This window comes from Salvelinus namaycush, chromosome 13 (genome assembly GCF_016432855.1).
Source record: "Salvelinus namaycush isolate Seneca chromosome 13, SaNama_1.0, whole genome shotgun sequence".
In the NCBI taxonomy this organism is placed as follows: domain Eukaryota; kingdom Metazoa; phylum Chordata; class Actinopteri; order Salmoniformes; family Salmonidae; genus Salvelinus; species Salvelinus namaycush.
In genome coordinates, this window is record NC_052319.1 from 5184207 (window position 1) to 5472564 (window position 288358).

General features: G+C 42.0%; 2 protein-coding genes across 2 annotated transcripts; both read left to right on the forward strand.

Moving 5' to 3' along the window:
* Nucleotides 1–5717: 5717 nt before the first annotated feature.
* tmeff2a (transmembrane protein with EGF-like and two follistatin-like domains 2a) lies at nucleotides 5718–184075 on the forward strand. The gene is made up of 11 exons (XM_039006293.1): nucleotides 5718–5892; nucleotides 40903–41012; nucleotides 64962–65091; nucleotides 94047–94073; nucleotides 100204–100206; nucleotides 152660–152756; nucleotides 176783–176931; nucleotides 177944–178003; nucleotides 178349–178475; nucleotides 181461–181619; nucleotides 183979–184075. The coding sequence occupies exons 1-11, from the start codon at nucleotides 5718–5720 to the stop codon at nucleotides 184073–184075; spliced, it is 1134 nt and encodes a 377-aa protein (XP_038862221.1).
* A 10152-nt stretch (nucleotides 184076–194227) lies between these two features.
* LOC120058185 (caveolae-associated protein 2-like) lies at nucleotides 194228–224480 on the forward strand. Its single transcript, XM_039006668.1, has 2 exons — nucleotides 194228–194919; nucleotides 220466–224480. Exons 1-2 carry the CDS (start codon nucleotides 194365–194367, stop codon nucleotides 221345–221347), a joined length of 1437 nt encoding a protein of 478 aa, XP_038862596.1. The 5' UTR covers nucleotides 194228–194364; the 3' UTR covers nucleotides 221348–224480.
* The last annotated feature ends 63878 nt before the right edge of the window (nucleotides 224481–288358 follow it).

A 288358-nucleotide genomic window follows, 5' to 3' on the forward strand; every position in this document is an offset into this window, starting at 1 on the left:
TTACATTAAAAAGACCCAGCTGCTGGGTCAATCCAGCATAAATATGAATAAAAACACAACTGATGATTAAATTAACCCATGTTTGGGTTATCCAAACAACCCAACATGTTGGGTAATTCACACAAAATAACCCATTGTGTGTTCTGTCCAATATTTACCCAGCGCTGGGTTATCAAATAACCCAAATTGGGTTGTTTTTAACCCAGCATTTTTTAGAATGTAGGCACAGTGCTCCACCACCTTATTACTATACCAGCAAATTGGTGTGTCCCAAATGGCACCCTATTCCCTATAGTGTACGTATCTTGAACAAGACCCATAGGGCTCTGGTCAAAAGTATGTAGGGAATGGAGTGCCATTTGGGACGCAGTCATTCACTATTCACCCAGGGAGACTCACATGAGTCAACTACTGTGGGCTCTTCTCCGGTTGCCATGTCAACTCCTTCTCATATGCCAGTGGGGGATTTGTACTGGAGTCTGGGAAAGATGTGACAACTAGTATGTCGGCGCTGTGTCAACGTTGTTTTATAGTCACTGGTCATAAGGCATGGACTATCTTGTGAATGGTCTAAGACTATGGAATGATTATGTTACCTTTGCATGACCAGAGGTTGCCAATTCTTGTATGGATGTTTGAAGGGGGTATGATGATGATGACGTTCTTTGAATGTTTGTTGAAAAAATTCTAATCTAATGTTAGCTAATGTCCTGAGAATGTCCTAGGTTTGCTGGGTACCAGCCCCTTCACACAATTTGCTGCCTCACAAAAATGGGTTTTGTAGATATTGCTACAATTGTGTTGATGTAACGTGATAACTGCACTGTACAATCTACACAGCACCACATGTGCACTCTAAGCTTTCAACTCTCGAAGTCGGTAATACACACTGACGAATGAGTCCCTCGACGATGCCAGCTACCAGATTTGCAACAAAATGGATGATTTATTAATTCATTATAGTAAAAATCAATCATCAGATATTTGATACTAGGGCGAGAGTCACTCTTGAATGCTCTCTCAGATGGTGTGCATTTCAACAAGTCATGAATGTAATTAGCCTTTAGCCCCCGAGCCTGCTGTGTTCAGGCTAACCTCCTCAAAACTACCTGCATGGTCGTCATTGACACCAGTCTGGTCGGCTGAAATGACGCAGAAAGATGGAAATAGATTACGCTTTTTGTAAAAGTAGAAATATTTCATAAAGGACTTGGGAGGCGATACACTAAATGGTTTCCTAAGAGAAAATGGCTTTGAAACTTTCCACATTTGTATTGCTGACAAAAGGTCCCACTTTACAGAGGATTAAATTCATGGGTAATTACTGTCTACCTAATATGGTTGAATATCTATCCAGTGTAATATGGAACACATCACATTCATAAACAATCATTAAACAGGCTTTATGCACAACCTCTAATTTTTGTCAAATCAAATCCCTCCCTTGAACACACACTCTGTGTGTGTGTGTGTGTGTGTGTGTGTGTGTGTGTGTGTGTGTGTGTGTGCGCGTGCGTATCACTCAAAAACCACTTTCTTCACATACCCATAAATTAACCATGTTGGTCTTTTCTCACATTGGAAGTCATTCTCAAAATGTCTCGCGCTAATTTCAGGTGTTGCATGTATTACTGTGTATGATGGTGTTTGTCCACAATGCATTAAGTATACTTAGGCTTTCTCACTTCTCAACGTGTAGCATTAGACTAATGCAAGGATAAAGTCAGCCAAGAGAATAGACTCTTTTTTGGCATCCAAATTAGCGCAGGCAGCCTTGGTTTCACTCTCCACTATTCTGCTAATTGGCCCATTTGGGGAATGGTGCTCTACAAACTCTTCCTTCAAGCAAGACACTTGCATGATCACTTTCTATTGCTCTTTCTTACACACACACAAACACACACACGATTGTCCTCAATATGCATGCATACAACCACCCACCAAGTTCCTTGTTCTCCCCATGTACTCTACACACCAGAATTTACAGGCATCCTCACAGACCACATTGTCCTCAACTACCCCAACAAAGCTTTATCTCTCTGACATGCACACACACCCACTGCATGTTCTTGCCTGGCTACCCAGACTCGGCCAAACGTTACACCAGGCCCACAAATGTTAGTTTCTTCTCCTGAATGAGTCTTGATCGGAGTACCTCCCCGACCCTTCACCGAATGCGAACACATTCGGGGAAGTATGATTGGCCCAGAAACCGAAGGGTTGGGCCAGAGCTAGAACACATTTGGGTAAAGCGGTGGTTTGAAAATTCCTCATTGGCTTTGATACTCTGATTGGTTAGAGACGATCAAATCGCTTTTGACTTTATTTTGTACAATGCCCCCCATGCCCCTCGTCATCACAAACGACTTCAATCATGGCAGTCTCAGACTAAAGTATGTAGTGAACGACAGAGCAGAGGAAGAATTTAGTGTGAGTCATCACTCATCAGGCTACATTTGTTCAAGGGTTAAGAGAGATTTAAGGCACGAATACACACACAGACAGACAAGGCCAACTCCCTTATATGCTTCCATGTGCACTCAGATGGTTATGTACTCACTGCCTGTTTACAGAACAACCTATTTAGCATAAAAGTATTGTTTACATGTAGCTAATGGTGTCCTCATAATACCTCACCCTTGCTGTGAGAAACATCATATTTATGGATGAAGGAGCATTCGAGTTTGTATGAGTGGGGGGGATGTGTCCTTGGTTTGAACACTACACTGTCATGGAAAACTGTAAATTATACAGATTTTTCTTTGTATTATTATCAGTAAAATACACGTTTTACAGCATCATACTGTAAATGATGGTGCATTGTGGCAAAATGTTGTTTGCGGGGAAATAATGACTGTATTTCGAATGGGACTGTAATTCCACCCTGCAGAAAACAGTATTGTACCATATCTTTAGAGCGGCAAAAAAAACATTTGTGTCACGGCCGTTACAAGAAGAGGACCAAGGTGCAGCGTGGTCAGCGTACATTTTCTCTTTATTTGGAAAAAAAGACGCCGAACAAAACAATAAACACTACAAAAACAAACCGTGAAGCTTAAAGGCTATGTGCCCCAAACAAAAGTCAACTTCCCACAAACACAGGTGGAAAAAAGAGCTACCCAAGGATGGTTCCCAATCAGAGACAACGATAGACAGTTGTCCCTGATTGAGAACCATACCCGGCCAAAACATAGAAATAGAAAATCATAGAAACACAAAACATAGAATGCCCACCCCAACTCACGCCCTGACCAAACAAAAATAGAGACATAAAAAGGATCTCTAAGGTCAGGGCGTGACAATTTGACCACCATGGTATTGTTGTTTCTGTCTCATTAACATATTTTGAGGTGTGCCTTGTAAGAGGTTATATTTGTTGCACCTGTGAGTGAGAATGCTGTACCAATTTAACTCCTATGAGGTTATAGGGCCCTATCAATGTAAAATGCATAGGGAACAGATTGGAGTGGCATCAAATCTCAAACCTTAAACTGTTGAGCATTTTACCATGTCCTTTTGGTCTGTTTTGCCCTGTAGTCACTGCCAGTTTGGAGGCCTTTTGTTAAGGTGTCTAGAAGTTCAAGTGATATAAAACACCAAATATGAATTAATATGCTGTAATGTTTGTAAACACTATCTACCAGGCAACCTGCTTGCACCAATCCCTTGTAATTACAGTAAAATACAGTGAAATACAAAACACTCTTCAACGAATGTAACTCATTCGTTCATTCCGATTACGGTAGCATTTACCCTTTTTTTTTTTACAATATAATTATACAGTATATTTTACGCTATTTTACTGTGGGTCATTACACAGTGTTTGCTTTGATACCGTATTTTTATTACAGTAGGTGTACTGTAATATGAAGTACATCATTTGACTTGCCACCGAGCTGCCTGTAACCCCTTTACAGTGTTGTGTTATTTGTTTGTGAATACCTGACTGACAAAAAAAACTACCTAGCATGCCATTGGAGGAGACTGATAAATTGGTGTTTAAGGCTATCATGTCATAGGTACAGTGTACTATAAAGGCTTTATATATACTATGTTTGAGTGCTTTGTTATTAAGGTCATATAACTTTTAAAGACAGGAAATGCAAATGATTATTATCTATAATCCAATAAATAACTGCAACATAAAGTCAAAGCAATTGTAGGTGAAATCAATTATTTGTATTACTTGGTTATCATTTTATTTGTATGATGGAGTTAAGATCTGTTATCCCACCCAAGCAATGAATAGTTGACCTATACTACAGAAAATAATAAGGAGAAATGGAGCTACACGCACCATCACGAGGTCAAAGATGTTTGGCTGAATTTTGACACCACATTTGGCCACGAAAACAGTGGCCTGTTTGTGCCATTAGACTTACAAGCTGGGGCTTCCCAATGCACGGGCTCCAATGTTGTAAAAAGAAGCGTTAAAAATAACAGTGCCTTTTGTGTTCAATATTACTGGGTCGACGCTGTGTATCACGCTATGGCAACAATAGCCTATGTATGATAATAATATTTAGGTATTTTGGCATGCTGTGGGACAGGCAACTCAGTGAAGGAGTCCACATTATTCCAAAGCAGAGCAATATTATTATCCCCAGCTGGACGAATCGATTTATACAGCCTTTTTTTAAATGCTAGTGACCAATTACATTGCAAGTGCATCTATTCTCAACCTGCACTGTTCAGCTGTAACTAAAGCCGAAACCCGCTCATTACAAGGCCAAGCATTAAACAGAGACTGACCATTCCCGTCAGTTCAACGTCTCGTTTTTATGTGCACTTGGTTGAGCTGTCAACTAACCTAAATTTCACGTGAAATCAAGAAACCATTTCAACATGTCATTGGATTTAGGTAAAACATTGGTTGAAAAAAAATACTAAATGTCCTTACGTTTATATATTTCTGCAAATCCAATCAGTTTTCCTGATTGATTCAACGTCTTCACATATATTTTGGGGGTTAAAATGACGTGAAACAAGGTTGATCAAACCAGTTTTTGCCCAGTGGGTTGTGTCGGTCGGAAAGAAACCACAAGCCTTTCTCTATCTCTATCTATCTATCTCGCTCTCTCTCTCCTCCAATCAGCGTTGTAATAATTACCGAGACCCACTCGCCCTCTTTCGCATCTAACACCACGTGATCATACCCAGACTTCTAACCTGCTGCTGGTGCGCGCAACGCGGATTCCAGATATAGAGAGATGAGGCGAGCGCAATTGACGGACTCACTGAGCGTCTGAACACAACTAGACGACCACTTATCATGGAAGCCCGTGGCATTTCTGGATATTACTAGGACACGTCGCCGCTTCGAAACCGTGGGATATAAATATTCTTTGTTTCTATTTCTCCCTTCCAACCCCCCCTTTTTTATTTGTTATTTTCTATCCTCATGGGGTGAACATCGTTCCTCTTCCTGCCCGTCCTCTTACGCTGATTTACCTGGCTAACTTCCCCCCAACACTATCCCACACCCTCCATCGCCCCACTCCCCCAACCCCCTTCATATTGTAGCTGCACCACCTTGGATCGGGCGGAACCCGTTAATTCATCACTTCATGGGGCTCGCTTTCTTGCACGGAAAATGTCCCTTTCTTTGTCACTGAGCGCCCCTCTGAAACAGCCAACGTCTGGACCGGAGTTGTTGGTGCGTGTCTACCACTTCTGCCCAGCTCGCTTGTGTAGTCGGGGAACGCCGCTGATCTGAGATGGGTCTGTCGGTGGCGGCAGAGCCCCGACGCCCGAACCAGTGGAGCCGGACAGTGGGAGATTGGGTCTGGATCACCGTTGTTTCGTTTCTCGCCACTTTACCTGTAGAGCAACTTTGCGCTTTCCCGTCTTCCCTGAGCGACTGTCAGACGCCTACCGGCTGGAACTGCTCTGGTAAGAACACCGATAAGTCGGGGGCATTTATTTGGGCTACATTATTATTGTATATTTTCTGTCAGTTCCAGGTGTGCACCGTAGTGCGCAGCGCGACTGTAACGGTCGTAATGGTAATAACCTAGTCCGCATGCATATGGGAATTTGGACAGGAAAGCTAATAAATGATCGAGGACACTATCTGCAATTAGCATCGTTTGGGTTTTAGAGAAAACATTCTTCCAAATTGTCGACGAGTGAGGAGGGTCATCAGCCCTTGAGATGTCGGGAATTTCAGGTTTTCCTAAGGTCCCCTTATATTACAATAGTCTATGGTTTTCTCATCGAAACCCTACACATACATTCATTTACAAACAAATGATGCTAATGAACATTTTCTAAAACGGTACAATGATGCAAATGTACATGACATGAAATATTTACCTTTCTTGCATTGTTGTTTAGCTTAATTCATGAATTAGCCTAAATTGGCTATTATTATGAACATGTTTTTTTAAATTATTATTATAGGTCTATTGTTATTATTAGTCGCTGTCAATGTTTAATTGCTATTATTTCTCAGCATCTGTTCTACTTGAGGAATTCAAGTGCCACATTCTAGTTGATATTTTAGACTCCCGAGTCTACAGTGGTCTGAAATCCTCCTAGACATTTATATAAATGTCTACACGTTTTATTGATTCATGTTATGCTAATAACTCATTAATCTTGTGAGCAATTGGAAATGTGACTCCAAGTTTAACCTACACCAACGATATTATTTTACCCATCACACACACAGCTATTCATTTTTTCGCTATAGGCTACTACAAACCATTTATATTGCCTAGTCTATTTTACTAGAATATAATATATTATTGTTAGATAGATATTATCAGTGTATATACATACACTTTCAATGACATAGACTGACCAGGTGAGTCCAGGTGAAAGCTATGAATCCTTATTGATGTCACTTGTTAAATCCACTTCAATCAGTGTAGGTGAAGGGGGAAGACAGTTTAAAGAAAGATTTTCAAGCCTTGAGACAATTGAGACATGGATTATTATATATGTCAAATTAAACTTTATTTTCCACATGCGCCGAATACAAGTGTAGACTTTAACGTGAAATGCTTACTTACAAGCCCTTAACCAACAGTGCAGTTCAAGAAGAAGAAAATATTTACCAAGTAGGCTAAAATAAAAAGTAATAATAAAAAGGAACACAATAAGATTAACAATAATGAGGCTATATACAGGGGGCACCGGTACTGAGTCAGGGGTACAGGCTAGTTGAGGTAATCTGTACATGTAGGTGGGGGCGAAGTGACTATGCAAAGGTAACAAACAAACAGCGAGTAGCAGCAGTGTACAAGGGGGGTAGGGGTAGAAGCTGTTGAGGAGCCTTTTGGTCCTAGACTTGGCGCTCCGGTGCCGTGCGGTAGCAGAGAAAACAGTCTATAACTTGGGTGACTGAAGTCTCTGACAATTTTATGGGATTTCCTCTGACACTGCCTATTATATGGCAGGAATTTTGGCCCCAGTGAAGTACTGGGCCGTTCGCACTACCCTCTGTAGCGCCTTACGGTCAGATGCCGAGCAGTTGCCATACCAGGTGGTGATGCAACCGGTCAGGATGCTCTCGATGGTGCAGCTGTAGAACCTTTTGAGGATCTGGGAGCCCATGCCAAATCTTTTCAGTCTCCTGAGTGGGAAAAGGTTTTGTCGTGCCCTCTTCACGACTGTATGTGTGCCATTCAGAGGGTGAATGGGCAAGACAAAATATTTAAGTGCCTTTGAACAGGGTCCACCACCCAATGGACATCCGTGAAACTAAATATTAGGAAGGTGTTATTATTGTTTTGTACACTCAGTGTATTATTTTTTATTTATTTTTATTTCACCAGGTAGGCAAGTTGAGAACCAGGTAGGCAAGTTCTCATTTACAATTACGACCTGGTCAAGATAAAGCAAAGCAGTTCGACACAGAGTTACACATGGAGTAAAACAAACATACAGTCAATAATACAGTAGAAAAATAAGTCTATATACAATCAGAGCAAATGAGGTGAGATAAGGGAGGTAAAGGCAAAAAAGGCCATGGTGGCGAGGTATATACAATATAGCAAGTAAAACACTGGAATGGTAGATTTGCAGTGGAAGAATGTGCAAAGTAGAAAAAATGGGGTGCAAAGGAGCAAAATAAATAAATCCAGTAGGGGATGAGGTAGTTGTTTGGGCTAAATTATAGATGGGCTATGTACAGGTGCAGTAATCTGTGAGCTAATCTGACAGCTGGTGAGGGAGATAAGTGTTTCCAGTTTCAGAGATTTTTGCAGTTCGTTCCAGTCATTGGCAGCAGAGAACTGGAAGGAAAGACGACCAAAGCAGGAATTGGCTTTTGGGGTGACCAGTGAGATATACCTGCTGGAGCGCGTGCTACGAGTGGGTGCTGCTATGGTGACCAGTGAGCTGAGATAAGGCGGGGCTTTACCTAGCAGAGACTTGTAGATAACCTTTAGCCAGTGGGTTTGGCGCCGAGTATGAAGCGAGGGCCAACTAACGAGAGCGTACAGGTCGCAATGGTGGGTAGTATATGGGGCTTTGGTGACAAAACGGATGGCACTGTGATAGACTGCATCCAATTTATTGAGTAGGGTATTGGAGGCTATTTTGTAAATGACATCGCCGAAGTCCAGGATCGGTAGGATGGTCAGTTTTACGAGGGTATGTTTGGCAGCATGAGTGAAGGATGCTTTGTTGCGAATTAGGAAGCCAATTCTAGATTTAACTTTGGATTGGAGATGTTTGTGAGTCTGGAAGGAGAGTTTACAGTCTAACCAGAAACCTAGGTATTTGTAGTTGTCCACATATTCTAAGTCAGAAGCGGGCAGGTGCAGGCAGCGATCGGTTGAATAGCATGCATTTAGTTTTACTTGTATTTAAGAGCAGTTGTAGGCCTCGGAAGGAGAGTTGTATGGTATTGAAATATTATTATACTGCATTATATATACAGTACCGGTCAAAAGTTTTAGAACACCTACTCATTCAAGGGTTTTTCTTTATTTTTACTATTTTCTACATTGATGAATAATAGTGAAAACATCAAAACTATAAAATAACACATATGGACTCATGTAGGAACCAAAAAGTGTTTAAACAAGTCAAAATATATTTTATATTTGACATTCTTCAAAGTAGCCACCCTTTGCCTTGATGACAGCTTTGCACACTCTTGGCATTCTCTCAACCATCAACTGGAATGCTTTTCCAACGGTCTTGAAGGAGTCCCCACATATGCTGAGCACTTGTTGGCTGCTTTTGCTTCACTCTGCGGTCCAACTCATCCAAAGCCATCTCTATTGGGTTGATGTTGGGGGATTGTGGAGGCCTGGTCATCTGATGCAGCACTCCATCGCTCTCCTTCTTGGTAAAATAGCCCTTACACAGCCTGGAGGTGTGTTGGGTCATTGTCCTGTTAAAAATCAAATGATAGTCCCACTAAGCGCAATCCAGATGGGTTGGTGTATCGCTGCAGAATGCTGTGGTATACCTGCTGGTTACGTATGCCTTGAATTTTAATTAATCACTGACAGTTGGAACGAAAAATTTCGAATTTAACCTCATCAGGCCAAAGGACAGCTTTCCACCGGTCTAATGTCCATTGCTCATGTTTCTTGGCCCAAGCAAGTCTCTTCCTATTATTGGTGTCCTTTAGTAGTGGTTTCTTTGCAGCAATTCGACCATGATGGCCTGATTCACTTAGTCTCCTCTGAACAGTTGATATTGATGTGTCTGTTACTTGAACTCTGTAAAGCTTTTATTTGGTGCTGGTAACTGAACTTATCCTCTGCAGCAGAGGTAACTCTGGGTTTTCCTTTCCTTTGGCGGTCCTTATGAGAGCCAGTTTCATCATAGCGCTTGATGGATTTTGCGACTGCACTTGAAGAAACTTTCAAAGTTCTTGAAATGTTCCGTATTGACTGACCTCCATGTCTTAAATTAATGATACTGTTGTTTCTCTTTGCTTATTTGAGCTGTTTTTGCCATAATATGGAGTTGGTCTTTTACCAAATAGGGATATCTTCTGTATACCACCCCTACCTACCACCCCTACCTTGTCACAACACAACTGATTGGCTCAAATGCATTAAGAAGGAAAGAAATTCCACAATTTAACTTTTAACAAGGTACGCTTGTTAATTGAAATGCATTCCAGGTGACTACCACATGAAGCTGGTTGGGAGAATGCCAAGTGTTAAAAGCTGTCATCAAGGCAAAGGTTTGGTACTTGGAAGAATCTCAAATCTAAAATATTTTTAGATTTCTTGAACACTTTTTTGTTTTCTACATGATTCCATGTGTTATTTAATAGTTTTGATGTCATCACTATTATTCTACAATGTAGAAAATAGTAAAAATTAAGAAAAATCTTGGAATAAGTAGGTGTGTCAACTTTTGACTGGTTTTGTATATACACTACCATTCAAAAGTTTGGGGTCACTTAGACATTCCTTGTTTTTGAAAGTAAAGCACATTTTTTGTCCATTAAAATAACATTAATTTGATCAGAAATACAGTGTAGACATTGTTAATGTTGTAAATGACTACTGTAGCTGGAAACAGCAGATTTTATATGGAATATCTACATAGGTGTGCAGAGGCCCATTATCAGCAACCATCACTCCTGTGTTCCAATGGCACGTTGTGTTAGCTAATTCAAGTTGATCATTTTAAAAGGCTAATTGATCATTAGAAAACCCTTTTGCAATTATGTTAACACAGCTGAAAACTGTTGTTCTGATGAAAGAAGCAATAAAACTGGCCTTCTTTAGACTAGTTGAGTATCTGGAGCATCAGTATGCAAGAAATTGCGAAGAAACTGAAGATCTCGTACAACGTTGTGTACTACTCCCTTCACAGAACAGTGCAAACTGACTCTAACCAGAATAGAAAGAGGAGTGGGAGGCCCCGGTGCACAACTGAGCAAGAGGACAAGTACATTAGATTGTCTAGTTTGAGAAACAGACACCTCACAAGTCCTCAACTGGCAGCTTCATTAAATAGTACCCGCAGAACACCAGTCTCAACGTCAACAATGAAGAGGCGACTCTGGGATGCTGGCCTTCTAGGCAGAGTTGCAAAGTAAAAGCCATATCTCAGACTGGCAAAAAAAAAGAAAATATTAATATGGGCAAAGTAACACAGACACTGGACAGAGGAACTCTGCCTAGATGGCCAGCATCCCGGAGTCGTCTCTTCACTGTTGACGTTGAGACTGGTGTTTTGCGGGTCATATTTAATGAAGCTGCCAGTTGAGGACATGTGAGGTATATACTGTATATATATATACAGACGCAAGTTTACATACACCTTAGCCAAATACATTTAAACTCAGTTTTTCACAATTCCTGACATTTAATCCTCGTAAAAATTCCCTGTCTTAGGTCAGTTAGGATCACCACTTTATTTTAAGAATGTGAAATGTCAAAATAAGAGTGATTTATTTCATATTTTATTTCTTTCATCACATTCCCAGTGGGTCAGAAGTTTACGGACACTCAATTAGTATTCGGTAGCATTGCCTTTAAATTGTTTAACTTGGGTCAAATGTTTGGGGTAGCCTTCCACAAGTTCCCACAATAAGTTGGGTGAATTTTGGCACATTCCTCCTGACAAAGCTGGAGTAACTGAGTCAGGTTTGTAGGCCTCCTTGCTCGCACACGCTTTTTCAGTTCTGCCCACAAATTTTCTATAGGATTGAGGTCAGGTCTTACTGATGGCCGTGGACCGTGGTCCCATGGTGTATATACCTGCTTACTATTGTTTGTACAGATGAACGTGGTACTTTCAGGCATTTGGAAATTGCTCCCGAGGATGAACCAGACTTGTGGAATTCTACAATTTCTTTTCTGAGGTCTTGGCTGATTTCTTTAGATTTTTTCATGATGTCAAGCAAAGAGGCACAGAGTTTGAAGGTAGGACTTGAAATACATCTACAGGTACACGTCAAATGATGTCAATTAGCCTATCAGAAGCTTCTAAAGCCATGACATAATTTTCTGGAATTTTCCAAGCTGTTGAAAGGCACAGTCAACTTAGTGCATATAAACTTCTGACCCACTGGAATTGTGATACAGGGAATTATAAGTGAAATAATCTGTCTGTAAACAATTGTTGGAAAGATTACTTGTGTCATGCACAAACTATTGTTTGTTTACAAGAAATGTGTGGAGTGGTTGAAAAACTAGTTTTAATGACTCCAACCTAAGAGTATGTAAACTTCCGACTTCAACTGTGTGTATGTGTATATATATATATACACACATACATATATATGTGTGTGTGTAGCCTATTTGTCTGTTGTTTACGGTATGGGGAAATATAGCCTTTTCTTTTTATCTCCCACGTGCTGTTCCGTTACCTAGTGTTCTTGAGAATATGAACCGTACCGCTTTTTTATAGCCCGGAGTACACTTGTTTTCCCTTTTCGGTGCCAAACCGATAAAACCATGGGCGGGAGGCTGTAAAGCATGACTGCGTGCCATCCTGCCTTTGTAAATCATCTGACTGTGCCAACGTCGATGTTTTCTGTCGCATTTCCATGTTTGAAACCTAAAATAGCCTCAACCCTTTTCGCCACATTTGAGAACAATAAGTAAGTGCAAGCATTAGCCTATATCCACTTATTTTGCACTGTGCAATTATCACTGTTATTTAGCCTGTAGTCTACATAAAATGCACAATGATTGTGATGAGAATTAATTATTTTCTTTAATCCATACTCTAGGACCTGTATTGTCTTCAGCTAATTTCCTTCATAAGCAGTAATATGAATGTAGGCCTACTTGAGATAAACACTCTCCAAATCTCCATTCCTTTTACCCATCAGGTTGCCTATTACCATACACAACATTTTAATGGATAAGCAAATAGGCACAGGATTTGTATTTTTAGCAAGAATGTTCTACACTACACATTTGAGTGTAAATGCATGCAGAGCATCAACTGAAAACGGTAAGCTGAGAGATCTGAATGCTTAAAGCCAACATTCAATATGTGGCCAATGTTGCCAGAGTAACAGGTTGGGATGGTAATCTTGGGAGTATATGACTAAAGATGCTCTCCTGCATTTTATGTCCCATTTCCTCAGCCAGTGAAGAATGATGGGTTGAATCCCAAATGGCATCCGATTCCCTATGTAGTGCACTACTTTTGTACGCTATATAGGGAATATGGTGCCATTTGGGACGCAACGTGGTTTCTAAACTATTACTGGGCCGCTGTAGGTAATTTGGTCAACGCTCTGTCGTTTATCAACCCCGGTTTGCATCCCTCGTTTCTCTGTAATGGACTAGACTTAAGAGACTTATTTTAGTCTGGATAGGGTTGCCTTTTTTACATCCTGAATGTCTATCTTATTAATGGCTTCATAGAGCTACTTTCACTAGTACTCAACTGTTTTGTAGGCTGTAAACTTTGTAACTGTGATGTGATTTATCGCTCTCTCTCGCTCTCGGCTTAGCCAAATTGTCGAATTCAGTGATTGTGTTGGTGAAGATGAATGCGTTGTTGTTGATGATGATGAAGATTAGGTGTCTCCGCACTCAAACCCATCCTCTTAGGTGGGCTGTGTCTGAGCTTTCACACCTCCCAACCCTACCCCTCCCACACCCATACAATTAGCAAATGAAAATGTAACAAGTCACACATTGTACATTATGAACATGAACGGTAATCCTCATTGACGCAAAACACTGAACCCCTAAATAGCAGCTTGACTTAATGGAAGATGTTTCCCTCGTCATGGTCTATTTAAACTGATGATTTAATGAATACATGTTTTCAACACCAAGTCTGTGGCTGATTGGCATTACAATGAAAATAATTTTATTGCAAAGCTAGAAATGCATTGTATTTTTCATTATAGCCTTCTACAATGAACAAAGGATTGTGTGTCCCTGGTGTGAATAATTCATTGACTGTGCTTGGATAATGTACATGATCAGAGAATGAGAGAGAGAATAATTTGGCAAAGATGATGACATCGTATTATTTTGATATTGTATTACTGGTCTTGGTAGGCAATGAGTTGGTCGTATCTGGAAGGCCCGCATGGTGCTTGGATAGGCAGAAGAGATGAAAAGATTAAAGATCTTTTGTTTTGTTCATAGTTAGATCCCAAATTATATTGCATCTGAACTGTTACCCTAAAGACGTAAGACACTGTGGCATTAGAACTGATAAACAAAACTGTAACTCTCTGTGAATAAGGAGTCATTGGTTTAACAAGTGGTAAAGTTTACAGATATTTACACAAGCTGGTGAGACTCTGTTGATACAGTCAGAGTTTATATTGCACTTTAGTAGCAACCACTGTTGTAAAAAACAGAATCAGTTTCCCAAGCTCAGAGGATAGAGGTGGAAATCATTCTCCTCACAAGTGGCCTACATCTACGTGAATTACAGTGCCTTCAGAAAGTATTCATACCCCTTGGCTTATTCCACATTTTGTGTTACCGCCTGAATTCAAAATGTATAAAAAAAAAAATTGTCTCACCCATCTACACACAATACCTCATCATGACAAAGTGAAAACATATTGAAAATGTATTGAAAATGAAATACAGAAATATCTCATTTATATTAGTATTCACACCCCTAAATCAACACGTTAGAATCACCTTTGGCAGCGATAACAGCTGTCTTTCTGTGTAAATCTCTAAGAGCTTTCCACACCTGGATTGTGCAATATTTGCCCATTTTGTTATTTTATAAATTCTTCAAGCTCTGTCAAATTGGTTGTTGGTCATTGCGAGACAATTATTTTCAAGTCTTGCTATAGATATTCAAGCCGATTTAAGTCAAAACTGTAACTTGGCCACTCAGGAACTTTCACTGTCTTCTTGGTGAGCAACTCCAGTGTAGATTTGGCCTTGTAATTTAGCTTATTGTCCTGATGAAAGGTGAATTAATCTCTAAGTGTCTGGTGGAAAGCAGACTGAACCAGGATTTCCTCTGGGATTTTTCCTGTGCATAGATAGCTCTATTCCTGTCACACCCTGAACATAATAAGCTGTTTTTTCTCTGTGTTGGTTGATAGTGACTAGGGTGGGTCATCTAGGTGTTTGTATGTCTATATTGGCCTGATATGGTTCCCAATCAGAGACAGCTGTTTATCGTTGTCTCTGACTGGGGATCATATTTACGCAGCAATTTCCCCTTTGTGTTTCGTGGGATCTTGACTATGTTTAGTTGCCTGCCTGCAATATTTTGTATAGCTTCACGTTTCGTTCGTTTATTTTGTTGTTTTGTTCGGTGTTCCTTTATTAACCTGTTTGGCGTGCAAGCCCGACGTCGGTACATTTATGACAACAGCCAGCTCAAAGTGCAGGGCGCGAAATTCAAAATATATATTTTTTAAATATTTAACTTTCACACATTAACAAGTCCAATACAGCATATGAAAGGTACACATCTTGTGAATCCAGCCAACATGTCCGATTTTTAAAATGTTTTACAGGGAAGACAAAATATGTAAATCTATTAGCTAACCACGTTAGCAAAAGACACCACTTTTTTTACTATAACAGTTTATTACTCCATCAGTAGCTATCACAAATTCGACCAAATAAAGATATAAATAGCCACTAACCAAGAAACAACTTCATCAGATGACAGTCTGATAACATATTTATTGTATAGCATATGTTTTGTTGGAAAAATTTGCATATTTCAGGTATAATTCATAGTTTACATTTCAGCTACAATCAGAAATTGCACCGAAAGCAGCCATAATATTTACAGACACCAACGTCAAATACCTAATTACTCATCATAAAACATTTCTGAAAAATACATAGTGTACAGCAATTGAAAGACAGGCATCTTATGATTCTAGACAATATTTCAGATTTATTAAATGTTTTACAGCGAAAACAAAATGTAGCGTTATATTAGCGTAGCCACAATAGCCAGAAACACTTGGGCGCCGACGACCAGTTCACATGCGCGACAGATATTAGAAATAGCATCATAAAATGTTTCTTACTTTTGGTGATCTTCCGTCAGAATGTTGGACAAGGTGTCCTTTGTCCAGAACAGTCGTTGTTTGGATCTGGAACGGCAAATTTCCCTCTTCATTTAGCATGGGCACTTGCCAAGTGGCACGGATCTCTCCAACGTCAACAAAGTCAGAGAACGGAACACGGCAAAACTCCCGAAAAATTTTCAATAATCTGATTAAACTATATTGAAAAAACATACTTTACGATGATATGGTCACATGTATCAAATAAAATCCGAACCGGAGATAGTAGTCGTCCATAACGGCAGCTAAACAGAAGGCAATCCCACTGTCCAACTGGCGCTGCCAAGAGTACCGGAAATGAGGGACACGTCATACAAAGAGCTTGTATTCCAATTCAGAACAAGATGAACACAAAATGTCTTCTCTCACAGCCTCTTGACAACCAGGGGAAGGTCTATGAAGTGTACGTAGACTCTTACGTTTTATGCCCATGTATAGGCAGGAAGTTGAACAGAGCATCGATTTCAGACATTCCACTTCCTAGTCAGGAGATGTGCTGCAGAATGAGTTCTGTTTCACTCAGAGAAATAATTCAAACGGTTTTAGAAACTAGAGAGTGTTTTCTATCCAATAGTAATAATAATATGCATATTGTACGAGCAAGAATTGAGTACGAGGCCGTTTGAAATGGGCATCTTTTATCTGGCTACTCAATACTGCCCCTTGCAGCCATAAGAAGTTAAAGAGAATGTGCGCATACCAAGCTGCGCCTTGGTCCATTCCATATGACGATCGTGACAATTCTGTTTATATTTTATCCTGAAAAACTCCACAATTACAAGCATACCCATAACATGAGCAGCCACCACTATACTTGAAAATATGGAGAGTTGTACTCAGTAATGTGTTATTGGGTTTGCCCCAAACAACACTTTATTCAGGACAAAAAGTGAATTGCTATGCCACATTTTTTTACAATATTACGTTAGTGCCTTGCACAAGGATGTTTTGGAATAGTTTTACAGTGGCTTGCGAAAGTATTCACCCCTCTTGGCATTTTTCCTATTTTTTTTGCTTTACAACCTGGAATCAAAATAGATTTTTGGGGGATTTGTATCATTTCATTTACACAACATGCCTACCACTGAAGATGCAAAATATTTTTCTATTTTGAAACACACATAAAATAAGCCCAAAAAAACCCAACTTCAGCATGCATAACTATTCACTCCCCAAAAGTCAATATTTTGTAGAGCCACCTTTTGCAGCAATTACAGCTGTAAGTCTCTTGGGGTATGTCTCGTATAAGCTTGGCACACCTAGCCACAGGGATTTTTGCCCATTCTTCAAGGCAAAACTGCTCCAGTTCCTTCAAGTTGGATGGGTTCCACTGGTGTACAGCAATATTAAAGTCATACCACAGATTATCAATTGGATTGAGGTCTGGGCTTTGACTAGGCCATTCCAAGACATTTAAATGTTTCCACTTAAACCACTCGAGTGTTGCTTTAGCAGTCTGCTTAGGGTCATTGTCCTGCTGGAAGGTGAACCTGCTTTCCAGTCTCAAATCTCTGGAAGACTGAAACAGGATTCCCTCAATAATTTCCCTGTATTTAGCGCCATTGATCATTCCTTAATTTCTGACCAGTTTCCCAGTCCCTGCCGATAGAAAACATCCCCACAGCATGATGTTGCCACCACCATGCTTCACTGTGGGGATGATGTTCTCTTGGTGATGCGAGGTGTTGGGTTTGCGCCAGACATAGCGTTTTCCTTGATGGCCAAAAAGTTCAATTTTTGTCTAATCTAACCAGAGTACCTTCTTCCATATGTTTGGGGAGTCTCCCACATGCCTTTTGGCAAACACCAAATGTGTTTGCTTATTATTTTCTTTAAGCAATGGCTTTTTTCTGCCCGCTCTTCCGTAAAGCCCAGCTCTGTGGAGTGTACGGCTTAAAGGGGTCCTATGGACAGATACTCCAATCTCCGTTCTGGAGCTTTGGTTGTCTTTGGTCTTTTTGTTGCCTCTGATTAATGCCCTCCTTGCCTGATCTGTGAGTTTTGGTGGGCGGCCCACTCTTGGCAGGTTTGTTGTGGTGCCATATTCTTTCCATTTTTTATAACGGATTTAATGGTGCTCCGTGCGATGTTCAAAGTTTTGGATATTTTTCTATAACCCAACCCTGATCTGTACTTCTCCACAACTTTGTCTCTGACCTGTTTGGAGAGATCCTTGTTCTTCATGGTGCCGCTTGCTTGGTGTTGCAAACTCTGGGGCCTTTCAGAACAGGTGTATCAGAGTCCATGCAAATTATTATGCAACTTTTTAAGCAGATTTTGACTTCTGAACTTATTTAGGCTTGCCATAACAAAGGGGTTGTTTTCATTTTTTAAATTAATTTGCAACATAAAAAAAACGATTCTACTTTGACATTATGTGGTATTGTGTGTAGGGCAGTGATACACAAATCTCAATTTAATATATTTTAGATGTAGGCTGTAACTAGAGGTCGGCCGATTAATCGGAATGGCCGATTAATTAGTGCCGATTTCAAGTTTTCATAACAATCGGTAATCTGCATTTTTGGACACCGATCATGGCCGATTACATTGCACTCCACGAGGAGACTGCGTGGCAGGCTGACTACCTGTTATGCGAGTGCAGCAAGGAGCCAAGGTAAGGTGCTACCTAGTATTTAACGTATCTTATAAAAAACAATCAATCCTAACAATCACTAGTTAACTACACATGGTTGATGATATTCCTAGTTTATCTAGCTTGTCCTGCGTTGCATATAATCAACGCGGTGCCTGTTAATTTATCATTGAATCGTAGCCTACTTCGCCAAATGGTTATTTAACAGGCGCATTCGCGACAAAGCACTGTCGTTGCACCCATGTGTACCTAACCATAAACATCAACGCCTTTCTTAAAATCAATACACATGTATATTTAGTTAATATTGCCTGCTAACATGAATTTATTTTAACCAGGGAAATTGTGTCACTTCTCTTGCGTTCTGTGCAACAGAGTCAGGCTATATGCAGCAGTTTGGGCCGCCTGGCTCGTTGTGAACTGTGTGAAGACCAACTTGGCCAAACGGGGGATGACTTATCAAAAGCGCATTTGCGAAAAAAGTATAATCGTTGCACGAATATACCTAACCATAAACATCAATGCCTTTCTTAAAATCAATATACAGAAGTATATATTTTTTAAACCTTCATATTTAGTTAAACGAAATCCAGGTTAGCAGGCAATATTAAACTAGGGAACTTCTCTTGCATTCATTGCACGCAGAGTCAGGGTATATGCAACAGTTTGGGACGCCTGGCTCGTTGCAAACTAATTTGCCAAAATTTTACGTAATTATGACATAACATTGAAGGTTTTGCAATGTAACAGGAATATTTAGACTTATGGATGCCACACGTTAGATAAAATACGGAACGGTTCCGTATTTCACTGAAAGAATAAACGTTTTGTTTTCGAAATGATAGTTTCCGGGTTTGACCATATTAATGACCTAAGGCTCGTATTTCTCTGTGTTATTATGTTACAAATAAGTCTATGATTTGATATTTGATATAGCAGTGCGGTGCGGTGGTAGGCAGCAGCAGGCTCGTAAGCATTCATTCAAACAGCACTTTTGTGCGTTTGCCAGCAGCTCTTCGCTGTGCTTCAAGCATTGAGCTGTTTATGACTTCAAGCCTATCAATTCCCGAGATTTCGGCTGGTGTAACCGATGTGAAATGGCTAGCTAGTTAGCGGGATGCGCGCTGATAGCGTTTGTTGTCGATGTGTTCCTGGTTCGAGCCCAGGTAGGGGCGAGGAGTGGAACGTAAGCTATACTGTTACACTGGCAATACTAAAGTGCCTATAAGAATATCCAATAGTCAAAGGTATATGAAATACAAAATGGTATAGAGAGAAATAGTCCTATAATAACTACAACTTCTTACCTGGGAATATTGAAGACTCGTTAAAAGGAACCATCAGCTTTCATATGTTCTCATGTTCTGAGCAAGGAACTTAAACGTTAGCTTTATTACATGGCACATATTGCACTTTTACTTTCTTCTCCAACACTTTGTTTTTGCATTATTTAAACCAAATTGAACACGTTTCATTATTTATTTGAGGCTAAATTGATTTTATTGATGTATTATATTAAGTTGAAATAAAAGTGTTTGTTCAGTATTGTTGTAATTGTCATTATTACAAATAAATAAATAAATAAAAATTGGCCGATTAATCGTATTAGCTTTTTTTGGTCCTCCAATAATCGATATCGGTATCGGCGTTGAAAAATCATAATCGGTCGACCTCTAGCTGTAACGCACCAAAATGTGGAAAAAGTCAAGGGCTGTGAATTCTTTCGGGAAGGCACTGTACGGTATGTGACGAGTCAGCCCCAATAACATCTAATCGAAACAGGGTAATACATTGCTAGGCCTTATTGCCGACTGCCTGCCTCCAGCAACCTTTCAAACAGGGCTTTTTAGAGGTATTACCCACCATGGATTTAACTACTGGCCGTGACCTGAGTTCCCCTTTTGTTTATACGAGAGATCAGAAAGAGTGCTCTTGAACACATAAATCTCCTGATCTTTGCAATGCTTATTCCCACTTACAAGCAAAAGTTATAGTCCTTTTACATTTTTACCAACACATGGCTTAAAAACAAGGAAAGTGCTATAGAACTATCTGGCTCAATCTGACGGATGCATTGGACTGTGTAGAAATTGCTTTGGGTTGCATAAGTGCTTTGCTTGCCGTCTTAATCGTTGGCATATAAACATCACCTGCTTTTGCATATTTGATGTTTGCCAGCTTGTTTTGGTTTATTATTAATTCACTGTAATATCCTGTAACAGTGGGTGGGGCATGGGAAGTACAAATAGTCTTGGCCTCTGGCATATTTTGCAGGTGAGGGCACATTTGGCCTGGAGCAATGAAGCTTATGAGTAGGTACCACTTAACTTAATGCACAGGACTTGTAAGCCATCTACCACATCCTCAAACCTGGTTTTATATAATTTTGGATTATTCTGTACGTAATTCCGAGATAATCCATTTAGTATAATATGTTCTGTTTAGTATGGTTACATAAAACAGATTAAGGCAATCAGAAAGGAGGGTGGTTAGTTAGGGGTGGATGGGTAGGCGTATAACGCGAACGTCTATTAACCCAAGGGTTGCGAGTTTGAATCTCATCACGGACAACTTTAGCATTTGAGCTAATTAGCAACTTTTCAACTACTTAGCATGTTAGCTAACCCTAACCGTAACCCTAACCTTAACCCTTTTAGCTAACCCTAACATGAACCATTTTTGCTAACCCGTCCCCTAACCTTACCCCTTTAACCTAACTACTAAACAATCCTAACCCTTAACCCCTAGTCTAGCTAACGTTAGCCACCTACAGTGGTTCTTCCTTCAGAAGTTATGAGCTTATGCCGCGACCATTTGTGGTAGATGGTGGCATTCTGTCATTGCACCACACTATCACAAAGGGGAGTTAGAACGCTGATCTATTGGTAGTCTAAATTGTGGCAATTCATGGAGGCGTTTTCAGTCTGAGAGCCCTGCATCAGGCAACAAAAACTGTTGCTGGTCCTGGAGTTAAGAGAGAGAGAACTTAGGTAAATACAATGTGGGAATTTCACTTGACATGTGGGGCTTTGGTTTCTCTCCCTCTAAAAACAGAATAAAACAATTCTAAATAACAAACTGGTTTTATTTACAAATGAGTAAGAATGTCTCACCCCAAGTTTAAGTATGGCCTTTCCCCTTTATTCAGATTACAATTGCTCACCTTCGGTTATTTGAAAGAAAATAATCTCCAAAATATTGTTATTTTTTCAACAAGCCATAGAAAGTTGGTTGCAATTTCAGTAAAAAACGTGTCTGTCGGCCCTGCATTAAAATGAGGTGGTGATCCTAACTGACCTAAAACAGGGCATTTTTACTCTGATTAAATGTCAGGAATGTTTAAAAACTGAGTTTAAATGTATTTGGCTGAGGTGTATGTAAACTTCCGACTTCAACTGTATATATAGTTTATATGTCCAAACATTCATGTAGCAACTACAGATTGCCCCTTCAGGTCTTTCAAAAGTGTGTAAGTTTGAGCATGTGTCCATTAGGACTATGGATGTTATTATTTATTTTTTTCATCAGCATGAACTAGATTGAGCAATAAAAGCCCCACTTTTATTCCAGAGGCTTGGATCCGCACTATGCAGCTGTTGCAAGAGCGCATTTTTCACTGGCTGTCCACTGGTTAAAAAAAAGATTGATTGGCAGCTTAAACTTCTTGAATTCAACCATTATTGTGTTCAAATTTAGATTTGGGAACAGCCATTCACAACAATCACAATCCGTAAGGCGCAAATAGCTAAATAAGTGAGCAGCAGTGTGATTCACATCAATACGCTATGTAGATATCAATAATAAGTGATATCCGTATCGCCATACACTACACCACTGCTGTCCTTACCTCCAAGCGTTTATTCAAGTTGGTTCATCTTTGAATGCCGACAGCAGTCGCACCATTGAAAGGCATAGCTTGGACTGTAGCCTACAAAAGACTATTCCTCCTCTTTTCCCACGATCCATCAAACATATGTGGTGTGTCATCATAGTGGTCTCTGACTTGTGGTCAGACTCGCTCAGGTGGAACAAACTTGAACTTGAACCTTTTTTGAATGTTGATTTGAATGTCATTGAGAAAACAGAGAAGTGTCAAAGATTTTTTTTCACAAACATCCTTTCTGAATTTAAAAGTAATCTTCAAAGTAATCATCTAGTTTATCAAAAGTATCTGTAACCTGATTACAATATTTTTGCTGGTAACGTAATGGATTACAGTTACCATTTTTGTAATCCCTTACATGTAAAGGATTACATGTAATCTGTTACTCCCCAACCCAGAGGGTAACTTCACTTGAACATATTTCTAGATTATTCCCAGACGTCAAAAGTGGTGTCCTGATGTGGTTTAAGCATTGTTGTGGACTTTAAACATCAAATTTTGTTGGTTTTCTTTGAGTGAAAACATGAAACAAATTGGGAAAATCTGAACTCTGTGAATTTCTGACTCAGTTGACAGCCTTATTTCTCTTTTTCAATAGACATCTTGGATTGGCCTGACTGTGAAAGACCAATATGGGATTTATCATTTTAGGTCATTCAGAGTGTATGCCACTGTTGGTCATAGAATTATTCACACAGGGCGCTTTTCCTTCGCTGGGCAGGCCGTTTGGGAAATCTTTGGCAAAATAATCGTATACCCATTTCTTCAAGCACCATTACAACACTGATGAGATTCAATGTCAAAACCAATGTTTTTACCCACTCTTGCCACTGTTCTTTCAGCATACACACACAGTACTGGTTACATTAAATCTAGGATTGGCTTCCTATTTCGCAACAAAGCCTTGTTCACTCATGCTGCCAAACATACCCTCGTAAAACTGACTATCCTACCGATCCTTGACTTCGGCGATGTCATTTACAAAATAGCCTTCAACACTCTACTCAACAAATTTGATGCAGTATATCACAGTGCCATCCGTTTTGCCCCATATACTACCCACCACTGCGACCTGTATGCTCTCGTTGGCTGGTCCTCGCTACATATTCGTCGCCAAACACACTGGCTCCAGGTCATCTATAAGCTCTGCCTTATCTCAGCTCACTGGTCACCATAGCAACACCCACCCATAGCACACGCTCCAGCAGGTATATTTCGCTGGTCATCCCTAGAGCCAAAACCAAATTTGTCCGCCTTTCTTTCCAGTTCTCTGCTGCCAATGACTGGAACGAATTGCAAAAATCACTGAAGTTGGAGACTTATATCTCCCTCACTAACTTTAAGCATCAGCTGTCAGAGCAGTTTACCGATCGCTGCATCTGTACACAGCCTATCTGTAATATAACCCATCCAACCAACTACCTACCTCATCCCGTTTTGGTTTTTCTGCTCTTTTGCACACCAGTATTTCTACTTGCACATCCCCATCTGCACATCTATCTCTCCAGTGTTAATTGCTGAATTGTAATAACTTTGCCACTATGGCCTATTTATTGCCTTACATCCTTACTTAATTTGCACACACTGTATGCAGATTTTTCTATTGTGTTATTGACTACGTTTGTTTATCCCATGTGTAACTCTGTGTTGTTTTTGTTGCACTGCTTTGCTTTATCTTGGCCAGTTCGCAGTTGTAAGTGAGAACTTGTTCTCAACTGGCCTACCTGGTTAAATAAAGGTGAAATAAAAAAATTAAAACATCTGTGACTTTTCAGAACTGGATTGCAATACTTTCAGCCTAGAAGTGAGAACACAAGACGCTTTTAGGGTTCACTACTGAATGTCCTAGATGTTGGCAGTCTGTAACTCTGACTGGTTATAGCTCTGTGGCTGTCTAGTAAGTTCTCTGATTTTTGTCAACACTAGGACTGTGACTATTGTTTTTTTGTATCTGACAGTCCAGAAAGCACAGCTCTTGAGTCTGTATTCTTATCTTGTATCTATTTGACTTTTTGGCCCCTATTCATTAACAAAAAATGCAGACTGCACTGAGGGTGCACTCACCAGCAATAAAACCACTCCACCCCACAAGCTGTTGAAACTAGTTGTCACAAGCTATCCACCTTACCCTCTGAGACATTGTCATTAGATATTGACACAGAACCACACCTGTCCTTAAAATACGGCAAAACATTCTGAGTTAAACCTACAGAGGGGTTTACCTTTGTCTTAGATTGACTGTTACTCATTTTGTGTCTTTTCACATGCCATTTACTATTTCAAAACATTTACAGTCAACAATTGGAATATAGTAATTACTCCCTAAGTGTGTTGGAAATCCTCATCTTTCAAAATGCAATGTATTTATCTTTCAAAATGTTGTGCTGCAAACAGTTTAAGGGTATTGAAAAATGTCATGCCGCTCTCTTGTATTTTCTACAAATTGAACACACATTTCTGCAGTTCACTTGTCTGTTTAATATGTCTATACTGTACAGTATATCAGCCATACTCAACAGGCGGACCCATGACGGGTTCAATACAGACCGCTGGTCCCACATTTTATTTTTTGGGAACTCAGTCAGCCTTTCAACTTACTGCTGTTGATAGTTGTGATAGTAGAATGCACAAGGTGCAATTTCGAAATTTGGTAGTGCATGGGGGAGTTTTCCTCTTGTTATGTTATTATTCACTGATTGAACTTAGAGAGAGCTATTTATAACCTGTCAGACATGTCCAGCTAGTCCAGTTAAAATTTGTAGAATTGCAGGAAATTTCTCTCCACCAACAAGAGGGGTGTGGACAGTTTGAACAGTTTGGGGTCGCATGGGTTGCAATAAATGACAATATCCCTCCAGACCTTCGCCACAAAGGAAATTTGCGTGACCGGACCTTCTCAAACAGCCGCTGCTGTACATAAACATGTACAGCACTCCTACATTCTGTTATATATTAACATCTATTGTGGTATGATTTCTAAAGGCAGTTAATTGCATTCCCAGAGCTATTTTTGACAAGTAGGATAAACTACCTCTCTAACCTCTTGGAGCACTGCTTACGTGTCACATTTGACACCTGCATAGTAAATCCTTATTCAATTTGCATGCCATGTATTTACTATCATATTACCCAAGAAAACACAACTTGAAGGGATTTAGGCTAATTGTTTTCTGTCAACGGTAGAAGAGAAATCTCAATCTTTGACCGTGAGTCAAGTTTATGTTTTTGTAGTGATAATGGACACTTTGCAGATTTGAAGATATAGGGTATTTTAGGGCAATTTTGTTGAATTTAGCTGGTGCCATTTTTCCCATTCCTTCTGGAAGTCAAGAATGCTGAGGTTATTCTGGATAGCCTGCTGTATTTGGCATACATACTGTGAGATATGAACACTGCCGGATTTTATAACACTTCCAAGGTATGAATACGTTTTTTTATTTTGCAGTGTTGTATTCCCGATCTGTGAGATTCGGTCTTATGTAGCAAAATGTGAAATTGTGTATTTTACATTGGATAATAGTAGAGACTCAGAGCTACAAAATGGTATATCATACACTACAGTTGAGGAACCATGGGAAAGTAATTTTGCTTTGAAAGTTGATAAACTTGTAACCTCACTTTTGAGAAAATGGCCCTTGAATGTTTTGGTACACCAACTGGAGAGCTCTTCTTTGTCTACACCCTTTCGGCATAGTTCACACCCATGTAAGCTTTAGCCCACGCAGTGCGTTAAGGATTCACATATGAGGCCAGGTACTACATAGAGTGAGTACAGTAGTGTACTAAACAACCAAAGACTTCAAATCAAATGTATTTATATAGCCCTTCTTACATCAGCTGATATCACAAAGTGCTGTACAGAAACCCAGCCTAAAACCCCAAACAGCAAGCAATGCAGGTGTAGAAGCACGGTGGCTAGGAAAAACTCCCTAGAAAGGCCAAAACCTAGGAAGAAACCTATAGAGGCACCAGGCTATGAGGGGTGGCCAGTCCTCTTCTGGCTGTGCCGGGTGGAGATTATAACAGAACATGGCCAAGATGTTCAAATGTTCATAAATGACCAGCATGGTCAAATAATAATAATCACAGTAGTTGTCGAGGGTGCAACAATTCAGCACCTCAAGAGTAAATGTCAGTTGGCTTTTCATAGCCGATCATTAAGAGTATCTCTACCACTCCTACTGTCTCTAGAGAGTTGAAAACAGCAGGTCTGGGACAGGTAGCACGTCCGGTGAACAGGTCAGGGTTCCATAGCCGCAGGCAGAACAGTTGAAACTGGAGCAGCAGCACGGCCAGGTGGACTGGGGACAGCAAGGAGGCATTCACGCCAGGTAGTCCTGAGGCATGGTCCTAGGGCTCATGTCCTCAGAGAGAGAGAGAAAGAGAGAATTAGAGTGAGCATACTTAAATTCACACAGGACACCGGATGAGACAGGAGAAGTACTCCAGATATAACAAACTGAACCTAGCCCCCCGACACATAAACTACTGCAGCATAAATACTGGAGGCTGAGACAGGAGGGGTCAGGAGACACTGTGGCCCCATCCAATGATACCCCCGGACAGGGCCAAACAGGAAGGATATAACCCCACCCACTTTGCCAAAGCACAGCCCCCACACCACTAGAGGGATATCTTCAACCACCAACTTACCATCAATGAGACAAGGCCGAGTATAGCCCACAAAGATCTCTGCCACTGCACAACCCAAGGGGGGGGCGCCAACCCAGACAGGAAGATCACGTCAGTGACTCAACCCACTCAAGTGACGCACCCCTCCTAGGGACGTCATGGAAGAGCACCAGTAAGCCAGTGACTCAGCCCCTGTAATAGGGTTAGAGGCAAAGAATCCCAGTGGAGAGAGGGGAACTGGCCAGGCAGAGACAGCAAGGGCGGTTCGTTGCTCCAGAGCCTTTCCGTTCACCTTCACACTCCTGGGCCAGACTACACTCAATCATATGACCCACTGAGGAGATGAGTCTTCAGTAAAGACTTAAAGGTTGAGACCGAGTCTGCGTCTCTCACATGGGTAGGCAGACCATTCCATAAAAATGGAGCTCTATAGGAGAAAGCCCTGCCTCCAGCTGTTTGCTTAGAAATTCTAGGGACAATTAGGAGGCCTTTGTCTTGTGACCGTAGTGTACGTGTAGGTATGTACAGCAGGACCAAATCGGAAAGATAGGTAGGAGCAAGCCCATATAATGCTTTGTAGGTTAGCAGTAAAAACTTCAAGACTAATGTAACGTTCTTCGTCTGAAGATGAGGAATCATCGGACCAAAAGGCAGCGTGGTAAGTGTCCATGTTCATTTTTTAAAAACAGAACACTAAACAAAATAACAAAGATAATGAACGAAACGAAACAGTCCTGTCAGGTGCGACAACACAAAACACAGGTGGGAAAAGGCTACCTAAGTATGGTTCTCAATCAGAGACAACGATAGACAGCTGCCTCTGATTGAGAACCACACCCGGCCAAACACACAGAAATAGAAACCTAGAACACAAAACATAGAATGGTCCACCCCAACTCACGCCCTGACCAAACCAAAATAGAGACATAAAAAGGATCTCTAAGGTCAGGGCGTGACAACTAAAGTCTGGTTTATACCTTTGGTGTGTTCATAAATTCAATCTGGAGTGCCAGAGTGTGCTCAGAGTGCGCTCTGGGCAATCGTAATCTCAGAGGGTTGTCAGATTGTCCGTACGTAAATTCAGAGCGTTTCGCTGTCGGAGCGTTCATAGTGCCGAGGAGTAGGGTTGATCCGAGCGTTCTGTCCTATCAACAGCAGTCAAGCATCCAAGCTAACTGGCTAACGTTGGCTAGTGTCATGACGTGGCCTTTTTTGGGTATAGCTAGTGGCTTCCCCCTCTTTCTCTCTCTCTCTCCTACACCCAGGTTATGTTATCTCAGGTCGTAAATTCCTGGAGGAGACTCTCCCCCTGGCCATGCAGAAGGAGACACATAGAGAGAACAAAGGATTTCACATGTCGAACTCCTAAATCCCCCAAATGAGGATTTGATACAAAATGTCCACCTGTGAGAAGGTGGGAATGGTCCGTGGACACTTAAGTAATGGACGGATATGACGAGTGTGTTTCATTTGGTCACCTCAGAGAGGACAGGAAACACACATAACTATATCTCTGAATATGTACATTTCTCAATTATGAGGTTTGCATCTAATTCTTGTATACAATTTATGAGTAAAGATGAATCTATTTGTGAAATGATGTAAGGTGATGTTGAACCTTTAATGAAGGAGAATTGTATTCCCTTTAAAGTTTAACTAAGTCATTAGCCCGCCCCCATGAGCACAGACCTGATCAAGCATGATGGAACAGCCCTTTTCTACTGTTACAAATAAAAAACCCTCCTGAGGGAATCCTCTTCAGACGATGTGTACCCCGATGGACACCGAGGGAGCATAGGTTGAGTTTTGACCACAAAAACCTCAGTATAAGCTAAGGTTGTAATAGTTATTGAAAACCTAACCATACCACATGGAGCATTGGCTACACGGGTGGAAATGGTTCAACTCTGAGACTATCGATCCCGACAGAATAAGAGCAAATCTTAGATACTAATTACTAGTCTGCAGCTAGAAGTTATGTCAAACTGGGATGCGAAGACCGACAACCGCCGAAACCTCTATTCTGTGAGAACATTTCTGAATGGTACTCTGAAGTATCCATTTTAACCACGAAAGACGTGATCTTGAGGGAGGCAGAGAGAGAGAAACGATGATGAACTGACTCTCCAACAGAAGGACTGACGGTTCCAACAGAGATCACGACGACAAACTGGGCATAAATATATTTTGATTGCAATTATTCCCGAATGAGTGAGCGTTCATGTGCAAAGGATTAGCATTTCAATTAATATAATGATCAACTGTGTAGAGACTCCTTCTGTTCTTTCCCACCTTTTCAGTCCACACCCACTTCTCTTTGTCCACCAAGCCGTCATATCGGCTTAGCCCACTAGGGAACCTCCCCTATCATTTCCTTGTAACCATATCTACCGTGTTGTTTGTTTACACATTTCTGTGATTATTTAGTTAGTTAGTAAATAAATGATTAAGACAATTGATGTATGGATGATTCATAGTAAAGGCTGGGTTCGTGCAGATAACCAACAATATACGACGTTTGGAATGAGACTAATGTGAGGTAAAGAATAATTCATTAATTAGAAGACTAACTGATCAGATATTCAAATATCTGAAGAGTTATATTCGGAAAATTATAACTTTGTAAACTGAAGATTTTCCTTGGTGCCCCTACTTCCTAGTTAACCTCTAACGCCTACCAAACCCGGATCCGGGATCCCCCCCATCACAAAAGCTGACTAGCATAGCCTAGCCTAAAGCCACAGGGATATCATATAATAAAATGTTCATGAAATCACAAGTCCAAGACACCAAATGAAAGATACAGATCTTGTGAATAAAGCCATCATTTCTGATTTTTAAAATGTTTTACAGGGAAGACAAAATATGTAAATCTATTAGCTAACCACGTTAGCAAAAGACAACTTTTTTTTTACTCCACCATTTTCTTACTGCATCAGTAGCTATCACAAATTCGGCCAAATAAAGATATAAATAGCCACTAACCAAGAAACAACCTCATCAGATGACAGTCTGATAACATATTTATTGTATAGCATATGTTTTGTTAGAAAAATGTGCATATTTCAGGTATAAATCATAGTTTACCATTGCAGCCACCATCACAAATCGACTAGAATAACTACAGAGAGCAACGTGTATTACCTAATTACTCATCATAAAACATTTCTTAAAAATACACAGCGTACAGCAATTGAAAGACACAGATCTTGTGAATCCAGACAATATTTCAGATGTTCTAAGTGTTTTACAGCGAAAACACAATATAACGTTATATTAGCTTAGCACAGTAGCAAACCAAACAACAGCATTGATTCCAGCCAAACATAGCGATAACGTATTCACCACCAAAATAATAATTTTTTCACTAACCTTCTCAGAATTCTTCAGATGACAGTCCTGTAACATCATATTACACAATGCATATAGAGTTTGTTCAAAAATGTCCATATTTAGCGGCACAAATCGTGCTTATACAATGAGAAAAGTTGCCAAGCTCCCCAGAAAATTTTGGGCGCCATCTTGGAGAGTCACCTAGTCTAATCAATAAATAATCATAAACTTGACAAAAAAATACAGGGTGGACAGCATATGAAAGACAAATTAGTTCTTAATGCAATCGCTGAATTACATTTTTAAAATTAACCTTACTGCGCAATACTGGGTGCAATACAGGGTGCGATAGCGCAAGGCTACATGGAAAATAATGTCGTCTTATGCATTTTACTTTTTCAACAGAACAACGAATTATCAGCATAAATAGTACTTACTATTAGCTGAACTCCCATCAGAATCTTGGGAAAGGTGTCCGTTGGCCAAAAGAATCGTTGCTGGGTTGGAGAATGTTTCCTTCGACGTTGCAATTAGCAGTACACAATGGCATTCGAGAGAGAGATACCCAACTAAATACAACGTCAGAAAATCAAATGCCCAAAAATCGCAATATACTGACATAAACTGATATAAATCGGTTTAAAATAACAAGATTATGATGTCTTTAAAGCCTATATCGAATAAAAACAGAGCCGGATATATCTAGTTTCTAAAACCAGAGCTTCTAAAAAGACATTCCAAGACCCTTTCTGCGCCAGCGCGAAGGTCCAAAAGGCTGGACACCTCGATTCCAACCAATTTATCAACTTTCTGAACTGCGTAGAAACTCCATTTCAACTCTCCCTATTCGCTAACAACCAGGGGAAGGCGTATGCAGTGCATCTCAACCAATAGAAGACAGTCAGGGTTATCTACAGGTCTGGGAACAGCGTGGAGATTTCACAATTTTCAAATCCTCATAGGAGAATTGCTCTAAGTCGAGTTCTGTTTCACTTACAGACATAATTCAAACGGTTTTAGAAACTAGAGAGTGTTTTCTATCCAATAGTAATAATAATATGCATATTGTACGAGCAAGAATTGAGTACGAGGCAGTTTAATTTGGAGACGAATTTGTGCTATGTCGAAATGGCACCCCCTAGTGGCAAGAAGTTAATTACATTTACATGATTAGTTTAATCATGTAATAATAATTACAGAGAACTGATTTAATAACATAACAGTCTTCACTTTAATGATGCCAAAGACACGGCACTCGCTTGCTAGCTACTTCCAGACACAAATGAGGCAGCTCACTCTTACCATTTTACTCACCCTAGCAGAGCTGGTTAGGCTGTTTTTATGTCCATTGTGTTGGTGACTGCAACTGTGCTGCTGGCAACAATTTAATTACTATTGTTTTGCCAAAGTTTAGGTGTTGAGCGTTCGGAAATTCGTCAGTTATTCTGCGCTGTGGCATACTCAGACGAGTGCTCTGAAGTCAGATTAGCTAGCCAGAGCGGATGTACCAGCTACGTCTATTGACAGTTGTCACGGTGACATCATGAACATTCTATTGATATGGTTACTTGCATAGTGAAGTCTTTCGTTTAGACATGTAGCTAGCTATCTAGCTAAACAATGAACCATAATCACAACTCATAATGTTACTACCCTGCATGAATCTGCAGGTAGCTAACCAACCAGGTTCAATGTTAGTTAGCCTACATTAGGCTATAACTAGAAATGCAAATGGCTCTGAGATATGAACAATATTACTACACAGATCATACATGTAACGTTAGCTAGCGAGCCAGCCAGCTAACAGTACGTTTTAACTTGAAATTAAAACTACTTTCTGACAAAATTAGAAACGTGTAATATCTGAAAATGTATTGAGCTAGACCATATACATGGATGGACGCTTCTCCCTCTCTTTCACAGATGCCCTGGTTGCCTTAGTTTGAAGATCGAATCCGGAGACAGTTGTTTTATACCACAGCCTTCTGTGTGTTCTCTTTTCAACTCCATCCACATTTTCTCCACCTCCTTAGCTATCATACACTAATTCCACCTTGCATTCCACTGATTTCAAAACTCGGTCCTGCAGAAAATGGAGTGCATCACCTTTGCAGTTCTACTACGTGATATCTTTCAAAAGAGCTGCGTTAGAAAGAATTACCTACACATACTGACCAGCTCATGTTATAGACAGAAGCGGTCTACATGGCAGACCAATCCGAACTCATCTCTCGGAATGTCCAGCCCACCCATTATCTCAGTCAATCATGGCTAGCGGGAAGGTTCCTGACTTTTTCTATGGCTAAACCAACTAGGCTCATAATTTAACAATTTTATTCGTATTTACAGATAGCATACACCTTTGTTATTAAGGCACATGAAAGTTCACATGTTTCAGAAGACATTTCTGCCAAAAAAAGACATTTTGATTTAAAAAAAGGTTATGTTCAAATCTCGCTCCTCTGAAGTAGTGACGCGCAACGTATACCTATTTTCCTGAAATGAGTCACATTTTTTAAGAATATGTGCCTGGTATACTTTGCTGAGTGACTTGTCAGTGACTAAGCAGGCTAATGTTAGTGTGCTGGGAACACGTGAACATCTTTCATCTTTTTCTTTCCAAGAAGGGAATTAGCAGGTAGCATGCCATTCCTCTCCAATGTAAGTGTCACCAATGTGTCAGCCCCCTAGCCACTTCTCCATGACACCTCATAGTGCCCTATTCTCATTAACATTTCAGTTCAGCAGCAATATAATATTATCTAACATATGGAATTGTTTTAAGATTGTCATACCGAGGATCATTTAGCTATTTGATTTTCAATTGTAATTCCATTTTTTTTTTTTTTTTTTTTTTTTTTTACATTTGATGAAACATTGAATTTGGCCTAACTGCAATTAGTCAATTGAAATGCATTGAATAACATATTCATACATGGGATGATAAGCTCAGAGAATTATTATACATTTGAAGCCATATTTAACAAAAAAAAAATGTCTCTACAGTACTTCCATTCGATTGGATGTGGTAAACAACCCAAAGGAAGGACATGCCTAGTTGCCTATTAATGCAGTTTTTATTGATTATAATAAGGAGAACCATTCTCCTCATCCTTTCTGGGGGAGCCTCCACTTGAATCTACCTAACTTTGTTTTCGTCTCAAATGACACCCGTTTCCCTATATTAGTGCACTACTTTTGACCAGATCCCCTAGGGCTTGGTAAAAATGTGGTCACAATACAGGGAATAGGGTGCATGGGCCCTAGTCAAATGTAATATAGGGAATAGGGTGCCATTTGGGATGCAGCCTGTTTTCTGAACAGGTTGACCTTGTTTAACGCTTTCATAAACATGCTTGGAATACGTTAAGCCTCAAATCATTCTCTAAGGCAGTAATTAGACCCATTGCCTGCATCCTAAATGGTAGCCTATTCACTATATAGTGCACTACCTTTGAGCAGAGCCCTACAGGCCCTGGTCAAAAGTAGTGCACTCTAAAGAGGATAGCGTGTCATTTTTGACAGAGACATTATTTGTGAATTCTATGGGTTTGGGCTATTTACCTTCTTTGGCAGGCAAAATAATATGTGTTATGTAAGCGTTAAAGCTGCTTCCTGCCATACTGCTAGGATACATTCTTAGAAAAAATGGGTTCCATAAGGGTTCTTCGGCTGTCCCCATAGGTTGACCCATTTTGATTCCAGGAAAGGGTTTTACATGAAACTCAAAAGGGTTCTACCTGAAACCAAAAATAAATATTCAAAGGGTTCTCCAGAGGACTGCTGAAGAACTGTTTTAGGTTCTAGATAGCACCTTTTTGTCTAAGAGTGTAGTAGGGCTCTCTGGAATGATTTCCTCAACCACTGTGCTTCTAGCTTTATTTGGTCTTAAACATGGTTGTCTGAAGGCCTTACTTGTCACACAGTGAACTACTAGGTGATTCAGTCTCAACTAGGGCTGTTAGGGTGACCATATTACCGCCACACCGGCGGTCATGATGGCAGTTCAATTCCTGTTTAGTCAGGTAATTAGGCTTCTCCAAGCTCTGATGCTGCTGATGGTCATAAGTAACCTACCAAACCTGCTAAGTGCCTGGTACTCAGCACTCTACTGTCCCTCTAATCACTCTGACATCAACGCAAGTGTAATCAAACACTTGACGAGAGCCTATGAGCTCATGATCCACACCATTTCTATAGGCTATGCAATTGCGTGAGAAAACAGAGTGATCGTCTCTATTAAACAGGATTCCATCAGCTTTCTATAGGCTAGGCCTACTATATTTATTTCTCAACTTTCCTAATGTTAAGCACATTGCTTCTCTTTACAACAGGAGTATAGCCTACCTGGCTGGCATGAAAATGAACCACGGGAAAAGCCTCCTCCATTCGCTAATTTAAGTGCATGACATGTATTTATTTTCCTTGTGTCACGCCCTGAACATAGTAAGCTGTTTTTTCTCTGTGTTGGTTGGGGTGTGATGGTGACTTGTGTGGGTCATCTAGGTGTATTTGAATGTCTATGGTGGCCTGATATGTTTCCCAAACAGAGGCAGCTGTTTATCGTTGTCTCTGATTGGGGATCATATTTAGGCAGCCATTTCCCTTTTGTGTTTGTGGGATCTTGTTTATGTTTAGTTGCCTGTCTGCACTATTTGTATAGCTTCACGTTTCATCCGTTGATTTTGTTGTTTTTGTTAAGTGTTCATTCATTAAAAGAGAATGTACGCATACCACGCTGCGCCTTGGTCTCTGTCACGATCGTCATAAGAAGCGGACCAAGGCGCAGCGTGAAAGAAAGACTTCTTTAATTCAATGAAGACGAAACAAAACGAACAAAAAACAGACGACCGTGAAGCTATATTAAACAAAATAGTGCTGACACTAAACACTACACATAGACATAGACAATTACCCACAAAAGCCTACTGTCTATGGCTGCCTTAAATATGGCTCCCAATCAGAGACAATGAATGACAGCTGTCTCTGATTGAGAACCATTCAGGCAACCATAGACTTGCCTAGACAACTATACTAAACACAACCCCATACACTCAACAAAACCCCCTATACAATACAACCACCCAAGACGAGACAAATACATACAAACATCCCCCCTGTCACACCCTGACCTAACCAAAATATTTCAGAAAACAAAGAATACTAAGGCCAGGGCGTGACAGTACCCCTCCCCCCCAAAGGTGCGGACTCCGGCCGCAAAACCTGACACAGAAGGGGAGGGTCCGGGTGGGCCAATCCTACGGCGGCGGCTCGGGTGCGGGACGTGGCCCCCACTCCACCATAGTTAATACCCGCTTTGGTGGCTCTTGCAGATCCTGGCTGACTGGCGGCTCTGGCAGATCCTGGCTGGCTGGCGGCTCTGGCAGATCCTGGCTGGCGGCTCTGGCAGATCCTGGCTGGCTGGCGGCTCTGGCAGATCCTGGCTGACTGGCGGCTCTGGCAGATCCTGGCTGACTGGCGGCTTTGGCAGATCCTGGCTGGCTGGCGGCTCTGGCAGATCCTGGCTGGCTGGCGGCTCTGGCAGATCCTGGCTGGCTGGCGGCTCTGGCAGATCTTGGCTGGCTGGCGGCTCTGGCAGATCCTGGCTGGCTGGCGGCTCTGGCAGATCCTGGCTGGCTGGCGGCTCTGGCAGATCCTGGCTGGCTGGCGGCTCTGGCAGATCCTGGCTGGCTGGCGGCTCTGGCAGATCCTGGCTGACTGGCGGCTCTGGCAGATCCTGGCTGGCTGGCGGCTCTGGCAGATCCTGGCTGGCTGACGGCTCTGGCTGGTCATGGCTGGCTGACGGCTCTGGCTGGTCATGGCTGGCGGACGGCTCTGGCTGGTCATGGCTGGCGGACGGCTCTGGCTGATCCTGTCTGGCGGACGGCTCTGGCTGATCCTGTCTGGCGGACGGCTCTGGCTGATCCTGTCTGGCGGACGGCTCTGGCTGATCCTGTCTGGCGGACGGCTCTGGCTGATCCTGTCTGGCGGACGGCTCTGGCTGATCCTGTCTGGCTGACGGCTCTGGCTGATCCTGTCTGGCGGACGGCTCTGACGGCTCGGGACAGACGGGCGGCTCTGACGGCTCGGGACAGACGGGCAACTCTGACGGCTCGGGACAGACGGGCAGTTCTGACGGCTCGGGACAGACGGGCAGCTCTGACGGCTCGGGACAGACGGGCAGCTCTGACGGCTCTGGGCAGACGGGCAGCTCTGACGGCTCTGGGCAGACGGACAGTGCAGGCGGCACTGGGCAGACGGCAGACTCTGGCCGGCTGAGGCGCACAGTAGGCCTGGTGCGTGGTACCGGAACTGGAGGTACCGGGCTGAGGACACGCACCTCAAGGCTAGTGCGGGGAGCAGCAACAGGACGCACAGGACTCTGGAGACGCACAGAAGGCTTGGTGCGTGGTGCCGGAACTGGTGGTACCGGGCTGGAGACACGCACCATAGGGCGAGTGCGTGGAGGAGGAACAGGGCTCTGGAGACACACTGGAAGCCTGGTGCGTGGTGTTGGCACTGGTGGTACTGGGCTGGGGCGGGGAGGTGGCGCCGGATATACCGGACCATGCAGGCGTATTGGCTCCCTTGAGCACTGAGCCTGCCCAACCTTACCTGGTTGTATGCTCCCCGTCGCCCGACCAATGCGGGGAGGTGGAATAACCCGCACTGGCCTGTGTAGGCGAACCGGGGACACCATACGTAAGGCTGGTGCCATGTATGCCGGCCTGAGGAGACGCACTGGAGACCAGACGCGTTGAGCCGGCGGAGGTGGAATAACCCGCACCGGGCTATGCACACGTGCAGGAGACACCATGCGCTCTACCGCATAACACGGTGTCTGCCCGTACTCTTGCACTCCACGGTAAGCATAGGGAGTTGGCGCAGGTCTCCTACCTGACTTCGCCACACTCCCTTGTAGCCTCCCCCCCCCCCAATACATTTTTGGGTTTTACTCACGGGCTTCCAGCCTTGCTTCCGTGCTGCCTCCTCATATCGCCTCCTCTCGGCTTTAGCTGCCTCCAGCTCTTCACGGGGGAGGCGATATTCTCCCGGTTGTTCCCAAGGTCCCTTACCATCCAGTATCTCCTCCCAAGTCCAAGAATCCTGTGTATATAGCTCCTGCTGCTGCTTGACACGCTGCTTGGTCCTTTTGTGGTGGGTAATTCTGTCACGATTGTCATAAGAAGCGGACCAAGGCGCAGCGTGAAAGAAAGACATCTTCTTTAATTCAATGAAGACGAAACAAAACGAACAAAAACAATAAACAGACGACCGTGAAGCTATATTAAACAAAATAGTGCTGACACTAAACACTACACATAGACATAGACAATTACCCACAAAAGCCTACTGTCTATGGCTGCCTTAAATATGGCTCCCAATCAGAGACAATGAATGACAGCTGTCTCTGATTGAGAACCACTCAGGCAACCATAGACTTGCCTAGACAACTATACTAAACACAACCCCATACACTCAACAAAACCCCCTATACAATACAACCACCCAAGACGAGACAAATACATACAAACATCCCCCCTGTCACACCCTGACCTAACCAAAATATTTCAGAAAACACTCATACACTTTTTTTTCTAGACATGTGCATGATAATGGTCCATTCTAAATCAAAACAAATTTCACACATATATTAGTTAGTATATGTAAAAACAAGATTAAATCAAGAATAGGCTGATGGGTGACAATATTAGCCTAAGAATTGTGAATGATATATTATCACTTGGGAATGATGCCCAGCTTAAGGAAAGAAACAGCGCATGCCTTGTTTTTGCCACTTTTTCAAATCATAGTCGCACACATCATGTAGGCTAGCCCGTAGGCGTATATGTTTTGATAAGGTTAAACTAAAATGGCCAAATAACTTCTTAAAACTAAGCACATTAATCAGCTTTACAATGAGTGTAGAGCCTAACTGGCATACAAGTTTGGGGAAGATAATTTTCACCATAAAAATGCACTTTTATTATAAAAGTGTTACATGCATATTTGCATTTGGGTCACTTTTGAGAATTGTGTTTTCCTGCTAATGGAACATTCATGCTTATAGCCTACTGCCATGTGCTCATTGCTATGCTTATAATGTGAAGAAATAGCCTCATAGTTTATCAACATTTTAAGCTAAATGTTCTGATCTGTTGCGTTAGCCTCATTACTTAAAACTTTTTTTTTTATGCTGGTGGTTGTATTAATTTGGGATCTATCGCATCCCACAACTGTCCCAGAAAATGTTTTGAATATTTATTTCTCGCACAGAATAGGTCAACTTTTGTACTATGGGGGATAGTAGATTGACATAGGCTAGTGCTTTTGCTGTTCGTTAGGCCTACTCATCTTGTTGGCTGATGAATAGTAAATGTGGACAGTTCTTCCATTATCTTCAATATGCGCCTTGGAATTGGATAAGGACGTTTGCAGTTGCATCCGCGATGTGTCTGTCTTCACTTGTAGCCTGTGAGAAAGACCCAATCACGTGATGGAGAGCCATGTGAGTGATAGTCGCTTCGGAGCACGCAGAGAGAGGAATTATAATTATTATATTCATCTCAAGGGCACAACAGCCACTGGCATTGATTTTTTTTAGGGGACATTACGGCCACACAAGGGGATGCCGCCGAGAAATTCAAGGAATTATCAAGCGCTTGTCAAATTGTGAATGTGAGACTGATGAAGTGCGCAAAAAACAAAGCCGAGCTTCACTTTTTTTCAAATGATCATTAGAGTCGCATCGTGCAGCCTTAGAATGTACTGAAAATCAAAACATAAAGCCCAACATTTGTATCACAACTAAAGTTACATAAATAACTCTAAATCAAGCATATAGGACTACCTGTTTCTTTGTAATCTGCTCAACACAGAATAGCCGCATGTGCGCACTCCCTAAAATTGCTTGGAGAAAATGTCCTTTCTATTTTATTCAGCTATGTTCAATTGTATTCTTCATACTGTAAAAAAGTATAAAATAATGCCACGGAATTCTAAGCAAATCTTGTCTGCCAAATGAACTAGTCTTGCCCACAGTCATATGGCATAGCCAGGTCAGGGCTTTTCATAAGGACAACTCAGAGTATGCTCCTCTGTTCTTCTGAAATAGACTACATTTTCTTCATATCAGGTTTCTTTAGACCTGTCTAAAATAAGTAATGGATTTATTGTGGTGGTGTAGGCTAAAGTTCTGCATCAGTGGCTTGTAAGCTATGCGTGGAAGATAGGAGATGCTACATTTGTTTATGTTAATTAACAGTCTATTACCGTGAGACCGGCAGTCAGTTGCTTGACAATCACCGGCTGACAAAATTTCATGACCGCCACAGCCCAAGTCTCACCATATATCGGATGAAAATGGGAAGTAAATATATTCAGTATTCTGTTAAAATATGCCATTCCTGAGCCTGTATTATAGTCCAAATAGTATGGAGCACATAATGATATGTTGCTGCCTGCATTTGCATGCAGGTTTTGACATTAGAATCGTGGAATGAATTTTAGAAACCATGACGTTGTACATTTAACTATGAAATTGTGGCAATATTTGCACTCTTTTTGTGTTTTTGTTTTGTATAAAAGACGAAGGCTTCTTTGTTTAGAATTGACACTTTAAGACCACTTTGATATGTGCATGCTATTTGTAAGCAATGGGCTCAGGTAGAATAATAGACCGGAGCTTTCTGTCCTGCCTCATGCCCATGTGACTGCATGATTCGAGTTGGAATGCTTTGTCTGAGTCGTTTGAGTTACCTAATTCAGACTGAATTGGATCAAATCCAAAATGTCACCCTATTCACTATACATTGCACTACTTTTAGGTGCCATTTGGGATGCAGATGCAGACAGAACTTACTTCCCTAAAGACAAAGAAAGACTCTTGCTTCAAAATGTAGCATGACTAATGGAAGACAGCAAAAACATAGATTTTTCATTCAGTTGTTTTTCCAGTTGACTTTGATTGTTTTTCGATGGTGTATGTTAAATGGGATTATTACACAGCTCCAAATGTAGACCTTATAATGCTGTTATTGGCGCCATTTGGGTAGGTTTCAAATCCTGACGGTTCTTGTGTTTAATAAGTGTCTCTCACAAAAGATAGTTTAATCTCAATGGGACTGTATAGATAAATGTAAAATATTTTGTGTCATTGTTTTATTTTATTTTAAACTGATAATGAGCTACTAAAGATCCTAATAAACACTAAACATACACATTTAACACAATCTAATGACCCTGATAAGACATTTGGAATGTATAGCAAATTGGACCATATTCCCTATATAGTGTACTACTTTTGACCAGGGCCTATTGGGCTCTTCTCAAAAGTAGTGCCCTGTAGGGGATAGGGCGCCATTAGGGACGTGGCCTTGGACTCATCGGCATAATGCAATTTCTTTTGCGTTGGGAGAACAACCTACCTCACACTTTTGCTGCTTCAGTACGTTTGTGCATTCAGCTAACGTTTTCTGATTTCTGTTTTTACAGGTTTTGATGACCGGGACACAGATCTCTTCTTGTGTGACACCAACACCTGCAAGTTTGACGGAGAGTGTTTGAGAATTGGAGAGACAGTGACGTGCATCTGCAACTTCAAGGTGAGACACTGTTCAATGTTTTATTTTCATGTTTTCTTTTCATACGCAGTGATCATTGTTGCCACCTCGTTCGGTTGGAGTTGGATTTTTATGGCGGGCTGCCGGGTTTGTTGTTTTTCAAATTAAGATGTTGGACTTTACCCAATGTTGATTTAACCAATACATCACTGGGAGTTCGTATATGGAGTGTGCGACTCACTTTATTTTCTTATAGTTTATTGGACTTTAATGTACAAAACATTCCATTTAAAGGGGCAATCTGTGATTGCTACGTCTATTTTTGGACTTTTAAATTCATGATATAGCCATTGATTCTTGAAGAATATAAATTATGAATGTGTTATGAGTTTAGTTCAAATTAGTTCAACTGTCTAACCTTATCATAACCGCCAAAATATAATATATATTGTATATATATTGTATATATACTTATTAAGCGTACTTTACTTTTTTGTTTGTAAACAATGTAATCGTAAACAAACATTGTATAGCCTCAAAACATTTATTTTGTTGTCATGGATGTTCAGTCTTTGCATCCATTGCTCTGTCTATGAACTTGAGTGGTTACATTTTTCCAGACCTATTCCTCAGCTGGTAACCGAAACACCCACCAGCTATCAAGAGGGAGGGGACTACACTGTATAGTACAGACATAATTTACTACTTCTCATAAAACTGAATGTCACTCTCAGTCATGGTGGCTGTTTAATGCATTCCACTTTATTGATGTTATTGCCATTGACAAAAAAAACAGATTTAAATACCCTCATTAGTAACATAAATCCAGTGAATGATGCTGTACTTGATGACTGCTTATGGTTCACTTTATTACCAATCTATAACAAAAAGGCAGCAAACCAGCCATCCATTGATAGATGTTTGTATTACTTTCACCTCATTCAAACGAATATACTTTACATTACAAATGTAAATGATTATACTGAGATAAAGCATAAGGATATGCCTTATGCGTTTCAGCTCGAAACTCTCTTCCAATGCGGCGAGCTTATCAGCGCACCCAGCGCCGACGCTCTAGGCAGACGACACTCGATCGGTCGCTTGCTTTAATCTCAATTTCGTACTTCCCTGGGAGCGGACATTAGTGAAAGCGCGCAGATAAATTACATTACCTCTCCATTTCTCATCCCTGAGATCTCGTACTGATCGTGGATGTCATTCGGGATAGAGCTCTCTCTGTGAAGCATAGCAAGGAGCGGGTCACACCGCTTTCCTTTCGTACTTACTTAATACTGGTTTGGCCTTGGGTCACGGCCTGCCGTGGCATCCTGTGTCTCTGTGTGTATGGACGGGACGGGACCTGACGTCAATGCGCTTTAACCTAATAGCCGCCATGTCTTTATTCCATTAACCGTTGTAATTCAGCAAACATGATTCTCTTATAGGGGTAGGCTGTATCTGAGGGGGTTGTGTACTTCTCCACACACACACACACACACACACACACACACACACACACACACACACACACACACACACACACACACTTTAAGCTCCTGAGGGGTTACGTGCAGTATAGCTGTGAGGAGGAAGTCGGTTTGATCTGCAAGAATCAATGGATGCTATTCAACGGCGGGATGTCCTTTCAGCGACCATGTTAGATAGCTAGTCCATCTCACACTGCCTCTTTTGAGGAGCTGAGGCTCGGGCTTTTAGCAGGACTTGCTATCACTACCACACAACAAGATGCGTGTGCGTGTGTGCGCTACAGTTTCACAGTCACGTGAATCTCGGACCTGTTGTGAAATATTCTTGTTATCGTTTTATGATATCATCCATTCGTGTCGGATTTTGACTATTTCTAGCATCTCAGTGAATTTATTTCAAGAATGCTATTGTTTCAACGGCTCTGGCTTGCTCTTCAAGGTATAGTTTTGACCCTGTCTATAATGTGTTCTGTAACTCCAATTTTGGGTATCTATCTGCCCCTGACTGGCTTTCAGCATTGTAATGTAATTTTGTGTATCAGTCCACAATGTTGCTGTTATTTCCTCTAATATCTGGTTGCTACTGGCTATTCAGCATGTTTATGTCATTTTCTTTCTAATGTTAGGTTGTGACAGTACTTCAAAGATGGCGAGAGCTAATGCAAGTCGTGTCGTGGATGTGACAGTGGTCCAGAACAACATGTCCTTCCTACCTCTCTCAGAGCAAACACTTCTACCAGAAAGCACTCTCATACACACACCCAAATACACACACACACACACACACACACACACACACACACACACGCTACTGACGAACCATAGCTTACCCACGGAGCAGTCCCTGGTGGCATTCAGGAGGCCATAATAAGAACACTCCTGATGGAGACCTTGTTCCATGTATTTGTATACATTTATGATCCTTTTATCAGGGAACCGTTTGTGATGGAGTCGTACAGTCCATAGAGCTGTAATTCCCAGGCGCAGCCTTGGATAACGGGCACCTAGGGACACTGGAATAACAGGTACCCTGGTTTAAGATGATGACGGCTGTTCAAATATTCATTAGTGCTTGTAGTGAAACTAAAGTGCAGGTGTCAGGAAGTGGTTAAGTATTTGATTGGGAGTTGTTACACTAGCACCCTCTTAGCAGAGACAGGTACTGTATCATCACTAACGTGACATGCCACTATGATCGGATAAGACATGATAGAATATGTTTAACCTCCCATTGATTTTGTTATATCTGGCTCCCCCTTCCTCCTTCTTTCCATCGAACCCCTTATCTGTTCCTCCACTCCCTGCCTCTCTCTCTACACTCTTAGAAAAAAAGGTGCTATCTAGAACCTAAAAGGTTCTTTGGCTCTCCCCATAGGAAAACCCGTTGAATAACCTGTTTTGGTTCAAGGTAGAACCCTTTTGGTTCCAGGTGGAACCCTTTCCACAGAGGGTTCTACATGGAACCCAAAAGGGTTCTACCTGAACCAACAAGGGTTCTCCTATGGGGACAACAGAAGAACCCTTTTGGTTAGTAGAGGTTTTTTGGACCTGTAAGCCCCTTGAGAGTTCCATTGGGCAGCAGGTAGCCTAGTGGTTAAGAGATTGGGCTAGTAACTGGAAGGTTGCTGGTTCAAATCCCTGAACTGACTAGGTGAAAAAGCTGTTAATATGCACTTGAGCAAGGCACTTAACCCTAATTGCTCCTATAAGTCACTCTGGATAAGAGTGTCTGCTAAAATGTAAATGTTTGTCATAGTGGTCTGCAAAACTGACTCCCACCGTTTGCATGACAATTGTGCCAATTCAAATCAGTGCGAAGAAGAGCCCAGCACTGGTGGCAGCTCCCAGAGCTGTGTCTTTGGGAGCTAATTCAGATTGACTGAAGGGCAATGTTGATAGATGGGCACAACTGTAGTGTCCATGCTGTTTTAGGTCATGGAAAAGGCCAGAATGGCAGTCCTTTGGTGTATGGGCCGTAGATGAACCTGTAGCAGTAATAGGAACATGTTTAGTACGGTAAACTCACTGGTGAGGGTCAGGTTTTGGTGGATGCATTAGCCCAACTAGCTCATGTGACCATGTTAGAAATTAAGATGAGATCTAAAGATATTTTCCTACATTTATCACTCGAGGCAGAAAAGCCCTCACAACCCAACCAGTCACCCAAATTAACACCATGAAAATGTATGCAATGTCTGGCCTCCAAGTTGCCTTTTTCCCTTATTCAGTCAAGGCAGTGGGCTGGGGGGGGGCAAGGCTATCTCCTCAGGAAGGTAGCATCTGTGTCAGCTCCTTGGCGGCTCTAGCTGGCCTGTCAGACACTATTACAGCAGAGCCCATCTCCGGTGACTGCACTGGGGCCTAATCAAGAGGAGACTGCCAACCGGTTAAAGAGCAGAAGCACAAGCCAAGCAGCCCCCAGTCTATCTCTCCCCCCAACCGTCATAGCAGACTAGCATCTGCAACCATGGCAAGGCATCACGGGAGTTTGTCAATCACTCAGACAATGCTCAACACATTTCTGTCTGGGGGATAGAAGGAATACATCAACAGGTTAGACATAGAACAGATTTTATCCTGGGATGGTGTTCCTCAGGAATTAGCTGTTGGTCCATTGCCTTTTGTTATTGACCCCCACTGACATAAGCTCCCTCGGATGTGTCTTGGGTAATGTGGAGTGTTGTTGAGGCGAAGGCTGAGCCACACCAAATCAACTGAACCTGGGAGTTGTTGTCTGTGCTTCTGGCTCTGTATTGGAATTATATCTGATTTGGCACCAACTTTGGACTAGAAGCAACAAAGTACTTTAACACCCACTTTTGGATTGAAGACTGTACAGAGGGTGCCCTTGGACGAGGAGAGAATGAACAACTAATGTTACAGTATCTTTGTGGGTGTTTGTCTCTGGGTGTTTGTCTCTCAATGCAGTGACAAACACCCATTGCTATCCACTGCCTCCTCCCGTTTCGCAGTTCGTCTTTACCAAAGCCTTTCTCGGTTGTATTCTTTTCCCTGATGGAAGGTCAGAGCTTACCCCCGGTGTGGAGCTAATGATCTGACAAAAGAACCTGATTTTACGCTCTCTGTCCCCCGAGCTCTGTGCCGTGTCAGAAACACTGTACCAGACATCCATCACGCTTCAAGGTCGACTGACAGATGAGAGCTCTGCATCAGAGACTGAGACGCCATCTCAGACGAGAACATCTGTCTCTTGTCATGAGCCACAGGTACCCCTGCTTCTGGAACCAGTGAGTCATCTCAGTCAGAGGCTTAAAGAGATGTCGCTTTGATTAGTATGAGCAGACGTAAGAAAATACTATGCCTCAGGGTCTTTTGAGTGGAAATCGTGTACCCGTGAATACGGCACATTGTATAGATCAAATGGTGGAGTGATTCAATGAGAATCAGAACGTGCCGTGCAGTACGGTTGCTATCTTCTGAGTTTTGTAGAGATGTTTATTATTGATTGGGGTGAATCATAGCCTTGGGATGTATTTCATAATCGAGAGCTTGCTTTAATGGATACAGGAAATGCGTGAGGTTAGAGTTTGTCAGTGTGTGTCTGTTTCCGTGTGTTTGTGTGTTTTATTTTCTGTGTTTGTGCATACATGTTTGTGATGTTGCGTTGTCGTACAACAGGAAGCTAAACCTTTAACATCACTCACAGTAAACAGAGAGTGATGGTATTAATGAAAAAAATATATAATGAAGAGGGAAAAAAACATTCAGAGGGGGCGGATGGATTCTTTACAGGGCAACCGTCCACTGCTTGGCAACCCATGGCCCAGACTTCAAAGAGTTTTTGTGACCATGCTGAGTAATTGGCCATAATGTAGCTATAATGGGTCCGGCAGCAGCTGATTAGAATATCAATGTTAATCGCCAATGGTGTGGCTTGTGCTAGTTGACATGGTGCTCTATGGGGTCAAGCTGAGAAGATCTTCAAGTAGACAACCTCTGAAACAAATATATCTGTGAGGTTCATTGGAAAATCACTCGTGCAGGTGTCAATTTGGAAGCCCATTGATATTGAATGCAGAGATGTGGTTTTCATATTACAGGTTTATATTTTAGACCCTCACACATGGTAATGGCAAAAATATTGATATGGCAATTCATTATGTGACAAAAGTGACTCACAATAACACAGAACTTTCTCTGAACACAGTAATGGCCTGGCAATTGTTATTGTCTGTCAATGGTATTTTGATGACATGACATAGGTTTATGCTATTTGTGTATTTCTCAAATGTCTGAAATGTCTGATTTTATTTATTTTGTTTGTATATTGATATTATTTCTATTTGTTTAATTGCAAGGCAAATATCTATTACGAGGAGGATCTCCAATCCCATCTAATCTATTACTAACTGCATCCTATTTTACAAATGCTTGTGCACATATGTTTCCTTTACCTCTCCCTAATATCTCCAATGGCAGGTAAAGACATTCTCAGCTAAGCCAGTTAAGTCTCGATGTACTGTACGTAACCAGGTCTAGGATGAAATACTATGTATTTATTATGCATGCTTAATTTCACTGGTGTGTAGTACCTTGATGGGTAAGGTTTACACCTTTTAGGATTATTCAATTTGTTTTAATGCACTGAGCAAGTTAACTCAATTGTAACAACAATGGGGGAACACATTTAATAAACCACAAAGTTTACCAGGTCTTTGTCCAAAATTACTCTAGGATTACTGTAGTATTATTAGGAAAATATGTTGAAAAACATTGTTATGGAATTGTGTGTTGATTTTCACAGCTGTGTTATAAATACAAAGTTACATTTTACATCATGCCTCCATAACCTTATGGTCATTTTTATGCTTATCTACTGGACTAAAGTATATCCCAGGCTCACACAGTCTTATAGTACAAAGTCAACTGTGCGTCCCAAATGACACCCTACTACCTACATAGTACATGACTTTTGACCAGAGCCCTATGGGCCCACATTGAAGGGAATAGGGTGCCATTTGGGACGCACCCAACCCGTTTTACAGAGCCTCTGTTCCATTCCCTCATCACTATGTTTATATCTCTCTCTACTGTCAGATTCTGCTTGTCTGAATGTAATCTGGCCCTCCGAAGCCTTCTGTGAATAGCTAGCCTTCTGTTCACTATTCACTTCGCTCCACAAAATTCAAATGGACTGACTAATTGTTTATTTTATTCTTGGGTAGATGGGCAGGTAGATAAATGCTAATTTCAATGGATGATTAGCTGGATCGGTAGCTGATTCATTTATTGATTCTGATGGGCCGTCATGTTTGGTTTGTACAGGTGTTGGATTCATTTAACTCTCCAATTTACAAACACTAAAATGTGCTTGGTCCGTTTATTACACATACATATACAGACAGCGATGATTGTACTCTCGCTCTCTCTCTCTCCTCCTTTTCATCTCTCTTCCTCGCCATCCCTCTCTCTTGCTCTCTCCATTTTTGTGAAACCTTGTCAGACAACTGCTATGGACAACTACTTGGTGTGATGTCACCTGCAATTCAACATAGTGTACAAAGTGCCCTGGCCCCTGTGTTTGTGTGTCAGGCCAGTCTCACAAGCAGGTAGACAACAGGTCTACATGTCCATTCCTTATTTCTCTGCCCGAATATAGAGGAAGTAAGGTTAGGTTGGGGTTGCAGAGGGGGCTTGCTCACAAGGCAGAGCCACAGCAGCCCCTGCAGGTGGATTTGGGAACTACAGCTCAGCCAGCAGCCCGGAGTACTTACAATGGGATGGGTTAATGTAGATAGGCAAAGACACATACAGTACATACATACACGCACACATGGACAATAGTACACTCCATTATCTCCTAGGTAGTTGAAATGCTGCCCTGTGCACCAGGTTTCGTAACAGAGGGGTGCTGAAGCTCCGTTCGGAGGTGTGGTCTGTTTTGAAAGGCCCAGTGCGGGCATAGAAGGCTGTGCCATATGACCTTAGCCCATCGCTTTAGCTCACTGTCTGCAGAGAAAAATGGGGGATCAAATTCTCTCAGCTTCTGTCTGTCCCTTTCTCCATCCCGTCCTTCCAATTCACCCCCTCCCCCTCTCTTGCACTCATTCACCCCCCTCTCTCTCTCATTTGCACTCAATCCCCACTTCTCCATATCTCTCCATAGCACGTTTGCCTATGTTTCTCTGCCACGTCCTCCTTCATGTCTTTTCCTCTCCATCCTCCAGGTTTCTGTCTCACTCTGATTCCTTCTACCCACATTGCCTGTTTATCCCCCTGCATGCCTTCTTTCTCTCTCCTCTCTTCCTCTCCTCCTCCTCTCCACCATCCTCCATTATCGAAAAGGATGAGAGACACACTGAGAACCGTGAGACATCAAGGCTCAACGGCATCTTTGTGCCTGCATAGATGTGCTCCGAGACGGGGGGGCTGAATTCACACCTCCCTAAGAGATGGATGTTTAAATCCCTTTCACTTCCCTTAGGGGAGAAAAAGATAGGGAGAAGATCATACTAAGAGAGGGTTTATAGAGAAACAGGCACACTCCAAGACGCCCGCAGGGTCCTGCCAGGCATCTTTCCCTCAGTTGCATCATGTCTGGCAAAATACATTCCTGGTGTAAAAAAACACTGAGCCAGATGGAGAGAGGGAGAGGAGCATAAAAACATACAATATAAGCCACCCAGGTCCTCTCTGTAGAATTGGCCCTCCTTTCTTTCTCTTGAGAAGGGGGAGAGAGGGAGAGTTCTTCCCTCTGTCCTTGAGCTATCAAGTTCTTTCATCCCTTCTCTTTTTTCACCGTTTCTTTCTTGTTCCTGTCTCTCATTTCTTCCCAGTATCCCTCTCTTTCTCCAACCCTGTGTTTCTTTCCTCTACTCTCTCCTTCCTTCACTTTTCCTCACCCTCCTCTGTCTATCCTCCTTTTCCCCCCTCTCCATTGCTTTCCATCTCGAACTGTCCTTTTCTCTACCCCCTTCTCCACCTTACTCCTCACCCTCCCTCTCTATCTTCCTTTTTTCCCTCCCTCTGGCTTTCTATCTCCAACTCTCTTCTTTTCTCTACTCCTGGCTCACTCACTCTCTTTCTCCATCCCTATCTCTCTCTCTCTCTTTGATCAGGAGCCAACCCTCTGTCTCTTCCTCCCTCCCTGCATTATGCCACCCTCCCTTACTCTCTCAGCCAGTTAAAAATGTTGCCGCTCTGTAGCCCTGCATCGCTTTCAGGCTCCAGAATCGATGGCATGGATATTTTTGTACTGCTCCTGGCAGTCGACAGACTGTATGTGTGTGGGTATGTTTTCAAGTTTTGTTAGTCGTATGTACAGGATACACATGGAATACACAGTCCAACAAAATTCTTACTTGCAGGTTCTTTCTCGACAATGCAACAGCAATAAGAAATAATACAAACATAAAGTAAATGGCTCAGTAGTATAGAAGAATAGAATAAACATGTTAGCATAAGTATATTCAGAACAGCCTCAATTTGGCGGGACACTCTGCAAGGTGTCGAAAGCATTCCACAGGGATGCTGGCCCATGTTGACTCCAATGCTTCCCACAGTTGTTTCATGTTGGCTGGATGTCCTTTGGGTGGTGGACCATTCTTGATACACACAGGAAACGGTTGAACCTGAAAAACCCAGCAGCGTTGCAGTTCTTGACACACTCAAACCGGTGCATGCCGAATTTCTTACAAGTGATGGTGTTGTTGGTCCATGTCAAGTCCCCAGTGACGTGGATGTTGAGGAACTTAAAACTGCTGACCCTCTCTACTGCAGTCCTGTTGATGTTTGAGTTTGTGCATGTGTGTATGTGTTTGTGCGCACGTGCGTGTTTGTATGCGTTAGCGTGTGTGTATGTTTGCATTGTTCTGCTGGAGTGTGAACAGATGAAATGACAGCCTACTGTGTGGTTTGCCATCCTGTAGACCTGCACACATTATAGTTAATCTATCAGGGGCCTGTATTAGCCAGTTTGTCTCCTGTGGGACCCAAACTGTGGGCCCAAGTTGCCCTTGTGATATCACATGTGGCAGTGACAAATTGTTTCATGGTTTGCTTTTTCAGACATTTTTAGCGTATGTGCTACAAGTCTTTACAGTATTTGCAGTGGCTTGTTGTTTAGAACAGTTTAAAGTGGAATCAAAATGCAAATAGATATATTTATCCTATTGTATATACAGTAGCCTACAGAGATTACATGGGTATACACTGCCATTCAAAAGTCGGGGGTCACTTAGAAATGGCTTTGTTTTTAAAGAAAAGCAAAAAAAAGCCATTAAAATGACATCAAATTGATCATAAATACAGTGTAGAGTTGTTAATGTTGTAAATGACTATTGTAGCTGTAAACGGCCGATTTTTCTAAGGAATATCTACATAGGCATACAGAGGCCCATTATCAGCAACCATCACTCCTGTGTTCCAATGGCACGTTGTGTTAGCTAATCCAAGTTGATCATTTTAAAAGGCTAATTGATCATTAGAAAACCCTTTTGCAATTATGTTAGCACAGCTGAAAACTGTTGTCCTGATGAAAGAAGCAATAAAACTGGCCTTCTTTAGACTAGTTGAGTATCTGGAGCATCAGCATTTGTGGGTTCGATTACAGGCTCAAAATGGCCAGAAACAAAGAACTTTCTTCTGAAACTTGTCAGTCTATTCTTGTTCTGAGAAATGAAGGCTATTCCATGCGATAAATTGCTAAGAAACTGAAGATCTCGTACAACACTGTGTACTACACCCCTTACAGAACAGTGCAAACTGGCTCTAACCAGAATAGAAAGAGGAGTGGGAGGCCCCAGTGCACAACTGAGCAAGAGGACAAGTACATTTGAGTGTCTAGTTTGAGAAACAGACGCCTCACAAGTCTTCAACTGGCAGCTTCATTAAATAGTACCCGCAAAACAGAAAAGTAATAGGAAATCAAATCAAATCAAATTGTATTGGTCACATACCAATTAGCAGATATTATTGCAGGTGTAACGAAATGCTTGTGTTCATAGCTCCAGTGCAGTAGTATCTAACAATTCACACAAATCTCAAGGTAAATAATGGAATTAAGAAATATATACATATTAGGATGAGCAATGTCAGAGTGGCATTGACTAGAAATACAGTAGAATACAGTATATACTGTACATATGAAATGAGTAACAGTATGTAAACATTAATAATGGAACACTGGTAACTTTAATAAAGTGGCCAGTGATTCCATGTCTATGTGCATAGGGAAGCAGCCTCTAAGGTGCAGGGTTGAGTAACCGGGTGGTAGCCGGCTAGTGACAGGGACTAAGTTCAGGGCAGGGTACTGGGTGGAGGCCGGCTATTGATGACTATTTAACAGCCTGATGGCCTTGAGATAGAAGCTGTTTTTCAGTCGCTCTGTCCCAGCTTTGATGCACCTGTACTGACCTCGCCTTCTGTGGCTCAGGTGGTTAATATTTTTTTGGCCTTCCTGTGACATCGGGTGCTGTAGATTACCTGGAGGGCAGGCAGTGTGCCCCCAGTGATGCGTTGGGCAGACCGCACCACCCTCTGGAGAGTCCTGCGGTTGTGGGCAGTGCAGTTGCCTTTACCAGACGGTGATTCAGCCCGACAGGATGCTCTCAATGGTGCATCTGTAAAGGTTTGTGAGGGTCAAGACAAATTTCTTCAGCGTGCTAAGGTTGAAGATGCACTGTTGCTCCTTCTTCACCACACTGTCTGTGTGGGTGGACCATTTCAGATTGTCAGTGATGTGTAGGCAGAGGAACTTGAAAGCTTTTACCTTCTCCACTGCGGTCCCGTCGATGTGGATAGGGGCATGTTCTCTCTCTGCTGTCTCCTGAAGTCCACAATCAGCTCCTTCATTTTGTTGACGTTGAGGGCGTGGTTATTTCTAAAATGTCTAAAAACCCGTTTTCGCTTTGTCATTATGGAGTATCGTGTCTAGATTGATGAGTAAAAAAAAAAATCTATTTTAGAATGAGGCTGTAACATAACCAAATGTGGAAAAAGTCAAGGGGTCTGAATACTTTCTGAAGGCACTGTATCTGCACATGTTTGTTTGTGCACACACACACCGAAAGCCAGGGAGAATTATTGCCACCTGCAATGCCAGCCACTCAGCCATTATTCAAGGCACAATAGAGTTCAGTGAAAGGGACTTTTCTAAATTGTGGTCACACATGCCTGCCTACAAGGGCTACATAAGTTAAGTGCCTCACTTGAGTATTAATGTTAGATTTGAAGCAAACACTCTCTGTAAAAGTGTCTGACGGAAGTAGCTAGAAAGTTGGAATATTGTTTGAAGGCACTACCCTCTCCTTAAGTCCGTTATCAAACTTTAAAGCCAAACTGTATTCATCCACAATACTTCAGTTCATCAAAGTTACTATTGTACTACGCAAATCAAGCTTTGTTAGAGAAAGAAAGTTATCCTTTTCTCAACAATTGAGCCAAGCTGAGTCAAGCTGTACTGTGCTGGCCTGCTTATCCGTTGTTATGACTCTCCTGTGAGGATACGAAGGATCAGGTTACAGTGAGTATGCTCTACAACACCCTCTCCCGCAGAGGGGGAGAGGGGTGAAGTTGGCCGTTTTATGACGGTCGTAAATACCTTGTAGAAACTCTGCCTTTGGGCTCTGCAGGATTGAGGGGGAAGAAACCTTTTGTTACAAGGAGATTACTCCCGCCATAACTACAACATCAAAAGGCTGGATAATGAAACAATATTTCTGTAATCCAAACATTGGGAATGGTTCGTGGGTATTTAAAGAATAACCATGTCCAAAAGTTGTTGTTTTGTGATATCATGAAGGACGGTATAACTAAATAACTGTACATCTACAAATGTATACGTCCCAGTTATCAGATTCACATCTAAATGTTGTGGATCTTAAATGTTTAAATATTAACTATTTATGATGTACATAGGGCAGCAGCCTCTAAGGTGCAGGGTTGAGTAACCGATTGGTAGCCGGCTAGTGACATGGACTTCTAAATGAGAGAATTTTTTTTCATATAAAGTCTTAACTAGTCAGTGACCACACCCTCGTGAGCATTGACATTATGTCGGCGTCATAGAACGCCCCTTTTGCCAGAGTGCATAAAACCCCTTGTGAAGGACTAACATATCAGACCAAGTAGGCAGATGGTGTTGAACCTGACGTCACAAATGGTTAGAATCTACGAGACCAGAAAAACGTGGAGCGTGGATGCACGTTGAAATGGTAGGAATTGAAATCTCTAGAGACCAGTACATTGCCGGTTTGCTACGGGCGTGTAAAATGGTTCTAACTCTACATTAGACCGGAGGTTACATGCGGCGCGAGCTGAATACATCACAAATGGTCAGGAACTCTCAACGAGTGAAGAAGATAAAGACTACACATTCACCGTCTGCAGCTGTATATGTAAAATAGTCTAGGAAACTCAACCGAAGATGAGAAAAGAAGAACATTTCCCTATCGAACCAACATTGGTACGTCTGGAAGATCCGTCTAACAGACACTCCGAGACCAACCTACTACAACTACAAAGGACATGGTGACCTCTGGTGGACAACCAGAGACTTACACAACCAGAGACTTTCTGTCAAATTACTCTCCGTAGATGAATCGAGTGTTTTCAACAGAGGGACAGCAAAGACATACACACGTAAATATGTACATTACAATTATTTCAAATGAGCGGACATTCATGTGCCAAGTATTCACATTTCCATGAGCATAGTTATCAGCTGTATGTACGACAGTGGAATTCCTTTGTCTCTCCCTTTCCCTCTCTTTTGAATCCACCATTTTGTGTAACAAGCCATCATATCAGGTTAGTCCACTAGGGACTTTTCATTGCATTATGTAGTAATCAATGTGTATTCTATCCTGTTTGTATGTTTATGTAATTCTGTGTGATTAGTTAGAAAATAAATAATTAAGCCAATTTGTGTATTGCTGATTCATCATGGAGACTAGGGTTCGTGCAGATTTATAGGACATTACGATGTTCAGAATGAGACTGAGATATGAGTTAATAAAAATTAATAGGTGACTGCTATGAAATCGATATATTTTGATATTCTTTCGGGAAACGGTAACTCATTAAACAAACGTTTCCCGTGGTGCAACAGGTTACTGAGTTAATTGTTACAGGATAAGTTTAATCACGTAATAATAACAGTTAATTATTCAATAAATAGAATGTCATTACATTAATAATAGTCACGACACGATCTACCACAATTGCTGGAACCGTGCTGGAAAGAATCATGTGAGAAGAACATATCCAAGCCAGTACAGTATGGTTTGGTTAGCACAATAGTGTGAAAAGTTGGATTGTCTCACGATTCCTTTATTCAAGATAAGAACCTACATGCATGTTGATGTAGTCTAGCGCTTAGCAAGGGTCATGTTCATTAGGGAATCCAACAGGAAATGTTTTAAAACATTTTACAGTGGCAAATGGAAATTAGTGTTTTTATTGGGCATATCCATGTAGTCCCTCCCTGTTTGTCAGTTTTGTTCTGATTGGTGCCTGAACAAGACCATAGTGAATCTGTTGGCAAAATGTTCCTGTAGGTGTCCTGGAGGGCAGGCGGTGTGCCCCCGGTGATGCGTTGGGTAGACCGCACCACGCTCTGGAGAGCCCTATAGTTGCAGGAGGTGCAGTTGCCTTTACCAGGCGGTGATATAGTCTGACAGGATTCTCTCAATGGTGCATCTGTTAAAGTTTATTAGGGTCTTAGGGGCCAAGCCAGATTTCTTCAGCCTCCTGAGGTTAAAAAGGTGCTGTTGGGCATTCTTCACCACACTGTCTGTGTGGGTGGACCATTTCAGATTGTAAGTGATGTGTAGGAACTTGAAGCTTTTCACCTTCTCCACTGCGGTCCCATCGATGTGGATGGGGACGTGCTCCCTCTGCTGTTTCCTGAAGTCCACGATCAGCTCCTTCTTTTTGTTGACGTTGAAGAAGAGGTGATATTCCTGGCTCCACTCCGCCAGGGCCCTCACCTCCTCCATGTAGGCTGTCTCATTATTGTCAAAGAAATGTATAAACCTTCTAGACGATTACGTGAAACCCAGAATGCATTGTATGTCAACAAACATGGCTCCACACACATAGCTGGAATTAGATTAGCTCATCATAATCAGTACAACCTTCAAAAAAGTATTTTACACACATAATATGTGCCCATTATAATTTATTCCTCGTTGGTGTTGATTTCAGCCTGTCCATTTGGTGATGGTATATCCCTCATTAAATACATTGGACATGTACACTGTCCAGACAGTTCTTTGATGGTTCGAACGCCGGTATTTTTTGCAGGCTCCGTGTGTCTGTAAGCACCACACTGTGTCACTCCATCCTGGCTGTGTGTGTGTGTTTTTTCTTGTACATCGAATGAGAGAACTGACTGATTTACAGTTCATGAGGGTTGCCTAATCACATATATGACATTTTGGAAAGATGTGACCTTTTTAACCCTTCGAAACAGCCCCAATGACTCCAATTGAAAGCACATCCTGTTGTCACAGGAAGCTGAAAGTAAACACATATCCTCATTGGAGCAGTATTTTACAGAATCCTGAGGTTAGTCTTTACGTTAAGAACTGACTGATTTACAGAGGGTTGAATGCAGTGTTTTTCAGTAACTGTAGGTTGTGAAATCAAAACCACTTTTAGGTTCAATTTAACGGTTCTGCCGCTGTCACCCAAAAGCACCTCAAATTTAGGTCAGGCTTCATTTTGGGAGTACTTTTTTGCACGGTCGCTGCGGTCAGACCGAGCGAGCTAGGTCAAGTGGGGCATCTCCTTGAACTCGGCACGGCCTAGAGACTATGGTGATTCCATTTGTTTCCCTTTCTGTGATGATTTAAGCCTGCCCATTTCTGGATTTCAGCCCTATTTGATGGTAAAGTTCATACTTCCCCTTTAGGATATGAAGAGGACCATTCAATCTTTTCATGTTGATATCTGTAGAGGTACAGGTGACCTTGAACACATGGCAAAAATAATTTAGAAAATTGCCTGCACAGAAGCAGAGTTAGAGCATAACCTTGTAAACCCATGTTATCGTTAGGGAGAAACTTGGATGTGTCACACTAAATGAACCGGCGCACGCAGCTAGAATAACTCTGTGGCTTATCCACCCCAACCTTCCCCCTGAAGAGCCCATCGAAAACAGTGTGTCTCTCTGTGACCTAGAGGCCGCAATACGTCCATAGCATCATTAAATCACTACTAGTCATTCTTCATTCCGAGGCTACTATTTGCATGGTCGCTACGGTCAGACCGAGCGAGCTACCGTCAAGTGGAGGATCTCCTTGAACTCGGCACGGCCTAGAGACTACGGTGATGCCATTTGCCAACACTTTTTTTTATTTTTATTTATTTTTTTACATTTTCTCCCCTTTTCTCCCCAATTTTCGTGGTATCCAATCGCTAGTAATTACTATCTTGTCTCATCGCTACAACTCCCGTACGGGCTCGGGAGAGACGAAGGTCGAAAGCCATGCGTCCTCCGAAGCACAACCCAACCAAGCCGCACCGCTTCTTAACACAGCGCGCCTCCAACCCGGAAGCCAGCCGCACCAATGTGTCGGAGGAAACACCGTGCACCTGGCCCCCTTGGTTAGCGCGCACTGCGCCCGGCCCGCCACAGGAGTCGCTGGAGCGCGATGAGACAAGGATATCCCTACCGGCCAAACCCTCCCTAACCCGGATGACGCTAGGCCAATTGTGCGTCGCTCCACGGACCCCCCGGTCGCGGCCGGCTGCGACAGAGCCTGGGCGCGAACCCAGAGACTCTGGTGGCGCAGCTAGCACTGCGATGCAGTGCCCTAGACCACTGCGCCACCCGGGAGGCCGCCAACACTTTTAATGTTGATTTCAGCATGTACATTTTCTGTAGGTTCATCACTGTTTAAACTTATTGGAAATATACCTGAGTTGTAGTCAATGAACAGCATTCTTCAATACTGTAGGTATTCCTCTTGTCCAGATGGGATGGGGCAGTGTGCAGTGTGATTGTATTGTATGTGGCTATTATGGGGCGGTATGCAAATTGAAGTGGGTCAAGGGTGTCAGGTAAGGTGGAGGGGATATGATCCTTAACTAGCCTCTCAATGAACTTCATGATGACAGAAGTGAGTGCTATGGGGCGATAGTCATTTAGTTCGATCAAATGTATTTATAAAGCCCTTTTTACATCAGCTGATGTCACAAAGTGCTGTACAGAAACCTAGCTTAAAACCCCAAACAGCAAGCATTGCAGATGTAGAAGCACGGTGGCTAGGAAAACCTCCCTAGCAAGGCCGGAGCCTAGGAAAAAACATAGAGGAACCAGGCTCTGAGGGGTGGCCAGTCCCCTTCTGGCTGTGCCGGGTGGAGATTATAACAGAATATGGCCAAGATGTTCAAACGTTCATAGATGACGAGCAGGGTAAGATAATAATAATCACAGGGGTTGTAGAGGGTGCAACAGGTCAGCACCTCATGAGTAAATGTCAGTTGGCTTTGCATAGCTGATCATTCAGAGTTAGAGACAGCAGGTGCGGTAGAGAGAGAGTCCAAAATAGCAGGTCCGGGACAAGGTAGCACGTCCAGTGAACAGGTCAGGTTTCCATAGCTGCAGGCAGAACAGTTGGAACTGGAGTAGCAGCATGACCAGGTGGACTGGGGACAGCAAGGAGTCATCAGGCCAGGTAGTCCTGAGGCATGGTCCTGGTGCTCAGATCCTCCAAGACAAGAGAAAGAGTGAAGGAGAATTAGAGGGAGCATACTTAAATTCACACAGGACACCAGATAAGACAGGAGAAATACTCCAAATATAACAGACTGACCCTAGCCCCCCGTCACAAACTATTGCAGCATAAATACTGAAGGCTGAGGCAGGAGGGGTCGGGAGACACAGGATATAACCCCACCCATTTTGCCAAAGCACAGCCCCCACACCACTAGAGGGATATCTTCAACCACCAATCTACTACCTTGAGACAAGGACGAGTATAGCCCACGAAGATATCCCCCACGGCACAAACCCGAGGGGGGCGCCAACCCGGACAGGAAGATCACGTCAGTGACTCAACCCACTCAAGTGACGCACCCCTCATAGGGACGGCATGGAAGAGCACCAGAAAGCCAGTGACTCAGCCTCCGTAATAGGGTTAGAGGCAGAGAATCCCAGTGGAGAGAGGGGAACCGTCCAGGCAGAGACAGCAAGGGTGGTTAGTCTCTCCTGTGCCTTTACGTTCACACCCCTGGGCCAGACTACACTCAATCATAGGAGTCTTCAATTAAGACTTAAAGGTCGATACTGAGTCTGCGTCTCTCAAATGGATAGGCAGACCATTCCATAAAAATGGAGCTCTATAGGAGAAAGCCTTGCCTCCAGCTTTTTGCTTAGAAATTCTAGGGACAGTAAGGAGGCCTGCGTCTTGTGACCGTAGCATACGTGTAGTTATGTACGGCAGGACCAAATCGGAAAGATAAGTAGGAGCAAGCCAATATGCTTTGTAGGTTAGCAGTAAAACCTTGAAATCAGCCCTAGCCTTAACAGGAAGCAAGTGTACAGAGGCTAGCACTGGAGTAATATGATCATTTTGGGTTCTAGTCAAGATTCTAGCAGCCGTGTTCAGTTACCTTTTACTTTCTCTGGATTCAGGAACAATGGTGGACATCTTGAAGCAAGTGGGGACAGCAGACTGGGATAGGGAGAGATAGAATATGTCTGTAAACTCTCCAAATGAAATCAACAAAGCACTATCAAAAGTAACACAGTACCTAGCATCTATCAACCTTGTACTGCTGCCCTCCTTTTTACCAGCCCTGCCCCAATGGTCCAACCCTGGAAAATCTACAGAAAGCTGCAGAAGGTGAAAACCTGTAAGGCAGAGGGCCCAGATGATATCCCAGGCAGACTAATAAAGGAGTCTGCATATGAATTGAGCGGACCACTGGCTGATAATCTTGGCCTGTCTCTACGACAAGGCATTGTTCCTGATGAATGGAAAGAAGATAGTGGGCCCTTTACCATAAACCAAACCACCCCCCATCAGTGAAATATGGCCTCTCTCATTAACTTCTTTGGGCTGCAAGCCCGAAGCCGGGCACAATATGACAACAGCCACTTCAAGTGCAGGGCGCGAAATTCAAAATATATTTTTTTGAAATATTTAACTTTCACACATTAACCTGTTTGGGCTGCAGGGGCAGTATTGAGTAGCCGGATAAAAGGTGCCCATTTAAAACGGCCTCGTACTCAATTCTTGCTCGTACAATATGCATATTATTATTACTATTGGATAGAAAACACTCTCTAGTTTCTAAAACCGTTTGAATTATATCTGTGAGTAAAACAGAACTCATTTTGTCGACATCTAGTGGAACATTTAAAAAATCGGACATGTTGGCTGGATTCACAAGATGTTTATCTTTCATATGCTGTATTGGACTTGTTAATGTGTGAAAGTTAAATATTTCAAAAAAATATATTTTGAATTTCGCGCCCTGCACTTGAAGTGGCTGTTGTCATATTGTGCCCGGCTTCGGGCTTGCAGCCAGAAGAAGTTAACAAGTCCAATACAGCATATGAAAGATAAACATCTTGTGAATCCAGCCAACATGTCCGATTTTTAAAATGTTTTACAGCGAAAACATCACATATATTTATGTTAGCTCACCACCAAATACAAAAAAGGACAGACATTTTTCACAGCACAGGTAGCATGCACAAAGCCAACCTAACTAACCAAGAACCAACCAAACTAACCAAGAAACAACTTCATCAGATGACAGTCTTATAACATGTTATACAATAAATCTATGTTTTGTTCGAAAGATGTGCATATTTGAGGTATAAATCAGTTTTACATTGCAGCTACCATCACAGCTACCGTCACAAATAGGACCGAAGCAGCCAGAGTAATTACAGACACCAACGTCAAATAGCTAAATACTCATCATAAAACATTTCTGAAAAATCGATGGTGTACAGCAAATTAAAGACAAACATCTTGTGAATCCAGACAATATTTCCGATTTTTTAAGTGTTTTACAGCGAAAACACAATATAGCATTATATTAGCTTACTACAATAGCCTACCACACTACCGCATTCATTCATCAAGGCACGTTAGCGATAGCAATAGGCACGTTAGCGATAGCGAATAAACCAGCAAAAGATATATAATTTTTGACTAACCTTGATAAGCTTCATCAGATGACAGTCCTATAACATCAGGTTATACATACACTTATGTTTTGTTTGAAAATGTGCATATTTAGAGCTGAAATCAGTGGTTATACATTGTGCTAACGTAGCATCTTTTTCCCACAACGTCCGGATATTTTTCTGACACTCACATATTCTGACCAAATAACTATTCATAAACATAACTAAAAAATACATGTTGTATAGGAAATGATAGATACACTAGTTCTTAATGCAATCGCCATGTTAGAATTCTAAAAATAACTTCATTACGATATGCAGTTTACGTTATGGCGAGAGCGTGCCCAAAACCTGGCCGCAAACTACTAGTACACATGTACGACAGATATATGAAATAACATCATAAAATGGGTCCTACTTTTGACGATCTTCCATCAGAATGTTGTACAAGGGGTCCTTTGTCCAGAACAATCGTTGTTTGGATTTAGAATGTCCTCTTCTCCAGTCAATTAGCACGGAAAGCTAGCAAAGTGGCGCGAAGCTCTCCTTCCTGAACATACGCAGACAAAGTAACACGCCTAACGTCCCGAAAAAATGTCAATAATCTAATAAAACTATATTGAAAAAACATACTTTACGATGATATTGTCACATGTATCAAATAAAATCAAAGCCGGAGATATTAGTCGTCTATAACGACAGCCTTTCAGAAGGCAATACCAGGTCCCTTCGGGCGCGCTCCAGAAAACAGGAAACTGGTGACACGTCATACAAAGAGCTTTTATTCGACCCCAGATCAAGTTATACACTCCATTTCTTCTCTCACTGCCTGTCGACATCTAGTGGAAGACGTATGAAGTGCATGTATACTGATATATATCAAGGACATTTATAGGCAGGCCCTAGAACAGAGCATCGATTTCAGATTTTCCACTTCCTGTCAGGAAGTTTGCTGCAAAATGAGTTCTGTTTTACTCACAGATATAATTCAAACGGTTTTAGAAACTAGAGAGTGTTTTCTATCCAATAGTAATAATAATATGCATATTGTACGAGCAAGAATTGAGTACGAGGCCGTTTGAAATGGGCACCTTTTATCCAGGCTACTCAATACTGCCCCTGCAGCCCAAACAGGTTAACCTCTCTCCTGAGCAAAGCAGCTGAGAGCTTTATCACTGAATGGGCTCTTAGCGATATCCTACCCCAAATTAATACTCAACAGTATGGATGTCTACAAGGCCGGTCAACCACACACTGGTGGATATAACCAATGAGCTCTTCAAGTCCCAGGATAAGAATGGTTGACCACCTACTTCAGCAAAGCCTTCTAACGTGTCTGCCACAACCTTGCTATCAACAGGATGTTAGACCTCCGGCTTCAACCATCCCTTGCCGTATGGATAGACAACTTCCTCTCTAAGGCTGCCTTTATACAGGCAGCAAATTCTGATATGTTTCCACTAATTGGTCTTTTGACCAATCACATCAGATATTTTTCAGAGCTGATCTGATTGGTCAAAGACCAATTAGTGAGAAATATATCAGAATTGGTCTGCCTGTCTAAATGCAGCCAAATAGACACTAGGTTGTGAGGTATCATGGTGTGCTGTCGACCACGGTGTCAGTATATTTTGTGGCCTACCTCAAGGAACTCTGCTTGGCCTGCTGATTTTTATTGCATATGTAACAATGTTCCTTCCGTCCCTCTCCTCGCTCCAACCAGGCATCCTCTGAACACATCAACAACTGCCTCCCACAAAGCATTGTTACCTATCAACTACTTCAAGATTACCTAACAACTACTTCAAGGTCTCAGAGCGAGTGACGTCACAGGCTGAAACGCTACTAGCATGCACCACTAACTAGCTGGCCATTTCACACTGGTTATTCTCACCCCCTTTGATCTCCTCAATCTCAGCAGCAACCGGGCAGAGCACAACTGAGTCATCCAGGTCATGGCACCATCCCTCTCCTTGCCCCAACCTGGGCTCGAAACAGAGACCCTCTGAACACAAACAACTGCCTCTCACGAAGAATCGTTACCTATTGCTCCACAAAAGCCACTGCTCTTGCAGAGCAAGGGAAACAACTACTTCAAGGTCTTCGAGCGAGTGACATCACCAATTGAAACGCTACTAGCGCGCACTGCTAACTAGCTAGCCATTTCACACAGGTGACACATATCAACAGTGTAGCCAGGCTAACTGCAGTCAAACAATGGAAGCTTGTGGATCACTTTCCACCATCCAAGAAGACCTGGTTGACCTAGAGAGGTGGTCGGTGGGGAGCCACATGGTTTGCACCGTAAAAAGTGCAAAGTGCTCCACCCGTACTACCCCGCCTGTCTATTAACTTCTCTGGGATATGTGGGACGGTAGCGTCCCACTTGGCCAAAAGCCAGAAAAAATGTAGCGCGCCAAATTCAAATATATTACGATAAAAATCAATCTTTCATGAAATCACACATGAAAGACACCAAATTAAAGCTACACATGTTGTGAATCCAGCCAACATGTCTGATTTCAAAAAGGATTTACGGCGAAAGCACACCAAACGATTATGTTAGCTCAGTACATAGCCACAGAAAAACACAGCCATTTTCCCAGCAAAAGATAGTAGTCACAAAAAGCAGAAATAGAGATAAAATTAATCACTAACCTTTGATGATCTTCATCAGATGACACTCATAGGACATCATGTTACACAATACATTTATGTTTTGTTCGATAATGTGCATATTTATATCCACAAATCTTGGTTTACATTGGCGCCATGTTCAGAAATGCCTCCAAAATATCAATTGCAGAGAGCCACGTCAAATAACAGAAGTACTCATCATAAACTTTGATGAAAGATACATGTTTTACATATAATTAAAGATACACTTGTTCTTAATGCAACCGCTGTGTCAGATTTCAAAAAAAACTTTACGTAAAAAGCACACCATGCAATAATCTGAGACGGCGTTAAAAAATAACAACATTTCTCCGCCATGTTGGAGTCAACAGAAATACGAAATTATAAATATTCCCTTACCTTTGATCATCTTCATTAGAATGCACTCCCAGGAATCCTAGTTCCACAATAAATCGTTGTTTTGTTCGATAATGTCCATTACTTATGTCTAAGTAGCTTTTTTTGCTAGCACGTTTAGTACACATATCCAGACGCTTGTGCAAGTACCGCATAACATCAGACGAAAACTTCAAAAAGTTATATAACAGGTCGAATAAACTGGTCAAACTAAGTAGAGAATCTATCTTCAGGATGTTGTTATCATATATATCCAATAACATTCCAACCGGAGCATTCCTTCATGTCTGTAGAAGTTATGGAACGCAAGGCGATATCATGTGGAAAGCGCGTGACCAAGAACTGGCATTCTGCCAGACCAATGACTGAAACACCTCCCATCCGGCCCCACATCACACTAGAGGCTTCATTCCACGTTCTACAGACTGTTGACATCTAGTGGAAGGCGTAGGAAGTGCAAACAGATCCATATCTTACAGGGAATTGAATAAGCGATGAGTTGAACATTGACCAGTCTCAGAATTCTCACTTCCTGTTTGGATTTTTTCTCAGGTTTTTGCCTTCCATATGAGTTCTGTTATACTCACAGACATCATTCAAACAGCTTTAGAAACTTCAGAGTGTTTTATATCCAATAATTAGCATCTGGGACAGAGTAAGAGGCAGGTCACTATGGGCACGCAATTCATCCAAAAGTGAAAATGCTGCCCCCCTATATCAAAGAAGTTAACAACACAGAACTCCAGAAAGTTGAGGTATCAAGATCAAAGGAAATCTAAAATAGTCGACACAGGTAGAGAACGTCTGTTCCTCCTCCGATGCCTGAAGTACTTCCACATCCATAAGAAGGACCTGGTAAGAGTATTTCCAACCTACATCCAACCAGTGGTGAAATATGCTGCCCCAGTGTGGCATGCAGGGCTAATCAAGAGACAATCCGATACCATCGAGACTGTCCAAAGAAAAGCAGTTCGTATCATAATTGGCACAGACGACACCTCCTACTCAGATGCATGCACCAATCTCGGTCTATCATCACTACACACGCAGAGAAAGCCTTTAAGGATCTTGAGAGACTTCTTTAATCCGATCCTTACCGCCATATGCTCCCACCCCAACAATTGTCTGTGAGCCTATACCAGACCCACTCCTGAACTAAACTGAAACTGATCCACTGCAGGACTGTGCATTTCCATGGCAGGATCATCCCAACCATGGTTATAAAAATATTCTCCCAGAAAAGCTTGTATGTAATAATTCATACTGTATTATGTGGAGAGGGGAGATGGATTTATCTGACATAGAGATGCATAATGTAGTAATCTGACCATAACCTTTACCTCTGCTCTCTTTCTGCAGTGCAACAATGACTACGTCCCCGTGTGCGGCTCCAACAATGAGAACTACCAGAACGAATGTTATCTACGCAGGGATGCCTGCAAGCAGCAGTCTGAAGTGCTGGTGGTGTCAGAGGGCTCTTGTCCTGTCGGTACGTAGCCTACGTAGCATCTTAAGGATGGACATATGCATCTATGGACCTATGTATACCTACAGTTTACATATATACACCTTAGCCAAATACATTTAAACTCAGTTTTTCACAATTCCTGACATTTAATCCTAGTAAAAGTTCCCTGTCTTAAGTCAGTTAGGATCACCACTTTATTTTAAGAATGTGAAATGTCAGAATAACAGTAGAGAGAATTATTTACTTCAGCTTTTATTTCTTTCATCACATTCCCAGTGGGTCAGAAGTTTACATACACTCAATTAGTATTTGGGAGCATTGCCTTTAAATTATTTAACTTGAGTAAAATTTTTCATGTAGCCTTCCACAAGTTTCCCACAATAAGTTGGGTGAATTTTGGTCATTTACACACACTATTTAGTTCAGTTCTTTGCACCCTTTCATTGTGAGATATTGTTTGTTTTGATACACATTTCTATTCAGAGCTCGGTTTTTTCCCGTATTAGTCCTCCTGTGTACCGTAGTTTTGGCCATCCTCGTTGGTGATGCCTTTTTAAAATGTTGTAATTTCATTTAACCAGGCAAGTCAGTTAAGAACAAATTCTTATTTACAATGACGGCCTAGGAACAGTGGGTTCAGGGGCAGAACAACAGTTTCTTACCTTGTCAGCTCGGGGATTCGATCTAGCAACCTTTCGGTTACTGGCCCAACGCTCTAACCACTATGCTACCTGCCTCTTTTTGCCTAATCCCTGCTTGTACTTTTGCATATCATATTTCCTGTCATCAACCCCTTGCCTCATCTCCCGGACTACGTCATTAGCCTCCTCCCTGCCTGTACTGTCCTTTTTGAACCCCTGTGTATGACCTTCTGTCTGGCCATGGACCCAGCTACCTGCCACCTCCTTTGGTCCTTTACAAATAAACACCTGCTGCGCCCTGCACTTGAAACCAGCTCTCTGTCTCCCATCGTATTCATTACAGAATACCTCACCAAAAACGACAGATGGATTCAGCGGAGCTGCAGCTACGTCTAACCCGACAGGAGGAACGAATCGATGAATTCTGCAACCTCATTCGCCAGTCCATTCCTGCTTCACCGATATCAGGTGCCACAGCTTCCTCTCGTTCATCTCCCTCCATATCAAATGCCTAATAAATACGACGGCTCCCCAAGGAAATGTCAAGGATTTCTGTACATACACCATCACCCCACTGACCTCACCTTTGACAAAGACAGGGTGGACTTTGTCATCTCCCTACTCACAGGCAAAGCTCTGGATTGGGTCACAGCCTTGTGGGCCGCTCAAAGTTCTGATCTGTCCTCTGAATCCCGTTTCCACGCCCTCTTCAAGGAGGTGTTCGACCATTCAGCTTCAGGTCGTCACACTGGGGACCTGTTATGTGAGCTGCGACAGGGCCGTCGCTTCACCACGGAGTATGCCCTTGAGTTCCGCACCATGGCTGCCGGCAGTGGATGGAGTGAACCAGCACTCCTTACAGTCCCAATACATCTGGATATCCATATCCATTGGCAACCTACTGGTAGACCTCAGACCTATGCATTCGCCCATGGCCTGCAAGTCTTCCACACCCCTCTCTCGTCCACCATGGTCTAATAGCCAAGAACCCATGCAACTCGGCCGCGCCCCTCTCACGCCTGCCGAGAGACATCGGACGTTACGTGAAAACCTGTGCCTCTATTTTGGAGAGAGTCACCACCTACTCATTAGCTGTCCGATTTGCCCACCACAAAGGGATAACCACAACCACTCTACTTCCGCCCGGGTAGGCATCTCTAAAAAAAATTATATTACCAAAAGGCAGTTTGGTATCCCGGCTCTTCTTTCTGCTAATGGGGTCACTCAGTTTGTGGAGGGATTAGTGGACTCTGGTGCTGCAGGTAATTTCATTGACGAACAATTGGCACAACAGTTAACTTCTCTGGGATAGTTGGGACGCTAGCGTCCCAACTGACAAGCACCCCCAACCCCCCCCTCACTGATTAGCATCGCGTCACAATTAAATAGTAGCATCTAAATATGTAAATATCATTAAATCACAAGTCCAAGACACCAAATGAAAGATACAGATCTTGTGAATAAAGCCACCATTTCAGATTTTTAAAATGTTTTACAGGGAAGACAAAATATGTAAATCTATTAGCTAACCACGTTAGCAAAAGACACCATTTTTCTTTGTCCACCATTTTTTCTCTCCACCAGTAGCTATCACCATTTCGGCCAAATAAAGATATTGATAGCCACTAACCAAGAAAAAACCTCATCAGATGACAGTCTGATAACATATTTATTGTATAGGATAGGTTTTGTTAGAAAAATGTGCATATTTCAGGTAGAAATCATAGTTTACAATTGCACCCACCATCACAACTCGACTAGAATAAATACAGAGCAACGTGTATTACCTAATTACTAATCATAAAACATTTCTTAAAAATACACAGCTCACAGCAATGGAAAGACACAGATCTTGTGAATTCAGACAATATTTCAGATGTTCTAAGTGTTTTACAGCGAAAACACAATAAATCGTTATATTAGCATACCACATGTGCAAACGTTACCCGAGCATTGATTCAAGCCAAAGAGAGCGATATCGTTATCATCGCCAAAATATATTAATTTTTTCACTAACCTTCTCAGAATTCTTCCGATGACACTCCTGTAACATCATATTACAACATACATATAGAGTTTGTTCGAAAATGTGCATATTTAGCCACAAAAAACAGTGGTTATACAATGAGAATAGCAGCTAACCTGGGCCGAAAATTTCGGGCGCCATTTTGGACAGTGATCTGGCGTAATGAATAACTAATCGTAAACTTTACTAAAAAATATAGGGTGGACAGCAATCGAAAGACAAATTAGTTCTTAATGCAATCGCTGAATTACATTTCTAAAATTATCCTTACTGTGCAATACAGGGTTCGCCAAGCGAAGCTACACAAAACAAAATGGCGGCTTATGCGTTTGACATTTTTCAACAGAATAACGATTTATCATCAAAAATAGTTCTTACTATGAGCTGATCTTCAATCAGAATCTTGGGCAATGTATCCTTTCTCCGGTCTAATCGTCTTTTGGTCGAAAGATGTCCTCGTCCTGTCGAAATGGCCACTAACGTTCGGCATGTACTGGAAACGTGACCAGCTCTTCAAAGTACGTCACAAAGAAATGCCTCAAAATCGCACTAAACGGATATAAATTGCTATAAAACGGTTTAAATTAACTACCTTATGATGTCTTTAACACCTATAACGAATAAAAACATGACCGGCGATATATAAGTGGCTAAACCAAAGGTTGGAAGGAGGCCAGTCCGACGACCACTCTGCGTCGAGCGCACTGTTGAAAAGGACGTTCTTTCCGCTCCAGGGTCTATTTATAGAGCCCGGATTGCGCAATCCACTCCATTCAAAATCTCCCCGCTTACTGACATCTAGAGGAAGGCGTAGGCAGTGTTTGTAGCATCATAGCATTCACAGGGACTTATGAACTGACCTGGGAGCAGGGGCCAAGATTTCTGAAATCTCACTCCCTGGCAGGAAAAGTGCTGTAGAATGAGTTCTGTTTCACTCAGAGACATAATTCCAACGGTTATAGAAACTAGAGAGTGTTTTCTATCCAATAATAACAATAATATGCATATTGTACGAGCAAGAATTGAGTACTAGGCAGTTTAATTTGGAGATCAATTTTCGCAAAGTCGAAACAGCACCCCCTATATCCCAGAGAGGTTAACTTCTTATGGCTGCAAGCCCGATGTCGGTACACTTATGACAACAGCCAGCTCAAGTGCAGGGCGCGAAATTCAAAATATATTTTTTTGAAATATTTAACTTTCACACATTAACAAGTCCAATACAGCAAATGAAAGATAAACATCTTGTGAATCCAGCCAACATGTCCGATTTTTAAAATGTTTTACAGTGAAAACACCACGTATATTTATGTTAGCTCACCACCAAATACAAAAAAGCACAGACATTTCTTTCACAGCACAGGTAGCATGCACAAAACCAACCTAACTAACCAAGAACCAACCAAACTAACCAATAAACAACTTCATCAGATGACAGTCTTATAACATGTTATACAATAAATCTATGTTTTGTTCGAAAAATGTGCATATTTGAGGTATAAATCAGTTTTACATTGCAGCTACCATCACAGCTACCATCACAAATAGCACCGAAGCAGCCAGAGTAATTATAGAGACCAACGTGAAATACCTAAATACAGCAAATTAAAGACAAACATCTTGTGAATCCAGCCAATATTTCCGATTTTTTAAGTGTTTTACAGCGAAAACACAATATAGCATTATATTAGCTTACTACAATAGCCTACCACACAACAGCATTGATTCAAGGCAACAGTATCGATAGCAACAAAACCAGCAAAATATATTAATTATTTCACTAACCTTCATAAACTTCATCAGATGACAGTCCTATAACATCATATTACACAATACATATATGGTTTGTTCGAAAATGTGCATATTTAGAGCTGAAATCCGTGGTTATACATTGTGAAAATGTAGCAACTATTTTCCAGAATCTCCGGATATATTTCTGACACTCACCTATTCTGACCAAATAACTATTCATAAACTTTACTAAAAAATACATGTTGTATAGGAAATGATAGATACACTAGTTCTTAATGCAATCGCCGTGTTAGAATTCTAAAAATAACTTCATTACGACATACAGCTTACGTTATAGCGAGACAGCGTCAAAAATCAAGGCGGAAAACACAACAACACATTTTCGACAGAAATACGAAATAACATCATAAATGGGTCCTACTTTTGTTGAGCTTCCATCAGAATCTTGCACAAGGGGTCCTTTGTCCAGAACAATCGTTGTTTGGTTTTAGAATGTCCTTTTTCCCTCTCGAATTAGCAAGCAAAACTAGCCAAGTGGCGCGAAGCTGTCCATCGTGAACAAACTCAGAGAACGGAACACGCCAAAACTCCCGAAAAAATTTCAATAATCTGATTAAACTATATTGAAAAAACATACTTTACGATGATATTGTCACATTTATCAAATAAAATCAAAGCCGGAGAGTGGTTTCGACATAATCTGCAGGTTTGGGAGACCGCACATTGGCACCTAGATCAAGCTTCCCTCTCCCAGAAACTGTTCGCCAACCTACTCCACTCTTCCACCCTGGGCCACGCGTGTGGCTCTCTACCCGGGACATCCAGCTTCATGACACCTGTAAAAAGTTCTGTCTCCGGTTCATTGGTCCCTTCAAAATACACACCGCATCAATCCTGTCACCTACAGTCTCCAGTTGCCCCGCCATTACCGGATCTCCTCATCCTTCCATGTGTCCCTTCTCAAGCCTGTGAGGTACAGCCTTCTCCATCCTCCAGTGGTGCACCTCGGCGGTTTACCGGCTTATTCCGTCCAAACCCTACTTGACTCCAAACGCCTGAGTGGTCGCATCCACTACCTGGTAGATTGGGAGAGGTACTGACCTGAAGAACGGTCCTGGGTCCCCGTCCAGGACATCCTCGATCCAGCCATGATCCTGGCTTTACACCATAACCGTCCTGACCTCCCAGCTCCACGTCCCTGTGGGAGACCCCCTGCTCAGCTTCCTAGGCCGTCAAGAGCCGCCCGTGGAGGGGGGTACTGTAACGTCTGCTTCCAACACACACTCTCAAACACGTAGATCCCCTTAACGCAGCTCACTTTCTAGCCCACTTTCCAGGTCACACTCTCAAACACATATATCCCCTGAACGCAGCTCAATCTCCAGATTCCAATCACCTGAATTCTGATAACCTGTTCCCACACCTGTATGTCATTTACACACTCTATTTAGTTTAGTTCTTTGCACCCCATTATTGTGAGGTATCGTTTGTTTTGATACACATTTCTATTCAGTGCTCTGTTTTTTTTCCCGTATTAGTCCTCGTGTACTGTAGTTTTGGCCATCCTCACTGACGATGCCTTTTTGCCTATTCCCTGCCTGTACTTTTGCCTATCGGATTTCCTGTCATCAACCTCTTGCATGATCTCCCGGACTGCATCATTAGCCTTCTCCCTGCCTGTACTGTTGCCTTTTTGGACTACTGTGTATGGCCTGCCCCTGGACCCAGCTACCTGCCTCCTCCTGTGGTCCTTTACAAAATAAACACCTGCTGCGCCCTATGCTTGAAACCAGCTCTCTGTCTCCAATCGTATTCATTACAGAAGGAAGTAGCTAGAAAGTTGAAGGCACTACCCTCTCCTTCAGTCCAATATCAAACTATAAAGCTAAACTGCTTTCATCCACAATACTTTAGTTCATCAGAGTTACTAATGTAGTATGCAAATCAAGCTTTGTTAGAGAAAGAAAGTTATACCCTTTTCTCACCACTGAGCCAAGCTGAGTCAAACTGTACTGTGCTAGCCTGGTTAACCTCTCTAGGGTATGTGGGACGGTAGCGTCTCACCTCGTCAACAGCCAGTGAAACTGCCGGGCGCCAAATTCAAAACAAAAGAAATCCCATAATTAAAATTCCTCAAACATACATGTATTCTACACCATTTTAAAGTTACACTTGTTGGAAATCCAGCCACAGTGTCCGATTTCAAAAAGGCTTTACGATGAAAGCAAACCAAACGATTATGTTAGGTCAGAGCCAAGTCACAGAAAAACACAGCCATTTTTCCAGCCAAAGAGAGGAGTCACAAAAGCAGAAATAGAGATAAAATTAATCACTAACCTTTGATGATGTTCATCAGATGACACTCATAGGACTTCATGTTACACAATACATGTATGTTTTGTTCGGTAAAGTTCATATTTATATCCAAAAATCTCATTTTACATTGGCGCGTTATGTTCAGTAGTTCCAAAACATCCGGTGATTTTGCAGAGAGCCACATCAATTTACAGAAATAGTCATCATAAATGTTGATGAAAATACAAGTGTTCCACATTAAATTTTAGATCCACTTCTCCTTAATGCAACCGCCATGTCAGATTAAAAAAAATAAAAAATACGGAAAAAGCAAACCATGCAATAATCTGAGTACGGCGCTCAGATGACAAATCAACCCAAAGAGATATCCGCCATGTTGTGCAGTCAACAGAAGTCAGAAATAACATTATAAACATTCACTTACCTTTCATGATCTTCATCAGAATGCACTCCCAGGAATCCCAGTTTCACAATAAATGTTTGTTTAGTTCGATAATGTCCATCATTTATGTCCAAATTCCTCCTTGTTGTTCCCGCGTTCAGTACACAATCTAAACTCACGACGCGTGCAAGTCCAGCGGAAAGTACAGATGAAAAGTCCAAAAAGTTATGTTACAGTCTGTAGAAACATGTCAAACGATGTATAGAATCAATCTTTAGGATGTTTTTAACATAAATCTTCAATAATGTTCCAACCGGAGAATTCCTTTGTCTTCAGAAATGCAGCTAACTCTCACATGAACACGCATGGTCAGCTCGTGGCACTCTGGGAGAGACCTTACTCAATCTCCTCTCACTTCACAGTAGAAGCATCAAACAAGGTTCTAAAGACTGTTGACATCTAGTGGAAGCCTTAGGAAGTGCAACATGACCCCATGTCTACTGTATCTTGGATAAGCAAAGAGTTGAAAACCTACAAACCTCAGATTTCCCACTTCCTGGTTGAATTTTTTCTCAGGTTTTTGCCTGCCATATGAGTTATGTTATACTCACAGACATCATTCAAACAGTTTTAGAAACTGTTTTCTATCCAAATCTACTAATAATATGCATATCCTAGGATCTGGGCCTGAGTAGCAGGCAGTTTACTCCGGGCACGCTTTTCATCCGTACGTGAAAATACTGCCCCCTACCCCAAAGGAGTTAACCTGTTAGGCGGGCTGTCCCGACATCGGTACACTTATGACAACATCCAGCTCAAGTGCAGGGCGCGAAATTCAAAATCTATTTTTTTAAAATATTTAACTTTCACACATTAACAAGTCCAATACAGCATTTGAAAGATAAACATCTTGTCAATCCAGCCAACATGTCCGATTTTTTAAATGTTTTACAGAGAAAACACCACATATATTTATGTTAGCTCACCACCAAATAAAAAAGAGGACAGACATTTTTCACAGCACAAGTAGGATGCAAGTAGCATGCACAAGCCAACCTAACTAACCTAGAACCAACCTAAATAACCTAGAAAAAACTACCTCAGATGACAGTCCTATAACATGTTACACAATAAATCTATGTTTTGTTCAAAAAATGTGCATATTTTAGCTATAAATCAGTTTTACATTACTGCTACCATCATAGCAACAGTCAGAAATCGCACGGGAGTAGCCAGAGAAAATACAGACACCAACGTCAACTACTAATTACACATCATAAAACATTTCAAAAAAATATATGGTGGATAGCTAATGAAAGACAAAGATCTTGTGAAAAGAGCCAATATTTCCGATTTTTGAAGTGTTTTACAGCGAAAACACAATATATCGTTATATTAGCTTACTACATTAGCTAGCACACAGCAGCATTGATTCTAGTCGAACGGTAGCATAGCACAGTTCGACAGATATATGAAAAAGCATCCCAAATTGGGTCCTTATCTTTGTTGATCTTCCATCAGAATGTTCTCCAAGGGGTCCTTTGTTCAGAAACGTCTTTATTTCGATCCAGAACGAACGATTTCCCTCTTGAATTAGCAAGCACACTGGCAGTGCGACGCTAACCTCTCCATCTTGACAAAATTCTTGCGTCGCATCACGTCTAAAGTCCAGAATAAATTTCAATAATATAATTAAACTATATTGAAAAAACATACTTTAGGATGATATTGTGACATGTATCAAATAAAATCGAAGCCGGAGGTCATATTCACCTTTAACGAGCGTTTTCCAGGAGCCGAGTACAGGTCCTACTTCGCGCCCAGAAAAAATAAATAAAGTGCGCAAGTCTCACTCCAAGAGGTTGTGTTCAAACCCTGGACGAGATATTCAAGTCCTTTCTGCTCTCACTTCCGCATGACACCCAGGGGAAGGCGTATGACGTGTTTCTACAGTCCTAAGTGACATGCCCTTTTATAGACAAGGTCTTGAATTGAAGAGAGACATCGATGTTGGAAATCTCACTTCCGGATAGGAAATGGGCTGTAAAAATAGTTCTGTTCCACTTAGAGAAATAATTCAAACGTTTTTAGAAACTAGACTGTTTTCTATCCAATAGTAGTAATAATATGCATATTGTAAGAGCAAAAATTGATTAAGAGGCCGTTTGAAAATGGGCACATATTTTCCAGTTTTTCAATACGCCCCCTGCAGCCATAAGAAGTTAAACATCGACCACAGTTTCTGGAACCGTGTGAGGAAAGAATACTGTGAGAAGAACATATCCAAGCCAGCACAGTATGGTTTGGTCAGCACAATAGTGTGAAAAGTAGGATTATCCCACGATTCCTTTTTTTTCAAGATAAGAACCTACATGCATGTTGATTTTGTCTAGCACTTAGCATAGGTTATGTCTATTAGGGCATGCAACAGGAAAAATTTTGCAGTGGCAAACGGACATTTGTGTTTTTAATGGACATGTCCAGGTAGTCCCTCCCTGTTTCAGTCAGTTTTCTTCTGTTTGCTGCCTGAACAAGGCCAAAGTGAATTTGTTTTCAAGGGGAACATGTTGGCTCCACTCAAAGCTCCACTGTTGGGCTAGAGTTGTGCACTGGGGGTGTTACTGGGTCAGTTAACCTCACTGCCACCCTGGTCAACTCCACTCAAGGGACCTAAAACACTCATATAGCTCAGCAGTCCACCACACTCATAGGGAACACAGTAGGAATTGGAGCGTGTGTGTGTGTGTGTGTGTGTGTGTGGGGGGGGGGGGGGGGCGGGGGAGTGTTGCGGGGTTGTGTGTGTGTGTGTTTCTGATTTGTTTCACAAAAGTAACCTTCACTTCGCCTCACTTACATGGAAGCTCTTAACTCTCTGTAAATTGCTTGAATGTTTGTCATTTACTTTGTGTGTGTGTATATGTATGTATGTATGTACAGTATATCACAAAAGTGAGTACACCCCTCACATTTTTGTAAATATTTGAGTATATCTTTTCATGTGACAACACTGAAGAAATAACACTTTGCTACAATGTAAAGTAGTGAGTGTACAGCTTGTATAACAGTGTAAATGTGCTGTCCCCTCAAAATAACTCAACACACCGCTGGCAACAAAAGTGAGTACACCCCTAAGTGAAAATGTCTAAATTGGGCCCAAAGTGTCAATATTTTGTGTGGCCACCATCCTTTTCCAGCACTGCCTTAACCCTCTTGGGCATGGAGTTCACCAGAGCTTCACAGGTTGCCACTGGAGTCCTCTTCCACTCCTCCATGACGACATCACGGAGCTGGTGGATGTTAGAGACCTTGCACTCCTCCACCTTCCGTTTGAGGATGCCCCACAGATGCTCAATAGGGTTAAGGTCTGGAGACATGCTTGGCCAGTCCATCACCTTTACCCTCAGCTTCTTTAGCAAGGCAGTGGTCGTCTTGGAGGTGTGTTTGGGGTCGTTATCATGTTGGAATACTGCCCTGCGGCCCAGTCTCCGAAGGGAGGGGATCATGCTCTGCTTCAGTATGTCACAGTACATGTTGGCATTCATGGTTCCCTCAATGAACTGTAGCTCCCCAGTGCCGGCAGCGCTCATGCAGCCCCAGACCATGACACTCCCACCACCATGCTTGACTGTAGGCAAGACACACTTGTCTTTGTACTCCTCACCTGGTTTCCGCCACACACGCTTGACACCATCTGAACCAAATAAGTTTATCTTGGTCTCATCAGACCACAGGACATGGTTCCAGTAATCCATGTCCTTAGTCTGCTTGTCTTCAGCAAACTGTTTGCGGGCTTTCTTGTGCATCATCTTTAGAAGAGGATTCCTTCTGGGACGATAGCCATGCAGACCAATTTGATGCAGTGTACGGCGTATGGTCTGAGCACTGACAGGCTGACCCCCCACCCCTTCAACCTCTGCAGCAATGCTGGCAGCAATCATACGTCTATTTCCCAAAGACAACCTCTGGATATGACGCTGAGCACGTGCACTCAACTTCTTTGGTCGACCATGGCGAGGCCTGTTCTGAGTGGAACCTGTCCAGTTAAACCGCTGTATGGTCTTGGCCACCATGCTGTAGCTCAGTTTCAGGGTCTTGGCAATCTTTTTATAGCCCAGGCCATCTTTATGTAGAGCAACAATTCTTTTTTTCAGATCCTCAGAGAGTTCTTTGCCATGAGGTGCCATGTTGAACTTCCAGTGACCAGTCAGTATGAGGGAGTGTGAGAGCGATGACACCAAATTTAACACACCTGCTCCCCATTCACACCTGAGACCTTGTAACACTAACCAGTCACATGACACCGGGGAGGGAAAATGGCTAATTGGGCCCAATTTGGACATTTTCACTTAGGGGTGTACTCACTTTTGTTGCCAGCGGTTTAGACATTAATGGCTGTGTGTTGAGTTATTTTGAGGGGGCAGCAAATGTACACTGTTATACATTGTAGCAAAGTGTCATTTCTTCAGTGTTGTCACATGAAAAGATATATTCAAATATTTACAAAAATGTGAGGGGTGTACTCACTTTTGTGATATACTGTATGTAATTTACTTTGTGTGTGTGTATGTATGTATGTATGTATGTGTGTCCGTGTGTGCATGTGTGTGTGCATTTGCCTGGGTGTCTTTTCTGTGAGAGAGAGCGTGAAATATATATATTTGTTCATGTCAAACAAGCCTCACAAAACAATAGGACGGGCGTGACAGTGATGAGAATAGGCTGACAGCTCACTTCCCTCCGAAAACACCCAGCCCCCTCCTCCCCCTCCGTTATGTACTGGATGTTTACTCTTGGAAGTAGTCTTACAAACAAACAACATCAACAAAGAAGGGAGTAAAACAGTGTCCAGGGCACAAAAAAAAGCTATTACCCTCCATCTTGCCTATTCATCCCCCTTTCTCTCCCTCTCTCTTTGTTTTCTTTGTCAGTTCTCCCTCACCATTTACCTACCTTTCTCTGCGAAACTACACATCAGATAAATAATTGAGGGGACAGCGAATGTGTCCATACATTGCTAGCTCGATTGACATTGGTCGTGCGTTTTAAATGGCCAATGGCAGTGGTTGATCAATCCCCAACCATTCCACTTCATGCCCCTCTCGGAACGAGGAGGGAGTTCCCACCATCACGTGTAGAGTCCCGATTCAGGCGAACCTGAGCCCTGGTGGTACTAATCGCTGTCCACCGGCCATCCCCGTTTAATGCTCACTCTCCTCGGGTGGCGTTCTATTTAAGAAACCAAAAAAGTTACAATTCACTCAACACCCGCTAGAAAAGGCTTTCATAAACATGTGATGACGTGGTTAAGGTGTGTTAGTGCTGGGCTTGAACCAAAACCTGCACACAGTAACTTTTCAAGGACTGATGATGGTCTTCCCTGTTGAAAACAAACCAATCACAGAATGAAGACAAGAATAGGCTGTCAGTCTCACTCCCATTTCAAATCTACTAGTTCCTTTAATGCTTGTAGAAGAGCTGTCACTCAAACCTACATCTGTCTACTCACTCTCTCCAAATGTGATACTATATGTATGTCCAGGCATACCTTAACATCCTCTGATCTGATGGTTCGTACCCCGTCTATTCACACCCAAATTCTCAATGGCTGTCCAGTATCCAGGCATCTCTGTATGTTCTCTGATTGGCTACCCTGTCACCCTGTCTTACAAGTAAACAAGTCTGGTCTTCATCAGAACACTGGCTAATGTGTTCTGTAGCCTACATGTTGACAACACAGCCAGGCTCATTGTTGTTGTTTACGTCAATATCTATATCCGACAGCCGTGTGACAGCAGGGCTCTGTCCTCCCAGAATCGCCGTGTGACTAGAGCCAAGGCCAAAAGGCCAGAATCGGGGGTTTTCTGTAGCTGTCGAACTGTGAACAGAAGGACACAGAGCCGAGTTGCCAAGTCATGCTACCATGTTACTGGGTACCACTGTGTACTTCAAAAGTACTATTTAAACGAGAGGGTCACATTCGGATGACTCTGCAGAGAGCTTCTGCAAGGAAGAAGACCATGTTAAATGGTTGCTTAAATGTTCCAGTACTGGTTTTCCAATGTTTTTGACTCGCAACACAACAGTCATCGGCCATTTTGCCTTCGAGTTGTATTCTATATTTTTTCTTAAGTAAATGTATTGTTTACTTATACTTTTAGAATTGAGGGAAAGGATACGTTTGTTTACATCTGGGCTACAGAGAAGCAGGTATTTACCAAGCTAGCACTAGGCAGTGAGCTAACAGAGAGTGAATGATAGCTGATTAGCACAGGATGCTTCGGTTCCTCCATCCCATTGAGTGGTGGTGCTACAGTGCAGTCAGCAATTTAGCGACTTTGAACAGTGAACCGTTTGGGGAGCCACTTGTCAGATTTCAGGGCTGCTTAGGCAAGTCCCAGCTGACATGAGCCATATGTTTGGTTGACTGGGGGGGGATGCACAATCTCTGATATCAAGGGAATTGAAGGCAAACATGTGGAGTGTTGCTGACAAATCTCAGAGGGTGACTTCCAGAGAGGGGAAGGGATCAATAAACCCGTCAACTTTGGGACACACTCCTGACTTAATGCAATTTATACAACAGGTGGGTCTAATCCTGGACGCTGATTGGTGTCTTTTCAATAATTTGCCACCGGCTAAAGCTATGATGTTGAAGTTAATATTCACTCTGTTCCATCTCACTGCGCAATCCACTGTCTTATCAGCCCAGACAAACAATTTATAAACTGAATCTCTACTGTAAAAAGCATCTAGACATTATCTCCCATTTCCTTAAGACGAGCAATTGGATCGGCATAAATGGCAAAAATATATATATTTTGAAATTCGATCTCCAGCTGTCCCATAGTAATGAACGTGTAGGGGTCCGGAGTCGGGACAAGACAGACAGGCAGGCAGCTTTTCTCAGTCAGTCGAAATCATCAATAAGCATAATTTAATGATATATACAGTGCATTTGGAAAGTATTCAGACCCCTTGACTTTTTCCACATTTTGTTACATTACAGCCTTATTCTGAAATTGATTGAATTGTTTTTACCCCTCATCAATCTACACACAATACCCCATAATGACAAACAAAAACAGGTTTCTAGACATTTTTGAAAATGTATTAAAAATAAGAAACTGAATCTGAAAAGCTATTCAGACCCGTTACTCAGTACTTTGTTGAAGCACCATTGACAGCGATTACAGCCTTGAGTCTTCTTGGGTATGATGCAGCAAGCTTGGCACACCTGTATTTGGGGAGTTTCTCCCATTCTTCTCTGCAGATCCTCTCAAGCTCTGTCCAGTTGGATGGGAAGCGTTGCTGCACAGCTATTTTCAGGTCTCTCCAGAGATGTTCGATCGGGTTCATGTCCGGGCTCTGGCTGGGCCACTCAAGGACATTCAGAGACTTGTCCCAAAGCCATTCCTGCGTTGTCATGGCTGTGTGCTTAGGGTCGTCGTCCTGTTGGAAGGTGAACCTTTGCCCCAGTCTGAGGTCAAGAGCGCAATGGAGCAGGTTTTCATCAAGGACCTCGCTGTACTTTGCTCCGTTCATCTTTCCCTCGACCCTGACTAGTCTCCCAGTCCATAATGCTGGTGCACGAAATCTAATATTAAGGAAGTCTCAAGGTTTTGCTTGCCTGAGGTTGAGTATATCTTGATTAGCTGTAGACCACACTACTTACCAAGAGAGTATTCATCTATATTTTACGTAGCTGTCTATTTACCACCACTTACCGATTCTGGCACTAAGACGGGACTCAACGAGCTGTATAGTGCCATAAGCAAACAAGGAAATGCTCATCCAGAGGCGGTGCTCCTAGTGGCCGGGGACTTTAATACAGGGAAACTTAAATCCATTTTACCTCATTTCTTCCAGTATGTTACATGTGCAACCAGAGGCAAAAAAAACTCTATACCACCTTTACTCCACACACAGAGACGCGTACAATCTCCCTCGCCCTCCATTTGGCAAATATGACCATACATTGGCTTTATCAATAAGTGCATCGATGACCTCGACCCCATGGTGACCATACATGCCCCAACGAGAAGCCATGGATTACAGGCAACATCCGAACTGAGCTAAAGGGTAGAGCTTCCGCTTTCAAGGAGCGGGACTCTAACCTGGACGCTTATAAGAAATCCCACTATGCCCTCCGACAAACTATATAACAGGCAAAGTGTCAATACAGGACTAAGATTGAATCATACTACACCGGCTACGACGCTCGTCGGATGTGGCAGGGCTTGGAAACGATTACGGACTACAAAGGGAGAGCCACTCCAATTTGCATACCTCCCCAACAGATCCACAGATGATGCAATCTCTATTGCACTCCACACTGCCCTTTCCCACATGCACAAAAGGAACATCTACAGTTGAAGTTTACATACACCTTAGCCAAATACATTTAAACTCAATTTTTCACAATTCCTGACATTTAATCCTAGTAAAAATTCCCTGTCTTAACCTGTCTAGGACTGGGGTTCCGCTAGCAGAACCCCTCGCCAATAGCCAATGAAATTGCAGGGTGCCAAATTCAATCAACAGAAATCTCATAATTCAATTTTCTCAAACATACAAGTATTAGACACCATTTTAACGATAAAATTCTCGTTAATCCAACCACAGTGTCCGATTTCAAAAAAGCTTTTCGGCGATAGCAGAACATATCATTATGTTAGGTCAGCAACTAGTCACAGAAAGCATACAGCGATTTTCCAACCAAAGAGAGGAGTCGCAAAAAGCTGAAATAATGATAAAATGAATCACTAACCTTTGATATTCTTCATCAGATGACACTCAAGGGACAACATGTTACACAATACATGTATGTTTTGTTCGGTCAAGTTCATATTTATAACCAAAAACCTCAGTTTACATTTGGCTTTGCCTCCAAAACATCCCGTGAATTGGCACAGAGCCACATCAAATCACAGAAATACTCATAATAAACATTGATAAAAGATACAAGTGTTATTCACAGATTTAAAGATATGCTTCTCCGTAATGCAACCGCTGTGTCAGATTTCAAAAAACTTTACGGAAAAAGCAAACCATGCAATAATCTGAGTACGGCGCTCAGAGACCAACACAACCCAAGAAGATATCCGCCATGTTGGAGTCAACATAAGTCAGAAATAGCATTATAAATATTCACTTACCTTTGATGATCTTCGTTAGAATGCACTCCCAGGAATCCCAGTTCCACAATAAATGTTTGATTTGTTACATAAAGTTCATAATGTACCTACCTCCCAACATCACCCCACTAGAGAAACCAACCAAGGAGGAGCTGGTGGCAAAGCTTTTCAGCCTAACTTTGCAACTAACTTTAGCAAGCCTAATGATGGTGTGATGTTGTGGAACATCATCAATAACATCAAATTAAATGTTGTCACATGCGCCGAATACAAGCCCTTAACCAACAATGCAGTTTTTTAGAAAATACCTAAAAAGGTAAGTGATAAGAATAACAAATAATTAAAGAGCAGCAGTAAAATAACAATAGCGGGGCTATACACAGGGGATACCGGTACAGAGTCAATGTGCGGAGGAACTGTTGTTGAGGTAATTGAGGTAATATGTACATGCAGGTAGAGTTATTAAAGTGATAATAAACAGAGAGTAGCCGCAGCGTAAAAGACCAGGGGGGGAAACGCAAATAGTCTGGGTAGCCATATTATTAGGTGTTCAGGAGTCTTATGGCTTAGGGGTAGAAGCAGTTTAGACGCCACTTGGACCTAGACTTGGTACTCCGGTACCACTTGCCTTGCGGTATCAGAGAGAACCGTCTATGACTAGGGTGGCTGGGGTCTTTGGCAATTTTTAGGGCCTTCCTCTGACACCGCCTGGTATAGAGGTCCTTGATGGCAGGAAGCTTGGCCCCAGTGATGTACTGGGCCGTACCCACTACCCTCTGTAGTGCCTTGCGGTCGGAGGCTGAGCAGTTGCCATACCCGGCAGTGATGCAACCCATCAGCATGTTCTCGATGGTGCAGCTGTAAAACCTTTTGAGGATCTGAGGACCCATGCCAAATCTTTTCAGTCTCCTGAGGGGGTATAGCTTATGTTGTGCCCTCTTCACAACTGTCTTGGTGTGCTTGGACCATGTTAGTTTGTTGGTGATGTGGACGCCAAGGAACTTGAAGCTCTCAACCTGCTCCACTCCAGCCCCGTCGAAGAGAATGAGGGCGTGCTCGGTCCTCTTTTTCCTGTAGTCCACAATCAAAAATGTATGTGTGGAATTTCTTTCCTTCTTAATGAGTTTGAGCCAATCATTGTGTTGTGACAAGGTAGTGGTGGTATACAGAAGATAGCCCTATTTGGTAAAATACCAAGTCCATATTATTGCAAGAACAGCTCAAATAAGGAAAGAGAAACAACAGTCCATCATTACTTTAAGACATAAAGGTCAGTCAATACGGAAAATGTCAAGAACTTTGAAAGTTTCTTCAAGTCCAGTCGCAAAAACCATCAAGCGCTATGATGAAACTGGTTCTCATGAGGACCGCCACAAGAAAGGAAGACCCAGACTTGCGAGCAAAGGACTTTAGACTGGTGGAAATCTGTCCTTTGGTCTGATGAGTCCAAATTTGACTTTTTTTGTTCCAACCGCCGTGCCTTTGTGAGACGAAGAGTAGGTGAACGGATGATCTCCGCATGTGTGGTTCACACTGTGAACCTTGGAGGATGTGTGGAGGTGCTTTGCTGGTGACACGGTCTGTAATTTATTTACAATTCAAAGCACACTTAACCAGCATGGCTACCACAGCATTCTGCAGCGATATGCTATCGCATCTGGTTTGCGCTTAGTGGGACTACCATTTGTTTTTCAACAGGACAATGACCCAAAACACACCTCCAGGCTGTATAATGGCTATTTGACTAAGAAGGAAAGTGATGGAGTGCTGCATCAGATGACCTGGCCTCCACAATCACCTGACCTCAACCCAATTGAGATGGTTTGGACCACAGAGTGAAGGAAAAGCAGCCAACAAGTGCTCAGCATATGTGGGAACTTCTTCCAGAATGTTGGAAAAGCATTCCAGGTGAAGCTGGTTGAGAGAACGCCAAGAGTGTGCAAAGCTGTCATCAAGGCAAACGGTGGCTACTTTGAAGAATCTAAAATCTAAAATATATTTTAATTTGTTTAACTACATGATTCCTTTGTGTTATTTCATATTTGTTGATGTCTTCACTACTGTTCTACAATGTAGAAAATATTAAAACGAAAGAAAAATCCTTGAATGAGTAGGTGTGTCCAAACTTTTAACTGGTACTGTATATAAGTTTGATAATTTTATTTGGATAAAGCATATACAGTGTCTTATAAGCCCATTTGGGCTGGGCATTATGAAAATGCATTACACTATAATAAAATAAAATAAATCTAATCAAATCAAATAATACAGGAAATAATCACTGCAGCCTGTTGAGGTTAGCATAGTGAGAACGTATGCCATGTTATGTGATGGGACCAGCTACATTGTAGAGTTCTATCACGTGACACTACGTCAACAATTTTAATTTTCAGATGTTTAAACTTAACCTTGAACTTAAACTGTTTCTAGTGTTCTCAAGTATGGCCCCCAACTGTCTGGTGAAAAATCGTTGACCATATACTGTACACTGAGTGTACAAAACATTAGGAACGTTGACTGACCATGACAAAGGCTAACCAGGTGAATTCAGGTGAAAGCTATGATCCCTTATTGATGTCACCTGTTACTTCTCTGGTACAAGTGGGACGGTAGCGTCCCACCTCGACAACAGCCAGTGAAATTGCAGGGTGCCAAATTCAAAACAGAAATCCCATAATTAAAATTCCTCAAACATAAAAGTATTATCCACCATTTTAAAGATAAACTTCTTGTAAATGTCCGATTTGTGTGTCCGATTTCAAAAAAGGCTTTACTGCGAAAGCACACCATGCGATTATGTTAGGTCAGCACCTAGTCACAGAAACCCATACAGCCATTTTTCCAGCCAAGGAGAGTGTCACAAAAGTCAGAAATAGAGATAAAATTAATCACTAACCTTTGATGATCGTAATCAGATGGCACTCATAGGACTTCATGTTACACAATACATGTATATTTTGTTCGATAAAGTTCATATTTATAAACAAAAATCTCAGTTTACATTGGCGTGTTATGGTCAGAAATGCATTGTCTCAAACAAACATCCGGTGAAGTGCAGAGAGCCACATAAAATTACAGAAATACTCATCATAAACATTGATAAATGATACAAGTGTTATTCATGGCAATAAAGATACACTTCTCCTTAATGCAACCGCTGTGTCAGATTTCAAAAACCCTTTACGGCGAAAGCACAATTTGCGATTATGTTAGGTCTGCACCTAGCCACAGAAACCCATACAGCCATTTTCCAGCCAACTAGAGTGTCACAAAAGTCAGAAATAGCATTAAAAATAATCACTTACATTTGATGATCTTCATCTGGTGGTACTCCCAGGTCTCCATGTTAGACAATAAATGTTTGTTTTGTCCAATAATGTCCCTCTTTATGTCCAAATACCTCCTTTTTGTTTGCGCGTTTTGTCCAGTAATCCAGTAATAAAAGGCGTGTGCACTAATTCCAGACGAAAAGTTTTTAAAAAGTACAATAAAAGTTAGTAGAAACATGCCAAATTATGTTTAAAATCAATCCTCCAGTTGTTTTATGTCATAAATAATCAATACTATTTCAACCGCACAAAAGCTTTGTCAATAGGAAAGGAGAAACAAGAAATGCGTGTTCCCGATCAGGGCGCATGGCTGATGAAAGGAAATGTCCACTGGCCACTGATTGAAAGTGCTGTATCTCCCTCATTTTTCAGAGTAAAAGCCTGAACCAATGCCTAAAGACTGGCCACATGTAGAGGAAGACACGGAGCTCGTGAACTGGGTCCTAAATCTTTGTATGGTGGTTTACATGGTTTACAATGGAAAAACAGCCTTTCAAAATAATAGTACTTCCTGGTTGGATTTTCCTCGGGTTTTCAACTGGCATATCAGTTCTGTTATACTCACAGACATTATTGTAACAGTTTTGGAAACTGTGTTTTCTATCCAAATCTACTAATTATGTGTATATCCTATCTTCTGTGCCTTAGTAGCAGGCAGTTTAATTTGGGCACGCTTTTCATCCAAAATTCCGAATGCTGCCTTCTACCCTAGTGAAGTTAAATCCACTTCCATCATTGTAGATAAAGGGGAGGAGACAGATTAAAAAATGTATTTTTAGCATTGAGACAATTGAGACACGGATTGTCTCTGTGTCATTCAGAGGGTGAATGGGCAAGACAAAATATTTAACTGCCTTTGAATGAGGTTTGGTAGTAGGTGCCAGGCGCACCGGTTTGAGTGTGTCAAGAACTGCAACGCTGCTGGGTTTTTCACGGTCAACAGTGTCTTGTGTGTATCAAGAATGGTCCATCAGCCAAAGGACATTCAGCCAACGGCAGACCAGTGGTTGAAATGGGCCATTGATGAAAGAGGACAAAGGAGGCTGACACGAATTGTGCAGAGAAACAGATGGGCTACAGTTAGTCAACTGACAGTCCAGTACAATATTGGTGCCCAAAAACCCATAAAAGAATGATCAACTCGTCGATTGGGGTGTCAGCCGATGACCTTATAGAGTTCTATTTCTTTCAGCAAAAAACAAGAAACTGCGGTTGCAGTGGGCTAAGGAACAAAAACACTGGACACTGGAGAATTGGAAAAACATTGCCTGGTTTGGTGAATCCCGGTTCCTGCTGTTTCACGCTGATGGAGAAAACCACATGAGTATGTTAATCTATCATGCCACATGTCAACATTGCAGGCTGCTGGTGGTGTGATGGTGTGTTTTCAAGGCACACATTGGTCCCCTTGATAAAATTGGTTAACGTTTGAATGCCACATGATATCTGAACATCATTGTCTATCAGGTGCATCCTTTCATGGCAGCAGTGTATTCATCTACCGATGGATTTTGTCTGCAGGATAATGCCCCATGCCACAAGGCTAGGATTGTCCAGGAATGGTTCCATGAACTTGACAGTGAATATAGCTCACTGCAGTGGCCAGCCCAGTCACCAGATCTCAATCCAATTGAGTATCTGTGGGATGAGATGGAACGTGCTATTCAAAGTAGAGATTCACTACCAGCCAACTTGACATAGCTGTGTGAAACATTGGAGTCAACATGGGCCTACATTCCTGTGGAATGCTTTCCACACCTTGTAGAGTCCATGCCCCGATGAATTGAGGCTGTTCGGAGGGCAAAAGGGGTGCAACTCAATATTAGTAAAGTTTTCCTAATGTTTTGTACATTCAGTGTAGTTGACCTGTGTGCATTTAAAAGTTGTACACATGAGGTCTTTTTAATCAAGATTAATTTATTAAGTTGCAATGTGTAATGGCATGAGTGATAGTTTTGGAGACCAAGATTGTTGATTCAAAGAAATATTCTTATCTTATATGCCAGCAGCATACCACCCTGCATCCAGCTGCTGGCTTGGTTCTGAAGCTACAGTAAGCAGGGTTGGTCCTGGTTGGTCCCTGGATGGGAGACCAGATGCTGCTGGATGTGGTGTTAGAGGGCAACTCTAATATATATATATATCCCAAGGCCCCAGGGCAGGGGTTTGGGACATTGCCCTGTGTAGGGTGCTGTCTTTCGGATAGGACATTAAACGGGTGTCCTGACTCACTGTGGTCACGAAAGATTCCATGACACTTATCGTAAGAGTAGGGGTGTTAACCACAGTGTCCTGGCTGAATTCCCAATCTGGCCCTGATACCATCACGGTCACCTAATCATCCCCACTTTACAAGTGGCTCATTCACCCCCCTCCTCTCCCCTGTAACTATTCCCCAGGTTGTTGCTTTAAATGAGAATGTGTTCTCAGTCAACTTACTTGGTAAAATACAATTTAAAAATAAGATGAATGCACAAATTGTATTTTGCTCTGGATAAAAGTGTCTGCTAAGTGACTAAAATCTTAAAATCTTAAACAGATTGAGAAACCTGTGTGTATGTGCAGAGCTGTAGCTACAGTGCTGTGAAAAAGCATTTGCCCCTTTTCTGATTTTCTTTATTTTTGCATATTTTTGACACGGAATGTTATTAGATCTTCAACCAAAACATATATTAGATAAAGGGATAGCTGAGTGAACAAATAACACAACATTTGTATAATTAATTCCATTAATTTATAAACAAAGTTATGCCCTTTTGTGAAAAAGTAATTGCCCCCTCACACTAAATAACTGGTTGTGACCCCTTTAGCTGCAATGACTGCAACCAAATGCTTCCTGTAGTTGTTGATCAGTCTCTCACCATGCTGTGGAGGAATTTTGTCACACTCGTCCATGCAGCACTACTTTAACTAATTGACATTTGTGGGTTTTTGAGCATGACCTGCTCATTTCAGGTCCTGCCACAACATATTATTGAGGTTTAGGACTGACTTTGACTAAGCCATTCCAAAACTTTACATTTGTGGTTTTTCAGACATTCTGATATAGACTTGCTTGTGTGTTTTGGATCATTGTCTTGCTGAATGAGCCAGCTGCGCATCAGCTTTAGGTCACAGACGGATGGCCTGACATTCTCCTTTAGAAATTTCTGATACAGAACAGAAGTCATGGTTCCTTCAATGATGGCAAGTCATCCAGGTCCTGAGGCAGCAAAGAATCCCCAAAATTATCACACTACTACCACCACCATGCTTGACCATTGGTATTGATGTTCTTACTGTAGAATGCAGTGTTTGGTTTTCGCCAGACATAACGGGACCCATGTCATCCCAAAAATTCCCCTTTTGACTTAGAACATTCTTCCAGAAGTCTTGGAGATCATCCAGGTGCTTCCAGGTGCTTTTTTGGCAAACATGAGTCAACTTGTTGGTCATGCACAGAGGCGGAGGCAGAAATGTCCATGTGGCTGGGCCTATGTAAAAGTGACTGGGCTAACATTTTCCAGCAAGAATACACAGATATCAGTGGTGTAGTCGTGGTGCATGGAGAAGTGGGTATACTAACATTTTGACAAAATACTTCTGAATGGCCTGCCTGGCGAATTAAATGAAAGGTGAACAATTGAATGTGGAACAGATAGGCTACTCTGAATGATCTAAAATCATGGTAATGTAAAATACATTCACCATGATATCCAGAATGAAATAATAGGCCTAGCCCTTATGGCTGATATGTTAGGCTGAGGGACCAGATAAGCGCAGAGGTAAGTAAAGGAACAGATTTCCTCTGTGATCGTGCATCACATGAGAACGGGAGTTCCTACACTTTACAACAGCTGAAGGCTTGGATGCTAGTCGCTGCTGAAGGCTTGGATGCTAGTCGCAGTTAGCCTAGAGTTTAACAACTATGGGACAGTAACCGAAGGCTTGCTGGTTCGAATCCCCGAGCCGACTAGGGGAAAAATCTGCCGATGTGCTCCTGTGCAAGGCACTTAACCCTAATTGCTCCTGTAAGTCGTTCTGGATAAGAGCGTTGCTAAATGACTTAAATGTATGCTGATTCATCTCTGTATTTTTCTAGAGGAGATTTATGGGTTACGACCTGGTTTCCATATTTCTACCCTAATATTGCTATTGTTGTATAACATTTCTAGGCGGTGGTCTTTGCCACATGATTTCTGTAGGCTGAGGCAATTTTATCTGTAGGGGAAATGATGATCGCTAACGGATCGAGTCAGGGCCCTGACCTACTATAAACATCATAGCCTCTCCCTAAAGCTCTTCTATCGAGAAGCAAAATAAAGAGGCAAGGCTAAACTGTGGAACTCATGAGACATGGGAATAAATGCACAACTCTCGTTGTGAATGTGAATGTCAGGAGTCAAAGAACAGAGCTGAGTGCAGATCTGTCTGGTGCTGAACTCTTTGATCCGCCTTTCCCAGGCTCAGCCAGCGCCTGCCAAGCTGCATTACCTCCCCGTGGTGCTGAATAATAAAGGCCTATGCTATGGTTCCACACTCACACTTTTCACACACATATTGCCAAATATTTCACGTGATTTGTGTTTGTATAGGCAACTTTGTGCATGATTTCTCTATTGTACTACATCATGTATACAGCATATACCTCCACTACACTGCTTTGATACAGCATAAGTGGGGATTAACAAGTGAGTAAACGAAATGCTCACTGAAAGAAGTGGGTATACCTGCGTATAACCTCCACTACAACACTGCCGACATATTTAAGTGTAAATTTGTGCAATCACATTGCCTCATTTAACATAACAGAGGATAAATGTGACAAACAAGGCTGAAATTATTGCCAAGTAGGCAGCGCCTGTGCGCAACTACACAACCACTTGCAACACCACCGCTGACATACAAGCTGACTGTCTGAGACTGACAGTAAACAGACTACAGCAGCAGACAAGTGCAATGATGAAATGTGAAAAATGATGCTTTCACAAAATACGGATAATGGATCAAGTGTACAGTCCGACAGTCAAACCTCATGAAATAATCAACATATTATCAGGTCAGATCGAGGCGTGGACTCCTACCGCTTGCTGTTAAAGATGGAGAGTATTTCATCATAATGCAAAAACTCACTGAGTTCCCTTTGAAAGGAGAACAGGGCTAGATTGAGAGGTGGAATAGGCCGCACTGGGCTGTGCTGGCGAACCGGGGACACCATGCGTAGGGCTGGTGCCATGTACCCCGGCCCGAGGAGACGCACTGGAGACCAGATGCGTTGAGCCGGCTTCATGGCACCTGGCTCGATGCCCACTCTAGCCCGGCCAATACGAGGCGCTGCTATGTACCGCACCGGGCAATGCCTGCTCACCGGGGACACCGTGCGCCTCACGGCATAACACGGTGCCTGCCCGGTCCCTCTCTCTCCAAGGTAAGCACGGGGAGTTGGCTCAGGTCTCCTACCTGGCTTAGCCACACTCCCCGTGTTCCCCTCCCCAATACATTTTTGGGGCTGCCTCTCTGGCTTCCAGCCGCGCTTACGTGCAGCCTCCTCATACCACCGCCTCTCCGCTTTCGCTGCCTCCAGCTCAGCTTTGGGGCGGCGATACTCTCCAGCCTGTGCCCAGGGTCCCTTGCCGTCCAGAATCTCCTCCCAGGTCCAAGAGTCCTGTGATCGCTGCTGCTGCTGCTTTTGCCCGTTACCACGCTGCTTGGTCCATTGTTGGTGGGTGGTTCTGTAACGATCTTCGTTGGGAGAAAGAGAGGAGGACCAAAATTCAGCGTGGTACGTATCCATAATGTCTTTTAATGAGAATGAATACGACAAAATACAAAACTAACAAAGTGAAACAAAATGAAAACCGAAACAGTCCCGAATGGTGAAAACACTGAAACGGAAAATAACCACTCACGAAACCCAGGTGGAAAAAGGCTACCTAAGTATGATTCTCAATCAGAGACAACTAACGACACCTGCCTCTGATTGAGAATCATACCAGGCCAAACGAAAAAACCAACATAGAAAAACGAACATAGATAACCAACCCAACTCACGCCCTGACCACACTAAAACAAAGAAATAACAAAAGAACTAGGGTCAGAACGTGACAGCTAGCTAACATTGAACCTATTTGGTTAACTTTAGCTAGCTATGACAATCGGTTTGTATTGCTAGTTAAAGCTTGCTGTCTTTGCTTATTTGAGCTGTTTTTGCCATGATATGGACTTGGTCTTTTACTAAATAGTGCTATCTTCTGTATACCACCCCTACCTTTTCACAACCAACTGATTGACTCAAACATTAAGAAGGAAAGACATTCCATAAATTAACTTTTAACAAGGCACACCTGTTACTTCAAATACAGTCCAGGTGACTACCTCATGAAGCTGGTTGAGAGAATGCCAAGAGTGTACAAAGCTGTCATCAAGGCAAAGGGTGGCTACTTTGAAGAATCTCAACTGTAACATTTTGATTTGTTTAACACTTACTACATGATTCCATATGTGTTATTTCATAGTTTTGATGTCTTCACTATTCTTCTAAAATGTTGAAAATAATAAAAATGAAGAAACCCTGGAATGACTAGGTGTGTTCAAACTTTTGACTGGTACTGTATGTCATACGTTTTACAGTGAAGAATAAAGATGGTTAACTAGGGGTCCTGGTTTCCAGCCTTATCAGATTTGCAAAGACAGCCTAGGTTGTGATCTTTAAGGCATATTGTATCAAAACCTTTTCAACAATTTGCAGCATTCAAATTAAAATGTAAATTTCTTATTGGAGTCCTAGTAGTGCCTCCCTGTTTCAGCTTATTTTCTTCTGTTTGGTGCATAATAAAGACGTCCGTAGTGCGTGTGAATGTTAAATGTCTGCTTTCCCTTCTAGGCTTTTTAGCAGTGTGATCTGCTGTATCTCATGTTCAACTAGCTCTCATAGTATCACATCAGGATTAGACGTTCATTCATGTTTCTCAAACGTCAAATTTCGAAGTTTGTGTTTAAGGTTAAGTTAAGCTGTATTCAGACATTCAACCTTCTGCACCAGAGCCAGATGCTTAAGGTTAGGCTTTAACTCTGAATGGTTAAGGTAACGGTTTAACGTTTGGAATAGGTTAAAAACAAAAATAAAATAAAAAACATTCTAGCACTGGATTCAAACATGCAACCTTTGGCACCACAGGCAGTTGCTTAGGGCCATCCACCATCCCCGTGATCCCCGTCCACAACACCATAGCAAAACTGAAACCAACTTGAAGGTTACAGCGCTCACTGTTGCCCCTAGTGGCCAGTTTCCACATCATCTCCCGATGTCCTCATACATGGAGAGATGTCGAATACTGACCTGGCTGCTCATTATACCACTGGAGCAGCTCCAATAAGTGGCCGTCAGTATCCCTTTCAGAGGCGTATCGCTAAACAAACGAGTATGCTAGATGTCTTGGAGGAAGCTTTAGAAGGATTCAGCAGGATTCAAATGGGCATACAGAAAGATGTACCACACAAGCATATTGAGCAATGGGAAATATAAAACATGATCACATAGACATTTCTGATGTGAGTTCGGGATTGTGCGGATCGTGACGTGACCAATGCACACAGATGTATCCGCGTGCAAAGTGCACACACAAACACATATTCATACACGCACACACATTAAATCACACGTAGACACTTGTACACACACACATGCTAAGTCGGATACACAGACAGGCACACACAAAATAAAGATGTTGTTTAGCAGGAGGCCTGCTTTATCTGTTGTCGCAAAGTCCTCTCTGAAGTTGTCTTTAATTAACCTCTCTGGGACAGTGGGACGCTTGCGTCCCACTTGGGGAGCACCCCCCACCCACCCCCCACTGATTAGCATCGCTAGCATAGCGTCACAATTAAATAGTAGCATCTAAATATCATTAAATCACAAGTCCAAGACACCAAATGAAAGATACAGATCTTGTGAATAAAGCCACCATTTCAGATTTTTAAAATGTTTTACAGGGAAGACAAAATATGTAAATCTATTAGCTAACCACGTTAGCAAAAGACACCATTTTTCTTTGTCCACCATTTTTTCTCTCCACCAGTAGCTATCACCAATTCGGCCAAATAAAGATATTGATAGCCACTAACCAAGAAAAAACCTCATCAGATGACAGTCTGATAACATATTTATTGTATAGGATAGGTTTTGTTAGAAAAATGTGCATATTTCAGGTAGAAATCATAGTTTACAATTGCACCCACCATCACAACTCGACTAGAATAAATACAGAGAGCAACGTGTATTACCTAATTACTAATCATAAAACATTTCTTAAAAATACACAGCTCACAGCAATGGAAAGACACAGATCTTGTGAATTCAGACAATATTTCAGATGTTCTAAGTGTTTTACAGCGAAAACACAATAAATCGTTATATTAGCATACCACATATGCAAACGTTACCCGAGCATTGATTCAAGCCAAAGAGAGCGATATCGTCGCCAAAATATATTAATTTTTTCACTAACCTTCTCAGAATTCTTCCGATGACACTCCTGTAACATCATATTACAACATACATATAGAGTTTGTTCGAAAATGTGCATATTTAGCCACAAAAAAACGTGGTTATACAATGAGAATAGTAGCCAACCTGGGCTGAAAATGTCGGGCGCCATTTTGGACAGTGATCTAGCGTAATGAATAACTAATCATAAACTTTACTAAAAAATATAGGGTGGACAGCAATCGAAAGACAAATTAGTTCTTAATGCAATCGCTGAATTACATTTCTAAAATTATCCTTACTGTGCAATACAGGGTTCGCCAAGCGAAGCTACACAAAACAAAATGGCGGCTTATGCGTTTGACATTTTTCAACAGAATAACGATTTATCATCAAAAATAGTTCTTACTATGAGCTGATCTTCAATCAGAATCTTGGGCAATGTATCCTTTCTCCGGTCTAATCGTCTTTTGGTCGAAAGATGTCCTCTTGTCCTGTCGAAATGGCCACTAACGTTCGACCGGTACTGGAAACGTGCCCAGCGCTTCAAAGTGCATCACAAAGAAATGCCTCAAAATCGCACTAAACGGATATAAATTGCTATAAAACGGTTGTCATAGCATTCACAGGGACTTATGAACTGACCTGGGAGCAGGGGCCAAGATTTCTGAAATCTCACTCCCTGGCAGGAAAAGTGCTGTAGAATGAGTTCTGTTTCACTCAGAGACATAATTCCAACAGTTATAGAAACTAGAGAGTGTTTTCTATCCAATAATAACAATAATATGCATATTGTACGAGCAAGAATTGAGTACTAGGCAGTTTAATTTGGAGACCAATTTTCCCTAAGTCGAAACAGCACCCCCTATATCCCAGAGAAGTTAACAAATGTGTTTGTTCTCTCTCTCTCCCTCTTTCTTTCTCTCTCACAGATGTCGGCTCAGGCTCGGGAGATGATGGTAAGATTGCTCAACTATTTAATCTTCACTTGTTTTCATTATCCCTTGCTGTTATCTCTGTAGTCATTCTCCTTCCCTAGAAACAAGACTGATCATGACACACTACTTGGAATTGAGGTTTCAAATAACACGTCTTTCAGATTGGGGAAAAAATACATCTTCACAAACATGCACGCATGCCCTCAGTGAACACTGCATGGAAAATTTGACAAACACTTACACACACACACAGACATGTTTGTATTCTCTCAGACAAGCAGACACATCCTGACACACCATGCTATTATACCCTTGAACTAAACATTCATGCATGTATACAGCAAACCCACTCTCAGGTGCTTCGGACACACTTGTACACACCCCTGTACCAAGCTATTATACACAGTCACATAGTCTTGCCGATTCTCGGACCTCTTCCAACATACACACTCCACCCCCCCTTCCCAAAGCAATTATACGCACATACAGTCCACTTCTGAGAGCAAAGTGATTGTGCATCTTTTCCCCTGAGTGTGACAAGTGAGAGACACGAGACCATGGGTTGCGTACCAAATAGCACTATATTCTCGATATAGTGCACTACTTTTTACTAGGGCACATAAGTAATGCACTATGTAAGTAATATGGTGCCATTTGGGATGCAGCCATGGTCACAGAGCCTGACGAGGGAAATTAGTATCCTCTCTGTCGCCTGTCTCTCTCTCTCTTTCTCTCCATCGCCCTCTCTATCCCTTTCCCCCCTCTTCACACTCCTCCTCTTAATTCAGAAATGACTCTTCTCCTGGGGTAGCCAGATGTGCGTGTGTGTGCGTGCGTGTGTGTGTGTATGTATTACCCCTTTCATCTAGACAAAAACAATAAAAGAGGGGTATACCTGCAAGGAAGTGGAAAATAATGTTTGAAAGGGGGACATAAACATTGCCTAATATTTTTTTACAGGTAACATACAGTGAATTATGCCTGAAATAGGTATTAGTATGTGAATGGGGTTAATTTGCACAAGCAAATGAGTGGTGGGAGTCAGAAGGGGTGTAGATTGTGCAGACAATTGGAAAGGGGATTGTAGTATGGTGGCAGATCTGGGATAAAATTAGAAATGAGTGGGAATCTTTGGAGCAGATGACAGGAAAGGTGTGTGTGCTTACATGCATGTGTGTAAGAGATTTCATTCTTGTAGCTGTATATTCTGTATCCAGGTGTTTGTGTAGCTCATGTACTGTTGATTTGTGTGTGTATGAGTTAGTGTGTGTATGTGTGTTTCAGTGCACTAGTTCGTTCATGCTCACATTTGTGTGGTCCTGTGTGTATGTGTGTTTGTCCATGCAAGTGTGTTCATTAATGCATGCTCGTGCTGGAATAATCAGTATCCCAGAGTCAGATATGAGAAACATATTACAATCTTCCCATGGACCTGCAAATGAGAGATGAACAGAGAGAAGCAGACATTAATAACAGAGTGGAAGGTTAACCAGAGAAATAGGACGGAAATTACCAGAGAGATGAGGAAGAGAAATTAAGGGAGAAGCAGGAGGCAGAGAGTGATAACAGAAGTAGAGCGATAGAGATGGAGGGAGGATTGACAAAGATAAGGAGGAGGAGGAAGCGCTAGATGGAGAGAGAGTAGAAAGGAGAGGATGGCAGGAAGAAGAGATGGAGGTGGAGAAAAGATGCCAGTTTATGGGGTAAGAGAAGGTTAAAGACAGAGTTATAGAAGGGGGGTTAGGGTAGTACAGAAGTGCTAGCACAAGAACAGCCACCAATAAAAATTTGGGATGCACAATATATCGGTGAACATATCGGAATCGGACGATATTAGCTAAAAATGTCAACTTCGGTATCGGCCCGTTGTCTATTTTAACACCGATGTGCCAAACCAATGTCAAAGCTGATGTTTCATACCTATAAAACATAGGTACATGACGTAATGACGCCACGTAAAATTCTGCGCTACACGTGCAACACAGCATTCCTAACCTAGCCCACAATGTCTGCAGTGTGGATCGAGCAGTCAACAAGTCGAGCAGTCATTTGAAAGAGTAATACAATTTCAGCGAGACAACTCAAAGGTGAAATCCATTAATGCCAAGATAATGGAATTCATTGCCCTTGACAATCAACCATTCTCTGTCGTGGGTGATGTTGGCTTTCGCCGACTGGTCGAGCACTGGTACACATGTTGCCCTACCGGAGTTACATAGTAATAGCGTCACTGCTATTAGCTTCACGACATACTGTGGAACGTCGTTTGGATCTTTGCTTGTCAAAAAAGATACACGTCAAATAACACAGTTCTATTATAGAATGTTGTGTGTTCTGAATTTGCACGTGCAAGCCAAGTGCCACCACTACTATCAGTAGCACTGTCAAAGCTGTACAAAAAAGTCTGCAAAGAAGCAAGCACCGGCCACGAACAATGTGTTTACAATACCGCGTTGGTAATACAGCATTATTTGTTCGACCGCAACTTCTGGGGTGGCTAGCTTTATCTTGGTACCTAGCTAGCACCAATACAACCAGCATGAAAACAATGACCAGTAGAAACTGCAGTCATTTTCATTATTCTTAGCAATGATTTAGGAATCCTTGTGAGTATCATCTAGGTTGACACTTGTTGTTCACCTAGTGAAACTGAGCTTCAGTTCATGAAAATAAATAGCTAGCCAGCTACTTAACCCTTAACCCAGTTGCCCAAAGCTAACGTTATAAGCAGCCAGCTAGCTAGGTTATGTGTTGTGTTGTGAACCTAGCCACAATAAGGATTAGGCACAGTAGTGGAATTTGCGGTTTGCCTTCAAAATAAAAGTACCTCTTTGAAAGTCATGCAGAAGGTTACAATTGGTGGAATCATGCCATATTTAGACTAGATAATGTTAAATAAGGTTGGAATGTGAAGCAATGAAATGAGGTATCAGTCTACTCGGTGACACCCACAGAACACAACTGTGAAGAGTATACGGAAATATTTGCGTTGTAGCTCATATCGCGGGACTGTGACTGTGTGAAATCACCTCCCCAGTCAGCCTATTGTGTGTATTGACATTCATACGTTGCACTGTACAGCTTTACCTAAGGATTGGGGATCAATGAAAGGGGGTATCAGTCTACTCAATACCCAATATATTTTTTCCCAACGTCCTCCTCAGAGTTATCAGACTCCAAAACATCCACACAGTATTGTTTTTCCTCAAGAATAGTGTTCAATACACATATGTTGACAATACATGTGGCTCAATTCATGGTCGTTTCAGAGTCCCGCAATAAGAGCTACGACAGTAATGTTCTCTGGGTGTCACTGAGTAGACTGATGCCCCATGTCATTGATCCTCAATCCATAGGAAAGGCTGTACAGTGAAATAATTATGCCCCAAATGCAATTCTAAACTATAATACATTTTGTCAAATTAACAAATGATTGTCTTTTGTTTATTTTATATAACAACATTCCAACCTCGTTTAGCATGAGCTATTCAATTATGGCTTATTCTACTATTTGTATTCATTTGCATCACTGTCAATGACACTTTTATTTTGAAGGCTAACAGCAAAGTCCACTATTGTGGCTAATCCTTAGGGCAGGTCGAGGACAGGCAGGGGTTCATGATCAGGTCAGAGTCAGGCAGGTACAAGACGGCAGGCAGGCTCGGGATCAGGGCAGGCAGAATAGTCAGAACCTGGAAAACTAGGACACAAAACTTGAGCAAAAGGAAGATGGGAAAGCACGCTGGTAAGACCTGACAAGACAACCATAGAACACAGGTATATATACACAGGAGATAATGGGAAGATGGGCGACACCTGGAGGGGGGGGTGGAGACAAGCACAAAGACAGTTGAAACAGATCAGGGTGTGACAAACACATGATTAAATGGCCAGTCAAAATTACAAACAACCATAAATACATTAATTTATTTTGACATTCTAGAAAGTGGTACTATTCACTCCACTTTCCCCTAACCTAATCGACCATATTCATTTCACATTTCAACCGTAAAAAATGATCAATACACCTGACCAACAGTAGGGGGCGCAAGGGGCAGCGGAATGGTTTATCTTACTTAGACAACCTTGTCCAATTAAAAACCTTTGCTTGCTTTTAAATCTATTTCAACTTTTTCTTTGCTTTATGTCCAAGGGAAGGCTATTCCAATGACAAATGCCTGTATAGAAAAATGTGCTCCTCGCTGTACTGTTTCAAAGACGTAACTGTGCTGGTTTTATAGACCATATCAATGTGGTTTTTCATATAACCTGGGGTACGATCATTTAAGGTGTCAAACATATGATGGAGTTTAAGTTGGTACACTCTGGACTCCAAAGGCAACAGGCCCACCTCCCGGAACTCCTGTACCTCTATGTGGGTCCTAGGAGGGACGTTCAACATATACCTGATAACATTTAGCATGAACCCCGTTCTCTTTTTCAGATTTTTTGATAGCCCAATATACCAAGCAGAAACAAGCAATTTCTTAACTTTGATGTTATTAAACTATTTCATGATAATTTGTTTGCTGCTAAAATCCTTTAAAAAATGTCAATCAGGTCTCCCGAAATTGATTGATCAGAAAGGGACACACCAAGATAAGTTAAACTTGTCTTAGATTCAATCTCCGTGCCTGCGCAGTTTACCTTTATCTTGTCAGCCCTAAGCAATCTACGTTTTGGTCCAAACAAAATTGATTCAGTTTTTCCCAAATGAGGCAACAATTTGTTGCCAGTCAACCAATTTCTAACAGAATGCAATTCTTTACTCAGGGTCTCCTCTATGTAAGCTGTATCCTTCCCTGATACCAGTAAGGCTGAGTCATCAGCATATAGCATAAGTTTGCACTTTACTGTAACTGGCATATCATTTACCTATATAAGAAATACGAGAGGCCCTAAAATGTATCCCTGCGGTACTACACAGGATACTTATTTGGACTCTGACAGAGCATCCCCAACATCACATACTTGTGTTCTGTTGGACAGGTAAGACCTAAACCAATTCACTGCAACATCATTTAGACCCATGCATTTCAGTTTCCTCAGGGAATATCATGGTCCACAGTGTCAAAGGCTTTATCCAAATCTAACATGAACCTACCTGTATAGTTCCCCTTCTCACTTTCCTGCTTGATGAGGTCAAAAAAGGTAGAGAAGGCAAGTATCAGTGGCATGAGCTGTTCTAAAGCCAGATTGGACTTCATAAAACATGTTTGTGCTCGAGAAGGTATCCCTCAACTTGATTAAAAACGAATCTCTCAACAACTTTGGACACAGGCCAGTAGTTTCCTAAATTAGTTTTACTGCTGTGCTTGTGGAGCAGAACCACTCTGGCTGTTTTGAGATCATTGGGGAATTTACCACTATTAATAGAAAGTTTTACAATATGCGTTATCATTTTAGCAGTGACGCAATCACTATTCTTTATGAATCTTACAGGATGGTTCCAACCCAGCTGCTTTGTTTGTGCCCTTAAGCATACCAGATTGGAAACTTTGTTCTCTGTTACCATGCACAGCTCATAACAAATCGTTTGTGATACCGTTGCTATTGTAACGTCTGCTTCAAACGTATAGATCCCCAGAACGCAGCTCACTTTCCAGCTCACACGCTCAAACACATAGATCCCCTGAACGCAGCTCACGCTCCAGATCCCAATCACCCGATTTCTGATCACCTGATCATACACCTGTATGTCATTTACACACTCTATTTAGTTCAGTTCTTTGCACCCCATTATTGTGAGATATTGTTTGTTTTGATACACATTTCTATTCAGCGCACTGTTTTTTTCTCCCCATATTAGTCCACCCGTGTATCGTCGTTTTTAGCCATCCGCACTAAAGATGCCTTTTTCCCCTATTCCCTGCCTGTACTTTTGCTGCCTATCACATTTCCTGTCATCAACCTCTTGCCTGATCTTCCGGACTACGTTATTAGCCTTTTTCCCTGCCTGTACTGTTGCCTTTTTGGACCCCCTGTGTTTGACCTTCTGCCTGCCCCTGGACCCAACTACCTGCCTCCTCCTGTGGTCCTTTACAGTTAAACACCTGCTGCGCCGTGCGCTTGAAACCAGCTCTGTCTCCCATTGTATTCATTACAGCTGTGGTAAAAGTTGTTAATGAAAGAGTGGCCATAGTCTCCAGAGCAGGTCTGTAACTTCTTAACCAGAGATGAGGCTATAGTGGTAAAAAATGTGTTAAAGTAACCTTTGCCTGGTCATAGCATAAAACTTCATCAATATCCAGGCCAATACTACATGATTTGACCTTTTGGAGAGTTTTTGAGCCAATGTCCTTTAATATTTTCCACAGTTTGAGGCTGATGTAAATTGTCAGTAACAGCGTCTATGTAATGTTGGGATTTGACCTTTAATATAACCATCATAATCTTGTTGTAGATTTGTCCATTTGAATTTGGCCAGGTAGCGATCTCTTTTCCTTCTGAGTCCTGAGATCTCGGAAGTGAACCATTTCCCTAACCGCTGTATGATTCAAATTTGTTTCATTGGAGCCATTGTGTCGAGTGCAGACAGTAGCATCTGTTTAAAAATATACACTACGTTTAAACAGCATACATTTCAAACAAGCCAAATATTACTTTGAGACTTAACAGCTTCATCATATGTAACTCGTTTCAGGAAACTAGGATTTTTTGGCAGAAATGCCTACTGGAACATGTGAACTTTCATGTGCCTTAATAACAAACTTGTATGCCATCTGTAAGTATGAATATAATTGTTAAATTAAGAGCTTAGTTGGTTTATCCATGAAAAAAGAAAAGCAACCTTCCCGCTAGCCTTTGATTGGCTGAGGTAATGAGTGGGCTGGACATGCCAAAACATGAGTTCGGATTGGTCTGGCATGTAGCTCACTTCTGTCCCTAACATGAGTCTGTCAGTATGTGTAGATAATCCTTTCTAACACAGCTTTTTGAAAGATATCACATAGTAGAACTTCGTAAGTGTTGCTCTCCACTTTCTGGAGGACTAAGTTTTGAAATCGGTGGAATTAGAATATGATAGCTAGGGAGATGGAGACATTTCTGGCTTTTGATTGCAAATATTCAGACAGAGTCAAAAAGAGAACACACAGAAGGCTATTTGTATAAAACACCTGTCTCCGGATTAAATCTTCAAACTAAGGGCAACCATGGCATCCGTGACAGAGGGAGAAGTGTCCATCCATGTATACAGGTAACATAGTCTAGCTAGCTACATTTTCAGATATTACACATTTCTAATTTTGTTAGAAACTTGTTTTCATTTCAAGTTAAAACGTACTGTTAGCTAGCTAGCTAACGTTAACTGGCTGGCTCACTAGCTAACATTACGTGTATGATCTGTGTAGTAATAATATCCGTGTCTCAGAGCCATTTGTATTGCTAGTTATAGCCTAATGTTAGCTGGCTAACATTGAACCTGGTTGGTTAGCTACCTGCAGATTCATACAGGGTAGTAGCGTTATGACTCCTCTGCAAAAAAACGATTTCAATAGAATTTTTATGATGTCACAGCAACAATTGTCGATAGACGTAGCTGGTAAATTTGAAATGGCTATCTACTCCGATTTCAGAGCACTCTCTTCTGAGTGTGCCAGAGCACAGAATAACTGACGAATTTACGAACGCTCAACACCTGTTTTAATATGGCCAGTGTCAGTAAACGTTGGCAAAAAAAACGAGATTAAAGTGTTGCCAGCAGCACAGTTGAAGTCACCAACGCTCTGGATAACATAAAAACAGCCTAACCAGAGTGACTAAAATGGTCAGAGTGAGCTGTTCTCTCATTTGTGTCTGGAAGTAGCTCGCAAGCTTGCCAACGTTAACCAGTTAGCTTGGGTGCTTGACTGTTGTTAGGTCAGAATGCTTTGGATCAACTCTACTCCTTGTCCAAAGCATCCAGTGTGCGCTCTGAACGCTCCTACACCGAAACGCTCTGAATTTACGAACAGACAATCTGACAACGAGCACACTTGTAGTATAAACCAGCCTTAAGTCTTGAAGTCTTTGATTGTTTAGTACATAGACTCCTTAGCCCTTGTGTGGGGTTCGGGTCTGTGGGACCCATTTTCAAAGAGAAAATATCAAATAAATTATTTCTTCAACATAAGACTCAGTGGCCTTTGCTAATTTTCTGGGAAGAGCATGTAAATAACACAATTTCATTGAGTGCACACTGTGCACCCCCTACACATTTATATTACATATGCTGTGTTGGGGTCCTCTGGGCCTGAGGGTAGGAAAAGTGTGTGTGGGTGAAAACAAGTTAAAATGAAACACAAATATTTGCTGTGTGCCTTCACTCTGTCTTTCTCTTCCCGGGGCTTGCTGTTTTAAGCTAGCTGCAATCAGGTCAGTGTGGGACAAGTGGGTGGACCGCCTTCCCCTGTTTTAAAACCCATGGCCCAACATCACTGTTGATGAGCAGCTCATGCCATTTAGGGGCCGCTGCCCCTTCAGGCAGTACATACCGTCTAAACCCGCAAAATATGGAATCAATATCCGGGCTGCCTGTGATGCTGCTTCATCATATACGTGGAACTTTCAAGTGTTACAGGGATGCCAGATGGAGCCCCTGGGAAGAACCAAGGGATGCAGGTTGTCCTGGATGTGACACAGGGACTCCGTGGCCACAGCATCACATGCGATTAACTTTTTTACTTCGCACAAGCTGGGACAGGAGCTCCTCAAGAGGAAGCTGACGATGGTAGGAACAGTACGAAAAAACAAGCCAGAGCTCCCACCTCAGCTGTTGAAAACACGGAACAGGCCTATCAATTTCTCTAAGTTTGTGTTCACGGCCGACACGTCCCTAGTGTCCTACTTTCCAAAGAAAGGCAAATGTGGTACTCATCCGCTCCATAGGGATGGGAGAATCTGTGGCCAGGAACATCAAAAATCATAATGGATTACGATTCCACAAAAGGAGGAGTGGACAATTTAGACAAGCTGGTGACTGGCTACAGCTGCAAAAGAAGAACCCTACGCTGGCCACTTTTGATATTCTTCAACATCTTGGACATCTCCGCGAACACCGCGTTTGTCATGTGGATGGCGTTGAACCCAGATTGGAACAGAGGGACGCTACAAAGGAGACGGCTCTTTCTCTTGGAGCTGGTAAAGGCATTGGTAAGACTTCAAATCCAGAAGAAGCAACATATCCGAAGGACCCCAGCATCTGCAGCCAGCGTGAGGAGAAATCAGGAGGAGAATACTGGTGCCCCATCTGCCTGACCCACAGAAGTAAGTGTGAGTGATGTTGCATGTTTGTGTGCCTGACTCTCCTACCTTGGCCTGCTGTAACTATATATCTGAGTGATATGTTAGTAAAATTCCAGAACTAAGTGTTTTCATCATTCTAGATTGCTCCAGCTAGCAACAAGAAGAAGCGATGTGTGTGGACCCAAGAAGGACAGGAAGACAGTACACATGCATCACGTGCAAGAAATACATTTGCAACCCACACACAGTAAAACTCTGTCCCTCATGTGGGATGTAGACCAGCCTTAATTTGTGTTCAATGGGGCTCATTTCTAATTTCCATAAAATACTATATGTAAAATTTGTCCATCCAATTTGTTCAAAGCAATAAACATCAATAGTGATGAAAACCTTGTTTAATGTATATTTGTTCAAGATAAACATGATTTATTCCGCCCATGTCTTGATTAGAACATTTTATTTAAAAATTATAAGTAGCGCTTTTATTGATAAATGTGATCTAGCAGAGGTAAATGGCAAATATTAACCATGTATGCTGTCTATATTGTTTGTAATTAATATGTCAACATCGAAGTAGTAACTATTTTTACATAAATTGCTATAGCTGTATTGTTTTAAAAACCCAATAATGTTGTGGGTCCATCAGACCCGCAAAGATTTGGTGGATAACAAAAAGATGAACACGACACAAGGGTTAATGAGATGGGTGGGGCTAAAGCTTAAGACAAAGAGGAGCTCTCCAGTAGGTACCAACACATTCATGGACCATTTTCTCAAAGGTAAGGTTACAAATGTATCAACTTTGAAAGCATTATTACTTTCATTGTTCCTTAACTGTAGTGTATGATATACCATGTTCTAGCTCTGAGCCTCTGAGCCTCTACTTTAATCCAATGTAGTAATAAAAAAAAAACATTTTGCTACATAAGACCGACTCGAGCCGGTCGGTCTGATATGACAAGGTTTGATATCTCCACACTTTATGTGAACAAACAAATCAAAAATGTCTCAAGCCATCGCTTTTGACTTCTTCCTTACGGTCTTACCACAGTCTTACCACATGGACACACACTCATTTATCTATAAGGCCTGTGGGCATATAAGGATATGGGGACTTGATGGACAGCTCCTTCGAAGCAGGAAACACTTTAAGAGATACAGTATACTGTGAGCGTAAGTGCACATTCAATACATTTCATTGTTATTATTTCTTATAAACAGGACATATTGTATTGTGTGTGTGTGTGTTCAAATCTCCTTATCTATATCTCTGGACCTACCAGACCACCATAAACCGCTTAACTCGGAAATGTATCTTAGGCCATTAAAAGACATTTGATTTTAATTGGGGGCTGCCCAGGACTATCTGTCCAGACCAAAAAGTCAGTCTAGATGAAGAGGTGGCAGGTTAAAGAATGGTTTTTAAGCCTTGAGACAGTCGAGATGTGGATTGTGTATGTGTGCCATTCAGAGGGTGAATGGGCAAGACAAAAGATTTAAGTGCATTTGCAGGGGTATGGTATTAGGTGCCAGGCGCACCGGTTTGTGTTAAGAACTGCAACGCTGCTGGGTTTTTCATGCTCAAGTGTTCCGCGTGTATCAAGAATGGTCCACCACCCAAAGGACACCAAGCCAACTTGACACAACTGTGGGAAGAATTGGAGACAACATGGGCCAGCATACGCTTTCGACACCTTGTGGAGTCCATGCCCCGACGAATTGAAGCTGTTCTTAGGGCAAAAAAAGGGGGTGGGGGTGGTTCAACTAAATATTAGGAAGGTGTTCTTAATGTTTGGTATACTCAGTGTATATGATGGCAGTTTGCAAAACAAATGCCGACCCGATTCATAAAAATTATCATCAAATCATTCTGCTAGGTAGGTCTAACTTTGCAATCAACATTTAATTGGAAAGCCTTAGAAAATGTAATTCAAACAGTGCATGATGGCTGAATTGTGTATCGCAAATATTTAACCCAGATTTCAGACCAAACTTTTTAAATACCTGGTTTGCATACCCATTGTTGCCTTAGAATTTACTGGTAGATGTCATAAGTTGAACCGTCTTTCCTACTACCCTACCGCTGCCGTTATTAAAAAATATATAATTAAGGGGGTAATTCAGCTTTATTCAGCAGATAGTCTAGAATCTAAAATATATTTTGATATGTTTCACTCTTTTTTGGTTACTAAACTCAGCAAAAAAAGAAACGTCCTCACTGTCAACTGCGTTTATTTTCAGCAAACTTAACATGTGTAAATATTTGTATGAACATAAGATTCAACAACTGAGAGACAAACTGAACAAGTTCCACAGACATGTGACTAACAGAAATGCATTAATGTGTCCCTGAACAAAGGGGGGGTCCAAATCAAAAGTAACAGTCAGTATCTGGTGTGGCCACCAACTGCATTAAGTACTGCAGTGCATATCCTCCTCATGGACTGCACCAGATTTGCCTGTTCTTGCTGTGATCTGCCTTACAACAGGCCTACAAGCCCTCAGTCCAGCCTTTCTCAGCCTATTGCCGACAATCTGAATACTGATGGAGGGATTGTGCGTTCCTGGTGTAACTCGGGCAGTTGTTGTTGCTATCCTGTATCTGTCCCGCAGGTGTGATGTTCGGCTGTACTGATCTTGTGCAGGTGTTGTTACACGTGGTCTGCCACTGCGAGGACAATCAGCTGTCCGTCCTGTCTCCCTGTAGCACTGTCTTAGGCGTCTCACAGTACGGACATTGCAATTTATTGCCCTGGCCACATCTGCAGTCCTCATGCCTCCTTGCAGCATGCCTAAGACACGTTCACGCAGATAAGAAGGGACTCTGGGCATCTTTCTTTTGGTGTTTTTCAGAGTCAGTATGAAAGGCCTCTTTAGTGTCCTAAGGTTTCATAACTGTGACCTTAATTGCCTAACGTCTGTAAACTGTTAGTGTCTTAACGACCATTCCACACATGCATGTTCATTAATTGTTTATGGTTCATTGAACAAGCATGGAAATAGTGTTAAAACCCTTTACAATGAAGATCTGTGAAGTTATTTGGATTTTTACGAATTGTCTTTGAATGACAGGGTCCTGATTGCTGAGTTTACATGACTCCATACGTGTTATTTCGTAGTTTTAAACAAATCAAAATATATTTTATATTTGAGATTCTTCAAAGTAGCCACCCTTTGCCTTGACGACAGCGTTAGACACTCTTGGAATTCTCTTAACCAGCTTCACCTGGTATTGCTTTTCCAACAGTCTTGAAGGAGTTCCCACATATGCTGAGCACTTGTTGGCTACTTTTCCTTCACTCTGTGGTCCAACTCATCCCAAACCATCTCAATTGGGTTGAGGTCGGGTGATTGTAGAGTCCAGGTCATCTGATGCAGCACTCCATCACTCTCCTTGGTCAAATAGCCCTTACACAGCCTGGCGGTGTGTTGGGTCATTGTCCTGTTGTAAAAACACTAAGTGCAAACCAGATGGGATGGCGTATCGCTGCAGAATGCTATGGTAGCCATGCTGGTTAGGTGTACCCTTGAATTCTAAATCACAGACAATGTCACCAGCATAGCTCCCCCACACCATCACACGTCCTCCTCCATGCTTCACGGTGGGAACCACACACGCGGAGATCATCCATTCACCTACTCTGCGTCTCACAAAGACACGGCGGTTGGACGCAAAAATCTTAAATTTGGACTCAGACCAAAGGACAGATTTCCACCGGTCTAATGTCCATTGCTCGTGTTTCTTGGCCCAAGCAAGTCTCTTCTTATTATTGGTGTCCTTCAGTAGTCGTTTCTTTGCAGGAATTCGACAATGAAGGCTTGATTCACGCAGTCTCCTCTGAACACTTGATGTTGAGATGTGTTTAATTCTTGAGGGCGGCAGGTAGCCTATTGGTTAGAGTTTGCTGGATCAAATCCACAAACTGACAAGGTAAAAATCTGTCGTTCTGCCCCTGAACAACGCAGTTATTAACCCACTGTTCCTTGGCCGTCATTGTAATTAAGAACTTGTTCTTAACTGGCTTGCCTAGTTAATTAAAGGTTACATTTAAATAAATACAAAATAAAACTTGATCTCTGTGAAGCATTTATTTGGGTTGCAATTTCTGAGGCTCGTAACTCTAGGGAATTTATCCTCTGCAGCAGAGCCAGTTTCATCATACCGCTTGAAGGTTTTTACGACTGCACTTGAAGAAACTGTCAAAGTTCTTGACATTTTCCGGATTGACTGACCTTCATGTCTTTTAAAGTAATAACGGACTGCCGTTTCTCTTCGCTTATTTTAGCTGTTCTTGCCATAATATTGACTTGGTCTTTTACCAAATAGGGCTATCTTCTGTATATCACCCCTACCTTGTCACAACACAACTGATTGGCTCAAACGCATTAGGATGGAAAGAAATTCCACAAATGAACTTTTAACAAGGCACACCTGTTTATTGAAATGCATTCCAGGTGACTACTGAATGCCAAGAGTGTGCAAAGCTGTCATCAAGGCAAAGGGTGGCTACTTTGAAGAATCTCTAACACTTTTTTGATTTCTACATGATTCCATATGTGCTATTTTGTAAGTTTGATGTCTTCACTATTATTTTACAATGTAGAAAATAGTTTAAATGAAGAAAAGCCCTGGAATGAGTAGGTGTCCAAACTTTTGACTGGAACAGTATACTTTTATTTATATATATATATTCCTTTATTATTTTCCCCTAACCAAGACTGAGACCTATTATTTGTTTTACAATGATATGCAGACGTTACCCAGTACATTAGTTTAGTCCGCTAATTGGAGTAAACTAATGGACAACAACACATAGACTTCTGCTTCCAGTTTATACATATACAATTTACAATTCACAGACACTTTTTTTTACAATAGTTTTCTTTAGTTTGTTTTTAATCCCATCCTTCAGCTTTCCTCAAACCTCCCATCTATCTCTGAAGAACATCCAGTTTTGATTTCTATTTGCCATATATTTTTAACTGTGCTGTTTCACAAAAGTTCTGAACCTATATACATTTTACGGACACACAGTGGCGACCTGTCATTCAGGGCAGGAGGGGCATGATCCCCACACTTGTAGCTTACCTGTTTTGCATAATATTTTGGCATTAATATGTGTCACATATTAGTTTGCAAACAATGTAAACAATATTTTTTGCTTTCTTGAGTAAGGCAGCTCCAAAATGCAGGTGTTTCAGCCTAGCTGAGTGCTTTCTGTGGTAGTGGGGCAGCCAGTGGAAAAAAAGAGCGTAGTTGTTGGCAATATTCTCTAGTTGCGCCATAATTAGCTCAGTGTTCTGTCACTCATGGGGACAGTATGTCACCACCAAGTCTGACATGGATCATTGACTGGCACGGAGGGTTTCCAAAACCTCCCAATGGAGAGTGGGCATCCCTGTATGTCGAGCCATGCAACATAATACATTTTTTTGTATTATTTTTTAAATGGATTTAACCTTTTTAACTAGGAAAGTCAATTAAGAACAAATTCTTATTTGCAATGACGGCCTACCACGGCCAAACCCTAACCCGGACGACGCTGGGCCAATTGTGGACCGCCCTATGGGACTCCCAATCACGGCCGGGTGTGATACAGCCTGGAATCGAACCGAGGTCTGTAGTGACGCCTCTAGCACTGAGATTTTACATTTACATTAGTCATTTAGCAGACGCTCTTATCCAGAGCGACTTACAGTAGAGTGCATACATTTTATCACATTTTTTTACATACTGAGACAGGGATATCCCTACCGGCCAAACCCTCCCTAACCCGGACGACGCTATGCCAATTGTGCTTCGCCCCACGGACCTCCCGGTTGCGGCCGGCTGCGACAGAGCCTGGGCGCGAACCCAGCCCAGCCTGGGCGCGAACCCAGAGACTCTGGTGGCGCAGCTAGCACTGCGATGCAGTGCCCTAGACCACTACGCCACACGGGAGGTTGGCAGTGCCTTAAACCACTGCACCTCCCGCCACCCGGGAGGTTGGCAGTGCCTTAAACCACTGCACCTGATTATCAGTATTAATGGACAGCATTCTCCATGTCTCTCTTTCCCTCTCATCTCCTCTCTCTTCTCTCTAATTCTTCTTCTCCTTCAGCCTTTGTAAGAGTCAGTAGCTTAGTGAAATTATTGTGTAACATAATATGTGTAATTTGTTTTATGGCTTATGGCATGTAGTAGGCCAAACGTTATGCTATGCGTGTCTATAATGTGTGTGTGTGTGTGTGTGTGTTTATGTGCACGTGCGTGTTTGTGTCTAAAGTGTATGTGTGAGTCGACTAATCCATGCATAAAGATTGCACTTAAGTTAATTGAAATACCATATCTGAACTGAAGATGATTAATCAAATTATAATTCTGAAACCACAGCGATATGGATTTGCTTCCACTCCATTAATTTGAATTAAGTGTGAGATTCCGGTACGGCCCAATTGTGAATTCAATTTTGATTGATCTCCCATAGTCAATACATACTGTAGCGACACACAATAAGCTTAGCAAGTTACTCCCTGCCTGTTACTCCCTCCCTGTTAACAAGATCACACTCACACTTCATTTAACAGACTATGCACTGACTCAAAAACGCAACTCATGACATTTCTTTTTGTCAACATAGGGTGCAAATTTACCCATAATTGTAAACTGCCTTTTATTTTTTTTTTATTATTTCACCTATTTCATTTAACCAGGTAGGCTAGTTGAGAACAAGTTCTCATTAACAACTGCGACCTGGCCAAGAATAAAGCAAAGCAGTTCGACACATACAATAACACGGAGTTACACATGGAATAAACAAACATACAGTCAATAATACAGTAGAAAAAAGTCTATATACAGTGCGTGCAAATGAGGTAAGATAAGGGAGGTAGGCAATAAATAGGCCATGGTGGCGAAGTAATTACAATACACCAATTAAACACTGGAGTGATTGATGTGCAGAAGATGAATGTGCAAGTAGAGATACTGGGGTGCAAAGGAGCAAGATAAATAAAAAATACAGTATGGGGATGAGGTAGTTGGATGGGCTATATTACAGATGGGCTATGTACAGGTGCAGTGATATGTGAGCTGCTCTGACATCTGGTGCTTAAAGCTATTGAGGGAGATATGAGTCTCCAGCTTCAGTGATTTTTGCAGTTTGTTCCAGTCATTGGCAGCAGAGAACTGGAAGGAAAGGCGGCCAAAGCAGGAATTGGCTTTGGGGGGGACCAGTGAGATATACCTGCTGGAGTGCGTGCTACGGGTGGGTGCTGCTATGGTGACCAGTGAGCTGAGATAAGGCGGGGATTTACCTAGCAGAGACTTGTAGATGACCTGGAGCCAGTGGGTTTGGCGACGAGTATGAAGCGAGGGCCAGCCAACGAGAGCGTACAGGTAGCAATGGTGGGTATTATATAGGGCTTTGGTGACAAAACGGATGGCACTGTTATAGACTGCATCCAATTTGTTGAGTAGAGTGTTGGAGGCTATTTTGTAAATGACATCGCCGAAGTCAAGGATTGGTAGGATAGTCAGTTTTATGAGGGTATGTTTGGCAGCATGAGTGAAGGATGCTTTGTTGCGAAATAGGAAGCTGATTCTAGATTTCATTTTGGATTGGAGATGCTTAATGTGAGTTTGGAAGGAGAGTTTACAGTCTAACCAGATACCTAGGTCTTTGTAGTTGTCCACATATTCGAAGTCAGAACCGTCCAGAGTAGTGATGCTGGACGGGCGGGCAGGTGCGGGAAGCGATTGGTTGAAGAGCATGCATTTAGTTTTACTTGCATTTAAGAGCAGTTGGAGGCAACGGAAGGAGAGTTGTATGGCATTGAAGCTCGTCTGGACATTAGTTAACACAGTGTCCAAAGAAGGGCCGGAAGTATACAGAATGGTGTCGTCTGCGTAGAGGTGGATCAGAGAATCACCAGCAGCAAGAGCGACATCATTGATGTATACAGAGAAGAGAGTCGGCCCGAGAATTGAACCCTGTGGCACCCCAATAGAGACTGCCAGAGGTCCAGACACCAGGCCCTCCGATTTGACACACTGAATTCTATGAGAGAAGTAGTTGGTGAACCAGGCGAGGCAGTCATTTGAGAAACCAAGGCTGTTTAGTCTGCCAATAAGAATGGGGTGATTGACAGAGTCGAAAGCCTTGGCCAGGTTGATGAATACGGCTGCACAGTAATGTCTCTTATCGATGGCGGTTATGATGTCGTTTAGGACCTTGAGCGTGGCTGAGGTGCACCCATGACCAGCTCGGAAACCAGATTGCATTACGGAGAATGTACGGTGGGATTCAAAATGGTCAGTAATCTGTTTGTTAACTTGGCTTCCGAAGACCTTAGAAAGGCAGGGTAGTATAGATATAGGTCTGTAGCAGTTTGGGTCTAGAGTGTCTCCCCCTTTGAAGAGGGAGATGATCGTGGCAGCTTTCAAATCTTTGGGAATTTTAGACGATACAAAAGAGAGGTTGAACAGGCTAGTAATAGGGGTTGCAACAATTTCGGCAGATCATTTTAGAAAGAGAGGGTCCAGATTGTCTAGCCCGGCTGATTTGTAGGGGTCCAGATTTTGCAGTTCTTTCAGAACATCAGCTATCTGGATTTGGGTGAAGGAGAAATGTGGGATGCTTGGGCGAGTTGCTGTGGGGGGTGCCGGGCAGTTGACCGGGGTAGGGGTAGCCAGGTGGAAAGCATGTCCAGCCGTAGAAAAATGCTTATTGAAATTCTCAATTATAGTGGATTTATTGTTGGTGACAGTGTTTCCTAGCCTCAGTGCAGTGGGCAGCTGGGAGGAGGTGCTCTTACGGATTTGGGGTTGTACCTGGTAGGTTCATTTATAATTTGTGTGAGATTGAGGGCATCAAGCTTAGATTGTAGGATGGCCGGGGTGTCCCTGCATGTCCCAGTTTAGGTCACCTATCAGCACAAGCTCTGAAGATAGATGGGGGGCAATCAATTCACATATGCTGTCCAGGGCACAGCTTGGGGCAGAGGGTGGTCAATAGCAAGCGGCAACGGTGAGAAACTTGTTCCTGGAAAGGTGGATTTTTAAAAGTAAAAGCTCAAATTGTTTGGGTACAGACCAGGATAGTAAGACAGAACTCTGCAGGTTATCTCTGCAGTAGATTGCAACTCCGCCCCCTTTGGCAGTTCTATCTTGGTGGGAAATCTTATAGTTAGGGATGGAAATTTCAGGGTTTTTGGTGGTCTTCCTAAGCCAGGATTCAGACAAGGCTAAGACATCCGGGTTGGCAGAGTGTGCTAAAGCAGTGAATAAAACAAACTTAGGGAGGAGGCTTCTAATGTTAACATGCATGAAACCAAGGCTCTTACGGTTACAGAAGTCAACAAATGTGTCACGCCCTGGCCTTAGTATTCTTTGTTTTCTTTATTATTTTAGTTAGGTCAGGGTGTGACATGGGGAATGTTTGTGTTTTGTCTCATCTTGGGTGGTTATATGGTAAAGGGGGTGTTGGGTTTAGTGTATGGGGTTGTGTTTAGTGAATGTGTCTAGGTATGTCTATGGTTGCCTGAGTGGTTCTCAATCAGAGACAGCTGTCTTTCATTTGTCTCTGATTGGGAGCCATATTTAAGGCAGCCATAGGCATTATGCGTTTGTGGGTAATTGTCTATGTAGAACGTTTGTAGCTTTTGTATTGCACTTACGTTTGTAGCTTCACGGTCGTTTGTTGTTTTGTTTAGTTTTGTTTTAAGTGTTCGTTTCGTGTTTCACTCATCTCTAATAAAAGAGAATGTATTTTTCACACGCTGCGCCTTGGTCCACTCATTATCCTCAAGACGATCGTGACAAAATGAGAGCACCTGGGGAATAAAAGTGGAGCTAGGCACTGCAGGTCCTGGATAAACCTCTACATCACCAGAAGAACAGAGGAGGAGGAGGATAAGGGTATGGCTAAAGGCTATAAGAACTGGTCGTCTAGTACGTTCGGAACAGAGAGTAAAAGGAGCAGGTTTCTGGGCGCGATAGAATAGATTGAAGGCATAATATACAGACAAAGGTATGGTAGAATGTGAGTACATTGAAGGTAAACCTAGGCATTGAGTGATGAGAGATGAGAGAGATATAGTCTCTAGAAACATTTAAACCAGGTGATGTCATCGTATATGTGGGAGGTGGAACTAAATGGTTGGTTAATTTATATTGAGCAGAGCTAGAGGCTCTACAGTGAAATAAAACAATAATCACTAACCAGGACAGTAATGGACAAGGCATATTGATATTAGGAAGAGGCATGCATAGCCGAGTGATCATAGGGGTCCAGTGAATGGATGGGCTGGCTGGAGACACGGCGATTCAGACAGCTAGCAGGCCGGGGCTATTGTCACGTTCTGACCATAGTTCTTGTGTGTTTTGCTTGTTTTAGTGTTGGTCAGGACGTGAGCTGGGTGGGCATTCTATGTTGTGTGTCTAGTTTGTCTGTTTCTATGTTTGGCCTAATATGGTTCTCAATCAGAGGCAGGTGTTTTGTGTTGTCTCTGATTGGGAATCATATATAGGTAGGCTTGTTTTGTGTTGGGGTTTGTGGGTGGTTGTTTCCTGTCTTTGTGTTTTTTCTGCACCAGATAGGGCTGTATCGGTTTGCCACATTTTGTTATTTTGTTATTTGTAAGTGTTCACAGTTTTGTAATTAAATATGTTGAACACTGGCTACGCTGCGTGTTGGTCCGATCCCTGCTACACCTTCTCTTCTCTTGAAAAGGAGGAAGGCTGCCATTACATATATACTGTGGAGCCAGAGGGATCTTAGAGGGATGTCGCGACTGAGGAAAATCTGTTTTAGCCTCCTCGTGCCTTAAGTCTAAGACAATATTAAAATTACGTAGGCCAAAACTTAAATTACATCACTTTGATCTAGCGCTCCCTTTATTTTGTTTATGGCATCAGTACGGGCAGTGGTCTAAAGTTTACCATATTTGATCTTTCACAAATATTGAGCGAAAAAATAAAAAAACATCTGTGAAAATAAATGACCTGCTTGTTCCCTGCTTGTTCCCGTTGGCAGAGCCCTGCCGCCTCAGTTGGTGCCCCATTGCCATGGTAAATATAACTGCTGTGTGTATGTCACACTCTGATCTGTTTCACCTGTCTTTGCCTCCACCCCCCTCCATGTGTCGACCATCTTCCCCATTATCCCCTGTGTTCCGTTTTTCTGTTGCCAGTACATTTTGTTCGTCAAACCTACCAGTGGTTTTCCCCTTGCTCCTGTCTTGTCTATAGTTCCTGTTTTCTAGTTTTGACCTTTCTGCCTGCCCTGACCATGAGCATAACTGCTGTCCTGTATCTTTGCCCCACTACTCTGGATTACCGACCTCTGCCTGCCCTGTCCCTGAGACTGTCTGCCGTCCAGTACCTTTGCCCCACTATTCTGGATTACCGATCTCTGCCTGACCTAACCCTGAGCCTGCCTGCCATCCTGTAGCTTTGCCTGCCCGTGTTCGATTTAATAAACATTTGTTACTTTGACACTGTCTACACCTGGGTCTTACCTTCAAACATGATAGTGTATGTATGTATGTGTGTGTATGTGTAAGAGAAAGAGTGAGTGTGTGTGTGCACACGTGTGTGTGGCGTGAGGCCCAGAATGATCAAATACAGGCACCTCCCTGCCAGCCAAATTTATTCTGCTCCAAGATTTAAGGGAAACTTAAATCTGTTTTACCTAATTTCTACCAGCATGTTACACGTACAATCAGAGGGAAAAACTCTAGACCACTGTGATGGCATTTTCCTGTATTACCACATGAGGAGAGTTACAAACCACACACCAGTCAGAGTTATACTTAAACTTCATCTTTAATAATATGATCTTTACAATAGCCATTTGACTCTCAGATCAATTCACTATCTATAATGAATTTTGAGAGTCCCTACAGAAGAATACAAAGATCTTTTATAGCCAAGATACACCCATCTCAACTTACATGACGAACCACAGATCTTAGGAACAGTTCACAAAGGGACTTTATAATTGAGAAAGGAGTATCCCTTAGCCAGACAACATTCGCTATAAATTATCGCTCAGTTTGGTCCCCAAGACGAGGTTCTAATCTCGTTCCTGGTACTTCATAGCACAGAACTATTACCTCATTCAATGGCATAACTCAATTGTCAACTCTAGATACACCCATCTCAAGTAAATTATCCATGCATAGTCATTTTACCTCTACCTAAATGTACATATTACCTCAGTCACCTCGACTAACCTGTGCCCCCGCACATTGACTCTGTATTGGTACTCCCTGTATATAGCTTTGCTACTGTTGTTTTATTGTTGCTCCTTAATTATTTATTTTCCTATTTTTATAATTGTTCTTTTATTTTTTTAATTTAATTTATTAATTTTATACTTCCGTTTATTTTGGTAAATACTTTCTTAAAACTGCATTGTTGGTTAAGGGCTTGTAAGTAAGGTCTACCTACACCTGTTGTATTTGGCGCATGTGACAAAAACAATTTGATTTGATATCCAGAGGAAGATAACACCATCCACTTGTGGAAGTCTGCATTAGGACGAAGAGATGTGTGGAGATTTGCTATATTAATTTGTATGATATTGTGAAAATAATATGATAAGACAACCATATCTAACTAAGCAGACACTTTTGTCCAAATCCACTAACAGTATGTGCATGTGATCCATTGAAACCACAACCTTTGTGTAGCACCAAGCTCTCAGCAAATGAGCCACACAGTGTGTGTGAAAAGTAGTCGTAATAATGTGAATTGAATTGTGTGGAACACTGTTTCCTTTCTCACTGTTTCTCATTATCATATTCTATTTGCTGTACTTTTCTAACCAGACGGACGGTAGATTGTGTCGTGACTTTACTTTCATTAATCTGATGACTGTTATTTGTTTAATCCCCTAAGTTTTAAATTAATCATGTAGCAATTAACTCATTAGGAATTTGGGGCACCACGGAAGAGGTTGTTTAAAGAGTTACCATCTCCTGAATTAAACTCTATAAGGTATGTACCTATCACATCCATAAACAGTCAATTTATTAAATCATAAATTGACTCATCATATCTGACCCGAAACTAGGCATATGTCCCTCTGTATCGCCTTGTGGTCGAGTGCCTTGCAGTTGACGTACCAAGCAATGATGAAGCCAGTCAAGGGGCTCTCAATGGTGCAGCTGTAGAATGTTTTGATTATCTGAGAGCCCATGCCAAATATTTTCAGCCTCCTGTGGGGGAAGATGCGCTGTCGTGCCCTCTTCACAACTGTGTGGGTGTGTGTGGACTATGTTCATTCCTTGATGTGGACACTGAACTTGGAGCTCCAGTACAGCTCCTATTCCTGTAGTCCACGAGCAGCTCCTTGGTCTTGCTGACATTGAAGGAGAGGTTGTTGTCCTGGCACCGCACAGCCTGGTCTCTGACCTCATCCCTATAGGCTGCCTCATCGTCATCGGTGATCACCATTGTGTCGTCAGCAAACTTGATGATGTTGTTGGAGTTGTGCACGACCATATAGTCATGGGTGAACAGGGAGTGCAGGAGGGGACTAAGCACATACCCCTGAGGGGCCCCCGTGTTGATGGTCAGTGTGGCAGATGTGTTGTTGCCTACCCTCACCGCCTGAGGGCAGCCCTTCAGGAAGTCAAGGATCCAGTTGCAGAGGGAGGTGTTCAGTCCCAGGGCTGGTGTGGAGTGTGAGAGGAAAAATTGCATGATTATGTTATAATACTTTTATTGCATCAAATGGTTGTTTTATTCGACAGAATAGAGTATTCTTAACTATTGTGTGTATCTCCCAGAGGATTGGCCTCTGGGAGATAACACTGACAGGAGATTTACGATGTCTTTTGGGTGATAAAACCTAAAAAGCATTCCAGAGCATGATATACCGTACCAGGGAGCGATGGTTCCAATTTGGAGTCGGAGGGACATACACTGGTCTATACAATGTTGACACAGCAGATACTGTCTGCTACGTATTATAGGTATCTTTCATACAAATCTTACCCTTGTGACCCATTCCATATGTCTGTTGTTCGCCATATAGGTTAAAAGGGGTGTATCTTGGCTATAAAAGACCTTGGTACTTTTAATCGGTGCTCTCAACGGATCATCAGAGACGATGATTCGCCGACCAGCCATCGCTATTGCAAAGCTCTCACTATTAAAGATTTATTTTAAGTATAACTCTGACTTGTGTGATAAGTTTGTCTCTCCTCATTTGATAGTAAAGAAATTAACCATCACAGGAGCCAAGCCTGCCCAGGACATGGAGGGATGGAGCCTGTCTCTATAATGGCGGGATTAGGTGGGATTAGCAGAGAATAGGGAGAGTCAGGTGGGCAAGCATAACAGTAGGAATTTTTGCAAACAGGGTGGTGTGTGTGTGTGTGTGACGTGTGTTTCTGCAAAATAAGATAGAGAGTGTAGCATAGACAGAGATAGAGAGGTGGAGTGATGACGACAAAGTTGTTTCCTAATAATTATGTGTAATTGTCACGACTTCCGCCAAAGTCGGCTCCTCTCCTTGTTCGGGCGGCGTTCGGCGGTCGACGTCACCGGTCTTCTAGCCATCGCCGCTCCATTTTTCATTGTTCCATTTGTTTTGTCTTGTTCCCCGCACACCTGGTTTACATTCCCTAATCACACTGCATATATATATTCATCTGTTCCCCCCATGTCTGTGTGGAATTGTTTTGTTTTGTGTTTATTGTATCGCGCCAGTCTGGGTTTTTCACCCTGGGCATTGCCTGTACCCTATTGGGGGAAATGTTGCTTGTATGGTTGTATTCTTGACGGTATTTTGCGCTTGTCACTTTTGCCGGTTGGCTTGAGATGTAGCTGTTTGCTCTTGGCAAATAAAGTCGCCTGATCACCTATCTCTGCTCTCCTGCACTTGACTCGAATGACCAGCAGCGAAAACCCTGACAGTAATTTAAAGGAAACAATCATTAGCCCCCGTTAAGAATGACTGGGCATCACTCGACTTTCGGGAGTTACTTTGGCCGAGACGACTTTAGATTGTTCATAACATTGGTGTGACGCAACCAAGGGATGGAGGTGCAACCATTAATTGCTTTTGCTTCTCAGAGACTTGCTTCTTAGAATGTCCCTACTAACGTTCTGGGAATGCAGAGGTAACCCAACATTGTTTGCTGGGATGATTCACGCTCTTATGAAATGTTATCTAATAAAACATGTTTGAAAGGGATAATTCTGAATTTTGGCAATGAAGACCTTTAACTACTTCCCCAGAGTCCTGAAGTATCTCTTTAATTATATTTCTGTTCATGTAGCCTGTTTTCACTTAAGATACGTCTTTAGCTTTTTCCTTCTGATAGGTTGATCTCAGGTTCATCATAAAAAAACAGAGCTTGATTGATTTGATTCGAAAAGAGGTCACTCAATCAGCACAAATCCGAACCATTTAAAGGTCACGTAATCTTATGTACTTCTCTGCTAAATAAAAATGACGAATCTATCTCCTGCAATCCTACAATATAAATCATATTCCGAACAAAACACCTTTTGCCACTCCCCTAATGAAACATCTTTATCGCAAAAAAACCTGAATAAACTCTGTTTATTTCTATGTGTTTGTTCCAGTCTAATTGCTTAAGAAACCAGTGGATTTGCTCTCGATTGATGTCCCTAAAGTGCCCTCTCCCATTTCTTTCCACAGGTTGGTGTTTGGTCACATAATACAAAAGAGCCACAATTCTCTCTGATCTCCCATGCTGTCACTTCCTTCCACTACTGTCACCATGGAGCTGGGTTAGCTCATTAGCGGCATGGGCTGCGTCTGAAATGGCACCTTTTTCCAATATAGGGCTCTTGTCAAAAATAGTACACGAAAGAAACAAAGAAACAAAGAAATGTATCACACTGTAGTTACTCTGCTATAAGGCAATATAGTGCGGCCAAGTACTAACAGCAGTCAGAAGACATGTTCGATATCACAAGTCACTTTGCACAATAGTATTTGAGGGCAAAACAACAGGAGTGTTACAATTGTTACAGGCAACAAACTCTCTCGTTCTATTCAGGCGCACACCGGTGACTCATCACACTCCACACCCAGCTTCACCCACTAACATCTTCTTCTTATCAATAGTAAGTAGTGTAAATTAGCTCACAGCACCGACCTACTCCCCGGAGACGCCACGCGTCGCTGTGTTCCATAAACATCTGAAGGCTGTTTATTTACAGGTTTAGCCACTATCTCTGGAGAATCTACGAAAGGGTAAACACTGCAATGTGTTGTTATTTGAAAGGGGAGGATGTAAGAAGAGTGTGAGTTTGTGCTTAGGGAATGCTCGTGTTGTGATGGGGGGGATGAGTTGACAACGCTTTTTGATGATTTCGAGAGGTGTTTGTTGGTTTTTGGGAAATTGTGTTTTTGCGCAAGCTAAGGAAGTTGACAACAATGAAAATAGCTTATTTGCGTTGCAAAGTGAGGATTAAAGTAGGAGTGAAAAAGGTTGTCTACTTTGGTGTGTGTGTTCGAGTAGAGAGGTGTTTAGGATAAAGAGGAATATTGAATTGGTCATGTATCATTCCTGGTTCAGTTGAGGTGTTATGAGTGTATTGCTAAACTTTACCCCTTGAAAAATACTAAACAACCTTAGTACAACACCCAGCAACCCCACCAAAAGATTTGAGCCTTTTGGTATAATAGTTTTGTAATGACAGCTACAGTGCATTCGGAAAGTATTCAGACCTCTTGACTTTTTCCACATTTTGTTACATTACGGCCTTATTCTAAAATGGCAGCATCATGCTGTGGGGATGTTTTTCAACGGCAGGGACTGGGGGACTTGTCAGGATTGAGGAAAAGATTAATGGAGCAAAGTACAGAGATATCCTTTTTTATATTTTTTATATTTCACCTTTATTTAACCAGGTAGGCCAGTTGAGAACAAGTTCTCATTTACAACTGCGACCTGGCCAAGATAAAGCAAAGCAGGTTGAACAGACTAGTAATAGGTGTTGCGGCAATGGCGGCGGATCATTTTAGGAAGAGAGGGTCCAGATTGTCTAGCCCGGCTGATTTGTAGGGATCCCGATTTTGCAGCTCTTTCAGGACATCAGCTGTCTGGATTTGGTTGAAGGAGAAGCGCGGGGGGGGGGGGGGGGGGGGGGCTTGGGCAAGTTGCTGCGGGGGGTGCAGAGCTGTATTGGCGTGGCCAGCCGTAGAGAAATGCTTTTTGAAATTCTCGATTATCATGGATTTATCGGTGGTGACAGTGTTTCCTAGCCTCAGTGCAATGGGCAGCTGGGAGGAGGTGCTCTTATTCTCCATGGACTTTACAGTGTCCCAAATCCTTGATGAAAACCTGCTCCAGAGCACACCTCAGACTGGGGCAAAGGTTCACCTTCCAACTGGACAACGACCCTAAGCACATAGACAAGACAACCCAGGAGTGGCTTCGGGACAAGTATCTGAATGTCCTTGAGTGGCTCAGCCAGAGCCCGGACTTGAACCAGATCGAACATCTATGGAGAGACCTGAAAATATCTGTGCAACGACGCTCCCCATCCAATCTGACAGAGCTTGAGAGGATCTGCAGGGAAGAATGGGAGAAACTCTCCAAATACAGGTGTGCGAAGCTTTTAGCGTCATACCCAGGAAGACTCGAGGCTGTAATAACTGCCAAAGGTGCTTCAACAAAGTACTGAGTAAAGGGTCTGAATATTTATGTAAATATGATATTTGATTTGTAATTCTATTAGCAATTTTTTTTTGTCATTATGGGGTATTGTGTTTAGATTGATGAGAAAAAACAAAACAATTTAATCAATTTAGAATAAGGCTATAACGTAACAAAATGTGGGAAAAGTCAAGGGGTCTGAATACTTTCTGAATACACTGGAGACAGTTGTGTGCCTTTTGAAATCATGTCCAATCAATTTAATTTACCACAAGTGGACTCCAATCAAGTTGTAGAAACATCTCAAGGACGATCAATGGAAACAGGATGCACCTGAGCTCAATTTCAAGTCTCAAAGCAAAGGGTCTGACTACTTATGTAAATAAGGTATTTCTGTTTTTGTTTTTAATACATTTGCAAGAACTTCCAAAAACCCTGCTTTCACTTTGTCTTTATAGGGTATTCAAGTTTATTTTTATATAGCCCTTCGTACATCAGCTAATATCTCGAAGTGCTGTACAGAAACCCAGCCTAAAACCCCAAACTGCAAGCAATGCAGGTGTAGAAGCACGGATTGTGTGTATTGTGTGTAGATTGATTGGCTGTAGCAAAATGTTGAAAAATGGAAGGGGTCTGAATACTTTCGGAATGCGCTGTATGCATGCTATGCTAGCTATCGCTTCAAGAATCAGGTGTGTGCATCTATTGAGCAATCTTTATTGAACTTCATGTTCTGCCAGGTGGCAGTATAATCATATCATTACATCTCCCCGCAAAAAAATAAAAGTTTAAGGAGCTCCTTTCGTACCTCAGACTCAGTGACCGCCTGGAGGAAGAAGCTGTGTAGCGTGGCAGGGGGGGAAAAGGGAGGAGCATCAGGGCTAGTCATATTAGAAGGGCTGGGAAATGAGGAAGTGTTGGACGGGCAAGGAGGCGTGGCTGAGTCAAATAGGAATCCTGACTTAATGAAGTGTTAATTAAAGAGCTCAGCCATATGCTCCCTGTCAGTACCAACCACATCATCAACATTAAGGGACATTGGCAACTGAGGAGGAGGGTTTATTCTTTAGGTGTTTCACAGTTTTTCAGAACTTCTTGCCATTAGACCCACAGAGAGAGAACTGCTTTTTAAAGTAACTAACTTTGGCCTTCCGGATAGCCTGTGTGCACCTATTTCTCATTTGCCTGAACCTGAGTACGGTGGGAACAACACATGCAGAGATCATCCGTTCACCTACTCTGCTTCTCACAAAGACACGGCGGTTGGAACCAAAAATGTCTAATTTGGACTCAGATGTCATCCCAGAGTCGCCTCTTCACTGTTGACGTTGAGACTGGTGTTTTGCGGGTACTATTTAATGAAGCTGCCAGTTGAGGACATGTGAGGCGTCTGTTTCTAGACACTCTAATGTACTTATCCTCTTGCTCAGTTGAGCACCAGGGCCTCCCACTCCTCTTTCTATTTTGGTTAGGGCCAGTGTGCGCTGTTCTGTGAAGGGAGTAGTACACAGTGTTGCCGAGATCTTCCGTTTCTTGGCAATTTCTCTCATGGAAAAGGCTTCATTTCTCAGAACGTGAATAGACTGATGAGTTTCAGAAGAAAGTTATTTGTTTCTAGCCATTTTGAGCCTGTAATTGAACCCACAAATGCTGATGCTCCAGGTACTCAACTAGCCTAAAGAAGGCCAGTTTTATTGCTTCTTTAATCAGGACAACAGTTTTCAGCTGTGCTAACATAATTGCAAACAAGTTTTCTAAAGATCAATTAGCCTTTTAAAATGATAAACTTGGAATAGCTAACACAACGTGCCATTAGAACACCGGAGTGATGGTTGCTGATAATGGGCCTCTTTACGGCTATGTAGATATTCCATTTTTAAAAATCTACCGTTTCCAGCTACAATAGTCATTTACAACATTAACAATGTCTACACTGTATTTCTGATCAAATGTATGTTATTTTAATGGACACAATTGGCTTTTCTTTCAAAAACAAGGACATTTCTAAGTTACCCCAACCACAGATTAAATAAATTAAATTAAGCATGGTGGGGCGAACAGGGAAAAATGGGTGAGTTGATGAGTGAGGGGAAAGGAATGATGCATAATGATGGAATCACAAATTGTGAATGAAGAACAGGGCGGGCCATTCTATTTTATTGATCCATTCTAATTCTAATCTCAAAATGGAATGTACCCTATATCAGTCCACTGAATCAAAGCAGTCTTACTTGGAAAGCAGTCTTAAATATCCACATTGGGCAGCAGGGGAGGAAGTGGCGGAGACCTTCATTTGGCAAGGGGAGAAATGTCACCATGGACAGTTTCTTATCTTCACTGTCATTGGTGAACAATTTGCTTGCAATGAAAAAAAGTCTGGCCGGCACCATGAACAAATGAACAACGAGAGCTCCTTCCCTCTAAGCAAAATAAGGCACCTGCACATCTGTTGTACTCCACAATGGCGCTGAAGAATGACAAGACAAGGGGAACACAATAAAGGGAAAACCATAGGCTATTATGCACTATAACAAAACATAGTGAAAGTTACAAAAATTGTGTAAACTGTTAGGACAAGGAATAATAGCTCAATTAAATCCAACTGATGCCATTGTGTGACGATGCACACAATATAAGCACGAGCTGACAATAATTGACTCTTTTTTTCTTCTGTCATATCGACATTTATATGAACTATAATGCCATTATTGCTTTTGTGCAGAGTTTCACTATTTATCAAGGCCACTTGGCGCTTATAATTATGTTTAGGCTTCTGATCTTCTCATAATTTGGCCGAGAGTCTTTTACTTTTATTTTGTCGTTATAGAAAGAAGCTGTTACTGTGTTCCAACACATATGCTTTCTGTTTCATAGTTGTAACAAAGGCACTCCACGAAGAGTGGCATAATAGCCTACAGCAGGTATGGGCAACTTTGATGGGGGTGGGGTCCACAAGAAAGCAGAACTCATCATGAGGGGCTGCATTGGCTCGGGGGGCTGCATACCCACATCCTGATTAGCCTGACCAAGTCCATGTTTACACATGGTCTTCAAGGCCCAGGATGGGCTCTGAGGCTACATCAACAATGTAGAATTCACACTTGTGCGTTCCTTTTTGTGAGTGCATGGTAGAACACATTTTCCAGTGACAGGAAGCTTGTTGCCTTCGTATGAAGAATAACAGCTCCTGGTTTGTTTGATGTGAAATATTAATGTCTTTTAGGTTGTCCTTGCAAGCTGTTTGGTGGTGACATTTGCTTGTGCTCCTGTGTCTACCTTGAATTCAACTGAGTTGCCTTTAATGCCATGTATTTGCATTTGTGCTATTAGTGACTACATCAATGAGGGTTACCTTATTCCCAGAGTCACTGCTTCCTTATATCTCATGTACATGTCTGATCCTGCGGGCCACCCTCGTATATTGTTGTTTGTATATATTTTTTGTCACTCAAATATCACATGAATACACATTAGACGTGACAGAATGTATAGAATTCCAGTAAAATAAGCTTTAAACCTGCAAAATGCTCTCCACCAACAAGTGCGGTGTGAACAGTTTGTGTCAAGAACAGTGCTTGTGCCCATACAAATATTTGTGGCGCGTGGGTGCACGGGATGTTCCCCAATGCTGGAAGTGGGGAGTGAAGATGATTAGGAACACCTGGCATATGAAATGTTGAAAGTTCTTACGACAGCCTACTTCAAAACCAAATGGTACATAGTCACAAAAGTAGATGGGGTGGTTGTTAATTAAGTTATATTTTTAAAACAAAAAATGGAGTGAATTTGGGGCAGCAGTTTTTCTTCCTGTGAGCGCTGAGCTATTTTTAGCAAAGCAGGGAGAAAGGATGTTGACTGCTGGAGCAGTGCTCAAAGAGGAGTTATATGCAATGACCGCTTTGTGTGAGTGATGAGTGGGAGCTCAACTCAGCTCACATACTCTGCCCAACTTGAGCTCAGTACACATACTCTGCCCAACGCCCTATTAAGACACTTTATGTCGATGGACTTTATTTTGGCAGTTACCTGTAGATGTGAGTGAGACAGTGATGCTACGCAATGCTAATGCTTTGCTAACAACATGTTAACATATTTACTTAGTAATGCTGGGTTTACACTACACCACTTTCAAAATTCTAACATCGCTGAGCCTCTCACATTAAACTACCATATTTCCTGTAGTTTTTTGTCTTGCCAACGTAGTGGTGTACACACTAAACGATCTGGCACATACGGGACGGGTTGTCACACATTACACGATTCTTCACTTGGTCGTGAGGATTCTCGATTGAGATGAAAATGACGCTGACAGAGGGCTGCCTCGCTTCTAGTCCTTAGGAGACTTTGCAGTATTTTGTTTTATTATGTATTGTTTCTTACATTGTTAGCCAAGAAAATCTAAAGTGTTATTACATACAGCCAGGCAGAACTATTGGATATCAGAGCTACGTCAACTTACCAGCACTACGACCAGGAATACGACTTTCCCGAAGCGGATACTTTGTCCGAACCACCCAGGGCATTTGAACTGATTCCAGAGGCTGACCCAAAACAACGCCCCCGGAGAAGAGGAAGACGGAGCGGTCTTCTGGTCAAACTTCGGAGGCGCGCACACCATCCACCGCTTCCGGTTATATTACTCGCTAATGTCCAGTCTCTAGATAACAAGGTTGACAAAACCAGGGAAAGGGTTGCTTTCCAGAGAGACATCAGGGATTGTAACATACTCTGTTTCACGGACACATGGCTCTCGGGGATATGCTTTCAGAGTTGATACAGCCACCTGGATCCTTTGTGCGTCGCGCCAACAGGAATAAACATCTTTCCGGGAAGAAGTAGGGCGGGGGTGTATGTTTCATGATTAACGATTTATGGTGTTATTGTAACAACATACAGGAACTCAAGCCCTTTTGTTCACCTGACCTAGAATTCCTCACATCCAAATGCCCACTAATATTATCTTCCAAGGGAATTATCTTCGGTTATTGTCACAGTCGTGTATATCCCCCCTCAAACCGATACCTTGATGGCCCTCAAAGAACTTTACTGGACCTCATGCAAACTGGAAACCATCTATCCTGAGGCTGTATTTATTGTAGCTGGGGATTTTAACTTCTTATGGCTGCAGCCCGACACCGGTACACTTATGACAACAGCCAGCTCAAAGTGCAGGGCGCGAAATTCAAAAGATATTTTTTTAAAATATTTAACTTTCACACATTAACAAGTCCAATACAGCATATGAAAGGTACACATCTTGTGAATCCAGCCAACATGTCCGATTTTTAAAATGTTTTACAGGGAAGACACAATATGTAAATCTATTAGCTAACCACGTTAGCAAAAGACACCAGTTTTTTTACTCCACCAGTTTTTTACTCAGTAGCTATCACAAATTCGACCAAATAAAGATATAAATAGCCACTAACCAAGAAACAACTTCATCAGATGACAGTCTGATAACATATTTATTGTATAGCATATGTTTTGTTAGAAACATGTGCATATTTCAGGTATAAATCATAGTTTACATTGCAGCTACAGTCAGAAATTGCACCGAAAGCAGCCATAATAATTACAGGCACCAACGTCAAATACCTAATTACTCATCATAAAACATTTCTGAAAAATACATAGTGTACAGCAAATGAAAGACAGGCATCTTGTGATTCCAGCCAATATTTCCGATTTATTAAGTGTTTTACAGCGGGGAAAAAATGTAGCGTTATATTAGCTTAGCACAATAGCCAGAAACACTTGGGCGCCGGCGACTACGACAGATATATGAAATAACATCATAAAATGGGTCTTACTTTTGCTGATCTTTCATCAGAATGTTGGACAAGGTGTCCTTTGTCCAGAACAGTCGTTGTTTGGATTCAGAACGGCAACTTTCCCTCTTCATTTAGCAAGCGCGCTAGCCGGGTGGCACGACACTCTCCATGTCAACAAACGGAAGAGAACGGAACACGGCAAAACTCCCGAAAATATTTCAATAATCTGATGAAACTATATTGAAAAAACATACTTTACGATGATATGGTGACATGTATCAAATAAAATCAAAGCCGGAGATTGTAGTCGCCTATTACGGCAGCTAAACAAAAGGCAACCCCACTGTCCAGCTCGCGCTCTTCAGAGTACCGAAAATGGGGGACAATCTCAGACCAAGATAATCACCTAATTTCTTCTCTCACAGCCTCTTGACACCCAGAGGAAGGTGTATGACGTGCATGTATACTAATAGGTCTTGTGCCCATTTATAGGCAGGAAGAATAACAGAGCATCGATTTCAGACATTCCACTTCCTGGTCAGGAAATGTGCTGCAGAATGAGTTCTGTTTCACTCAGAGAAATAATTCAAACGGTTTTAGAAACTAGATAGTGTTTTCTATCCAATAGTAATAATAATATGCATATTGTACGAGCAAGAATTGAGTACGAGGCCGTTTGAAATGGACACCTTTTATCTGGCTACTCAATACTGCCCCTTGCAGCCCAAACAGGTTAACAAAGCAAATTTGAGAGCTTATTGACTGTAGCACTCGCGCTGGAAAAACACAAGATCACTGCTACTCTAACTTCCGTGATGCATACAAGGCCCTCCCCTGCCCTCCTTTCATCAAATCTGACCACGACTCCATTTTGCTCCTCCCTTCCTATAGGTAGAAACTCAAACAGGAAGTACTCGTGATAAGGACTATTCAACACTGGTCTGACCAATCGGAATCCATGTTTCAAGATTGTTTTGATCATGTGGACTGGGATCTGTTCCTGGTAGACGCAGAGAATAATATCGACATATATGCTGATTCGGTGAGTGAGTTTATCAGGAAGTGTATAGGAGATGTTGTACCCACTGTGACTATTAAAACATACCCTAACCAGAAACCGTGGATAGATGGCGGCATTCGCACAAAACTGAAAGCGCGAACCATCGCATTTAACCATGGAAAGGTGACTTGGAATATGGCAGAATACAAACAGTGTAGTTATTCCCTCCGCAAGGCAATCAAACAAGCAAAATGTCTGTTTAGAGACAAAGTGGAGTCGCAACTCAATGGCTCAGACAGGAGATGTATGTGGCAGGGTTGACCGACAATCACGGACAACAAAAGGAAAATCAGCCACGTCACGGACACTGACGTCTTACTTCCAGACAAACGAAACACCTTCTTTGCCTGCTTTGAGGATAATACAGTGCCACTAACACAGCCCGCTACCAAGGACTGTGGGCTCTCCTTCTCCGTGGCTGACTTAAAACATTTAAACGTGTTAACCCTCGCAGGGCTGCCGGCCCAGACGGCATCCCCAGCCGCGTCCTCAGAACATGCGCAGACCAGCTGGCTAGTGTGTTTACAGACATATTCAATCTCTCCCTATCCCAGTCTGCTGTCCCCACATGCTTCAAGATGGCCCCCGTTGTTTCTGTACCCAAGAATGCAAAGGTAACTGAACTAAATGACTATCGCCTCGTACGACTCACTTCTGTCATCATGAAGTGCTTTGAGAGACTACTCAAGGATCATATCACCTCTACTTTACCTGTCACCCTAGACCCACTTCAATTTGCTTACCGCCCCAATAGGTCCACAGACGATGCAATCGCCATCACACAGCACACTGCCCTATCTCATCTGGACAAGAGGATTACCTATGTGAGAATGCTGTTCATGAACTATATCTCACTATTCAATACCATAAGCCCTCAAAGATCATCATTAAGCTTGAGGCCCTGGGCCTCAATCCTGCCCTGTGCAATTGGGTCCTGGACTTCCCGACGGGCCGACCCCAGGAGGTGAAGGTAGGAAACAACATCTCCACTTTGCTGATCCTCAACACTGGGGCCCCATAAGGGTGTGTGCTCAGCGCCCTCCTGTACTCCTTGTTCACCCAACTCAATCGTCAAGATTGCAGACAACAAAACAGTAGTAGGCTTGATTGCCAACAACGACGAGACAGCCTACAGGAGGTGAGGGCTCTTGGAGTGTGGTGTCAGGAAAACAACCTCTCACTCAAATTCAACAAAACAAACGAGATGATCGTGGACTTTGGGACACAGCAGAGGGAGCACCCTCCTATCCACATCGACAGTACAGCAGTGGAGAAAGTTTTAAGTTCCTCAGCATACACAAACTGAAATGCTCCAACCACAAAGACAGTGTGGTGAAGAAGGCGCAACAGCGCCCCTTCAACCTCAGGAGGCAGAAGAAATTTGGCTTGCCACCTAAAACCCTCACAAACTTTTACAGATGCACAATTGAGAGCATCCTTTCGGGCTGTATCACCGCCTGGTACGGCAACTGCACAGCACCAACACCCGCAGAGCTCTCCAGAGGGTTGTGCGGTCTGCACAACGCATCACCGGGGCAAACTACCCTAGCCACTGCCTGTTCACCCCGCTACCATCCAGAAGGCGAGGTCAGTACAGGTGCATCCAAGCTGGAACCGAGAGACTGAAAAACAGATTATATCTCAAGGCCATCAGACTGTTAAAGAGCCATCACTAATACAGAGAGGCTGCTGCCTACTTGCAGACTTGAAATCATTGGCCACTTTAATAAATGGATCACTAGTCACTTAATAATGCCACTTTAATAATGTTTACATTTATTGCATTACTCATATGTAATCTCATATGTATATACTGAATTTTAAACCATCTATTACATCTTGTCTATGTCGCTCGGTCATTGCTCATCCATGTATTTATTTATTCTTATTACATTCTTTTACTTAGATTTGTGTGTATTAGGTAGTTGTTGTCAAATCGTTAGATTACTTGTTAGATATTGCTGCACTGTTGGAACTAGAAGCACATGCATTTCGCTACACTCGCAATAACATCTGCTAACCATGTGTATGTGACCAATAACATTTGATTTGATTTTGATCACCACGCTGCCTCGCGAAAACAATGACGTGTGAACGAGCGGTGGCTCAAAACAAAACAGCCTCATTATAGCTTTCAGTCAGACATTCACGCTTGTTTTACAGAGTTGGAATATCTAGCCAACATTTTGAATTCAAAAACATTGCTTGTGTTGATCAGAGCTGTAACGTTTTGACACTTTGACTTTGGTTAATGGCAAGTCCAAACAAATTCTAGTAGTAGTCATCTCTCCTGCTCAAGAGTCTACACATTCTGGGTGACGTGACACAAGTCATCATCTCACTGGCTTCTTCTCTGGTGACCTCTCATTGGCTATTGCTGATCACCATATCAAACCGTGTCGTTGCACATCTCACACTACAAGAGCGTTGCAGATTTTGTGCCAATAATATCAAACATGTTTGAAAATAACAGGACGTCTTGGAGTGCTCAAAGACTGAATCGGTAGACCTCAGATTTAGTCTCAGATCTCAAAAACGTGTCTGGAACAGCCAAATCGGGGCCAAAATTCTGTAGTGTACACCCGTCTTTAGCGTTAGTATCTTAGCAAGTTTATTCAGTTTGCATTAGCTTTAGTGCTGGCAGTACTGTATTGGCGCCCGGCCATAACAGCTTCTTATCTCCGGGTTCTGTATCAGTGAGCAGATGCGCTGATGGGGAACTTAAACACTGCCGTTTCACACTCTTATTGAATACTGCACTGTTGGGTCGGGCTTGCAAGTTAAGCATTTCACGGTACGAATAAAACTTGTAACATGAAACTCTGCAGCAGATTGGAAAACACAGCCAATAATTTTTTCCCATGGCACAGTGGGTTGGATTGGTGCTGAGTTGTGGGTTTGATTCCCGCATGGGCCACATACTGTGTGTATAGGTGTAATGTGTGTTGACCGTAAGTTTTGAATTAAATGTTGGCAAATGATTTTTCCCAATTCTTCAAGGCAAAACTGCTCCAGCTGCTCCAAGTTGGATGGGTTCCGCTGGTGTACAGCAATATTTAAGTCATACCACAGATTCTCAATTGGATTGAGGTCTGGGCTTTGACTAGGCCATTCCAATACATTTAAATGTTTCCCCTTAAACCACTCAAGTGTTGCTTTAGCAGTATGCTTAGGGTCATCGTCCTGCAGGAAGGTGAATTTCAGTCCCAGTCTCAAATCTCTGGAAGACTGAAACGGGTTTCCCTCAAGAATTTCCTTGTATTTAGCGCCATCCATCACCTTCAATTCTGACCAGTTTCCCAGTCCCTGCCGATGAAAAACATCCCCACAGCATGATGCTGCCACCACCATGCTTCACTGTGGGGATGGTATTCTAGTGGTGATGAGTGGTGTTGGGTTAGCGCCAGACATTTTCTTTGATGGCCAAAAATCTAAATTTTTGTCTCATCTGACCAGAGTACCATATGTTTGGGGAGTCGCCCACATGCCTTTTGGCAAACAACAAATGTTTGCTTATTTTTTTCTTTAAGCAATGGCTTTTTTCTGGCCACTCTTTCATAAAGCCCAGATCTATGGAGTGTACGGCTTAAAGTGGTCCTATGTACAGATACTCCAATCTCTTCTGTGGAGCTTTGCAGGTCCTTCAGGGTTATCTTTGGTATCTTTGTTGCCTCTCTGATTAACACCCTCCTTGCCTGGTCCAGGAGTTTTGGTGGGCAGTACTCTCTTGGCAGGTTTGTTGTGGTGCCATATTCTTTCCAAAGTTTCGGATATTTCTTTTAAGCCAACCCTGATCTGTACTTCTCCACAACTTTGTCCCTGACCTGTTTGGAGAGCTCCTTGGTCTTGGTATTGCCGCTTGCTTGGTGGTGCCCCTTGCTTAGTGGTATTGCAGACTCTGGGGCCTTTCAGAACAGGTTTATATATACTGAGATCATGTGACACTTAGATTGCACATATGTGGACTTTATTTATCTAACTATGTGACTTCTGAAGGTAATTGTTTGCACCAGATCTTTTTTAGGGGCTTCATAGCTAAGGGGGTGAATACATATGCACGCCACGCACCACTTTTCCATTTTTTTATTCTTTCAATTTTTTTTATTTGGGCTATTTTGTGTATGTCCATTACATGAAATCCAAATAAAAATCAATTTAAATGACAGGTTGTAATCCAACAAAATAGGAAAAATGCCAAGGGGGATGAATAATTTAGCAAGGCACTGTAGCTAACTGCCAGCTTTAACTTGGAGTCTTTTGTTTAGACATGAATTGTAAACGTTTGCTTGCTAAAACATGAATTAAAATCCCAATCCATAGAGTAACGTTACAAGCAATACAAACCGATTGTCATAGCTAGCTAAAGTTAACCAAATAGGTTCAATGTTAGTTAGCAAGCCAGCTATCAATCTCCAGCTGGCTAGCTAACAGCAAGCTTTAACTTGCAATGAAAACAACTTTCTGACAAAATTAGAAATTAGATATATCTGAAACTGTAGCTAGTTTCTTACCCGTATACATGGATGAAAGCTTCACGGCACACTGCAACCCCTTTTATTACGTTTTCAGAGTCAGAGAGACACTGTAGCGACAACACTGCCCCCACAGCTTCACGAGAAATGATACGGCACGTTACAGTTTTCATGTCGTACAAAAGTATGTTAAATATCGGAGCCTGGTCAGAGGGTACTTTTGTATCTACTGTCTACAATTGTGTGTAGACCCCTTTAGAGAGAAAGTATGCTGCAGGTTGTAGAGCTGAATTACTTGAATTTACGATGAACATGCTGATTATATGGATTGTCTGTATGTGTGGGTGTGTGTGGGGGTGTGTGTGGGGGTGTGTGTGTGTAGTTGTGTGTGCTTTCAAAATACTATGTTTGTGGGTATGTCGTGTGTGCCTGTGCGTACACTGTATGTGTGTGCATGTGTGTGTGTACATGCACTACGTGCATTTGTTTATACGTAAGCATATATCTCATGTGAATGTGTATGGTCATTTGTGCGTGTAGATACGTAGTTCTGTCAATGTCCAGGATGAGCATGTTTGGCTGTGTGCATACATCCACATGGACAAGTACAGTATGAGTTTCTGCTCAACATATTTTGCACTCTATCCATCTGCTGGCATACAGAGTGGAGACCAGAATGCTCTTCTGCAGTGAGGAGCAGTGGTACACAGAGTGATAAACAGAGCACCATGCTCCCTTCCCAAATCTGGGCTGCCTCCCAAATGGCACCCTGTTCCCTGTATAGTGCACTACTTTTGAACGGAGCCCAATTCAAACTGGGTAACCCAGTTTGAGACCTTGTTTGTCAAACCTCGTTCCCACTGTACTGGTGTTAGCTACCTGTCATGGACTCGTGGCCATTTTGGTTATTTTGGAAGGGAAAGGGGATTGTGAGAATGTACAGTTTCAGGCAAAATGTCTGGTTTTGTAGCAGTAGCACCAATTACTGTGTATTTACACACAGTATGTCATTTGACAGAATATTGCATGTTGGGTAATGACTAACGAGAGATCAAAGAAATAGATGTCTGAAATAGATGATGAAATATATTGCTTTGACGATTTCACATTCTGTTATTTGGAAAATGTAACGCCTCACTGGGTGAGCAATTGCACAACTAGCCTATTGAAAACCTTCAATCTTTGGAGCAATATGCTAAATAACAATTCTCTAACTACAGTAAACAAAGTAGTTTTTCCTGATATATACTCAGTGACAGTTTATTAGGTACACCTGCACGTTCACAAAAATGGTTTGCTCCTAAAGACAGTGAGTCACATGGCCGTGGCTTGCTATTTGAAGCAGTCAGACAGGCATCGAGTCATTCAATTGAACAATTGAATGGGCAAAACGAGTGACCTAAACGACTTTGAGCGTGGTATGATCGTCGGTGCCAGGCGCACCGGATCCAGTATCTCAGAAATGGCCGACTTCCCGGGCTTTTCACACACGACACTGTCTAGGGTTTACCGAAAATGATGCGACCAACAAAAAACATCAGCGGCAATCCTGTGGGTAAAATAAGCTTGTTGATGAGAGGTCGACTGAGAATGGCAAGAATTGTGCAAGCTAACAGGCGGGCCACAAACAGGCAAATGATGGCGCAGTACAACATTGGGGTGCAGAACGGCATCTCGGAACGCACAACTTGTTGGTCCTGTTCACGGATGGGATATTGCAGCAGAAGACCACACTGTGTTCCACTCCTATCGGCTAAAAACAAGAGCAAGCGGTTCCAGTGGGCATGCGATCACCAACACTGGACAATTGAGGATTGTAAAACTACCTGGTAGTAGATGGATGTACCTAATAAATTGGTCACTGAGTGTATGTTGTTCCACATTGGTACTCGAACACAAAAATGAATACATATGCGTCCCAGACCATTTTTGGTGTTAGATTTGTATCTATCATGATTTTCATTGGGTCTGTGGAGAAGTTCCATTGAAAGCGCTTTTTAGTCCAGTAAAGTCTGGGTCCTGGAAAGTTATACAGTCCCTGCATTACCTACGTTGAAAAGAATTGCTGTGTAAATATAGTGGAATGTCATTTTGTACGTTGTCGTAGAAGAAAGTGTCAGTGTCTACTAAGGCTAAGCGATGAATAAGTATTTGTTCTAATCCTCTTATCAGTATTCCTTAACACGCCTTGTTGGGGAGTGATAGTTGTCAGCTCATGATTGGGTAGTGCTCCGGCATGAGAATAACCCATTAAATAATCTAACACTGTCAACATTAGGCTCTTGGGGTCCCTCAATGGATTTAATTGTCATTGTAGGGTTTAGGATAAAGACAGATCCAATCCATTGCACCATAGTATGTAGGCAGGCCTGTATTTCAAGCAAATTTTCAACACCCGTCTCTGGATAATATTCAATGGTTAACTCTCGAAGGGCCACACATGACGTTTTTCACTCTGTTTCAGATGAATTAAAACAACAAAAAAGCTTAAACGTGTCACCAAATGTGACATTTGCGCTTGGCCTTTTTAGATACTGTACCAATAGCATACAAACCAATGCCACATGTTACTGTCATATATAATGTATAAGGAGAATTCATACATGTCTGCTTTTATGAAAATAGAAGCTAGAGATGGTTGACAGTTCTTTTCCATAGAAATTCAACATTCCTCACCCTACCTGTGGGATATTTGCAAGTTTTGTGTTTCCCTTTCGCCTCTCATCAAATCCCTTAATAGTATCATTATTTACATTGCAGTCATTACCGCTATGTCTCATTTTCTTTGTCATTTTTTCATCCCTGTCATTGCTTCTGTCGCCCTTGGCTTGCTTTTGAGAATTCATGCAAGGCCATTTTGCTAGGCTGCTAGTAACAAATTACTTTGTAAAAAGCACTATAGACAAAAAAAAAGAAAATAAATGAAACATTTGAATCTGGACTTCAGTGATATCATCTTTCATCTTTTTCGATATCAATGTCCATTATGTTTATGGATTGTTTGACTGTGGCCTCTATTCATATGCACATGAGCCCTGTGTGTCACTTTCACAGATTCAATGATTAGGGGCACCAGGCTGTTGATAATGTCATTTTGATTGATTTTTTAAATTGTTTAATTGTCGGTGCAAGTCATCTAATAATGGATCGTCTCTCAGTGCAGATAGATTATAGTTCAGAGAGTGTATAGTCCTCGATTCCCTGTAGTTCATGACGATGTAGTCCCTAGACACTATCAATGATCTCGACAACTGCTATATGATTTCCTGTATCAAAATAAAATGTATTTGTCACATACACAGTGTGCAGCAGGTATAAAAGGTGCAGAAAAATGCTTATGTGCTAGCTCCCTCAACAATGCAGTACATTAATCAATGATCAATAATAACAATGAAAAGAGTCAAGTAAAAAATAACAAGTAATAGAAGAGGTGGTATGCATAGTAATAATGGACTATATTTACAAATATATAGTGGGTAGTGGAATCAATAGTATATATTAGAACAGCGGCGTTGACTGTGTGCAGTCTGTGTGTGTGTGTTTGTGTGTAAGGGTTGGCTGTGTGGGTAGCAGTGGAGGCTCCTCAGAGGAGGGAAGGGGAAGACCATCTTCCTCAGTGAATTTCTTAAAAATAAAAATTGTGACATTTTAAAAAAGTTATTATTTTTAGATAAAACTATACTTAAATCTATTCACCTCACCAAATAATTGATTGAAAGACAGTGTTTTGCAATGAAGGCTTACAGTAGGCTTAGGGACATTCTGTAGTATAGCGCAATGGTGTAGCTGGAGGACAGCTACATTTTGTCCACCTCTGGGTACATTGACTTCAATACAAAACTTAGGAGGCTCATGGTCTCACCCACTTCCATAGACTTACACAGTAATTATGACAAGTTCCGGAGGTCGTCCTCCAACATATCAGAGCTCTTGCAGCATGAACTGACATGTTGTCCAACCAATTAAAGGATCAGAGAATGAATCTTGTACTGAAAGCATAAGCTAGAGCTAGTTAACACTGCAGTGCATAAAATGTGGTGAGTAGTTGACTCAAAGAGAGAGAGAGACAATAGTTAAATAGTTTTGAATACATTAATTTCTTCCAAAATTAAGGAGATATATATAATATATATATATATTTACTTTCACTTAACTAGAAGAGACATATGCTATGTTAACCTCTTTCAGCTAGGGGGCACTATTTTTATGTTTGGAAAAATAACTTTCCCAAGGTAAACAAACTATTTCTCAGGCCCAGATATTAGAATATGCATATAATTGACAGATTAGGATAGAAAACACTCTAAAGTTTCCAAAACTGTCAAAATATTGTCTGTGAGTATAACAGAACTGATTTTGCCCCTCCTCCATTTAAAGGGGTATCAACCATATTCATTTTCCAATGGCTTCCTCAGGCTGTGACCAGGCTTTAGACATAGTTTCAAGCTTTTATTTTGAAAAATGAGCGAGATTTATCAAAACGCGTCAGGTGTCCTTTGATTAGTTCCTGCGCAGGAGAGATGTAGCTCGACATTTTCTTTCTTTCTTATTGAATAGGTTACCGTCCGGTTGAAATATTATCGATTATGTATTTTAAAAACAACATGAGGATTAATTATAAAAAACCTTTGACATGTTTCTACGAACATTACGGATACTTTTTGGAATTTTCGTCTGCCCTTCAGGACCGGAACGAGCCTGTGGTTTTCTGAACATAACACGCAAACCAAATGGCGGTTTTTGGTTATAAAACGAATCTTTATCGAACAAAAATAACATTTATTGTGTAACTGGGAGTCTCGTGATTGCCAACATCCGAAGATTATTAAAGGTAAGCGATTAATTGTATTGCTTTTCTGACTTTCGTGACCAAGCTAATTTATGGCTAGCTGTTCTTACTGTTTTGTCTAGTGATTGATAAACTCACAAACGCTTGGATTGCTTTCGCTGTAAACAATATTTTCAAAATCTGACACGATAGGTGGATTAACAATAAATTAAGCTGTGTTTTGGGATATTTCACTTGTGATTTCATGATTATAAATATTTGTAGTATTATTTTTGAATTTGGCGCTCTGCAATTCAGCGGTTGTTTACGAAAATGATCCCGCTAAAGGGATCCGTGCGGCAAGAAGTTAACTAGCTGGCTATGGCTATCCAACACGGGAACTCTTCCAAGTCAAGGTAAGCTTTTGGTTTTATTACTCTATTGCCACCGATGTAACTGCTAAACTGCTTTCTGACTGTACACTGTACTGCATGATTGTAGCTGGTTTTGTATGGGTTCACTAACACGTTAGTTCTCGTAGCTACAGTATATTGACTATGACATGGCAACAATATCATCACATCTGCTCCCGCTACGCCCTCTTGTGTTCATTCTGTGTCTTCTTGACCTGCAGTTTCTCCCTCTCTGTGTGATTGTGTGGTTTGAGACAGGTGTGCTGGAGTCAGAGCAGATCCCTAGCAGCTGCAACTCGTTCCATAATCAAGACCTCTACAAATACTGTCCACTTCCACTCTGCCAGATTGTAATCTCTGCTCAGTCAGTTCATGCTTCTAGCTAGTTATGATTATTCAAGATCCTGTTACTCTGCTGTGCCTGTTTCCCTGCCTGACGCTGTTTATCCTCTCATTGCAGTTTACCGATCGGTCTCTGGCTCCTGTCTCCCGGTCCACATCTCACCACCCTACTTCCCTGTTCTGGATTTAGCTCACCACCACTACCTTGGATTCCCCTCCGGACCTGTTTACCCAGTTCTACCCAGCTCACTCCAACCTCAGTCTCCACATCTGGTTTTCTACAACTCATCCGAGCTTCCCCGGATCTGCACTCCATATCTCCCTGTGTTACAATAAATATCTTGGTTCATTCATCCCTGTTTCCTCGTCTGAGTCTGCTCTTGGGTTCCCCTGTGTCGCTCCGTCTAACAAATATAGGCTGTGTGTAGTGGTTAGCGGTCATGGTACAGTATAAAGGTTTGGCTTGGAACGTTTTTTTTTGCCTGGTCACAGACAGCTGATGTGTTGTGCACTGAAGTCCACACGCGAAGGGAAAAGGTGAGAGGAGGAGAGAACGTAGATAGTTATAAAGACAACGAGCAAAGATCATGCTGTTTTTATGTGGCTGCTATGAAAGTGAACTGTTTGCATGTGATCAGGGGTGTATTCATTCCGCCGATTCTGTTGAAAAACGTTTCTTAAATGTAAGAAAATGGAATGAAACGGGGAAAACATACCTGAAATTGTCCAATAGAAACTCTCATTCGCAACTGTTGGACTAATGATTTTACCCTAGATCAGCTAGATGCAGGCAAGAGTGTACAAGGCGGTATTGAATGTGTCAGTCTGTCACCTTGATTACTCAAAATTCCCTTGATGTGTGCACCCACGTTGTAAACTTTCATTCATAGGCTAGGTTGTAGCCTTAACCTATCAATGTTACATTGAGCTGGTTGAATGGAATATGAATGACTGTCATCCTATATGTTGTAATAGAAATAAGGCAATGCTCATTAAAAAAATTATAATCCTCCCTCATCTTAAATGGCACCGACCGCCACTTGTGGATAGTCCGTGCAAATCATTTCTAAGGTGCATATGTGACTCGTTTCAGGAAACTAGGCATATGTCGCGTGTCACTACTTCACAGGAGAGCTATTTTAACTTTTTATCAAAATGCATTTCTGGGCAGAAATGGGCAGAAATGTGCCTGAATAACAAACTTGTATGCAATCTGAAAATACGAATACATTTGTTAAATTATGTGCCTAGTTTGTTCAGCCACGGAAAAAGTAAGCAACCTTCCCACTAGCCATGATTGGCTGAGATAATGAGTGGACTGGACATGCCAAAAGATGAGTTTGGATTGGTCTGCCATGTTGCAATTTTCTGTCCATAACAGCTAGTCAGTATGTGTAGGGAATCCTTTCTAACATGGCTTTTTTCAAAGATATCATGTAGTATAACTGCATACGTGTTGCTCTCCACTTTCTGGAGGACTGAGTTTTGAAATCAGTGGAATTAGAGTATGATAGCTAAGGAGGTGGAGAAAATTCTGCCATTTAATTGCAAATATGCAGACGGAGTCGAAAAGAGAACACAAAGAAGGCTGTTGTGTAAAACACTTGTCTCTGGATTACATCTTCAAACTAAGGGCAACCATGGCATCCGTGACAGAGAGGGAGAAGTGTCCATTCATGTATACGGGTAACATAGTCTAGCTAGCTACATTTTCAGATATTTCACATTTCCAATTTTGTCAGAAAGTCATTTTCATTTTAGGTTAACTTCTTCTGGCTGCAAGCCCGAGGCCGCCCACAATATGACAACAGCCAGCTCAAGTGCAGGGCGCGAAATTCAAAATATATATTTTTTAAATATTTAACTTTCACACATTAACAAGTCCAATACAGCAAATGAAAGGTACACATCTTGTGAATCCAGCCAACATGTCCGATTTTTAAAATGTTTTACAGCAAAAACAGCACGTATATTTATGTTAGCTCACCACCAAATACAAAAAAGGACAGACATTTTTCACAGCACAGGTAGCATGCACAAAGCCAACCTAACTAACCAAGAACCAACCAAACTAACCAAGAACCAACTTCATCAGATGACAGTCTTATAACATGTTATTCAATAAATCTATGTTTTGTTCGAAAAATGTGCATATTTCAGGTATAAATCATAGTTTACATTGCAGCTACAATCAGAAATTGCACCGAAAGCAGCCATAATAATTACAGACACCAACGTCAAATACCTAATTACTCATCATAAAACATTTCTGAAAAATACATAGTGTACAGCAAATGAAAGACAGGCATCTTGTGATTCCAGCCAATATTTCCGATTTATTAAGTGTTTTACAGCGAAAACACAATATAGCGTTATATTAGCTTACCACAATAGCCAGAAACACAAGCCATTTCCCAGTAGCAAAGGTTAGCGATGGTAACAAACCAGTAAAAGATATATAATTTTTGACTAACCTTGATATTCTTCATCAGATGACAGTCCTATAACATCAGGTTATACATACACTTATGTTTTGTTCGAAAATGTGCATATTTAGAGCTGAAATCAGTGGTTATACATTGTGCTATCGTAGCTACTTTTTCCCACAACGTCCGGATATTTTTCTGACACTTTTTCTGACACACATATTCTGACCAAATAGCTATTCATAAACATAACTAAAAAATACATGTTGTATAGGAAATGATAGATTCATTAGTTCTTAATGAAATCGCAGTGTTAGAATTCTAAAAATAACTTCATTACGACATACAGCGTTGGGTATAGATAGAGTACCCAAAAGCTGGGCGCCGACAACTAGTTCACATGTACGACAGATATATGAAATAGCATCATAAAATGTTTCCTACTTTTGCTGATCTTTCATCAGAATGTTGGACAAGGGGTCCTTTGTCAAGAACAATCGTTGTTTGGATTTAGAACGGCCTCTTTCCCTCTCGATTTAGCAAGCACACTAGCCAAGTGGCACGAATCTCTCCATGTCAACAAACGGAAGAGAACGGAACACGGCAAAACTCCCGAAAAAATTTCAATAATCTGATTAAACTATATTGAAAAAACATACTTTACGATGATATGGTCACATGTATCAAATAAAATCAAAGCCGGAGATATTAGTCATCCATAACGTCAGCTTATCAGAAGGCAAACCCAGGTGCCTCCTCGCGCTCTCCAGAAAACAGGAAACTGGTGACACGTCATGCCAAGAGCTGTAATTCGAGGCCAGATCAAGTTACACACTCAATTTCTTCTCTCACTGCTTGTCGACATCTAGTGGAAGACGTATGAAGTGCATCTAAACTAATAAATAACAAGGACTTTAATAGGCAGCCCCTAGAAGAGTGCATCGATTTCAGATTTTCCACTTCCTGTCAGGAAATTTGCTGCAAAAGGAGTTCTGTTTCACTCACAGATATAATTCCAATAGTAATAATAATATGCATATTGTACAAGCAAGAATTGAGTACGAGGCCGTTTGAAATGGGCACCTTTTATCTGGCTACTCAATACTGCCCCTGCAGCCCAAACAGGTTAATGTGTATTGTTAGCTAGCTAACTTTAGCTGGCTGGCTAGCTAGCTAGCTAACGTTACGTGTATGATCTGTGTAGTAATATTATTCGTATCTCAGAGCCATTTGCATTTCTAGTTATAGCCTAATGTAAGCTAACATTGAACTTGGTTGGTTAGCTACCTGCAGATTCATACAGGATAGTAATGTTATGAGTTGGGATTATGGTTCATTGTTCAGCTAACTAGCTAGCTACATGTCTTAACAAAAGACTCCACTATGCAAGTAACTATTTCAATAGAATGTTCATGATGTCACTGCGACAACTGTCGATAGACGTATCAGGTAATTTCGCTCTGGCTATCTACTCTGATTTCAAAGCACTGTCGTCTGAGTGTGCCAGAGTATAGATTAACTGACAGATTTACGAATGCTCAACACCCATTGAATATGGCTGGTGTCCGTAAACTTTGTCAAAAAAAGCGTAATTAAATTGTTGCCAGCAGCACAGTTGCAGTCACCAACGCTCTGGATAGCATAAAAATAGCCTAACCATGTCTTCTAGGTCGAGTAAAATGGTCAGTGAGCTGTTCTGTCATTTCTGTCTGGAAGTAGCTAGTAAGCTAGCCAATGTTAGCCAGTTTGCTTGGGCGCTTGATTGATGTTGTTAGGTCAGAACGTTCGGATCAACCCTACTCCCCGACCAGAACGTCCAGTGTGCGAACGGACAATCTGAAAACTCTCTGAGTTTACGAACGTCCAGAGCACACTCTGGCTTTCCAGATTAAATTCACGAACATACCCGGTAGTATAAACCAGCCTTTAGTCTTGAAATCGTTGGTGTTTACTACATAGCCTCACATGTGAATCCTTAAAGAGATGGGTGGGGCTAAAGCTTAAGAGGGTGTGAACGATGCAGAATGGGTGTAGACAAAGAAGGGCTCTCCAGTGGGTGTACCAAAACCATTTTCTCAAAAGTGAACTTTGTAAGTTTATCAACTCTTAAAGCAGAATTACTTTCCTATTGTTCCTGTCCTGTATGATATACCATTTTCTAGCTCTGAGTCTCTACTTTTATCCAATGTAAAAAGCACAATTTCAAATGTTGCTATATAAGACCGAATCAGGCATTTGATCATGTGGTATTCCAGGTCGGGGGAACAGGGTTTGTCCATTCCTACAATTACACCATGAGTAGCTTATCATAAAAGATACTCCTCCGCATTTGTTTATCCTGCAAAGTAATTTTTTCCTGTCTGTGCGATGTACAGAAAACCCTGCAGGCTTTATAGCCATATCAAGCACCTTCCCATTTAGCGAAATTTCAGTAAAACTGATTAACTATCTCTCTGGTAGGAAATGCATGCTCTAAATGTGTAATATACTAGCAAGTGGAGGTTGGTTTGCCCTTCTCCTTAGTCTGACTAGAACGCCAGCTCTACTACCCATTATGTGTCTTTTTGCGAGGACTCCTGTGATGATTGGAATTGCTTCGGATAATCAATACAAAGCTTCCAGGTTTGGAAAGTTGAATTTGTGGTCAGTAATCCCTGATTTGATGTCCAGGCCAGATGTGCTTGTCAGTCATAGGAAATAATACTAGAAACGTTAAAATAAAGTAAAAATGAAAAAAACTAAATTCTGCAAAGTTGGCTTGGAGATAGCAGCAGGGCTATCATCGTCGAGGCCATCTTGTTGCGTTTCCTGTACATATTGTATATCCTATAAATATCCTGTATGTTTACAGGAAATAGCCTACAACATGCAGCAATGCCACACTGAAGATATTGTGGTGCACCTTTGGTCTCAACTTTTCGTTTTAGAGGTGGGGGGGGGACATAACCTGGCGTGGGGTCTGGGGGTTCTCCCTCAGATTTTTGGGGGGCATCTAAATCTCATTTCTACACATTCGAATATGACCCTTTTGCGGTCATTTTGGAGTTACTTTTATTTTAAATAAGAATAGAATATGTTTCTAAATACTTCTACCTGAATGTGGATGCTACCTTGATTATGGATAATCCTGCATTAATCTTGAGTAATAATGAGTGAGAAAGTTATAGATGCAAAAATACCTTTATCATACCCCCCCAAAAATGCTAACCTGCCCCGTTTTTGTAATGTCTCTTGGGGGAAATAGGTATCTCCCCTGATGTGGGCATGTTTTCAATAGAGACACATTTTGTTGTAGAGTATTGCATATAAGGTATCCAGACCGTATGAAAGTTGTACAGTATACCTTTAGTCTTGTAATAAATCAAATGAAGTGACACATATCTTGACATTTCTGCCATCCATTGTGACATTGTGGGAGGATAACCAACCTTCCAATTAATGGCAATGCATGTCTTAGCCGCGATAAATGCTATGTTACACAGTTTATTCTGATAACAGTCTCAAGTATCAACATTTCCAAGCAAACAAAAACAGGGAGAAATGAGAATCTGTAGACATGCTGAGATAAATAACATACTCTGTCAGAATTCAGACAGCCTACACAAGATCATAACATATGCAAATATGTCCCCTTTTGTGTTTTACACCTCCAGCAGAGGAATTACATTTCTGGGTGCCCTGGTTCGCCTGGTGTGCGAGGTTGTGGAGGTGGGGGGTGCCCCCGGCTGGAAGTCATGCCCAGAGAGAGGGGTGTTGACCCGGACAGTGAGTGAAGGCCTATATGCCTGGAGGTCCGTATCTCCAGGGGGTAAGCTGTACTCTCACGTCCGGAGAGATGTGTGTTCCCCGGATAGTGAGTGAAGGCCTATAGGCCTGGAGGTCCCGTAGTTCCACTGTCCTTAAGGGGGGCAGAGCAGTCAGCCTCTTTGGAGGCAGTAATTTATGTCTGAGATTATATGAGCGTGACTGGGCATTCAAACATATCTGTATGCATTCACCATCATCAATAGTGTCTCCCAGATCTTCCTCACATTTTTCTTTTACATGTTTTGTGTCAACCGGAAACGCCTCTGTCAACCCTTGATACAGATTGGAAATCAACTTGAGGTTATTTCAGACTGCCTTAAATAGTTTCAATCTTTGAAGCTTCTGGCTTGTCCAGTATTTGCTGCACAGAGAGAGTAAAGTGTTGCACCTCAGCACCGTCACAGACTGGTCTTCCCTGGTTGCCTGACCCTGCTTAGACCCTTTCCACCATCGAATTCTGCTCAGATGAGGCATGACAAAGAATAACCGTGGTGGACATTTATACATTATAATATCCAAGAATATAATCAATGGTTAAACATTTGAAATGACCATCAACTCAAGATGGAACTTTGTATTAAATCACTGGTTGTTATAATATACTATATAATACATATAAATTCCCCTGAGCTATATAGACTGGTCTTTCCTGGCTCTGGCCCTGCTGGGCCACCTATCACCATCTGATCCTGCTAAGACATGATGAGCATAGTTGTTGTGTACTGACTGTGCATCATGACAGTGAAGCCTGTAGAGCTGTTTATACTCTGTTGGAAATTAGCTCGGGAAACTGACAGATTAATAATGTTACATTGCTATACTGACTGTAATAGAAATTCACATTGCGCTGTCAAAAAAAGACGATCGTTTGGCCGCTGGTTTCATCGTTTGATTCAGGTCTATTGTGATTTTTGAGGTAAGAATAATAGCTCAAGTCAGTGAGCTAGCTAACGTTAGCCAACTTTTTGCTAGCTCTAATGTTGAAGCGGGACAAAACAAAAGCTACAAAACATTTCCATACACTCTAACAGCTGTTAGATATTGCTACCTATCAGATACAGTAACTAGAGCTGAACTGACTGCGGTAGCTACTAGCTAGCTAGTTAATTCGCTTCAGACAGAACTTCAGTCCAGACAGGATGAGACATGAAATGCATTAGCTAACATTACATGCCAGTTGCACTGCTAACTCAGCACTAGAAATACATATGTTTTTATGTTAAGTCAAACAGCCATTGCCTTGCCAGCTACCTCAGTCAAATAAAGAGTAGCCAGTTTCTGCTCTGCTTCCTTTTACAACTTGGAGAGAAAGCACAACACACACAGACAACAGCCGCATGCTCTGTGGTGTCTGCTCGGATCTAAATCCAGTCGGCTGATACCGCCAAACAGCCTACCCGACCGCTCTGAGGCATCCGCATGGTCCTAAGCACACCGTAGCCTCTTTTTGTATCAGAGCACGTTGATAAAACTGGATGGGGGGCAAAAATACAATTTCAGAATGTAGGGGGGTCATGTCCCCCCCCCATCCCCAGTACAAGTTGCGCTCCTGGGTGCCCCATGCTTAGGTATGGCCACGGAAAACAACAACTCACCCAGCACACTGTTCTTGCTGTTATATTATCAACTTCCTTTTTTTTTTTTGGTAGCATGTACATTTAAGGAGTTTTTTGGTTTTTTTTTACATTTAAAGAGTAACTCTCAAACCCAATTTCAGTCTTTGCCCAACCCCTTAAACTGTATTCAGTTGACAAATTGGGGGAAATTGCTCATATATATATACATTTTGTGGTGGGTAAACATAGTTGTACCTAATCCCAACTCCCTCACTAAAGCAGACTTACCAGAAGTCCAATGGCAGGCTCTGATATTAAAATGATGTGCATCGCAAGCAAATACGGCTCTGGTCAGTAAGCTCATAGTGTGGTAAGGTGCCAAGTTATTCCCCATGGGGTGCAAAAAAAATCGTTGAAATGTGGACTCACATTTACTGTAGTATTGTGTTGGTAAAAAAAAGTACAATCATCACCTTGAAAATGAAGATTAGCGTCTCAATTAGATTCAACCCGCATTGCAGTATTTACGCAGTAGCTCTTTTTCCAATGGTAAAATGAACTCACAGATTGGTCTTGGGTACTGTATAAAAACCTACAACTACGACTAGGGCGACCCCTCTCACAGGTATGCTTTCACTTTTCTGAATTAGAAATGTGTGGGCACGGGATGAATATTGTAAATAAAGGACTTGAAAATATATACATTTGCCCCATATGAGCAAACTGTCTTAGCGGATTTTTCCAACAATCAATGGTTAGGAAAAAAATACAACAAGTTGTCATGACCAACATTGTCATCTATTTCTTGTTATGATGGATGCAGCTACGAATATAAACGTATTATCCTTATAGCCTGTTTTTTTTTTCTTCATAAAAGCACATTAATGTGTATGAAACGGAAAGCACAAATGTTGAATTTGGTCATATGCATAAATGTGCCTTACTGCCTTTTGAATTTTGTGTAGCGTCAGTAGTCTAGTCAAGGAAGCATCATGCACTCCACTTACCAAGACCACTGCCAAATACGGCACGCTGTCACATGCTTTTATAGTAAGCCTTGAGGTGGTACCACCCAAAACATCTGGAAGAGAGTGTATTTAATACTGAACCCTTACCTTGAGGTGACATAGATGCACCTTCTCAAGGTGCCTCTACATCACGATTTCAATGGTAGAGTTGAACTGTTTGGGGCAAAAAGAGCTAGATTACTAATAAGAGAATATAAATCTATAACTTTTGCTTTTGTTTTTTGTTTTTTTCATGAAAGTTACTCTTTAAGGAGGATTTTTGCTATAGGTAACCACATTCTGCAATATCAATTGAGTGGGAAACAGGGTTTTTTGCAAGTACTGCAATGCTGGTTTGGTTCAATTGATGTCTTGCACATCGCTTATCCATACTATATACTTGCCAGTACAAGTATTGAAAGTAGCATGCAGTCTTTTTACATTATAGTCATCAAGCTCTACTGAGTTGAAAGGAAATTAGGATCAACCAGTAATAACAGTGAAGCATGTGGTTTACTCCATTCTGAAGCTGCATTGTCCCAGTGACCACACACCAGCAGCAGTCCTCATCATCCCATGCACCATGTGTGTGTGTGTGTGTATGTGTTTGTGTGTGTGCTGCCATGCTTGTACGTGCCTTTTCCCTCTCTGTGTTTGTAACCAAGGTCGCTCTTGAAACACTATGTTTTTTGGAGGTGTGTGGGCTTCATTCATCATCCCTGTGATAGGTGCTGCTGGAGTGCCCTAAATCTCCATCTCTCACTCTCTCTCTCTGTCTCTATCTCGCTCTGTCTCGGTTGAGAGAGGGGTCTTGGTCAGTGTGGGGAGCTCTATTACTGAGAACAAAATCTAACCGTACTATACATCTCTTATCTGTTGCGTACCATTTATTTTTCGCTCTCTTTATTTCTCTCCCCCTTTCTCGCTCCGTCTTTGTTCTCCGTCTTTGGCTCCCCCTTTGGGTCTTTGGAAAAGATTGATTGTACGTTTGATGTATTTGTATGTGTGTTCCTATAATAAAAATACAATATTTGTAATATACATTTTCAGTTATGAGTTTCCATGGTTAAGGCTGGGCAGTATATCCCTTCTCCTCCTCCTTTCCTCCTCCTGTCCTTCTCTCCTCTTCCTTTTTTTCAATAAGTGTCACATTGCATGAGCTTACACTCTTGTATGCTTTTTTTATATACTACATGCAACATTTCTGTTACTACTATGATCCAAGTGCATTGACATTCGTGTGTCCCATGTATGTGAGACCGTATTAGGCTTAGCTTACACTCTTTCATGTTTTTTTTATAATACATTTATGTGATGTCTAATTGTTAACCACCCGTATAAGTCAGTTATTACAGGGATCTTCTATGAATCTTGTAAGTGTATTTGCTGCCATATGTATTAGTGACAATTTCCAGGTAGAACATATACGAATATTGTTAAGTTCTTCTGGGGGTTTTTTTCAAATGGGGCGCTGGTCAGATTCTGGTTCTGATCAATACAGTGTGATGTGAAGAGTACAAACAGGGCATTTTGTTACAGTCAGTACCTTCCTGTGTCTCCTGATTCCTGGGATGAGTAGACAGGAACAGGGGAGATGTTGTGTAGTGTTGCAACCAAAATAAATCGGGATATGGGGACTTGAGAGGAAAGAGGGTAAAGCACTGCCTGTTGTCCCAGGTCACTTTGTGATTTTACTGAGAATGTAGAGTGTTGGGTGGGTGGGGAGAGGGGTAGGTGGGTGTTGGGTGTATTTATGTGTAGTGTGCGTGTGTGTGTGCGCGTGTGTGCATGTGTGTGTGTGTGTGTGTGTGTGTGTGTGTGAGGTGAGGTGAAGCGTTTGTGCAAGGGATGCAGTTTAAAATACAGCTTCAGTATGACATTTATTAATGTTTTATACAACAGAGAAAGTGGAAGACGGGCTGAAATTAGGTGTTTTTGCAATCAGCAGTCAATCACGTCAGTTCAACCTGGATAAGAAAATTCACAGAATAATTGAACTGTCAACTTCAAGTCTAATGAAACCTCATCTGAACACTTGAATGCAACTCGCATTTTCTAAATCAATTGTATGATATATCCTTTTGTTTTCGAAGGATGTAAACTGTTTTGCATATTTTCTCTGGTTGGAACTTGCAGTTGGAATTGTTATATTGTTACTGTATGTAGTACTGCTTTGGGATTCAAGCTGCTTTTTGCAGATTAAGAGAATGGAGGCTCACCTTACCTTCTGGAGAGTCCTAAAGTATAGAATAGTCCCATGAATACATAATGTACACCTTTCCTTGCCTGACTGGGTTATATCTTCACAGAGACAGCAACAAAGAGAACGAGTCTTAAGCATTCAGGATGTGTGTTTGTTTGTGTCTGTGCTCTGCCAAGCCCTGAGGGCAAAGACACAGGTTCAAACAAAAATGGAGGAATGGAGGGGAATTTTCAAACTGCCACTGCAAGGAAACGTTCTATTTTCTTGTTTTCGCCAACCTTTCTCTCCTTTCTACTGGCGTGTTAGGACTCCAGGCACATGCATGTACATGGTCAGAACCAATACTGAGATCGACAAAACAAGGGAAGAATTTGAACCTGAACGAGGCTTGATTTAACGTTGAGAAAGTGCTATCCAGACAACACCAGACTAAATAGGCACTGAAACAGTCAGGAAAGGGTCACAAACCAAAGCACCAATCAAACCAAATACAGTTTATACAACAGTAAACAAAAAATAACTAACCAGACTAATAGGAACAGATGTACGATCATGATGTAGGGATCGATACATTTCTCACAAGGGAAAACCAAGTCTAAAATGTCAAAGTGGAAATGACAAACACCAGAAGCCTCTTTAAATCTGCATTGCAGGATGTTCTCCTGCAACAGGGAGATCAAATTAAGATAAAACAAAGTACTTACCAGACCAAATATGCATGAGACTAGACAAACCAAAGCACTACCCAGCAAACATGTTCACATTGGCACGTTGTGGGCCCAATGCGGGTTAAAACATTGGACCCATGACGTTGGCCACATTAGGTCGATGCTCCTTTGCTCATCGGCTCCATTTTGGCCCCAAGGTAGGTGGGCCCAAGGGCATCCTTTACTTTGCCTGACATAAACTGCCTATCCGTTACATTGTATCAGAAAGACAATCAAGTTGTTACTATCATATAAACTGAGTGTACAAAACATTAGCAGTGTACAAAACATTCATGACATACGGTGTCTTCATCAATTCAATCTGGAGTGCGATCGTAAATTCAGAGCGTTGTCAGATTTTCGCTTCGTAAATTCAGAGCATTTTGCTCTCGGAGCGTTCAGAGAGCACGCTGGACCATCTGGCCGAGGAGTAGGGGTAATCCGAGCGTTCTGACCTCACAACGGCAGTCAAGCACCCAAGCTAACTGGCAAACGTTGGCTAGCTTGTTAGCTACTTCCAGACACAAATGAGGGAACACCTCACTTTGACAATTTTGCTCTCCCTAGCAGAGCTCGTTGGGCTGTTTTTATGTTATCCAGAGAGTTGATGACTATAAATGTGCTACTGGCAACAATTGAATTACACTCTTTTGCCGACGTTTACTAACACCGGCCATATTCAATATGTGTCAAATGTTCCTAAATTCATCAGTTATTCTGCGCTCTGGCACACTCAGACGAGAGTGGTCTGAAATCTGAGTAAATAGCCAGTGTGAATTTACGAACACACCCATAGTTTCATGAATTCATATTCTATAGTTGCCATGGCGCCCTAGTAGCAGCCTAAGCACAAAGCGCATGTAAATGTGTATATATTGACTTTTTTTGTTGGTGTGTTTAATCGATGATTACTACGTTGCTCTTATGTTTTTGATAACATTGAGTTTTTATTGCATATACCTTGTCACGTTCCTGACCTGTTTTCCGTTGTTTTTGTATTTTGTTTAGTATGGTCAGGGCGTGAGTTGGGGTGGGCATTCTATGTTATGTGTTTCTATGTTGGGTTCATGTTAACTAGCCTGATATGGTTCTCAATCAGGGACAGGTGTTTTACGTTTCCTCTGATTGAGAACCATATTTAGGTAGGCTGTTCACACTGTTTGTTTGTGGGTGATTGTCGCTGTGTCGGTGTTAGTTGCACCACATGGTACTGTCTCGTCTCGTTCCTTCTTTCCTGTTCATGCGTTCTTCGTTATATGTGTTCTCATGTTCAGGTCGGTCTACGTCGTTTGTTTGGTATTTTGTAAATTATCAAGTGTATTTCGTGTCAGTGTTCGTCTTGTCAAATAAATTCATAATGTATTCATCACCCGCTGCGCCTTGGTCCACTCTCTCACCGAAAGACGATCGTTACATACCTGGTGTTTTTGAGCCTACGAATTTGCAAATTGACTGACAGGTTAACCATTTTTTGGCTTGGCTAGCGAGCTAGCTAGCTAGCTTGGTAATGTTTTTGTTTGAAAAATGCATTTGGACACAGTGTCAGTGTCATTTGAAGAGTTGCCTGAAGCGTGTTAGGAATGAGAGTAGTACGTACTATTCTGAACTTTGTGCTGTGAGCTTTCTGCCTCCCAGAGCTGCTGAGGCATCACCCAAGTGGGTGCTACACAGAGTGGAACAGAAGTCCAGTGGCTAAAAGAGTCAGGTTGGTTTCCAGACTTGCCCTCTACAAGATCATCAGCCGACTCCATCACCGTCGTCTACCATCTTCTGACCAGCTCTCTCCTCTCAAGCCAAGAACTGACCCTCTCCATCTTCAGAGGATGCACATTTCAAAGAGTTGGCCTCTATTGGTTGACCTATCATGAAATATTGCTTGTTTGTTTTTTGCTCTTGAAGCACTTTGATATTCTATGAAAAGCTCTATAGAAATCGAATTAATTATGAATTATTATTACTACTATTATAGGCTGACCAGGTGAATCCAGCTGAAAGCTATGCTCCCTTATTGATGTCACTTGTAGATGAAGGGGAGGAGACAGGTTAAAGAAGGATTTTTAAGCCAAACGTGTACGCGTGTAGACAAACCAAAGCACGAATCAGACAAAACAAATAGTGAACGAACCAAAACAAGGACAAAGCTTCATGAAATTAACACTAAAACTGACTTATCAGTTCAAAATAGGACAAACCAGGTCAAACAGGCACAACACCAGATGAAAGCTAGACTAAAAACCAGGATTATCCAGTCCAAAGATTATTTCCAAACACCACAAGGAAACATACTCCAAGAACTCAAGGGATTCTCTGAGGAAGGATACGCAATTTAAGTTTGGGCAGATTTTTCCCCCACCTGGCTACTGATGAGTTGTGGCTATGCACCGGTCGGGGCATTGGACCTCCATAAGCTCACAGGCAACCAGAGAGCATTCTAGTCCTGCCACCTACAGCCGGTGGCTCCATGGCACACCGAAAAAAAATCATTATGATGGAATAAAGGAGAGACTCTAGAAATATCAGCAGGGATTTCAGGCGGCAGAGATAGAGAGAGGGAGGGATGGAGAAAGGGAAAGAAGAAGGGACGGAAGGAAGGAAAGTAGGAATCAAAGCGACCGTACGGGATGATTGTTGGATAGGGTGGCTTTAGAAGCACTTGAGATGTCTGTCTTCGGTTGCTAGGGGTCACAGTAACATTTTGTGATTGAGGAATTGTGAGATTTTGTGGTTTTCGTGTTTCTGGGGGAAGTAAACTTATTGAAACACTGTGTATATATATATATGGGTGTCTGTAGGGGCCTTATAAGGGCCTGTGAAATTGTGGGTTTGATTCCTGTATGCGGCCACTAATACGTTGGTTAAATGACCACATCGTTATTGTGTGTGTGTGGCCAGCAATCCAGGGGAAGCTGGTTGATTCCATATGTGTTATTTCATAGTTTTTATGTCTTCACTATTATTCTGCGATGTATAAAATAGTAAAAATAAAGAAAATTCCTGGAATGAGTAGGTGTGTCCAATTCTTTTGACATCCTTGACATAGTCAACACACATTTTGTTAAGCAAGAGAGATTGCCTGGCTGTATGCTTAGCTATTTTGAGCAAAAAAGCAAAAATAAATCAAATACAGTACATTGGTCAAATATATAAAGTTTGACGTGAGATCTGTTAGACCTATTAGACTTATGTCTCTGTTTCTATCTCTTGCTCTTTCTCTCTCAGGGGGTGAGGGGTCAGCAGAGACTGGGCAGAAGGAGACGTCTACCTGTGACATCTGCCAGTTTGGGGCGGAGTGCGATGTGGACGCAGAGGACGTATGGTGAGTAAACATCAGGGTTAGTGCACAGTTGGCCAACTCATTTAGGAGTCATAACAGTAACCATAGTACATACTCAGTGGCCTTGTAGTTAGAGTGTCCACCCTGAGTTAGGAAGGTTTGGAGTTTAACCCCCAGTAGAGTCATACCAACTGTCACATGTGGGATCTGAAACCATGGTTTCCCACTGGAGAAACCAACGTCCTTACCATTAAACCAAGAGGATTTTGAATTCGCAGGCAGGGAATTCACCTCATCATGAGACCATGAGAAACCATGTGCCTGACTACGCTACACAAATAGGCCCAATGCATCTAGATAATCTGGACCCTTTCTTTCTAAAATGATCTGCTGAAATTGTTGCCACCCCTATTACTAGCCTATTCAACCTCTCTTTCGTGTCGTCTGAGATTCCCAAAGATTGGAAAGCAGCTGCGGTCATCCCCCTCTTCAAAGGGGGGGACACTCTTGACCCAAACTGCTACAGACCTATATCTATCCTACCCTGCCTTTCTAAGGTCTTCGAAAGCCAAGTCAACAAACAGATTACCGACCATTTCGAATCCTCATCGGCAGACTCAACAGCCTTGGTTTCTAAATGATTGCCTCGCCTGGTTCACCAACTACTTCTCTGATAGAGTTCAGTGTGTCAAATCGGGGGGCCTGTTGTCTGGGCCTCTGGCAGTCTCTATGGGGGTGCCACAGGGTTCAATTCATGGACCGACTCTCTTCTCTGTATACATCAATGATGTCGCTCTTGCTACTGGTGAGTCTCTGATCCACCTCTACGCAGACGACACCATTCTGTGTACTTCTGGCCCTTCTTTGGACACTGTGTTAACAACCCTCCAGCCCTCCAACCCTCAATGCCATACAACTCTCCTTCCGTGGCCTCCAATTGCTCTTAAATACGAGTAAAACTAAATGCATGCTCTTCAACCGATCGCTGCCTGCACCTGCCCGCCTGTCCAACATCACTACTCTGGACGGCTCTGACTTAGAATATGTGGACAACTACAAATACCTAGGTGTCTGGTTAGACTGTAAACTCTCCTTCCAGACTCACATCAAACATCTCCAATCCAAAGTTAAATCTAGAATTGGCTTCCTTTTCCGCAACAAAGCATCCTTCACTCATGCTGCCAAACATACCCTTGTAAAACTGACCATCCTACCAATCCTCGAATTCGGTGATGTCATTTACAAAATAGCCTCCAATACCCTACTCAATAAATTGGATGCAGTCTATCACAGTGCCATCCGTTTTGTCACCAAAGCCCCATATACTACCCACCACCGCGACCTGTACGCTCTCGTTGGCTGGCCCTCGCTTCATACTCGTCGCCAAACCCACTGGCTCCAGGTCATCTACAAGACCCTGCTAGGTAAAGTCCCCCCTTATCTCAGCTCGCTGGTCACCATAGCAGCACCCACCTGTAGCACGCGCTCCAGCAGGTATATCTCTCTGGTCACCCCCAAAACCAATTCTTCCTTTGGCCGCCTCTCCTTCCAGTTCTCTGCTGCCAATGACTGGAACGAACTACAAAAATCTCTGAAACTGGAAACACTTATCTCCCTCACTAGCTTTAAGCACCAGCTGTCAGACCAGCTCACAGATTACTGCACCTGTACATAGCCCATCTATAATTTAGCCCAAACAACTACCTCTTTCCCTACTGTATTTATTTATTTATTTTGCTCCTTTGCACCCCATTATTTCTATCTCTACTTTGCACATTTTTCCACTGCAAATCAACCATTCCAGTGTTTTACTTGCTATGTTGTATTTACTTTGCCACCATGGCCTTTTTTTTTGCCTTCACCTCCCTTATTTTACCTCACTTGCTCACATTGTATATAGACTTATTTTTCTACTGTATTATTGACTGTATGTTTGTTTTACTCCATGTGTAACTCTGTGTTGTTGTATGTGTCGAACTGCTTTGCTTTATCTTGGCCAGGTCGCAATTGTAAATGAGAACTTGTTCTCAATCTCTGCTTGGATGGATTGGGGTTGAACGAACGAATGAATGCATATATTTTTGTGTCTTGTCACATTTATGCAACCCTTAATTTCCTCTAATGGGACACCTTTTTGATTGGCAACACTTTTCACTGCACATATTTTAACCATAGTTCAACACCATTGACTTCTTCAGACCCTTTTTCTCCCCAATTTCGACCTTGTCTTATTGCTGAAAATCCCCAAGGGGCTCGGGAGAGGCATGTGTCCTCCGAAACATGACCCGCCTAACTGCGCTTCTTAACACTGTTGGTCGATCAAGATTTCTTTAGTCGAGCAAGAGCAAAAAAATATAAATAAAATCACCTGTCTGATTTGTGCCTGTCTGAGTGGACTAATTCATTGTGGAGGCCATAGGGGATGGCACAGTCCATCACGCTAAGATGTGCTATTGAAATTGTATATGGGGCCTCCCGGGTGGCGCAGTGGTCTAGGGCACTGCATCGCAGTGCTAGCTGCGCCACCAGAGTCTCTGGGTTCGCGCCCAGGCTCTGTCGCAGCCGGCCGCGACCGGGAGGTCCGTGGGGCGACGCACAATTGGCATAGCGTCGTCCGGGTTAGGGAGGGTTTGGCTGGTAGGGATATCCTTGTCTCATCGCGCTCCAGCGACTCCTGTGGCGGTGCCGGGCGCAGTGCGTGCTAACCAAGGGGGCCAGGTACACGGTGTTTCCTCCGACACATTGGTGCGGCTGGCTTCCGGGTTGGAGGCGCACTGTGTTAAGAAGCAGTGTGGCTTGGTTGGGTTGTGCTTCGGAGGACGCATGGCTTTCGACCTTCGTCTCTCCCGAGCCCGTACGGGAGTTGTAGCGATGAGACAAGATAGTAATTACTAGCGATTGGATACCACGAAAATTGGGGAGAAAATGGGATTAAAAAAAATATAATAATAAATAAATAAATAAAAATTGTATATGGTTATATTATGTAAAAACAATGGTGCAACGCTTATAAAAATTATATTATTTTATAACAGATGCACTTTCTCCAACGGTGGATAGTGGTCGCTGTCCACTGTTCTGATGTTCTGAAACACATCAGTGCGCTGTTGAATTGGCGCATTTTCCTCGACCATGTTGCTATGTGCATCTTAGCAAAGGTAACCAGTAACCAGAACAATGCTGTGGAGGCAGCAGCGGAGTTAGGAGATGAGAAAACAGCCTTTGCCTTAATTGTCTGAGAAAAGTGAGGAGAGAGGAAACCCCAACTTAATTAGGTCTATAATCAATATGTCACGACTTCCGCCAAAGTCGGTCCCTCTCCTTGTTCGGGCGGTGTTCGGCGGTCGACGTCACTGGCCTTCTAGCCATCACTGATCCATTTTCCCATCAATTACATGTTGTGTATTTAACCCTCTGTTTCCCCTCACGTCCTTGTCAGTGATTGTTTGTTGTATGTATTGGTCCTAGTTATGTTCTGGTGTGCGACGGGTTTTGCACCCTCTTATTTATTTTTTATATGTTGGTTTCTGGAGTTTCTTTTTTATTTTTATTAAACTGCTACGTTTATAACAAGTTCACTCTCCTGCGCCTGACTTCCCTGCCACCAGCACGCACCCATTACACAATAGCCTAACTGTTAAATGTGCCTGGCTTTATAAATCATCCAGTCAAAAGTTTTTCTTTATTTGATCTGTTTTCTACATTGTAGAATAATAGTGAAGACATCAAAACTATGACATAACAAGTATGGAATCATGTAGTAACCAAAAACGTGTGAAACAAATCAAAATATATTTTAGATTCTTCAAAGTAGCCATCCTTTGCCTTGTTGACAGCTTTCCACACTCTTGGCATTCTCTCAACCAGCTTCACCTGGAATGCTTTTCCAACAGTCTTGAAGGAGATCCCACATATGCTGAGCACTTGTTGGCTGCTTTTCCTTCACTCTGCAGTCCAACTCATCCCAAACCATCTCAATTGGGTGAGATCGGGTGATTGTGGAGGCCAGGTCAGCTGATGCAGCACTCCATCACTCTCCTTATTGGTCAAGTAGCCCTTACACAGCCTGGAGGTGTGTTTGGTCCTGTTGAAAAACAAATGATAGTCCCACTAAGTGCAAACCAGATGGGATGGCGTATCGCTGCAGAATGCTGTGGTAGGCATGCTGGTTAAGTGTGCATTGAATTCTAAATAAATCACAGAAAGTGTCACCAGCAAGCACCATCACACCTCCTCCTCCATGCTTCACGGTGGGAACCACACATGTGGAGATCATCCGTTCACCTACTCTGCATCTCACAAAGACACAGCAATTAGACCATGAAGGCCTGATTCAGGCAGTCTCCTCTGAACAGTTGATGTTGAGATGTGTCTTTTACTTGAACTCTGTGAAGCATTTATTTGGGATACAATTTCTGAGGCTGGTAACTCTAATGAACTTATCCTCTGCAGCAGAGGTAAGTCTGGGTCTTCCTTTCCTGTGGCGGTCCTCATGAGAGCCAGTTTACTCTTAGTGCTTGATGTTTTTTGTGACTTCACTTGAAGAAACTTTCAAAATTCTTGAAAGTTTCCGCATTGACTGACCTTCATATCTTAAAGTATCGATGGACTGTCGTTTCTCTTTGCTTATTTGAGCTGTTCTTGCCATAATATGGACTTGGTATTTTACCAAAGAGGGATATCTTCTGTATACCACCACTACCTTGTCACAACACAACTGATTGGCTCAAACGCATAAAGAAGGAAAGAAATTCCACAAATGAACTTTTAACAAGGCACACCTGTTTATTGAAATGCATTCCAGGTGACTCATGAAGCTATTTGAAAGGTATGCCAAGAGTGTGCAAAGCTGTCATTATCGCAAAGGGTTGCTACTTAGAAGAATCTAAAATATTAAATATATTTTGATTTGTTTAACACTTTATTGGTTACTACATGATTCCATATGTGTTGTTTCATAGTTTTGATGTCTTCACTATTATTCTACAATGTAGAAAAGAGTAAAAATAAAGAAAAACTCTTGAATGACTAGGTGTTCTAAAACCTTTGACTGAAATTATATTTTCTTGATATCTACAGAAATAAGACCGATCCTGCCTTCTGATTGTGTGAACACCAAGCCTTCATGAGCAATAACCACAGCATGTCGGATGAACCATTTCATCACTGTTCCAAATTGTCAGAAAAATTATATTTATAATAATAATAATTTTTCCTTGATCTCCTTCTTATTGTTATTATTACTATTATTGTTGTGATCATCATTATTAAAATAATGAGTGATGTCATTATCATTAGTAGGCTTAGTATCGCAGCCTTGTATAACAACCATGAAGCTGTAGGCCTAAGACCGCGTCCTTTTTAGTCTTAATACTGTAACTTACTGAGGCCTATATTTCAAAACTTATATAAGCTACAGAACTGTATCAATCATTCATTCGTTCATGTCATCACACAGCATACGAGTCATTCATGATTTGAAATGCAATCTAGCATTTTAGTTTTCAAATAAAATAACAAAGCGATCCTTGAATAGTTAGCGTAAACAACAAATAAACATTTCCGTTTTGGAAATTACGCTCGTGAATGAATGCGAGTGGTTTTGGTCCCTGCTGTAATAAAGGCTTTACAAAAATAACCAACATTTTTTTACAACAGACTCTCTGTTATGCTTATATTTTATTTAGTGTTGTTTACATTGTTCCAAACGGTCAGAGAAGTTATATTGTAATCTAACAGCACCTGTTTGGCACACATAATATGCACACGCAGCGCTTGCTCCTTACCTTATTTCCAAGTTCTCCAGTATTTTCCAGAACTAGTCAAATTTATTCCACACATCTGACTTCCCCTTTGCCTCCTGAACAACCAGTAAACATTTCCCAGTCTCGAGTTTATTTGTCACGTGTTACGGTGTTCAGAGTTTGTTAAAACCTATATATTGATGTGATTATGATATGATTTAGGTCAAACCCTATTGGTCAGGTACATCAAATGTATTTATATAGCCCTTCTTACATCAGCTGATATCTCAAAGTGCTCTACAGAAACCCAGCCTAAAACCCCAAACAGCAAGCAATGCAGGTGTAGAAGCACGGTGGCTAGGAAAAACTCCCTAGAAAGGCCAAAACCGAGGAAGAAACCTAGAGAGGAACCAGGCTATGAGGGGTGGCCAGTCCTCTTCTGGCTGTGCCGGGTGGAGATTATAACAGAACATGGCCAAGATGATCAAATGTTCATGAATGACCAGCATGGTCAAAAAATAATAATCACAGTAGTTGTCGAGGGTGCAACAAGACAGAACCTCAGGAGTAAATGTCAGTTGGCTTTTCATAGCCGATCATTGAGAGTATCTCTACCGCTCCTGCTGTCTCTAGAGAGTTGAAAACAGCAGGTCTGGGACAGGTAGCACGTCCGGTGAACAGGTCAGGGTTCCATAGCCGCAGGCAGAACAGTTGAAACTGGAGCAGCAGCAAGGCCAGGTGGACTGGGGACAGCAAGGAGTCATCATGCCAGGTAGTCCTGAGGCATGGTCCTAGGGCTCAGGTCCTCCGAGAGAGAGAAAGAAAGAGAGAAAGAGAGAATTAGATAGAGCATACTTAAATTCACACAGGACACCGGATAAGACAGGAGAAGTACTCCAGATATAACAGACTAACCCTAGCCCCCCGACACAAACTACTGCAGCATAAATACTGGAGGCTGAGACAGGAGGGGTCAGGAGACACAGTGGCCCCATCCGATGATACCCTCGGACAGGGCCAAACAGGCAGGATATAACCCCACCCACTTTGCCAAAGCACAGCCCCCACACCACTAGAGGGACATCTTCAACCACCAACTTACCATCCTGAGACAAGGCCGAGTATAGCCCACAAAGATCTCCGCCAACCCAAACAGGAAGATCACGTCAGCAACTCAACCCACTCAAGTGACGCACCCCTCCTACGGATGGCATGGAAGAGCACCAGTAAGCCAGTGACTCAGCCCCTGTAATAGGGTTAAAGGCAGAGAATCCCAGTGGAGAGAGGGGAACCGGCCAGGCAGAGACAGCAAGGGCGGTTCGTTGCTCCAGAGCCTTTCCGTTCACCTTCACACTCCTGGGCCAGACTACACTCAATCATATGACCTACTGAAGAGATGAGTCTTCAGTAAAGACTTAAAGGTTGAGACCGAGTCTGCGTCTCTCACATGGGTAGGCAGACCATTCCATAAAAATTGAGCTCTATAGGAGAAAGCCCTGCCTCCAGCTGTTTGCTTAGAAATTCTAGGTACAATTAGGAGTTCTGCGTCTTGTGACCGTAGCGTACGTGTAGGTATGTACGGCAGGACCAATTCGGAAAGATAGGTAGGAGCAAGCCCATGTAATGCTTTGTAGGTTAGCAGTAAAATCTTGAAATCAGCCCTTGCATTAACAGGAAGCCAGTGTAGGGAGGCTAGCACTGGAGTAATATGATCAAATGTTTTGGTTCTAGTCAGGATTCTAGCAGCCGTATTTAGCACTAACTGAAGTTTATTTAGTGCTTTATCCGGGTAGCCGGAAAGTAGAGCATTGCATTAGTCTAACCTAGACGTAACAAAAGCATGGATTAATTTTTCTGCATCATTTTTGGACAGAAAGTTTCTGATTTTTGCAATGTTAAGTAGATGGAATAAAGCTGTCCTTGAAACAGTCTTGATATGTTCGTCAAAAGAGAGATCAGGGTCCAGATTGACGCCGAGGTTCTTAGACGACTGTACAACCATCAAGATGATTTGTCAGATTCAACAGAAGATCTCTTTGTTTCTTGGGAACTACACTGCTCAAAAAAATAAAGGGAACACTTAAACAACACAATGTAACTCCAAGTCAATCATACTTCTGTGAAATCAAACTGTCCACTTAGGAAGCAACACTGATTGACAATAAATTTCACATGCTGTTGTGCAAATGGAATAGACAAAAGGTGGAAATTATAGGCAATTAGCAAGACACCCCCAATAAAGGAGTGATTCTGCAGGTGGTGACCACAGACCACTTCTCAGTTCCTATGCTTCCTGGCTGATGTTTTGGTCACTTTTGAATGCTGGCGGTGCTCTCACTCTAGTGGTAGCATGAGACGGAGTCTACAACCCACACAAGTGGCTCAGGTAGTGCAGCTCATCCAGGATGGCACATCAATGCGAGCTGTGGCAAGAAGGTTTGCTGTGTCTGTCAGCGTAGTGTCCAGAGCATGGAGGCGCTACCAGGAGACAGGCCAGTACATCAGGAGATGTGGAGGAGGCCGTAGGAGGGCAACAACCTAGCAGCAGGACCGCTACCTCTGCCTTTGTGCAAGGAGGAGCACTGCCAGAGCCCTGCAAAATGACCTCCAGCAGGCCACAAATGTGCATGTGTCTGCTCAAACGGTCAGAAACAGACTCCATGAGGGTGGTATGAGGGCCCGACGTCCACAGGTGGGGGTTGTGCTTACAGCCCAACACCGTGCAGGACGATTGGCATTTGCCAGAGAACACCAAGATTGGCAAATTTGCCACTGGCGCCCTGTGCTCTTCACAGATGAAAGCAGGTTCACACTGAGCACATGAGCACATGTGACAGACGTGACAGAGTCTGGAGACGCCGTGGAGAATGTTCTGCTGTCTGCAACATCCTCCAGCATGACCGGTTTGGCAGTGGGTCAGTCATGGTGTGGGGTGGCATTTCTTTGTGGGGCCGCACAGCCCTCCATGTGCTCGCCAGAGGTAGCCTGACTGCCATTAGGTACCGAGATGAGATCCTCAGAGCCCTTGTGAGACCATATGCTGACACATGCACATTTGTGGCCTGCTGGAGGTCATTTTGCAGGGCTCTGGCAGTGCTCCTCCTTGCACAAAGGCAGAGGTAGCGGTCCTGCTGCTAGGTTGTTGCCCTCCTACGGCCTCCTCCACATCTCCTGATGTACTGGCCTGTCTCCTGGTAGCGCCTCCATGCTCTGGACACTACGCTGACAGACACAGCAAACCTTCTTGCCACAGCTCGCATTGATGTGCCATCCTGGATGAGCTGCACTACCTGAGCCACTTGTGTGGGTTGTAGACTCCGTCTCATGCTACCACTAGAGTGAGAGCACCGCCAGCATTCAAAAGTGACCAAAACATCAGCCAGGAAGCATAGGAACTGAGAAGTGGTCTGTGGTCACCACCTGCAGAATCACTCCTTTATTGGGGGTGTCTTGCTAATTGCCTATAATTTCCACCTTTTGTCTATTCCATTTGCACAACAGCATGTGAAATTTATTGTCAATCAGTGTTGCTTCCTAAGTGGACAGTTTGATTTCACAGAAGTATGATTGACTTGGAGTTACATTGTGTTGTTTAAGTGTTCCCTTTATTTTTTTGAGCAGTGTAGAACAAGCATCTCTGTTTTGTCCGAGTTTAAAAGTAGAACGTTTGCAGCAATCCACTTCCTTATGTCTGAAACACAGGCTTCTAGCGAGGGCAATTTTGGGGCTTCACCATGTTTCATTGAAATGTACAGCTTTGTGTCATCCGCATAGCAGTGAAAGTTAACATTATGTTTTCGAATGACATCCCCAAGAGGTAAAATATATAGTGAAAACAATCGATGGGGGGGGGGGGGGGAATATGTGGCTGAGTTGAGAAAAATAGCATTGGACTGTAACCATGGGAATACATTATCGCAAATGCTACGCGATCGGCTGGTGTGTAGGATTATTGATGACAGGATACAAATACGATTGTTATCAGAGCCTAATCTCACGTTTGAGAATGCACTCAAACTGGCCCAGGCCATGGAGTCCGCAAATAGAAAAGCACTGGATTTGCAGGCAAGGGGCGCAACTGCGTGCCATACAGTAAAAGAGAGCAGCGCTGAGCGCGCAGAATTTCAAAGAACGGAAACCCTTTGGTGCAGCAGCCAATAGAGACTGTTATCGTTGCAAAGGCAAACGCGCAGCGTTTGACTGTAAATTCAAACACGAAAAGTGTTATGCATGTGGGATAATAGGCCACATTGCGAGGGCGTGCCGCAATAAAAAAAAGCCACGGGGTGCAGAAAAGAGGACTGACAGAAAACCGAATACCTGCAGACGCTCTAGCTACCTCTCTAATCAAGTGATAGAAAGTGAAAGTGAGTGCGCAGACGCAGAGCAAGCATTCTCAATGTACAGTGTACAGGGGGCGAATATGAAGAAGGTGAAGCCTTTCATTGTGGAAATGGGAATAAATGGATTAAAGGTACCGTTTGAACTAGACACAGGATGTAGTGTCACACTGATGAACAGGTCCCAATTCTATAGGAAGTGGAAAACCGTTGAAGTGCCTAAACTGAGAGACACCCCCATTAAACTCAAAACGTACACAGGGGAGAAGATCACTGTGTTTGGAGTTGCTGATGTTCAAGTGGAATATCATGGACAAAAGAAAAGTCTGCCTCTCTTAGTAGTGGAAGGTACTGGCCCCAGCTTACTAGGAAGAGGGTGGTTGGAGGAAATAAAATTGAACTGGGATGAAATCAAACATGTCACCACAGAGACATTGACACTACAGCAGGTGCTTTCAAAGCATGAGTGTGTTTTCAAAGAAGAGCTAGGGACATTAATAGGGGTCAAACCTACCATTCATGTTGCTGCTGATGCTACTCCCAGATTCTATAGGCCAAGATCAGTTCCATATGCCATGAAGCCTAAAGTGGATGTGGAAATTGATAGACTCTTAGCAGAGGATATAATTGTACCTGTCAAGTTTTCTGAGTGGGCAGCACCAGTTGTACCCATACTAAAACCAGATGGTTCAATCAGATTATGCGGTGACTATAAGCTGACTGTAAATAGAGTTTCCTCTCTGGAGCAGTACCCCATACCCAAAGTGGAGGATTTGCTTTCAACGTTAACCAGAGGGCAACAGTTTACAAAACTGGACATGAGTCACGCATATCAGCAAGTGCTAATGAATAAAGCTTCACAGAAGTACCTGACCATAAACACCCACAGAGGGATGTTTACCTATAAATGCTTACCTTTCGGGGTGTCTTCTGCACCAGCTATCTTCCAAAGAACTATGGAGGGAATTCTGCAGGGGATACCCAAGGTAGCGGTTTACCTCGACAACATTCTTGTCACGGGAGTCACGAAGGAGGAACATCTCAGAAACTTAGGTGAAGTTTTGAGGAGGATGGAGGACGCCGGTCTCCGGCTGAAGAGGAGCAAGTGTACACTGTTAGCTGATGAAGTGCAGTACCTAGGTCACAAGGTGGATGCCAAGGGGTTACACACTGTCAAAGCTAAAGTGAGGGCTGTTGTGGAAGCTCCAGCTCCGACAAACGTTACAGAGCTGAAAGCCTATCTAGGCTTACTGAATTATAATAATCGCTTCCTCCCAAACGTCTCTACCATCTTAGCTCCTCTACATCAACTGCTAAGGGAGGATGTGGCCTGGAAATGGTCAGAAAGACAGGAAGAAGCTTTTGCAAAGTCAAAGGTGTTACTGCAATCAGCTGAAGTGATAGTGCACTACTCGGCAGACAGAGATCTCATCTTATCGTGTGATGCCTCATCATATGGTGTGGGGGCGGTGCTATCCCACCGGATGGAGAATGGTGCAGAGAAACCTATCGGGTTCATGTCAAGAACGTTGTCGCCAGCGGAGAAAAAGTACTCTCAGCTGGACAAGGAAGGACTGGCTGTCATATTCGGAATACAGAGATTCCACAACTACTTGTACGGGAGAACATTCACTATTGTGACGGACCATAAGCCTCTGATCTCTCTGTTCCATGAACAAAAGCCAGTACCACAAATGGTCTCTCCAAGAGTTCAACGTTGGGCTGTGTGGCTCAGGGCCTACGAGTACAGAATAATTTACAAACCAGGTAGATACCAAGGGAATGCTGATGCTCTGAGTAGGCTACCTGTTCCAGAAATCATCATTCAGGAAGAAGAAAGTGACCAGGTTTTGATGATCGATGTGTTGGATGATGCACCGCTGAACACAGCACAAATCAGGCAATGGACGTCAAAGGATGTGACGTTATCACAAGTGCATGAATTTATCCTGAAAGGATGGCCTACAGTGACAGAGCCTCAGATCATGCCTTACTACACTCGCCGCTTGGCATTGAGTGTTCGAGATGGATGTGTTCTGTGGGGTTCAAGAGTAGTTATCCCACCACAAGGGCGGGTGTTGCTACTGAAGTTGTTGCATCAGTCGCATCCAGGTATGTTGAGAATGAAAGGCCTAGCGAGGTCATATGTCTGGTGGCCAAAGATGGACCACGATGTGGAAAATGAGGTTAGCCGGTGTGCAGATTGTCAGAGTAACAGGAAGTCACCCCCCACCGCGCCATTACATCCATGGGAATGGCCAGAAGAACCATGGACACGACTACATGTGGACTACGCTGGACCTTTCCTAGGAAAAATGTTCCTTGTGCTGATTGATTCTCATTCAAAGTGGATGGATGTTTACCCCATGAACACGTCAACATCTTACGCTACGATTGAGAAGTTGAGACAAAGCTTCAGTGTTATGGGATTGCCTCAAATGTTGGTTAGTGACAATGCTATTTGTTTTACAAGCACTGAATTCACAAGTTTCATGAAACAAAATGGAATTCAGCATGTAACGTCGGGCCCTTTTCACCCATCTTCAAACGGATTAGCAGAACGTGCAGTTCAGACCTTGAAGGAGGGGATGAGGAAGATGCAAGGGCCCAGCATTGAAACAAAGGTGTCAAGATTATTGTTTAGCAACAGGATTACTCCTCAAGCTACGACTGGGTTGTCACCTGCAGACATGTTGATGTCAAGAAGGTTAAGGTCAACCTTGGATCTCATCAGACCAGACCTGAAAATGAAAATATAACAAAAGCAATGGAATCAAAAATGTAATCATGACACCCAAGCCAAACTCAGAAGTTTCTCACCTGGAGATGATGTCTATACAAGAAACTATGGGTTTGGTCCTAAATGGATTCCAGCTACCATTGAGGATTGCTCAGGACCAGTATCGTATACTGTGATCATCGGAAGTGGACAAAGACTAAGGAGACACGTGGATCAGATCCAAGCTCAAATTCCAGTTCCATCCGGAGATCTGGATCAATTCTTAAACGAGCAGGACAGGACATTGGAACGTTCCCCAGAGTTGCAGTTGGACAAACCACCTGAGACCAACAATGCTCAACTTCCTGAGACCACCAGTCCGGGACGACCTCCTCCTGTGAAGTCTCCACAAAAGGACTTTGTTTCACCATCAAGGGGTGAAGATCTGGTGGCACCAGCTACACCACCTCTGAGACACTCTATTAGAGAGAGACGTCCGCCAGACTTTTTCAGATGCTAAAGGAGATCATTTTTGAAAAAAATGTAAATAAGAAAATAGCATAGCTCAGAAAGGAATTAAATTGGGTTATTAGCTTTAAAGGGGGGGAATGTAGTAACCTGGTATATTTATGTTTACCAATAGATGGCAGTATTGACTCAAGACGGGGGTTTGCTTCCCGCTATCCGTAGCTACTTCCTATGTCTGCCTATATAACTATGATTAAGAAAGCTTCAGGTAGCTTAAGCCAGGTGCATTAGAGAATGTAATTCTAAGTTACAATTAAATACTAAACCGTACTTAAGTCTCATGAGTCGTAACTCTAAGAATACTACATATTCCATGGGACAAAACTAGGTACAGAGTATGACTGTGGCAGTGAGTAGGTCCAGAGACATGTTGTACCAAACCCACTGAGTCGATGATGTCTCCGAAAGCCTTTTGGAGTGGGTCTGTGGACTTTTCCATGTGAATATTAAAATCACCAACAATTTGAATATTATCTGCTATGACTACAAGGTCCGATAGGAATTCAGGGAACTCAGTGAGGAACGCTGTATACGGCCCAGGAGGCCTGTAAACAGTAGCTATAAAAAGAGATTGAGTAGGCTGCATAGATTTCATGACTAGAAGCTCAAAAGACGAAAACGTCATTTTATTTTTGTTAAATTGAAATTTGCTATCGTAAATGTTAGCAACACCTCCGCCTTTGCGGGATGCACGGGGGATATGGTCACTAGTGTAACCAAGGGGTGAGGCCTCATTTAACACAGTAAATTCATCAGGCTTAAGCCATGTTTCAGTCAGGCCAATCACATCAAGATTATGATCAGTGATAAGTTCATTGACTATAACTGCCTTTGAAGTGAGGTATCACGATCTCTTTCAATAATGGCAGGAATGGAGGAGGTCTTTATTCTAGTGAGATTGCTAAGGCGAACACCGTCATGTTTAGTTTTGCCCAACCTAGGTCGAGGCACAGACACAGCCTCAATGGGGAGAGCTGACTTGAATACACTGACTGTGCTAGTGGCAGGCTCCACTAAGCTGTCAGGCTGGCTAACAGCCTGCTGCCTGGCCTGCACCCTATTTCATTGTGGAGTTAGAGGAGTTAGAGCCCTGTCTATGTTGGTAGATAAGATGAGATCACCCCTCCAGCTAGGATGGAGTCCGTCACTCCTCAGCAGGCCAGGCTTGGTCCTGTTTGTGGGTGAGTCCCAGAAAGAGGGCCAATTATCTACAAATTCTGTCTTTTGGGAGGGGCAGAAACAGTTTTCAACCAGCGATTGAGTTGTGAGACTCTGCTGTAGAGCTCATCACTCCCCCTAACTGGGAGGGGGCCAGAGACAATTACTCGATGCCGACACATCTTTCTAGCTGATTTACATGCTGAAGCTATGTTGCACTTGGTGACCTCTGACTGTTTCATCCTAACATCGTTGGTGCCGACGTGGAAAACAATATCTCTATATTCTCTACACTCGCCAGTTTTAGCCTTAGCCAGCACCATCTTCAGATTAGCCTTAATGTCGGTAGCCCTGCCCCCTGGTAAACAGTGTATGATCGCTGGATGATTCGTTTTAAGTCTAATACTGCGGGTAATGGAGTCGCCAATAAATAGGGTTTTCAATTGATCAGCGCTAATGGTGGGAAGCTTCGGCATCTCAGACCCCGTAACGGGAGGAGTAGAGACCAGAGAAGGCTCGGCCTCAGACTCCGAACCGTTGCTTAATGGGGAATACCGGTTGAAAGTTTCTGCGACTGCAATTAGAAGGCATCATGTTAATGTTACTACTTAGCTTTGGCTGTTGGAAGTCCTGACGAACCATGTCCAGATAAAACGTCCGGAGTGAAAAAGTTGAATGAAAAAAAAAAGTTGTGAGGGAAAAACAAAAATATAAACGGTAATTAAAAAGTAAAAACCGTAAAGTTGTCAGGTAGCAAAGTAAGGTTAGCAACAAAACACACAGCAACACGTAAACAAGTCTGCAAGTTGTGACCGGAAATTAATATATTCTAGTGTCAAAATTGACTACAAAGTTTAAATAGGAACATTTTGGTCATAAGGTATGTCTCGTACAAAACGGAGATATGCAAGATGATAGGAAAACAAAATGATGTCATGGAATGAAGAGTACCGTGCAATGCATACATGTGTCATGTAAAGAGAGCAAGGGTTGAGGGAATAGGGATTTCGGTAACAGAACTTTTCAGTCTGAAATGGCTGTAATTATGTTGCAGATTCAAGGTGCTTCAACAAAGTACTGAGTAAAGGGTCTGAATACTTATGTAAATGTAAATTTTTTAATTTATTTTTTAATACATTTGCAAAAAAATCATCTGAAAACCTCTGTTATTATAGGGTATTGTGTGTAGGAAAAACAACAAATTAATCAATGTTTGAATAGGCTGTAACGTAACAAAATGTGGAAAAACTCAAGGGGTCTGAATACTTTCCGAATGCACTGTATATGGTGCTCGCTGCAGCAGGGAGGAAAGAGAGTCCATGGGTGCTTGTCACACAGTCAGTCGCTGTCATTTTTCGTTAACACAGCGCAGCAAGTCTGAGCCCTGCCTGACACAGTCAAATCAATTACGGTGTGACTCCCTCTAGTCATTTGTGTGTCATAATTATTTCATCAAACAGTGCACTTAAAGCACCAGACAAGCTCACTGCATATAGTTGATTTGATTAAAACACATAGGAAAAAGACACGTTTGAAAATGTTGACCAGTCGATTGGTCGAAAGAACAGACGACTCTGGTCGACCAAGATTTTTTTCTAGTTAGGGACAGCCCTAAGGTCTATTCTTAATTAAAAAGTTTCTTAAAGGGTGAATGGACTGAGTTCCACAGACCAATAGAGGGAAGGTGGAAAATGTCTTTGTCACACCTTATCCCCTCAACAAACACACACACATGCATCCCTCCCCAATCTACCCTGTTTGTTTGTGAGTGTGTGTGTGTGTTTACCTGCAAGAGGAAATTTGTCGCAAATGGAGTCAGTGCCCCAAACAAGCTCCACTGCCTCTGTTCCCTCCGTTCTTTCTCCCTCTCGCCCTTTCTATTATTCTCTCTTTTTATCTCTCTCTCTCTCACTCTCTCTCTAATCCTCCCTTCCTCTGTCTGTGTCTCTTAGTCCTTTAGAAGGATACTCTGAAATATGAGGCTGGGGATTATAAAAACGAATGTTATATTCAACAGCAATAACATCATGAGAGAGTGTGTCCCTGCCTGTGTGCGTGCCTCTGTGTGCATTGTGTGTGTATGCATGCCTCCTTGTGCATTTGTTTCTGTGTGTGTGTGTGTGTGTGTGTGTGTGTGTGTGTGTGTGTGTGTGTGTGTGTGTGTGTGTGTTTGCGTGACTGGAAGTGGCCTTTAGAGAACATGTACACAAGAAGCCTGTAGTAAATCATTGAGTTTAGATAGAGGGGAAATCACATGGCACTGTACAAATCAATAAGACACATCCTACTAAGAAGTCCTCTTCACATACAGACACACCAATAAACATACACTCTGGTAGACACCCACCCAGACACTCTCTCTTTCTCCATCTCTGATTCTTCTCCCTCCCTCTCGATATATGTTGGTAGGTGTGTGATTTTATTTCATTGTATTAGGATCTCTTTTAGCCCACCAAGGGCTAGTCTTCCAAGAGTCCTTAAGAAATGTAAAAACATTTGGAAAAATAACAAAAGCTAAGTAAAAACACACACACACACATTCAAAGATCCTATTACCTTTACATATTACGTGTGTATTTGTGGGTGGGTGTATCTGTGTGTGTGTGTGCATACGTGCACCCGTGAATGTGTGTGTGTGTGTGTGTGTGTGTGTGTGTGTGTGTGTGTGTGTGAGGATGTGTTGACGCAGTGCAGTATTGCAGTGGTAGTGCCTATTGTGGAGAAAGTGAGAGGCTCCATAAAAAATTAATGGCCTACAGACATTATCCTTGATGACCGCCACAGACGGCCACTCGGGATGGCAAGCCTCTGAAAGCATTGTCACTTCTGGTTCTTTGTGTGTGTGTGTCTGTGTATGTGAGTGTGTGCGCGGTAATAATAGAAGGGGTATTCTGTATGCGTTATGTGTTTGTTTGGTAGTGCGAGTGTGTGCATGTGTGTGTGCGTGTAGGTCATGCATTTCATTACACAGTGTGCATATCTATACTTCTATGTATGAGATTGTCTTTGTCTGTTTGTGATTATGTGTGTGTTTGCACTATTTAAATTGAGCAGGGTGTAAAGCAGGGCCAGTGCTCTGGGCCAGGGGAAAATAGAAAAGGAGCAGAGAATAATGATAGTTTTATAATTACAGTGTCTAATGTTCAGAGCTACTCAGCAAGAACTGTCTGGAGACTGCAATGTTGGTGTAATTTCCAAAAAGAGCTCACAGTTTCCCTTCAAAATTTGACGTACAGTACTATAGATTAATGTCAATTTTTTTTACCCATTCATTCCGTGTAGTTACAGGGTTAATTCTGAGTAATTACAGGGTTAAAGCAGAAGAAACTCAAAATGATAAGTTTAGGTATTCATTCTGAGTGGTTAAGGTAATGGTTTGAGAAAGGCTTAAAATAAAATAATTGAAAACAATGAACTATTATGTTTCATAGGGTTGCACATTTTGGAGAACATTCAGAGGTGGAAACTTTCTGTGGGAATTAACGGGAATATATGGGATTTAACGGAAATATATGTAAATTAGTATTAACACCATTTAAATGTTGATGTTTTTTGCATTGGATATATTTACCTGTCACGCCCTGGCCTTAGTTATCTTTGTTTTCTTTATTATTTTAGTTAGGTCAGGGTGTGACATGGGGGATGTTTGTGTGTTTTTTGTCTAGGGGGTTTTGTAGAGTTCATGGGGTTGTGTTCAGTGTAGGTGTTTATGTAAGTCTATGGTTGCCTGGATTGGTTCTCAATTAGAGACAGCTGTCTATCGTTGTCTCTGATTGAGAGCCATATTTAGGCAGCCATAGGCATTAGGTAGGTTGTGGGTAATTGTCTATGTTTGACGTTAGTAGCTTGTGTCTGCACTTTCGTTTGTTAGCGTCACGGTCGTTTGTTGTTTTGTCTAGTTTGTATTTAGTGTTTCATCTTCAAATAAATAGAAGATGTATTTATATCACGCTGCGCCTTGGTCCTCTCTTTCACCTAAAGACGATCGTGACATTACCATATCATATGGAGACAGAAACCTTTTACCTTATCATAAGTAGACATAATTGCAAATGATTATATCCTTCCAGTATAAAAAAAAACAATGATTTAGTTACGAATTGAACTTAAATGACTTGACTCTTCACATTGGATGATTTCCCTGAACAAGAAAATATAATATTTAATGATCCCCACTGATTCATCGCATCTGTTAAAAACGTTTTCAACATACATCTGTAAAATGATAGTCTAGAAACTAAACCTTGTGTTGTCTTCCTCTCAGGCTTCCATGTCTTCTCCCTGGACCTCCTCAATGTCCACCTCTTGAACATCAGACTCTGTGGCCTCATTTTCACATTCACTTTCCAACCTTGTTGAGGATGGCTCGTTCTCAGGCTCAAAAAGCCTCAAATTTGCCCAGATGGCCACCAATTCTTCAACCCTTGTCATTGTCAGCCTGTTTTGGTGTGTGTGTTCCCAAGCAAGGACCAGTTGCGCTCTCAGGCGGCTGATGTTGGTGGGATTTGGAGGATGATGGAAGCAGCAGGGGAAAGAGCCTCAGATCCACAAAGTCCCTTCCACCTTGTGGCTGAGATATGTTGGCACAACTGCCATATTGCATCTCGATCCCAAAGCCCTTGCTTGGAAGTGTACTTCGCCAGACTGCCAAGAACCTTGCCCTTATCCAGGCCAAGGTGGCAAGACACGGTAGTGATGACACCATAGGCCTTGTTGATCTCTGCACCAGACAGGATGCTCTTGCCAGCATACTTGGTATCCAACATGTACACTGCAGCATGTATGGGCTTCAGGCAGAAGTCTTCACGCTTTTTGATGTATTTCACAACTGCAGCTTCCTCTGCTTGGAGCAACAGTGAAGTGGGCAGGGCAGTATGGATTTCTTCTCTTACATCTGCAAGCAGAGTCTGAACATCAGACAGGATGGCATTGTCTCCCTCAATCCATGCAATGGCTACTGCTATAGGTGTCAGGATTTTCAGGCTGCTTACCACTCTCTCCCAAAATACATCATCCAGGAGGATCCTCTTGATGGGGCTGTCCATATCGGCAGGCTGTGATATGACCATTTCTTGGAGAGACTCCTTTCCTTCCAGGAGACTGTCAAACATCATGACAACACCACCCCAATGGGTGTTGCTGGGCAGCTTCAATGTGGTGTTCTTATTCTTCTCACTTTGCTTGGTGAGGTAGATTGCTGCTATAACTTGATGACCCTTCACATACTTAACCATTTCCTTGACTCTGTTGTAGAGTGTATCAATTGATTTCAGGGCCATTATGTCCTTGAGGAGGAGATTCAATGCATGAGCAGTACAGCCAATGGGTGTGATGTGAGGGTAGGACTCCTCCACTTTAGACCAAGCAGCCTTCATGTTTGAAGCATTGTCTGTCACCAGTGCAAATACCTTCTGTGGTCCAAGGTCATTGATGACTGCCTTCAGCTCATCTGCAATGTAGAGCCCAGTGTGTCTGTTGTCCTTGTGTCTGTGATCTTGTAGAATACTGGTTAAGGGGTGGAGACGATGTAGTTAATTATTCCTTGCCCACGAATATTCGACCACCCATCAGAGATGATTGCAATACAGTCTGCTTTCTCTAAGATTTGCTTGACCTTCACTTGAACTCTGTTGAACTCTGCATCCAGCAAAGGAGTAGATAAAGCATGTATGGTTGGAGGGGTGTATGCTGGGCGAAGAACATTCATAATTCTCTTCCAATACACATTGCCTGTGAGCATCAAAGGTGAACCAGTTGCATACACAGCTCGACCAAGACATTCATCCATCAGCATTTCTCTGACTACATTCCTCAATTGAGTCAAAAACAACTTCTGATTCCAGGTGGACCATAAGCTGTTGCTATCGATAAGGTATCTGATTCATCAATTTCACCTCGAATAGAAGAAGAGGGTCTTTTGTCAGAGGTTGCTTGTTGTGAGCACTGAGGGACCTTTATGCACTTGACCAGATTATTCTGCATCTTTGTTGCATTCTACATATATGATTTGGCACAGTATTTGCAAATGTACACACCATTTCCTTCCACATTAGCTGCTGTGAAATGTCTCCACACATCAGATAGTGCCCATGGTATTTTCTTGTAAAGATTAGATAAAAAATGTAAAGAAAACACAAATACAATTCCATGTACAGATAAATATTTAAGCAGTTAGATAAAACAACTCCTTTGTAAGATAAATGTTTTAAAATGAAACATGTATGGAAACAGGTGAATTAACACTCCTCAGTTAGCAGGCTCAAGCAAGCTAAAACCCACATGGTAACAAAAATCATGTATATCATATAAAATATATTCACCCCACCCAGTATTGTAATCAAAACTTACCAGAATGCATGTATTCCTTGACTCAGACAGTGTAGTAGTGTTGGCTCAATAGCATCTCATTAGTGTGCAAGATCTTGAGAATCAGCTGTACATGAGATGGAAGAATCCACTGTGCTTGCAGAGGGTAACAATTCCATTGAATTTGGGATAGTTTAACCATAATATGCCACAAGACCTATAATTGCCTTTTGTGTATCCCACAAAAAAAAGTTCACTGTTATAGGCAAACTTTTTTGATGAATTTAAGCAAAATTCCCCAAATTCTGGAAATTGACCAAAAAGTTTCCGACTCTTTGCAACCCTAATCATTAAGTATCATCAAGTGTTCTCACGGCTTGTTAGAGCATTATGGACTGCGGAGGCACAGTGGTCTAAGCAGCACTCTCTGGCTCTGAGCCTCTCGAGTTTAATCCTAATGCTGGACACTTGTTTTTCATTTTTTGAGTGAGTCCCGAGGAACGCATATATCAACATTCTGGGGACCTTTCCAAATGTCCAAAATTGCTGTCCATTTCTAGTGATCAGTCTGGTAATTTCTGCTGAACATGCTCAGAGTCGTTCAAATGGAGACCGCACACAGACAGTCAAGTCAGTTAATCATGCATACATGCTCAAATGCACACAAACGCTTTCTGACATTCTGAGACATAAAGTCAAAGTCATGGACAAAATGGTAAACACTACCACAAATAAACAAGCTGAATTGTTTTATGCATATGAAGCAAGAATGAATACACACGCACACACACAGACACACACACTCTCACACACACACAGTACCAGTCAAAAGTTTGGACACGCCTTCTCATTCAAGGTTTTTTCTGTATTTTTACTATTTCTACATTGTTGAATAATAGTGAAGATATCAAGACTATGAAATAACACATGGAATCATGTAGTAACCCAAAAAGTGTTAAACATATTTGAGATACTTCGAAGTAGCCACCCTTTGCGATAATGACAGCTTTGCACACTCTTGACATTCTCTCAACCAGTTTTATGAGGTAGTCACCTGGAATGCGTTTCAATTAACAGGTGTGCCTTGTAAAAAGTTCATTTGTGGAATTTCTTTCCTACTTAATGTGTTTGAGCCAATCAGTTGTGTTGTGACAAGGTAGGGGTGGTATACACAAGATAGCCCTATTTGGTAAAAGACCAAGTCCATATTATGGCAAGAACAGCTCAAATAAGCAAAGAGAAACAACAGTCCATTATTACTTTAAGACATAAAGGTTAGTTAATCCAGAACATTTCAAGAAATATGAAAGTTTCTTCAAGTGCAGCCGCAAACACCATCAAGCGCTATCAACCAGAAACAGTGGATAGATGGCAGCATTTGCGCAAAACTGAAAGCGCAAACCACCACATTTAACCATGGCAAGGTGACTGGGAATATGGCTGAATACAAACAGTGTAGTTATTCCCTCCTTAATGAAGCTGCCAGTTGAGGACTTGTGAGGCATCTGTTTCTCAAACTAGACACTCTAATGTACTTGTCCTCTTGCTCAGGTGTGCACCGGGTCCTCCCACTCCTCTTTCAATTCTGGTTAGGGCTCTTCTGTGAAGAGAGTAGTACACAGCGTTGTATGAGATCTTCAGTTTCTTGGCAATTTCTCGCATGGAATAGATTTCATTTCTCAGAACAAGAATAGACCAACACGTTTCAGAAGAAAGTTCTTTGTTTCTGGCCATTTTGAGACTGTAATCAAACCCACAAATGCTGATGCTCCAGATTCTCAACTAGTCTAAAGAAGGCCAGTTTTATTGCTTCTTTAATCAGGACTACAGTTTTCAGCTGTGCTAACATAATTGCAAAAGGGTTTTCTAATGATCAATTAACCTTTTAAAATGATAAACTTGGATTAGCTAACACAACGTGCCATTGGAACCCCGGAGTGATGGTTGCTGATAATGGGCCTCTGTACGCCTTTGTAGATATTCCATAAAAAAATAGAAGGATATGTCTTTCCTTCTTAATGCGTTTCAGCCAATCAGTTGTGTATGGCAAGAACATCTCAAATAAGCAATGAGAAACGACAGTCCATCATTACTTTAAGACATGAAGGTCTGTCAAAGTTTCTTCAAGTGCAATCGCAAAAACCATCAAAAGCTATGATGAAATGAGGAAGGAAAGGAAGACCCAGAGTTACCTCTGCTGCAGAAGATAAGTTCATTAGAGTTAACTGCACCTCAGATTGCAGCCCAAATAAATGCTTCACATTGTTCAAGTAACAGACACATCTCAACATCAACTGTTCAGAGGAGAATGCGTGAATCAGGCCTTCATGGTCGAAATTGCTGCAAAGAAACCAGTACTAAAGGACACCAATAAGAAGAAGAGACTTGATTGGGCCAAGAATCACGAGCAATGGACATTAGACCGGTGTAAAGCTGTCCTTTGGTCTGATGAGTCCAAATTTGACATATCTCTGCATGTGTGGTTCCCACCGTGAAGCATGGAGGAGGAGGTGTGATGGTGTGGGGATGCTTTGCTGGTGACACTGTCAGTGATTTCGTTTGAACTCAAGGCACACTTAACCAGCATGGCTACCACTGCATTGTGCAGTGATATGCCCTCCAATCTGTTTTGCACTTTGTGGAACTATCATTTGTTTTTTCAACAGGACAATGACCCAAAACACACCTCCAGGCTGTGTGAGGGCTATTTGACCAAGAAGGAGAGTGATGGAGTGCTGCATCAGATGACCTGGCCTCCACAATCGCCCGACTTCAACCCAATTGAGATGGTTTGGGATAAATTGGACCGTAGAGTGAAGGAAAAGCAGCCAACAAGTGCTCAGCATATGTGTAACCTCCTTCAAGACGGTTGGAAAAGCATTCCTCATGAAGCTGGTTGACAGAATGTCAAGAGTGTGCAAAGCTGTCATCGTGACAAATGGTGGCTACTTTGACAAATCTCAAATATATTTTGATTAGTTTAACACTCTCTTGGTTACTACATGATTCCATATGTGTTATTTAATAGTTTTGATGTCTTCACTATTATTCTACAATGTATAAAATAGTAAAAATCAAGAAAAACCCTTGAATGAGTAGGTGTGTCCAAACTTTTGACAGTTACTGTAAAAAAAAAAAATGAACACAATAAACTACACTCAAGAACAGCGATTCACTGAATAAAAAATCGAATTTACAACTCCAATTCTCCATCACTCTATTCTTTATTTGGTGTGACCCCTACTGATGTGTCCCATAATTTTTTTGCGGCAGGTGCGTGTGTAACATAGACTGTTCCCACATCAGCTTCAACCCGGTTTGCGCCTCCGACGGCCGTTCCTATGACAACCCCTGCCAGGTGAAGGAGGCGTCTTGTCAGAAGCAGGAGAGGATCGAGGTTAAATACCTGGGCCACTGCCAAGGTGATATAGCTACTATTATACACAACTTTTTTCTATATCTCTTTCTTCTTCGTCTTCTTCTTCTTCACACACACACATGCTGTCTCTTTGAAAAGCACTATGTTAATCCAATGTTTTCTAATTATTATTATTCCTTCACCTCTTTCTACGTTCATAGTTAGTCATTTAGGCCCCAGATCAATCAATTGAAGATACAGGAAGACCGCACCTCAAGTTAATTCTGAATATTGTGCTGTTTTGGAAGTTTCAAACTCCTTACAACTCCTCTCACAGAATTTTGACGTGGAGCCATATTTGTCCTTGAATACTTTACCAGCAATTCATTGAATTGGGACCTTTGTCATTTTCTTTTAAACAACAATCAATCCAGGTCAAAGCAATACAATAAAACCACGTCAACAAAACACCATCATTATGTTTTTATAACAGCAACCCATTCACCAAGAATCTATATTTTTCTTCTTGTTTGAATGGAGCACAGCAATTGTTATAATGATCCCTCGGTACTCTGGTTGGGTACTGTGGCAGCAAGAAATACATATTTTCAAATGGATCAATAAAGATAGTATTATATTGTATTGAAGGTTTTATAACAGTTATCCAGCATTCCAACCTTTGGTTTGGATCATTTGAATAAGATAAATCATGATCCTAACACTCAATACTCTAAATATATGCTCTATATATTATGTGATCTTGTTCTGTTATAATATTTTAAGTAATTCTTTTTTTTTCTTTTATAAAGTTATTTATTTATTATTTATTTATTACAATATTTTTAAATATTGTAAACCACACATGACACACTCATAGATGAGAGAATTGGCGAAAGAAATTAGAGAATTACTTTACTACCCTAGCTACTGGTTCAAGGTCATTTTTGTGTTTTGAGCCTGTCATTTTGTCCCTAGCATGACTCACAGTGCTGATCTAGGACCTGTTTTGCCTGTTAGATCAAGAATAGACATACAAGTGGTCTTAATCAGCACTCTTACTCTGACTACCTTCTCAGGTGACATCATGACAGGCACCAAAGCCGGAGACGGACACTATGCCAGGAAAGACTACTCAGGTAGGTGCACGAGTGTGTGTATCAGATCTGTGAATGATAGGAGACAGGACTAGACATCTTAGGGTGTATTCCAAATGGCACTTTTGAAAAAAGTAATGCACGCAGTGCATAAGTGCACATAAATGTCATTTACAGCAATTACGCTATTATGCTAAACGAGTGAGACTCATTTTTACCCTTTCAATCCTATATTTTTTATCCCTGGCATTCACTGTGTGTGTGTGTGTGTGTGTGTGTGTGTGTGTGTGTGTGTGTGTGTGTGTGTGTGTGTGTGTGTGTGTGTGTGTGTGTGTGTGTGTGTGTGTGTGTGTGTGTGTGTGTGTGTGTGTGTGTGTGTGTGTGTAGAAGAGAAGCCGGACCAGAGAGGAGAGGTGGCCATTGGGTTGTATATTCCCTGTCCTGAGCACTACAAGAACTACTGTGTCCACGGAGAGTGTGAATACCCCAACATACTGTCTGTGCCGTCCTGCAGGTACACACACACACACACACAAAGAGCCATACTGACACACACAAGACACATACCAGCACATACTGACACACACACAACCTCAATCCCCCACCCGCCCGCCTGCCCACACACACACACACACACACACACACACACACACACACACACACACACACACACACACACCCTTGATCACCTGTGCCCCTTCGAGCTCTCTGGCTGAGTAATAAGCCTGTGGCCAGACCAAGCCCATTAACCTGTGAGGTCAGTGGGGTTGTGCTGCGGTCACAGTCACAGGGCTTTAGCCTCTGCTCATCTCTCCCCTCACGGCAACACGGCTCTTACCCCGTAGCTCTTCAAGCCTACAGGCCCTGAATACTGAATAGTGGTCATAATGAACTTGTATGGGGGAAATTGGTGAAGGTCTCTGGCACCTTCTGTTGTATGGAGAAGGTAGTGTTTTGATGAATGGGAATGTTGATTTAGGATCAGTTTAGCCTTTTAGATCCAAATGAATGAGATTACGTGGACAGAGGGAGACCTGATCCGAGATCAGCACTCTTGACCTGAGCCGCTTAATAATCCGCCATCGATAAAAGACAGTACTGTGCAGCCGTCTTCCTCGACCTGGCCAAGGCTTTCAACTCTGTCAAATACCGTATTCTATCAGCAGACTCAACAGCCTTGGTTTCTCTAATGACTACCTCGCCTGGTTCACTAACTACTTCTCAGATAGAGTTCAGTGTGTCAAATCAGAAGTCGCCAAACCCATTGGCTCCAGGTCATCTATAGGTCTTTGCTAGGTAAAGCTCTGCCTTATCTCAGCTCACTGGTCACCATAGCAACACCCACCCGTAGCAGGTGCTCCAGCAGGTCTATCTCACTGGTCATCCCCAAAGCCAACACCTGCTTTGGCCGCCTTTCCTTCCAGTTCTTATTACCTCCTTACTTCATTTGCACACACTGTATACAGATTTTTCTTTTGTGTTATTGAGAATGTACATTTGTTTATCCCATGTGTAACTCTGTGTTGTTTTTGTCGCACTGCTTTGCTTTATCTTGGCCAGGTCGCAGTTGTAAATGAGAACTTGTTGTCAACTGGCCTACCTGGTTAAATAAAGGTGAAATAATAAATAATAATAAATAAATAAATACATACGCCCCTCTTCAAGGTTTGAGGTGGAAGTTGATCTTTTCAACCGCTGATCTAGGATCAGTGTTTCCAAATGCTGATTCCTAATCTTAACCATTGGGGAGCAATTTGCCAAACTGATCTTAGTTTAGTGTCTAAGGACCACTTGTCACTCTCCTTTGACATTACCGTGAGAAGACAGAGAGTTTGCTCTCAGTACACCAGTCCACTGCATTATGGTGAAAGAGATGTGAGAAAAGGAAAAAGGAAGGGAAGGGAAAGGAAAGGGGAGATCGACAGGAGAGAGGGGTGGTTTTGAGAAAATGAGAGAAAGAGAGAGAGATATAGAAGGAGAGAGATATAGGAGAGAGAGATATAGAAGGAGAAAGAGACGTAGTGAAGGTTGAGGGGATGCAAGAGTGTCCCACTGACTCGTTTGTTCTGGCATAGCGAACATAGGGGGGTGTGTGTGTGTGTGTGTGTGTGTGTGTGTGTGTGTGTGTGTGTGTGTGTGTGTACAGAGCAGGGTGATGCAGGTGTTGGTAGGTAATGACCTCCCCAGAGAAAGAGAGAGAAGGATAGACTGATTTAAATTGGACCGCTTTTAGACCAGGCCCACAGAGACAGTGGTCCTCTAGATAACACACACACACACACACACACACACACAGCCTTGTTTATACATGGCACTAACTTGATCCTTGGTCCTAATCTTGCCTACATTCTGATTGTGCCCACATTATCAGACATACGTCTACAGATGGCATTAAAATGTGTCTCTCATCCTCCTACTGTGTTCGAAATTGTGACCCGATTGTCGCGTTCTTTCAAAATCGAACCCAGAAGCAGACCAGGACAAGGAGAGTAGGAAGAAGGTGAGTATTTATTTACAAGTGAATATGAAGGTGTAGAAATATCCAGGTAGCGTAACGGGCAGCGGTGGTGAGTTGATGGGAGTGAATAGGTGGGTCCAAAGGAGTAGCGGAAGCCTCCGACGACCAGGCAGGAATGGGGTAAGTGATCCGGGTGAATAACTGAAGACAGAACAAACGGGGTTAAGTTTAAGGCAAGCAAGACGTACAAAACAACAAAACAAATACTATCAAGCTGGAGGCTGATACGCTGGCACAACATACTGTTTATGGCTAACGATCCGGCAGGGAATGGATGTCAGATCCGGGCTTATGAAGAGGAGAGATGATGATCAGGACCAGGTGCACAGATAGCTGATGGGATACAGGTGCGGGTAATCTGAGATCTCCCAACTAGCTAAAACGCCCGGCAACCAGACAGGGTGCGTTCCAGGACACCGGAAAAACACTCCAGAACAGAACACAGGCAAAAACCAGACTCAGGAAACGGGATTCGTGACACCGATTTCCTGGTACCTCCCCTATATGCAAATTATTTGATCGATATTCTTTAAAAAAGTATATTTATTTGTTGTCATAAGTCAATCGTGCCACCTGTCAATGATTTTAGGGGGCGGAATAATGAGGATTTCAATGGTTTCACTCTCCAGATCCATCTACACTTGTGGTATATCCGTACACAATGCGTGCCTGATTACCTCCGGAGGTGGTCAGAAAGATCTGATCACAATCAGATCACAGTGTGTCTTTTGATCGTCTACACTTGTCTAAAACTGTGGGCACAATCAGGACAAAGGATGCATGTTAGCAGCAGGTATAAACAGGAGTTTACAGTTACTTCAAACACATACAGTCTAAAGACACACACACCTGTAACCTCAGAAACACATTAGCCTGTAAACTATGGTGACCTCAAACTTGCACACAACACGCATGCATGCACAACACACACACACACATGTACCATGTACACAAACTAACATCAACCTGTGTGTGTGTCAGCTGTCACTCAGGCTTCAGCGGGCCCCATTGTGACACTAAGGAGTTCAATGTGCTCTACGTGGTCCCCGGCTCTGGCAAGCTGCGTTACGTCCTGATCGCCTCCATCATCGGAGCTCTGCAGGTGGCCATCATCTGTGTGGTGGTACTCTGTATTACCAGGTAGGACACACACACACAAACACACACGCATACACACACATACAGTATACACACACATACACATGCATGTACACACATACACAACCACATTGTGCAAACACACACACTTGTGTGAGCACGCATAGGGTACCTTGGCCATCCACAGGGGGTGATTGGGGGTTGAGTAACCAAAGGAGTTTGAGAACCACTACATTAACAACCATTATGCGTATACTTTCACATGCTGTGCATACACACACACACCAACACTTGCCCAAAGCAATTGCATCCTAAAATTCATACTGCTATCCATATGAGACAGGAAACAGGTTACATTACCCATGAATGCGTGCCCACCTACTACCACAGAGGACTGTGTACAGTACGTACACAAACAGAGATCAATTTTCCACATTGGGGATGTCATGATGAGAGGGAGTGCATCATAGGGGGTTACGTTCAGGTGGTGTGGAGGGAATGCAGAAAGGTAATCTTGTTTGCCTCTCGCACCACAGGGAGGATGGAGAAGAACTCTGCTCCCACTGTGCACTCTCACACACACACACACACACACACACACACACACACACACACACACACACACACACACACACACACACACACACACACACACACACACACACACACATACGTATGTGCAAACACACACACGCACATAGGCAAACCACACACACTCAGCCACTCAGTCAGCAGCCATCCGCCCCCAGGCTGACCTATGCAAAACATGACATTATAGTAAAGTTTTTAAAGCTATCACCAAGATGAAACTCCTCTTAATAGAGAGGGAGAATCAGAGTTAGAAATAAGAGAGAGAAAGGGTGGAGAGAGTGAACGAGAAAGAGAGAGATCAATGATAGATCAAGTGAAAAATGAGAAACCGGAAATGAATGAGAGAGACAATAGAAGAGACTGGAAGAATTGAGAGGGAGTATTACAGATAGAGACTGAAAGAGAGAGACAGAGAAAGGGAGACCGAGATATGGAAAAGGAAGAGGGAGAGTGGGAGAATGAGAGAGAGAGAGAAGTGTGATAGAAAGATACAGACAGTCTTCTATAGCAAACGACACACACACACATTTTACTACTCACTACCTTTAGTACATTTGGATTTATTTAGCACCTTCACCCCCATAATTCTCCCGTATTCTTAATGCAGAAATATCATTTAATATTTTTTTTTATTTTTTTACAGGGAACAAATAGTAAAAAATACTATGTGTACAGTTAATAAACATCTTCGAAAGAATAGGCCGAAGACCAATCTATGTATTTCGGGAAGAATATATAACATGACCATTCATTTATAGAGCCTTTTGTTCAAAGTGTATAGACAAAGTTGTGCCTCATTATGGGAATGGATCCTCCCTAGGTTCTACATTCCAGGCTGCTTAATCCAATTTTTGTTAATTGCTGATTTCTGCTTTTAATGGTTTGCATCATTAATCCCTAGGGATATTAGTTTTACAGCATTATAGATTATAGAACGTGGTACAGAATATTTTGAATAAGCACATTATAGCTCCAACCATTTCATATGTATCAAAGTAGTAGAAAAATGAACAGGAGTTGCGATATAATTAGGGCTGTTAATCATTAAACTCAAGTTAACCTTCTGTAATTTTAGTGGAAGAAAAAAAAATCCGCCATTAATCAAATTGTCTGAAAGCATTGAAAGAACACAAAAAAACATCCAAAATATACAGATAAAGACATTGAGATTAAATAAAGTGTTCTTTCTCAATTTACCCAATTTTGCTAACTGTTACATTAGGCAAAATCAAGACATCGGGATTTTTGTTTTCTTGTATGAAAAATCTTAATTACAGCTCACTTTAAGCAATTTTTTTGCAACTCCTGCGAGTTCATTGGATTATTTAAAGAAAAATAGTTTGACAGCCCTAAATATAATGTATTATAAGTCATCTTTTGTTTAAAAAATATAAGTCCACTTGAACTTATTTATTTGGATTGAACAAGTGCTCTCTGGTAGTAAAATATTGTTGGCAGATAAGCTTTTATTTAGACTTCTCACTTCTCTCTATGGACATGCATGTCATTAACCGCTCCACTAGGTGGCAATGAAGGCTATCTTATTTTTTATAACAAGCATTTCCAAAGCAATCCAATGCCCTTCTTGGCTTATTAATGCATCTGCAAGTATATGAGGAATCCAGCTACTAAAACAACTTGGGTTCAATAAATAAGATCTATTTCTTTATAATGAAAAAAAAACTATGAGTTTCACCATCAAGGCCTTGGATACTGAACATAGGGCAAATTACATAGCATTCTGTCTCTGTCTCTCTCTTTATCTATCTCTCTCCTCTCCTGTCCTCTACTCCGCTTCCTGTCTGGACAGGAAGTGCCCGCGGAGCAACAGGGTCAATCGGCAGAAGCAGAACGCCACCCACTACAGCTCAGAGAACACGATGCGCGCCTCCACCCGCCTCATCTGACTGAGCCTCCCCACAATGGGGGAAACCCTAAGACCCGCTCCGCTCTGGGTCCAAATTGCACCATAGACACAGATCTAGGATCAGCTTTACCCTTCTTTCCTACAATCCCAACCTGAATTAACTATAAGGGAGTGGGTGGTGGGAGGGGGACAAAACGCAAAACTGACCTTAGATCGGCATCTAGGAGCAACTTAATCCTACTCCACTAGAGACCAGCGGAGGAGGTTGCACAATCCCCAACTCGCCGACCCCGATCATAAGGAATTGAACAATGGGGATTGGGGGGGAAACAATGGGGGGGAAACAATGGGGGGGCTGTAGATGTGGGCTAGCTGATGTTCGTGGGGGAATGTTGGTTGTTTTTAGGGGTAGAACCAATAGGGGGTTGGGGCGGGAGGGGGTCTACACGTGATGCCTTGCACCTGTGGTATAGGTCACTAAGAGGAATCTATGGTACTACAGTACAGCTCTGTTTGGTTATGTATTACTGGGTCTATTTCCAATAGTTATTACATTGTCTTGGTGGGGTCTTTTTTCTGTAATGTAAATAAATAATTTATATCATGAAAAGTGACCTTGGCTAATCTACAATATTGCTGTCGAGTGTCGACTCTCACATTTATGGTTAAGATAACGTCATTCTCAAGAGGAAATTGATCGATCATCAATTCAGGGCCTAGTGAGTGAACTTCCCGGCGATCAGTGAAATGAGTTGATCAATGAACTATCAGATAGAAAAAGAAAACCTGAGCTTCAACGTTGTGGAACATTGAAGATAGAAACGTCATGACATTTGTCTTACAGTTGATACATGATGACGCTTCATTCTAAATGTCAGAGAAGCATGTTTGTTCTACATAAGATATTTCTATCTGAACTTTCCACAACTTTGGACCTTGAAGGCCATAAATGATTGTGACGAGCTGTCTTGACTCAAGGATGTGCTATTTTACCATATGCCTACCCCACTACAAGAAAACTGAGTTACAGTAACTGAGTTACAGTAACAGTACCTTGCCAATTATGTGCTATTGGCAGGTGATGTCTTTTCTACACACACACACACACACACACATGTACACACACACACATACACACATACAGACTTATTTAACCTTGTGGGAGGACACAAGTTATTATAAAATCATATCCTTTACCTAACCTTAACCCAAAAACCTAACTTAACCCTAACTTATAACACAAACCTTTAACCCCTAACCCTGACACTAATTCTAACCTAACTCCCTTTTTTCGGTTTAGGGTCCCCACAAGTATAGTTAAACACGTCCACAACACAGGAGATTGGTGGTACATAAATTGGGGAGGACGGGCTCGTGGTAATGGCTGGAGCGGAATCAGTGGAATGGTATCAAATACATCAAACACATGGTTTATGCCATTCCATTCATGCCTTTCCATACATTTGTATGAGCCGTCTCAGCAGCCTTCACTGGTATACACACACACACACACACACACACACACACACACACACACACACACACACACACACACACACACACACACACACACACACACACACACACAAATTATATACACATGTCCAGCTGACAGATTTAAAATACCATACAGGTTAGTTGAAAAGTCTTCCATTTTGAATCGTACACACCACTGTGGAGAAATGTTCAATATGGTCTCACTGGCCAGGTTCTGTTGTGTTTACAGTTGAACTGAACTGACCAGGAGGAGTTGTGGTCAATGTCAGGGTCACCCAAAGTCTACACTGCCAGACTACAGGATTCCACACAAATTCCACGGAGACAGAGACAACGGAGAGGAGGGGTGAGGGGGGAGGCACTTCCCAGTTCACCCCACAGCCAAGCTTGTGGAATCTGCTCTTCCTGTCCTCTCCCCTCATTTTTTCAGATCGGGGGGTAAGGGAGGAGCAGGAAACTCTGACTGTCTGCATGCACGACCAGATATTCACAATGGGAATGTTATCGTTCCGGGACCAGGATTCCACTTCAGGAAGGTCAACAGTGTTGAATTAGATGTTTGTCCTCTTCACAGGTTACATCAATTATTGATTGTAATGATTGTCGTGGAATGTAGCATTTTACACATAGGATGAGATTGTTCCTAACATTCTATTTTAGTGATATGGAGATAATGTCTCTGAGAAATGTTACAGTTTATCATGGTATGTGCCTTTACCAAAAGGCAAAAAGCCTCCTGAGGGGACTGTGGATGAAAAAAATAAACAAAACACACATTACGACAAGAGAGACAACACAACACTACATAAAGATAGACCTAAGACAACAACTTAGCATGGCAGCAACACATGACAACACAGCATGGTAGCAACACAACATGACAACAACATAGTAGCAACACAACATGGCAGCAGCACAACATGGTAGCAGCATAAAACATGGTTACAAATATTATTGGGCACAGACAACAGCACAAAGGGCAAGAAGGTATAGACAACAGAGTCCCATTTATAGCCCTACCTGGTGCTAACATGCGTCCTTTGTCCTGAAATTGTCCACATTCTGATTGTGCCCACATTTTAAGACGGATGTAGACTATTAATGGATTTTTATCTGATTGTGATCTCGTCTTCCTGACCACCTCCAGAGGTAATCAGGCAAGCATTGTGTCTGGATCTTTTACAAGTGTAGTCAGATCTTGACAGTGAAACCTTTTAAATCATCATTATCCAGCCCTCTAAAGTCATTAACAGATGGCACCATCGACTCAGGCCATCAATACTGTATTTATAAATATTAGTTTGAAAAAATATCTCTCAAAGAATTTGCGTACAAAAGAGATCAAGAAATCAGGTCACAAAGTGGACAGATAAGAGACACATTTTATTACCATGTGTAGATGTATTTCTGAAAATGTAGGCACAATTAGAATGTGGACAAGATCAGGACAAAGGACGCATGTTAGCATCAGGTACAACCAGGGATTTAGTCATGGTGGTCATGGCTTTGAATGGGAAATACATTCCATTGAAAAACTAGTCAGTATTTGCCTGTGGGTTATACAGTTTTTTGTTTGTTTCAAAATTGCCCTTTGATGTTCTCAGCCCCTTCCATAGACTTTCACAGTAATTGTGACAGGTTGGAGGACAACAAAGGACGTCCTCCAACCTATCAGAGCACTTGAAGGCATGAACTGACAGTTTGTCCACCCAATCAAAGGATCAGAGCATAAATCTAGTACTGAAAGCAAAAGATACAGCTAGCTAGCAGTGCAGTGAATAAAATGTGGTAAGTAGTTGACTCAAAGATAAAGACAATAGTTGAACAAATTAATTTCTTCCAAAATGAACGAGAAGCAAGAGAGAGATAGATACAGAGAGAGATTTAATAATATTTTTCACTTTCAGTTTTTACTTGCTTAGCTAGCAAATGCAGCTAGCTAGTTTAGCCTACTCAAACACCCTGTTCAAACAGAGGGATGATCTGTTAGCTAGCTGGCTATGACTATCCAACACAACACTGGAACTCTTCCAAGTCAAGGTAAGCTTTTGGTTTTACTAATTTATTTCCATTGAGGCCCTCCACTGTGCTAAACTGTGCTAAACTGCTTACTGACTGTACACTGTAACGTTACTGCATGATTATAGCAGGTTTACTAATGCGTTAGTTCTATTAGCTATATTGACTATGATGTTACTTTAGCTAATACGGTAACGACGATGTAAGTTGTGTGTAGCAGTTATGATATGGCTTGGCTTGGAAAGTTTTTTTCCCCTGGTCACACAACTGATGTGTTGTGCATTGACGTCCACAAGCGACAAAGGGAAAAGGTGAGAGGCGGAGAGCAAATAAATGTGAGAAGGAATACAACGTGTCTGTTATGAAAGTGAACTGTGTTTACGTGTGATCAGGGGTGTATTTATTCTGCTGATTCTGTTGAAAAACTTTTCTTAAACGGAATAAAACGGGATAAACATACCTGAATTTGTCCAATAGAAACTAATGATTACCCCCTATATCAGCTAGATGCAGGCAAGAGTGTGCAAGGCACCTCAACATTTTCTCACAACCTGTGTACACCTACGTTGTAAACTTTCATTCATAGGTAAGGTTGTAGCAACCTCATGATGGGTATAGGGAAGATTTGAGTGTCATGAAGTAGCCTAAACCTATCGATGTTACATTGAACTGGGTGAATGGAATATTAGTGACAGTCATCCAACATGCTGTAATAGAAAAAAGGCCATGCTCATGAAAAAATAAACTTGTCCTGAAACAGCACTGACTGCCATTGACTTGCACTACCCATTACAATTGACTGAACATTACATTTCCATAATTTCTATCCCGTGTGTGCTGGAAGGTGTGATCATTAAAGACATCTTTCAGAATGTCATCAAATGAAAGAAATGAAAGGAACATTAATTTGCCTCAGTCCACCTGGTCGTGCTGCTGATCCAGTTTCTGCTGTTCTGCCTTTGGTTATGGAATCCTGACGTGCTACCTTGTCCTGGACCTGCTGTATCAACCCCCCCCCCCCCCCCTCTCTCTCTCTCTCTCTCTCTCTCCCTCTCTCAACCTCTCAACCTCTGAATGCTCGGCTATGAAAAGCCAGCTGACATTTACACCTGAGGTGCTGACCTGTTGCACTAACCACCTAACCACTGTGATTATTATTTGACCCTGCTGGTCAGCTATGAACATTTTAACATCTTGAAGAACTTCTGGCCTTAATGGCCATGTACTCTTATAATCTCCACCCGGCACAGCCAGTAGAGGACTGGCCACCACTCAGAGCCTGGTTCTTCTCTAAGTTTCTTCCCAGGTTCCTGCCTTTCTAGGGAGTTTGTCCTCGCCACCGTCCTTCAACATCTGCATTCCTTGCTCTTTGGGGTTTTAGGCTGAGTTTCTGTATAAGCACTTTGTGACAACTGCTGATGTAAAAAGTGCATTATAAATACATTTTATTGATTGACGTCAGACTGACCTCTCAACGTTTGACGTTGCAGCCGACGTTAAAGGTGAGTCAAGCCTGACTGATCTACAAATCACCTTGCATCATAAATAACTACTCAATATTATTTGTACATGAGTCAGTCAGTCACAAGTGAGTCAGTCAGTCAGTGTGGTTGAGTGGGAAAAATTCCAATGAATTGTACCATCTTATTGCTCCTCCTGTTTCTAAGCTGTCTAAATAAAGCATTGAACATTTTTGGGGGTGGAATTCCAAACACCAAAAATCTCCATAGCCCTTTATTTTCAATATTTAGGCTATAAATCATTTGCATTTCTAAAAAATTGATTGTGTGAGAAACTGTTTTTATGTTATAATACTGCTTTTATATGCACTGAAACCCTCAAAGTGTTTTCGCAAGACGCTTAAAAACACAAAACGAACCACTTTGGGTGTTTTAAAACACATTCTGTGCATTACAACACTTACAGTACGTTGGGTTTATATTCAAACACCCTCCAAAACACCAGATCTCAGTGTAGGTGCACTACTTTTCATAGAGTTTTGAGACTTTCTATTTTTACAGTGTAGTTATAGTTGTGGGTGGGGGAGACTAGTTTGTTATCAAGGCAGGATAGTAGATACAATACATGGGAGTGCAACTCTAGCTCCTGTGTCTTCTGTTATTCCAATAGTCAATAGAGAAAGGCACCAACAATGGTTGTACCTTCTCAGCAACCCTATGATCAAGATTGATTCCTTCTATATCAACATATTGTTGTGAGTTATTTTTTTATTTGATCCACTCTTAGAATTCATGTGAATATATATATATATATATTTTTTTTTTACTGCAGTTTCGACAAAGACAGGTGTGCCTGGGGTTTCCGTGATATTCAAAATGAAAACCTGCTGATCAACAGAACTTGCCAAGTGGCCCATGGGTGAAGGCAGCTGGCCAATAGCCAGCCGTTACAGTTCACAGGAAGACTAAGGCAAAATCCACGTTTGCCTAATCCATCCAGCCTGTTGTAACATGTTTGTTTACATCGTAAAGATGTGAAGACGCTGTTGTTGAACGTGCTACTTGGTTCCTAGTTGTAGAGAGTGAGATGTTCACGTTGAAGATAAATGGTTGACACTTTTCCAGAAAGGCAAGACTTTCAGATTGATTTTTAGAGTTGGACTTTTGCTCTTTGCTTGGATCTTTTTGGAGCTGAGGAATGCTATTATCCTCATTATCTTTGTTCATTCCTTTCAATAAAAACCCTATGACATGGTAACGTGTTTTACTTCTGCATATGCTTATGTCATTCAGATGTATAAATGGATCTCTATAAAACCTGAAAAGTATCCAGTGCTTTGCCCTGGTCAATATTTCATGGTGTATATATTCAGCACACTGACAGAGATCTGAAGATAAAAACAGAGTTTTTTTTTAATTTTGCTTAACCGGCAGAGGGCTCTTTACAAATGTACCCATCTGTAAGGAACACACCATCCTTTGGAACGGATTTTATTCACAATATAACATTTGAGATGATGGGATGTGTGTGTGTGCGTTCGTGCTTTTTTTTTTTTTTTTACGCGTGCACACAAGTGTCGTGCACGTTCAAGCGATAGAGGGGAGACAGGACCAATCCAACCTTAACATAGACGAGGAAAAGTAGACAATTAAAATGAGGGGGGAGATATAGTGCATTCGAAAAGTATTCAGACCCTTTGACTTTTTCCACATTTTTTGAAGTTACAGCCTTATTCTGAAATGTATTAAATAGTATTTTTTCCCTCATCAATTTACCAACAATACCACATATGACAAAACAAAAAAACATAATTTTTTTGCTAATTTCCAAAAATTAAAAAACGGAAATATTACATTTACATAAGTATTCAGACCCTTTACTCAGTACTTTGTTGAAGCACATTTTGGCAGTGATTACAGACTCTTCTTGGGTATGACACAACAATGACTTGGCACACCTGTATTTGGGGAGTTTCTACCATTCTTCTCTGCAGATCCTCTCAAGCTCTGTCAGATTGGATGGGGAGCGTTGCTGGACAGATGTTTTCAAGTCTCTCCAGAGATGTTCGATCGAGTTCAAGTCCGGGCTCTGGCTGGGCCACTCAAGGACATTCAGAGACTTGTCATAAAACCACTCCTGAATTATCTTGGCTGTGTGCTTAGGGTCATTCTCCTGTTGAAAGGTGAACATTTGCCCCAGTCTGAGATCCTGAGCACTCTGGAGCAGGTTTTCATCAAGGATCTCTCTGTACTTTGCTCCGTTCATCTTCGCCTCGATCCTAACTAGTTTCCCAGTCCCTGCAGCTGAAAAACATCCCCACAGCATGAATCTCCCACCACCATGCTTCACGGTAGGGATGGTGCCAGGTTTCCGCCAAATGTGACGCTTGGCATTCAGGCCAAAGAGTTCAATCTTGGTTTCATCAGACCAGAGAATCTTGTTTTTCATGGTCTGAGAGTCCTTTAGGTGCCTTTTGGCAACCTCCAAGCGGGCTGTCATGTGCCTTTTACTGAGGAGTGTCTTCCGTCTGGCTAATCTACCATAAGGGCCTGATTGGTGGAGTGCTGCAGAGATGGTTGTCCATTTCGAATGAGAACTCTAGAGCTCTGTTAGAGTCACCATCGGGTTCTTGGTCACCTCCCTGACCTCCCTGACCGTTTTCTCCCGATTGCTCAGTTTGGCCAGACGGCCAGCTCTAGGAAGGGTCTTGGTGGTTCCAAACTTCTTCCATTTAAGAATTATGGAGGCCACTGTGTTCTTGGGGACCTTCAATGCTGCAGAAATGTTTTGGAACCCTTCCCCAGATCTGTTCCTCGACACAATCCTGTCTCAGAGCTCTACAGACAATTCCCTCGACCTCTTGGCTTGGTTTTTGCTCTGACATGCACTTTCAACTGTGGCACCTTATATAGACAGGTATGTGCCTTTCCTAATCATGTCCAATCAATTGAATTTACGACTAATCAACTTGTGGAAACATCTCAGGGCTGATCAATGCAAACAGAATGCACCTGAGCTCAATTTCAAGTCTCATAGCCAAGGGTCTGAATATTTATGTAAATAAGGTATTTCTGTTTTTTATGTTTAATACATTTGCAAAAAAATTCTACAAACTTGTTTTCACTTTGTCAATATAGGGTAGTGTGTGTAGATTGCTGAGGATTTGTATTTTTTTCCCATTTTAGAATAAAGCTGTAAAGTAACAAAATGTTGAAAAAGTCAAGGGGTCTGAATACTTTCCGAATGCACTGTATGTGGAAAGAGAGGGATGAAATGAGACATCTGAAAGAGTGTAGGAGGAAACACACACATTGGATGAATGACAGGATAGGAGCGTCATTCTTCCAAAGTAGGGAAAGGTGAGGGTTCAGGATTCAAATATAAGAATGCAGGGAGGTGTCACTCCCTGACCTTAGTTATCTATGTTTTCTTTATTATTTTGGTCATGTCAGGGTGTGACGAGGTGAGTATGCTTGTTTTTGTATTGTCTAGGGGTGTTTGTAAGTCTAGGCATATTGTTTGTAAGTCTAGGCATATTCAGGCAACCATCCTGAATTGGTTCCCAATCAGAGGCAGCTGTTTATCGTTGTCTCTGATTGGGGATCCTATTTAGGTTGCCATTATCCTTTTTGGCCTGTGTCAGCACTCGGTCTATATAGCGTCACATTCATTTTTGTTACTTTGTTAGTTTGTTTAGTGTTTTTCTTCATTAAAAGAAGAATGTATTCATATCACGCTGCGCCTTGGTCTCCTCAGTACAACGAACGTGACAGGAGGTCAAACTTTCAAGTTCAGGAGGTGTGAAGGATTACACTCGCACACACACACATACACACACACACACATGCATAAGCACACACACACACACAAACGAACACAAAATGTTTAAGATGTTTGAGTCAGCGGTAAAAGTGTTGAAGTTGGAACTTGGTTGGCTAACATGATTGCTAACCCTAACATAATCAAATAACTACCAGGTCAAGGTGTCAATCCTGAATGCCTTCCAAGGCTAACAGTGATAAAGTGAGCTCTTGTCATTATATTCTACAAATGCTTTGCTCTATGTGGATATCCACGGCCCCATAAACACAACAAAAAAACATTCCCTTGTCTCTCACTTTTACAATAGAACATATACTTACACAGCCAAACACATGCATGCATGAACACACACACACATAGATTTTGTGTAACGCCTCTAGTTAAGCATGCATGTGTGTTCGCATTCAAGTGTGTGTGTGTGGTATATGGATCCTGGCACCGTGCTAGGTGCAAAGACGAGCTCATTGTTCAAACACGTATATTCTCGTTTCCATGTGCCACAGTGCCCCAACACCAAAGAAACAGAACAGGAGGAGAGGGAGGGGTGGAGAGGGCTGCCATGCTGCACACGTGGGCACTCGCCAAATATCACGTACTTGCCTGTGCATGTTCGGAAAAGTACATATCGGGACATGCAAACGTAAAGGGCGAGATGTATCACGCTTGATTTGCACCAGTGAAAATGTTGAACTGTTTAGAATGGAACACACCAAGCCACACCACAGTCTTGCTCTGTCTTACTCATTCTTATCTAATTATCTAGTATGACAAAACGTTTATTTTTACTCTTCTAATTACGTTGATCACCAGTTTATAATAGCATTAAGGCACCTCGGGGGTTTGTGGTATATGGCCAATATACCACGGCTAAGGGCTGTATCCAGGCACTCCGCATTGCATTTGGCATAAGAACAACCCTTAGTTATGATATATTGGTCATATGCCACACCCCCACAGGTCTTACTGCTTAATCAAACAACTCTGAACCCTGCAAACAAACTAGAAACAAACCTGAACCTGGGAGAGAGACATGCATACTGGCATAAACAAATACACAACATCAGAAATGCTCATTGTGTCAAATTGCCCCTCAAACAGACTTTCCAGACGGACAGGCATTGAGAGCAGTCACATGAACACTCACAGTGGCAATCTCTGGCGTAATTTTCTCCAGCAATTTAGGGCTAGACCTGTTACCAGGACAACCATGCCCCTCCCCTCTGGCTTTGGAGGAGGTTTTTAAAAGGGGAGGAGAAAAGTGGGTGTGTGAAATACAACTCTTGCTCTACTACACATTGTAAAAAAAAAAATACAAAAAAAGGGGAGGGGAGGGGACACCAAAACAACCAAGAGGAGAGAATCCCTCTTCCCTTCTCAGTCCTTCTCTGGAGCAACAACAACAACGTCAACTAACTGACAGAGACTCTTCACACCTCAGAACAAGTCAGTCCACATTATCCCTCCACTTCTAGCCCTCTAACTTACTTAAACCCTTCAAAAGAGGACATTTAACACCTCCACCCTTTGGCCATGGGAGAAGACTCATCGCACGCCGAGCGCAGCAGCAGCAACAGCAGCAGCATTTTGGTCAACCCCCAGCAGTACCAGGCACAGCAAGACAACATGGACCTCCTGGTGTCCAGCTTCAGCCCGAGCCCAGCTCCTTCGTCCCCCACCAACACCCTCTCCAGGCTGGGCTTGAAAACCCCTGGGAGCCACGGACCTGGAAGTCCCACCAGTCCCACGGCCAGGGACCAGGTGAGCGCCATCACAGTGGTGGCTCTACTCGACAAGCTGGTCAACATGCTGGAGGCAGTGCAGGAGAACCAGCAGCGCATGGAGTTGCGTCAGGCCGACCTGGAGGGTGCCGTGCGGGGGGTCCAGGGTGACGTGACCCGCCTTTCCAAGAACCACACCAGCACATCCAACAGCGTGAACAAGCTGCTGGAGCGTTCGCACAAGGTCAACACCCACATGAAGGAGGTGCGGGAGCGGCTGGACAAGCAGGCGTCACAGGTGAAGCGGCTGGAGACCAACCATGGGCACCTGCTAAAGAGGAACCACTTCAAAGTTCTCATCTTCCAGGTAGGGATGGAGTGGCGGATGGAGGGATGGGTTGGATGGATGAGCTTTTGTGTCAGGGGAATAAGGGAAAAGCAGATGTGAGGAATGTGTAAGGGTGCGTAATCTGTGTAGGGGTGAAAAAAGTGAAAAAAGTTTTTGTGAAAAAAGAAGGGGGAAGAATGTTAAACGTGTTAAAGGTATTTGTTTGTTTGTGTGCATGTGTCAATTGTGTGAGCGGGAGAACAGAATGTCAAAAATGTTTGTGAGAATGTTGAAAGTATAGTTCGTTTGTGTGTGTGTGTGTGTGTGTGTGTGTGTGTGTGTGTGTGTGTGTGTGTGTGTGTGTGTGTGTGTGTGTATCCGTGTATGCGTGAAAGCTAGTGTGCACATTGGGAGTTACTGCAAGGGTATGTAAGAGTGCAGCCTACTCTGTATGTTTGCGTTCTGTGTAGCTGCAATGGGCCTTGGCAGCTGTGTGAAAGTGTGTGAGAGGGAGAAGCAGGATCATCAAATCAAATGAATACAGCACATTTCAGACATGGAATGCAATGCAATGTGCTTCACAGGAAAATGTTCATATTTACAACACAACAAACAACAGGATAAAAAAACAAAGAATAACAATAAAAACTGAATGACTAAAAAGCACCTTAATAAGGAAAAGCAAAGCTAAAAAAGTGTGTTTTAAGATCTTTTAGAATAATGTGTACAGTTTCGGCCCCCCTCAGGTTCTCTAGTTCATGGTGGGAAAATGTAACTACAGTATAAAGGGAGTGGTGTTTTGAAGAACTCCATAGGATATGAGAGAGAGGGAGAGGGAGTGTGTGTGTGTGTGTGTGTGTGTGTGTGTGTGTGTGTGTGTGTGTGTGTGTGTGTGTGTGTGTGTGTGTGTGTGTGTGTGTGTGTGTGTGTGTGTGTGTGTGTGTGTGTGTGGTTCAAAGAGGGTAATATTCTAGATCTGTCTACAAGACCAAACACCCCCATTATGCATAATAATCTCAAATGTAGTTAAATTAGATTTATGCATTTCCATTGAGTGACTTTATCTTGCTTGTCCTCCTCTGAAGTTAAACAATATATTACTTGATAGACAAAATATATTTCTATGAGTAATTGTCTTAATAAAATAGACATTTCCCAATTTTCTGAGCATATAGTATAGCTCAGTATTTATTTTATACAATCTTTTTAGTTCGTCATTATCATGGGTGCCAATAATTTTGGGGGTGACCGTATATATAACATAACAATAAATGTATAATGTAAACATGTATGAACTAACTGTACTGTAAGTCGCTTTGGATGCAAGTGTAATCTGTGACTGTGATCCCTGCAGGAATTGAACCCACGACCCTAGCATGATTAGTGTCACGCCCTTACCAACTGAGCCAACACATAAAAGGTGTGATCAGGTGATTTTAATACTATTTGCATAGTGTTTCCCAACCGTACTCTTTGCTCAGTCCTAGCTCCATTATACCAAATATACTGAATCATTGTGTGGCCAGTATATTCTCTAATGATTGGATAGGGCTCAATATGTGTTCAGTTAGGAAAAGGGTGAGCCATATTGACACAGGCTAAGTCCTAAAAGCTCCTAGGGGCTGATCTTATCTGGTTACCCAGGTACTACCGCTGATGTTCAATAGCAACAGGTGCAAATACTGCACATTGGCTCGAACGGCATGACTCTAGTCTAATGGTTGCGCATTTATAGTTGATTATCCACAGGTATTTCCTATAGTTGTTCGTTCTGTGTATTTCTGTGTTTCTCTACAGTTATCCTCTCTCTTTGTCAATCTCTCTCTCTCACTTTCTCTCCCCCTGGCTGTTCCTGAACCAATTAACCCCAAGCATGTGAGCAGCCTCGCCACAAACCACCTATCTTTATCATTTGAACATGCAGCTATTCCTCCTTTCTCAGACACCATCAAAGGATGCCATTCTGTCACACACCTCTACAAAGTACACGCTATGAGTCACAAACAACGTGACTCACCGATAAGGCATTTCAATTCTTACTCCACGCCCCTGAGCTCTCTTTTGTCTCTTATTTGCTCCTGGCCTAGAAAATGTCTCTCCTCTGACTGACGGATTTCTCCACGTATTAATTGAGAACACACATTGCTCTGTACATGCCACCCGAGGTGGAAATGCCACCATGCCGCTCCAAAGGGCGCTCAGTAGATATCCACCGCTCTGGGCCAAAGGAGCACTGACCAGCGCTGCCATGGATAGGCTGACAGGTCCCTGCCGCTCGGCTGCTTTTCTCTACGTAACTGGCTTTAACGAGGCCGGGGGAAACTGTAGTCCTTAATTACTGTAATTTGGCCCATTGTTTGTTTGTGTTTGTGCTCCAGTGCTTTTCCTGTTTCCATATTCTCCCCTTCCCAGCCACAGAAGAGGGGTATTTCAATCGCATGTGCTAGTTTCTGTTTGTGACAAAGTAAGTTGTTGATTCCAGGGAGGTGAAAGGTCTTGGATTGGCAAGAGGGTAAACGTTCATTTATATTAAAATGGGAAACAGCGATAGTAACACAATCGTGGTATGCAACACACTTTGCTGGGCAGTTCATATTTGTGTGTGTGTGTTTGTGCATGAGTGTGCGTGCACATGCATGCATACATGCATGTGTGCAGGCATCTGTTGTGTGTGCATGCATGCGTGTGTGTGTTTGTGTTCATGCGTCCGTGTGTGTGCATGCATGTGTGCAAATTTCAAGATAAGTAGTAGGATTGGCAAGGTGGTATGGGAAGGGAAGTCCTCTAAGAGCTCATTAGTGTTTATGGGACATTTAATCATTGAGAGGCATGGAGTGACAACAACAGTGATGACCTTCTATCACACACATTATCAAAACACATTTAAATCCAAATGTATCGAATGAAAACACACTTCATACCCAAACTAAACATGCCGCATCACTATAACAATACACAGCCTCGTCGAAAGACGTTCTATAACACATTTGACTCATGCAATTTTGTATTACAGTGTATTCGTGCTGGAGAACGCATGGCTGATGTTGTGGGATCTTTGATCTTTCACATTGTATCTGTCATTGTGACGTGTACGCTGGGAGTCGGGAAGCAAGTTCAGGGAAGCTTTAATAAAAAAATGAACATAGAACAAAACAAGAAACACAGGTAGTGTACAGACATGATAATAACAATAACGCCCAGGGAAAGAACCAAAGGGAGGGACATATGTAGGGAAGGTAATCAGGCAGGTGATGGAGTTCAGGTCAGTCTGATGAGGTGCTGGTGTGCGTAACGATGGTGACAGGTGTGCATAATTGTAAGGGGTGCGTACTGGCGGCAGAGAAGTCAGACGCAGCAGAGCAAAAACTGTGTTTCCAACGGCGCAGTTTAATAATAAAAACCCACCGGAAAACAAAACAATCAATAAATGGGTACAAAACCCGACGCACACCAGACATAACGTGCACAAGCACTTACAATAAACAATACCGGACAATGACATGGGGGGAACAGAGGGGTAAATACACAACATGTAATTGATGGAATTGAAACCAGGTGTGTGGGAAGACAAGACAAAACAAATGGAAAATGAAAGGTGGATCGGCGATGGCTAGAAGACCGGTGACGTCGACCGCCGAACGTTGCTCGAACAAGGAGAGGGACCGACTTCGGAGGAAGTCGTGACAATAATAATGAGCACCCTGGTGACCTCGAGTGCCGGAGAGGGAGTATACGTGACAGTCATTAGTATTTTTAACTAACATACTGTACTTGAACCGTTGCATTCTATAAGTAAGAAGGAAACACTTTGGCATCATATATTTAAAAAAATCGGACCATGCAGCTCATCAAATTGAAGAGTTCAGTAGTCAGCTTCAATTCATTAATTAATTCAGTTTTATTTTGTTAGCTAACAGACTTTTTACTGCCATTGTCACAGAACTCATGACCAAAGGTCTCTAGGCTTGTCACCATTAGTGGCAGTGAGTGAGCACCTGCATTTGTCACGCCTGCTCCCGCTCTTCCTCTCTGGCGCTCGAGGTCGCCAGACTGCCTATCATTACGCACACCTGTCCCCTTCATTACGCGCACCTGCGCCTCATTGGACCCACCTGAACTCCATCATTATTTAATTGCCTCCCCTTTATCTGTCTGTTTCCTCTGTTTCATCCCCGTGTCAGCATTGATGTCGTTACTTTGTCCCCTGTCCAGATGCTGTTCCTGTCCTCTTTCATGTCCGTAGTTTATTAAATGTTCTTACTGTACCTGCTTCCTCTCTCCACCGTCGATCTTCACAGTATTAGGGTTTATTTAACAAAGTTGTTTATACAGGATAAGGCAGGGCCAGTTAGCTGCCTTACACAGTTTTTTTTCTTCCATTTTTTTACACCTGATTCAACTCATCATTCTTAAAGACCATGTTCCAAATCCTTAGAAATGCACCCTTCCCTCCTTGTTTTCTTTAAATAAGCACAACTCCGTAAGTGACTGGATAGGTACAAAGCCCATACCTTAATTTGAGCCACTATCACACATCAGGAAAATATTATTATGTGACTATAATTATTTATACATTTTTATAGGACATTTTTATAGGGATTGATACATTTTTTGTTAGCGCAAATCAAGTCTGACATTTTAAAGTAGAAATTACGAACTTTAGAAGTCTTTTAAAACCTTAAATACACTACAAGTGTAAGGTTCTGTATTTATTTTCTTAGTCAACCTTGTGTTCTGTTTCGTTGTGTTCTTGAACGTAGCCCTGTTTCTTTGTGTTCTGGAACGTAGCCTTGTCTTTCATTTTTTGTTCATTGATTTCACCTGTGTTAGTTACTTACGTGGTCTCATCAGCTCCTTATTTAGTTCAGTTCATTCTGTTTGTGCCTTTGTGAGGTATTGTTCGTTTCGACTCTACTAAGCCTTTTCCTAGCTCGTTTCTGAGAACTAGTTATAGCCTTCAGTCCTAGTTTTGATTTACTTGCCTGTTTGCCGACCTGTGTATGACCATTGCCTTCCTTTGACCACAATGCCTGCCTTCCGTGAAGGCAAAATAAACACCTGTCGCGCTCTGCGCGTGAATCTACACCCTTTTCTCCCTGAGTATTCATTACAACAAGTTTGTATGTCTTGCTGTGCAGGAAAATTCTTGCAACAACAGGATGAGCAAATTAAGAAATGGCATCTGTAAAAGCATGGTTACTACCCCATTACTCTACCAACCATTACCAATCCAACCAATCCAGATCTGTGATTAGTTGAAGGAAGGTACTGTAGAAAGGAGGGATGCATTTCTAAAGTATTTGAACCATGCCCATCATTTGAAACCTGACTAGAAAGACATTTTACAAAACGTAGAACAAATCTCCAAATTGGTTACACTTGTAACACAGCAAGTCTCATTCAAAACAGTTTAATTGTGCATTCATTTTGTTTGAAAAAATCCTTCACCACACAACCATTTCTTCAAAATATAAATGTTTACTGTGAAACATCATGAGAACATTGATTTAATCACCAAAACACAACATAATTATACATCTTCAATGTAGTTATTTTAACAACCAGTTAATCCAATAGCAAAAAATGCAAGATACGTGTCAAAATTGCCTTTTGAATATATGCTAAAGTACAGTAAATTAAAGTACATTACACAGATTTCACATTTTACAATACACTTGCACTACCCCATTCAAATTGACTGAGCATCAAATTTCATGTGAGATTTGGTATTTATTAGGATCCACATCAGCCGCTGCAAAAGCATCAGCTACTCTTCCTGGGGTCCACATGAAACATGACATCATACATAGTGCAGGACATTATTAGTCAAGGACTGAAATACATCAATTTAAAACATCACACGTAGCCTACATATCAGTACGTACAAACAATATCTAGGTCTAATACATAGTACAGTGTAAATTAAATTATAAAATATATAAAATGGCTGTGTTCACAGTCCCCTTTGTGCAGTAAGGTTTTCTTTTAAAAGTTTTTTAAAACTGGTTTTATTGCTAGCTTGATTTACCTAGGGTGGCAGAGAGTTCCATGCAGTGATGACTCTATTTAATACTGTGCGTTTTCCAGCCTCTGTTCTGGACCTGAGGAATGTGAAGAAACCTCTGGTTGCGTGTCTTGTGTTGTACCGATGAATGTCTGAACTGTGTGCCAACTGCTTGAACAGACAGTTCGGTACCTTCAATACATCAATACCTTGCACAAAGACAAGTAGTGCCGCAGTCAAACTCTTCTCAACTTTGAGTTACTGACAGGTTCCCGATACTGCAATTTACTTATGTCCTTCTTTGACCACATAGCTGGGCAGTAGTCCAGGTGTGACAAAACTACAGTAGGGCCTGTAGGACCTGTCTGGTCAGCTGAGATGTCAAGAGCCACAGCAACGCCCTATCATGAACATACCTCTTCCCATTTTAGAAACCATTGAGTCTGTATGTTTTGACCAGGAAAGCTTGCTATCTAAAGTACGATTACAACAGGCTGTTTAGTCTCTTCAACTTGCTCAACAGCCACATTATTTAATAATAGATCTGAACAAGGTTTAGCGTTGAGCGAGTGACTTGTCCCAAAAATGTAGCTTTTAGTTTTGGGATATTTAGCACCAGCCTATTGCTAATTACCTATTCTAAAACTGACTGGAGCTCTATGTTAAGAGTCTCAGTTATTTGTTTTACTGTTGCAGTCATCGTGTATACTGTTGAGTTGTCAGTGAACATAGGCTGTATTCAAGGTTAGTGGGAGGTCATTTGTAAAAACAATAATGGCCCTAGCCAGCTGCCCTGCGGTACACCACACTCAAATGAATTTGCATGAGAGAGTCTTCCATTAACCAAAACCCTCTGTGTTTTATTAGATAGGTAACTCTCAATCCATAATAAGGCAGAGGATGCAAATCCATAACACCTACATTTTTTCAGCAATATGTTGGTATAAACAACATCAAAAGCTGCACTGAAGTCTAACAAAACAGCTCCCTCAATCTTCTTACGATCAATTTATTTCAGCCAGTCATTTGTGTCAGTGCTGAGCATTAAAGACATCTTTCACAATCATTGACACAAAAACAAATGTATTGTTCAGATATAATTATAACATTGGTGTACTGTAAAAAATTAAAGAAACAATGTTTAGCAGGCACTACTTTGCATTTTGGCCATAGGTTCTCATCAACTTTGCAGTAAATGTCCTCATTGTTCATCCACCTGCAATTTCACCAGATGTTGTCGAGGTCTGCCGCTAGCGGCACGTCCAGCCCAAAGAGGTGTAAAATCAAATCATAATAGTCATCATCTTAATAGTACATTACAGTATATATATCATGCTTTATGTTTCTACTTTACATACATACATTTTCACTATGTACTGTAGTTCTGAAAATCTGTAGTAGAAAAACCAGCTTAAAATCTATAGGTTTACCAAACGGTTTAGTGATTATCATTTAAGAGTAGTCAGATTAAGTAATAGTAAAATGTATTTTAACAAATGAGAAGACAATCATATCAAAATGAACATTGCATTGCGAAAGGCAATTACTTTATATGAGCATGTATTGTAATGTGAAACATGTATTTCTAGATGAAACACTAATTACGTTTGGTGAAAAAGAGACTATCATTTTGGGTGTTGTACTTAGTCAACTGAAAATGTGCTTGAAGATTTGCAACAACTGCCTTTTTGATTATCTGTTTTGAGGTGTGTACTAAGAGTTGTGAACATTGTACCACACACTTTTGAAAATTGCAACAAAGTGACTGAAAAAAAACTGTAACTAACTTGAGGCCTTGCCAATCAGTTACAGTCCCTATTACACTCTCATATCCTTCTAATATCCATGATCCACAAGGTTGATATAGTGTAGACGTGTGTTATTCAAAGTATGCATAGTCAACTCTACAGCGTCTATGTTATACAGCAAATCTATTTCCACAGGTCCAAGCACAAGACCAAAACTGTCCTGAGGGTATAGCCATGAATTGTGTGTGTGTGTGCGCGCGCATGCGTGCGTGCGTGGGTACGTGCCAAGATCTCAAAGGTGTTTTGTTTCAGTAGGCAGGGCTCACGTACAAATACCCTCTCCTTCCAATAATTTTGTTTTTGTCTCTCTCTCAAACAACAACGCCTTTTGTTTCCTTATCCCCCGATGTGCATGGATGAGTTTTGTTCAGTGACAGCTACCGCAACATGAATGTGGGCCTTGAATCCCAACACTCATCTGTCTTGTGTTCATAGGCACCAAACGGAAGAAAACAGACTGAAACAGGGAGGGACTATCACTCATTTTCATTTTCTGTTGCATAATCCAACATAAAAAAAAAAAAATGTTGCGTGCCCTAGTCTATTGAACATGACCCTGTTTCTGTCATGACACCTAATATGTCTGTCCCTGTCTGTGGAGCCAGAAAGACCTGCAGACTTAAATGAACAAATATGTTTGTTTACCCTGTGGCTCCTCCCTTTGTCATCGTTCTCATTTTCCCTTTGTGGTTCATTCCTCTGTTAATCTCCCTCTTTTTGAACAGGCTACGGTGAGAGAGAAGTCCAAAAAAAAGAAAGAGGGAAGGAGAGAGAGAGAGAGAGAGAGAGAGAGAGAGAGGTGGAAAATAGAGAGTTAAAGAGAAAAAAAGACAACAGAGAGAGGTGGACAGAGTTAAAGAGCTGAAAAGAAAAGTTCAGGAATAGAAAAGGGGAAGGAGGTATGTGAAGGCAATTAGACAAAATGAAAACACAAGGAGAGGTTGACATGAAGTATTTACTGTTCATTTTTTTTATTGTTTATTACAATTTAGTTTAATATCTATTTAATTTGCTTTGGCAATGTAAATATATGCTTCCCATGCCAATAAAGCCCCTTAAATTGAAATTGAAATTGAGAGTGAGAGAGCGAGAGGCTTCTTTAATGTATTTGTCTTGAGGAGTGTTAGTTATTTCTACCCTGAGTCCTGCTCTTTTGCCTTTCACCAATTCAGGTTTGACAACTATATGCGTCTCACTGTTTCAGTCTCCTAAGACAGTGTGCATACTGCCAATGGCTGTCAATGATTCCTTGTGTGCATTGGTGGTTTGACAACCCCGGGTTACTTTGTTGCACTCAGGGATGTGCATAAATGACAAAATATAATTAGAAAATACAAAATACCATAAAGATCAATGTATCAAACTAAACTGTAGAATGCATGTATTTTGTAATGTATTTAATTAAAATGCATGTATTTAGCATTTTAAAATACAAAAATAAATGTGCAAGTAGCCAGCCCAAACAGCAAAAATATTCTCAGTAACAGTTACAGAAACATTTCACTTGCTATGACTATGATATGTTGTCGTTTATCTACCTTTGTTGAGCAAGTCACTCTGTCTGCTAACTGACAAAAATGTAAATGTATATTCTAAAATGAACTACAAAGCCCACTGGGTATTATCAGAGCCATGTATTTAGAGGAGTGGTCACCAACCTTTTCTGATTCAAGAGGCAACCCGAGATCTACCACTCAGATTTTTTTTAACATAACTAAAAACGTCATAATGGCCGAGTTTGTACCTTTAGACACATGAAATGGTTCAAAATGGGATCACTTCCCCTACCCGTCGTGCAGTACAGCTGAATTGGGTGCACCTAATGCCAATAGCGCGAGACTAATTCAAAATATAGGAACGCAAGTCTTTAGTGTTGGGTTTTTACAGAAATGTTTGGCGATTGACTAAGAACGCCTTGGAGATCGACCAGTCAATCACGATCGACAAAATGTGAATGTCTATAAAAATGTGTATTTTGAAAATACCAATTACAGCTCTCGAAAGTATCTTGTTACAAAACACATTGGACTGTAGTTCAGCCCAGTTTAATATCAATTACAAAATACTCAGAAGTAATTGAAATACATACAGTATTTCAATTACATGCAACAGAAATACTGCCCATCTCTGGTTGCGCTTTCAATTCTCTATTGAAACACTATCACCTAAGGGACAGTATAAGCGTAATGGAAATGAGCCCAAGCTATTGTATTATTAAATAAATACTTAAATAATACTTTCTTTTGGACCAAGTTAAATCCATTTGTATGCTGTGAGGGCTAGAATTCAACAGTTCAGTTAAGGTATCAAGATATCATTTTTTATTTTGCTATAATGGTAAAGGAAAAGAGTCCCTATAGACCCATAACTCCCAGAAGTGTGTGTGTCATGACTCTTACGCACACACACCGCGAGCGATTTGGTTATGTTCCACATGGAGGTGGCGACTTTTCTAAAAGGGATCACTGAATCTAATTGGTGGAGAAGAGGTGACTGGGGGAGACCAGCGAGGGATCAAACCAAGCCATAGAGTTAGGAAAGAGAAAACAATTGTCATTTGTGAGTGGCCTCAATCCAGATGGGATTCATGTGAGTTACCTTGCTTCTCTTTGACATTTGAACTGTGGCACAGGCAGCCATTCATCCACACTCCCAGGACAAAGTCTCAAGGTCCAAAAGATAGGGGCTGAGGAAAGCAAAAACAACAGCCCACTTTTACTGTTTTTTATTCTAACCAACTAGGGCTCGAGACAATTCTTGGAGTTCTCTGCTTCGATTTGACCTTTGACCTCGCATAGACGTTTCCAAGTAAAAACCAAGTAAACAATGCAACAATCAAGAACTACTCTGACAACAAAAAAGTGTATTATCTCCATAGCTGCTTATCGACACAATGGCCATGATATACGCCCATGCCATTGTCCTGAAACAATGCTAAGAACAGAACAAGTTCAATGTGCAAAATGGCTAACAAGATTAGCATAGGCATCCCATAGCTTGGCATGTCAACAGGATGTTTTGATGCCACTCTACGCACCGGCATTGAGTTGGTTAGCACGTTAGCAGCTTGAGCTTGGAGTTGAATTGGGCATTGTATTTTTGTAATTGCATAAGCTCAGTCATGCCTTTTTTTTTTTTGTCCCATTCGGTATGGGTGGGGAAGAGGCCCTGAAACTTGTTGTGCCATCCTGTGTGGTCACTTAACGGGTAGGCATGATTAGTCACTATGTTGTATTGACTTGAAATATGGTAAACTACGTAATGCTGACATGAGCGTGACATAACACCTAGGATGCTTCATATCAAGTCTATGACAGTTGTCTTCAGTAGACATGCTAATCTGTCTTTACCTCAGTTCATATTGGCTGTTCAATCAGAAAATCATCATGTGACGGGTTTGTTTTGCCAGTGTGTGTGTCTGTTTGTCTGTGTGTCTTTGTGTGTGTGTGTGCGCGCTTGCTTGCATGTACTGGTATGTGTGTGTTTCCCCTGTTCATTGTTTTGCCAGTGTGTGTGCCCATGTGTGTTAACCTGTTTCCCTTTTCCCCTGGTAATGTACTGTATGTTGTACTAAGGTAACAGCCGATCACATGGCTGATCTCTTCAAACGACAGAAAACCCATTTCCTTCCTTCCTATGGCCCTGTTGACACGGGGGGAATAAATGTTACGTAACACTGGGATGTACCCAGTGGAATCCCACAATGCTTTGCGGCAGGCTAATCAAAGCACATGCAGATGAAGTCAAATTTCCATGGAAAGAGGCTCAGGGAAGAGGCTCCAGGTTTGTTATTTTCCCAGGACAAGGGGATGTGATGACACTAATGTCGGGAGGGGGAGGAGGAGGTGTCTGTGGAGATAAAGTGGAAATGAAGGGACTGAGATGGAGGAAGGGTGAAAAGGTGAAGAAAAAAAGAGAGGGACGTAAATACAGAGAGACAGAGACAGTGAGAAGAGAAGAGAAAAGAAGTGCGTTCGAAATGAGTTCGATGACTTTTGGTTTGTGCCCAAGTTGTGTGTCGAGTTCATCCCTTGAGGGGATGCGTTAATACGTTTGTTTGCACCGAGCCTGCTTCCTCTCAATCCATTCAAGCCACACAATAACAGGGCAATCAACCAAGTATCTCTGAGGACTCAGACTTAGTTTGTCTTAGTTTCTCCGTTGTCTTCTTTCTCCTTCCTTTGAGCACCTCCCATGCCTCTCTCCTGAAAAAGTGGGTCTGTCTGTGTGTGTATATGTGCCACTGTGTGTTGGTAAGTAAGTGATGTGACGTGGTGCCCTCTCGTTGACGGAGTCCCCAGTTGGCACCTGACTCATTGTGCCAACCCACCTGTGCCAACCGCTGCCCCACGGGAATCAACCTCCTAGTAGATTTGTGGAGTGCTCAGAAAATACAGCTGTTCTCCATAGAGACCACATGAAGTCTATGTATGAGGACCAAATGGCACCCTGTTCCCTATCGCGTTATATTCCCTATACACACCTGACTAAATATGGAATAGGGTGTCATTTGGCAGCCCCTCAAAAAAGCATTCAGGATAGATAGACCCTCGTTTCACGGCTTGTTTTCATGTGGTTTGATGTTGTAGAGACAGGGCTTGGTTTTAAATGTAGGCTATGAAATCTGGGTAAGGGAAATGTTAAGCTAATGTATTACCCTAGAGATATGACAGTTAATACACCGGTAGGCTAGATGAGCTAGGTGGATAATGCAATCCCGAGAATACACACATGCATACACAGACATATGCACAGGCACACACCCACACACACACGCAATAGAGGAAAGACAGTACTTTAAGTGTGCCTCTTGAATGACTTGAGATCCAAACTATTTTTGTTGTTGTTGTGTCACCGTATCAAATGGGGACACAGACGGAAGTGGCTTGTTGCTGCCAGACTCCTTGCTGATCTCATCAAGCCAGTGATGACACTATCGTGCCACACCCATACTTCTTCTAAAGAACATAAAGAGTCTGCAGGATTGGCTTACATTGCCCCCTTCGTCAACTCAGAGTAGCTGGTCTGTCTATCTCAGGGGACCTTTCTGAAGAGCTACAGTGTGCCGGGTGTGCAGGCTTTTTATCCAGCTCTGCTCAAACAAAGTTGAGTTAATATAATCAGGTTTGTTGGATCAGGGTTGGAGCAAATACCTGCACAATTGAACAATTAAGTTTAGATTAGTGAAGCAAAAGCATCTCAATGATCGTGTAGGCCGTCATTGTAAAGAAGAATTTGTTCTTAAATGACTTGCCTAATTAAAGAAAAGTTAAAGAAAAAAAAAGAATGTAAATGACACACACACACACACACAATTATTGTAGGCATCCTGAGTGGCGCAGCGGTCTAAGGCACTGCGTCTCAGTGCCAGAGGCGTCACTACAGTCCCTGGTTTGAATCTAGGCCGTATCACATCTGGTCATGATTGGGAGTCCCATAGGCCGGTACACAATTGGCCGAGCGTCGTCCATGTTTGGCCGGGGTAGGCCATCATTGCAAATAAGAATTTCTTCTTAACTGACTTGCCTAGTTAAAAAAAGGTTAAATAAAAAAATATCCACTAATAAGTTGAGAGTCCCAGTTTAAACGTTCTAATTACAATAGCTCCCATGCTGGGTCATAGTGTGAGGTCCAATGATGTGTTTGAATACACGCACAGCCTCACAACTGGACACACACACTGCACAGGTAGGTCACATCAATAAATGGGTTTCTGTTATCATTTACATACCTTATGTCAATGCCTTACATCTATTTGTAGAGAAGGCTGTTAAAACAACAGCCAGTTATTCATAATTTAATTCCTTCTCAAGCATTAAAGTCCCTCTCAAGCATGTTCAGCAGTGATTTTAGCATGTAAATCTTGACGGGGCAAACTCCTCCATTTTTTTTGTTGATGCATGCCATAAAATCCACAACACAACACTAAAACATATATTAATTGCACTATAACGATGACAAACGGTGCCCAAAAACTGTTAGGGCCTACATAAATCTGTCCCAACAGCAGAGTTTTCTTTTCAGCACCATGTGAATTCTTACCACTTCTACACCTGGCTATCAGTGAAGCCTTGTCTGGCAGCGAAACAGTTCATTCAGCCTCGTTTACTGCCTTTTAAAAAACATCCTGTAGCTGATATGGCTGACTTGCTTATACAAATGTGGTTTCTACTGACAATTGAGATGTACAAACTATGGCAGAAGGGGACAACGAGCAGATTAGAGGCAATCCATCGTTTTGATTAAGACAATGAGCGAGCTAGGAAAGATGTAGTTAATATGATTCTTACAGTGTTCTCCCTGTACACCAAGTCAGAACCATAGCATAAATAAAGGGGGCATATAAGCAGACAATGAAATTGCTTAGAAAATTCAATGAAGGCATTTCTCTAAAACAGGCTATTGGCTACATGTGCACCACCAAGTCAGAACAGTAGAATCAGTTAGGCGGGGGAAAGGGACCAAATTAGGCACATGGGATACTAACAGCTTACTACACAACATACACTTATAATTACTTTCTTAGCTACAGTATGCATTTCTCCCTGGCATATTACATCATTATGCAGCAGCATACACGCTATTTTTGGACTCACCTTGTGCTGTGCTAACTTGAACAACAAGGTGGCGCGGCAGTCCTTCGTCTGGCATTCTCTGGATTCATGGTATTTTCAAGACAACTGTGAACACAGTTAATCAGGACATCAGTGATCTTCATGTCGGAGCTCTAGAAGGTGGTCCGAGTTCCCGACTTGGAATTCCGAGTTGGATGACCGTTCAAAACGTCTTTTCCCAGTCGGAGCTCGTTTTTTTCCGTGTTCCCAGTTGTCTTGAACTCACTGTAGTCTGAGATTTCCCAGTTCCAAGTTTCCAGTTGTTTTGAACACAACAGAAGTCATGCTGGATTGACAGCATGGGTCATGTATTTAACCTTTTCTGTCCCTTCATGTTGAATGTTTATCCTTTTAAGCTTGGAAAACAGACCCTTAAACCCAGACTTGGACAACACAGTGACTCCACTGAATAGCAGGCTAGTGATTGCTTTGCACTGCTGATTCCTTCCAAACCACTCATTGTTGAATTTGTGATTTCCAACTTGTTGTGTAATGTCCAATGGCCAATCCTTCTTTTGACAAGGATTGAAAAGGATTTGCCAGTAGATTGTCGACTTGATTCATGATGATGACTGCTGGCTTGCTAGCTAAGATTTGGAAAGTATGTTGACATGATCAGTCCAATCAAAGCTACGGTAGATATAATGTGATTTGACATTCTTTTATCTGTGGTCAGTGACATTGAGCCTTCTTGGATGGGCACTTCTAATGTAAATCTATGGCAGCACCCAAGGGACTTGAATTTTCAAGCTCTACCCATAGATGTTGCAGAGTGACAGAGCACTGAGCCAATCACACCGCAACTAGAGAACATTACCAACCCCTATGCTCCATATTTTCCGCTGGCTGCCCCACCACCACAGAAAGCACTGAGCTAGGCTGAAACACCTGCATTTTGGAACTGCCTTGGTCAAGAAAGCAAAAAAGAGAACATGTTTGCATGGAACTTTATTAACTCAATTATTTTATTTTTTACATTGTTTGCAAAACGACATGTGACATGTATTAAAACTTCTTTGGGGTAGGGGGCAGTATTTTCACGTCCGGATGAAAAGCATGCCCAGAGTAAACGGCCTGCTACAAAGCCATGAAAGCTAGAATATGCATATTATTAGTAGATTTGGATAGAAAACACTCTGAAGTTTCTAAAACTGTTTGAATGATGTCTGTGAGTATACTCATCAGGCAGGCAAAAACCTGAGAAAGAATCCAACCAGGAAGTGAGAAATCTGAGGTTGGTCAATTTTCAACTCAGCTCCTATTGAAGATACAGTGGGATATTGGTAATGTTGCACTTCCTAAGGCTTCCACTAGATGTCAACAGCCGTTAGAACCTTGTCTGATGCCTCTACTGTTTAATGGGGCCGAAGGAGAGAGGATTGAGTCAGGTCTGCCATGACCTGAACATGCTCTGACCATGCACATTCACGTGAGAGCGAGCTCTGTTCCATCGCAATTCTGAAGACACAGGAATACTCCGGTTGGAACATTATTGAAGAATTATGTTAAAAACATCCTAAAGATTGATTCAATACTTCGTTTGTCATGTTTTTACGGACTGTAATATAACTTTTTTAACTTTTGGTCCGTACTTTCCACTGGACCTTTACGGAAAAAGCAAACCATGCAATAATCTGAGGTCGGCGCTCAGAGCCCAATCAAGACAAAAAAAATATCCGCCATATTGTGCAGTCAACAGAAGTCAGAAATAACATTATAAATATTCACTTACCTTTGATGATCTTCATCAGAATGCACTCCCAAGAATCCCAGTTCCACAATAAATGTTTGATTTGTTCGATAATGTCCATCATTTATGTCCAAATAGCTACTTTTGTTACCGCTTTTGGTAAACAAATCAAAACTCACGAAGCGCGTTCACTAGTTTCAGACGAAATGTCAAAAAGTTCCGTTACAGTCCGTAGAAACATGTCAAACGATGTATAGAATCAATCTTTAGGATGTTTTTAACATAAATCTTCAATAATTTTCCAACCGGAGAATTCCTTTGTCTTCAGAAAAAGCAAATGGAACGGAAGCTACCTCTCGTGAATGCGCGTGACCAACTCCTGGCACTCTGCCAGACCTCTGACTCAATCCCCTCTCATTCAGCCCCCCTTTACAGTAGAAGCCTCAAACACACTGTATCTTCAATAGGGGCTGAGTTGAAAATCGACCAACCTCAGATTTCCCACTTCCTGGTTGGATTTTTTATGAGTTCTGTTATACTCACAGACATCATTCAAACAGTTTCAGAAACTTCGGAGTGTTTTCTATCCAAATATACTAATAATATGCATATATTAGCAACTGGGACTGAGGGGCAGGCAGTTTACTCTGGGCACCTCATTCATCCAAGCTACTCAATTCTGCCCCCAGCCATAAGAAGTTTGCCAAAGTAACATGCTAAACAGCCCCACCTGCCCTGAATGACGGGTCACCACTGAACATTTGGAACAATGCATTTGGAGCTACAGTTGGAAGGATAAGTATGGGTGTGGCACTCGATATGTTTGTCATCTCTGCGCTGAAATGGGGACAGTTGCTTCTTTTCATCAACAGCACGAAGGAGAAATGGAAGGAAGGGAGAGGATGGTTGATAAGAAGGAAGGAAAGAGGGAGAACAGGTTATCCCAGTGAGGTCTGGTTGAAACTAGACCTGTGCCCTGAGGTGCTAACTAGGGCTGTGGCGGTCATGAAATTTTGTCAGTCGATGATTGTCAAGCAAATAACTGCTGGTCTCACGGTAATTGAGACATTAATTAACATAAACACATTTAGCATCTCCTGGCGTCCACGCATAACCTACAAGACACTGATGCAGACCTTTGTAACATCTACATTTTAATAAGTATAATACATAAATTTAATATACACAATCACAATAAATCCATTATTTATTTTAGACAGATCTAAAGAAACATGATATGAAGAAAATGTAGTCTACTTCAGAATAACAGAATACCATACTCTGAGTTGTCCTTATTTTAGGCCCTGATATGGCTATGCTATATCTGACCGACCGGCTCAATTCGGTCTTATGTAATAACAATTTAAATTGTGTGTTTTTTACATTGGATAAAAGTAGAAACTCAGAGCTATAATATGTTATACCACACACTATAGTTGAGGAACAATGGGAAAGTAATTCTGCTTTGAAAGTTGATAAACTTTCCCCTCACTTTTGAGAAAATGGCCTTTGAATGTTTGGTACACCTTTTTTATTTAATTAAAAACTTTTACACCTACTGGAGAGCTCTTCTTTGGCTACACACATTCAGCATCATTCGCATCCTCTTAAGCTTTAGCCCCACCCCTCTCTTGGGCACGTGAGACGGTAGCGCCCGACCTCTTCAACAGCCAGTGAAACTGCTGGGCGCCAAATTCAAATACAGAAATACTCATTATAAAAATTCAGAAAACAAAACATATTTTACATAGGTTTAAAGATTAACCTTTACCGAACCTCAACCCCGGATCCGGGATCACCCCCCACCCCCCCCACACTGATTAGCATCGCTAGCATAGCGTCACAATTAAATAGTAGCATCTAAATATCATTAAATCACAAGTCCAAGACACCAAATGAAAGATACAGATCTTGTGAATAAAGGCACCATTTCAGATTTTTAAAATGTTTTACAGGGAAGACAAAATATGTAAATCTATTAGCTAACCACGTTAGCAAAAGACAGCACTTTCCTAACTCCATCAGTTTCTTACTCCATCAGGTGCTATCACCAATTCGGCCAAATAAAGATATTGATAGCCACTAACCAAGAAAAAACCTCATCAGATGACAGTCTGATAACATATTTATTGTATAGGATAGGTTTTGTTAGAAAAATGTGCATATTTCAGGTATAAATCCTAGTTTACAATTGCACCCACCATCACAACTCGACTAGAATAAATACACAGAGCAACGTGTATTACATAATTACTAATCATAAAACATTTCTTAAAAATACACAACTCACAGCAATGGAAAGACACAGATCTTGTGAATTCAGACAATATTTCAGATGTTCTAAGTGTTTTACAGCGAAAACACAATAAATCGTTATATTAGCATACCACATATGCAAACGTTACCCGACCATTGATTCAAGCCAAAGAGAGCGATATCGTTATCATCGCCAAAATATATTAATTTTTTCACTACCCTTCTCAGAATTCTTCCGATGACACTCCTGTAACATCATATTACAACATACATATAGAGTTTGTTCGAAAATGTGCATATTTAGCCACAAACAACCGTGGTTATACAATGACAATACTAGCAAAACTAGCCTGAAAATGTCGGACGCCATCTTTCACAGTGATCTTGTCTCATGGATAACTATTCATAAACTTGACTAAAAAAATATAAGTTGGACAGCTATCGAAAGACAAATTAGTTCTTTATGCAATCGCTGAATTACATTTCTAAAATTATCCTTACTGTGCAATACAGGGTTCGCCAAGCGAAGCTATACCAAACAAAATGGCGGAATATGCGTTTAAAATTTTTCGACAGAACAACGATTTATCATCTTAAATATTTCTTACTATGAGGTGATCTTCCATCAGAATCTTGGGCAATGTATCCTTTCTTGGGTCTAATCTTCTTTTGGTCGAAAGATGTCCTCTGTCCGTCGAAATGCCCACTAACGTTCGACCGGGACCCCGAAACGTGCCCAGCTCTTGGATGGGCGTCACATAGAACTGCCTCAAAATCGCACTAAACGGATATAAATTGCTATAAAACGGTTTGAATTAACTACCTTATGATGTTTTTAACACCAATAACGAGTAAAAACATGACCGGCGATATATAAGTGGCTAAACCAAAGCTTGGAAAGAGAGGAGGTCCAACGTCCATCCTGCGTCAGGCGCAGGGAGCAAAGGGACGGTACATCCGGTCTTTGCCGTTTTATACAGGCACTGATTGCGCAATCGACTCCATTCAAATTGTCACCACTTACTGACATCTAGAGGAAGGCGTGGGCAGTGTTTGTATCCTCATAGGATTTACAGGGACTTTAAAACTGATCTGGAACCAGAGGCCAAGATAGCTGAAATCTCACACACTGGGAGGAAAAGTGCTGTAGAATGAGTTCTGTTTCACTCAGAGACATAATTCAAACGGCTATAGAAACTAGAGAGTGTTTTTTATCCAATAATAACAATAATATGCATATTGTACGAGCAAGAATTGAGTACTAGGCAGTTTAATCTGGAGAGCAAATTATGCTAATGCGAAACAGCACCCCCTATAGTGGCAAGAAGTTAACTTCTTGTGAATCCAACTACGGTGTCAGATTTAAAAAATGCTTTACGGTGAAAGCATACATTACGATTATGAGAACATAGCCCACAAGACAAATCATTACAAACAGTAGCCAGCCAGATTGAGTAGTTACACAATTTAGAAATAGAGATAAAATGAATCCCTTACCTTTGATGATATTCATATGGTTGCACTCAGCAGACATTCATTTACTCAATAAATGTTCCTCTTGTTCGATAAAGTCTCTTTATACCCAAAAACCTCCGTTTTGTTTGCGTGTTTTCTTCAGTAATCCACAGGCTCAAACGCAGTCAAAACAGGAAGACAAAAACATCCACATTGTATCCTTAAAGTTCATAGAAACATGTCAAACGATGTTTATATTCAAACCTCAGGTGGTTTTTAGCCTAAATAATCGATACTATTTCAACCGGACAATAACGTTGTCAATATAAAATGTAAACAAGAAACGTACTCTCTCGGTTGTGAGCAAGAAAAAGCTCTGTGAAACTTTAGGGTCCACTCATTCAGACTGCTCTTACTTCCTCATTTTTCAGAATACAAGACTGAAACACTTTCTAAAGACTGTTGACATCTAGTGGAAGGCATAGCAACTGCAAGTTGAGTCCTAAGTCAAGGGATACTGTAATGGCATTGAAGGATACTGTAATGGCATTGAATAGAAAACTACAAACCAAAAAAAAAACTACTTCCTGAATGGATTTTTCTCAGGTTTTCGCCTGCCAAATCAGTTCTGTTAAACTCACAGACACTATTTTAGCAGTGTTTTCTATCCAAATCTACCAGTTATATGCATATCATATCTTCTGGGCCCGAGAAACAGGCTGTTTAATTTGGGCATGCATTTCATCCAAAATTCCGAATGCTGCCCCCTACCCTAGAGAAGTTAAGGATTCACATGTGAGGCTGAGGAGTAGGGTTGATCCGAGGAATCTGTCCTAACAACAGCAGTCAAGCACCAAAGCTAACTGGCTAATGTTGGCTTGCTTGCTAGCTACTTCCAGACAAAAATGAGAGAAAAGCTCACTGACCATTTTACTCACCCGAGCAGAGCTGGTTAGGCTGTTTTATCTTATCTTGAGCGTTGGTGACTGCAACTGTGCTACTGGCAACAATTTGATCATGCTTTTTTGCCAACGTTCACTGACACCGGCCATATTCAACAGGTGTTAAGCGTTTGTAAATTTGTCAGTTATTCTGAGTTCTGGCACACTCAGACAAGAGTGCTCTGAAATCAGACTAGATAGCCAGAGTGAATTTATCAGCTATGTCTATCAACAGTTGTTGCAGTGACATCATGATCATTCTATTGAAATGGTTACTTGCATAGTGGAGTACACGTAGCTAGATAGATAGCTAAACAATGAACCATAATCCCAACTCGTGACGTTACTACCCTGCAGGAATCTGCAGGTAGCTAACCAACCAGGTTCAATGTTAGCTAGCTAATATCAGGCTATAACTAGCAAAGCAAATGGTTCTGAGATACGAATAATATTACTACACAGATCATACACGTAACGTTAGCTAAGGAGCCAGACAGCTAATGTTAGCTAGCTAGCTAACAGTACACTTTAACTTGAAATGAAAATGACTTTGACAAAATTAGAAACGTGTAACATCTGAAAATGTAGCTAGCCAGACAATCTTGCTCATATACATGGATGCACGCTTCTCCCTCTGTCACAGATACCACGGTTGTCCTTAGTTTGAAGATGTAATCCTGAGACAGGTGTTTTCTCCATCCTCTTAGCTATCATACTCTAATTCCACTGATTTCAAAACTCGGTCCCCCAGAAAGTGGAGAGCAATAGACGATACATTAAAAAAACACGTTAGACAGGATTACCTAGACCAGGTCAAATAGACAGAAGAAGGCTATATGACAAACCAATCCAAACTAATTTCTCGGCATGTCCAGCCCACTCATTATCTCAGTCAATCATGGCTGATTTAAGAATTGTATTTGTATTTACAGATGGCATACAACTTTGTTTTTAAGGCACATGAACGTTCACATGTTCGAGAAGGCATTTCTGTCAAAAAAACGCATTTTGATAATTTAAAAAAAGTTTACATTCAAACGGCTCTCCTGTGAAGTAGTGACCCGCGACATACACCTAGTTTCCTGAAACGGGTCACATTGTGGAAAAAGTCAAGGGTCTGAATACACAAGGCATTGTGTATACTTAATTTAGAGTTATTTATTCAACTTTAGTTAGGATAAGAACGTTGGGCTACGTATTTGATTAGAATACATTCTAAGGCTTTATGATGTGACTCTAATTATGATTATGAAAAAAGTCTAAAGCTGCACACAATTCATCAGTCTCTCATTCACAATTTGACAAGCACTTGATAATCATCTCACCAAGCCTCGAATTTTGCAGTGGCATCCCCCTTGTGTGACCGTAATGCCCCTTTAAAAAAATCCATGCCTTTTGTTGCCAATGTGGCGGTTGTGCCCTTGGGCTGAATATAATAATTATAGTTCCCTTCTCCCAGCTGCACTGCTCCGAAGCACCTCTCACTCACATGTCTCTGTCAGATGTAGCCAATGCTCGTCACATGATTGGGTCCATCTCACAGGCATTTCAGCTAAGAAGTAGGCTACAAATCCAGGCTGTATCACAACCGGCCGTGATTGGGAGTCCCATACGCGGCGCACAATTGGCCCAGCATTGTCCGGATTTGGCCGGTATAGGCCGTCATTGAAAATAAGAATTTGTTCTTAACTGACTTGCCTAGTTAAATAAAGGTTAAATAAGAAATGCACACACAATTAGTGAATGAAGACAGACACATGGGGGGCGCAACTGCGCACGTCCCTCTCATCGAATTCCGAGGCGCATATTGAAGAACTGTCGACATTTAGCCTACTTTTCGTCAGCCAACAAGATGAGTAGGCCTAACGAAAAGCAAAAGCACTAGCCTATGTCAATCTACTATCTGTCATAGTACAAAAGTTGACCTATGCTATTGGTCAGCTGTTCTTCTGTGCAATAAATACATTTTGGATAAGGTTACGCCTGGAACGCCTGAGAATCCTGTCAATCTTGATTTACCTAATCCATATTAAATACACATTAGTGCATGTAAGAATCATTGCCTCAAACCAGAGTTCAACATAAACAATCATATTGATTACCATGTCAATGGAGGCTTTGATAAAATGGGTCTATCCATATGATGTAGAAATTAGTAAAACTGTGAATCCGCGCAGCGTTTAGAGGCACTTCCTTTAAGCCGGAGCCTCTAAATAAAAGGCTTTGTTCTCAATCCTGAGGAACTCAAAAGAACAGAACACTGATGATAGATTTACCTCCACTGTCACTAGAAGCTGCACATGTTTGGAATCTGCCTAATTCCACCTGAGCTGTGAATCATGCAGTGCGTGGCTCAGGTAAGGTCCTGGGTATCTGCAGGTTAATATGGTATTTCACGGTGAAGTGGCATTTCATATATTTAGTTAAGGCTGGTGATGTATGATTATTGGTTGTTTACTTTGCGTCAATGTAAATAGTCCTGGTGGCCATTTGATGAATTGTTCAGCAGTCTTATGGCTTGGGGGTAGAAGCTGTTAAGGAGCCTTTTGGACCTAGATTTGGTGGTCATCCAGGTGCAAAGAGGAGAAATATCAATGTTTGACAAAAAATCCAGCACACCGGCGTTCCTGTATGCTCCACAATGTATTCAATGGATTTCAAAGCAGTGTTTCTTTCCATAGACTTTCATTAGGCACCAAATGGAAGCGAACAGACTGAAACAGCAAGTGAATACCTGGACTTGTCCAATAAGAAACACTAATTTCATTTTTTCCTTTACACAGCATTTCAAAGCATTTTAAGTTGCATGCCCTAATGAACATGACCCGGGTTATTTTTTCTTCAAAGTAACATGGTACATTAACATAATTGTGTTTTATGTAATTCAATACACTTAAACAATACATCAATGTGTCACAGTCACCACCTCAATAAAAAAGAGAGGCCTCTTCAAGGGGCCTTTAGTCTGTCAAGAATAATGTTCTTTCCTGAAAGGGCGTACAATTGGTGGTGAGTTAGTGAGTGATTGATGGGGGAGGGCTGTTCCTGTCCTTCTGGTTGGTCCCTAACTAGACACTAAGGACAACCTATTGACAAATGGCATGGTCAGAAAAGCAATGTGTGGCATCCTTCCTATAGCTTCCAGCATTCTTCCATGCTGTGTAATACATGATGGAGGGCACATTTACTTATAGTTTCGTATACTAACACACATGCGGAAACACACACACAGTAAATACAAAGGAGATTCATTTCTCAAAGATAGTTCGGGGCTTTCCAATATAACCACTTTACACACACACACCACACACGCTTACTTTCCACTCTGGGTCATTTACTGAATCCTGACTTCCTCAAACATTTGCGTGAATCCACTTTTGACACAATTGCATGATTGTCGTAGAAGTTCAAGTTACGTTGGCATATCTTGAGCCCTGAGTGAACTTGTGAAGAGATAGATGCATGCAAACAAAAAAGCAGCCAGGTCCCACCAGATCAACTGATCAACAGTGTTAGACCAACAGATCAACAGTGTTAGACGTTTGTCCAGATCCCCAGGACATTGGGAGATGTCTTGTGCATGCATGCAATTCAATACTGTTCACTAGGGGCAAAGCGAGCGCCTATTAGTATCTAGTAGGCTTGCTAGGGCATTGTGGATGGGATAGACGAAGGGTTTAAACTGTGGGCTATGGTTATGAAGCTCATGGGTTCAATCCCAGTGCTTGGCACTTCTATTTATTTCTATTTATTTTCTGTTTTAACCGTATTCCAAACATTAACCCTTACCTACTTTCACGTCAGCATTGACATTTATCAATGGGTGTGGCTTGTACCTGCAACTAGTACTTTTGAGTACCTAATGCTCTGGAAGCTGTCAGATGACAAACCACCAACTATCATTTTGGGATATACTGTAGCTGCTTACCTATAATATATGTGGAGGAGGTGTGTGTGTGTGCGTGTGTGTTTGTGTGTGTATAAAGGGATAGAGAGAGAAAAGGAGAGAGAAAAATAGGGAGATGGAGGCGCATAGAAGGAGGGGAGGAAGAAGGAGGTAAGATGACGAGAGAAGACGAACAAAGTAGTTTAGATACCTCAGGGGATTCAACTACCCTCTCTTTTTAACACTCCTTTTTCTCAATATAGCAATTCATTTTTTCATGGCTGGAGAGAGTGAAGGAATAGAGGAGGGAGGGGGGAGACTCGTGCAGAGAAACAGGTAGGAATTCCTCAGATGTCTGCAGGAGTAGAGAAAAGAAACATGTGGAGACTGGTTTCTTTCAGGGTCAGCTCTTACTGAAAAAGATGTGCACAACATGTCCAAAACTGTTACACACTTGAACCTTGACATTCGTTAATGGCTGCCAAAGTATACAGCGGCAAATGATGTACGGAGAAATTAATTGAATGTTTGCGTGGATTATGTGCATGTGTGGTTAGAAATATTCCCATGGGAGTTTAATTTTAAAATAGCAGCATAAAAATGGCATTTTTCAAATTTTGCGATTACGTAGGAACTATTTGTTCTGGAAGAGGGTTGGAGATGTCCTGTATACTGCTCATTATTGCAGTGCACATGCACGGTTTGATTTATGTAAATTAAACAAAAGTATAGATGCTATTGATATACATGTGTGTACGTATGTTTTATTGCGGTTACTTATATTTGACAATCAAAAACAATTATAGTGTGCATGGTTTTGTGTTAATCCACTTGATTAATAAGTCATGACCTAAGGCTTGGTTCAAGTGATCATCCCATTCCTTCACATGACCACCTTCCTAATCCTAACACTCTCCCATCTGTATTTCAGGAAGACAACGAGATCCCCTCCAGCGTGTTCATCAAGGACTCCCCCAAGACCCCCCAGGCCAGCCAGCTGGAGGACAACGCCCCTGTGGCGCCTGCCCCGTCCGTCGCCGGCACAGACGCCAACCGCTCCCAGGAGGAGGGTCTCCATACCATCAGCTTGTCCTCCTCCGACGATGATGCTGGGGGTCACCACGAGGAAGACGAAGCCCTGGAGGAAGAGGCAACGCTGGGTCTGGGAGCAACCCGGCCCTCCGTTGAGAGATCCAGAGCAGACCGGCTGAAGCGTTCCAGCCTAAAGAAGGTGGACAGCCTGAAGAAGGCTTTCTCACGCCAGAGCATCGAGAAAAAGATGAACAAGATCAGCACCAAGATTGTGCCGACAGCGAGCCGCGAGAAGATCAAGAAGAGCTTCACACCGAACCACCCAAAGAGCCCTGCCTCCAAGAGTTCCTCCTTCAAGGTGTCGCCCATGACGTTCAATGTGAAGAAGATGCGTGGCGAAGGGGAGGACTCAACCCAGCCCGGAGGCTCGCCTAGCGGGCATGCCCACGTGGATATCCCTCCCCTGGGAAGCATGGATGGGGATCTACCCCTGGCCGAGGTGCATTCCCAGGAAGGGCTGGGTGTGGAGGGAGGAGAGGAGCTGGCTAGTCCCTCTAGCACTGGGAGCGTAGAGGCCAAGCTGACCTTCAATGGAGAAGCAGGGAGCCTGGAGTATCACCTGACCACTGATCGACCGGCGGGGCTCGCTGTTCCGGAGCATGATGATGATATTGGAGAGGAGGAAGAGGAGGATGACGAAGAGGATGAGAAGGAGAGCCCGGTGGAGGTGAAAGCTCCCATACCTTCTGCTACTGGAATCACTGTGGAGCAAGCCTCTTAATCGCATCCATCTCATCCATTGCTCCTGCTCATCCCCTGCCCTCTTTATATTACCATGCCAACAGTATGGTCTTCCCTCCGTCTTTCCAAACCATGTTTCTGAGATATCTCCTAGACAGACACACATGCACACACACGCACGCATGCACACACATGGACACACACACACAATGTATATACACAACATGAACGACGTGTCCTCAGCAGACCTATTCCTGAAAAAACTCAAGCTCCTGTGCCAGCGATACAGGCCATCCCCATGGAGCTCCCTTTCACTGCAGCTCTCTTTCGCCTCCAGCCCTGCATGTATTATTGATCCAGGAGATCCATGGGCTGATCCCAGATCACCAACCTCCCCTTTAGAGATCCCGAGTGACCCAGAGTTATCAAGAGTGATCAAGAGATCCTGCATCAGTTGCTCCTGCCTGGTGTGTTTAACTAGCTACCCTTCTGTGGGGCTACCTTAAGAAAAGAACCAGCGTGCCAAGAGACTATTACTCACCTTCCCAACTGGAACCTTGCTTCTGTTTCAAGAGAACAGCACATCTCCAGTACACCGAGCCAACTATCTCTCTCTATTTGTCTGTCTCTGCATGGGCCTCTCTGTCTGTCTGACAGATCGTCTCTTTGTTCCTCTGCCTCGTGTGAATGCCGGTAAATCTCTGGCAAAAAAGGTAAAGCCCCAGAGTTTGGGGATGGTAGCCTGTTGCCAGGCAGTCTGGGCATTGGTATGGGTGGTAGCTAGGTTTCTACAGCAAGGTTTGTGTTAGGCTGAAAGGCTATAGTCCAAATATGTCCAAATGCTATGTCTGAAAATAGCTTCGTATCTTCATCAAGGATATATTTTTTATTATTTCAGAGAGCGGTTTCAATGTAAGAAGGGGGATAGGGAGGAAGTACGACGAGAGAAGGAAAGTCTTCGGATGAGTCAAATACATGTGTCAAAATGTGGTGCGCTTCATTTCGCTTATAATACAACCATTTGGAATAGTCCCAAAAAGTGCAAACTCTGCACCTCAGGCATGTGGGTGAAGCTGAATCAAGCGTACCTCAGGTATTTGAATGTTTGTGATAAATGTATTTGACCCATGTCTTGATGTAACCACACAACCTGAGTGCAGGGAAGAAAAAAAAAAGAGCCATATAATTGAGGCAATTTTGTGCCATCCCTACCTTAGTTTATTTGCCGTAATAAATACTAACCAGAACTCACAAAAACAGTGTAAAAAAACTGCTTGAAAGTGGTTAATGGTTCACTAGGTACAGACCACACCTTCAATATTTGGGGAGAGTAAGTTGATATAGCTGTCTTGTGTTAACGTCTACTGGAGCAGCATTGAGACAGGAGAAGACTACCTATGACCTTAATAAAGACTCTACATACTGGGACTTTCCTAAACCACCCTATGTCAGGGCAATTAGAATCTTATGTATATGTACATATTCGATTATGGGATTATCAGTGGGTATAATGATTTATATAGAATCATGTTTGTTGAATACTGTCAAACTTTATTGGGTACTGTCACCTGAGTATTGTACTTCCATGATATTATAGTCTAACAATGTGGACTTTTGGAGTTGACCACTCACATGAACAAGGTTTGAATAGCATAAACAAGCATTTACACATTCTTATATGGTTGAAACACACACATGCACACACAAAACCTTAAAGGAAGACTCCACCCACAATCTAGTTTGGTATTTGTCTCATTAGTCCATTGTTGATATAGTCCCAAAATGTTTTCCATGTCAGCAATCAAGTTAAGGTATATAACTTACAAAATACAGAAATACGACGGGTATGATGATTGATGGAATTGTCCTTAATAAACTAGCACACATTTACAGAGGCACCCACACAGACATTCACACACATGCTCCAACACGCACGGAAGCCTTCAAACTTAGGCCTACACACGCTGGTGTGAGTAATTGCTGTCCGGGAGCGAGGAATTCCTGCATGTTTTAGAAGATAAGAGTGATAGTGAAAGATTCCATTCCTTTAAATGCTCTCCTTTTGGAATCGACTTGCTCGTATCACTGAGGGGGGATAGTTCATCTAATCTATGTGCAGCACTTGCCACTGACTTGTGGCTACTGTTTATATGGTTTCATATCCATAAGATGGAGGGAAAGGAATGTAAACCCCTCTATGGGGAGTATATACAGTATCAGCCTGAACTTCATGGTTAGCATCCCCTGGCCTATGCCTTTCTGATGACAAGTGCCTTGCAACCAGTCAGTGCCTAGTACACACTTAGGGGCCTCCAAAATATATAGGTGTCTAATGAAATGTAATGAAAAACGGCATGAAACCATTAAGCAGATGATGTATTGTTTGCTATTTCTCAGTTGAGAGAGATCTTGAAGAAAGGGAAAGAGAGAAGGAGAGGCAGAGCAGAGAGGCATTCCTGGGTTTGACATATGACTCTTTGGCAGCCCATTTTTCATGCACTGCCCTCTCTGCCTGGACGTGGCGGCAGGGGGAACTGGGGCCCTCATGGGCCACAGGTGTGTTGCCCCCAGGGAGGCCCCTGGGCACTGGCTCACTAGGAAGGAGGGGAGGAAGGGAGGGAGGAGGATACGGAGGGTGATAGAGAGTGCCTGGGCAGGGAGGGCAGAGAAGGGGAGGGGTAAGGAGTGTAGATAAGTTAGAGAAATATTGTTTGGACAGTGGGAGTAGAACAGAGAATGGGGCATGTTGCGTCCCGATTCTCCACACTCGGTGTCATGAATTTAAAAATGGTGAAAACTCCCTCCAGCTAATACAAACACCAATTCAATTATTTGAAATCCATGATTGGAGAATAAGGACCCGTGTTTTGAGAGGAGGTATAAATTGAAGAGAGATATGTCCAACTGTTTGCGCACCGGCATGGCCTTACATTTTTTAACCACAAGCTATATACTCTTTCTATCTATCCATCACAGAGACATCTCCTCCTCTTTCTCTCCCCCGTTGCTTTCTCACACAAACGCACACACACATTCTCTCTCTCCCCATTTGTCTTGCACTCATCTTTCTCTCACTCTCTTCTAAAGCGCAGCCAATCTCCAATCAATGGTGTGTATTCATGGATGCCAAGGGAAGCCAGGCTTCCCGCCCACAAAATGTACCAATAAAAATATACAAAATAAAAATGATTATCTTTTGTCTCTGTGTTTCATAACTTTCCTTCAACTCGCAATTCACAGGAGAAAGCATCCGAGCGAGCGAAACAGCACCCATCTGTCTCTCTACGTGTAGGCCATCTGATGCTGTCTGGTCCAAATGAGTATGACATTGTTGCCGCTTGTAACATTGAATACAATGGAAGCCAGCTAGAATTTGGCCACCCTTGATTAAAAAAAAGTACAAAACATTTGCCAATCAGCATTGAGCTGAGCTGAGCAAGCTCAACTGTGAATTGTCCTGGTGCACCAAAAAAAAAAGTGTCAAGGGAAGCCAGCTTGGATTTTGGCTTCACTCAAATCAAATCGCATTGAGAGCATACATCATTGACAGAAATAACTTCAATTGTTGCATCTCGTTGTGTTGTTGTCATCCGGTGGCTAACTAGCTAAAATCGTCACTTTCCTAAATTAGCCATGGATGGATAAAGGAATTTGGACTTGTGGTTGTACTTAATTCTCCGTACTGGCCAATGATTTTAATGGTGATTCTGATCCAACCATTAACTCATACATTGTTGTGCCCCTGGCCTGAGAGAATGGAAGTTCAATATGTAGCTAGATGTAAAAGGATAATGTTAACTAGATAATGTTGCCCATGAATGAAATGTAGGCAAGCAAGCAAGCATTTTAGCCAGGTAGCCTAGGACAACACAAAATACAGTGAGCACTGTATGACTGATAGACCGTTTCATCAACATGAAAGAGAGGAGGATGGCATTGGCGTTTTTTTTTGTGAGTCAACATGTTTTTCTACTTGCACGAATGCACAGACACGCGCACACAGCAATCAGAATCATGGACAGCCACATCAAATTTAGCTTACGTTGACTGGACTAAATTGTTTTTGGTATCTTTTAGTTGTCACTGTATTACACTAAGCAGAGGCCATTTGATAATGTTGAAGTTGAAATGGTGCTGGAATATGGTGCTGGAATAGTGGAGTCAGCGCTTTTCTGCCACTGTTTTCTTATTGTCTCGCCCTTTAGGCCTATATAACACGGTCGCAAGGCATATGAATGAACAGGTTAAAGAGCAAACAACACAATTATCACAACACATAGGTTGTAATATGGCTTTTTGGAGGGGGGGGGGGGCTCTCGGGTGATTTTACCCACGTACCACTACTGTCTCCAATACTTATTTAAAAGTGTAAAATATCATGGCATTGCAACCAGAGCAACCATTTGTCATATTGTCAAGACAGAAACATGTCCTGGGTTCACACGTCCCAGGTGAACACATGAAATACCACTCTTGATCCAGAAGTTGAACCCTAAACCGCACCATTATATGTATCCAACGTAACAAAATTGAAATGTTGTTAGTCATTACGGAGGTCTGGTAAACAAAGAATGTGATGTGAAAATATGTTTTTCTAATCAAAGCTTTAGGGGGAAAGAGAGGCAAGAAGACTTTCCTAGAAATATCCCATGGTGTATCATTGTCTGATGAAAAGTGTTTTTGAACAATGAACAATGTGTTATGGCTCTCGTTTGTAAAATGATGAAGGGTGGACCAACTCGTAACTTTATTGATGACACCAAACAAAATAACAAAGTCAAAAAAACGAAAGCGCACAGTTCTGTAAGGCTAAGAAACTAAACAGAAAACAAGATCCCACAAAACCCAAAAGGAAAATGACAACTTATATATGATACCCAATCAGAGACAACGATAGACAGCTGCCACTGATTGGGAACCACACTCGGCCAAAAACAAAGAAATAGAAAACATAGACTTTCCCACCCGAGTCACACCCTGACCTAACCAAACATAGAGAATAATAAGGATCTCTAAGGTCAGGGCGTGACACAATGGAACCTATGATGGAGGGCAATGACATATTTACACATTATATAATGAAATGATAAGCCTCCTATCTGTAATAAAGTAGGGGAGAGAGGGGTAAGTTGAGAATACATTTTTACATTCAGCATCACTCCGTCAAGGGAACATAGTTTTTCCCTTTGAACAATTAGTCCGGGCATGGAATCTATAAGGTGTTGAAAGCTTTCCACAGGGATGCAGGCCCATGTTGACTCCAATGCTTCCCACAGTTGTGTCAAGTTGGCTGGATGTCCTTTGGGTGGTGGACCATTCTTGATACACAGGAAAATCTGTTGTCTTGCTCAGTCACTCTGTGAATGGCACACACACACACAATCCATGTCTCAATTGTCTCAAGGCTTAACAATTTTTCTTTAACATGTCTCCTCCCCTTCATCTACACTGATTGAAGTGGATTTCATGAGTGACATAAATAAGGGATCATAGCTTTCACCTGGATTCACCTGGTCAGTCTATGTCATGGAAAGAGCATGTGTTCCTAATGTTTTGTTCACTCAGCGTATATTTCAGCATGTCGTATATCCCTGGAAATAATCAGAATTCAAGTAAACATTACAGTTTTGAAAACATAGCTTGCACAAATAAAGTGGTCCCTTGGCAAAACTTACGCCAGGCACCTTGTGTACAGTATGGTATGTGCTTATCCACATATGGAGGGTTTTCTTCATCTATAGATGTCACAGTACTGAAAAAAGTGTCCAACTTTGAATGTGTGCACAATATGTAGAGGTTGTGATTCAAATGTGACTATTATTGAGGTTTTCTAGTTTATTTATACATGTTTGTCTGTTGACAGCGCTTTTCAATAAGCTTCATAGTGCATTGGGGTACCTCACCCCACCTGCCACCACTGTGTACAGTAGCAGCACCAACCTGGGTGATACTCAGCATCCATTTAAAGCCAGAAACTCTCACCACACATCGGCTCTCACGGTGGAAGAGGTGAACGTCACAGGTAAGAAGTCCGATTCATGGAGTACTAGTTTTGTTACTACAAAACGTATATTTTTAGATGATACCTTATTTAGTCATAATTTCACCCAGTTGTAATCCCTCAAGCAAAATAAGTTATTTCTCCATGACAGAAGACTCTTAGCAATGTTTGCTGTAATGTATTTTCTTCCTATACAGTCTATTTTTAATTGATATGCTTGAGTTTAGCATCACAATAGGCAAATTAAAGATTGTAACTGCTGGAGTCTGTCACTTGTGTTTCCTTAATTGCCACACCGAGTCCTGTATTAGGCTACTGATTTAGGATCAGCTTATAACACCTCAATCTTCGCTTGAACCATTGGTGATGCAACATGATCAGTGCTCTTCAAGACGGTTGAGCAAATACCTGAGAGGAGCAAGGGAAGTTTCCCCAACTAAAATGTAATAAATGCCTCAATCACAATTTATCTGACAGTTTACAAAAGTATACAGCACGAGTTGCTCTGATAAAGCAAGAGATCGTCCGTGCTCTTATGATCAACAGTGACATGAGAAAATGATGATAAACCAGGCGGCGATACAGCCCGACAGGATGCTCTCAATTGAGCATCAGTAAAAGTTTGTTCCTCACCACACTGTCTGTGTGGGTGGACCATTTCAGTTTGTCCGTGATGTGTACGCCGAGGAACTTAAAACGTTTCCACCTTCTCCACTGCTGTCTCGTCGATGTGGATAGGGGGGTGCTCCCTCTGCTGTTTCCTGAAGTCCACGATCATCTGCTTTGTTTTGTTGATGTTGAGTGAGAGGTTGTTTTCCTGACACCGCACTCCGAGTGCACTCACCTCCTCCCTATAGGGTGTCTCGCCGTTGCTGGTGATCAAGCCTACTACTGTTGTGTCATCTGCAAACTTGATGATTCAGTTGGAGACGTATCCTTGTTGGGCCCCAGTGTTGAGGATCAGCGAAGTGGAGATGTTGTTTCCTACTGTCACCAGCTGGGGGCGGCCCATCAGGAAGTCCAGGAATCAATTGCACAGGGCGGGGTTGAGACCCAGAGCCTCAAGCTTAATGATGAGCTTGGAGGGCACTATGGTGTTGAACGCATTCTTACATAGGTATTCCTCTTGTCCAGTAGGGATAGGGCAGTGTGCAGTGTGATGGCAATTGCATCATCTGTGGACCTATTCGGGCAGTAAGCAAATTGAAGTGGGTCTAGGGTGACAGGTAAGGTGGAGGTGATATGATCCCTGACTAGTCTCTCAATGCACTTAATGATGATCGATGATAGTCTTTTGGTTCAGTTATCTTTGCCTTCTTGGGTACAGGAATAATGGTGGCCATCTTGAAGCATGTGGAGACAGCAGACTGGGATAGGGAGAGATTGAATATGTCCGTAAACACATCAGCACGGGTTACTCTGACAAAGCAAGAGATTGTCAGTTTTCTTATGATCAACAGTGACATGAGAAAATTATGTGGATGAATAAAAAAAGCCTTCATACAACCTCAGACTTGATTTGTTGCCTAAGTGTGCTTGGGTATTTTCTTCCCGTTAAGTTGCACAACTTTAAGTTTAATAACATTGCATGGGTACATACTAGTAAAAGGAATATCTTTCTGCTAAGACATTCATTACTATGGAACGTAGATCCATTATCTCATACAGAAAGATCAGATGTCCACAATGCTTGCTCAATGCATGCAAAACAGTCATTGAGTTACGTTGACATGCACAATAATGATTCAATATTAAACTGATTATGACAGAAGGCAGAGTATAGCATTAGTCATGTAAACACCTTACTCGGCTTATCTTAAATCGGCGTTGGGTCATAATCGATGTAAGCATACACCAATTAAAGCACCTGTTTTTCTGAGCTACCTCTTGAATTATTTAGGACATGGAAACAGCTTAATCGGCATTCCAGTGGTGCATTTGATCTGCGCACGTGCCAGCCCCCTGGGTAGCGCAAGCTTCCCTCTTACCCACACAGCACACATCTCGCTGACGTCGGCCTGACAGCGGTACATTTGTATTCTTCAATGGGGTTTAACGGCGGCTCGCATCCAATGTTAATGGTGCATTACCGCCACCAACTGGACGAGGTATTGAATAATAAAAAAAACATTCTGGGAAAGGGGTAAAACGACATCATACAAAATAAAACACGTAAAAAAATATACTGTATCTCATTAGTGGTGATGAGATAAGAGACATTATATCAGACTCATTTGCCGTTGACTGTCATAGCCCCACATTAAAACTATGTGATGGTGAGTTAAGAAGACAATCAGAAATACTGTTATATTGTTTTTCAATTGACTTCCATAGTCCCAAATAAAAAAAGTAAAAATGTTCTGTTAATTATAGATGTTTTTTCACGTGGTTGGGGTCGCAATAATTTTTAGATATCAAAATGTGGTAGTTGGCCAAAAAAGTTTGGGAACCCCTGGCCTAGACAGATCAAGGTTTTGGTGGTTGCAGCCCTCTTCCACAAATGTATGTTAATATATTCATATATCCAAATACACCACATGTGTTTATGCAAATGATGCATATATAATTTTCTTTGTTTTAACACAAAATAAAAAATAAAAACTGATACCATTAGAAAATATAATGTACGCGTGCATTATAAGAAAAAAAATTTATAACTGAATTCCCAACAAAATCCCTGAACTAAAGGCCGAGACAATAAGAAGACAGTGGCAGAATAAATTCAACTTAAATCACAAAACTGGATAGCAACCACTGTCCAGTGAAGTCCACAAAGCCTATTGCATGAACAGTTGTCGTGGCAATTTCCTGTATTACCAAATGAGGAGAGTTACAAACCACACACCAGTCAGAGTTATACTTAAACTTAATCTTTAATAATATGAGCTTTACCATAGCCCTGTGACTTTCAACAATTCACTATCTATAATGAATTGTTGAGAGTCCCAACACAATGGCAACTGAGATCTTTTATAGCAAAGATACACCTCTCTCAACTTACATGATGAACCACAGATCTTAGGAACTCTTCACAAAGGGCCTTTTACTTGAGAAAGGAGTATCCCTTAGCCAGATTGCATTCGCTATAAATTATCGCTGAGTTTGGTCCCCAAGATGAGGTTCTAATCTCGTTCCTGGTACTTCATAGTATCAAAACATTACCTCATCCAAGGCATAACTCAATTGTCAACTCTATATATCTCAAGTAAACCCCCTCTTGACCCCACTCCTGGACAAGCTCACTGAGGGGAGTGACTTGCGCACAGACATTGTGGATCCAAGTAATTGGTTCCCCCTTAATCACGCCATCCCTTCACATGGTTTAACAGATACATTCACATATGAAGACAATGTTCCATCCTGTCCTCTTCCCTTTCTGATATTCTGCATAGCACCAGGGACATGTAAAAGACAAGCCTGACCTCTCCCCTCTCTGGGCCCCAAGTGACTGACACTATAGTCCAAAGGGATACATTCCAATGACAAGTATCTCACATAAGCATATTATGTAAATAAAACATCTTATTTATCTATGTTACCCAACTAATTCTGATTAATCCGCCACACAGTAACAGATAGTTACATGACCTACAGCATGGTCAAGCAAGTTAATGACTCCGTCACTTTCAGACCACAGACAGTTACTGCAAGTCGTAAAGAAAACACTATTCCAGCACCATTTCAACGTCAATATTTCAACATCATGAAATCACCTCTGCTTAGTCTAATACAGTGACAACTAAAAGATACCAAAAACAATTTAGTCCAATCGACCTAATGTGAAGGATGGTTTTGTTCTCTTTTAACATAAATATATGCCTATTTGAAATAGGACATGTTAATCACAAAACATAGCGTGACTGCAGAAAAGCTGTTGTGAATCTAGGGTGTCGACTGTGCAAACCACAAGGTTGAGACAAGATGGAAAAATGCTGAATAACAAGAAGACAGGAACTGAGGAATGTGTAGGAAAAATGCTGAATAACAGGAACTGAGGAATGTGTAGAAACCAACAAATCAGCTCAATCTTCACAAACAACATTCCGGACATTTGAATCCTGAGTGCTGTGTCTGGGCACCACCGATAGGCTAGCAAGTTTAAACCACGCTAAGCCTCTACTGTGACAGGCCAACTCTAAAGTTGGAACTACCACTGACGCAGTATAAAAGAAGATGTCTGTACTATTTCAGTCAGTTCCCTGCTTTACCCTGCATGGTGATACAGTGAACCCGTATATACGAAAATTGCATTTGCCATTCATTGTTTGCGTTAATTAAACATAATTAAAGAAAGTTAGCAGACCTTGCTTTTTATTTATCCTGATACCGGATTTGTTACACGCAGCGTTCACACTAAGCTAAATATGATGTGGCTATCCATGGTTCTGATTTCTATGTGTTTGTGCGCATTTGTGCAAGTAAAATATTTTTTTACTCACCCTACTTGTAGAGAAATGCCAATGCCATCCTCCTCTCTTTCATGTTGACAAAACGGTATATTGCTCTGTCATACTGTACACACTTTTATTTTTGTTGTCTTTGGCTACCTGGCTAAAATGCTTGCTAGCTCGCCTAACGTTTTTATTTATTTTTTATTTAACTAGGCAAGTCATTGTATTTAAAGTTAGCTAGTTAACATTAGCCTTCTACATCTTCCATCCTCTCAGGCAAGGGGCACAACAATGTATGAATTAATGGTTGGATCAGAATCGGTGTTATAATTTTTGGCTAGTACGGAGACTGAAGTAAAACCGTAAGTCCAAATCCCTATCTCCATCCATGGCCAATTTAGGAAAGGGACAATTTTAGCTAGCTGGCTAACTAGCCACTGGAGGACAACAACACAACGAGATGCAACAATTCAAGTTTTTCTGTTAATGACGTACGCTCTCCATGGGATTTGTTAGGAGTGATGCCAAATCCAAGCTGGCTACCCTTGACAATTTTTTGGGTGTGCCAGGACTACATTTGAGCTTGCTCAATTTAGCCCAACTCTGATTTGCAATTTAAAAAAAAAAAAAAATGTCAAGGGAGTGCAGATGTTTGCTGGCTTCCCTTGCCTTCAATGCTACAGAAGCAACAATGTCATACTCATTTGAATCAGACAGCATAGATGGCCTACACGTAGATAGATGGACTACACGTAGAGGGACAGAGGAGCACTATTTAGCTCGCTCGGATGCTTTCTTCTCTGAGATTCATTCAGCCTCTTGTGAATTGAAGGAAAATGATGAAACACAGAGAGACGAAAGTTAATACATTTTTCTTTTAATTAATTTTCTTGTAAATTTTTGGGGGGAGCCTGCACTGAAAAAACAGGACACGGTGGGCTGTCAGATTTTACGAAAACATATTATGTGTGATTTACTCAAACATGTTTTGTTTCTCGTCTCAACACGATTTCATTGCTTGCAATCAATGCAACGTGAAGTAAAATCAGATCTACTAGTTTGAATCATGTAGGGGGAGTGTGAACCAATAAGGTTAATTCATGATGAGAAATGAGTAACAATTCAAACCCCGCGAGAGAAGAATCTTCCAGAAAGAACGCTGGCGCGTTTAGAGAAGACAGTACCTAGAATCTTGGTCATGGTAAGCATGGTGATTTTATTCAACATTTGTCTGTGTGGTTGTAGTCAGAATTGTAACCAGTAATGTTATTAGTGATTGCTCCATATCCTCATTTTGTGGTTGAGTCTGAAACATATTGGCATGGCAGCTAAAGGTAAATAACGATGTTGCTAGCTAGCTTCTATTGACAGTAAAACAGGACTAGGTCAAGATTAACATTTTGCAAGGAGGTAAAGTTAGTTGGCGAAACACCATGATATTTACCTATTGTTCAAGAACTTCGAATTTACCAAGCCAAGAACTAATTAAAGTTTGCTGAGGAGTGCACACCGCTTGAGCTAGCTAACTTGCTAGCTAACTAATGCTTTGGTGCTTGTGCACGACATAGTCTGCAATCACTTTGCAGCAGCATTGTGTGGCAATTCTTTTTCTTGTGATGTAAAAGTATACTTTTTTAAAGTTAATGTATTTGCATCAAAACAGACATATACATATACATATTTGAGATCTAATGATTATACACCTAATCCTATGAGATTTGTGCTTTCATGCATAGTTTAGCAGTTTGCCCATGGCTGCCTCCATGTTGTAAAACGTGGTGCAAAGGTGACATAGACTTATTGAAATGGGATGTGGAATTCATTTTAGCAGTTGAACAGTATTACTTTATATTATGGGTGTCCATTTATCAATACAGTTAAAATTATTAGACAAAAAAATAAAAAATAAACGTATGGATGCATGCATAAATCAATAGATAATTGAATCAAACATTTCATAATGAAAAAAAACTACATGTAATCAATTTAAGAATAAGGCTGTAATGTAACAAAATGTGGAAAAAGGGAAGGGGTCTGAATACTTTCCAAATGCATTGTATATTTTTTCAAGCCTTGTCTCATGCTAGCAAAATTCATGAAGTAGGCTAACTTGTTTCCAATTGGCTATCTTAAAGCCAAAAATCAAATAAAGGTGGCAGCTGGGTTGTTACCCCGCTTAACCTTTTCCTTGTGGAAATGTGCACATCATTTTGAGTTTATATAATAGTATATGCAATTTTGCAGGAAAATTTTGCCAAAGGCACCTACAGTCAAATGCGCATGCATTTGTACATATGGGTGGTCCCAGGAATACCCTGGCATTACAAGCACCATGCTCTACCACTTAGCTACAAATTAGTTAATTGAAAAGAAAGAGAACAACATTTTAGTCAAATGAATACTCTGCAAAGGCAGCATTGATCTCTTATCATTTTTAGATAAAACTATACTAAATATGTCACCAAATAATTGATTAAAACACACTGTTTTGCAATGAAGGTGTACAGTAGTGTAATGGGTTGAAAAACGTTTGTATATATAGTGTAGTATCTGGACACCCCATGAAATTAGTAGATTTGTTTATTTCAGCCAAACCAGTTGCTGATAGGTGTATACAATCGAGCACACAGACATGCAATCTCCATTGACAAACATTGGCAGTAGAATGGCCTTGCTGAAGAGCTCAATGACTTTCAACGTGGCACCATCATAGTATGCCACCTTTCCAACAAGTCAGTTTGTCAAATTTCTGTCTGGCTAAAGTTTCCCCGGTCAACTGTAAGTGCTGTTATTTTGAAGTGGAAACATCTAGGAGCACCAACGGCTCAGCCAAAAAGTGTTAGTTCACACAAGCTCACAGAACGGGACCGCCGAGTTCGTCTATTCTCGGTTGCAACACTCACTACCAAGTTCCAAACTGCAGCTAGAAGCAACATCAGCACAATAGTTGTTCGTCGAGAGCTTCATGAAATAGGTTTCAATGGCCAAGCAGGTGCACACAAGCCTAAAATCATCATGTGCAATGCTAAGCGTTGGCTGGAATGGTGTAAAGCTCACCGCCATTGAACGCATTCCTGCCCGAATGCATAGTGCCAACTGTAAAGTTTGGTGGAGGAGGAATAATGGTCTGGGGCTGTTTTTCATGGTTCGGGCGAGGACACTTAGTTCCAGTGAAGGGAAGTCTTAGCGCTAAAGCATACAATGACATTCTCGACAATTATTTTCTTCCAACTTTGTGTCAACAGTTTGGGGAAGACCCTTTCCTGTTTCAGCATGACAATGCCCCCTTGCACAAAATGAGGTCAAAACAGAAATGGTTTGTCGAGATTGGTGTGGAAAACATGACTGACCTGCACAGAGCCCTGACCTCAACCCCATCGAACACCTTTGGGATGAATTGGAATGCTGACTGCGAGGCAGACCTAAATGCCCAATATCAGTGCCAACCTCACTAATGCTCTTGTGGCTGTATGGAAGCAAGTCCCCACAGCAATGTTCCAACATCTAGTGGAAAGCCTTCCCAGAAGAGTGGAGGCTGTTATTGGGGCGACCAACTCCATATTAATGCCCATGGTTTTGAAATGAGATGTTCAACAAGCAGGTGTCCACATACCTTTGGTCATGTACTGTAGATGAAGTCACAAAAAATAGACGCCCCTTTATTTGTCAACAAGTCCCTGAAATGACATGGTTTGATTACTTTAGTACATTTCTGATTACTTCTGACTAATCATACTTCTCTCGGAGACCCTCATCCATGTGTACATACACTGCTGTAGGTAAAATCAGACCCAGAATCAGACATTTGACCACCATGTATCTTCATCTCTCTACTGGGCAGCAGTGCTGCTACATCAGTAACCCTCCCCAACCCCAATACCTGTTCTGCAACACGGGGTGCTGCAGACTCTGTACCATTGCTCACAGTGTCTTGGTGTGGTGTCATTGTTCTTGGTTGATAACAGTTCATGAAGTTGATCAAGCAGGTGAAGCAAGCAGGACAAACCCTTGTCCTCCACCTTCAGCACCTTGTCACCCTTGATATAGTGCACGATGTAGTCAAAGATATCTGGTTTGTTGTACTCAGATATCTTTGGAATGTCTCTCTCGCTCTCTCCGTCTAGTGCCACTGCTAGTGTGTGCAGCTGGCTTCTGTTCAGTGATGTTAGATGTTTCTGGATGTCCCAGATGATATTGCGATGCGGCGCCTTCTTCACTGGATACCTGTTGTCTCACTCTGTTCTCTGATGACCCTCGAAGTCCTCCCTGTAGCCTCAGCTCTCTGGATGACTCTCACAGCCCTTTCTGCAGCACTGACGTACGTATCTCGGTGTTGTAGGATCAGCAACCAGCCAGATGGTGTTGCGATCCTGGACGAGCCTCCAAATGTTACTGGCTTCAGACTGAATCTGAAGGTTGCCTGTAGTGATAAAGAGAAAACGACACAAAAGTTATCGTCTTGACAGTTATGGCGCCATTCCTCAGAATAAAGAAAGTGCCAGAACTGTCAAGACGATAACTTTTGTGTTAGTTTTTCTTTATCACTACTGGTATGTAACAGCACGTTTAAACTTTCTAATAGTGAAATAACTTCATAACATGCTAGGTAACAAACCATTCAAGGGATTATCACATTTGGGAAAAGTTTGAAAAATAATTTTTGTGTAAAAGAACGAGATTGAGAATGAATGAGAGCGTATGTCAGCTTTATGCTAGCTGTGGTAAAAAAAAATACACATAGAGACTTTGGCTTTTTCTGAGTAAATGTACATAATTTCCTGGTAGTAATTAAATTATTTAATAAAGAATCAATTTATTTGAAGTGTCTGAGTTCGTTTTAGAAGTTATTGGTTTTGAGTAAAATTGTGCTCACAAGCTGGTAAAATGGCGGTGCGCACTATGCCTGTGTCAACTGACTTTAGTGCAGGCTGTGCGGGTGCAAGAGAGAGAGACAATTTCATCGTTGCACCATTGCTTTGAAGCTGAATGTAATGTTTATCCGTTTTATACATGTGTAGCAATATTCAGACATGTCAGTTGTTTATCTTGATCTATAAGCGTTTCTATTGTGTGAATGAGGAAATATACTACAGGTAAAGTCCACTTATGTTGTGTAAATTAATGTGTGCACTTGTACATCAATTAAGGTTTTGTTGTCATTAATTACCAATCCAATAAAATTAACAAAACAAAATATTTGAAATTAGATAATTGAATAAGAAAATGTATATAGTGAATAAAGAAAGTGCCAGAACTGTCAAGACGATAACTTTTGTGTCCGTTTCTCTTTATCACTACAGGCCACCTTCAGATTTAGTCTGAGGCCGGTATCATTTAGCCTCAACAACACTCTGTAGGGTAACACAATGGTGTAGCCAGAGGACAGCTAACTTCTGTCCACCTCTGGGTACATTGACTTCAATAGAAAATCTAGGAGGCTCATGGTTCTCACCCCCTTCCATAGACTTACACAGTAATTATGACAACTTCTGGAGGGCGTCCTCCAACCTATCAGCGCTCTTGCAGCATGAACTGACAAGTTGTCCGCCCAATCAAAGGATCAGAGAATGAATGTAGTACTGAAAGCACCAGCTACAGTGTAACGTTCGTCTTCCTCCTCGTCTGAGGAGGAGCAAGGATCGGACCAAAGCGCAGCGTGGTTTGAATACATACTATCGTTTATTAAATGAAGACGAAAAAACACTTGAACAAACTACAAAACAATAAACGACGTGAACAGACCAGAACTTGAGAACATATAAAACATGAACGCACGAACAGGAACAAACGAAAGAAGGAAACAGTACCGTGTGGCGAACAAACACAGACACAGCAACAATCACCCACAAACAACCAGTGAAAACAGCCTACCTTAATATGGCTCCCAATCAGAGACAATGACAAACACCTGTCTCTGATTGAGAACCATATTAGGCCAAACGAACAAACCTAAACATAGAAACAAATAACATAGACTGCCCACCCCAACTCACGCCCTGACCATACTAAATAAATACAAAACAAGGGAGATAAGGTCAGGAACGTGACATACAGTTAGCTACATTAGCACTGCAGTGCATACAATGTGGTGAGTATATGACTCAAAGAGAAAGACAATTGTTGAACAGTTTTGAACAAATTAATTTCTTCAAAAAATTAATTCCTTCAAAAATGAAGCAGAAGTAAAAGAGAGAGATATTTTGTCATTTCCCCCCCCCCCCCCCACTTTCACTTTAACTTACTTGGCTAGCAAATGCAGCTCGCTAGTTTAGTCTACTCAAACACCTGGTTCAAACAGAGGGATGTTAGTTAGCTGGCTATGACTGTCCAACACAACACTGGTTACTCTTCCAAGTCAAGGGAAGCTTTTGGATTTACAAATGTATTGTGTAAAGTGTGTAACTGCTAAAGTGTAACTGCTAAACTACTTACTGACTGTACACTGTAATGCATGATTGTAGCGGGTTTACTAACGTGTTAGTTTTATTAGCAATGTTGACTATAACGTTACTTTAGCTAATATAGTGACAATGATGAAGGCTGAGTGTAGCGGTTATGATTTGGTTTGGCATGGAATGTTCTTTTTGCCTGGTCACATGAAACTGATGTGTTGTGCATTGAAATCCACAAGCGAAGGGAAAAGGTGAGAGGAGGAGAGTGAGTACATGTGAGAAGGAATACAATGTGGCTGCTATGAAAGTGAACTGTGTTCACATGTGATCAGGGGTGTATCTTAAAGGGAAGTAAACAGGACGAAACAGGGATGAACTTACCTTAATTGCACCCTAGATCAGCTAGATGCAGGTAAGAGCATGCAAGACGGTATTGAATATGTCACTGTCTGTCCATGAGTCACTGTCTGTCACCTAAAAATATTATCTTGACCTGTGTACACCTACATTGTAAACTTTCATTCATAGGCTAGGTTGTAGCAACCTTATGATTGGTATAGGGCAAATTTGAGGATCATGTAGTAGCCTAAAACTATCAATGTTACATTGAGCTGGGTGAATAGAATATGAATGACAGTATTCCAAAATGCTGTAATAGAAATAAGGCCTCCAGCCGGTTTCCCAGTTTCCCATGCATTGTCAATAGGGTTTGTAAACCAACCCGGATGTACTATAATTCTGGCCACATGTTGGCTCAGTGGCGTCTCTCCATGCAGGACGTGGGAGGGGCGCACACTGCATCCCGGCCACTGAGCTGGCAAGCTAAAGTTAGTTAGTTAGTCACAGAAATGTTCGTTCAGCCTGTTAATTATTTCAGTCCGATTTGACTTATCTGAAGAAGTCAGCATGGCGTAACATTGTTGCTGGATAGATACTTCCATAGCTAACATGCTGGCGCTGCTAGCTAGCTAATGCTAAACTAAATAACCATTTGGCGAAGTAGGCTATGATTCAACAATAAATTAACAGGCACCGCATTTATTATATGCAACGCAGGACAAGCTAGATAAACTAGTAATATCATCAACCATGTGTAGTTAATTAACTAGTGATTATGTTAAGATTGATTGTTTTTATAAGATATGTTTAATGCTAGCTAGCACCTTACCTTGGCTCCTTGCTGCACTCGAAAAACAGGTGGGCAGCCTGCCACGCAGTCTCCTCGTGGAGTGCAATGTAATCGGCCGTGATCGGTATCCAAAAATGCCGATTACCGATTGTTATGAAAACTTGAAATCGGCCCTAATTAATTGGTCATTCCGATTAATCGGTTGACCTCTAGTCTCAACTGCTAAATGCTCAACTATGAAGAGCCAACTGGCATTTGCTCCTGAGGTGCTGAACTATTGCACCCTCTGTAAACCTCTATTATTTGACACTGCTTGTCATCTATGAATACTCTTAGAATAATCTGGCTAAATGGCTGTACTCTCCACCAGCACAGCCAAAAGAGGACTGGCCAGAGCCTGGCTCCTCTATGTTTCTTCCTAGGTTCCTGCCTTTCTAGGGAGTTTTTCCTAGCCACTGTGCTTCTACGTCTGCATTGTTTGCTCTTTGGGGGTTTTAGGCAGGGTATCTATATGAACTACTGATGTAAAAAGGGCTTCATAAAATACATTTGATAGATTGCTTGTACATCCCATCTATTCATGTCAGTAACTAAATCTAAATATGACATTGAGTTGTCTTCCATTTCCTCAATAGGAAGTTGTACCTTAGGCAACCCTTTTTCCTGGTCTTTCCTGCTGGGGACAGGGGGCTTCAGGTGTGGGAATGACAACAGGCTTTTAAACAAAATATCTATCTAGCTTGTATGATTGCATGTTAAACAACTTAACAGACGATTGCAAAGTTTTAAAGCAAAGTTGACTTCCCAGTAAGCTGCTCTCTCAGGAACTAGAATGAGGCATCCAGATATGAGGTTAGCCTCTAACGAGCCTCAACCCCGGATCCGGGATCACCCCCCACCCCCCCCCCCACACTGATTAGCATCGCTAGCATAGCGTCACAATTAAATAGTAGCATCTAAATATCATTAAATCACAAGTCCAAGACACCTAATGAAAGATACAGATCTTGTGAATAAAGCCACCATTTCAGATTTTTAAAATGTTTTACAGGGAAGACACAATATGTAAATCTATTAGCTAAACACGTTAGCAAAAGACACCATTTTTCTTTGTCCACCATTTTTTCTCAACACCAGTAGCTATCACCAATTCGGCTAAACTAAGATATTGATAGCCACTAACCAAGAAAAAACCTCATCAGATGACAGTCTGATAACATATTTATGGTATAGGATAGGTTTTGTTAGAAAAATGTGCATATTTCAGGTATAAATCATAGTTTGCCATTGCAGCCACCATCACAAATCTCACCAAAGCGACTAGAATTACTACAGAGAGCAACTTGTATTACCAATTTACTCATCATAAAACATTTCTTAAAAATACACAGCACATAGCAATGGAAAGACACAGATCTTGTGAATTCAGACAACATTTCAGATTTTCTAAGTGTTTTACGGCGAAAACACAATAAATCGTTATATTAGCATACCACATATGCAAACGTTACCCCAGCATGAATTCAAGCCAAAGAGAGCGATATCGTATCATCGCCAAAATATATTAATTTTTTCACTAACCTTCTCAGAATTCTTCCGATGACACTCCTGTAACATCATATTACAACATACATATAGAGTTTGTTCGAAAATGTGCATATTTAGCCATAAAAAACCGTGGTTATACAATGAAAATAGTAGCAAAACAAGCCTGGAAATGTCGGTCGCCATCTTTGAGTGATCTAGTTTAATCAAAAGCTAATCATATACTTGACTAAAAAATACAGGGTTGACAGGAATCGAAAGACAAATTAGTTCTTAATGCAATCGCTGATTTACATTTTTTAAATTATCCTTACTTTTCAATACAGGTTGCGCCAAGCGAAGCTATACAAAACAAAATGGCGGCATAAGCGTTTAACATTTTTCGACAGAAACACGATTTATCATCATAAATTGTTCTTACTGTGAGCTGTTCTTCCATCAGAATCTTGGGCAAAGAATCCTTTCTTGGGTCTAATCGTCTTTTGGTCGAAAGCTGTCCTCTTGCCATGTGGAAATGCCCACTAACGTTCGGCATGAACTGGAAACGTGCCCAGCGGTTCAAAGTGTCTCAGAAATAAATGCCTCAAAATCGCACTAAACGGATATAAATTGCTATAAAACGGTTTAAATTAACTACCTTATGATGTTTTTAACACCTCTAACGAGTAAAAACATGACCGGAGAAATATTACTGGCTAAACTAAAGCTTGGAAGGAGGCGAGTCCGATGTCCTTCGCGCGCAAGGCGCAGGCAGCAAAGGGAAGCTACTTCCGGTATTTGCTGTTTTATACAGCCCCTGATTGCGCAATCGACTCCATTCAAAGCGTCATCACGCACTGACATCCAGGGGAAGACGTAAGAAGTGTCTGTTTCTTCATAGCATTTACACGGACCTTTAAACTGACTCCAGATCAGTGGCCAAGATGTTTGAAATCTGACTCCCTATAATGAAAAGTGCTGTAGATTGAGTTCTGTTTCACTCAGAGACAAAATTCCAACGGCTATAGAAACTAGAGAGTGTTTTCTATCCAATAATAATAATAATATGCATATTGTACGAGCAAGAATTGAGTAGGAAGCCGTTTAATCTGTAGAGGAAATTATGCTAATGTGAAACAGCACCCCCTATAGTGGCAAGAAGTTTTAACAAGCGCATTCGCGAAAAAAGCACTGTCGTTGCACCAATGTGTACCTAACCATAAACATCAACGCCTTTCTTAAAATCAATACACAAGTATATATTTTTAAACCTGCATATTTAGTTAATATTGCCTGCTAACATGAATTTCTTCTAACTAGTGAAATTGTGTCACTTCTCTTGCGTTCTGTGCAACAGAGTCAGGCTATATGCAGCAGTTTGGGCCGTGAACTGTGTGAAGACCAACTTCGCCGAACGGGGGATGACTAAACAAAAGTGCATTTGCGAAAAAAGCACAATCGTTGCACGAATGTACCTAACCATAAACATCAAGGGGGCGGCAGGGTAGCCTAGTGGTTAGAGCGTTGGGCTAGCAACCGAAAGGTTGCAAGTTCAAATCCCCGAGCTGACAAGGTACAAATCTGTCGTTCTGCCCCTGAACAAGGCAGTTAACCCACTGTTCCTAGGCCGTCATTGAAAATAAGAGTTTGTTCTTAACTGACTTGCCTAGTTAAATAAAAATAAAAAAAGGTTAAATGTAAGTCGCTCTGGATAAGAGCGTCTGCTAAATGACTTAAATGTAAATGTAAATGTAATCAATGCCTTTCTTAAAATCCATCCACAGAGGTAAAATTTTTTTTAAACCTGCATATTTAGTTAAAAGAAATCCAGATTAGCAGGCAATATTAAACTAGGAAAATTGTGTCACTTCTCTTGCGTTAAATGCACGCAGAGTCAGGGTATATGCAACAGTTTGGGCCGCTTGGCTCGTTGCGAACTAATTTGCCTGAATTTTACGTAGTTATGACATAACATTGAAGGTTGTGCAATGTAACAAGAATATTTAGACTTATGGATGCCACCCGTTAGATAAAATACGGAAGGGTTCCGTATTTCACTGAAAGAATAAACGTTTTGTTTTCGAAATAATAGTTTCCGGATTTGACCATATTAATGACATAAGGCTCATATTTCTGTGTGTTATTATGTTATAATTAAGTCTATAATTTGATATTTGATAGAGCAGTCCGACTGAGCAGTGGTAGGCAGCAGCAGGCTCGTAAGCATTTATTCAAACAGCACTTTCGTGCGTTTGCCAGCAGCTCTTCCATGTGCTTCAAGCATTGAGCTGTTTATGACTTCAAGCCTAGCAACTCCCGAGATTAGTCTGGTGTAACCGATGTGAAATGGCTAGCTAGTTAGCGGGGTGCGCGTTAATAGCGTTTCAATCGTTGATGTAACTCGCTCTGAGACCTTGAAGTAGTTGTTCCCCTTGCACTGCAAGGGCCGAGGCTTTTGTGGAGCGATGGGTAACAATGCTTCGAGGGTGGCTGTTGTCGATGTGTTCCTGGTTCGAGCCCAGGTGGGGGCGTGGAGAGGGACGGAAGCTATACTGTTACACTGGCAAAACTAAAGTGCCTATAAGAACATCCAATAGTCAAAGGTATATGAAAACAAATGGTATAGAGAGAAATAGTCCTATAATAACTACAACCTAAAACTTCCTACCTGGGAATATTGAAGACTCATGTTAAAAGAAACCACCAGCTTTCATATGTTCTCATGTTCTGAGCAAGGAACTTAAACGTTAGCTTTTTTACATGGCACATATTGCACTTTTACTTTCTTCTCCAACACTTTGTTTTTGCATTATTTAAACCAAATTGAACGTGTTTCATTATTTATTTGAGGCTAAATTGATTTTATTGATGTATTATATTAAGTTAAAATAAAAGTGTTCATTCAGCATTGTTTTAATTGTCATTATTACAAATAAATAAATTGGCCGATTAATCGGTATCAGCTTTTTTTGGTCCTCCAATAACCGGTATCGGTATAGGCCTTGAAAAATCATAATCGGTCGACCTCTAGTTGAGACAGTAGGTCTGGTAGAGAGAGACAGGATCAAACAGCAGGTCTGGGACAAGTTAGTACCTCCGGTGAGCCTTGAGCAGGTCAGGGTTCCATAGCTGCAGACAGAAACAGCAGAGACTGGATCAGCAGCACGACTAGGTGGATTGGAGACAGGGACAGCCAGGAGTCATCAGGCCAGGTAGTCCTGAGGCATGGTCCTAGAACTCATGTCCTGCATCCTTTATTTAACTTGTGTAGACTAAGCCCTAGAGGTTTGCAACTTCACACGATTTTGCCTACTTGTCAATCCAGATCTGAATATTTTATATCCTTTTTACTGTACACAAGCTAATCACTGAATGGCTTACTACAAGGTTGTGGTCAGCTCGACACGTCTAAGTCATCATAACACAGAACACACACACACATCAGATTGCAAGGGCAAGTAGAATGAGCAGTTGGGAAAAGGAAGTCTGCTGCGTGGGTTGCCAGATACACACCCACCCACACACACATACAAACTTAATTCATTTGTTGTATTGTATTTATTTTGGATCCCCATTAGCTGCTGCCAAGACTGCAGTTACTCTTCTTCGGGTTCATCAAAATTGAGGCAGTTATACAATTTTAAAAGCATTACAATACATTCACAACATATTAGGGATGTTCCCTCAGGCCACTACTCTACTACCACATATCTGCATCACAAAATCCTTGTGTGCGTGCGTGTGTTATCTTATGTACGCATGTGTCTCTTCACAGTCCCCACTGTTCCATAAGGTGTATTTCTATCTGTTTTTTTTAATCAAATTTTACTGCTTGCATGAGTTACTTGATGTGGAATAGAGTTCCACGTAGTCATGGCTCTATGTACTACTGTGCGCCTCCCATAGTCTGTTCTGTTTAGGTTAGTGTGTAGTCAAGGCTTTGTCATTAAAATTATATTGTGCCCATTTTTCAGATCTACCAACCTGCTCGGTGGGTGACAGGTAACCGTCTTTCCACCAAGCTGTTCCAAGCTGTTCTACCAAGCTGTTCCAGGAGCTTCCAGAGGCTTGTAGACCTGAAGCAGTGTGATGTGGTCCAGGTAATTATCAAACACACGTATACTCACTCACTCAATCACTCACTCTGTTTTGTTGTATAATTATTTCATATTAAGAAAATTGATCCTCTCTTAGATCTGACGCCCCTATTAGCTCAACCACAGGCTTCACAGCCGCAGTTGTCTGCATTTGCTACACTGGGCACGACAGGTGATACAGGTAATTATCACATGCATGTATACACACATGCACACCCTCCCTCACTTGGGGATCTATTCAATCACGTCCACTTTAGCCGACATCCACATAGCGGTTGTTTTGGCGGTGTCTGAGTTGGAACTGTGTTAGAGCTGTCAAATTCATAAGCGTCTCCTGGCATTATACCTAAAGCTGACATTGCCATTGGCTGCACGGAGTCGCATTAACAGAAATCTCATGCAGCCCTGTTTACAAGTTAGAACACTGCAATTTGAGATGTAATCTACACCTCAATTAGGCTGATAGAAATCCTCATTATTTAGTTTAATGATTTTCAATTTGAGCAGCATTATTTCTAAATACAAGATGGCGCCGACAAAGATGGTTGCCTCGATGGTTGCCTCGGTCCTTAGGAAACTATGCAGTTATTTGTTTTTTTATGTATTATTTTATGTATTATTTCTTACATTGTTAGCCCAGGAAATCTCAAGTGTTATTACATACAGCCGGGAAGAACTATTGCATATAAAAGCTTTGACAACTTAACAACATTACGACCAGGAATACGTCTTTCCCGAAGTGGATCCTTTGTTCGGACCAGCTGGCTGGTTGGTGTGTTTACGGACTAATTCAATCAATCCCTATCCCAGTCTGTTGTCCCCACATGCTTCAAGATGGCCACCATTGTTCCTGTTCCCAAGAAATTTAAGGTAACTGAACTAAATTACTACCGCCCCGTTGCACTCACTTCTGTCATCATGAAGTGCTTTGAGAGACTTGTCAAGGAGCATATCACCTCCACCCTACCTGATACCCTAGACCCACTCCAATTTGCTTACCGCCCCAATAGGTCCACTGACGATGCAATCGCCATCACACTGCACACTGCCCTATCCCATCTGGACAAGAGGAATACCTATGTAAGTATACTGTTCATTGACTACAGCTCAGCATTTAATACCATAGTACCCTCCAAACTCGTCATTTAGCTCAGACCATGGGTGTCGACCCCGCCCTGTGCAACTGGGTCCTGGTCTTTCTGACGGGCCGCCCCCAGGTGGTGAAGGTAGGAAACAACATCTCCACAGCGCTGATCCTGGGGCCCCACAAGGGTGCGTTCTTATCCCTCTCCTGTACTCCCTGTTCACCCATGATTGCGTGGCCGTGCACGCTTCCTACTCAATCATCTAGTTTGCAGACGACAATACAGTGGTAGGCTTGATTACCAACAACTACGAGACGGCCTACAGGGAGGAGGTGAGGCCCCTCAGAGTGTGGTGTCAGGAAAACAACCTCTCACTCAACGTCAACAAAACAAAGGAGATGATCGTGGACTTCAGGAAACAGCAGAGGGAGCACCCCCCCATCCACATCGATGGGACAGCAGTGGAGAAGGTGGAACGTTTTAATTTCCTTTGCGTACACATCACGGACAAACTGAAAGGGTCCACCCACACAGACAGTGTGGTGAAGAAGATGCAACAGCGCACAATCGAGAGCATCCTGTTAGGCTGTATCACCGCCTGGTACGGCAACTGCACCGCCCTCAACCGCAAGGCTCTCCAGAGGGCGGTGCGGTCTGCACAACGCATCACCGGGGGCAAACTACCTGCCCTACAGGAGACCTACAGCACCCGATGTCACAGGAAGGCCAAAAAGATCATCAAGGACATCAACCACCCGAGCCACTGCCTGTTCACCCCGCTATCATCCAGAAGGCGAGGTCAGTACAGGTGCATCAAAGCTGGGACCGAGAGACTGAAAAACAGCTTCTATCTCAAGGCCATCGGACTGTTAAACAGCCATCACCAACATAGAGAGGCTGCTGTCAACATACAGACTCAAAGCTCTGACCACTTTAAAAAATGGACTTAATAAAGGTATCACTAGTCACCTTAAATATCGCCACTTTAATAACGTTTACATACCCTACATTACTCATCTCATATGTATATACTGTTCTATACCATCTACTGCATCTTGCCTATGCCTATCATTAGTCACTTTAAATAACGCCACTTTAATAGTGTTTACATATCCTACGTCGCTCATCTCATATGTATATACTGCTCTATACCATCTACAGCATCTTGCCTATGTCGCACGGCCATCGCTCATCCATGTATGTATATGTACATATTCTTATTCATCCCTTACATTTATGTGCATATGCTCACTCACACCAACAGATGTACACACAGACATGTTGTGGAGCTGAAAACTTAGTCACTTTGTGCATTTCTCTTTCAGATCTGCCATGCACTCCACCACTGCCTGACAGCCTCACCCAGAAGTGCGTACACTGGGCCTATCAAGACTGACAAAGCAGAGATGGGTGGCTGACGAGGAAAAATAAAACAACATGCGCTCACACACATTATCCACAATGTAAATAAGTTGTAATTACTTGTTTATTTAATGTTTGCTCCATTTTATTTTACGATTGGAGATATCTACTCCTTCATATCCATTCTCAATATCTACATAATTACTCTAAATATCTATCAAATCCAAGTGTGATTGATAATATTGTAAAAGACAATGGCTTAATGTGTACAGTTCGAGGAAATTCTGTGTACTTTTTTCTGAGTTGAAATACAAGTCTCCCTCTCACACACATATTAGACCCAATGTAAATCAATTGTAATAACTTGTTTATTTTATTTGAGGAAAATATCTGCAATAAAGTACATTCACAGTTAAAGCAATGTCTGTCACACCCTGGCCTCTGTTATATTGATTTTCTTTATTAGTTTAGTTAGGTCAGGGTGTGACATGGGGGATGTTTGTGTGTTTTGTCTAGTTTAGGGTGTGTGTATTGTTTAGGGGGTTGTGTATAGTGTATGGGGTTGTGTTCAGAATAGAGGTTTAGGAAAGTCTATGGTTGCCTGGTTTGGTTCTCAATCAGAGACAGCTGTTTATTGTTGTCTCTGATTGGGAGCCATATTTAAGGCAGCCATAGGCTTTAGGTGATTGTGGGTAATTGTCTATGTCTAAACGTTAGTAGCTTGTGTGTGCACTTTCGTTTTGTAGCTTCACAGTCTTTTGTTAGTTTGTAAAGTGTTTCGTGTTCATCTTCTTCGTATAATAAAAAGAGGATGTATTTATATCACGCTGCGCCTTGGTCCACTCTTCCTCATCAAGACGATCGTGACAATGTCTTTGGTTTATTGGATATTTCTCTGAATGCAATGTGTGACCAGAAGGAAGTTGGCAGACCTGCAACCCTTGGACTGTGTGTAGGAAAAATAGAGGGAGGGATGGGAGGAAGAGTGCAGTTTAATTAAAGGTTTATCATTAATAACTGACACAATTCTATAATAAATACATATTATAATAATAATAGTGACCAATAGTTACTGTATTGTGATTGTTTAGTGTTTTATTTACTCAATCAAGTAGTGCCACAAGGAGGGATCGAACCGTATCTTAAAAGCAGAAGATAAGGTCACCAAAATGTCCATTACAGCTATTCACGACTGGCCCCCGCGGAAGAGCAGAGTACTGTGAGCCATAAGGTTGAGAGTTCAAATCCCCGGTGAGGATATGTTGAATGATAATTACTGTATAAATGAACGTGCACAATGTAATGATGTGTCAAACATCCACATTGAAAATACTGTATGAGTATCTCTTTTTATTTTTTACATTCATTTAACTAGGCAAGTCAGTTCAGAACAAATTTTTAGTTAAAATGACGGCCTACCCTGGTAAAACCCTCCCCTAACCCGGACGACGCTGGGCAAATTGTGTGCCGCTGATTTGTTTTTTGGGGGGAGGCACATAAATGTTCTTGCAACATTCCCATGAAATATGTCTAGAACATACAGTACCGGTCAAAAGTTTTAGAACACCTACTCATTCAAGGGTTTTTCTTTATTTTTACTATTTTCTACATTGGAGAAAAATAGTGAAGACATCCAAATGATGAAATAACACATATGGAATCATGTGTAAAACAAATCAAAATAGACTTAATATTTGAGATTCTTCAAATAGCCACCCTTTGCCTTGATGACAGCTTCTTGGAAACATTCCTTACACATCACGGGAACATTCCTATGAAAACGTTAGTTCATTTCCTAAACGAGATTCTTCAGGGAATGTTCTTTAGAGTTGTGGCAACGTTTGTTGTTTCGCTGAGTGTAGCTTTTCAGAGCTGTCTTTTTCAGCTGGTTTACAAGGTGCTATGGCACCGATACCTATGACTGGTGGGTTTGATAAGCTTCATGGTAGCGTTTTTTCCCTGAGTCCATTTTTGATGCGTAGGGTCCAGCACTGGGTGCCAGCCGGTTACCAGTACTCGTCTTGCTGCCTAAACCGAGTGAGTCTCGTTGTGACAGAAGTACCCCAAAGTGGCATTGCCAATTGGATTGCCGGAGCCCCCGAATCCAGAGTAGACCGGGCTTCAGGCAAACCTCAGTACATAAACACAGTTGTGAGTACCCAAAGTTCCACAATGTTCAAGGGTGTCAGAAGTGTTGCGTCTCCCACATGTGGGTTCAATGAAAAGTATCCCTTCTCCAGATTCAGACACATGGTGGTCGAGAGTGGTGGAAAGGGAAAAATAACCAATCTCTCCCAGTCCACAAGGTGGCGTCCCACCCCTTCAGATGGCACTTAACGGGATGCTGCTGTCTGCTCCAACCAATGGCGTGCATGCGCGGTGTTGCTCTGCATCATGCAAACAGTTATGTCTGGGTACAGGCTCCAATTCTTTGCTCTTTCCCCGCGCTTTTGTGGCGTCGTCACTTTGACTGTTCCCGAGGCCTCAGTGCCTGTTTTGAGGGAGGGAATATCCTCCCGTCTCCAGACGCCAGCAATCCGAGTGGTTTCTATGTCAGATCCAGGACGGCAGGTACAGCCAGTATTTCCTGGTTCCGAAAAGTGGTCTGGACTTTCTCCCACTTCTAGACTTGTGTCTTCAGCAAGCACCTCAGAGTCTATTAATTCAGAATGCTCATGAGCCACCACCAGCTATTACAATTGACTGGCTGGAGGCAAAACGTTTTACACACATATTGCACATGCTGGTGTCCCGAACCAGAAAAATTGTTGTCTTCCGTTTCGGGGTCTCAAGTGAGACTCACTCGCAAATCACGTTTTTCTATCCCTACACGGGGTGTCCAGGTTCTGGCTCTGATTAGATCAATTTTGGCTGTGTCACGCAGTGCGTTTCCACCAGTGCCTACGCCTACTGGGGATGATAGCTTCTGTGATAGAAGCCGCTCCCCTGGGGCTATTGTTGTTGCGGCCTTTTCAGTGCTAGGTGCTAGTTGCTCACCTAGATGCATCTCCCAGCCTAACCGGTTGCTTCAGGTGTCCCAGTCGGGGCTACGGGCCAGGGTGGTGGACCCACTGTTATTGTCAGGGGACTCCAATGGGTTCAGTTTTACTCTGCAGGGTGATCACGACAGAGGCATCCCCCAGAGGGCAGGGGGGGGGGGGGGGGGGTGGGGGAGTATGGACAGCGGTGTGGAGCCTGGAGTTCCTGACGGTCTATCTGTCACTCAGGTGCTTCCTCCCGCCTTTGTTTGGCTGGCTTGTGCTGGGCAATATTTACGGCGGTGGTGGCATACATCAACAGAAGGTGAGGGACTCAGTCTCTCTCCCTTCTAAACTTGGTGATACTGTGGAGCAGTGCGCACATACTCTCGCTTTGGGTGACGCATGTACGTGGTTGCCTCAACTCGGGTGCAGATCTTCTATCCAGGGGTGCTCTCTCTTAGGAGTGGTGGCCACACCCCTAGGTGGTCTCCCAGATGGGAAATGTTCGGCATGGCCAACGTAGACCTTTACGAGTCACGAGGAAGCACGCTTTATCCTCTGTTTCTCTCGCTGAGGGACCGGAGTGCTCTGTTGGGAACAGATGCACTGATTTATATGGATTTGACGTTTGAAAAACATACAGTGCATTTGGAAAGTATTCAGACCCCTTGACTCTTTCCACCTTATTTACATTACAGCCTTATTCTAAAATAATATTTGCACATTTATAAAAAATAAAAAGAAACATATATATATTTATATATATATACAGTTGAAGTCGGAAGTTTACATACACCTCATCCAAATACAATTAAACTCGATTTTTCACAATTCCTGACATTTAATCCTAGTAAAGATTCCCTGTCTTAGGTCAGTTAGGATCACCACTTTATTTTAAGAATGTGAAATGTCAGAATAATAGTAGAGAGAATGATTTATTTCAGCTTTTATTTCTTTCATCACATTCTCAGTGGGTCAGAATTTTACATACACTCAATTAGTATTTGGTAGCATTGCCTTTAAATTGTTTAACTTGGGTCAAACGTTTCGAGTAGCCTTCCACAAGCTTCCCACAATAAGTTGGGGGAATTTTGGCCCAATCCCCCTGACAGAGCTGGTGTAACTGAATCAGGTTTGTAGACCTCCTTGCTCGCACACGCTTTTTCAGTTCTCCACACACATTTTCTATGGGCTGGAGGTCAGGGCTTTGTGATGGCCACTCCAATACCTTGAATTTGTTGTCCTTAAGCTATTTTGCCACAACTTTGGAAGTATGCTTGGGGTCATTGTCCATTTGGAAGACCCATTTGTGACCAAGCTTTAACTTCCTGACTGATGTCTTGAGATGTTGCTTCAATATATCCACATAATTTTCCTACTTCATGATGCCATCTATTTTGTATAGTGAACCAGTTCCTCCTGCAGCAAAGCACCCCCACAACATGATGCTGCCATCCCCGTGCTTCATGGTTGGGATGGTGTTCCTCGGCTTGCAAGCGTCCCCCTTTTTCCTCCAAACATAATGATGGTCATTATGGCCAAACAGTTCTATTTTTGTTTCATCAGACCAGAGGACATTTCTCCAAAAAGTATGATCTTTGTCCTCATGTGCAGTTGCAAACCGTAGTCTGGCTTTTTTATGGCGGTTTTTGAGCAGTGGCTTCTTCCTTCCTGAGCGGCCTTTCAGGTTGTGTCGATATAGGACTCAATTTACTATGGATATAGATACTTTTGTACCTGTTTCCTCCAGCATCTTCACAAGGTCCTTTGCTGTTGTTCTGGGATTGATTTGCACTTTTCGCACCAAAGTACGTTCATCTCTAGGAGACAGAAGGTGTCTCCTTCCTGAGCGGTATGACGGCTGCGTGGTCCCATGGTGTTTATACTTGCATACTATTGTTTGTACAGATGAACGTGGTACCTTCAGGTGTTTGGAAATTGCTCCCAAGGATGAACCAGACTTGTGGAGGTCTACCATTTCTTTCTGAGGTCTTGGCTGATTTCTTTTGATTTTCCCATGATGTCAAGCAAAGAGACACTGAGTTTGAAGATAGGCCTTGAAATACATCCACAGATACACCTTCAATTGACTCAAATGATGTCAATTAGCCTTTCAGAAGCTTCTAAAGCCATGACATCATTTTCTGGAATCTTCCAAGCTGTTTAAAGGCACAATCAACTTGGTGTATCTAAACTTCTGACCCACTGGAATTGTGATACAGTGAATTATAAGTTAAATAATCTGTCTGTAAACAATTGTTGTAAAAATGTCTTGTGTCATGCACAAAGTAGATTTCCTAACCGACTTGCCAAATCTATAGTTTGTTAACAAGACATTTGTGGAGTGGTTGAAAAATGAGTTTTAATGACGCCAACCTAAGTGTATGTAAACTTCTGACTTCAACTGTATATACCTTATTTACATAACTATTCAGACCCTTTGCTATGAGACTCGAAATTGAGCTCAGGTCCATCCTGTTTACATTAATCACCTTTGAGATGTTTTCTAGAACTGGATTGGAGTCCACCTGTGGTATATTCAATTGATTGGACAAGATTTGGAAATGCACACACCTGTCTATATAAGGTCCCACAGTTGACAGTGCATGTAAGAGCAAAAACCAAGCCATGCGGTCGGCGAAATTGTCCATAGAGCTCCGAGACAGGATTGTGTTGAGGCACCGATCTGGGGAAGAGTACCAAAACACCTCTGCAACATTGAAGGTCCCCAAGAAACACAGTGGCCTCCATCATTCTTTAATGGAAGAAGTTTGGAACCACCAAGACTCATCTTAGAGTTAGCTGCTCGGCCATACTTAGCAATTGGGGGAGAAGGGCCTTGGTCAGCGAGGTGAGCAAGAACACAATGGTCACTCTGACAGAGCTCCAGAGTTCCTCTGTAGAGATGGGAGAACCTTCCAGAAGGAAAGCCATCTCTGCAGCACCCCACCAATCAGGCCTTTATGGTAGAATGGCCAGATGGAAGCCACTCGTCAGTAAAAGGCATATGACACCCCGCTTGAAGTTTTCCAAAAGGCACCTAAAGGACTGTCAGACCTTGAGAATCAAGATTCTCTGGTCTGATGAAACCAAGATTGAACTTTTTGCTCTGAATGCCAAGCGTCACGTCTGGAGGAAACCTGGCACCATCCTTACTGTGAAGCATGGTGGTGGCAGCATCATGCTGTGGGGATGTTTTTCAGTGGCAGAGACTGGGAGATTAGTAGGGATCGAGGGAAAGATGAACGGAGCAAAGTACAGAGAGATCCTTGATGAAAATCTGCTCCAGAGCACTCAAGACCTCAGACTGGGGTGAAGGTTCACCTTCCAACAGGACAACAACCCTAAACACACACCCAAGACAATGCAGTAGTGGCTTCGGTACAAGTCTCTAAATATCCTTGAGTGGCCCAGCCAGAGCCCGGACTTGAACCCAATCAAACATCTCTGGAGAGACCTGAAAATAGCTGTGCAGTGACGCTCCCCTTACAACCTGACAGAGCTTGTGAGGATCTGCAGGGAAGAATGGAAGAAACTCTCCAAATACAGGTGTGCCAAGCTTGAAGCGTCATACCCAAGAAGACTCGAGGCTGTAAACGCTGACATAGGTGCTTCAACAAAGTACTGAGTAAAGGGTCTGAATACTTATGTAAATGTGATATATATATCTTTTTTATATACATTTGCCCAAAAATATACAAACCAGTTTTTCCTTTGTCATTATGGGGTATTGTGTGTACAATGATGAGGGATTTGTTGTATTTTTTTCTAATAAGGCTGTAACGTAACAAAATGTGGAAAAAGTCAACGGGTCTGAATACTTTCAAAATTGCCTGTACATGGCGGCTATTTCAGAATGTCATGTGAATTGATGGTGCAACTCCAGTGGCTCATCCGCCAGTGGTGCAGTTCTTCAAACTGGCTCAGACCGGTCTCTAAACCTATTGCAGCCACTCGAGATTTAGCTTTGGTTTTGGGTGCTCTGTGTGTGAACCCTTTGAACCACAGGAGGCTGTGGATCTGAGTTTCCTCTCCTACAATAACTTCCTGCTCATGGCTTTGACCTCAGATATGCGTGTTGGGGACCTCCACGTTTTACACCCTTCCTGTACTCAGTTCGCACTGTGTAATGTTGCATCCAAATGCGACCTTCACCCCAAAAGTCATGGCTATGTCCTACAGGTCTTAAGCTTTTTAGATATTTCCCTTATCAACTCCTCCTTTTGCTTATGAAGAAAAACAGAGGTTACATGCCCTGTGCCCGTTCCAAGCTTTACGCATGTACATTGAGTGGACAAGGCATATCCAGTTCTGTAACTAGCTTTTTGTCTGTTATACTTATGAAGCTCGCGGCAGGGTGCTCTCTAGGCAGCGTCTCTCCCACTGGATTGTGGAGACTATCTCCCTGGCATATATCAGCAAGGGACAAGGGTTACCTAGCGGTGTACGTGCCCACTCCACTGGGAGTCTGGCAGAGTCTTGGGCGTTATTTAAACTTTAGGGGAAATTTGTGTTGTGGCTGGTTGGGCATCAGTGTGCTTACATTGTGCTTACAGCTGGGACAGGGGAAGGTCACTAGACACCATGCAGTGTGCGCAATTCCCAGACTACCGCTTCTTGTGGGGTCGAGGTCTTGGAGGTCTGCGTGGACCGTTTCATTTAGTATTCGCTGGGCTCAGCTTTGGGCTTGATTTCATTTCCCCCATAGTAGTGTTGTACCAAGAGTACTAACTGAAAGGGAAAGTAACATTATGACTATAAATACTGTTCCCTGAAGGAGGGAAAAGAGGTACAACACCAGTTTGGCACCGCACCGTCCGTTCCTGGGCTCGGCGAAGAGCAGTATTTAATTTAAGGAATAAATCCGAGCTTCACGTTTATCACCTGTGGAAGGCCGGGCTTCCAGCAAGGTGCTGATTTCATTGGCCTTGTCAGGCTTGATTTTCGTTTTTCAATCGAGGTTGCGGGGGTGCGACTACACCATAGTTGTGTTGTACCTCGTTTCCCTCCTTTAGTGAATGGTAGTAATCGTCATAATGTTACGTTTTGGCCCTCCTGAATACATTTTGTGAAGTTACTTGTGAGCTTCTGCATTTGACCTACAAATCAAATCAAAACCTCCCTGCTCACTGTGGCACCATCCCACATGCACAGGAGACCACACGATTGGTTAAAAATTTAAAGGGGGCAGGAGCTAAGGGGGACAGGGCAGACATATCAGCATGCAGCTGTCATTCTGATGCCTTCTGGTTGTGTGGCTGTCTCTTCCGCTAAGGACTTGCCTGGCAGAGGTTGCGAGAGATCATGAGTGAGAAAGCTTAGCTCTTTTGGGACAAGAGGGGGGGACAGACAGTGTACATTTGGTGCGACTGAGACTGGTGCATACTGAATTGGAAACAAAGTGAGTTTGTCAGCCAATCTTAAGGGTCAAACTGGGAAGTAAGGGAATAGTCCTTTACAGGTTTACAAGAGTTCAGTGCAAGTTTTCTTTGACTCGCGCTGAACGAGTTCAAGACAAGGACCGGCTCAAGAGGGGTGAGAAGCAAGAGAAACCAGCCAGGGGAAAGGAAGGTGAAAGGCAGAGGCCATCAACTTCTAGAAGGCAAGACTGGGAGCTGTTAATGCAACATGATCCTGTGGGTCTTGCCCTAAAAATACCGCCAGGCAGGAGAACGTGCACAGACTGTATGTGCCTAATTTTCCCAATTGGACTTCAAAAGCCGTCACAAAAAAAAAACATTTTGGCTTGGGCACTTTGAAGGTAATCTAATCCAATGTAATGACGTTTATTTGCTTGAGAACTTTGATAGCAGAAGTTACAGGGATATTCTTAGCAATACATGAGCCCATTCAAACCACTTTAAAAGTTAGTGTTACGTTTGAAAGGCTAAACAATAGTTATAATAATCAAAATGATCAAGTCTAGATGGGAAACTTACTTTTAATCTTCTCTTGAATCTCTCTACGTCAACTATCATAAAGAAATTTAGAAAAAGGGTCCAGTAAACATCGGGACCCATTTTGAATACGCAGCTAATGCTATTATAAGAAAGCATCACTGTGACAATGAAAAAGGCAGAGGTGCAGATGACCCTGAAAAAGGGAGCAGATGAGGGGGTACGCAACGTCCCTAGCCCCATCTTCATGCCAAAGCGGGCCAAAGCCAATCCTAACCCCGGTCAGACGGTCCCCGACTCGGGGGCCTCCGCGTTTCCCACCCAGACCCCTCCTGTGTTTGTACGCAAAATGAGGAACGCCGCTGTAGGTACTGGCTGCGACATCCGCCTGAAAGTGGCGGTGGCCGGAGACCCGCAGCCCTCGCTCTACTGGTACCACAACGACGACCTGCTGAATATGGATAATCAGGAATACGGGGGCCTCTGGATCAGGGACTGCAAGCCCAGTGACGCCGGCCTTTACACCTGCATTGCCAACAACCATCTCGGGGAGGTGCGGAGTAGCGCCGTGCTCGCCGTCCTGGACCTGGGGGAAGGTAATGTAGACGGATCACTTATCCTATTGTTTTGTGTTCAAAGTCCTTGACCTCTTATCGATGTGTTTCTCTACTCAGTTCTGGCACAATCAAGGATGTTTTGGGGCCATGTTGCCCCCAACTAATACTCCCATGTGTTTCAAGCCATTCATACTTATGAGTATTGATCCAAGAATATGTGAGCGAATAAGTTTATTTAGAAAAACTTAAGCCGTTTACACTATCTCCACATTGTCATGACATGATAGTTTACCGATTGAATCTCTCAATGCTCAAAGCTTGTGAAAAGTTGAAGGGTTCACATGAATAGCATAATGAATCATTGAATTGAACCAGTCATAATGCGTGATTTGATTTTGTAGCTATGTTTGTGCAGAGCTAAAGAGGGATTAATAGTGAAGACCAACAAAGACACAGTGGCAATGTGATAATGGACAACTTGTCCAACAGGCTGTACATTTGTAATGGTGGGATCATAGGGAAGAGTTGGGTAACACTTGACATACATCCTGCAAGTATAATGTATTTTATGACTATATGCCCCCCTTATAATGTTGTATTAACATTTATGATGATACTGACTAACCAGCCATTTTGAGTCAGTTGAAATGTTGATACATAGAGACATAACATATTATAAAGCTTTGTGTAAGTCATATATGCTTACAAGTCATAAAGAATTATACCGTCATGCTTCAAGTTAAGTGTTACCAACCGTTTTAAGGGGTTAGAGTGCTTTATCCTCCTGGGTTACCTTGTTTTGTCCTGATGACTGAATCCTGAGGCCTGTTTTGTGGCTGCAGGAGTGAGGATATCCAAAATCACTGCATAGAAGTATGGCAGCCTATAGAGATGACATGTTGCTTTAGGGTTGTGTTTGGTAAACTGCATCAGGTTAATAAAGTAATAGTCTAATAAGTCTTGCACTTCCAGTATCTCAAATAGAATTATGTAATATAATGTATTATAGCATGGCTCTGTCCTGTATCAGCAGGTCGTTCGAGATTGACAAAATTGGATGTGCTGAGAACGTCGGGAAATGCCTTAAAAACTGTCCACTAGGGACAAGTAGGCTTGGGTTTTGCTAGGGTGTTGTGGGCTGGGGTGGTAGATGTGTGACTCTGGATTAGAAGGTTGTGTATTCGATCCCATTTGTGGACAGTGTTTTTTTATTTGAACCCTATCCCAAACCTTCACACTTACCTTAACCATTTGGAATGAGTTCCTAAACCTTATGTTTTAACCCTATCCCAAATCTTAACCTTTACCTTAACTATTCAGAATGAGTGCCTAAATTTAACCCTTAACTTAGAAATTTGAAGCTTGGAGATATGGAACGATACAACTACTTCTCAGACAGAGTTCAGTGTGTCAAATCGGAGGGACTGTTGTCTGGACCTCTGGCAGTCTCTATGGGGGTACCACAGGGTTGAATTCTCGGGCCAACTCTTTTCTCTGTATACATCAATGATGTCGCTCTTGCTGCTGGTGATTCTCTGATCCACCTCTACGCAGACGACACCATTCTGTATACTTCTGGCCCTTCTTTGGACACAATCTACCTACCTCATCCCCATACTGCACACCAGTATTTCTACTTGCACATCACCATCTGCTCATCTATCCCTCCAGTGTTAATTTGCTAAATTGTAATTACTTCATTACTATGGCCTATTTATTGTCTTACCTCCTCACGCCATTTGCACACACTGTATATAGACTTTCTTTTTTTTCTATTGTGTTATTGACTGTACGCTTGTTTATTCCATGTGTAACCTTGTGTTGTTGTTTGTGTCGCACTGCTTTGCTTTATCTTGGCCAGGTCGCAGTTGTAAATGAGACCTTGTTCTCAACTGGCCTACCTGGTTAAATAAAGGTGAAATGAAATAAATCAAATAAAAAACAGAGCAGCAGGAGCAATAAAAACACTTCGAAATTTGATGTTTGGAGCAAGTTCGAAATTTGACGTTTAAAGAAAATGGATGAATGTCTAATTCTGTAGTGAGACTGTGAGAGCTTATTTCCTGGATAGCTTTCCACATTTTCCAGCATAAAGTTTATCATGCTAGCATGCTAATTTTACATTTTCAGGCTACCTGGATGTATGTTTAATCTACGATATTAAAAACATGAAAATATACAGTGGCAGTGTAGCTCTGTCTAGCTCTCAGTCTTACATAGAGCCTTACATACGGATATGCATGTGTGTACAATCATTTATAGGGTATGTGCTCATTATTAAATCAGTGACACCCGTTAGTTGTATGAAAAACAGCTATATGACTGATAGACCAATGATTCATGTATCCAGGAATCAGCATGCAATCATCACACTACTGAGCCAAGCTGAGCTGAGCCAAACCAAGCTGTATTGGGCTGACCTAGTTACGCATCCACCATAGTTGCTGGAACCGTGTTGAAAAGCAAAGTTTGAACATATCAGAGCAAACACAGTTTTGTTCAGGTCTGGACGATAGTATGAAAAGGGTAATAGATGCTGATTGGAAATACCTAAATATGCCTTTGTCTTTTGGCCATGTTTGTCTTGTAGGATGGGTTGACTGGTCTTGATCATCAGATGCAATACCAGCTATTCAGTGGTATACAGATCTGGCGTTTTTACCCTGGCTTAAGCCTGCTCCCAATCAGAGGAGTTACTGTTTCAAACATGCCTAAGATCTCCTGTTCGCACTGCAGCTTCTTTCATTGCCGGCATCGGGTTCGATTTTTTTAAGGCAGTAACTTTTACAGTTCAAGTTTTTTGTGTGGAACAAGCATTCAATAAAATTGGATTATAACTGCAGCTTATACTCTTGTGATATTATTCTGCAACAGTGTGGACTTAAGAGTGTCTTGTTTTCGTACAGAAATTACAGTATGTGATTCAAATGTCACCTGTATGGCATACTTTTTTAGGACACCCTCAGCTTCTACAGCTTTCTCTGTCTTTACTGCTACAAAGTGCTTTTGGGTCAAATGGGTGTAAACAAATGATTTCTTGCTCTTTGACTCTTGAAACTCTGTGTTTCAGTCCTCAGCCCTGACTGTGCCTAGTCTACAGCTGTCCTATCAGTCATTGGTAGTGCCTTAGCCCTCTGCCTCTCTCTCTCCCTCTCTCTCACCATCCCCTTCCCCCTCATCGACGACCAATCTCTGCACCGCATGTTATTTATACCCATGGAATGTGCCAGGCCTCAGATTTGTGTAATGTTAATAGGCCACAGTGTCTCCAATTACACAGGAAGACATCACAGCTAATAATAGACCTACCCCCTGGAAGAGGTTTTCAGGGTTCTCTGTTATCAGAACTAAAATCTGAATGACCAGGGAGACAAATTTGATTTCAAACCCACACATCCTCTGAAAACATGTTGATACTATATTCTGAAGATGCCCACTCAGTACAGTAGATATCTGTGGTCAGCCTATAGGCCCCGGGAGTTTGATTTTAGCTAAACTGGCTAAATGAGGATCTTATTGATGGGGCTTAGGATGGTTACCTGGCCAGCACCACACAAATACAAGGCCTTTTAACACTTGGCTCAGACAGAGGTTGGCTTCGCCTCGTGCCTACCCAGCTAGCAATGAGGAATCGGCCCAGAAGCGACCCTCTTCCGTGGGGCCGGAACTGACTGAATTGGCCCGGATTCGGATGTCGGACTCGCCGCGGAATCAAAATGAATGACTGCCCAGAATCGTCCCAAGTACATCAGGCCGCTTCCGTCGACCAGAATTAGGATGGTTACCTGGCCAGCACCACACAAATACAAGACGTTTTAACACTTGGCTCAGACAGAGGTTGGCTTCGCCTCGTGCCTACCCAGCTAGCAATGAGGAATCGGCCCATGCTAACCCCTGTTCAACCTCTCTTCCGTATCGTCTGAGATCCCTAAAGATTGAAAAGCTGCCACGGTCATCCCCCTCTTCATAGGGGGAGACACTCTAGACCCAAACTGTTACAGACCTATATCTATCCTACCCTGTCTTTCCCATCGTACCTTCTCCGCTATGCAATCTGGTTTCCGAGCTCGTCATGGGTGCACCTCAGCCACGCTCAAGGTCCTAAATGATATCATAACCGCCATCGATAAAAGACAATACTGTGCAGCAGTCTTCATCGACCTGGCCAAGGCTTTCGACTCTGTCAATCACCACATTCTTATCGGCAGACTCAACAGCCTTGTTTCTCAAATGACTGCCTCGCTTGGTTCACCAACTACTTCTCAGACAGAGTTCAGTGTGTCAAATCGGAGGGCCTGTTGTCCGGACCTCTGGCAGTCTCTATGGGGGTGCCACAGGGTTGAATTCTCGGGCTGACTCTTTTCTCTGTATACATCAATGATGTTGCTCTTGCTGCTGGTGATTCTCTGATCCACCTCTACGCCAATGACACCATTCTGTATACATCTGGCCCTTCTTTGGACACTGTGTTAACAAACCTCCAAACGAGCTTCTATGCCATGCAACACTCCTTCCGTGGCCTCCAACTGCTCTTAAATGCAAGTAAAACTAAATGCATGCTCTTCAACCGATCGCTGCCCCCACCCGCCCGCCCGTCTAGCATCACTACTCTGGACGGTTCTGACTTATAATATGTGGACAACTACAAATACCTAGGTATCTGGTAAGACTGTAAACTCTCCTTCCAGACTCACATTAAGCATCTCCAATCCAAAACTAAATCTAGAATCGGCTTACTATTTCGCAACAAAGCATCCTTTGTCAAACATACCCTTGTAAAACTGACTATCCTACCGATCCTTGATTTCGGCGATGTCATTTACAAAATAGCCTCCAACACTCTACTCAGCAAATTGGATGTAGTCTATCACAGTGCCATCCGTTTTGTCACCAAAGCCCCATATACTACCCACCACTGCGACTAGTATGCTCTCGTTGGCTGGCATTCACTACATATTCGTTGCCAAACCCACTGGCTCCAGGTCATCTATAAGTCTTTGCTTGGTAAAGCCCCGCCTTATCTCAGCTCACTGGTCACCATAGCAGCACCCACCTGTAGCACGCGCTCCAGTACGTATAATTCACTGGTCACCCCCAAAGCCAACTCCTTCTTTGGCCGCCTCCTTCCAGTTTTCTGCTGCCAATGACTGGAACGAATTGCAAAAATCACTGAAGCTGGAGTCTTATATCTCCCTCACTAACTTTAAGCATCAGCTGTCAGAGCAGCTTACCGATCATTGCACCTGTACATAGCCCATCTGTAAATAGCCCACCCAACTACCTCATTCCCATATTGTTATTTATTTTTTGCTCGTTTGCACACCATTATCTCTACTTGCACATTCATCTTCTGCACATCTATCACTCCAATGTTTAATTTCTAAATTGTATTTATTTCGCCACTATGGCCTATTTATTGCCTTACCTTCCTAATCTTACTACATTTGCACACACTGTATATAGACTTTTCTATTGTGCTATTGTAATCCTGTGTTGTTGTTTGTGTCGCACTGCTTTGCTTTATCTTGGCCAGGTAGCAGTTGTAAATGAGAACTTGTTCTCAACTGGCCTACCTGGTTAAATAAAGGTGAAATATATATATATATATATATATATATATATATATATATATATATATATATATATATATTTTTTTTTTTTATTCACCCGACTTTGCTGGCATCTTACCAGAATCCCCCCAGAAGCGACCAGATTGAAATTTAAATAAATGTATACAAAATTACACGATTTATTAATTTGAAATATTACTATTAGACATACAAATTATACCCATCCACAAAAAACATTTTGTCTCGGAGGAAACATCACACCACCTGGTGACCGTGTCAGCGTGCATGTGCCTAGCCCGCCACAGGAGTCGCTACAGCGCGATGGGACAAGGACATCCCGGACAACCAAACCCTCCCCTAACTCGGACGACGCTGGGCCAATTGTGCGTCGCCTCATGGGTCTCCCGGTCGCGGCCGGCACGGGTCTCGAACCAGAATCTGATGGAAACGCAGTTTCCACTGTCTTAGACCGCTGCGCCACTCGGGAAGTTCCATCTGCAATGTTTTTAATGCTTATCAATTGCCTTGCCCAAAGTGGCAAAATACTAAAGTACTACACAGGACTCTTAAAAAATGTCATTTAAATGTTAATTGTATTTTTTGCTGACAGAAACAATGAGGAAAATATTGAAAAATAAATAAATAATGAAATGCTAATTATATAAAGCAGCTCGTGTAATCATCTGCCAGAGTGTAGCCCCAATTGGCCCGAGCCCCAAGTAATACATTTGGGCCAGAAAACTCTCACCGGAATTGGCCCGAGCCGCAAGTAATATATTTGGGCCAGATAACTCTCACCGGAATCGGCCCGAGCTCAATCCCTGCATCCTAGCCATAAGTAATACTGCCGAAGTTGGCCCAGACTAGGGCCACATGACGTCGGCCGAGTCTGACTTTCAGCTGAGTGCCCCAACTCTCAGACGGAATAGGCCCAGATCCACTGTGCTAGCTGGGTAGTGATGGTAGGCTTTCTGAATGGGTGGCAATGACAATTTAGTCTAAATAATTAGTAGGAAAACTCTTTGCCACCGTTATGATGTCGTCAGATCCACTTTAGATATGACAATGATGTGGCTTTGTGACCCAGAGGAGGCAGAGGTTGGCTTTTAGCTATGATAGCTCTACACGGTCTCGGATATAGTCTAGCTCTACACGGATTTAGATAATAGGCTCGCTATCTCTTCACATTCATGGATATCCAAGCAGTGAGAGGAGCAGTAGACACGACACATACCAGCTTTTGAACTGTGCGGCTGTAGTGGAAAGCCAGCTAGCGAGCTGAACCGGGTGCTACTAAATTCATTTCTAGCTAGCTATTATAGCTAATCTGGTGCTCTTCATTAAATCCTAGCTACCTAGCTCCTGTAACATTATACTATATCTAAACTAAATCTGACAGCACCATAATGACGCAGGGTATCCTTACTTTCCTTTGAAATGTCCAGCCACTATAGTGCACTTACACAATCATTGTTAAATCACAGTAAAGCTGTGAAACCGATGACTAGGTGCTCTAATCACTTTTTTATTTGAACTGGCCTTATTGCTCTTTGTATAATTAAACATTTGAAGAAGTGGATATATTGTCTCTCTCTCTCAACCACAAAAAAAGGACATACACTATGGGTAATATGCATTTGGAAATTGTGATGGTGTGAGTGCACCATTCCTTAGATCATTGGACATTAAAGTGATAAGAATGAAAGGAAGCCATCTTAGACTATTTGGACAGAATCACTCAAAGGATCACTCTGTGTGTGTAAGTCTGTTGAGACATGTGCCTCAGATGATATCCCAGATCATCAGTATTATTTCTGCTGTGAAAAAAGCACGACAGCCTTTTCTGTTCACCTTTTTCATCTTGGCTCTTGATTCTCGTTTTCTAATCCCTTGTTTTTCAGCGTGCGGCAGAGGTTCAGTTGACTGTAAGTAGTAGATACATGTTTGAAAAACAAACCTGCATCTGAACTGCAATTCCCATGTTCCTATTGAGATAGCTCCTGACTACACGGGGTGACCATGGCATGGCATGGCAGTCTGTCTGTCTGAGCTGACCACAAATTGCATCGCGGGTTAAATAAAGCCTCCACGTCAGTGCAACACTTCTGCACATCGGGCATCTCCTGATCCCATCCATTTCAGGGCTACTGCAATTGCCAGGGATCTCCTCTCACAATTCACAGAGACTATTCTCTCTCCTACAGTATGTCTCAACTTGCCAAAAGTGTGACAAAGATTTTTTATCAGTACAGCAACTCCTACTTGGAGCTTCAGATTAATTTAGTATTTCAATTTATAAATGTATCTCTTTCATCACAAATATGTCTACTTACATGCCTTCTATCAGTCTCTTTACATAAGTACCACATTGAAAATTGCATAAAGGACCATATTGGAAATAAGTTATCCACCGAGCAAAAATGTGCCCCAAAAAATATAAGTTGAATCAAATCAAAATACCTGGAAAGTATAAAGATATAGATCCCATAGAGATAGTTCAAATTGCAAACAGGTTCTTTCACAATGTTCGGAAAAAGCTGTTGCTTTGAAGGCCAAAATCAAAAGATCCCTTTTTAAACTCTGTGTGTAATTCCCTTTTGAATGGCCTGACCGCTGTTAAATCTAACGACAGCGCTCCTGTTACTACTGAACGAAAAAGTGCTCGTGCTTCAAACAACAAGTTGAAAACAGTCCACATCATCCAGATAGTCACATTCAGTGAGTAAAGCCAGGAATTAACTAAAAAAAAAAAAAAAAAACAGACAGACAGTGGGACAGATTTACCAAGTATTTGCACCTGTTAGTTACAAGTAAAAGAAACCGAGCTGAACTATATAAACTTGACTCTTTACCTGAAAGCCGTATTCCTTCTCTTTACCCTCATTTGACCTGTTTGTTCCATCGTTTATGTTTCATGGAAAAAGCAAATGCACATTTAGCACCAGGGCAAATGGTTAGTCAATCTGATCCAGCGACTTTAGCTCATATCATTGTTTGTTATTTATTGTTCTTTATTATTTGTTCTTTGGAGTAGAGTTGGTCAGAGACACTGGTTGAGTTGTTTTTGGAAGTGTCATGGTTTTTTTAGAGCAGAGGACATGACATGAGGCAGAATGGCAGTGGCATCAGAAACCCGACAGTGCAAGGGGTGAGCGTGGGGGATTTCCAACCCATTGCTCGGATTCCACTGAACATATGAACAGGGGGACAGTGAGAGCAGCAGGAGAGGGAAAGATGGGTGACAAGATCGGTCTTAGAAAAGAGGTTCACAGACAGCATTGTGAATTGCAAAGTGTCAGCAATGGTTGGAGAGAAAGGGAGAGTATGGTAATGGACATTATAATACACATTTTGTCATCTAACCAAGTCTCCCATATCCAGCAGCTCAATATGGTTCTTCCTCACGGAGAATGGTCACGATTTCAGATATGTGTTCATACACAAGTTATCAGGAAGCAATTGCATTGGCCACCCTTGCTCGAGGTCAGTGGTACTCGTTGAGCTGCCACCCGGCCACATGCGGCCCGCGAGCCCGTAATTTGTGGCTCGCAGTGATTTTCCTATTTTCCATTCATAATACATAACAACGATACAATTTCAATTCAATGTGTTTAATGCAGGCCTGAGTCACTTCATTGAATATATCTATTGTTCCCTGGATGGCAGATAGATGGCAGTATAGTGCAGCTGTTGAACAGAAAGGCCATACTAGAACATTTGCCGAAATAGAACGCAACTGCTCAGCTACAGCAACCGACACATATCAGTTTGCTACTAACTAATTTTGCAGTCAGGTCGACATGGATCGATTTATTGTGAAAATTAAATGTAAATCTATTGACAATGAAAATGAGGGGGGAAAAGCTGGAGAACAATGTGACAGCTATGAACAAACAACCACCGGAGGACCAGGAAATGGTGGAGGGGAAATGCAGCTAGCTAACCTAGCTAACGTGGCTCCGGTGGCTAAGAGAAGGATATGGTAGATTCAAGAAGAACCCAGAAAGTTCCGAGAGAAATGGACAGACAAGTATTTTTTCGTACTGCACGATGGGACTAGCTCACTTTGTCTTATTTGCCAGAAGGCAGTCAATTGTTTAAAACAAGCAAAGTTAGAGCGACATTTCCAGTCACACCATGACCACTTTGACAAAACATATCCGCCATAAAGCAACCTCAGAAACAAAATAATAGCGCAACTCAAAGGGCAACTGTCACGCCTGTTCCCGCTCCCCCTCTCTGTCACCATCGTTACGCGCATCAGCGGACTCACCTGGACTCCTTCACTTTGTTGATGCCCCTCTATATCTGTCTGTTCCTCAGTTTGATCCCTGTGTCAGCATTCATGTCATTTTGTTTCCCCTGTCCAGACGCTGTCCGTGTTTTTGTTTCATGTCCGTTACTTATTAAATGTTCACTTCCTGTACTTGCTTCTCGTCTCCCAGCGTCTGTTCTTACAACAACAACAAATGATGGACAGCTCTAGCACAGTTGCAGAGAAAACAACAGAGGCAACGTATGAGATTGCTTGGATACTCGAGAGAAACAAGAAGGCCTTCACAGACGCGGAGAATGTCAAAGAATGTTTTTTGGCCTCAGCCAAAATATTGTATGCTGATTTCACAAACAAGGAAGCTATTGTAAAGCAAATTAGGGGACTGCCACTCTCAGACTCAACCATAACAAGACGCATAGAAGACATCGGCAAGGACATCGGTAGGCAACTGATTACTGACATATCCATGGCACTGTGTTTTAGTATTGCGCTTGATGAAAGCACTGATGTAAGTGACATTGCCCAATTATGTGTTTGGGTCCGTTTCCCTCAAAACGAGTGGTTCAGAGAGGAACTTTTATGTTTACTGCCCCTTCAGGGACAAACACGAGGAGAGGATAATCTGAAAGCCCTTGTTACATTTCTTGATGATAATAATATTGACTGGTCAAATTTTGCATCTGTGTGCACTGACGGCGCCCCAAACATGTGAGGGAAGGAGAAGGGACTCATAGACCTGATGAGAAAGAGAGAGGATATTCCCGAATTTGTTACGTTTCATTGTATCATTCATCAGGAAGCACTTGTGGCTAAACTCAGACTGTGACTTACAGAATGTGATGCAGCAAGTCGTGCGCCTGGTGAACATTATTATTGCGAGGGCACTGAATCACCGGCAATTCCGTAAGTTGCTGGAGGAATACCAGACAGAATACGGCGACTATTTCACAATGAGGTGCGATGGCTGTGTTTTCTCTCTCTCCTCCCTCAAATCTGTGAATTTGTTGCAAGCAAGGGGAGAGAGGAGCCAGAGCTGGATGATCCACAGTGCATATGAAAGCTGGCTTTTTTAACTGACATCACCTGCCACCTGAACATGGTGAATCTCCAGCTCCAAAGGAAAGCTACAATTCTGGGCAAAATGCTGCGTGTGGTCACAGCATTTCAAAATAAAATCACCACACTGCTCATACCTGACAGACAGTTTGATAATTTCCCAGAACTCAGAGCCGTCACCACATACAACCCAGACATACTGCAACATTTTAGCTATGATGCATTTGTGCGTGTGTTGGAAGAGTTGAAGTTTGAGTCAAGATTCAAGGATATCATGGAGTACAATGAGTTTTTCTACTTCATTGAGAACCCCTTTCATGTGCCAGTGTCATCTCTGACCCAGTCATCACAGCCCTCTGTCCTGACCGTGCTGGAATAGAGTGAGATAATGGGGCTGCAGGCAAATGACACAGTGCAAGGTGAGCTAAGGTGTTACCTATTTCTGGAGCCTTGTGTCAGACACAGAGTATCCACTTCTGAAGCAGTGTGTGCAAAAGGTGACATACTTCTTTGTCAGCACTTATTCATGTGAAGCAATATTTTTAACAATGAACATTGTGAGAAAAAAACTGAGAAACAGACTGACCAATGCACACCTGGCTTTCCTCACAAGTATAGCAACAACAGACTATTAATTTAGAATTAATTCAGTCAAGGAGCAGAAGGGACATTTTCGCTCATCCAACTACTGAGGTAACCGTTAACATGGGTCTTACACGTGATGTAGCATATTTGATGTCTGTATATGTATATATTTGTGATGTGCTGTACATCAAATCAATTGCATGTATTGCTCTATTGCTCTGAATTTGCTCTCAATTGATAATTGATAATATTGGGGGGGAAAGTAAACAAATGAAAGATCTGTGCCGCCCTCTGAATGATTGTCTCAACCCAAAGTGGCCCCCTTACAAAGAATTGTGACTAACACTGCTCTAGGTTATGTATCATATTTAACTAATCTGGGGCAGATTTTATGGATGGATTTGAGAAACGTACAAGCTAATTACTTTGTACTGTGGCGTACAGCAGGTCAGCCACCAGGGGGAGACTCGTCCAGGCCTGGTAACAGATGGAGTATACATCACGAGGCGATGGCTCCATCTGCTGGACGTGCCAGGTCTCGACGGGCTCTCCAGCCAGGACAAATTGGGGCTGATTGGGAGTTGGTGAGTAATCAAGGGCGGATTGCTCACCAGCTGTGCAAGGCCCATTAAGCTGCCAGAAGGGCAGCACACAGGAGGAATGGGGGAGGAAAGGACTCCTGTGGTATTGTTGACGGTTGCAGAGGTAAGAAGAGGGAGTTCAGTTTTGTGCCCGACAGGATACAGCCAGACCCGGAACCCAGAAGACGGTATCCTGGAGAGGGTCTCATAGGGGAGACCTGTCCTTTTCTTTTTGATCTATTATTTAAATTAACACCCTTGAAACTGAGCTAATCCTTCTCTGTCCGTGTCTGATATGGGTAAACGTCTTGACCAAACCCCCTGGTCTGCCACAGTACATTTTACACCTCTACTCAGTGGTGATTTTAGCATGTAAATCTTGGTGGGGCAAAATATGAATTTTGTGGGATGCATGCCAGCAAAGCCACTACACAACACTAAACAATACATTAATTGCACTATAACGGTGACAAATGGTGCCCACAAACTGTTAGGGCCTACAGTACATAAAACTGTCCCAACAGCAGTCCCAACAGTAGTCCCAACACCTTACCACTGCTACATCTGGCTATTGGCGGAGCCTTGTCTGGTAGCGAAACAGTTCATTCAGCCTCATTTACTGCCTTTAAAAAAATATAGCTGATATGACTGGCTTAAACAAATGTGGTTTCTACTGACAATTGAGATGTACAAACTACGGCATAAGGGGACGATTAAGACATTAATGAGTGAGCTAGAACAGACGTAGTCAATATAGCTATTTGTTTAGCACTTTTGAAATGTACAGCGACAGAATTCAGACCATGGGCCGTGCTTACAGTGTTCTCCCTGTACACCAAGTAAGAACCGTCAGATAAATAAAGGGGGCATATAAGCAGACAATGAAAGCTCTTACAATTTTTGATGATTACATTTCTCAAAAACTGGTTATAGGCTACATGTGCACCACCAAGTCAGAACAGTAGGTGAAATTAAGAGGTGAAAATATAATTATTAGGGTGAGGCACATGGGCTACTAACAGCTTACTACGCAACATAAACATATTACTTTCTTAGCTACAGTAAGGTATCCCCCTTTCCTTTCCCTTATACATATCTCCCTGGCATATTACATAATTTATGCAGCAGCATACAATACATTTTTGGACTCACCTTGTTGTGCTGTGCTCACTTGAACAGGAAGGTGACGTGGTGGTCCTTCGTGGGCAAATCTTGTCATCAAACGTTGTCATCAAAGTCTAGCCATCTCTGGATTTATGGTGCTTTCAAGACAACTCGGGGGAAAAAAGTTGAATCATGATGACGTCAGTGATCTTCAGGTCGTAGCTCTAGAAAAAGGCCCGAGATCCGAATTTATAATTCCGAGTTGGATGAAAGTTCAAAACGTATTTCCCAGTCGTAGCTAATTTTTCCCCAGTTCCCAGTTGTCTTGAACTCAGTTGTTTTGAGCACAGCACAAATCATGCTTCATTGACAGCATGGCCAATGTTGAAAGTTTAGCATTTTAAATTAGGAAAAGATACCCTTTAATCTTAGACACAGCCACTCCACTGAATAGCAGGCAACGATTGCTTTGCAATGTTTGCAGTTAGCCACACTGATTCCTTCCAAATCACTCATTGTTAAATTTACGATTTCCAACTTATTGTGTAATGTTTATGTCCAATGGTCGATGAGCACCGATACGTTTTATCTATAATTTCTCTTCATTATTCATCTTCAAATGAAAGGGATTTGCCAGTAGATTGTTGAATTGATTCATGATGATGACTGCTAGCTAAGATTTTGAAAGTATGATGTTGACAGTGCAATCAAAGCTACTGTAGATAGAATGTGATTAGACATAATTTTATCTGTGGCCAATGACCTTGAGCCTTCTTGGATGGGCACTTCTAATGTAACTCTATGGCAGCACCCAAGGGGCTTGAATTTTCAAGGTCTACCTTTAGACTTGGCGGTGACATAGTGTCCCCATGAGTGACAGAACACTGAGCCAATCACGGCACAACGGCTTGAGCTAGTCTGAAACACCTGCATTTTGGAGCTGCCTTACTCAAGAAAACAAAAAAGAGACCATGTTTGTATGCGGCTTTATTAACTCAATGATATAGAAGATCTCGTACAACGCTGTGTACTACTCCCTTCACAGAACAGCGCAAACTTGCTCTAACCAGATAAGAAAGAGGAGTGGGAGGCCCCGGTGCACAACTGAGCAAGAGGACAAGTACATTAGAGTGTCTAGTTTGAGAAACAGACACCTCACAAGTCCTCAAATGGCAGCTTCATTAAATAGTACCGGCAAAAAAACAGTCTCAACATCAACTTTGAAGAGACAACTCCGGGATGCTGGCCTTCTAGGCAGAGTTGCAAAGAAAAAGCCAAATCTCAGACTGTCCAATAAAAAGAAAAGATTAACATGGGCAAAAGAACACAGACACTGGACAGAGGAACTCTGCCTAGGTCAACATCCCGGAGTCTCCTCTTCACTGTTGACGTTGAGACTGGTGTTTTGCACTTTTCACTCTGATTTTGGTTTACAATTAAATATCTTTCTGAAACATTATAATAGGCGTACATGTTTACATTGTTACATATTTGTTGAAATACAGAACAATCCAATCTCATTTGGACCAGAATAGCTAGAGAAAAATAGTTAATTAAAATACAGTTTTTCTCAATCACGTACAAGCATTTTTTGGAACAGTTGTTGATTTTCAATACAGTGTACTAAAGACACAGAACTTTGCAAAACAGAATATGCAATTTCAAAATGTATTTGCCTTGTCAAAACAAATGTATAAATCAAAACTATATGATACACTGTCAAAATTGCAAATACATTTGTGCAAGAACCCGACTGTCTGCAAAAAGATTAACACAAACATACATTCATCTTCTGTCTAGGCTGGCAAAACAGAAAGTTTAAAAAATCCAAGTAGATCAGTGGAATTTCTTTGCAGTCACTAAATCATGCTTTTATGCATATTTCACCAAACAATTTCATACACATCAAATCAAATATTATTCCTGATCAAAAAGAAAATGGTAAATTGTAACGGTTTTCTTCCATTGGTGAAGGAGAGGACCAAAATGCAGCGCGGCTAGTGTTCAACATATTTAATAAAGAATGTGTGAACACTACAAACAACAAAAACAATAAATGTGAAAACCGAAAACAGTCCTATCTGGTGCAGAACACAAACACAGAGACAGGAAACAATCACCCACAAAACCCCAACACAAAACAAGCCTCCTATATATGATTCTCAATCAGGGACAACGATTGACAGCTGCCTCTGATTGAGAACCATATTAGGCTGGACACAGAAACAGACAAACTAGACACACAACATAGAATTCCCACCCAGCTCACGTCCTGACCAACACTAAACAAGCAAAACACATAAGAACTCTGGTCAGGACGTTACATAAATAAGCACATCGTGTGCAGGATTCATTCATTTGTATCATCACAATCCAATTCCATGTATTCAATATATAGGCTGGTCTGCTCATATTAGCAGACTGTCCATGGGCAAGCGGAAACATAATCCCCAATAGAAATGAGGAAAGGTGAATACAGTGGATGAACACAACTTGTATGAATGTATAGACCACAATGTTAGAAATTATGAGTGACCCAAAGTTTCTTAGAAGTAACTCAACTTCATTCCATGCATCTCTGCATGTCCATAATGTTGTAAAGATATCATAAAAATAGACATTTGCCTCGATCTTTCCCTATATTTTACCTGACAAACACATTTACAATTTTGTACAGTAGTACTTACTGATTTCTGAAAACTGTGAACACATTTGCAACCTTTTCTCCTCCGATCAAGACAACGTGTTTAATATTTTGTGAACATACACTTCACAGTAAATGTTGTATTCATTGACGACAATTGTATTGAAAGTTTTGCAAAAGTGGTTCGAAAATATGCAATCCAGGTATAAAGGCAAGAATATGATCCAGCATTTTGCAAATGTATTTAAACATTTGATCATTGATGTTCTGCTTCAGGCATGTTTAATCACCATTCCCCCCCCAAAATTTGAAGCAATTAAGAGAAACTGTGATTTGAAACTTAAAGGTAATACCTGTCTTGTACAGAACCGGTAACACTTCACTTGAATAGTCCATCTGTAGATGCTCATCAAACAGACTATCAGTAACGTGTCAACAGCATATCTGTTGACTTGCACGATGTTACTGATATTCTGTTGATGGGCCTCTGTGGCTTAGTTGGTGAAGCATAGCGCTTAAAACCCCAGAATCATGTCTCCCGCAGGGACCACTCATGTGCAAAAGCTATGCACGCATGACTTGGATAAAAGTGTCTGCTAAATTGCATATTATAGTTTGCTGTTGATCTACACAAACTAAATGTTGACCCTTTTTCCACTTATAGTCAGTTTGCAAATAACACATTTTCCATTGTGTTACATGTTTGTTCACCTTGACACTTGTTTGAGCTTGCCTCTTCCTTGAGAGTTTCCTGTCCTCAGTGGGAACACACTCAATGTCTTTAGGGCATATTTGTGTGCTGTAGCATGGCACTGTTCTCGGTGAGCTTAGCCAGCTCAATATATCGATTCACAGTGTAGAGGAGAGAAACTGAGATCTTAAGCAAGGACATGGGGCGAGTCATGTTTGCAGTCATGCAGCGCTGCTAGCCTAGTATGTTATTGTCACTTCAAATATCCATGCCTGACAATATTATTCATAAGGGTTGTTTGACGTTTGATATAGTTTTATCTGCCCAAATTGTGGATTTATTGTGTGCAAACAAGAATGGAGAGTCACTGTAGCCTACATATCCTTACAAAAAAACATAAAAACAAATCACGTGAAAAATGTCACATATAAAAAGAATGTGTTGAAATTTTCACGCTTGTGATGTTTCACATGTACATTTTCCACCTGTTTTTCCCACTTGAATTTTTTTCTCTCCCAATTTTCACATTTATTTCATCACTTCCAGCTACGTCTGGAGACCAACCAGGACCAAACCTGCTTAGCTTCAGAGACTAACTAGCAGGGTGCTATGTTTCTGGAATGAACGTGCCAAAACTTGCAGCTGGGGAAAAAGGCAGTGAAAGCAAAGGCCAGCGTAACAACCAAAGATAGGGAAAATTGCAGGAAAGAAGGAGGCGTTTTATGTAATCGCATGGTCATTTTTTTTTTTATCACTGAACTATATTTTTGCAACCATTCACAATGAATTTGTTCTCCCATTTCAAAACTATTTCCTTGCAATATTTTGTTTTGTTATCAATACTTCTGGGTTCATGTTTGCTTTCATTATCATTATTTTTGTTTGCAATACTAAGAATCTGGTTCTCAACTTCAGAGGTTTTGCTTGATATTAATGGCACAAAAGTAACTCACTCACTAGAGTATTGCACCATATAATAGCATTATTCCTCTATTAAAGGTATTTAAAGCGGCAATCCTTAACTGAAACATTAACAAAGTGTTCTCTCCTCCACAGTTTCAGTAAAAAGCTGAAGGATGGGGCTGGAGAAATGCAGCCATTTTCAAATCCATAAATTACGCTATGGATGGAAGGACTGACCATTCATAATATCAAAATTATACTTTTAACCATGTTTCTAGTGGTTGTTCACATTGAGTTTGTTTACATTTTGGGTTCTGATGGGGCACAACAGAACTAAGCTCATGGTGTATTTATACTTATCATTAAGTACATATCATTAATTTACAAGTCAAAAAATGGATGTAGCAACTAAGGCTTGCCCTTTTAACAGGCAGTGACTATACTGCAGAACTGGAGTAAGTCGCCATTTGATCGTGATTCATTAACCTGCACCCCCCCCCCCCCCCCCCCCCCCCAAAAAAAAAATCACGGTTGTAATTGCAAGTTCACGTGAAAAGCAATCACACAAAGTGAGATTTTCACATGTGGAGTTTTCTTACATGTGAATCTGCATATCCGATTTTCAAGTGTAAGTTTTTAACATGTGAAACAGCAAAAATATATTATTCTCATCACGTGAAAAGGTGAACTCTAAATTTGAACTTGTGAACTCTAAATGTAATACTTGTGCAAATATGTTTTCGGGGGGGATATGTAAGCTCAACATTTGTTGAAAACAGCAATTTCACATGTGGAAATGCAATTCTGCCTCTGAAAATGCGATTTCACATGCGAAACTGCAAATTTGACGTGTTTTCTTTGTAAGGGAAAATACAGCCCTCAGCTTGTTTTGATGTCACATTCAGTAGTTCATCAGGGATGCGGAGTAGTGAGGAGGGTCCTGACTAGAATCCTCTCTTCAACGCTTATCTTTCCTCTACTGCACACAACATTGCCTCATTAAGCCAACCCAGGACTGTTATGTAGACAGAGACTTGGGAAAGAAAAAAAAGAAAACACAGGGAAAGAAATGTCGACCTATGCTTCTTCACGGCTCTATTGTCAGGAGACGCTGATTCCCTCCCACTGCTGCCTCTCTGCCTCTCCTTTCTCGTTCTCCGTGCGGTGAGAGACGCGCACGGGGGAACGCGCTCGCTGTCTCTGGCTACTGTTGTGAGACGCAGATTATTCTTTATGAAAAGCTAATAATATTGGATGCTCTTTTGCCTGTCGACACAACCATCTGTGCTTTACGGAAGTGGCGTTCCTTTACTGATCCACATTGACTCTCAGGAGGATCAGGGAGTGATAATGACAATCGTTGTAATGATTATGTAATAAACCCTAGTGCCTTGATGTCCATGTTCCTCTGCACAGCACGTTGGAAAATGCAATTGTTGAATGACAGATTCCATTTTTTGAGCTCAGTTCTTGCAAGTTGATTGTCGGAGTACGATGAAAAATCCGTATCTTAGTGAAGAGGATCTCCCTTTTCTGCACATATTATACAACGCAGACCCAACCAGAAAAATGGTCAAACAAAGACCCAAGGCAGGCATGAAGAAAACCAGGTCAAAGAAATTCCTCCAGGTGAGTTCAAACTGTTCTGAAAGAATTTGACATAGTGATTTCGCTCTACGCTCTATCATTTTTAGTCGAATAAAATGGTATAAACTCGCATTTGTATGTTGTCATGTAGGTTAATGTCATATTGCAGCATGCTAAATGATGAGTAGGACTTGATCTACACACTAATTCATGATTAGCAATGATTTATCTTAATGTGTTAGTGGAGAATGAGCATTACACCCTTACCAATGCCTTCAAAAATTATTCAGACCGCTTGACTTTTTTCACATTTTGTTACGTTACAGCCTTGTTCTAAAATGGATGACATATCTAATAATAACGAAGCTAAAAAAATATATGTTGTTGTAATTTTAGCAAATGTATTACAAATAAAAAACAAATACCTTATTTACATAAGTATTCAGACCCTTTGGTATGAGACTCGAAATTGAGCTCAGGTGCATCCTGTTTCCATTGATCCTCCTTGAGATGTTTCTACAACTTGATTGGAGTCCAGCTGTGGTAAGTTCAATTGATTGGACATTATTTGGAAAGGCACATACCTGTCTATAACAGCCCACTTGGAGTTTGCCAAAATGCACCTAAAGACTCTCAGACCATGAGAAACAAGATTCTCTGGTTTGATGTAACCAAGATTGAACTCTTTGGTCTGAATGTCAAGTGTTACGTCTGGAGGAAACCTGGCACCATCCCTATGGTGAAGCATGGTGGGGGCAGCATCATGCTGTGGGAATGTTTTTCAGCGGCAGGGACTGGGAGAAGTACTTAGAAAAGGGTCTGAACACTTATGTCAATGTGATATATATATTTTTTTGCTTTGTCCTTATGGGGTATTGTGTGTAGATTTAAGAGGCAACATTTTTGGGGGGGACATTTCAGAATTAGGCTGTAACGTAGCAAAATGTGGAAAAAGTCAAGGGCTCTGAATACTTTTTGAAGGCACTGTAGGCATTAGGCAATCCATTTCTAGGTTCAGATGCCATGGAGACAATAAGAGGCGTTCAGGTTGATCCACTTGCAGGGATTATTATTCTCACAATCTGGCAATGTTCTTATTCACAGAGGACCTATTTTTCCAGAAAGATCAGCAGCCATCTGGAATGAGCAATCCTGGATAAATGTATATGCTCCCCCCCACCCCCCCCCCACCCCAAGGCAAGATTTAAGACCATGCTTTCACTTTTAACTAGCATATAAGAATTTCCAAAACTTTTGTTTATCTGAGAAAAGGTTGCATCCTGAAAGACTTGTCTACGTGACAACCATTGTCATATTTACCAGCCTGTCAGCTAATGACACTTACGAAATCAACACATCTTATGCCATATTATTTATGCCCCAGGCTATTGTATCACATGCCCCAGGGCCAGCTCTAGCCTTTTGGGGGTCCTAAGCAAGATATTATTGGAGGGCAGCCACCTCAACGCAAAACATTTTGGTGGCCCCCCTCTTGAGGACAGAGATAAAAATGTTAGTTGTAAATTTAATTTCCTGCAATTCCACACATTTTGCCATGTAGCCCAGAGAACATTCAGAAGGAATGGGCCAAAATTCTAATCCTACTCCTAATTGTCAACAAATTGAATGACTGACATAACAAGAGAAAAACTGCACCGCGTATTCTACTATTCTCAATACTAAGTTGAGACCCCGACTGAGTTCCGAAATTTATTTTTGGGGGTCGACCCCCTAGTGGCCAGGGCCCCTAACCGGCCGCTTATGCCTGGAGCCGGCCCTGACATGACCATTGTTTACTTTCCACATCCACATTCCACATGACCATTTTTTTTACTTTTACATCTCAGGAATGTATTCTTTTCTTTCATAAGTTCTCTATGTAATACATGCTAGATAAGAATGAAGAGGGTGGATAATGTAACCTATTGATCAGGTACTATAGCAGCCTAAACTTCAACTTCAGAGAAGGTTGTTTTATAGCCCTTCTCTCTCATGACTTGCTGTGTGTGAGGATTAAAATGACCAGTCAAGTATGTTGGCAGGTCACTCTGTATGTCCGTAATTTTGGAAAATGTAACAGGAGCCCTTAGCTGCGCTTCTGGAAGCATGTTCCAGAGTGTCCCGGGACAGCAGAGTGGTCATGATAGCTCTGCGTCATTAAAGCCTGCTGGCACTGTCGTCATATCCCCCAGACTTTCTATTCAACAGCTGTAGGCTACAATCCCTGCCGACCTCTCTAAAAATGTCTCCTTTGGCATCCTGGGAGAAAACACATTACTCTCCACTCACTCGCTCACTCACTTACTTTTCTCTCACATGTTGCATCATACAGCACCAAAAATGCATGTGAGCAAAGGAAATTATATTATATAATTATAGCAGCAAAACATTTACTGTATTATATTTATCCATTCTAATACTGTTTAACATGGCATTAAATCACTTTTTGTTTCTCCTTTCAGAAAACTGGCAACTCAAAGCAGCCATTTGGATCATCCACTCATGGTGTGTTCGGCGTTAGCAATAACAGGTTACTAAAACACATTACCTATGGAAGCTACAGGTAACTACCAAAATAATGGAAACACTTGATTAAATGAGGGATACAAAGTATATTGAAATCAGATGCTTCCACACAGGTGTGATTCCTGAGTGAATTAAGCAATTAACATCCCATCATGCTTAGGGTCAAGTATAAAAATGCTGGGCAGGCCATTATTTTGGCTATGCCCCCCATAGGATGACAATGCCCCCATCCACAGGGCACGAATGGTCACTGAATTATTTGATGAGCATGAAAACAATGTAAACCATATGCCATGGCCGTCTCAGTCACCAGATCCCAACCCAAATGAACCCTTTTGGGAGATTCTGGAGCGGTGCCCGAGAGAGCGTTTTCCACCACCTTCAACAAAAAGCGATTTAACTTATTAGATCAATTGCACATATGATTAAATGTTTTTTACGTATCATCAAACAGAACTGTAGTATAGTATAATTATGTTGATTCTGTTGTAAGCTAATTCATCTCATACTCAAATCAAGTCTAACCAATCAGATGAACATCAAATAATCATTGAGTTCCAATCCATCTCAAGCGGTGAACTTTGAGCATCGAATCCTCCCATGTTGAGGTGGAGAACATCTCACGAGAGCTGCTGGGTTTACCGATGACTCAGTTGAGTCTCATCTATTCTGAGTTGTAGCCGTGACTTGGTGCGGTGGAGCTGTATGTTAAGAGTGTTTGGCAGTCTGAACTCAGTGATGCTGTAGAGATGTTCAGGTGGTGTAAATGATGATGCTGTTGAGTACAGCTTAGTTGAAGGTTATGTTCAGTGAGTGGTTGTGTTCTGAGTTGTACTCTTTGGCTGTGAGCCACGTAACGTTTAGCGACCTACGAGGTAGTCATGTCCAATGATTCACTATGTCTTGCATGATGAGGCAGTTTTAATCACTGCTCTTTGACTCTTAGCTCAAACTCAGAATGCCTGTCTTGTTTGAATAGACAAGGAGAAGTATGATTCACTATGTCTTGCATGAGGCAGTTTTAATCACAGGAGAAGTATGATTCACTCATGATAACCAAACTGACTCAACCGATTCACAACCATTAATATCTCCAAAATAATGATTTCAAAGTTTTCCGTGCATCCTTTACTGTGTTTGAGGTAAAGAATTACAGCATTGTGTTGAAACGTTTTTCCAAATTCACCTCTCTTCCCTTACAAAAATGTATTTGTTGCAGCAAACTTCCTGCAAACGAAATAGTGTGCCGCAAAATGTTGCCAGGAGTTTCCAAATGTTTGCCACTAGTGGTGAATCTGCCTTTGGCAACAATAATATGTATTGCCACTAGTGGCAAACAGTTCGCCAGAGGTTTGCCAAAGTTGTCCGGTGAGTGTCTAACTTATTAATTAAACTTCCTAATAAACTTGAACATTTTATTAGCTAAATGATGCCTAGTTATTTTTTTAACCTTTATTTAACTAGGCAAGTCAGTAAAGAACAAATTATTTTTTACAATGACGGCCTACCCCGGCCAAACCCTAAGCCAGACAACGCTGGGCCAATTGTGCACTGCCCTATGGGTCTCCCAATCACAGCCAGTTGTGATACAGCCTGGAATCAAACCAGGGTCTGTAGTGACACCTCTACCACTGAGATGTAGTGCCTTAGACCGCTGCGCCACTCGGGAGCCCGAGGTAGCAATGTCATGTTTTATGGGATAGAGTGAACCACATTTTGTTGATACCAGTTTCAATCTCTCAGTCACTGACTGGCTAGGGTTTAGCTAGCTAACGTTAGCTATCATATTTTTTGCAAAAATACAGATGGATGTCACGTGTGCTCCGTCTCCGGCCTCTAGGTCACTAGGCTGCTCGTTATAGCGCACACCTGTCACCATCGTTACGCGCACCTGCGCGTCGTCAGACTCACCTGGACTCCATCATATATGTCACTCCCTTTGGTTCCTTCCCCAGGCGTCGTTGTTTCTGTTTCAGTTTCATGTATGTGTGCTGTTAGTGTTTCTTGTTTTGTATTATGTTCCGTTTATTTTATTAAAACACTCACTCCCTGAACTTGCATCCTGACTCTCAGCGCAAATCGTTACAGAATGACGCTTCACCGAAGGGAAGCATCAGTTTTTTCCTCTTTCGGTGGGTATGACATCAGGTGCGGGAGCCACTACAGGCTCTCATGCCTCAAACAGATCACCAGGCTCCCTTGCCTCAGCCGGTTCGTCAGGCTCTCATGCATCAGCCGGATTGCCAGGCTCCCCTGCTACAGCCGGCTCCTGGGCTTTCATGCCTTCACCGGATCGCCAGGTGCCATTCTACCCTTCAAGACAGTTAACCCCCAACAACTGCTCCCCGGGTGCTGTTGATGTCGATTTTAAGGCAGCCCCTCCCACCTCTGATACAGATGGGTTGGGTTTGTCACACCCTGATCTGTTTCACCTGTTTTTGTGGTTGTCTCCACCCCCCTCCAGGTGTCGCTCATCTTCTCCATTATCCCCAGTGTATTTATACCTGTGTCCTTTATCTGTTGCCAGTTCATTTTGTGGTCAAGCCTACCAGTGTTTCCCCTTGCTCCTGTCTTTTTCTAATTCCTGTTTTCTAGTTTCCCGGTTTTGACCATTCTGCCTGCCCTGAGCCTGCCTGCCGTTCTAAACCTTGTCACACAACCCTGGATTAATGACCCCTGCCCGCGCTTGACCTGTCGTTTTGCCTTCCCCCCGTTCTAGAAATAAACTTCTGTTACTTCAACACTGTCTGCATCTGGGTCTTCTCCTGAAAGGCGATGGGTTAAATGCGGAAGACTCAGTCAATTGTGCAACTGACTAGGTACCCCCTTTCTTTTTTGTAGCGGAGGAGATAGACCAAGAAATGATCTTGCTTTTGGACGATTACACTATAAGCCTGAAGTTAAAGAACATAAGACTGACACGCTTTGAGTATTCTGTAAACGCCACATTTTTTATACACAAGGGGAGGTCCTTGGGGGGGACACATAGGACTGTGGACACACCAAGCGACACACCAAGCGTCAGCAGTAGCCGGGTCTTGCCAGGTGTACTGTATGATGAAAGAGGTGTATTTTGTAAACTGATTGTTAAAAGGAATTTATACTTAATTTATTACTTTCCAGTCCTCATATTCTAAAATGTAATGATTTCCATCTAACAGGTTGGGACCAATATGCTTGAGTACCTGCACCAGGCAGAGGTGACCAGACCCTACCCATTTGTGTGGGTGCTTGGGGACTGCTCACAGGTGTTTACAGTCATTAGTGGACAGGCATTGGAGCAAGGTACATTGCTTGGGATACTGGATGTGTGCTTCAAGTCCAATTATGTGTTTGATATCAACTTTACCAGACTGTGTGCTCCAGCATGGTATGTACTACAAGCCAGTATATCAGCTGTCAGGAACAGAATCCCTGCAGTAAGACTGTTGCGAGCATGTCTTTCAGTCAGGCTTAGTCCATGTCCTTAGTAGAGTGACCTTCAAATGTCATTTTTTTACACCTGTTCTCTGTGTAACATTATTTTGACTTGACCCAAATGTAGACCATTATTGTATGGCAAAACAGCAGGATGTGTGTGTGCTGTCACCTAAGATAGCTGAAGTGTGTTAGGGAACATGCTAATCTATTGATTAGCTCTGATAGACAGATCTGTGTTAATACCACTTAAGACAGTCTCACGGATGCATGCTTTGTTTTTCTTCAGATTGCAATCAGAGTGTGCACATGCAGTTCAGCTGAGGCTTTGGTCTGTTTGGTTAATTAAATAATATAAATCAATTTTAATAATCAATCCTAGCTTATGAAATTACAAATACTTAGACAATAGGGCTTTGTTTCAATTTGCTATTTCAAAATATATTTATATATTCTTGTACATTGTGGACAATTCTCTGCTGTGATGTATATGTTCTGAAATGCAGGCAATATAAATTAATTATTTGACATTCAACATTGTATCTTGATTGTGTGTAGGAAAAGGAGGGAGTGGTATGGTAGAAAAGGCAAATATGTAAGCTAAATTGAAATTAGGATTACACTGAAAATAACCCAAGGATTACATAAGAAAATTACCCAGCTGCTGGGTCAATGCCCCAACCCAACACGCTGGGTTGTTTTAACCCAGCATTATAGTCCAAGGCGATGGGTTAGAAGCACAACCCAAACCCGCTGGGTTGAATCAATCCAATGCTGCTTAAGTCCAATATTTACCCAGCGCTGGGTTGTTGAAATGACCCAAATTGGGTTATTTTTAACACAGCTTTTTTTGAAAATGTAACAGTAGTTAATATTGGAAAAATATGAATTGCCAAATTAGGCATTACTCAATTTCTACCTGCCAAAATAAAATGTTTTCAGTATCCTAATTTAGTTTTTGTTTAGTGATTGTTTCACTGCATGCATTCAACAAGCTTTGGACTTCCACAGGGCTGCCATCTCCAAGTTCAGTCAAAGGCAATATCTCTGAACTGGGTTTCATTTTAGTTTTATTTGTTAAAATGTTGTTAATTATCTTTTAAACTTCCATTGGTTGAAATCTATTTCTCAGTTATCACTTGGCTCATAATTATGTAGTTGCCCCTTTAAACATTCAAAGGTCAACATGCCCATAATGTTCACATTTCTCTCGTGTTAATGTTGTAGCTACATAAAAATATTAAATAATCAATGTATTATGGTAACATCCAGTCTTTGCCCTTTTTTCATTACCATGCTGATTTCAAGTTGTATTGGATTTATTTTTCAATGTTAAGACATTGAATAGATGTTAAGTATGTTTAGTTTTTTTAGGATTTAAGGATTTCATTTGCATATTTGTACTTTTTGCAACAAATTTGCAGCAAAAATTGAATGTTCCCTACAAGTTTCCCAGAATAGTTTGCCAGAAGATCACAAGTTGACACAAATTTCATCGCAAGAGTTTGCCACAACTAATTTGCATGTGAAAATATGAGCTTGCCGCAAATTTGTGACAAATTGACCAAAGGTGTGCCACAACTGTTTGCCAGAAGCCTGTTTTTCGGTAAGGGTTGTCTTGCAGTAGGTTGACTATTCATAGCATCAAATGTCGTAATCAATTAGGCAAGACACCAATGACAGTGGTAACTGAACCACCAAATATATGAAACATCATGATTGAGGTGTATCTTGAGTGGCTGCCATTTGTGAGGGATGGCAGATTCCTCAACTGGCAGCTTCATTAAATAGTACCTGCAAAACATCAGTCTCAACGTCAATAGTGAAGATGAGACTCCAGGATGCTGGCCTTCCTCTGTACAGTGTCTGTGTTCTTTTGCCCATCTTAATATTTTATTTTTATTGGCCAGTCTGAGATTTGGCTTTTTCTTTGCAACTCTGCCTAGAAGGCCTGCATCCCGGAGTCATCTCTTCACTGTTGCCGTTGAGACTGGTGTTTTGCGGGTACTATTTAATGAAGCTGCAAGTTGAGGACTTGTGACGTGTCTATTTCTCAAACTAGACACTCTAATGTACTTGTCCTCTTGCTCAGTTGTGCACCAGGGCCTCCCACTCTTTCAGTTCTGGTTAGAGCCCGTTTGCGCTGTTCTGTGAAGGGAGTAGTATACAGCGTTGTACGAGATCTTCAGTTTCTTGGTAATTTCTCGCATGGAATAGCCTTCATTTCTCAGAACAAGAATAGACTGACGTGTTTCAGAAGAAAGTTCTTTGTTTCTAGACATTTCGAGCCTGTAATCGAACCCACAAAGGCTGCTGCTCCAGATACTCAACTAGTCTAAAGAAGGCCAGTTGTATTGCTTCTTTAATCAGGACTACAGTTTTCAGCTGTGCTAACATAATTGCAAAAGGGTTTTCTAATGATCAATTAGCCTTTTAAAATGATGAACTTGGATTAGCTAATACAACGTGCCATTGGAACACCGGAGTAATGGTTGCTGATAATGGGCCTCTGTACACCTATGTAGATATTCCATTAAAAATCTACCGTTTCCAGCTACAATTGTCATTTACAACATTAACAATGTCTACACTGTATTTCTGATCAATTTGATGTTATTTTAATGGACAAAAAATTGCTTTTCTTTCAAAAACAAGGACATTTCTAAGTGACCCCAAACTTTTGAACGGTGTATGTAGGATCTTAATTGGATCACCCTGTTGCAGGAGAACCTTCCTACATTGCAGGAAATGTAAAACTTGTAATGAATTTGAGTTTTAAAGAGGATTATAAGGTTTGTAATTCCCACTGAAATTTCAGACTTGGTTTTCCCTTACAAAAAATGTATCAACCCCAACAAAAATGTAATTTAAATATATTCCACGTAATTCACATTTCCTGTTGCTGCAGGATTGTTTTCTGCAGGAGCAAATTGGCTCAAAATAAGATCCTACACCTGTATATAGGGTCGCAAAATTCCTGGAGATGTCAATAAATTTCCTAGTTTTTCCCGAAATCCCGGTTGGAGGATTCCCGGAATCAGGAGTGAATAAAGAGGAAATCTGGTTTCCTACAACCAGGATTTCTGGAAAACCAGGGAATTTATTGAAAGTTCCAGGAATTTTGCAACCCGACCTATATCTGTGACAATAAAACACACCCCTAAGAGCAAACATTGAATTCTGACCATAGTTCCATTTTGACACCTGATTTGTTTATTTTACCAATAGCTATTTTTTCTTCTCTATGTCATGTTGGTTTTTCCTAATGCAGTGTTTCACAATATATTCCTGGGGGACCTCTCAGGGGGTGCACCATTTTGCTCAGGCTCAGCGCTAATACACCTGATTCAACTAATGAAGAGCTTGGTGTTTAGTTAAATCAGGTGTGTTAGTTCTGGGCTATAAATGCGGTGGATCATATACAATTGTTCAAGTGAAAATTTGACTTAAGTGGAAGTTAGGACTCACCCCATAGTTTTAAAATGGAATGTCATGCAACATCATACGTTATCTGTTAGTGTTGGGGGGGAAATCGACATACTTAAATTTCGCAATATCATTTTGGATGATATTATATACAGTAGATAATTTGACTCTAAGACATTTACATTTTTTGGTAGATAGCTTTAGCTAGCACTAGTCGGCTGTACCTGTGCCAAAACTCTGGTCATTTTCATCTTATAGCTTGTTCTCATATTCTTTTTAATTCAATAATGAGCCAACGTGTTCAGCACTTTTATTTCCATGACTGATCAAAAGTATTTTTCTCATGCTCTTTCTTGTCTCTCTGCACCAGGCATAACGCTGAGTATACAAAACATTAAGACCACCTGCTCTTTCCATGACAGACTGAACAGGTGAATGCTATCATCCCTAATTGATGTCACTTGTTTAATCCACTTCAATCAGTGTAGATGAAGGGGAGGAGACAGGTTAAAGAAGGATTTGTAAGTCTTGAGACATGGATTGTGTATGTGTGCCTTTGAACAGGTTATGGTAGTAGGCACACCAGTTTGTGTCAAGAACTGCAAAGCTGCTGGGTTTTTATGCTCAATAGTTTCCCGTGTGTATCAAGAATGGTCTACCACCCATTGGACGTCCAGCCAACTTGGCACAACTGTGGGAAGCATTGGAGTCAACATGGGCCAGCATCCCTGTGGAATGCTTTCGACACCTTGTAGAGTCCATGCACCGATGAATTGAGGCTGTTCTGATGGCAAAAGGAGTGGGTGCAACTCAACATTAAAAAGGTGTTCCTAATGTTTGGTATACTCAGTGTATCATGAGCAATATGTTTGGAACATCAAATAAAATTGCAATCGAATCGCATACATATAGAACCGTGAGGATCATGAGAATTGCAAAAGATATCATATTGGCATCTAATTATTGTGATAATGTCGTATCATGAGGCCACTGGCAGTTCCCAGCCCCATTATCAGTCCACAGTGATTTGAGTCAAATACCTTTTCTTTGTCACTCTTTCAGACTCAGAGACCACAGAAGACGAAGGTGGAGACCCCATTGAGACTAAAGAAGGAAGCAGAGGTCTTCAGGACCAGGCTATGCATGCAGGTAAGGTGTCTTTTCCAATCATCCCTGTCTCAAATGCATGAAGGATAATGTATGAAACATCAACAGGTCCATGTGTGTAACTGTTACACATTGTCAGATACAGTGCCTTGCAAAAGTATTCATCCCCCTTGCCGTTTTTCTTATTTTGTTGCATTACAACCTGTAATTTAAATAGATTTTTATTTGGATTTTATGTAAAGGACATACACAAAACAGTCCAAATTGGTGAAGTGAAATGAAAAAAAAGTACTTATTTCAAAAAATCCCCCCCAAACAGAAAAGTGGTGCGTTTCGGATATAAAAAAATATCCGAAACTTTGAACATCCGACGGAGCAGCATTAAATCCATTATTAAAAAATGTAAAGAATATGGCACCACAACAAATCTGCCAAGAGAGGGCCGCCCACCAAAACTCACTGACCAGGCAAGGAGGGCATTAATCAGAGAGGCAACAAAGAGACCAAAGATAATCCTGAAGGAGCTCCACAGCGGAGATTGGAGTATCTGTCCATAGGACAACTTTAAGCCGTACACTCCACAGGCTTTACAGATGAGTGGCCAGAAAAAAAGCCATTGCTTAAAGTGTTCACCAAAAGGCATGTGGGAGACTCCCGAAACATATGGAAGAAGGTACTCTGGTCAGATGAGACTGAAATTGAGCTTTTTGGCCATCAAGATAAACGCTATGTCTGGCGCAAACCCAATACCTCATGACCCCGAGAACACCATCCCCACAGTGAAGGATGGTGGTGGCAGCATCATGCTGTGGGGATGTTTTTCATCGACAGGGACTGGGAAACTGATCAGAATTGAAGGAATGATGGAAGGTGCTAAATACAGGGCAATTCTTGAGGGAAACCTGTTTGTCTTATAAAGATTTGTTCACCTTCCAGCAGGACAATGACCCTAAGCTTACTGCTAAAGCAACACTCAAGTGGTTTATGGGGAAACATTTAAATGTCTTGGAATGGCCTAGTCATAGCCCAGACCTCAATCCAATTGAGAATCTGTGGTATGACTTAAAGATTGCTGTACACCAGCGGAACCCATCCAACTTGAGCAGTTTTGAGCTGGAGCAGTTTTGCCTTGAAGAATGGGCAACAATCCCAGTGGCTAGATGTGTCAAGCTTATAGAGACATACCCCAAGAGACTTGCAGCTCTAATTGCTGCAAAAGGTGTCTCGACAAAGTATTGATTTTGGGTGTGGGGGAGGGGGTGAATAGTTATGCACGCTCAAGTTTTCCATTTTTTTGTCATTTCTTGCTTGTTTTACAAGAAAAAATATTTTCCATCTTCAAAGTAGTAGGCATGTTGTGTAAATCAAATGATACAAACCCCCCAATAATCCATTTTAATTCCAGGTTGTAACGCAACAAAATAGGAAAAATGCCAATGGGGGTGAATACTTTCACAAGCCACTGTACACTACATGACTAAAAGTATGTGGACACCTACTCGTCGAACATCTCATTCCAAAGTCATGGGCATTAATATGGACTTGGTCCCACTTTGCTGTTATTACAGCCTCCACTCTTTTGGGAAGGCTTTCCACTAGATGTTGGAACAGTGCTGCGGGGACTCGCTTCCATTCAGCCACGAGCATTAGTGAGGTCGGGCACTGATGTTGGGCGATAAGGCCTGGCTTGCAGTCGGCGTTCCAATTCATCCTCCTTGGTGTTCATTTGGGTTGAGGTCAGGGCTTTGCGCAGGCCAGTCAAGTTTTCCACACCGATCTCGGCAAGCCATTTCTGTATAGACCTTGTTTTGTGCACGGGGGCCTTCCCCAAACTTTTGCCACAAAGATGGAAGCACAGAATCGTCTAGAATGTCACTCCAGAGAACGTGTTTCCACTGCTCAATGGCCAATGGCAGCAAGCTTTACACCACTCCAGCCGGCGATTGGCATTGCGCATGGTGATCTTAGGCTTGTGTGCGGCTGCTCGGCCATGGAAACTCAATTCATGAAGCTCCTGACGAACAATAATTGTGCTGACGTTGCTTCCAGAGGCAGTTTGGAATTCGGTAGTGAGTCTTACAACTGACGACAGATGATTTTTACACGCTACGTGCTTCAGCCAGCACTCGGCAGTCCTATTCTGTGAGCATGTGTGGCCTACC

Coding starts and splice junctions, on each gene's coding strand:
- LOC120058185 (XM_039006668.1), top strand. CDS start 194,365: ATGGGAGAAGACTCATCGCACGCCGAGCGCAGCAGCAGCAACAGCAGC. Junction 194,920..220,465: donor TCAAAGTTCTCATCTTCCAG/GTAGGGATGGAG, acceptor TCTGTATTTCAG/GAAGACAACGAGATCCCCTC.
- tmeff2a (XM_039006293.1), top strand. CDS start 5,718: ATGGGTCTGTCGGTGGCGGCAGAGCCCCGACGCCCGAACCAGTGGAGC. Junction 176,932..177,943: donor ATACCTGGGCCACTGCCAAG/GTGATATAGCTA, acceptor CTACCTTCTCAG/GTGACATCATGACAGGCACC. Junction 181,620..183,978: donor GTGGTACTCTGTATTACCAG/GTAGGACACACA, acceptor CTGTCTGGACAG/GAAGTGCCCGCGGAGCAACA.